Genomic DNA, 243793 nt, shown 5'->3' with positions numbered 1-243793 from the left:
TTGAAGGTAGGGGTGGGAGGGCAAAATCACCCCCTGTTGCGATCCACTGGTCTACGTGAACATAGATGATGTTCATTTGTTTGAAACTTTTAGAGAAATCATAAACAGTTCTATACTGTTTCTTGAAAATAATTGGGATAAAATCGCATCAAAATTGATGCTCTTTATTCTACCATAAAGTTTCAATTTGTATGGTAAATAAGGAAGAAAAGGAAAGTGACTTGGTACAGGGATTTGTACATTTTTGAATTTTATGTTTCATTATTTCAAATTAACTACAAGTGCTATATAATTCTGGGAAAAAATACACCAAAATACTATTTCAAACTAAGTTTTCTATAAGCCCTATATCACTCTAGGGAAAAAAAAATTACACCAAAAAAAAGTTTGTGCTCAAACCTTCATAGAAAGATATTTCTCCAGTTTTTCTTTTTTTTGCTCTAACATAATCTCCCAGAATGAAGAGAAGTGTTCCTGATTATTTACAGAGCATTTCCTTAAGAGGAAGCAGGCACGCTGCAAATCACTGGTACAGAGAGTAACTTAGAACTTTGGCTGATGATTGTTCTGCCCTCTGCTTAAACATAGGGTCGGGATATTTTGGATTCACATGAACAATAATTCATGTTTAAGGCTAATAGAGATTTTACTTAACATTTTATAATTTAGGACCGGCAAAAAACTATGTTGAATGAATTACCATCCACAAATCTCTAAACCTGACTAGCTAACACCACATTGGAAAAAAAAAATCTGGCCCTAAATTCATTTTTTAAAGGGGTTAAACTTGCTTTGAAGTTAAATTCATTTTTTGAAGGGTTTATAACTGGTAAAATGAAATCAGCCTAGGTATTTTGATATCATCAGCCTGATTGAAAGTAGAGCCGTTAGTATTTTTATAGCAGAGGTTTTTCCTTGTCCTTGCCCCCACCTCTACCCACAACTCCACAAGCCCTCCCGTCATCCCAGTCAGTACAACTCATCAGTTATCAGTTTAGCAGCCTGCTTTCAAAAGCTTCATGGCCTTTCCCTTCCATAGATTTGTTCATCTGAATCACCTGTGATTCAGTTGCCACATCATTATTGGCCAATAACTGGCATTTAGAAAGATTTATTGTTTTCTATTTAAATCATTGCATTCTGAATGTAGAATACAAATATAATCACTGAGAGCCCTCTTTCTTAAACCCTAAGCATTTCAGCACTGTCACACAGTCTAGCTGTCCAGGACCTCTTATATTGTTTCAAACTTTTCTCCCAGGTCCTTTTTGTTTGTTTGGTTTGGATTTTTAAAGGAATGTTTACGTGCAGTCCAGCAGGGGCTTGTAAGAATCTCAACTTATCAACACTGTGGTGCTACCAAACTGGAATTCCCCTTTAGGCATTTTCGGAATTTAAAAACATGGGAGATTTTAATCACTAATTTACACCATTGATCCTTGAAGTTAAACACCAAAACATAATCGAGAGATCATTAGAACATTTGCACTGTGTGATTTGCACGTCAGCCTAGCTAAAACAGGCCACTTTCTGCAAGGGCTGGCCAGCTCTGATGGAATATGCTTGTCATCAACAGACACATGTGCACAATGTGCCTTCCCTCTAACAGATACAATCTGTGTATATATGACTGACTGTAATTCTGCCTAAAACCTGGACCAGTAAGTTCTTCTTTCACAGTGATTTACATTAAGAGAAACCTTTATCCTTGCCATGTCATTTTATACTTTATACACATTGTGTTTAAGAGAAAAAAATAGACATAACTTACTACGGATGGCAAATATTGTTGTCTCCAAATTGAATCCTTGGCTTAGAGGTACATTTGGGAAACTGATTCATATTCAGATGGCTCAACAAAGGAGAGGCAAGCTGCTGCAATACAAAGAAAAGGAGACCTGTCTTCTGGTCTTACAGAAACGTGTGTGTGTGTGTGCGTGTAGTTGTGATTTAGCCCTTCCAATCCTGTTTTCTCGTCTTTGAATAGTATCATAATCTGTAAACTCTAAGATGTCATTACAAAAGAAAGAAAAAACGATAGCCAATTAAATTATGACAATGCTTTTTCATTTACATTTATTTATTGCATATGGAAAGCTTACTGAAAGAATTAGACAGAATTTTCTTTGTGCTAACCTACATTCCTTACTCTTGTACATAGAAAAAGGAAATAGAAGCAAGATAACTAGTTAAGTAACTTCTAAGATTTCTTTGGAGTTCTGCCTTTCAAATTCACTTTAAAAATCAGGTTCACAAATGCCTTTGGATGCTGATGAGCATTTTGAAAAAGACTGCTTCACTATTATCTTAGTATTTTTTCCCAAACTACTGACACCCATTCAAATCTTTTAATGCTGGCACTTTCTTCATCTTACCAAGGTTTTTAGACAATAACCACACCTCAAGTGGTCCCCAAATGACAAGGATTGTAGTTTTCTAGTCCTGCCACCAGATAAAACTAACAGTCTGTGCACACACAGTTGAATGGCAGCTATGTTGTGATTGCTGTCTGTCCAATAAAGATTGCAAGACACTTCCTGATTTCAAAGATGCTAAAATGTGAAATAAAAGTGTTTCTTAGAATCAAAATTATTGATCGAAAAAATGGGTTGTTTTGAGTTTTTTTAAAATAACTTGGTAAATTTTAAATGTCTGGCTATGTAATACTTAACTGTTTAGATATTCCTGTGTTTTCTCGGATAATAAGAGAAGTGATCATGAAGACAAATATTGTGCCTGCTATGCTTTGGAAGAAACATGTCAGATGTAGTCTCAGGCAGTTCCTTAAGGGGTGCTATTTTTATTGGCGTCAAAACGGTCACCTTGGTCCAAAACACCTCATCTCCTTGCAAAAGTTACTGAAATTCCATTGTATTTAATTATTTTTTTTTTAGGCAAGATGCACATAAAAAACAAACTAGAAACAGGAGCGTGTTAATATATTATGAGTCAATAACACCATGGGTCAAGGTTGTTGATTAGGATAATTATGGAATTGGCAGCCTGGTTAGGGGGAAACTAATCTATGTGCATGCAATAAGAAAAGAACGGATGCAAAGCAATATACATGCACACAGTGACAGAGTGTGGCAGAAATTAAGTATATAAATGCTATACATCCTACCTGGATCATAACCTATCTACCCCAACACATGACCACCTTAACTGATCTTAAAGGTATTGAGATGGACAACTGATTCCATATTTAACAATTCATGTCCTCAGGCTATTTCTTTCTTTGTGTTTTGTGTGTGTTCTTTAAAATTATGAGGCTGTTGTAGCAGTGTGGCTAAAGAATAGGCTGCTTTCTGAGTGTGACTTTTTGGAAATTGTCTGTTTTCTCTAGGCCTCACCTTCCCTATCCATAGTGGAGATGCTAACTCTTCCTGTTGGAATCCCAGAACATGCCTTTCGCTGTCTTTTACGAGCTTCCCTTGCAGTTGCCAAATGTGCACTGCAATTTCTGGCATCACATCTCGACATCACAACATCCAGTGCAAGAAGGATGTTTCTTCCTTCTAACTTGAAGAGAGAGGAAACATTTCCCAGACGTCTCAAAACTTTTTGCCAAAACTGATTCATGTGTCCTTTCTTAATCAGTCACCAGCAAACGCGGTGGGTCTCCTGGGATCCCTTCCTAATCAGGATTCACTCCTGAGCCAGCTGTAAGGGCGGATACTCAGAACAAGGCAGGAAGGAATACTGTCAGCAAAGAAGCAGGTGGGGCCTGTAAATAACACCAGTTCTGCTATTCTATCTCATTGGAGCATAAGAATATCAATGATTTAACTCCTGTGAAGCATTTCGTAATAATAATGATAATGGCAAACTCCCATGACCTTGCTGTGTGCAGGGCACTGGCCTATGCACATACAGTTTCACATATACAGCAATCCTTGCAAAAGCTCCAGAGGTGTGTTATCCCTGTCATCATTATCTTTGCTTTACAGATATGGAAACCGGGCACAGAGAGGTAAAGGGATTTGCCCAAGTTTTCACAGCTTGTAAACGGCAGAGCTGGGATTAGAATCCCACAGCCTGGCCCTGGAGCTCATGCACTTAACCATTTTCCCAGCATACAGTAGGTGCTCAGCCACTGCTAGCTGTTACTATCATCTCTGCTAGCCTGCATTACATTTTTTGCAATTCCATTCTTTTTGTCCTGCCCTCAGAAGAGATGGAATACACACTGGCGTTTTAAAACATTTAATAGAAGTGTTTTTCAAACTGTCTGCCATAATCTATTAGTGGGTCATGAAATCTAGTTAGTGAAAATTTAAAATATCAAAATGCATCCCATATAATCAGCTTTGTCTTTGAAATTCCTGTTACAGTTAAAGGTGTATATTTGTATATGTGTTCTAGGTTGCTATACAAATGAATCTCTTATTCGAGGGAATAGCCGCAAAAATTGAATCTGCTATAAAATCGTGCCTGTCAAGGTGTGAAGCAGCAGTGGCAGGGAGTCAGCTGGGAGCTTATTAGCAATGCAAATCTCAGGCTCCACCCTAGGCCTGCTGAATTCGAATCTGCTTTTTGACAAGATTCGTTTAGTACAGTGGAGATGGCGAAGCACTGCTTCAGCACTGGTGCTTCTCTTCCATAATCAAATATGGCCCATACATTGTACTGAGTAAAAGAAGAAAACATAATTTGAAAATGATGCATAAATGAGCTGGTTCTCAGTCACCTTTAAGATACTTCTCTAAAGCATAAATCAGAAGGCATAGCTCATTGACTTTTTCCTTTTTCTTTTTGGTTTGAATAGTGACTTCTTTTTTTTTTTTCTCCCCTGATAAGTTGATTATTTCATGTGCACACATTCCTAAAATATTTTTAAAGTTTTGAAAATCTGGCAACACAAGGCCAGTACTTCTGCAGAACACATGCCAGCTGAAGTTGAGTAGTTTCTGGGCACTTTGGATGGAAAGCTAATTCTCAGTCCTCCACACTCCCGACAAACACAATTCACCTGTAAAGAGTACCTGCCGAGTCACTGGGGACATCTGAGTTTGTGACCTCTGGGCTACTGTTAACTCAGCTTTAATTTTTTCCTCATAGATTGTAATCTGAAGTCATAAGATCCTTGTTGACTTCCCAATCAAAATGAATTTTTTTTAAAAAAATTAGACTTCTGACCCCTGCATTAGGAGAAGTTTAACTAAAGGATATTATTATTTCAACTAGAACAAACATATGTCACTCCAGGCCTCCTGCTACTTGGAATTGGCTTCCACAGTTTTTACACTGCTGACTCCACTTCTCCTAAGAAGGTGGGGCCCAGGCCTTTTGCAACAGAGTAATCATCATTGCTCAACTCTTAATGGAGTAAGTGCACTTCCTTGCATTACCTCTTTGAACGTTCGTCTATTGTTCCACTTGTTCTATCTATATGCGACTTCACTTTGTTGATTTGAGAGGGCAAATTAATGCAATTTCAATGTAATGTACTCAAGTATTTCAGGCTATGGGATGAATTAACACCCAGCAGAGCAAAGTAATGGGAAGGTATGATGAAATGTTCTTTTAAAGCACTTGGGGTTTGAATGAATGGGGTCAAGACACTAAGAGTGAGAGGGCCTGAATTTTCTCCTGTGAAAAAATAGTTTCCTGATTGTGATGGGGTTAGCTTTCCCTTCGTGTTCCTGGCTGCAAGTAATTAAAGACCAGATGCAAACTGGTTTAGTCAATAAAGGAAATTCACTAGTTTGTAGAGCTGAGAAGTACAATAAGAAGTCAGGCTTCAGGCACGGGTAGATTAAGGCTCCAGTTGTACTTCTCTTTTGTGTCTCAGCTTTACCCTTATCTCTGTGTCTGCTTAATTTTTAGCTTGGCATTCATCACAGTTAACAAACAGCTGCAGTAGTGCTACATACAACAACTTGCAGAAGAAGAGAGAATATTTGTCCCAACAACTCTGGTGAGAAAAAAGAAGTTTCCCAGAAACCCTCACAAAATTCTTCTTATAGCCTTTGGCCAGTAATGAGTCATTTGCCCATGCTTGAATGGCTCACTATGGCCAAAGTAACACAGATAAGTTAACAAGGACTCACTCTCAATTAGAGCATCTGTACCCCAGCTAAAAATTGTTGGATGCGGAGAAATATTACCATGAAGAGGGAGTTGAAAGCTGGAGAGCAACCCTTTCTCTACAAGTTTTACAGCTAGGAAGAACTTTCATTAATTTATATTATGATTCCGTTGCTCCTTCACATAGACAAAAAAAGAACTTGGTATGGTAATTCTTTTTCCCTTTTCCTCACAAGAGTGAAAACTTAGAAATAAGAGATGGGAAATAGTATTGGTAATACCAACTTCTCTCAATGTCCAAATGCTACTCATTTTCCAATTTTTGTTGAACATCTGTCCTGTCCTGCAGTCTTGGAACAGGTACTGCTGTAGATAGGGTAGAGTGAAATAGAAAAAAAGTAACAGATTTACTCCCTGCCTCAGGAGCTTATGGTCTTATTGGAAAGGCAAGATCCACAGACCATAAATTAGCACAAGCACTCTAAGTGAAGGTGGAATAAATGCTGAGGGAACTTGGAACAGGCAAGGATCAGTGAGGGATGGGGCTTAAAGTTTCAAAAAAACTTCAACAACAGAGAAGTTGAGACTCTAGCTGGGATTTTGGAGTGGTTGGAAGGGAGAAAGAAGGGTGTGAAGAGATGAAATCCTAGACCAGGAGGATAGCAAAGGGGATGGAGAGAAAGTGTCAGGTAGCATGGAAGACTTACAGAGAAGACCGAGAGGGCTTCCTAACCGATTGCCCTGGAGAGGACTTCATTTGAGGCAGAGTGAGTGGGTAGGAGAATGGTTCCTTTAAGGGAGAGTGGAAATTCCAGGAGGAAGGAAATTGAAGGGGTGTGGTTAGGTATTTGAGGATGAAGAGTTTATCTTAGAAATATTTGTTTTGAGAGACTGGAAAATTTTCTAAGTAAAACATTTGTAATGTAGGTGAGAATAATGGCAGAGAGATAAGAAAAAGTAGGACTGGAGATAGATTTTTTTTTCTTTATTAGAGAAGTTGTGGGTTTACAGAAGAATCATGCATAAAATACAGGATTCCCATCTACCATCCTATTATTACTAACACCTTACGTTGGTGTGAAACATTTTTTGCAGTTGATGAAAGTACATTTTTATAGTTGTACTATCAACTATAGTCCATGGTTTAACTTAGGGTTCAGTATTTGTGTAGTATAGTTCCATGGATTTTTTTTGAATTTTTTTTGTTACCATATGTATAATCTAACATTTCCCTTTTTGTCATCTTCAGATATATATTTCAATGGTGTTAATTATCATCAGAATGCTGTGTTACCATCAGCACCATCCATTACCAAAATATTTTGGTCATTCCAAATAGGACCCCTGTATATTTTTGAATTTTTATCACGGTGCTGATGATTCAAGTTATGGGAATGAATGATCCATTTGAGAAAATATGTAGAGAGATGTATGGGGAGAAAAGAGCAAAATAGCTGTTGCTATCACCCTGAAGCATGCAGCAGTGGCAAGTGGCATAATGGCATAAGAAAGACCATTGAAACTTTAATGATTCATTTCTGATTTTCTTGGGGTATATCCAATATTTATCAACATGTGAAATGAAAGTGTATTGGTTGACATTATTACTGGATGAATGAAACTCAGAAGTCTAAAATTCCAAACGCCTAGGGTGTGCATCATGGATGTTTTGAAGTCAAGAGCTTTCATACTTCCATTTAGTTGAGTGTATCTAGCATTATTTATTATTTATTTATTACCTATTACTCATACACCATAGCAATGTGTAGCTGACATGCTTTCCCCATCACATGAAGGGTTTAATTAGTTCCACTTTCAGAGGTCATCTGCCGACTGGTCCAGGTAAAATCACTTGGGCATTCGCAGTCCTCATAAATCCTGGAGAGGACGGCTGTGACCTAGTTTTCCCCTCGGAGTCAGGTACTCTCTCCCTAGTCTACCTCTCCCGTTGGCAGTCACGCTGTCACTGACCTTTCTTCTTGAACCAGCAGCTGTTGCTGACAATTGGGCCCTTAAGGATCTCTGTGAAGATGATGTGTAGTGTTCTGCCTTGAATTTTCCTATTCCCATTTGTAGCTCAAAGCTGCTCACATAGCACCCGAGATGTTAGATTGTTCAATCTCCTCTCATTTTAGATAGCCAAGCTCTTCTCTCAGACTAGCTGTGTTTACCATTCTAGTTCCATTCTTGTTCCTGTGGGATCCTGATAGAGATGAGGAAATTGTACATTAACTGGAGGCTTCCTGAAGACAAGGCCTTGGTTCAGAAAAGGAGCTAATGATGATAGTATATGTACCGTTATAGTAAAAGTCAAGTGCTTCAAAATCAGATAATCCTGGTGTGAATCATGAGTCTATAATTTGAAAGATGTGTGATTTGAGACAGTTGCTTAAACTTTCCTGAACATGGTTTCCCCAACTAAAAAAATAGATATAATAAGACCTATCTTTGAAAGTTAGTGTAAGGATTAATAAGAAAATGTACACAAAGAGACCTAGCACAGTACCCGGCACATTGTAGGAATTGATAGAATGGTATTTATATGACAAGCCAAAGAAAAATATATGAGTGCCATTTCTCCACTTCCCAAATCCCTTTGCATGGCTTTTGGGGGGAGATTAAGGGAGACAGGCACACAATCGTTTTCCTAATCCAGGGATATGTTCCAGTTTCTGGCTGGTCAGAGCTTTTGGAATTCTGTGATGTGATTTTGTAAGCTAGTGCTTCAGCAGACGAAGAACAGTACTTCAGAGAACTAAATGGGTTAATAGATTTTTCCTTAAATTGAAGCAATTTTCTTCTCCTTTATTGAATCAAGAAAGCTAACTGTCAAAGAGGCATAGAATGGTGTAGATATTAACCTAAGGTAGCAAAACTCTATTATGTTTTATTCCAACAGAGTGGAGTCAAGGGTATAGCGGGAGGACCTCTCACTGTTTAATAAGGGGAATTGGTAGCAGAGACTTTGTGTTACCATGTTTTCTCAAGGCTTTTCTAACTTCTACCTCAGTAGCATTGTCCCAAGTGCAGAAAATCCGGGCTCAGTTTTTCCTCTTGAAAGAATCTGTTGTTAACACTAAATGAAGACTGTCACTGAAGCAAAGGATGTTAAGGTGAACAGAGAATGAACCAAGCTCTCTTTGAAGGAACATTTCCATTTGCCTTATTGTTTTCCTCCCTGTTCTCTTCTTTCCATTTATATAAACCAGAGCCACCAGTATCTTTACCATAAATAATCAGTCAGGTGATTGCTTCTGAGTATTAGCCAACTCTTCCTCAGAAGTTTTAGTCTCTAATGATTCTTATTCTAACTAAGACTCAAATGATTTTTTTTTTTTAGAAATCATACCATTCTACATATGCAATTAGTAATTCTTAACATCATCACATAGATGCATTATCATCGTTTCTTAGTACATTTGCATCGGTTTAGAAGAACTAGCAATACAACCGAAAAAGATATAGAATGTTAATATAGAGAAAAAAAATAAAAGTAATAATAGTAAGAACAAAACAAAACAAAACAAAAACCTATAGCTTGGATGCAGCTTCATTCAGTGTTTTAACATGATTACTTTACAATTAGGTATTATTGTGCTGTCCATTTTTGAGTTTTTGTATCTAGTCCTATTGCACAGTCTGTATCCCATCAGCTCCAATTACCCATTATCTTACCCTGTTTCTAACTCCTGCTGAACTCTGTTACCAATGACATATTCCAAGTTTATTCTCGAGTGTCGATTCACATCATTGGGACCATACAGTATTTGTCTTTTAGTTTTTGGGTAAACTCACTCAGCATAATGTTCTCTAGGTCCATCCATGTTATTACATGCTTCATAAGTTTATCCTGCCTTAAAGCTGCATAATATTCCATCGTATGTATATACCACAGTTTGTTTAGCCACTCGTCTGTTGATGGACATTTTGGCTGTTTCCATCTCTTTGCAATTGTAAATAACGCTGCTATAAACATTGGTGTGCAAATGTCCGTTTGAGTTTTTGTCCTTAATTCCTTTGAGTAGATTCCTAGCAATGGTATTGCTGGGTCGTATGGCAATTCTATATTCAGCTTTTTGAGGAACCGCCAAACTGCCTTCCACAGTGGTTGCACCATTTGACATTCCCACCAACAGTGGATAAGTGTGCCTCTTTCACCGCATCCTCTCCAGCACTTGTCATTTTCTGTTTTGTTGATAATGGCCATTCTGGTGGGTGTGAGATGATATCTCATTGTGGTTTTGATTTGCATCAAATGATTTTTCTATCAATTAGTTTCCTGTTATAAGTATTTGAGAACAAAATGTACTGCTTATTTATTAGTCATGCCATGAAAATTTTATATCTTAGCATTAAGATCATATATTAATAGAACTTAAGGCTAGATAAAAAATACATGTCTAAAATTAGGAAGATCTAGTTATCTTAGGTTGAGTAACAGAATTGTACCTAATTAACCAAACGAATTTCAAATTACATAGTTTGATTATATGACATTCTTAAAGAAAAAGGAATTCTTCACTTGAATTTCATTCCTGTTGAATTAGAGGTAGACTGGACTAAAAGAAACTTCAGAAGTCATGGAAAACTTTCATTTTTATTATTGAAGAATGAGGAAACTGAAATCCAGCAATTTACTGATGTGTGCATTGTGAATGGCTGGCTAGAGAAAGACCTAGATCTAGGAATCCTGATTCTTGATTTGGGGTGCTTTCCAAAACACCATAGTTATTGGATGACATTGTGACCGGCTGTAAAAGAGCCTGGGGAGCTTCTACTGTTTTGAAATAAGCCAGTGGCCTACACCACACTACAAGCTATTTCTTAGAATGAAATTATATCGCGTTTGTTTTAAGTTTAAGTATTGGTTAGAATATAGGGAAATGATGTTATAATACAAAACCTTGAGGCTGCGAGCTTGATCACAAGGTTGAAGTATTTTCACCGAATTGTATCAAGCACTCTAATTAGAAAGGTATTGCCACAAGAGCCAGAAAAAGACCTTTGTTTTACAGGTGAAGAAATAGGAAATGGAGCCTCAGAGAACTTAAATGACAGCATCATATTTATTCAGCTACTTATTGTTAGAGTGAGGACCACAACTCAGATTTCTTGATTCCCAGTTGAGTACTATCCTACTACACTGCTTGCAACAGGGAAATGAAAAGGGAGTTTCCTTTGATCTTTGTTGACTTTACAATTTAGGACTGAATCTACCTAGAAATTGAGAAATAATTAACGGAATTTACTCTAGATAAATAGCTTTTATTTATGGGTGTTACATTGCTATGCTTTCTTTTTTTTGGTAAAAGGATGAGATGCAATGAGGGAATTCGTTGGTTTTTTCCCTGATCTGTCTGCTCAAGGCACTAAAGCTCCACTACTTTCTTATCACAGCATGTACGCCTGTGACTGTTTGCTCACAAAGATTCATAGAGTGGGCTCTCCAAATGGTAGGAAAGGTGGCTGACTAGAGAAAGACCTAAATCTAGGAATCCTGATTCTTGATTTGGGGTACTTTCCAAAACACCATAGTTATTGGATGACATTGTGACCGGCTGTAAAAGAGCCTGGGGAGCTTCTTCTGCTTTGAAATAAGCCAGTGGCCTACACCACACTACAAGACAAGAAACGGCTCTTCCCCTGCTCTTGTTAATAGGCATTAATATACTGGAGAAGAAAACATGTGTGATTTTGTTGTTGTAGGCTTGGGATATACTTTTATATACAATGCCATTGTATTGTTTGTTTTCATGATGCATGTGTTGTATCTTAGTTTTTTGTTATTATCCTATTCTAAACATCTTGAGTACTACTCCTTGGGCATCAAACCTGTCAAGATGACTAGATTATAAAAGTGTGTTGAATAGAAGGTGGAAAAACTGATTTCTTCTAAACAAAACAAAACAAATAAACCAGAAACTGGCTGCTTATTCCGACAATTTGCATTTCATGCTATTACTTCAGCCCTTAATTCAGTTGACAAAAAATGACTTAAGTACAAATTCCTATATTCAAGTGAGAGTTCAAAGGTTTTCTTTTTAGCCAAAAACCCCACCATGTAAAGTAATTACAGCATAATACTTTGATTCACATTAGTTGTATCATCACAGATTGTTCTGTGAGTTGGCAAAATGAAAATGATCTTAAAAGGTTAAAAATTAGGGCAGTATATTTGAATCTTTCACATGCTTCTGTTTATTGGTGAGACTGTTTGTGGAACTAATAAACAAACCTCCAAATTATAAAAAGGATGTTCTAACTCACTCTTTTTATTAATGTTCCCAGACACTCATTATTTCCAGAGGTAATAATCATACCTTCTAATCTTGATCTAATCTAAAAGTAACAAAAATTCCATTTCCAGTTAGAATTAGTTATGCTGTAGCAGAAGTTTTTAATATGTCTTATAAGCATTTTTCTTGAATCATGTTAGCTTGTATATTATTAACATATAAATGCTAAAACTATTCTAAAGCAAGTTGATTGATTTTTTGCTCTATATAATACCTTGACTTTTTTTGCTTGTTAGTATTGTGAAATTAGCTTGAAAATATAATTTCTTCTTATATGTTTAACTTTGTACGATGGAACAAAGACAGAGATGCTGATTCCATTCCTGGTTGGGTATGTACTTTTTGGTTTTTTAAACTACTATGGGTTGTCTTGGATTTGAAGTAATCCTTCCATATTTCTTGTTTATCACATCTCTTAGTTAGTTTCCTAAATTTTTTTCCTTAACAGTATCACAGGCTACATTCTTCAAAAGTCAAAAAAATTTTCTCATGTCGATAAAAATCTGATGAATTAAAAAAGAAACTGTCTCCCTTCTATATTGATTTTTTTAATCAAGAAAAGACAAAATAATTAGTCATTGTCATAGAAATTTTGAGAAATGAGATTGTGCTGTAGAAATTGTGAAGGTATAATTGTCCACTTTCTCAGTAGTTATATGTTTTATTTAAAAATATCAAGCCATAAATATATTTTGGGATTAAAAATGGCATTATTAATTTCACTTATTAAATGTCCCAAATCCTCAGCTGAGTTAGTTACAGTTTGGAATTATAAAAAGTAAAGTTGCCTATTCAGTGTTTTCATCTGTTTTTCCCATGGTGCACTGAAGAGCTTCTCAAACTTTAATGCATATGCAAATCACCTGGGATCATGTAGCAGGCAGATTCTGGGTTAATATTATGGGATAGATCCTGATATTTGCCTTTCTAATGAGTTCCCAGGTAATGCCCTTGCTGCTGATTTGGACATTTCTAATAGCAAAATGCAGTGACCTTTCTCTCGTTTCTCTCTCTATTGGGAAACACATTCCATGTGGTATGAAAGATGTCCCAGATATTGACGAATCAGAATCTCTCCTGCAAAATGATTTGGGGAATCCAGACAATATTTCTTCTGTGAACTATAAAAGCTGGAATTACATTTTGGCCTACCTAACAGGAAAGAATAAGGCTGATATGGAAGAGAGTGAGGCCAATATGAAACAGGGTTAAGGGAACAGATGAGAGACAAAAGCGTGTCCCCAAGGCATTACTTGGATTCCTGGATCCAGATGTGCTTAAACCATAGCTCATCCCTGGAATTATTCAGTAATTCATTTTTTTTTTTTTTAACTTAAGCTAGATGGACTTTTTCCCTCTTACAGTGTAAAGTCATGATAAATACATCAAGCACCGCAATTCAGTAAATTATAATTTATTGACATAGCTAAATTGATGGAAAAGCAGAACAAGGCAACTTGCTGTAGCCTTTATGTAGAGATGTGTACTGGACTCAAGGTCAAAAATTATATTAATGCAAACTTAGAAGTGGAGAATTTACAATTATAATTTCTTTACATAAAAGTTGCATTATAACCACACCTTCAGTGGAGAAAATGACTTTGAATAGCTAGATGTTTCTCCGCTTCATAGATGAGGAAACCAAAACTCATGCAACTTGTTCTAGACTACATTTAAAGTTGCAGAACCCAAAACCTAGATATCTCTGTAATCTCTTCTAGTCCTTTAATTCCATTTCCTCTACAATGACTTTTATTCCTTACTGTATTACGACAGTGTACCTTATTTGCATTAACATAGTGTACCTCAGTAAAATTAGGTGATTAAAAATGTGTACAAAATATATTTGCTTAAATGTCTCTTTGTAACATATTTTTAAAATATGTGCACAATTATTTGGGGAGAAGTTTGAGAAATTATACTTCTCATGCATGAATGTATTAAGTACTGAAAGAAGATAAATTGATTCTAATATTGCTTCTAACTTTACCAATCATAAAATTTAGAGAATTCCCACCACTATTTTTAAAAATTACAAAAATTCTTTTAAGCCTTCAGTAATTTTCTTTAGCAGAGATCGAGAACCAATTCTTATTCAGGACTGGCCTAAAATAGTTTAATTGTAGTGTTAATGTTTGCCAGTATGGTGATCTACACGATCAAGATTCCAATAAACCTCCAAACAATTTTACAAAAAAGAAAAAAGAAAACACTTTATTTTCCACAAGGAAGAGCAATAGGAAAAATTAAATCATTTCCCACATATTGTTTTCTTAAAACAGAGCCTACAAGGACATATTCAGCACCAAATAAAAGAGGAAAAAAAATTACAAACAGCCATAGAATATAATCTATAAAGCAAACATTTAATATTGCACTTTGTTTCGCTAACATTTTGGATTTTACTTTTCCTAATTGAAGAATCAGGAATCTATCTTGAATACTGGAATACAACTGTGAACCTCACATCTTATGTCAGGAATTGACCAATATTTACGAAAGAGTAAAGTAAAGTAATGCCTCTAAATAAGAGAGTAAAGAAATACTTTAATGGGGAGAATAAAACTTTATTTGATAAAGTTTGATAAATTTAAGATTTTATCCCATTTTGTGACCCAGAGCCAATTATCAGAATATTGGTCATTCTTGCTTCATGAGTTACTTATAAGAGTATATGGTAATAAGTATTCCAATGCTATGCATATCAACAATTGTTCCCTAGTCAGTTAAACATAAGAGAGAAAAGGGATTTTCTGACAATCCCCCCTCCCCCAACAAAAATAAAACCACCAAATGCCCTTTATGCCAAATATTCCATTAGCTTCTTTTGAGGGGGACATTCACAAAATGATTTAACAATAATAAAAAAATATTTCACCCCCACTTCCTTATTATCGAGTATTAGTTTGCTTATGCTTGAGCCCAAACCCTTTAACTGAATCACTTAAAACGCGATTCATTTTTACATGGGCTCTCTTCACCCTGTTAGCATTTTTCAAACATGAATTGTCTTCCATGTTTTCTTAAAGGCCACTTATGGAAAAGCCTATATGTTTTGTATGAAGCTTTAAGACAGTATTTACCAGGTCAAGCACCAAGCCAGAGTTACTGATTACTTTTAGCCACTTTATTAACTGGGGTTAAATGGCATGATCGATGTAATACCCATTTTACATTTTACACGTATGCTGCAACATCAGAGATGCTGATTTTTATTAAAAACATCAGAGCAGAATTCCTTCTAAGATGAAAAAATCTGTACACATGGTACCTTGGAAAATTAGTTTTAAATGTCATTATGAATGCTGGTATATCTGTTTATGAGTCAACTATAAGTTATTCTTAATATAAACTATAATTTACTGATGTGCTTACTCTTCCTATTTTCTATATATACCCAAAGTGAGTGGCTTCTTATGTTTAGTAAAATGTCCTTTAAGTAATGGGAAAAAATATCTGCATTAAAAAAAAAACACAAAAAATATAAAAATTATCGTCCCAGCAAACATTCTAGTAGCTGTAATCTCAAAGTTATACATTTATAGAATAAATTTGGGTTTTCATGCTCTTTCAGACTTGAGAGCAAATGTATAAACTGGGCTCTCCAACTATAAACTTAACATATTTCTGCTCATTAAAATACTTTCCACAGCAAAAATGATTTCCAACATATGTGTTTTGGAGGTAATTAAGTAACTCTGTATAAAAATAAATGCACTTTCCCCTCCTTCCCCCAGTGACTGGAAAATTTCCATACTTAAAATAATAAAAATGACAGTAATTTTTAAGCGCAACAGCCTTAACTCCTTATTGGTGCCTGCCATACTGCCTTTCTTTCACTCCAATCTTAGTTCTGCTAGTTTCTTCTTATGTGTACAATGATAAAAAGGGAATGTGGGTGCGTTATCACTTTTGTGTATGTCCCTTTTCCAAATTTCCCTCTCCAAAAAGCCAACCAACCAACCTAACAAAAAATAACTCAACAGTGCAACAAAACACAAATAGCATTCCAACAGTTTGGCAAGTGATGCGTTCACCTGAGATTAAGTGATTTTAGGCAGTCAGTAACAAAATGCTGCTTTGCTGTAATAGTAGAAAGGCAACAAATTCTTAAAAGAAACCAAGAAAGTATAAAATCTTGACAGAGTCTCTCTTATTAGCTTCCTCCTCTTATCTTTTTTTCCCACAAAACTGTTGCATTATCTACTACAGTAGGCTGCAAAACATACAGCAAGAAGGATTGGCTTGAAGGCATTTGATGTTTGTAAATAAATCCACAATAGGATCCAAGCTGAAGAGGTGATACATGGTCAGCCTAGTAGGACAATTCTGAGCATGTGCATACGCAGGTAAAGTCCAGGCTACATTAAATTAAAAAAAAAAAAAAGTCAGTGCGTTTTTTCATGTTAAAGTTTTTTCAAAGCTTTCTTTTGTTTCTTGTTGTGCTGACACAAACAAGTTTTAAAAGAGTATCAAGAGTCTGGCATAAATGAAAAAAAAAAGCTGTAGTGACATCAAACTGCACAATGTAAGCATTGAGCATGTGCAAATTTTCAAATCAAAAGAAGGAAATCATCCCTCTTTTTTACAACGTGGTGTCTTGACACGTATGACCATAGGCTAAGAAGACTGCTCTTAGTATGTGCCAGTTTTAAAGGAGAAAAGCTTAGATCTTCAAGCATGTTGGAGCAGTCCCAGAATGTTGCTATAGGCTTCTAAAGCATGATCACTGGTTGTTTCATGTATTCGCCATTTTTCTGGACAAAACAATTCCACTTCCTCTGAAAACGTGTCTCCAAGATACCTCCTCTGTCCGCAGCCAGGAAGAGATACAGTTCAGAACTCACGACAACTTGATTTAACCAAGAGTTCTTTCAACGAGAGGGGCAGGATGGTCTGTCTTCTGCTGACTGATCAGGATTTGGGTCAACCTACAGAGAAAAGGGAAAAAAAAATTTTTAATTATCTGATAAGGTTAAGTAAGAATGCAGCAAATGACCATGATTTTGAGTACTTGAAACACGTAATCAGAAAAAGCACAAAAAGCTTGGTAGCAAATTATACCAATTGTTTCCTTTTCATATCTGGCATTAAGTGCCTGATATTCAATTAGTAGATTAACAATAAGATTTATAAAGATATGTCTGAATAGTCTTCTACTGCACAAAGTTATAGTATTAAAGTTTGATCAGAGAGTGGAGATTTTTTCTAAGTACTTAAGACTCAAATACACAATGGAGAACATCTTCACAGCAATGCTCTCCCCTTTTGTAGAGTATCCCTTTCATCCCTGTACAACTTTTCTCTTCTTTAGGCTTTGGGAAGAAAGAAGTTGTATAGAGAGTGGCCTTAGTGTTTATGTGACGTAATAACTCATGGAGTAAAATCCCCTGCCTAAGAATACTGTATACCTCAGGAATCAGCAATGCTGACCTCAAAACACTCAGCATATTTCCCACCTTCATCTCTGGAGTGACTATGATATGCACATGCACTCATGAAAGAGAATGGGCAGACAGGCAAATTGTTGGGTTTAACACATTTTTTTAATTGAAGGATCTTTTGGATCTACCCACATTTAAATGTGGGACATACCAAAGTCCTTCAGAAGCTTTAGGTAAAATAAAATTTTGAAGAAAAACAGCTAGAAAACCTTTCTTTTTATTCTTAGTGATTTTTAAAGAGAAAAGCATGAACATTTTCAAAATGGTTTAAATATAATCTAGAATTCCCCTCCCACCTTATGTGGCTCCATGGTAATAAACTGTATCATAACTGAGCCTATTTTAGGGTGTTGAAAGTTTTAATCCTCTTAATTATCTTTAGTTTATTTTAATAGAAAAAGGTGGAATTTTCATGAGGATTTGAAAATGAATATTTAGATTGCTATTGTTTTAAAACACCCTTTGGATAACCAGGAGCCTCAAAGCAACATTTAACCAGTAAGAAAGAAATTTCAGAACAAAAATGTTGCAATAAAATCTTTAACAGGTGACAGAATATTTTTTAGCATGTAATGGAAAATTTATAAATTGGAGTAATTGGGCTAGGAAAATGTCTAATCAAGAATTTCAAAGAGTAGATTCTGAATATTCCAGAATCAGTGAATTAAGTGGATCACGTATTAATCACATCCAAAGGAAAATTGACTCTTCAGGCATGGTGTTTGCAATTACAGAAAAATAACACCATGAAAATAATCTTCTTTATGTCTAATTAGGGAACAGTGTTTCATTCTAGAATAATTATCTCAACCGTAGTAACCAAAAGAAAAAGCAGACCAGTGATTTACAGAATTAGTTTGGTATCAAGGCCATCCAAAGCCCCCCAGAACATATACTAAACTTAAATATACTATGGGCTTCAGTCTTTCTGAAATTTTTGCTGGGGTCCCTCTTTACCTCACTTCCCCCAACCCTCCAATTTTATACATGCTATTCCTGCCTGGACTACCCCACCCTTTGAGGACTACTCATTCTTCAAGATTCAGCTTTACAAGTCACCTCTCACAGAGAAGCCCCTCCTAATTCTGAAGGTGCAGGAAACTACTCTTCAAATGAAGTATGTAGCTATGACATTGTTAGATGATAATCTGCTTCTCAATTTGTTTTAATCACTAGAATATGAGCTTCTCCTAAGCAAGGGCCACATTTTATTTACATTAGTACTTAGTTGCCATAATATGAAATGAAAGAAAATATTATAACAGTGTGGGAAAATCTTTAAAGATGCTATTGCAAATGTGTTTTTTTATCCTATGACTTAAAACATGCAAGAATTAAACAGAAAAGGGTCTATGAATAAGATAAATTGAGTGTTTACAAAATGTCACTTGCTTCTTTCTATTGATATTTTGATTTCTCTTGATGAAGATGTATTATTGCTTCAAAAACTGTAAATAATTCACTGAGGGTTAGATTATCCTTGTTTCCCAATAACATCAGAGACCATACAGAACAGACCTACTTCTGTGTCAAACCTAGAAAAAACTGACAACCCTAATCTTTTTTAAAGTTATTTTTATTTGTTGTAAATTACTTGTTCTTCTATTATTATCATGATACTTAAGACCCTAAGTATATTTTTCTACAAAGCTATTTCCCAAGCAAACCACCCCATTTCTTACTTGAGAGCTTGGTACTTACCTCTGAGTATAGAGGTGGAGGCAAAAATCGAAACTCCTGGATATATGCAAATAGTGGTCCTTGAAGTGCTCGCTCAAAATCATCACAAGCACTCACTGGTGCGAGATTGTTCCGCCTCTGTTCCTCTGTTACCACTTCTGCATAGCTGGGTGGTGCTGAAGGAAAAAGATACACGCAATTCGAACACCATGTTCTTATGCATGTCAAAATACACAGAATAATAGGTATTAAAAAAGGAATGTCAAGATAAAATAACAAATATTTGGTGATCAAAATTAGGGAGACATATATTTTTATATTTAACATTAGGGGCACATTTACGTTTATATGGGGGTCACAAAATATCAGAAGCATAATCATATTCTTCATTAGAATTATAAAGAATTGAGCTTAGATATGAATATTACCTTCAGGTCTTTCTGGGAGGGATAAACCAAGCCAGTTCATATTCATGCTACACTGACTGCTTACACTTGAGGTTCTGCTACCAAATGGATGTAGAGGAATGGTACCAATGACAAGTGGTAAATTAAGAAATAAATCCATAGCTCCAGGAATATCCACATATACCTAAAAAGTGAAAGGACATGATAAGTTTAGAATGCCAAGTACTATTTCCTTTAAAACTAATAATACAATGTGAATGTTATCTGAGCCCATCATGTACTTCATTTTTCACTTACGTACAGATGAAGTACAAGTAAAGCGTTTCCGTTATGTAACATACTATACATATAAGGTAAACTAGTAAGCATAATCCAAACCATATAGAAATTTATATTTATACATACATATTTTGTGTATCTCTAATTAGGGAATACAAAAATCACATGCTGGATTTAAAAGAAAATGATATCTTCATAACTTTAAGACTTAAAAAAATCCCTTAAATCTATACATACCATTAGTGAATACTCCACGCGGATTATACTACAGTCAAGGATAGAGGGAGAAACTGGTGGGATTTTCAGCAACTTGCCATTCCAGGTCTCTGTCTTTCCAGATGATAAAGACTCTCCACGCAAGTTAGCCACAAGCTGTTTTACTTCCTTCATTTTCCCTTTGGCATAGAAGGCCTGTGTTTGGTAAATGGCTGCCTTTGGCACCACCATTCGGGAAGAGCAGTTCTCAATCTCAGCAAATATCTGAATTGATTCACCTAAAAAGGGAAAAAATATCTACTGTTAAAAAAAAAAACACAACTGTAAATACTTAAGCTAAAGTTAGAAAGGTCAGCAGATTATACGGATGAAAAGCTGTCCTAAAGCAGGAGGAAACTAGAGCTATAAAAATGAACTATTCATTTACAGCAGCTATTTGAATAAAGAGACTTTATATATTCTAATTTATGAAAGGAAACCGGATAAACACAATTTACATTATTTTACCAATGAATACTGTATTATTTTCATTTGGTAGCAATATTATAAATGTATACACAAAAGGTATATGAAAAAAGATTGTTTTTTATGGGGACCTACTTCATACTTACCGGGGGTATAGCCCTTCCTTTCAATTTTGGCACTTAAGGATATTGGGCCTGAGGTACAGAACCAGCAACAGAGAGTCTTTTCTTTCGTGCCTGCTTGGGGTGACTGCAAAAAAATAAATTTAGAGAAAAAGATCAATGTACGAACTGAAACAAAACCAGAATATTTTAAAACATAATCCTAAATTCTTGGAGAATTTAAAATTAAAACAGCATTGTTATTTCTTCCCCTGTAACTAAATATACTTTCTTTATTAACCAAATGCTTCTGAATTTAAACCATTACTTGTGTTTTTATATAAAAATTATCATTTAATTATGGAAAAAAGCAACATGGCTTACCACCATATCCTACAAACATGGTTTTAGCCCATGGTATCTATATATACAGCAATTAAAGAACAGCACAAACAAACAAACAAAAAAACCCCTTTCCACATTTCATTTAAACTGCCTTTAAAAAGGCAGTGTAGAAAGCAACATGGCTAGAATCGCAAATGTTAACCATCTTTCTTTGAGAATGTAAAAATCAATATGCAAAAAAGGAAAACTACTTATCCTTAAATAAAATTAATTCTTACTTGCTTTAAAGACGTTATTTGTTTAAACCAAATAAAGTTTTTAAAAATTAAATCAAATTTAAATTTCATGAAAAAATGCAAACATTTTTTTTAAAAAGGAATTAAGTTTTTTTCAGGAAAAAATCTTCCCATCATTTGATAACTATCCCTATATTGGAATAATTCAATGCAGTACAGTATTTAAATTTGATATTTTCAAGTTAAGTGATAATGTCTGACAATAAATTATACTACCGTTCCTCTTTCATTAAAATTAACCAGGGAACAGATCTATTTTTTTGTTATTGCTATTATCTTCTGAATAAGAGGCATTTCATAAAAGCTCATTTAAACTTATGACAACATCAGAAAATATGAGCATATTCTTCATTAAAATGCACACTTGACTGCACTTTCCAAAAATTAATATTGGTGGAATTTAAAAATAAAACTTGTATTTTAAAATTATAAAGACTTGCATACTATTAAATGATTTTTCTTTAATTTTTATATGCCAAAAAGAATGAAGAACTCAGTGAATTCTTACCAGTAATGAAGGAGTGTTGATATCTATATGCTCAAAGACTGTAAATTCCTTCTTTAATTTTACTGGTAGAAGCCAAGGCCTGTGCAATTCGGCTTTCACCCAATAACGCACACTGCCGTGTCGGCCTTCAAATGAGGTAGCAAGTGGTCTGTGTAGAATATAAAGGTCAATGTGTTACTTTTATACCTCTTTTTAATAATTAAACAAAAGGTCAGCGTAGAAGTGTCAATATGTTGTACTGTTTATGTACTGGGGTATCAAACATATAGTTTTTTAAATTTCCAAAGGGATAAGTCATTGGGGGGACTTGTTTCCAAATAACAATACAAAATTAATTATAGAAATTTTGCTTAAAAAAGCCAGAAGAATACAATCCCTTTAAACTAAGAAGAGGCTACCTTCAATGCTAGTGGTAAAATTATGAAAGTTTAGAAAGGAACAATCTTAAAAAGGCTAAGAATTAATTTAAAAATACAGTTAGCAATGGCTCAATTATTTCTAATGAAAAATTCTTGACACTGGTTAAAATTTCAGATTAAATTCCCTAAAGTGTTCCACTTTTTATTAGCTAAGAATTATTATATCTTTTAATAGCAACTAATTAAGGTCTAGAAAGGGCCTAGAATAGTCGTTATAGTTTCAAAAATTTCATGTTTCATAACTCTGCAACTCTTAAAAATTGCCTTTACATTTCCCAGTTTACTCATGTTCTAATAATTATTTTTTGCTATATTTTCTTACTATACTCTTAAAGAAAAAGAACCACTTCTACCAATGTTCATCAAAAGAATCAGAACTCTTTTAAACTTTCCCAGATTTATTACTTGTGGAGGATCCTGTTTTAGTGGATTTATTGTCCTTTCCATAATTTGATTAGAAGAATTCCCTGTATTCAGTTATTTACAAGAGAGTGCTAGTTTAAAATTGTATGAGAGATATTATAGTGGGTCTTTTACAAATAATTTTTGCATTGTAGACTTCCAAATTAACTTGTATAGCAGAGACATAAAATGTAGTACTTTTAAACCTTGAGTTTTATGCTAGATTTCCAGAGTTTATTTTAAACAAGTTTAGTTTACAGATACTTTTTCCTTTTAAGTTAAATTACCTCTATCTAACATTAGCCTTATTCTAACCACAGACTTAAAGTGCGCATTATATCCAAAGAGGTTCAAGTAATAGGGTAAATATAATATTCTGAAAAATACCATTTATGAACTCTATGCACACATAACAAATAAAATACTAGAATTAATAAAACAAATATAGAATGATGCCTATTTGGCACTTGATAAACTCTTACATAATCTAAGTTTATCCTCCAGAACAATCAGTACAAGTGCTACTTTTCAGGCTTTTAGTATCTGTTAAAAGGCATCATTAGACAAAGTTTGCACAATCTCTCCCATCAATCTGTTGTTGTATTAAGAATGTGCCATTTTCCTTTTTCCTATCATACTAAATTTTGGTCTTATATCTCTTTTTTTGGGGGGGGGGGTACATAGTTGGAGAACTGCACCTAGGTATCTTGCATGGAAGGTGAGCATTCTACCACTGAACCACCTGTGCACTTATTTGGTCTTCTATCTTGGTACCTCTAATGGGTGTGTCTCTTTTTAGGTCTAGTTCATAATATCTCTAGTGTAATCTTCCCAGTAGTTCTTTACACAGAAGCTACTGAATTTGTATCAGAAGAATATCACCTCTAAATTTGTAGAAACGGAATGAGAATTTTTCTGCTAATGCTAACTGATAATAAACTAAATATTTATGAAGTGCTGACTACTTGACCAGCACACTCCGATTCACTTGTTACATTAATACTATCCATGCTTTAAAAACTACCTAATCTTGGGGCAGAGTATTAAGAACTGAGCTTTACTTTCTGTAATTTTGCCACACTAGACAAAAAAATAGCCTCTTACGTTTAATATATTGTTTTCCTCTAGCAAGTTCCAGCTAGGAAAAGGGTTTTTTTCTTTACTAAAAAATACTTAAATTTAGAATATTTAATTTTAAAAGAGTGCTTTTGACCACGGGTATTTATGAAACAGCCTATTACTCATAATACTTACGTCTGTGGAAGCTCGAAGCTGAATGCATATTCATGCCTTCCTGAATGAATAGTGTTGAAACCTTCTTCAGAATTATCATCATCTAAAAGAAACAGAAAAAAAAAAGCAAAAAACTTGTTATTAATCCGTGACACATTCCTCCCGGTAGCTTAACTTTAAACATGTTCAATAATGATTAAGGCCACAAGGTTTGTAGATCTCGATTTTAATCCCATCTATATTACTTTGGGGAAGACAAAAATTAGAAATCCAGTGGCCTCATCTGTAAAATGGGATAATTACTACTTACACCCCATAGATATATATTTTTTTAATGTAAAATGACCCGAACTGTAAAGTATCTGAGTCTAATATTCGTAAAAGTTTCAGGGTCTCAAATCATATCAAGATAATCTAATTTTTGTCTTCAACTGTTTTTCATATTAAGGCTATAAGGCACATAACTAAAACAGCTCAGGTAAATACTTAAAAATACATGGGGGTGGAAGGGTGGAAGAAGGGAGGGAGATGCAGTGACACCAAAGATGTGACTAAAACATACATGTTACAATTCTAACACCATTAGAAAACTTTCTGTCAAATAGACATGGAAATTAAAAAAAAGAGAGAGAGAAGGAATATGATTTTAATGTTTCATAGCTAAAAATAAAAATTCCCTATCGAACTTAAAATGATGACAACACTCAGTTTTCCCCTATTTCCTATAGCAAGAGCCAAAATTTGCATATATACAAAATATACCTTACTAATTATAAACGATAGGATTCAAAGGGTGTTTGCTTCTGGGAAGCATCGTCCCACACCCGTGAAAATCAAGTCTAATAAATAAGGCTGTGCCAATCGCTAGGAAAAAGAGAGAATCTTTACTCTAACACCAATTTCTTTTGGTCAAATGTACTATTTTTTAAGTAGCACGAAAAGATATCTTAAACGTGGAAGGGGGTTCGAGATCTTAAAAAATGTTTCTTTCAGCGTTCTGTGCTAGAAAATGTAATCGTATAAATGTCTCATTTAGGTTTAGAAACCTCTATCATTAGCCACAAGAGCCTGGTACTATCATTTACCTTTTCCTCACCTAAGTATTGAATATACATAAAAACATGCTTCCCTCACAGCAAACGATAAAGGAAAAAAAAACACCTACAAGTCGGCACTTTTATTTAAGAAAAAAAAAAACATGATGATTCGCTTATATCTAAGTACTATTTTCCCAGTCCCTGTGAAATCTGAAAGGATTTCAGCCCCGAAAACTGGCTGGTGAGTTGTGGACCATTTAAACGATCTCCCCTCGAAGCCGCCCAAAGTTTGCCTTCCTCTCCCTTTCTTCCCTTCTCGCTCCCTTTTTGTGCCAGCTCAGCAGTCTCATTGAGGCGAGCGGCGGCGGCGGCGGCGGCACCGTGGTAAACAAGTGCCGGGCTGTCAATCAAGAACTAGACCCGAGCAGGAGAGGACCGGCCTAAACCGGCGCGAGCAGATCCCAGCCGGCCCGCCTGCGCGCCGCCGCCGTCCGCGCGCCGCGCTATACATACGGCATACGTTGCGCGGCGCTCGCGCCCGCGCAGCCTACCCTGCTAGATGAGGGGGCGGGGCGAGGGCGCCGCAGCGCTTCCGCTTTACACGCCCCAGCCGGCGACCGGTTCGATCTGGCTCGGGCCACCCTGACACCTTTACAGTCAGCGGCGGGGGAAACTGGGGCGGGAGCACCGGGAAACAATAGGGAAGGGGCAGTGGGGGTGGGCAGGGAATATTCTTGCCGAAACCTTCACCCAGATTTCGATATCAGAATCACTTTTACTTCTACTGGCCAGTCTTGGTTATCGCTCTCAGGTCAAATCAAGGTACCCGGTCTGGTGACTGGCTGAGCAAAACACCTTCTACCCAGCAAGCAGGGCCCTGCTAGTCTCCCGCAAGTTTCCCTACGAATAGGATTTTCAGCTAAAGTTGTGTCCAGAGCCATCAGGGACCTGTAAGGCCAACACAACCTCCTTTCGGTGAAGCCTGAATTCATTTTTTTTCTGTGGACACAAGTAGGGCGGGGTGAGGGGCGACAGAAAGAGACGTGACATGGGCCGCGGGCGTCTCCAGAAGCCCCGGGAGGGGCGCAAATAAGGGCGGAGGCGACCGCAGTAGAGGCACCTTTACCGGCGCACGCCGGTTCCAAGCCTCGCCCCTGCCGGCACTAACCTTCTCTCCCCATCCGCCCGCGCCCAATCCAATCAGCGCCTGGCATCGCCTTAGCAACAGGCTAACAAACCCGGCTCCGCCTATCGCGGGCCGCCCGAGGCGGGGCTTTAGCTACCAGGCTAGTTTGAGAGGTCCCAGTTTTAAGTCATTGAAACTATTCCAGCATAAGAGCTCGTCCATGCTTTGCACGGGTTTGGGGTCTCGAGGGTCGCGGGGTAAATAGTCTTTTTACCATAAAATTTTGGAGCAAGTAATGAAATTGTATTTGTCCCCACAGCTCATATTTGCTCCTTTTCCTCCACCATAAGTCCCAACTCCTTAAAGGAAAACCTTTGTTTCTTCTCATCCATTTTTAAAAAAGGCTGCAATCTCCAGAAAGGTTCACTCATACTTACACAAACTCATGTGTCTGCTTTTCAACAAATGCCAGGACTGTCATTAGGCATTTGCATATTGTACTAGTGTTAATGCAAAAATAAAAAAAAAAAAGAGAAATTGTTTCAAGATACAAATTACCTATGTATAGTTATGAAAAACCCTATTAAAGAATTGATTGCATCTTAATATTCTCAAAAATAGTGCATTCATTCTGCAACTCAAATCATCTTTACACTCGCCTTAGGTCAATTAGCAGTTTCCCCAGGGATGCATATAAAAAAAGAATTAAAATATGCCTCTATTCTTTCTGAAAAATCGTCAGTATTTGAACTAAATACTGCATTAAAAAAGAGAAGCACAAAAATTACATAACCAGTTTTAACATTATTTCTTCTTGGGCTAGGAATTAAGTCATCGCCACCACCTGACGCGTGTAACCAATCTGCTGAGAGCAGAACAAGCGCCCCTCCTCACCACCCCCCAGAACTGGTCCGAAACAGGATTGAACCGCTTCTAACAAAGGGTGGAAACTTAGAAAAACAAGCTTAGAGTCTCCTATATTTCCACAATGTAACCATTTAAACAATAGATTGGCGATCTCGGGACCCCTTCTCCCTTTGGTAACCCTTTAGCTGTCTTTTCTAACCAAAAATCAAATCCAGTGTGCCGAATACTTTTCAATTCCATTTGACTGGCACTGGTTTCATTGAATGCACGTTCCAAAGTTAGACATGATGTTCAGAAAAGAAAATTACTGGCCCTAAATGGCTTCTAAAACTGACTTGAATTGTACCATAATGTTAAATACTGACCTTTAAAATAAAAAATGCTTGATGTAATTTTCTAAAGGAATTGCAAAGAATAGGGGAAAACACGTGGGGTGTTGATACCATATGTCAAATAGCCACGAGAAACCCTTTACCAAATAACAATGATCACTCCTTTCAGGTCTTTGGCGTGTCATATTAAAAATGAAATACACCTATTTACCCACTTAATAATGTTATTCCATTTCTCCACAGAAACTCAGTTTTTAGAGGTCAGGCTGCAAAGTAAAAGGAAAAAATCTAATACTGGAAAGCAGCTTTTAGCAATTCATTTGAAAACATATTAGTAAAATTACTGGATTAGATTTAAGGAAAAATCATAAGTAAGGTGCAAATGGATTGCAAGTACGTATGGCACAGACCGAGCCTGATACTAGGGGTAGTTGAATAAGTGCAGTTTGCAGTCACTTTGCAGATGCTTGCATGCATTACGGCTTAAAACACTATGTCAAGGAGAATCCAAATCTTCCAACTTTGCTAACCTTTATCAAACTGCTCTATGTTAGGAATAAATTACATTAATACAGAAAAATCGTAAAAAATACTTTGCCATTGAAAACGGAGTTGATGACTTTCAAATTACACAAAAACTTACCTCTTTCGTGCCCAATTAAGATGTCTTTATGGTTGAAATATTCTACTTCTTCAGTGTAATTCTGTGTGTAGGCAGTATTGGAGCCGGCGTTTCTAGATTCAGTCCAGCGTACTTTCGCATGCCCTCTTGCATGAATTTTAAGAGATTTTACTCTGATTTCTCCTGTAACTTCTAAATTCACCCTTCCTGAGACTGTATCCCCACTAGAATACACAGGGACATTACTGTCATTAAGACAGTCAAAGCTTATTGTCAAACTCTTAACCTTTCCCAGCACCATGTTTATAACAAAATCTACAAAAATATAATGTAAGACAAAAAAAAAAGTCAAGATCGCATATAAAATGAGATCTTTACTTAACACTGATCAATGTCTTTGCCGTGCAAAAGCTTGCAGGCAGGATCAGCGATTCTTTACAAATAGTTCATTGAGATTTCTTAAAAAGTCAGGGCAGCAGAGAGGCTGGTCCTCCGCGCTCCTGCTCTTCTCAGTGGTCTCTGTACAAAGACGGGCGGCTGGCGGCTGCCAGCTCACTTTAAGAGCAGCTTTGTGAAAAACAACCCCAGTGCGCACGCGCACGCCGCGGCTGCTGTCCGCCCTCCCTGCGCGCCCCCTCCCGGGCCCTGCTCGCTCCCTGGCTCGCTCGCTCGCGGGTACAGTAGGTGTAGCGCCGGGGAAAGGAGACGCTGGGTCCGCCGGCGCGCTCAACCTGACTTCTCTTCATTGTGGGCTCCTATTGGTAGGCAGGCTACCGTAAACCCTCGACGTCCCGTCTGGAGCCCCTTACCAAGCACACTCTAATAGAAAGATAATGGTAGAGTGGGCGCTAGGGGCCGAGGGCTGGGTGGGGAGCTGTTAGCAAAGCCAAGTAAGGATAAACTGCCGAGTGAGGGACCGGCCCGAGGCGTGCGTTACCGGCGCTGCAGGGCTTTGCCCACGGCCTGGGTGGGAGGAGGAAAAAGTGATGTGTGAAGGGAGATGGGGGAAGGGGAGAAACCGGTTGGGCAAGCGGCTGATTGCCGAGCATAATCTAACGAATTTCAAAAGAAAACGTAATAAAAACCAGACAAGAAATATTGTTCATAGACAAGAACATTCTTGGTTTATTGTTTATATCAGTACTTTGTAGGCAGGACGAAATGAACTCAGTCGAAGCCAAAGGGATCCTAAAAGCGAATACTATAAGGAGCAAGAAGAAAATCAAGTAGAATTTAATCAGTGTACTTGCTTTCTTCTCCATCTCGTCCTTAGCTAGCAACGAAAACCAACCAAGTTGTCTCCATGATGACACTAGGAGAAAAAGGCTTGACCACTTCCTCGAAGGAAGAAAAAGTCCTTTTTAAAGACACCACCTACGGCCAGATTTGCAGAAGATGACATGATTGCTGATCCTGTGTCCAGAAGAGTAAGAATAGAATTTGGCCTTAAAAAGTAACACCTTATAAAAGGCAGCATGGCATGGTAGTGTAGCTGACATATTGTTTAGAACAGGGTCGGAAAAAATCTTTGTTAGAAATTGGTGTAGCACACAAGATGGCTTTAAAAAAAGCATGGCCTGATATTTTAAATGGGGCTTAATACTGTAAAGCTTTAATTTTGATTTTCGGCTGACAGTCTTGGACTGTTCAACACAGTAATTCTCATAATACATTTTAAAGAGAAATGCATTGCTTCCTTTTTATTGTGAATATTTGTTAAGAAAAAATAGCAACATTGATAATAGCACACTGGGGTTCTAAGCATAACAACGGTAAACTCATCTAGCAGTATTAGCAGTAAACAGAATTGCATATAAAAGAGAAATATAGAAAGAAAAAATATGAATCTGGAACTATATATATATATTTGGCCAAATATACTTCAGAAGATTTTTGGCTGTTCACTTGTAAATATTTTAGATTCTTTTGTGCGCTGTATTTGTATAAGTTGAGCCTATGAGTCACAATAAACTAAACTCATCGATCTTGTTTTGCTTTTTCTGAAGAAACTAAATTTTATTTAGTTGGATTTTAGCTGTTCAATATCTTGGACTCAACAGTGTTGTAGAGTCCAAACATGCCAACTATCTGGACAGTTAATGGGCAAGCCATTTATCTCTGACAAAGAGTTTAGATCGTTATGTTTTAAAGTATGGATTTGTGTATTTATTTGTGTAGGGGGAAAATAGTATTTTTTTTCTCCTTCTTGGCTGACACCTGGTGGAAATTCAAGTTGGTAAAGTTTTTGAGACCTCTACAAGCTGTAACAGACACTACTTGTTGTTTTTCGCCACCTAGTGGTAACTTGATTGAATTTGCTAAAATGTCAGTTTTTAAGCATTTAAATGACATTGAACAAGGAATGGATTTAAAAGTGCTCTACACAATAAGCCCTTCATTTCTAAAATTATGTTTTAAATTATTAAGGGATAGTGAACAATGACTGAATTCTTCAGTGTTTTTAGTAAAATGTCTCCATTAGAGTATAGCATATGTCTAAAGAAATGGGCATTAGCTTGTTAAATAACCTAGACTTGCAGTTAATCAAAAGGAACCCTCAGAATTTTACCTGTCATTTGGAAAATTATTTTAACACATTAAATTATTATAATTCACTACTATCACTGTATTTTACAGTATTCCTTCTGTTTAAAGCCTTGTGGATATTATATATCATTATCTTTATTATTATTTTGCTTTTTTCTTTATTTTCTTTTTACCGTGTCTTTCTAAACCCTTTAGTAAGTGAAAAGTTACCAAGAAAGAAATTTTTATCCCTTATCATTTGTCTTTGGCTCCCATTCACTAACCCTAGTTATCATTTTCCTTCGCTTTAAAATCGGTCACGTGACTTACCTTAAGTACCTAAACTTGAGTTTACTTGCTTCATTCTGCTTTCCTCCTCCTATTTTTTAAAACCATGAAAAGACCAGAAAATTCGACTGCTTTTACGAAACAAAAAACTCTGACACCTCTAAATCCCTTATCTTTTCATCTCTAAAAAGCAAAGAAACTTGGGCCAAAGTTTGAGTGCTTTTTCTTGTGATTCTGACATTCATAACCTCCCCTTTTCAGGACTCCCTGTCTAACTACTCTTTAGGCAGCTTGAAATGCTGTCCTGTAGCCATTATCTTGGTCTTCTCAGCGTGTTTCATGGGGCCCTTATTGTTTTTTTTTTTACATTAAATTTAAGCAATTCATCTAACCACCAAGACTCTTTCCTACTGCAACCAGCCTACGTCTCATATGTCATCTCCTCCTACTCATCCTCTAACTCTCTATACTCCTGTCAAGTACATCTTCTGTCCCCTTTGTTAGCATGTCCCGCTGTTGCCAATGTGCAGTTACATGCTGCTTTCTGTGCCCAGAACAACATCCCACTACTATGTTATCTCCTTTCCTTCTAATCCCTCCAATAGATTCAGTTGGCACAACTGAATAAAGTTTTAACTAGACAGAATAACTAAGCCCTCCCTTTTATAGCTTCTTCAGACCTTAATTGGGAATCTTTTAGCATGGTATTTGTTTTTTGGATTTTGAATTAAATGGCTATTCCACCTTAGTGTATAAAAGTTTGAACTCAACCTCAGAAACTCCATTAAAAACTGATGAATATAATCACTCTTAAGATATATAATATTGAAGAGATATGTCAAAATAGCTGCAAAGTTTGGAGTTTTCACGTAAAATTATATTAAATGCACTTTAGAAAGCAAGCCATCTCAATTGAAAGTTTTGTATAAGAGCCCCTTTTGTGTATAACTGTAAGAAAAACCATACCAATAGTCAGAATTTGTTTCTTAAAGAAAAATATGAAATCCATACTTAATCTTTATTTTGACCGGCACCTGACAGACTTGAGTGTTGTAGAATTAAGAGAGTTTTTTTAAGTCTTAATTCTGTATTTCACAACTTTTAAACTCTTTAACATCTTCAAAATTCAAAAAACTTGACTTTTGTGTGGATAGTGGAGGGAAGATTTGCTGTATTACTAGCAAAATGAATAAGATTTTTTTTATATTTAATAGTTTTTTTGTGATTTTAATCAAGTTCTTCATACTTAAAGGGCATGTAAATGTGTCATATACTTTGTGATAAAATTCAGTACCAAGTTTGGTTTCTGTTCTCTCATTAAGACGTAGTGTGATACGTGTCATGTGAGTGCCTTTGAATCTTTTATTTTTATTTCTTGATTTAAGAAAAATCACCCATGATTATTTCCATCTAGATGTACAACTAAGAAAGAAGAATATTGCCAGTTAAGCTATGCCAGTGCTTTGCTATCACATAGAATTTTTTTTGTTAGCCTCTTTGTCATTGAGTGGTTTGTGTAGCTGTATTGTCTTAACTGTGGTATTGTCTCCAGAATTTTGTCCTAGGCTGCTTTCACCCTGTCTTCAGATTTTGATGTAGTTGTACTCTTAATTTGCCATGAAGTATCAACTGAAGATTTTAGACAACAACTAGGAATTCATATTAAATGGGATTAAACACAGCACATGCAGTGACAATAATGCACAAAACTCAAACGAAAAGACAAAATCATGGACATTAAATATGACCAAGTTGATGGTACTTACAACTATGTTGTGACTGCCTCCTTGCTGGCAGCTGTAATGTGCTATGGATTATAAAATGCATTATGATTTAATAGATGTTTAAATGAAAAAATTGTGTGCTTTTGAATCTATGAAAAAAATTATGCACGTACACACATACTTCATTATGTATTTAACAAGATTCATAATGGCTGCATAGTATTCCATGTGGAATGACCATAATTTATTTATTTATTTTATTTTTTGCACGGGCAGGTACCAGGAACCATAATTTATTTAACTACTTACTCGAGTAGGACTATCTGATTGCTAGTTTAATATGTATTTCAATCCCAGTTATACCCGGCCCTTTCTGAACTAGGTCAAATGTGCACATTTTAAATAAAAAAGAAAAGCAATGACACTACAGTGAAAAGATTGGAGGTATTTGCTGAGAAAATAATTGTACTGGAAGCATTTAATGCCTCCTTTTTCTCTTGTTCCTCAGTCTTTCTCTCTTCTGTCACTGATAGAGACATTTTGGAGAATGAGTTACATAAGCAATTTGAGATATTTACTAAAAAGCATAGTAACGCAGTAATCAATGGTATTTTTTCCCTTTTCATACTTCAAAATTTATCCTACTTTATTTAAGGGCTGAAAGAATATAATAAAATAGCTGAGAATGTAAGAATTCTCATATTTTGAGAATATTTGTATTCTGATTTTGTGCTCAGAGACCAAAAATATTATGATAACCCTCAGTAGATTTATTAAAAAAGAGAATGTATTCTGTTTCTATTACTATATTTAATGAGGATTCTCCACTTATGGGCAGGATATGACCATACCTGCTCTATACAGAAGCTTGGAGTTTCTTACCATGGTAATATTGGTAGACATAGAGAAAGAAATGAATGGAAATTAGAAGACAATATTGATTCTACTAAGTATTTTAAAAACTGAGTTAGATCTCGGAGGATTAGTGATTTTTGAAAACTATTTCAGTACTCAACTAAGTGATAAGTTCTGGATTATACAAGGACAGAATTAATTTTACTCTTTGGGAGAGATGGTGGACTTAGTATTTTACTATCTCTAGTATTTTATTGGTAGTACTTAAATATTTATACACAAAAGCCCTATCTTGAATCAGCTCAGCTCTCATGTTACCAGCTTTTCTATTGTTGGGGAATTTTACTGGCTACCACATTGAATAAGTAGCAAAATTGAGAATTGTATTTTCCAAAGCTTGGGTGTTTTTGATAACAGATTTGATTTATTGACTCTAAGGGATAGTCGCTTAAGTGAATTTATAACACTATTGCATATTAAGTTAGGTGAGTTAGGAAAGTTTATTCGTCTGGTGGTTTCTGGCCTACAGGAAGGATCAGAAATGATAAATCACTTTTTTCAACTATTTTATGACTTTTGAGTGGGCATGGCTTTATGTAATGAGGATACAAAATTTCATATTATAATAAATAATATGTTCTTGATAGATATTTATTGATTTTTAATGGCAGAGTATAATAGAAAGGAAACAGTTCTCAGTTTTTCACATCAAATTATATTTGACTAACTGAATATTCATTTTTGAGATCTTACATGGGGAATGTTGCCATTCAGTCACCAATATTTTCTCTGTCAATGAAGGAGATTATCATAAATGATTTTAAAAAAATGAAAACTAATTATTCCTGGCCTTTTCAATACTGTTTAATGGAAGCATCTTTTAAGGGTCTGCCACCTAAGGTTAGCTTTATTTAGTTTTACTTACTGTTATTCTTTATGTTATCATAAACTTCTCTCTCATCTTCAACTCAGCTCTCATGTTTTTATCTTTCTTATTGTTGGAAAATATCAATTCTACCACATTTATGAAGTAGTTATGGGGTGCATTAGTGGTTCAGTGGTAGAATGCTCGCCTTCCATGCAGGAGATCCAGGCTTGATTCCCGGACCACAAAAAAAAAAAAAAAAAAAAAAAGAACAGAAAAAGAAGTAGCTATGGTAAAGGAAGTGTTTATCAGGGAAGAGCTGTTAGGAGGAGAGGCAATTTAAGTTTAAAAGTTTGATAAACCCATTGTCTCCAGAATTCTTCCTATTCCAAATAACTTTTTTTTTTTTACGTATCTGTAGTATCACTTTATTTTTTTGTTTTTCACTGTTTTAATAGTATCATATGACATATATACAAAGCAAAGAAAGAAGAAAAGCAATAATTTTCAAAGCACGCTTCAACAAGTAGTTACCGGACAGATCCCAGAATTTTTCATGAGCTACCGTACTATCTCAGATTTTTCCTTCTAGCTGCTCCAGACATTGGAGGCTAAAAGGAATATACATATTTTTAATTGTCACTTTTTTTGTGAAAAATAACATATATACAAAAAAAAGCAATAAATTTCAAAGCACAGTGCAACAATTAATTGTAGAACAGATTTCAGAGTTTGATATGGGTTACAGTTCCACAATTTTAGGTTTTTACTTCTACCTGCTCTAAGATACTAGAGACTAAAAGAAATATCAATATAATGATTCAGCAATCATATTAGTTTGTTAAACCCTACCTTCTCTGTATAACTTCACCATCACCTTTGATCTTTCTCCCACTCTTTAGCGGTATCTGGGCTATGGCCATTCTAACTTTTCATGTTGAAAGGGGCTGTCAATAATATGGGGTTGAGATGGAACTAGCTGATCTTTTGGAGAGGCTGGCACCTCCAGGTTTTAAGACTTTTCTGGCCGAGGGACCCATCTGGAGGATGTAGGTTTCCGGAAAGTTAGCCTAGTACATGGAACTTTTGTAGAATCCTATATATTCAAATGGATGTATGGTATGTGATTTATCAATAATTCAAATAACCTTTTGTTTCAAGGTCAGCAAACAGGTTATTTAGGTGATAGCTAAACCTTAAAATAGCACATTTAATTTGTGACATAGTAAAGTCACATATGGATAATCAGTAATAAGTTTATATTTATTGTTTTTATAATATAATCTCTTTTTAGTTCATATATAAACTGCATAAATAAAAAATTTCAGTGGGAACATGAGGCAGGTTGAATTTTCTGCTGAAAATTAGCATAGCCAGTTTCTATACATGTGAACTTCAAATCATTTCTCTGAAAAGTATTTGATAGAAAAGAATTTAAAGTTTTATTATTTTGGACTTTAAACATATATAGTGAGCTTTATGGCATGGTGGTTTACATGCTGTTGTAAAAGTGACCATAGCAAATTATCCAAGGACATATCTACGAGCAACAGAGTTCAATCATGAATAATTTGCAAATGAAAATAATATATTCTGTCATGGTCTTTTGAATGTGGTAGCAATGCTTTGGTAAAGCCCAAATAATTTTGTCACATCTGGGTTAAAAATAGGGAACACTTTACTTATACAGTGGACCTGTTAAATAGGGAGACATCTTTTAATTTTAATTTTAATTTATTATTATTATTCTTCTTTGCTATTATTTGGGTCTGTTTTGGGTGAAACTTGGTAGACACCCTCAGAATGTGTAAGAAGAAATGTGAGCTGAGCCCCACATTTGGATCTTTCTGCAAATGAACAAGGAGGAAAGAGAGAAGAACCTCGAGAAAGAGTCGCTTGATAGGTAAGTGTCCAGTGTGCAGGGGAAAGACTGATTGTAAAATGGAGATATGATCCTTAAAAAGGTAATGTAGAGAAAACCTAAAAACCATACTTTTATTCTCTTTCCAATGCTAGCCTTTCTCACCTTCACAAGCCCCAATGATTTTGTCTTTTAGTCACGTTTTCTGTCTATGCAGTGATTCCTTATCTGTTTTAATTTTAAATCTTTTTAAACATGACAACATACAAAAATGAACATTCATATCATATGATCATTCTATTCTTGGTATATAATCAGTAACTCATAATATTGTCACATAGTTGTATATTCATCACCATGATCATTTCTTAGAACATTTGCATCAATTCAGAAAAAGAAATACAAAGAAAAATGAAAAAAAAACTCATATATACCATACTCTTATCCCTCCTCATTGATTGCTAATATTTCCACTACCCAATATATTTTAGCCTTTGTTTCCCCTATTTTTTTTCTATACCCCTTATCACTCCCTTTCATTGATCACTAGCATGTCTATCTACTGAATTTATTTTTACATTTGTTCCCCCTATTATTTATATATTTTTAATCCCTATGTTTTACTCATCTGTCCATACCATAAATAAAAGGAGCATCAGACACAAGGTTTTCACAATCACATAGTCATATTTGTGCAGTGATTCTTAATTTTATTTTATAAATGTTTTATTCTCATATCTTTACTTTCACATAACTAAGGTTATTAAAAGTTTTCTATTCACTCTGTGAAATGAAATGTGGGCCATTAGCTAGGAGATGGGGGCCAAAAATGGTCAAGTAGAACCACATAAAAATCACCAAAACATTAGTTAGAAGGACCCATCAGGGGAGTAATACACGATTGGAGGGGAAAATATCTGTTCCCTGGTGGATGTGGGGACAGAGAAGGATAAACAAAAAGTCATAGTAGATAGATAGTCTAGAAATGCTTTCAGGTAGCCAGGCTTATGTTCAAAGAGTAGACGTGGAGCAGGCATGTCTTGTAATGACAAGAAGTCACAGACTTTTCAGGGCCTCTGTGAGCTTGCTTAACTGATAACAGAAGCTAGGAGAGAAGGAAGGAGTCGGGTATGAGTGATAAGAGATGGGATGAAACAGGGTTTTTTTTTCTTCCCCTTTATAGATGTATAGGATGTGGATACATTTTGCAAGAGCAAAACTCAGCAGGTTGTGTGCTGGGTGGTGTGTGTGTGTGCGTGTATATGTGAGAGAGAGAGGGACAGAGAGATCATTATCATCATAGCAACTTCAGTACTAGCATACTAGCATATTTAATGGCAAGCACTGTGCTTTTTGCTCATTCATCTTATTTGATATGTATAGCCCTGTGAGGTAAGTACTATTATCATATCAATTTAATAGATAAAGAAACGGAAGCTTAGGAAGATAAGTAGCTTTCCCAAACTCACACAGCTAGTAAACGCTTGTACTAGGATTTGAACCTGTACTCTTAATCACAGCTATATTACTTACAAGCATAGTAGGCTTATTTATCAATGACGTATTACTTCCTTCAAGTAGCTGCCTATAACCATTCTTTCTCTGCCCTCAGTTTCTTTTCTGTGTTCACAGTACCACTCACAAACTCTGTTCTTTGCCGTTTTTAATATACCTTGTACACTTATTATCTCATCCATATTACTCCAAGTCTCTCAAGGGCACTCACACTGTCTTATCTAGTGCTCAGGTGTTAAATATTTTTATATCTTTAGCACTTGGTATAGTGCCTGGCATGTAATACACACTCAATAAATGTTTATTGGTATGTGACAGAATGATAATGATGCATTATCTTTAAGCAATGTTCTGTTGTAAGATTGTAGAATCTAATGGGCAGTTTTTCCCATTAACCACATGAAACCACATGAGTCTGCTGAATTAAAACAAAGATTTAAGTTCAACCCATTATTTCTGTAAATGTATGCTGATTGCCACAAGGTCATCATCATGATGTATTGTCCAATTCTAGTTAAAGTAAATAATGATTACTGGCCTTTGTTAAAGTAAAGCTTTATGCTATGAAGTAATAATTACTTTGAAAATATAAATATTCCCTTACAGCATGTTTTATTTTTATTTTTGCTTATTTAAAGATAATGAAGGAGTCTTTCAGCCTGCTTTTAACTGAGCCTCAGGAAAAATGCAATTGTGCCCCAAAGCAGAGAACAAAATACCTGACTGCAAGAGTCTGAGGAAGGTAAATGAAATGCAACATTGTTTTTGCATACTTTTAATACAGTTTGTAATAGCTGGTATTTAATAAAATAGTTTAAACAGACTTGTAAGTAGGTAATAAAAAAAGTTTGTTTTGAGGATCTTGATTGTATAATATTGTATTTACTGTATATATTGAGATTGTGTAGAGATAATGCCCTTTTAGACATTAAAATTGCTAAAGACATTTCCAAATGCAGACAGTTCTTCATTTATAGGTTCAGCAGATTCAGTGATAAGATATGAGAAGCGCTGGTCACTAAATATATATATTTTATATTTATATATGCAAAATTAATAAATGAATACATATTGTGCTGATTTGAATCTTTTAAGTACCCCAGAAAGCCGCGTTTTAATCCTGATCCAATTTTGTGAGGGCAACAGTTTCTTTTAATACTGATTCAATATTGTAGAGTAGAAACTTTTGATTAGATTATCTCCATGAAGATGTGGCGCCCCCGATTGTGCGTATGACCTTTTGATAAGAGGAAGATGTAACTCCATCCATTCAGGGTGGGGTTTGATTAGTTTAATGGAGTTCTTTAAAAGAGGAAACATTTTGAAGAAACCTCAGATGCAGACATAGACACAAATGAAGAGCCATTGGAGACGTTTGGAGATCAAGACAGAAATCGCCCAGGTGCTAAGCAGGGATTCACAGAAATAGCCAGAACCAGAAGAGAAGAAATCTGGGAGATGCTAAGCTAAGAGATGAAATGCAGAGTTTTGTCCCAGAGCAGTTAAGTGAAGGCCCGCAGATCCTTAGAGAGAAAACCATTGGCATCAGAAGCTGGAAGCAACGGAACCAGGAACAAGGACCAGCAGACGCCAACCACGTGCCTTCCTGGATCACCCTTTCTTGAGCCAAGGTATCTATCTCTGTATCCTTTGTTTGGACATTTTCTCAGCACTAGAACTGTAAACTTGTAACTTATTAAATTCCCTTTTTAAAAGCCGTTCCGTTTCTGGTATATTGCATTGCAGCAGCTTAGCAAATTAATACATATTTAAGCATATTTTTATTATTATTTTTTTGACTAAGTGGAATATAATTCAGTATTTGCCATGAAGGAACAAATTCTTAGGGACTTAGTGAATGAAAGTGAGATGTAACATTCTGGATAGTTGTAAGATATAAGAAAGTATGACAGTAGTCAGTGCTGTGGATTACATTGGTTTATTTAAATTTAACTCCTGAAAGGATTAGTTTTCCTTTAGTAATTAAAAGAAAATCTCTAGGGGTTTATTTGGTGTATTATCTCATATCCTTTACAAACTAAGAAAATCTTTGATAAAGTCATACTATTAACAAAGGTAAAACATGATAGCTGAACTTAGAGAAAGAGCATGTTTCACTGAGTAGAACTGTGCAATCATATAATTCTAAATTTTCCCTTCTGGGAGTATGAATTTTAGGCTTAAAATTTAGAAAAGAAAGAGCATAAGTTAAGAGAGCTATAAAGTACCTGTATATTTTTCTTTAGAATATTGAGATTGAAAAGAATTTTAAATGTATTATGCATAATGTTCAGTCAGTTAATGTAAGACCACATTAATTACTTGAATTATTATTCCTTCATATAATAGGCTTTTTTTCAAAAACAATTTACAGTTAGTAATAAAAATCTGTTTAAATGGTAGAGGACATTGTTTTCCACAAATTCATGCATTTGGTCCTCATTGTTTTGCAATATGTTTAAAAGTGTATTTTTCTTATAAATATACCATATTGGCTATGATAGTATATGTGTACAATTTGCTGTAGGAACTAATATGTGTTTACACTCTAAGAAAGAGAGGAAAAAATGTTCCATGCCTGTCCAGTACTAATAGTTTCTAGTATTATCTCATTGCAGAAGATAACTCTCTGTTAGAAACTATGTGTTCTCTTTAAAAAATGAAATAAAACTAAAAAGGATTATATTGTGGAGAGTTGTTATATTTGTGTTAAGAAGAAACAAACTTTTAATTCTAGTTGCTTGGTAAATAGGGTATGTAAGACAAAATAAAAATATTAGGTGTAAAATAAGAAAGACAATTTTAGAGAGCTCTAGAGGAGAAAAATATATTTGACCATTAATAGAACTCGTTAAAATAGATATAATGATGGAGATAGTGAGGTAAGCTCTTATCCTTTTTATATCATTTGATCCTCATAATAATTACTGTTATTTATCGGTATTTTACAGATGAGGAAATTGGAGTTTAGAGGGGGTCAAGTAATTTGATAAAGTTCTCATCATAAATAGCAGAGTTGCCCTTCAGAATTTACAGTGTAAAGGAGGATAAAAAAACTTTGTTATAATTGAGATGTGTATGCAATAGATATATATTAACAACAGTACTAGTAGGATATTAGGGAATGTACTGGTTTAAATCTGTTACCTACCCCAGAAAAGCCTATGTTCTTTTAATCCAATCTTGAAGGGGGAGTAGACCATTGTTGGGTGGGACCTTTGTTTAAGTTGTTTCGGTGGAGATGTGACCCTACCCATTCAAGGCATGAGGGTCTTAATCCACTTGCTGGAGTCCTTTAAGAGTCAAGAGAGTTTAGAGAAGCTAAGAAAGAAAATGCCTTGGGGAGAAACAGGAAGGATCCACAGGATCTGAGAGAGCCTTTTTGAAACCAGAGGCTGGGAGAAGAACAAGTAGAGTTCACCACGTGGGAATGTGACAGAGGAACCCCAGATGCCAGCTGCCTTTCCTCTGAGTCTCTTCCCCTTGAAGCCTTAGTTTGATGTTTTCATATCCTTAGAACTGTAGATTTGTAACCTAATAAATCCCTTTTGTAGAAGTCAGTTCATTTCTGGTATGTTGCATTCCAGCAGCTTTAGCAAACTGAAACAGGGAGCATCTTGCAAGGGCCATAAATACTGATCCAGTACTCAGGCAGAGGCTTCCCAGAAGAGTTGAGCTGAGCAAGAGAGGCAAAAGGACAGGGAAGTGTTGAGTAATGACTCTAGAGAAGTAATCAGGGGCCAGAATATGCAGAACCTTAGAGACAGTGAGACTATATAATTAATTGTCCAAGTTAGGACGCTTTTGAGAGTGAAAAGGAAGTTTTTAATAATTATATTGGTACCACATGTATTACAAAGACAGTTCTGGATAAACCAGGAAGTTGGACAATATTAAAGAATTTGAACTGTTTTCCAGATGTATCAAACATTGCTGAAGCATTTTAAATTAAGGGAATTAACTAACATGTTCACATTTGTGTTTTTTTTTTTTTTTTACTTGGGAATCACTTTACATATTTTTTTTTCATTTTTAAAAAATTTATTTATTAATTAAAAAATAAACAAAATAAAACAACATACATAATCAGTAATTCACAATATCATCACTTAGTTGCATATTCATCATTTCTTAGAACATTTGCATTAATTCAGAAAAAGAAATAAAATGAACACAGGAAAGAAAAAAAAAAAGGATTATACCTACCCTACCCCTTACCCCTTGCTTTCATTGATCACTAGCATTTAAACTAAATTTATTTTAGCATTTGTTCCTCCTATTATTTATTTTTATTCCATATGTTCTACTCCTTTGTTGACAAAGTAGATAAAAGGAACATCAGACACAAGGTTTTCACAACCACACAGTCACATTGTGACAGCTGTATCATTATTCAATCATCCTCAAGAAACATGGCTACTGAAACACAGCTCTATATTTTCAGGCAGTTCCCTCCAGCCTCTCCATTACATCTTGAATAACAAGATGCTATCTACTTGATGCATAAGAATAACCTCCAGGATAACCTCTCCACTCTGTTTGGAATCTCTCAGCCATTGACACTTTGTCTCATTTCCCTCTTCCCCCTTTTGGTCGAGAAGGTTTTCTCAATCCCTTGATGCTAAGTCTCAGTTCATTCTAGGGTTTTTCTCAATCCCTTGATGCAGAGTCTCCATTCATTCCAAGATCTCTGTCCCACGTTGCCAGGAAGGTCCACACCCCTGGGAGTCATGTCCCACGTAGAGAGGGTTAGGGTGGTGAGACTGCTTGTTGTGTTGGCTGGAGAGAGGGGCCACATCTGAGCAACAAAAGAGGCTCTCTTGGGGGTGACTCTTAGGCCTAAATTTTAAGTAGACTTGACCTATCCTTTTTGGGGTTAAGTTTCATATGAACAAACCCCAAGACTGGGGGCTCTGCCTATAGCTTTGGTTGTCCACACTGCTTGTGAGAATGTCAAGAATTCAACTTGGGGAAGTTGAATTTCTCCCCTTTCTCACCATTCCCCGAAGGGGGCTTTGCAGATACTTTTCCACTCACTGATCGAATCACTCTGGGATTTATTGGGGCATCACTCTGGACAAACCAGCAAAATCTCATGTCCTACCTGAGATCCCAAGTACATATGGCATTCAATCAAACTATCTACCACATTTGTGTTTTAGAATAACTAATTTGTGTGGAAATAGGTTGAGGGAGGCATGGAGACCATTTTAGGAGACTTGTAATTGAGAACAGTGATGAGGCGGCCAGAATAATGTGGAAACATAGAAGCTAAAGAGAAATCAATTAGTTTGAAAGATATTTAGGATGTAGAATCACTAGAAATTCATAAATAATTGTATGTGGGGACAGAATGAGGTATATCAGTTGAATATGTGTTGTAGCAGGATGAGGGAGAAGCAAGGATGACAATGGATTTCTGGCACAGGAAATTTGAAGAGTGGGATCATTCACTAAGATGAGGAGCATGGGGAAGGAGTAAGGATGATGATGAATCTATTTTAAATTTAATCATTAAATTTTTTTTATGTTTTAGATTTTGAAACAACCAAATGTTTGTAGGAAATTATGAAATATGGCAGAGTAGGAAGCTCCAGGAATCAGTCTCTCTGTCAGAACAACTATTAAATAGTCAGGAACTGTCTGAATAAACTATTTTGAAACTCCAGTGTCCAGTAGAACACTGTGTAGCATCCAGGGAAGATTGAGAGGAAGAGGCTGGTAAATTTATGGTAAATACTAGTAAATTGCATTCTCAGGGTGGTTACTGCCCTCCAGCCCCCATCCACACAGCAAGTACTGGTGGGGTCTGGCCCCTCATCTAACTTGGTTGTACCAGAAAAAGGCATAATAATCCACTTCCCCAAGATCCTTTGCTGATCAAAGCTTTTGATTAGCTACTTTGGATGGCTGGGGGCTCAGCTCAGAATAGCTGTTGTCCCAGTCCATGCTGGAAAAAGGCATTGGTGAAGACTTAAAGACAATAGGGTTTCAAAGTGCTACAGAGGATAGCTGAAGGGCTGCATTGGCTGGGCAGAGGTCAAGTCAACAAAGCATAGCTTTGGGGAGATGTAGAAGAAGCTCCTGGCACCCTTCCTAGTCAACTCCGCCCCCCCGCCCACCAACCCAACCCTTTCCCAGAGCGGTTTGGAGCCAGTGGGCATTCTCTTTGTGGGTCTCTGGCTTTGTTCTGGCTGGGAAAGGTTGACTTGGGAAAATCCTTTCCAGGCATGCCTGCCTCTCAGAATTTGTACTCTATGCAAAAGCAGCTTGAGACAATGAAAAGCAGTATAAGAAACACTCCAGACGGACAGCCTTAAATAGCGGCTTACCTGATTCAAGTGTGCAGTGAAAGATCTGGGAGAGGGAGAAGATCTGATTCCTGGGACATTCAAACTCATGTAAACAGAGGAACTCCTAAGGCCACCAGCAAACATAATCCAAGGACAAGATACAGTCTCAGAAAAGACAGGGAGAACACTGCACTTTGCATTTGCCTTGTGCTAACTGTCCTGGAAGGCAAGATAAACTATGATGGAGAGTACCACAAAAGCCATACAAAGCCAATTTTGAAGGCAATGAAAGGTGTTTTCTGCTTGGGCTTGCTTGTGTTTTGTTAGTTCTGACAGTCAAGAAAATCTCTGTCATAGCACCAGTTGGTTACAAAATCAAGAAACGGACATCTCAGGAAATAAATTCCAGATTTAACATTTAAAAATATTGAAATGTACAGTGTGCAACAAAAGATGACAAGATAATCAAAGAGATAAGAAATCATGGCCCATCCAAAAGAAGCGGATAAAAATACAGAAAGCATCAACAAAGTAGACAAGGCTTTAGACATACAGAACAAAGACTCTTTATAATTGATCTTCAATGTGCTCAAAAAGATGAAATGAAATATAAAGGAGAGGACTAAAAGATATCAGGAAACAATGAATGAACAATATGAAAACCTCAATAAAGTGATAGAAATTTTAAAAAGGAACCAAATAGAACTAATGGAATTGAAGACCACATTAACTAAAATGAAAAAAAATCCCAGGAGGGTTTCAGCAACTCATTGGAGCTGGCAGAAGGAAGAATTTAAGAACTCTAAGACAAGACAATTGAAATGAGTCAGGCTGAGGAGCAGAATGTAAAAAAAAAAAAAGAATTGCAAAAAATGAAAATAGCCTAGGAGACCTCTGGAACACAATCAAGTGTACCATTACATGCATATTCAGAGTCCCAGAAGGGGAAACAAGAAAGTGCAAAAGGAATATTCAAATAAATAATGACAGAAAACTTCCCAAACTTGGCAAAAGATGTGAATATGCACACCGAAGAAATCCAGAAAATACCAAACAGGATAAACTTGAAGAAAAATACACCCTATCACATACTGATTCAAATATCAAAGGCAAATGACAAGGAGAGAGCTCTGAATGATACGAGAGAAAAGCAACATGTTATGTACAAGGAAATCTCAATAAAATTAAGCACTGATTTCTCATCAGAAACCACAGATGCAAGAAGGCAGTTGGCTGAAGTACTCACAGTGCTTAAAGAAGACAACTGCCAAGCAAGAATTTTATACCCTTGAGACTTTGTTTCAAAAATGAGGGTGACTTCAGGTATTTATGTGACAACTAAGACTCAGAGTTAGAGCACTGAAGCTATGCAACCCAGCATTACCCCATACAGGAATTGTTTAAAAAGTTTGACTAGAGAGATGTGAATGAAGCTGATCTGGATAGGACTAAAGTAAATCAGAATACTGGGTAAAGGATGATATGACCCATATTTTCAAACTTCAACTTCTGTGAGATCAAAGGGAGAGAAGTTTCTTTGGTGCAAAATTTATATTTTTGGTAACATACTATCTAATTTAACTTGTATGTTCAGTTTTCTTGAACACCATAATTACATGGAATCTTGAATAGGGAGTAAGATTTTGTTGGTTTGTCCAGGTCAGTATGATGCCCCAATATATCTCAGAGTAATTTAGGCAGAGAGCTAAAAAAATGTGGATTGGGGAGAAAGAAAGAAAGTAGGCATTAAAAGAAAAATTGAGGGACAATACTTATAAGACATACAAAGGCTAAATAGCAAACTGGCAGAAGAAAGTTCTTCATTATTGATGTAATGGATTAACCTGTAAATGGATTAAACTCTCCTTTCAAAAGGCAGAGATTTTCAGAATGAATGAAAAAGCATAGCCTAACTATATACTGTTTTCAAAAGACGTACCTTAAATTCAAAGACATGAGTAGGTTGAAAGTGAAAGGATAGAAAAAATATACTATGCAAATAGTAAACAAAAGAGAACTGGGCAGCCATACAAATATCAGATGAAATAAACTTTAAATAAAAAACTGTTATGAGGGACAGGAGTGGTCATTATATGATAAAGGGGTCAATTCAACAAGAAGAGGTAGCTAATATAAATATATATGCACCTAACAGCAGGCCCCCAAAATATATGAAGCAAATACTGACAGATTTAAAGGGAGAAAGAGATGGTTCTACATTAATAGTAGACTTTAATACACCAGTTTCAGTAATGAATAGATCATCTAGATGGAAAATCAGTAATAAAATAAAAGACTAGATCTAATAGAAGACGAAACCAGCTAGACTTTTCAGACATATATAGAACATTTCACCCAACAACAACAGGATATACATTCTTCCCAAGTGCACATAGATCATTCTCTAGGATACACCGTATCTTAGGTCACAAACTAAGTCTCAGTAAATCAAAAAAAATATTAAAATCATACAATGTACCTTCTCCAATCACAATATAATGAAGCTGCAAATCAATAGCAGAGGGAGAAATGGAAAACTCACAAATATGTGGAAATTAAACATCATATTCTTAAACAACCAATGAGTTAAAGAGGAAATCACAAGGAAATTAGGAATTATCTTGATGAAAATGAAAATGAAAATGTAACAAAACTAATGAGATGCAGTTAAGACAGTTTCTGGGAGGGAAAGTTATAGCTCTAAATGCTTTCATTGAAAAAGAAGAAAAATGTCAAATTTGAGACATACCTCAAAACTGGATGAACTAGAAAAAGAAGAGCAAACTAAACCCAGATACAGGAAAAGGATGGAAATAGCAAAGATTAGAGTGGAGATAAATGACATACAGAGTAAAAAACAATAGAGTCAACAAATCAAAAGTTGGTTCTTTAAAAAAAGTCAGTAAAAAGACAACTTTTTAGTTAGACTGATGAAGAAGAAAGAGAGAGACCACAAATAACTACAGTTAGAAAGGTGAAAAGGAGCATAAACATTGAAATAAAAAGGGCTATAACAGGATACTGTGAACAACTGTATGCAGGCAAATTAGATAGCCCAGATGATGTGGACAACTTCCTAGAAACATACAAATTTCCTGTAGTAACACAAGAAGAAATAGATCTCAGCAAACCAATTACTAGTAAAGAGATTGACCCAATCATCAAAAACCTTCCAATAAGTTGTGAAGCATGCAACTATGTGTATGCACCTTAAGGACTATATATTGAATGAAATGTCAGGAACAAAAAGACAAATATTATCATGCCTCAATCCATATGGGCTAACTATAATATAAAAACTCGGTGAAATGAAGTTGAGAACATGTTATCAGGTTAAGGCCCATTGTAAAGGATCCTAGATTGTAAGCTCTTAGAGCAGTCACACATATTCAGAAGTTGTAACTATTATTTCTAAATTCTGAGATATTGAACTGTTTATTTATAATGTGGCTGTTCCCAGAAACTTTGGATACTTATGTGACACCTGAGACTCAGAGTTAGAGCTCTGAAGCTATGAAAGTCATCAGTACCCCATATAGGAACTGTTTATAAAGTTGAAAAAGTGATCAGACTTCAAGTAGAAATATGATTGAAGCTGATCTAGTTAGGACTAAGGTTTATCAGAATACAGAGTAAAGGAAGATATTATCCATATTTTAAGACTTCAACTATTGTTTGAGACCAAAAGGAAAAATGTTTATTTAGCACAAAATTTATATTTTGCGTAGTGTATTTCCTAATTTAACTTGTGTGGTAAATTCAGTTGAACACCATAAGTACATGGTATTGGTTTGTCCAGGTCAGTGTGATGGCCTTGATATATCCCAGAGTAATTTGGACAGTGAATAAGGAAGTATTTGCAAAGTCTCTTTGGGGAACTGGGGAGAAAGAAGAAATATTAAACTTCCCCATTTGGAGAATTTCTGATATTCTTGCAAGCAGTGGGGACAACCAAATCAATAGGCTGAGCCCTTGATCTTGGAGTTCGCCCCTATGGAACATATTCCTGCAAAGAATAGTCTAAGCCTACTTAAAATTAGGCCTAGGAGTCACCCTCAGAGAACCTCTTTTGTTGCTCAGATGTGGCCTATCGCTTTAAGCCAACTTGGCAGATGAACTCACTGCCCTCCCCCTATAGGGGACATGACTCCCAGGGGTGTAAATCTCCCTGGCAATATGGGACCTGACTCTTGGGAATGAGCTGGGACTTGGCATCAAGGAATTGAGAAAACCTTTCTGACCAAAAGAGGGGGAGCAATGAGACAAAATAAAGTCTCAGTGGCTGAGAGATTTCAAAGAGTTGAGAGATTATCCTGGAGGTTATTCTTATGTGTTATATAGATATCCCTTTTTAATTTATGGTGTATTGGAGTGGTTAGAGGGAAGTAGAATAGTGTTCCAGTAGCCTTGATTCTTAAAGACAACTGTATAGATATATAACTTTTACAATGCGACTGTGTGATTGTGAAAACCATGTGTCTGATGCTTCTTTTATCTAGGGTATGGACAGATGATTTTAAAAATAAATATGGATGAAAAGTAAATAACAGCAAGACAAAAGGGTTAAATAAATTGGGTAGATGGAAATACTAGTGGTCAATGAGAGGGAGGGGTAAGGGGTATGGGATATATGAGTTTTTTCTTTTTGTTTCTTTATCTGGAGTAATGCAAATGTTCTAAAAAATGATCATGGTGATGAATACACCACTATGTGATGTTACTATGAGCCATTGATTGTACACCAATCAATGGAATGTTTGTGTGTAAAGATTTGTCGATAGAAACATTTAAAAAAACAAACAAAAAATAAGCTTCCAACAAAGAAAAGCCCAGGACCAGAAGACTTCACAGGGAAATTTCACTAAGCATTCCAAGAAGGACTGACACCAATCTGGCTCAACATCACCCTCAAAGCAAAGCCAGATGAAGATACCATAAGAAAATACAATTATGGACTGATATCTTTTATGAATATAGATGAAAAAATCCATAACAAAATACTAGTAAACTGTATCTAATAGCACATTAAAAGAATTATGCATCATGATCAACTGGGATTTATCTGAGGTATGCAAGGGTTTTTCAACATAAGAAAGTAAATTAATAGAATATACCACATTAACGATTAAGGGGAAAAAACACATGATCATCTCAATTGATGCAGAAAAGGCATTTGGCTAAATCCAGCACCCCTTCTTGATAAAAACACTTAAAAACTAGGAAAGGTAGGAAACTTCCTCAATATGATAAAGGGTATATCTGAAAAACTCACAACTAACATCATACTTGATGGTGAAAGATTGAAAAATTTCCCCCTAAGATCAGAATCAAGAAAAGAATGCCCACTGCCACCACTGTTATTCAACATTGTACTGGAAGTTCTAGCCAAAGTAATTAGGCAAGAGAAAGAAATGAAAGGCATTTAAGTAAGAGAGGAAGAAGAAAAACCTTCCCTCTTTGTAGAGACATTATCCTTTTGTGCTGATTTGAACCTGTGGTGTACCCCAGAAAAGCCATGACTTTTAATCCTCATTCAATATTGCTGGGTGGGAGGTTTTTAATGATCCATAGAGAATGTGACCCACCCAACTGTGGGTGGTAACTTTTGATTAGATGGCTTCCACTAAGATGTGTCTTCACCCATTCAAGGTGGGATTGCTTACTGGAACCCTTTAAGAAGGAACCATTTTTGAAAAAGCTTTAGAACCACAAGAGCCCATGCATCCAGAGACTTTTGGTGATGAGAAAGGAAAACACCCCCAGGGGGGCTTTATGAACAAGAAGCCTGGAAGGTGAGCAAGCACATGTTGGCATGTTCGCCACATGCCTTTCCAGTTGAGATAGAAACCCTGAATGTCATCGGCCTTCTTGAACCAAGGTATCTTTCCTTGGATGCCTTGGATTGGACATTTCTATAGCCTTGCTTTAATTTGGACATTTTCGCAGCATTAGAACTGTAAACTTGCAACTTAATAAATTCCCCCCTTTAAAAGCCATTCTGTTTCTGGTATATTGTATTTCGGCAGCTTGCAAACTAGAACACTTATGTACAGAAAATCCTGAAATATCCTCCAGAAAGCTCCTAGAGCTCATAAATGAATTCAGCAAAGTGGCAGCGTACAAGATTAACATCCAAACATCAGTAATGTTTCTATATGTTATTAATGAACAATCAGAAGAAGAAATCAAGGAAGAAGCTCCATTTGTAATAAGCAACTAAAAGATAGTTATAAATATCCTCAAGGATGGAAAGAACTTGTACACAGAAAACTACAAAACACTGCTAAAAGAAATCAACAAATACATAAAAAAGTGGAAATGTTCATGTATTGGATGTCAGTTCTACCCAAAGTGATTTATAGATTCAACACAATCCCGGTTAAAATTCCAGTAACCTTCTTTGCAGAAATTGAAAAGCCAGTCATGAAATTTACGTGGAAGGGTAAAGTTCCCCAAATAGCCAAAGCCATTTTGAAAAAGAATGGTGTTAGAGGACTCACACTTTCTAGTCTTAGAACTTGTTACAAATTCACAGTAGTCAAAACAGCATGGTACTGGCACAAGGCTGTTTTAGTTTGTAAAACCTGCCGGAATTCAATATACCAGAAACGGAATGGCTTTTAAAAAGGGGGAATTTATTAATTTGCAAGTTTACAGTTCTAAAGCTGTGAAAATGTCCAAATTGAGGTGTCAGAGAAAGATAATTTAACTCCGAAGAAAGGGCTGATGAAGTTTGGGCTTTCACTGTTAGCTGGGAGGGCACATGGTAATGTATTCTAGCTTTCTGTCCTTATTTCATAAGGTTTCCCCAGGGGCATTTTCCTTCGGTATCTCCAAAAGTCTCTGGCTGTGAGGGGTCTATAGGCTCTTACTGCTCTGTAGGCTCCAGTAAGCATCCCCACCTTGATTGGGTGGAGATACATCTCCATGGAAACCATCTTATCAAAAGTTACCACCCACAATTGGCTCCGGTGTTTGGAGAGGTCTTGGGTGGGTCACATCTCCATGGAAACAATAAAAAGATCCCACCCAGCAATTTTGAATGAGGATTAAAGAAACAACTGCCCCCACAAGATTGGATAAGGATTAAAACATGGCTTTTCTGGGATACATAATAGCTTCAAACTGGCACAACAGCAAACATATAAACCAATGGAATCAGACTGAGAGCTCAGAAATCAACTCTTACTTTCTGACCAACTGATTTTTTTTGTTTAGTTTTTTTGTTTTTTAGGTTTTCCTCTATATGCTACACCAAATAATTTAACATGAAAGTATAAAACGTCCTCTTTTTGTTACATCTACTGTGAGAATAAAGACTATTTTCATCAGCCAGACTGTTGACATTCCAGGAAATGGAAGGAACACACAGTTATTGTGAAGGGCCCCAGAGGAACCCTGTGGGGAGGCTTCAACCATATCAGTCTCCTTAGAAAAAGGAGAGGCTTAGGGTTGACAAACTGTGGGGTCATGGTAAGGAACTGGCCATAGATCACACTATCTGTAGTTAGGTACAGAACGTGGTCAGGGCAGTTACTCTGGACTTCCATTACAGGATGAGTTCTGCGTAGGCTTACTTCCCCATCAGTGTCGATATTCAGAAGAGTGGGTGTCTTTTTTGAAATCCAAAATGTCTTGGGTGAAAAAGAAATCTGCAGGGTCAGATGAGGCCAGGTGTTGCTTTTTCAGTATCTCAAGCTCAGAAAGATGAGTTAATTTTTTAAGGAAATGAGATTGAACTTGTAGCAAATTCAGCTACTTTGATTCAGCAAACAACAACGGTTAAAAACAATATTAAAAAAAAATCAGAAAAATTTTGGATGATACCTGTGTCTCTGAAAAAGGAACAGTTTGGCAGGCTGATGAATAAGATCTAAGAGTTGTCTAGTATGGAAACACGATGCCAGACCTGCTAGTGATATTTTAGAGATACAATAAAATTTTTCTGTTGGGAAAAAAAAACACATAAAATGTGATCACTTTATATACAGAGAGACTGTTTTTGTTTACCATACCCATAAGTAAACCCAGGCTATAATTACCTAGTATATAGTCTGCATATTTTTATTCATGTGCATGAATGTATGGGTTTGTTTTACAAAAATGAGATCATATTAAATATATATTTTACATGTCCCCCTTCTTATTCGATAGTAACTTAGACCAGAAATTCTCAAAGTGCGGTCCCTGAACCACTAGTATCAGCATCACCTGGGAATTTGTTAGAAACAGAAATTCTTAGACCCTACTCATATATATTAAATTTAGAACTCTGGGGATCCCAGCAATCTGGGTTTTAAAAGTCCTGTAGGTGGTTCTCCAGGTGGAAAACCTCTGCTCTGATTATTTCCTTTTCGGTAGTTGCCTTGTATTTCATGCTACAGAAATACCTGAATTCTTCATCGATAATCCAGTGAAGGGTACTCACTTGGTTTTCAGTTTTTTGCTGCTACAGATAGTGCTCCAGTAAACATCCTCGTACTGTATCTCTGCATTTGAGCTTTTATTTTGAGGGGCTTGTAGTCCCAGAGGTGGGATTGCTAGGTTGAAAAGTATATGAATTTTCAGTTTTATAGATGTTTCCAGACTGCTTTCCGCAAAGGTTGTGTCGATTCACGTTTCTACCAGCAGTGTATGAGAATACCTATTTCCCTTCAGCTGGATATGTCATTACTCTTTTAAAATATTTCCCAGCTTGATGAATATAAAGTGCATTGTTAGTTTAATTTCCATTTCCCTGATTGCAGGTGAAATTAGCATTGTTTTATATTGTCATATTTTGATTCTTCTCTGATTGCTTCTTCATATGCTTTGCTCCTTTTTCTATTAGATTATTTGTTCCTTTTCTGTCAACTTACAAGAATTCTTTGTATAAGTATTAATCCTCTGACTGTTGCATTTGTTACAAATAGTTTTTCCCAAATTTATTTTTTGTCTGTTGACTTTGTGTTCCTTGGACTTTGGGTGTGCATTAGAAATCACTTGGAGGATTTGTTAAGGCCTAGACTGCTCAACCACACCCAGGATTTCTGATTTAATAAGTCTAGGATGTGAAGCAAGAAGGTATATTTCTAACAAGTTTCCAGAGGATGCTGCTGCTGCTTGACCGACTGATTTTTGACAAGGGGCAAAGACCACTCAATTGGGAAAGAATAGTTTCTTCAACAAATGGTGCTCGGCAAACTGGATCTCCATTTGCGAGAAAATGAAGGGGCATCTCTACCTCGCATCATACACAAAAATCATCTCAAAATGGATCAAGGACCTAAATATAAGAGCCAGATTATAGAACACCTAGAAAAAAAAGCAAGGAAGCATCTTCTGAACCTCGTGTTAGGCTAAGCAACAACAACAAAAAATAGATAAATGGGACCTCATCAAAATTAGAACTTGTACTTCAAAGGACTTTATTGTGAAAGAAAAATGGAAACCTACATAAAGAGAAAAGATATTTGAAAACCACATATCCAACAAGGTTTAATATCAAAATATATGAAGAAAGCCTTCAACTCAAAAACAAAAGGACAAACAACCCAATTAAAAAAGGGGCAAAAACGTGAATGGATCTCCAAAGAAGGGACATAAATGGCTAAAAAGCACATGAAAAGATACTAAACATCATTAGCCTTTAGAGAAAAGCAAATCAAAACCACAATGAGATACCGTTCACGATGCTCTAGAATGGTACCCATTAAAAAGAAATGAAGATTGCAAGTGTTAGAAATGATCTGGAGAAAGGGGGACAATCATTCATTGCTGGTGGGTAAGTTGTAAAGTGCTGCAGCCTCTGTGGAAGACAGTTTGGCAATTCCTCAGAAAGTTAAGTATAAAATTACCATGTGACCCATAATCCCACTTCTAGGTAAATTAACCCAAAAAATGAAAGCAGGAATTTGAACAGATATTTGCACACCTATATTGGTAGCAGTATTTATAATAGTCAAAAAAAAAAAAAGCAACACAAGTGTGTAATTAATAACCCTTCCATCTCTCATATTTTCCTCCCTGACTAGGGAGTGAGATGCTGGTTCAGGAAGAATGGTGATTGTATTTAATCAGATGTGAGATTGGAGTCTTACACTGGAGTGAAATTAGTTTGTTTTTGCTTTTTTTTTTTTTTTTTAATAACTGAAAGTGATGAGGAAGTTATGAAATGTGCCCAAGAAATTGTCTTGGGAAATACAGCAAAGCACTATTAGAAATTATGATTGGAGAAAAATATAACACCGTTGTGTTAATATTCATCAAGTAGAGTCTATTCTATAAAAGTGGTAACACTAAAATTTTAACTTTCTAAAACAGGCTAACAGGGATGATTTTTGGAAAGGGATTACATATCTTCTCAAAAATAAACAGTACATGATGAAAAGGACAATAAAACAAAGTTAGTTCTTAATGTAGAGATTGTGGAAGGAGATTAAAAGGTAATTTACAAGTTGAAGACACACACACACACACACACACACACACACACGTCTTTTCAAAAGGAAACTTTCTTAGTGAAATCAACCTCGTATTTTTATAAGACCTTAAAGTTTTCAAAGCATTTTTTTTTGTTCTTTGATTTCTGAATAAGAGAACAAACTCACATTGTTCTCTTTAATATTTATAGGGCACAAGACAGAATCTGGACCATAAGAAATATTCAAACAACCATTATCAAATCAGTCTATCACCTTCTACCCATTTCTCCCCTTTGCTGTCGGTTATAATAACATTTTGGTCATTACTCAACATTCATTGAAGAGCTGGGGAAGGGAGATAGTTTTAACTTTTATTTTTGTAATTAAAAAAAATATGTTCAAAAAACAACATCAACAAGAGTTAGGATTTTATTCACTATCTTCATCTCCATATCACAACAGGCTTTATCCTGTATAACTTCAGTACCCATGCATACTACCCAGCAATGCTGAACATGTTTTGTTCCATAGCCCTTCTTCTGTTCACAGCATCTCTGTTTTGTTCTGGGGAACTACCCCTCCCCCACTTCACACAGTCTTGGTAGAACTGTTGTTCTGCTGGTCGAGGGAGTAGCACAACACCCAAGTAAGGTCTTTTAAACTTCCTTTTCTGGTATTTAAATCCTTACGTGACACAAGAATGGTGGAGCAGTTTTTCCCCAACAGTAGTAATCTGAAGAGGCTGCCCATTACTTCCTAATACCTAAGACACTGAAGCTGCTTGGTTCCTATACTTCTGAGACATGATTGTTCAGCCTGTCTTTTAATTTTGTGAGCTACCCGGTATACTTAGGATAAATCCTCCCCTGCCCCTTACCCCCTGTATACACATATACACTTAAGTTGGAATTGGTTTTGCTTGTTTGGAACAAACTACACAAGGACCCTGAGAGAAGCTTCTGATCCATCTACTGTCCCTCTTCTACACCCTTTCTCTCTTCCTTTACTTTCTTGATAGTTTAAGGTTCCATTACCTTTCATTTCATCCCCTCTCTACCCAATATCTTCAATTCACTTGTCCCATGTCTTCCTGCATGGTAGCTCTGCGTGCTGAGCTACTGTGGCCCCCTATTTAATTGTTTGCCTGATAAAATCTATTTTCTCCACATCTAGGTCTGGGGACTATTGGAGAAAACACTAACAACCATTCGGATTGCTTTCATGACACATTTTCAGTTTCTTTTTTTTTTTATGCCTTCTATACCACTCAGAAATATTTGTTTTTTTGTTTTGTTTTGTTTTGTTTTTTTTTGCTCATTTCACTTTTTAATTCTCTATGTAATTTCAGAACTCTCTCCACTCTTCTCAAATCTCCTAGTATATCATTCCTTCTCAGCAGTATTGCACAGAGAAAATAAAAGCAGAGGATGGAAAGTCATTCATTTCTGGCAGGAAACTCTCAAATCAACCTGTATTGAACTCACTCTTCTCTCTGACTCTTTAAGTGAAAAACTGGTCTTTACTTCTACTTAGACTAATCCTCAGGACAGAGGTCTAGATCCTGTCCCCTCCTGCTCTCTGAGACAACTGACTTCATCACTTGCTTCTGCCTCTTCCGTATCCTTATTTTCACCTTCCAGATCTGCAATCCTTTTTCATTAAAAACAATTCTTTTCTGAATGAGTCTCCCTTTAGCTCCTGCCCTTTCTCTTCTCCTTCATCACTAAATTGAAAAGTTGCTTCCCTGATATGTGAAGAGGGAGGAGGGCAGGGGACAGCAATACAGCAAAGAAGCACCATGTACATCAGGATCTGCGTCAGTGGGAAGAGGGCGTCACTCAAAAGCAGCCCAGTGTGCAGAGGCAGAGCCTGCGGAGGGTAAGGAGGGCATGTGTGCAGAGGGGAGCCTGGTGTGGGGCGTCAGAGCCCTAGCATGGAGGAAAGCATGAATAGAGGGAGGAGGGGATGGCAGTGGAAAAGGGAGGTTAATTATTTACACCTATCGAGAGGGTAACCTGTGTCTCCCTCTAGTCTTTCCTTTCATCCACATCTCAACTCCCTTAAGAAGGAGCTATTAGGTAATCGGAGGGCTTCAGCTTTCTCCTTTCTTTGCATTCCTTCACACTGGGTCAAATATGAAAGCCTTCCTCTACATCCTTTGATAAACGAGGAAAACTGGAATGGGTTAGAGGTTGGCCCTCCCTTCTTTTCAGTCTCCTAATTACATGGCCTCTTTTTTCTTGCTTTCCTGGGCTCTGCCAGCAAGTGTTCTTCCTTTAAAATCGACTGGAAAGAAGCTGGTACTCTTCTTGGCATTCAGGTATGCTTACTCCCAATATCTAAAGGACACAAATCAGGTTCCCCCACAGATTCCTCACTCCACTTTGAAGGCAGGTAGTGAGCCTTCTAATTTACCTAACAGCTAGGTAGTGAGCTGCCAATCTCTCTTCTTTGCAAGCACCCGAGTTCCGTATTCCCTTAGGACTCCCATCACTTGGTTTCTTGTGGGTTGAAGGGAGGCATCCCAGTGTCCACTCAGGGTTGAGATGTTGGTTGAGAGTAGTAGAAGTAGTTCCCCCACTTTTGTATAAGCCCTTAGGGAGGCTTTTGGCCCCTGTGTTTGGAGAGGTCTTTATATGTAATCCTTATGCCTTTTTTGTTGTCATTTTTAGATCATAATAACCAATTCCAAGACAACAGGAAAAAATCCTGTTCAACTTCTATTATTATAGCAAAAAATTAAAATAAATAGTATCTTTCATTCTTAATTTGATACTTCAATCTACAATGAAAAGAAAAAAAAAAAAGCTACAACCACAGGATATGGCAAAATCTTTCCAGTGCTCAAGATTTTAAGTTGGAGATCCTTAAAACAGCATTAATTTTTCCAAGATTATTAGAGGTACTATTAATGGAAAAATACTGTAGTTGTTTTGTCTGTCTTCCTGTTGTGACATGGCAGGAATAAGATGGTGTCAGAGTGAGGAAAGAAGTTTGGCCTATCATTTATCAGGAATATAGTTCAGTTTATGGTAAACTGTTTTTTACTGGAAGGGCTTTGAATATAAGCAGATTTGGTATAGAATTTAAAAAATGAGCAAATTTCTCTTAAAGAAATTTGAAAGCCATTTTTGATCTCAATAGATGTTAAAAAGTATTTGTTAATCTAAAGCCTCATAGTCCCCTTAACGGAGATTTGAATAAAAAACAGTATTTTAATTCTGGCTTAAATGCAAAGATAATTTTAAGTGTTCCCAATGGCTAACAAATATAACGATGATGATTCCCAGAGTGATACTCTCTTCAAACTTCCTCAGCTGAATTTTTTCTGAGTGACATTTTTGCTATCCATATCCTTCCGTTAAGAACTTGATAATGGACTAGGTTAATTAGAGGTAGGTAATCTTACCTTGTGTTAATCATCCTTCTGTCAGAATAAATTAACCTTTTAGCTCCTATTTTCTGGAACTCCCAGCCTCAGCAGACACTGTTCTCAAGGCATTAGAGAACCTTGTAAAATTTTAAACTCATTTGGATTTGGAAATTCCCATTACTAATAGAGTTATTAAACTTAATAATCATAGCAATTTACTCTGAGATCATTGAGGATAAGACTAATTCAGTCACCTCACAGGCTTACCCATTCTTCGCTGTGTGATCTGGAGAAATTCAGTTATCAACTCTGGGTCTTCATTTCTTGATTTATACAATGGAAATAATTATATCTGCCTCAAATTGTGGAAATCAGGCCATGACCTACAGTGGATTCTGAAATGCACTGTCTGAAATATTTGATATTATTAGTATTATTTTGAAATATGATTAAGTCAAAAGACTTCTTGACAGTTCTTGTCAAGTTCTTCATGACAGTTGGTATTAAATGGTTCCAAATATCCCGGAACCCCCTTCCCCGGCTTCCCTGTGTGCTTAGAGAGAAAAAATTGTGTGAGTTGGTGTCCAGACCATCTGTGGCTCCTGTGATCCTCTGTTGTGCAGTGGCCCAGGAGTAGATGAATCAGTCCTTCCATTAATGACCAGACTTCACTGGGCCAGCCCAACATGAAGATTCATGACATGCCATGGAAAACAAACTGAAATACTAGCATACCTTGAAATAAATTCATTAAAAATGTAAATATAAGGTCACTTTCTTTTATTAGGCAAAATAATAGTGAATTTCATCAGAGGTAATGTGGGAACTATTCAAACATTTGGCTTTAATTAGAAAGGCAGGAAAATATATTAGAACTAGAGTACATTTGGGCAGGGTTTGTTTTTCCTTCACATATATGCATTAGAGCCCCAAATTCTCAGTTTGAACTAGTTCTTCTGTATTTCTCCCTGGCCTATTTAGAGATAGATGCATGTTACTTCAGCATTAGATAAGATGAACGATGGTACATGCACATCAGGACCCCAAAATAAGGCTCCAGGAGAGGGTCGTAGGATGGATAATGCAATGTGCAGTGTGTGTGTGTGCATGTGCGCATGTAGAAAGAGGGTCACCACCAGTGACTAAATGGATATCTCATTAGGTGGAGGGAATCCCTTTCCTTTGAGTTATTCTTGGGCATGAATATATGTACTTCGAAGAAATATTTTGATAAATTGCTAAGTGACAGTGTCAGACCTCCTGTCCCAATAAGGTCACTTTGCTTTCCAAATAGGGTCCTTTGGTTTTTCACTCCCCTAAAGAGTTGGGTGGTGGGTTTGGAGAAAGAATATCTGGAGAGGGCTGAATTGCTGGGTATGTATGAAGAAGATTCTGGAGGAAATCTGGGAAGATGAGAGAGGACCTAGTTTGCTGGACTTTTTATGAGGGAGGGAAGGGAAATAGGACTTGGTTAAGAAAAGACGTTAAACAAAAATGTCTAATGAGGATTTTTTTCATTAATTTTCTGAATAGTTGATGGAGACACGTTTCAAGAGAAGTAAAAACATGGACTGTAAAGTCTCCATAATAACTTGGTCCCCCAGCCTTCGATCCTTTCTCCACCAGTTAACCATTGTCATTGTTTTCTTATGCACTCTACCAGAGTTTCTTTATGCAAGTTCAAAGTAAATATGAATATAGACTCTTAATTTCCTCCTCTGTTTTTTTTAAACCAAATTTTGCACATTATATACAGTACTCTGTACCTTAAATTTTTTCACTTAAGTATATACTTTGGAGATATTCCCTATCAATACACAGAGCTTTCTAATTCTTTTTTATTGTCATGCTGTATTCCATTTTGTAGTTACACCTTTTATTTAACAGGTATTCTATTTATGAATATTGGATTGTTTCAGATCTTTTGAATTTACAACAATGTTGCAGTGAATAAAAATTGAATGAATAATAGATACCTTGTTTTGGGTTAGTGCATGAATATCTATAGGATAAATTCCCAGTAGAAGTTTTGTTGGTAAAGGATATATATACATTTGTAATGTTGAAAGATCTTGAACACTTCCCTTCTGATTAGTTGTATCAATTTATACTTCCAGTAAATGAAAGTACCTACTTTCCCATCTTGCCAACACAGTGTATTGTCAAACTTTTACATCTCCACAAATAGGTAACAAACAGTAAGTTGGTTCTTTTTATTCTTAAGTGCAATTTAAAAATTGTTTGAAACAATCTCAAACTTATGGAAAAGTTGCTAGTACAAAGAATTTTTTTTCTCCTGACCATTTGAGAGTAATTTTCCAACATGATGTCCCTTTTCTCCTGAATACTTTAAGATGTTTTTTTCTATGGCCAAGGAAATTCTACATAATCAAAATAAAGCCATCAAAATCAAGACATAGCTTTGATGTATTACTACTATCGAATCCTCTGGCTCCATTCAAGTTTCACTGATTGTCACTCTGTCCTCCAAACAGGGATACAGTCCAGATCGTGTATTGTGTTTAACTAAGGTGCCTCTTTAGACCCTTCAAATCTGAAACAGCTGCCTGGCTTTCCTTGACTTTTATGATCTTGATACTTATGAAAATTATAGGCCAATCATTTTGTAAAATATCCCTCAATTTGGGTTTGCCTGACATTTCCTTGTAATTTATTCAGATTATGAATCTTTGGTAGGAATATAACAGAAGTGATGTTGTGTTCTTCTCATTGCATCCTAGCAGGCAGCACACAATTTTGTTTTGCCCCATTTTGTCACTTTAATCATTTGATTAACATGGTGACTGCTAGGGTTCTCCACTGTCAAGTTAGTCTGTTTTCCTTTGTAATTAATAACTGTTTTGTGGTAAGGTACTTTGAAATAATGTAAATGTCTCTTTCTTTGTTAAATTGTTAATTTATCAATTTCTTTCTTTTATTTATATCACTATGGATTCATGGTTTTCTGTTTTATTCAATGGGTCATAATGTTACTATTTCTTTCAGTGGTCAAATTGTCCCAGATTTGCCCATGGGAGTTCCTTCAAGCTGACTTTGAATCCTTTTCACATATCTCTATCATTCTGTGAGCACCTCCTTGCTTTCTGAACCAAAGAGATGTTCCAGGCCCGTTTGTTGTGTTCCTTGCCCTAGACCTGGAATTAGCCATTTCTGTAATGGAAAAGCAGATATCTGGGTGACAGGTGTGCTATTGTAGTGTCAGTGTTTGGAGGTGCTCTCAGTGAACAGTCCTCTATTTACATCTACATTCATTATTTATTTCTGTTTATTAAAAGCTATGCGTTAACACCTATACCTCCAATTCCCATCCAGTACCACAAGATGTATTATATATATTTTTCCATTTCCATATTTGTAACTCTCATCTCTGACAGTGAGAAATCTGGCTTACATTAGCCTTAACATATTCACTTAAGTGATCAGTCCCCCTTTAAGTTACAAATATTACGTAGCTGCCTCCTTCCATATAAATACCTTCCTCACCTGACTCGGGCTTCTATACCTGTTGCCACCCAGCACCCCATGTCCCACCTAAGTCCTCTTCATTCTTCATAGGTCCCAATACCTCATGCCTCTTGGTATGGTTTTTCCCTTTTTTTTTTTGGCATGGGCAGGTTCTGGGAATCGAACCTGGGTCTCTGGCATGATAGGTGGGAATTCTGCCACTGAGCCACTGTTCACTGTCCCTCTTGGGCAGTTTTAAGTTGTATTCTTTTTGTTGTGACTAAGTTTGGTCAATTTTTGATGAAGAATGCCAATATAAACCCTTTCTCTGTTTCTCATTCAGAATCTTTAGGAAAATCAACATTTCCCAGTGGTATTTTTGTTTGAGAGAATTATTTAATGGTTATTGAATCAGAGTTGAATTTAATGTTCAGCTGCACAAAGTGAGTTCAATTATTTAAGTCATTCATTTATTTCACAAATATTTATTGAATTTACTATATGTTTTAGTGACTGATGAATGTACTGAGGAAACAGTGGTAAAAGAGAAAAAATTGCCTTCTCTCATGGAGCTTATATTTTTAATGTTGGAGTCAAATAATGACTAAACCCATAAATTTAGAATATAATTTCAAGAGGTGGAAAGGCTACAAAGAAAATACACAGAGATAGTGTATGTAGATGTAGCTGCTGCAGTGGCAGGGAAGCCTCAGTGGATACCTGGGTTACAGAATGGAAAGAAATATTCGGTGCATAAATCCCAAGGGTGAGCATTTGGGGAGCCAGCTGTATTTGGAAAGAACAGGCTAGTTTCAGGGACTAAGAGATGAGCCTGGGCCAGAGATCCAAACTAGATAGAAGGACAACCACTCAATGTAGCCTTGAGGATCTCTTGCTAATTAACCCCTGGAGTCTCTTAGTCCCAGGGCTGGGCAGAACTGCTTCTCTGTTTTCTCTAGTCTTAGCTTCAATTCTAACAAAAACAGCAAAAGCAACAACTTCAAAAGTACCCAATAAAGCCTTGTGGTTTTTAAAAATTTACTTATTTCTAATCTTTTTGACAACCTTGCAAGTTAGGGGACATTGGTTCCAGTTTACAAATGAAGAAACTGAAGTTAACTGGCTCAGCATCATAAAGATAGTAAGAGATGAGCAGGGACTGACTCCAAAGCCAAGATCTTTCTACCATTGCTCACAGTTAGACTCCAGCCTTTGAAAGCTGTTGTTTTGGAGAAAAAAGCCTTTCAAAGGCACTAGATCCTCATATGTGCCAGGGTTCCCTCGATTCTGAGCCTCTTACTAAAATTTAATATATGTCTATCATGTAGACCTGTACCCATTTCCATAATAATAAAATATAAACTATTTTTTTTATTCAGGTTTTAAGATTGAGACATTATCTTCTAGTGTGCAGAATCCAGGAAACATTAGATGAGTCGTTATATACTTGGAATAAACAAAAACTATTGCATCCTTGTAATGTCTAAAAATGCAAAATATTATTTCACAGCCATTGCAGCTACCAGCTGACACTCTGGTCAGTGTGCATCCCGGAACTGCAATTCACCAATCAGATCACAGGTAACTTCACCATACCAACTCAGCAAAGTTTTGACCACAGACCAGCCACTGAAATAGATTTATTTAGATTGGGTATGAGAACTCACTGACCAAACAGAAATGGTGGTAATAGTACACTTTTAAAGCATCATATAATTGAAAAGACAAATTGTCACGAGTGGTGATTAAATTAAGTAATAATATTATGCACAGCAGAAATAGAGTAAAAAAATAACACAGGAGAGGTTAAAAAGGGCAAAAATATTTGGATCACTTTATATAGAATGAAAAAGAAATGTCACTTTGAAGGATGCAGTTTGCCTCATCCGTGATTTGACCTAAAGCTGGTATAGCATAATCTTACGAGAGTCCCTCGGGCCCTGTGACTTCATCAGGTCTCAGCAGCATCGAGTGCAATCATATGCTTAAGAAGAGCGGCGGCTTCTCTCTTTTCTTCCCCCCACAGACAAATCTTTTTCTTTGTGTTTTGTACCAAAAAGGGAGCGAGAGGCAGCAGCCAAGGGGCTAACAAGTGGGCAGTGCTGCGGCCTGTCTCTAAGAGGTCTTCCAGGATGGCGTTGGGCTTGGTGCACTCTTTTCGCCAGCTCACCGCGCTCCCAGGTGCAGTTGAGCAGCCCCGGGTCCACGAATTGCACCAGATGCTCTGCAGGAGGCGCCGGTCCTCGGGCCGCATCCGGAAGGAGCGGGGGTTGAGGCCGGCGTGGTCGGGTGGTGTGGTGGTCAGCGCGTTCTGCACCAGCAGCCGCCGCTCTCCTGCAAGAGCAGCGGGAGTCCGATGCTGCCGTGCAGGCCGGCGACCCTAGGTATACACATCATGCTAAAAGGGGGGAAAAAAGGAAGCAGAGGAGTCTGGGGGACTGGGGAAAAAGGAATAAAGGCTTTGTGTGAGGGGATGCCCTGGGAAATAGAAGTGTTCCTAAAGCGTTCAATAGCTGGGTTCCCTGAAGAGCAGTGCAAATGCAATTGACCCTCATAAACCGGGTAAGAGAGGATATGTGGAAGGGGAAGGGAATTCTGACTGGGAAACTATAAATCATCCCAGAAACAGCAGCATTTGGTGAAATAAAAAAGCTTGGAGTTAGAATCATTTAGGGGTATCTTCTGTGACACAGGAGCATAATAACGATTAAATTAAATACATCTCTGAAGTTTGAACTTAGGAAAATTAGGGTAGAATGTTGCCATATACCAAATCTTTTCCAAATCCTGACTCTCTCATCTTTGAAACCTTGGGCCTCATTCCTTATCAATGAAATGATAATCCCTATCTCACGGAAATTGTCTGGTACATAATAACTGCATTTTATCAGTAAGGAAACTGGTGCAGAGAGTAATATGCTCAAGGTCCAGCAGTTAGAAAGCGAGAGACCTCGGATTCAAACAAAAGTGGTCTGGCTTCCAGCATGCCACACTTGACCATCACAGCAGGTGGCCCCTTGGATGTGGTATCACATTTGAGGATGATACAGGAAAAAAACTCAAATCCAACAGATGATACAGAAGGAGGTGAACAGTGCGCCCTGGGGGATGGTGGGTGGTGGCGGGACTATAACTCCCTCTTTTTCTCAACAGTCCACCATCAAGGGCAGTTGTTCCTCTCAGTGACTGACACCTCAAAGGGAAGAGGTAAAGGGAAAATCTCGGGTTGACTGTTTTAACCTGAACTGACCTTAAGAATGTGAAATGATTATTTCTTAGGGAATCACTCAGAATCCTGTACTGACTTTGTGCTGCTTAATTGGTAAAGATAAAGATTAGACCTATTTTATTGAGTTCATGTTTTTGAAGATGTTGTTGTAAACTTCTTACAATTTATAGTTCACCTATAGAAAAGTTAAGATAATAACTTCAAGAGTTAAAGTAAAACTTTCCTCTTTGAAAGTTTCCTATTGTTCCAAGAAACAGATCCTTACATTTATGAAAACTTGATATATGATAGGGCTGTTATAAAAAATCAAGGAAAAAGATGAACTATTCATTACATGGTGCCGGGGCAATTCTTAATCCATATGGGGAAAAATATAATTAGATTATTAAAAGTGAAAAAAAAACTTTAAAATTTCTACAAGAAGACAGGAAAATATTCTTATTTCTTCTGAATAGCATTTTTTTTTAAAAACAGGACACAAAATATAAATAGCACAGACCACAGTGCCAAAGACTTAAAGCTGCCAGGTGGGTATGTGGATATTCCTAATATTACTAAATAAAAAAGCATGTAAAAGTGGAAATGTTAGCCACAGATTGAGAGAGGGTATTTGCAGTGCTTGTTGTTAACTTTCAAAGGAAGTATATATTCCAAATATACAGAGACTCCTGCAAAATCAGTAACAAAGAGATCAGCAGTGCGGATACGGTTGTGTGAGGGGTTTTTTGTCACTCACCCTACTTTGGAGTAGAGCTTGTTCCTCTCACGCTCAGCTGCCCTGTGCACTTTGCAGTCTAGGACAGCTTTGCCTCCAGAGCACTGACCACCACATGCAGCATCAGCCTCGAAAGGCCAGCTGCTCAGAGGACTGCGGCTGCGTGCGTACTTTGACCACTTACAGACTTTCAGGAAGACAGGATACTACATGACATTTAGTCCTCTTGTCTACATAGTTTCTTTTCATCTGTGACAGTTTCTTAGTCTTTCATGACCTTGACACTTTTGAAGAGGACTGACCAGGTGCCCCAGTCTTAGCTTGCATTTTTTGCCTGCCGTAGCTCCAGAATCAACCATTTCTCCAAAGAGTCATCAAGAAGAATTTTGAATGGGAGGTGACAGGTGGTAAATATGAAGAATTGGGAAAATAAATTGAACAGTTGATCTGCTAAGATTCAGTGAAGATGATATAGCTCCTGCTCAGATCACAAAGGTTGGCTTCTGTACTACTCTTACAGGTTACTCAAGCCATCAAATAAATTTCTTTGGTTCTTGGAAAATGCTTTTGTTTCTCCAGTAATTTCAAGGGCCAAATTTCATAAAACATTTAGTTTATTGAGAATGCTAGAAAAAAGTGTTTAAATTAATAGAAGAACAAAATTGTTTGAATATATGGTATAATCTTGAAACCAAATTTAAGACAATTAAATGTCTACTTTCGGGACCTCATGCTGGTACATACAAACCCTTGCTTTTTATTTTTTCTTAGTGTCTTTGATAAAATTTTAATTTGATAAATTGGTAATTTATAAGTGAGCAAAAAGACCAAAAATAATAACATACTCAGAATTGACAGCTAACATTTTATACCACTTTTTAATGTTTGACTTTTTTTTTCTTACATGTGTTTCAAATCCTGTCTCTTCCCTGGACAACTTTATCCCAACAACTGTATGTCTTTCCAAGCTATTTTACTGGTGGGTTTAAAAATATTTTTAAGCAGATTTATTGAGGTATAATTGATATGCAATGAAATGTCCATGTTCCAAGTGTAAAATCTGATGATTTTTGACATATGTACATACCCACAAAACCAGCATCACAATCAATATAATGAACTTATCAAAAGTTTTTTTAATGCCCCTTTGTATTCCTTCTTTCCTACCTTTTCTTCCCTACCCTTCCATCCCACCTTCTGCCCTCATGAAATCCTCGATTTACCTTTTATTACTATAAATTATTTGCATTTTCTATAATTCATGTGTAGTGAAATACAGTATATGTTCTTTTTTTCTGACTTCTATCACTAAGCATAACAGTTTGGGGATTCACCCATGTCATTATGAGAGTCACTATTCAGTTTTATTTCTGTGTATTGACATTTTATAGCTATATTTCAGTTTGTCCATTCATCTATTTTTTTTTTGATGTAATGGAGGGCTTTACTTGAGAGGTTGTTAAAACTCAACAAATCATTTAGTTAAACTGTTACTTTTTTTGGAAACAGACAACAGACAGTACCACCAAGTATAAAAAAATGGAAAAAAAACAGTCCATATGAATTTTTTTACCTTTGACAATGTTCAAGAATATAGCTAAATACTTTTGAGGTAATTTATAATCATGGGTTTAGCATTTAACAAAAGTTTTTTTTAAAAGTGCTACATAAACATACAAGTTCAGTAATGACTCAATCTCCTCTATCCATATTCTGATGAATTAATTGGCACCTAAAATAGCTACATTGTAGCATAAAATATCCAAAGTAAAGATGATACTTAAAATAGTATTTAAGTTCTAAAATAATTGTTTTAATAGCAACATGCTTACAATGGCTTACAATACTGCATATGATGAAGGTATTTCAGGAAAATGTACTTACATTGGACCTAGCTATATTATAATTAGAAACTTTCTTACATATGAAAAATAACCAGTCTACTCTTAAGGTTTCACTGATTCCACTAATTCAATTTTAAGGATACTAACAGAATTTTATAACACATTCAATATGTGATAATTTACATAAATAAATATTTTTTAAAAGTTCTAATAATTCAAACCAAAACCTGCTATAAGCTAAAAAACAACCTCCCACTTAAAAACTATTTTTAAAAAATACACAACACTAGAGTACCATTCTAAAGAAAAAACTTTTTATGATTTTTTGATGACATGTTATTTTTAAGCAGCAGAAATCTCAAACACCTTTATATGCTCCAAAATACTATTGACAATCATTTTTTTAATACTGCATTAGATGCTATTAAAGAGGACCTTGTTCTTTGAATCAGCTTCCTTGTTATTGTGGGAAATACTATAAGGCATGAGCATGAGAATCATGTAGGCAGGTTACTAAAATGCTGTAACAATGAAATACTGTTGGCTTCTGGAAGAATAGTCTGACATTTGGAATTACAGTCATACTTCTGAAGAGTCACTCCAATCAGTCAGTTACTAGGCTGCTTTTTAATGTGCTTGATTCATTTTCTTGAAGTCCTTCTCCCTTGGGCCCTCTAGATGCACCCCAGGCAGTTGGAACATAAATAGGATTTGACTCATTCTTTACCAGTGGAGGTTCCTTTTGTTCTTTCCCAGTTTTTTCCCCCAAAGATTTTTCTTCCTCTAAGGATGATATGTCCCAATCATCCTCATCCACATCTGCACGCTTTAGTCCTTCTGGTATTTCTTCTTTTTTGATGAATGCCTCAGCAACATTAATACCATCAACTGGTTTATTAACATTTCTGTGATTTGAAACTGTTTTTTCAACTTTTTCAGTTAGTGTTTTAATGGAGTTTCCTGCAGGCTTGGGAGAAACATCAGAGTCCTCAATTTCACTTTCCGCGGTCCAGTCAGTGTCACTTTTGGCAGTATTCTTTCCAAAGCTAGCTGTGTTGTTTTAGATGATTGCACAGGAAGTAAATCTGGGGTGCATATGCCTGTAGGAAGTCGTCATCATCCATTTCCTCCTCTGAACGGGGAGGGGTCGTAACAGTGGAAGGCTTTCTGGGAACATGATCTTCTAGGATATTTTTCCTAATTTCTGGAACAAACGTTCTATCAGTAAAAGCAGGTTGCTGTCTAATCAAATGTCTGCTTTTGGAAGAATGTTGTATTGCTTTGGGTATTTCTCCAGTTGAAAGGATATCCATTTGAGAAACACTGTACTTATCTGAAGACAGTAATGTTCTTTCCTCAATTTTACAGCTGACCTGATGTTCAAGGAATTCCCTAATTTGCTGAATGTTAGGTATTAGTCTTTCTCTCTCATGTCTTGCTGATTCCACATTTCTTAGCACTTTATTGAAGTGATCACTTGGGATACCCCGTATATCTGCATTAATCCCCAAGGTTTCCAGTTTCTCTACCAAATTCTGCTCCAAGACAGTTCTTATTTCCTTAGTGAGGGAGGGATTATTCTTCAAAGCTTTCCTTAAATGTATCTTGTTGTTGGTTAATTTCTGCTCATTTTCTCTTCCATGTGATATTGTTAGACTTGATTTAGCATCCAAAGTCTGTGGTGTGGCAGCATTCATAGGTATGGCTGGGGCAGCTGGCTTAGGTTCACAACTTTGTCAAGTTAAAGGATTCCCTTTGGGATCACCAACACTGTTAAATGGCTTACTGGTAAACTCTTTAATCTGCTGTCTCTGAGTAATAATCAGCTCATTCTGTTCCTGAAGTCTCTGCCCTAGCCCTTCTATTCGTTTTTTGTAGAAAACATTATTTGCATTTAGATCATCTATCACTGAAGTTCAGAGTTTCTCTCTATATGTGAAAGGAGCCGACTCTTTTCTTTCTTGTGCTCTTAATGAAGGACTTGAACTTGAGCTGTCCACTTGCTTTCTGGACTATCGAGAAGTTGCATCACATTTTGGAAATCCTGGGGATACTGAGGACGGTCTTCTTTAAACTCAGGTGCATCTTTAACGTGCCTGTGTCCGACTCGGTCTGCATCTTGGACTTCTGTATTTCTGACAATTGATATTGGAATGCTGAATTCTTGGAAGTTAATTCTTTAAACTTCTTCATAAACATCTCCTTGACTTTTTCCATCTCATCAGCTCGTTTCTCCTTTTCTTCTTCTTTCCATCTATCAAATAACTTCAGAAATTCTTCCTCTTTTGTTTTTTGCATTTCATACTCCTTAGAGAATCTGACTGCACATGGGCACGGTTCCGCCTCTAACTGAGACTTGGTGAGCTGCAGCTGTTCCTTCAACTGTTGATCTCATCCTGGAGCTTACCAGTCTGCACCTTTTTCTTATACTCAAGGTGAGAATCTTCAGGATGGCGATTGAATATGACTTTGTAGGAAAGCTTGGTTCATAAAAGCCTTGTCACAAAAACGACACTGGTAATAGCTGGCCTTGGCCTCGATCAGCAGCAGCTGGGTGGAGGTCATTTTTTTCCAGCGTTTACACTCATTCTTGAGTAACTTGAGCTCCCCTGTCTGTTTGGTGACCAGCTTCTTGCTCTGCTCGCAGTCGGCCAGGGTCAGGCGCAGTCGCTCCTCCGAGGTGTGCAGCTGCGAGGGGAGGAACTGCGAGCGCGGCAGGTATACAATGGTGAGCTGCGCCAGGCGGCTGAGTTCCAGCATCCCCGACTGGCAATGAGGACACCTCTCGTCCTCCAGTTTGCAGAAGGTGATGTTCATGATGTTCTCCTGCAGTGTGAGCACGTCCACGGCCCCCGCCCCTTGTCCACTTAGGTGGCGCTTAGCCGCCCCCAGTCCGCGCTCTCCAGCCGCGCTCGGAACTGGAAGATGGGCGGGGCCCCTAAGCCGCCGCGGGGGGGTGCACAGGCCAGGCCCGGCGCCGCGGAGGCGGCAGTGGCCGCGGGGACCTCGGGGCCACTGGCGAGCGGGCAGTAGATGTCCATTCATCTTTTGATGGACATTTGGCTTGTTTCCAATTTTTGGCTATTACAAATAAAGCTGCTGTGAACTTTGTAATAATAATAAAAGATCAAGCAATACAGTAGAGAAATAAGCAAAAGATTAAAGAGGCATTTCACACAGAAGTACATTGAATATCTATTAACCCAAGAAAAGATGCTTGGAATCAGGAAAAAGAGAATCTCAACGAGATGCAATTCTCACCAATCGGACTGGCATAAAATTAGAAAATTTCCTAAAAGAAGTTTTGGCCAGGAGGCGAGGCAGGGAACTCATTGCTGGTGAGAGGCTGTGCCACTGCGATGAGCCACGTCAAGGCCTGTAATTTAGAGGAAGTCTTGCACATGTGTACAAATAGATTGGGAGAAGAAGGTTGATAACAGCATTGTTTATAATACAAATATGGAATTTTATGTCATTGTCCAATAATAGGATAATTGGTAAATAAATATCATGTGGTAGGAAAATATGAACAAACTGGAATTATTTGTACTGACCCGAGTCTGAAACATCATGCTGAGTGAAAAGAACAAAACAAAGAAGGATATATATAATACTGTACCATGTTTCTAAAATTTTAAAATGTGCTAAACACATTGTTGTATATTGGTTATGGATGCTTACATATATGGTAATGTATAGGAACATACAAAATAATAACGATAAACATCAAATTTAGATAGTGACTGTTTCAGTTTGCTAAAGTTGCTGAGATGCAATATATCAGTAATGGGGGGGTTTCAAGTAGGGTTTTATTAACTTATAATTTACAGTCCTTAGGCCATGACAATGTCCAAATTAAGGCATCGATAGGATGATACCTGGACTCTGAAGACAGGCTGCTGGCATCCAGCACACCTCTCTCACATGGGAAGGCACATGGCTGGCACGCGCAGATCCTTCACTCCCTGGGTTCACTGCTTTCAGCTTTGGCTGCAGTGGCTTCCTCTGCAGATCTTCTCCTAGCTTCTCCGCCTCTCACCCTTAGCCCTCTCCAAACTTCTCTGGGTGTTTGTCTCTGAGCTCTCTGGGCTTCTTTTTGTCTTTTAGCCTCATAAAGGACTCCAGTAAAGGATTAAGACCCAACTTGAATTGGGTGTGTCACATCTCAAAGGAAACAAACTAATAAAAAAAGTCCCACTCACAACAGGTCTGTACCCACAGGAATGGATTAAAAGAACATGGGCTTTCTGGGGTGCATGACAGCTTCAGATCAGCACAGTGACTTTCTTGGAGGTGGGCAAAAGTGGATGGGATCAGTGAGTATGTAGAGATTCACAAGGAACTTTCATTTTCTGTTTTACGTTAGAAGCTGAGGCTGTGTGCTTGGATATTTTTCCTATCATTCTCTGTATTTTTGTTAGGCTTGAAATATTTTACATTTAAAAACATAGGGGAAAATGTTCACTCTTGTTATTACTTTCAAACATGTGGCAATAGGCATTTTCCAAAATGATATATAATATTTTATTGAATTTGATTGGACGTTGGATTCTGATTTATCTGAGGAAATTAAACCATATGTTAATTTATTAGCAGTGGAAAAGATATATACTTTTAAAAGTTAGTTGATGCAACGAGGCTTTGTTTTTCCTCAGAAAAATAGAGAAAGTATTATTTTACTTCAAAGGAAAACACTGTGACTTGGAGTAGAGATAAAACTATTAACGATAAAATGTGCTCTTAGTTTCAGCAACTCTTGATAAATACTTGCAGTCTAATCTAAGTAATGTTTTCTTTCTCTAGTGTTGCACAAATATAAATAACTAATCACTTAATGCTTAGGTGGTATATTTTCATATGACTGTGTAGTTGAATGGGTCACAATAAAAGTAAAAACACAAGTGAGATTAGAATAATGTAAACAAGATCAGTTTGCTGCATTACCCAGAGGCCAAGCCCTGGTAGATTAAGGTTTAAATGATAGCTCCCAACCAGTAGAAGATGTCGAAATACTCTTCTTTCTCATTGCTGAGTTATAACTGGCTTTGGTTATGTAGCATTTTTTTTCAAGATCTATGGAGCATTTTGATGTATTAGATATTTAAGAATCTGTTGTACAAATTATTAACAAAAAACAGACCTTCCTCTGGGGGAAAGATGAGGCTTATTTTTTGTGTGTCTCTTTTTGGTTTTCTCCCTAAAATGCCTCTCCCTTTTCCCTATTTGCATCCTAATCTGGATCTGCATTTCTTCCTGGGCTACTGCAGTGGTCATTTTGGAAGTTCACCTTTCCAGGCTCCTTGCTCCATCCCTCCCTCCCTCCCCCACCTCACCCCTAACCACCCTCCCCACCCCACCCCTCTGTTCTTGTCAGCCTTCTCTTTAGAGATATACAGTAGTCAGTGATTGCCAACTGATGGAATTATACAGCTTCATTTTGAAGACTTTCTGGCTTGCTTACTCACATCAGTCTGGATCCTCCATTTTTAGGTCATTTGTCCTCCAAAACTGGCTTGTGATAAAAAATTTTCACTCGCCCACAGTAAAATGATAAAAATATGGCTAATGTAGTTACTGTTTTGTAAAATTAGAGTAACTCTATTCAAGTTTAAAGTTTTAAGATTGTCTTTCCTACTTTTTTTGGTGATAAAATGTTCTTTCTTCATAAAGTGATGGTTATTTTTGATGGCAGAATTTTAAAATGGGTCTTTCGAGGTTAAAGAATAAGTTGGCAACTTTGATTATTGTCTTCTCCCTACCACCCACCTCTTACTCCTTTCTACCCCATACGCATGCACGCGCGTGCACACACACACACACACACACACACACACACACTTTCTCTTTTAAAAATGTTGCTGGTCAGGGGTACTTAATTAGCTCAATCCTTTTACATAATTCATACTAAACAATTTATTTATTCACCTCCATGTCCCTGTCTTTTCTCATAGACATTCCTGTTGTTTGGAATGTCCACCTGCTGCTTCTTCAATATACAACCTGTATTTCCTGTAACACTCAGATGAAATCTCTTCTCTTTTACTTGGTCTTATTTAACGTCTTGCCCTCCTTTGCCCATCCTCCTTAGCAGTTTTGAGGATATTTATCTAAACTCTCTGGCATTGGTTGCCATAAGACTCTTATTTTTCCAGATGTACGTCTTTTCTATCCAACCAGTTTTAATTCCTCCAGAAGAAGGAACCTTTTACGTTTCCTTTAAATTTTTTTTTTGTAGAGAATGAAAATACAAATATTTTGTAGGGACGTTAAATGTCAAATAAAATTGTTGTATATTATAGCAGCCCCAAATCTGTGTTGTAGTGGGATAAAAACTTCATATTTATGAGTTATAGTGAGTGTTTACCAGGTGTTTCCAACTCTCTGCTTGCCATGCCTCTGGGGTTAGGTGTGCTTTTGTGACTGCTGTGGCCTATGAGACGTGAATGTAAGTGATGTGCCGCTCTCGGGTGGAAGCTTTTTGAGCAAGTGTAGATTCACTACCTCTTCTACCCTGTGAATATGCCTGTTGCTGAGTGCTCCCTTAGCTTGGGTGAGCTTGAGTGAGCATGTTTGGAGGAGAGCCCCAACCTGCCTGTAATGGGATTTTAGCATGAGCGAGAAATAAACCTTTATTTCTTAATCCACGGAGATTTGGGTGATTGCAGTTTAACTGTGATGGATTAAATTATGTACCCCAGTTTAGACACATCCTTGGTCTTCATCTGTATTTCTGTGGGTGGGAACCCATAGCAAACAGGATTTCTTGAAGATGTTATTTTAAATCAGGGTGTTGCCCAACTGAATGAGGCTGGGTGTTCATCTGGATTACGGGAGGCTTTCTAAAGACAGAGAAATTGAAAGCCCGAGTCAGAGGAAACCAGGGAGGACCAGAACCCAGAAGTCAGCAGGGGATCAGAAGAGGAAAGACAAGTACATCGACATGTGGAGAGAAAGCCAAGGAACCTAATGATTGTGGGGAGCCAGCACCAGAACCCTGCTGACACGAGAGGAAGCAAGCCTGCCGGCCTCTGAAAGTGTGAGCCAATAAATTCCCATTGGTTAAGCCAACCCCTTGTGTGGTATTTGTCATAGCAGCCTGGCAAACTGAGTCAATAACCTAATCTATTAAAACCAAGAAGAACATTAAAAAAAAATTGTTTTGACCCTTTCAAAAGTGATATATATTAGCCTGTATATAAACTTCAATGATGAAAATGATCAAATTTCTAACTTTCTTTATTGATTGTTTCTAGTTTTTTTTGAAAAAATTCAAATATCCATAATTTCAGTAAACTCTGTTTCTAAATTCAGTAAACTCTATAAAGCAAAGAATAGAATGTTAAAACCTGAATCATTTCAATGAGATCAAGAATGGAGGCTCAGTCTGACAGTGTCATCCAGAAACATCTAGAATAGATTTTAAAATATAATGGAATACTGAAATTGGCAAGCTGGGAAGAAAATATATGGAGACGAAACTCATTTGAAAAGAAGTAGCTACGTTCTTCAAGAACAGAATTCCCGTGGCTTATAACTTCTGAAATATTTCTATTTCCTACTCAGAATTTTAAAGATCCTGAGAAAGCTGGTTTGAAACAGTTTCTAAGATATCTAAAATTTCAGAGCTGGAGGTAATTTTATCTAACACTTTTTCTTCATTCATTTTCTAACATTTAAAGAGTAAATTCTTCACTGAGTTTAAGGGATAAGGATATGGCAGTGGAAAAATTAATCTCTTCAACTGGCTAGATTAAAATATGAAAAGCAAAGCAAGACTCTGATATGGCCATTTAAAGAAGTCTTGACTTCCAACAAGTAATTGTCCATGATTTTTCAAAATGTTTAAGCAATCCACTAATCTTTTATCCCTACTTCTAAATTAACTTTTGAACACAGGTTCTTGCACCTCACACAAAGATTTTTGGGAACTTGGCGCCATCTGCTGACCAAATACTAACTTTTCAGATTCCTTTTAAGACTTTTTCAAGTTTGTGCATTAATTACTTAAAATATTACATTCAAGAACCTCGAACACATAAAGGCATATTTCTGTACACTATAAGGTGCCTATAGTTATATGGCAGAGTTTCAATCTGGAATGAGTTGTTTTACATTTGTACTTGAATTATTTTTGAGAGTGTTGCACTAGTAACTTTGCTGCTTTTTCTTAAAATAAAAGAAAGTTATTTTCCAAAAGCAAGTTAGACTTGTCTATGTTCAGTGATGTTTAAGTTTATTTTTCCACATTCCTGTATAAAAGCTTGAGCTAGGTTTCTTTATAAATATCAGAAATTATTTTAAAAATGCAAGAAGGACAAGGGAAAGGGAGATGGAAATAGCATTATTAATTGTCTACTTTGCACTCAACCCTGTGCTAGATGCTTTTAGTAGATAGTTTCACTCCTCTCTCCAGCCACCCTTCAAGTCGGGCAGTGTAGTCCCCGTTTTACTGCTGAGAACATGACGTCTGAGAGGTTTAAGACAGAAATGCTGATGTTTCATGGAAAGCCTAGTTTATTTTTATAGAATAATTGCTGTTGCTTATTTATTAAACTATGCACATGTAACTGAATTAACAGATTTAGATTTTTCATTTATTTATTTTTCTTTTGTAGTGACTGGTTTAATTATTGTGGAAGAGTTTAGATGGATCTTTGAAAGCCTCAGGGTTAAGGGTTTTGTGTTCTTTCCTTCTGTACTTTTGTCTGTTGCTGTATCCTTAGAAACTAAGAGAAGCATTAAGCATGTGGCAGGCACTCAGTGCATTTTGAAAGAGCGAGAGAGAGACAGACAGACAGGTGGGGAGGGAAGGGAGGGAGCAAGGCAGGAAGGTAGAGGAGGATGTACTAATCCAGTACTTGTTACAAAATGGCTTTGGTAAAGATACAGTAAAAAATTTCACTGCCAGTGGATGGCACTGGAGTGTTGTGGAAGTGGGGTGGGGCAAATTGACTACTGGGGTTTGCTATATGCCATGCGATGTTAGGTACATTATACCTGTAATTTCATTAATCCTAAAATCAATCATATGATCTTGGTATTATAGTCTCCCTTTTCACAAATGAACAGATTGGGTTCAGTGTGGTTAAGTAACTCACCTAAAGTCCCACTGCTGACATATGGCACCGTTAGGATTTAAATATAGACCTGTCCAACTTATAAGACATATTTAAAATGCATTGTTCATTCATTCAGCAAACATTTATTGAATGGTATAGCAGGGCTCTAGGATAATCTTGCTTCTTTTCTGTGCTTACAATACCAGCAGGGTCTATCACCAGCATTTATAGGCTAAATACTCCCCTAAAATATGTTTTCACTCAAAATCCCAACTCTGATGCGGGTAGGGTGGGTAAGGTTGGGGAAAATGGAAAGTTAATGCTTAATGCATAGAGAATTTCTGTTTGGGGTGATTAGGAAAAATTTCAAAAATAGATAGTGGTGATGATTGTACAATATTGTGAATGTAATTAATGCTGCAGAATTGTATGCTTAAAAATGGTTAAAATGGGAAATTTTGTTATATATATATTTTACCACAACAAAAAGAAAATGAGAGAAATGTAATCATACATTGTTTTGCATGGTTATTTCTTTTGTGATTGTTTTCCCTGGTAGACTGCAAACTCTTTAAGGATAGAACCCCTGTCTATTTTGTTTAGTGTTGTAGCTGTGGCCCTTCACATTGTTTCTGACACACAGGAGACACTTAATAAATACTCCAAAAATGAAGGAATAAAGGATCGACCAGCTTCTGAAAAAAGCAAAAAAAGAAAAATCTTTCCTTTGAGTTCTGCACACATATAGACAAATATGCCTGTCTGACATTTCCACTTGGGGGTCTTGTGTACACTTCAGCTTGACAAGTACAAATCAAATGCTAGATTTTAGCTCCAAACTTTTTTTCTTGGTCTCTATTTTCACTATAAATGATATATCCTCCATCCAGTTAATAAAATCAGAAAAGTGGGAGTCACTCTCAACTCACTCTGTTTCTTTACTCTAAACCTATCCTCATATTTTCTAAGGCTTTACATGATCTGTCGCCTGCCTTCAGCTCCTCCATTTCAGCCCTTTTCATTTTCACCTGTCATGTAGGCCTCTATTCAGTTTTGAGACCAGCCCAAGCTCTTCCCTACAAAAGTTCTGGCACTTGTTTTTTTTTGCATTTCTGAAATGTTCCCTTTTATCTTTTCTTTTAGGTCTCAGCTTGCATGAAACTTATTCAGAGGAATTTGTTCTTGGCCAACTATAATTTTAAAAAAAATCAAAATTTTCTAAGTAGGGTTCTTATTTTCTTTATTATAGCGCTGTACTGACATTCTCCCTAGTACTTAAAAAAGTCTGTAATCATTCAAATCATTTGTTTACTTGTCCAATGTCTTTCTCTTCTACTGACTGTAAGTCCCATAAGTCCATCAAATTTGTCTGTTTTTTTATTGCAAATCTATGACCTAACACTGGGCTTGAAGCATATAAGGCATTTGACAAATAGCATATAAGGCATTTGATAAGTATTTGTTGAGTCAGCAAATAAATTTCAGTGTGGCCCCTTGAAATCTATATATGTATTCAGAACATTTGCTCTAAAGTGCATAATAATATCCATCTTATAATTAGAAATATTTTTATATCATCTGGGATTTTGTTTTCAACCTCTTCTCTTTTCTCTCACACCTCTTCCTGGATTAAAAATTCCTAAACGTAACCCTTTAGCCTGTGGTTAAAAAATTTTAGGCTGCCATTTCTATGGTCATTCTGGATACAATGCAGATAAATTAAGCACACATTTTTTCCAAGCCAAACTGTTTTTCTCCCAAGACTGCTTTTCTACCTTTACAATACATCTCGATCAATGTCAACATGTTTCACCCAGTCCACCAAGGCAATAATTTGAGTCTTTATTGTTTACCCCCCAATGCATCCCCCATTCATTCAGTACAGTCCTGCCACCTTTAGCCCAGATATGTCTATCAGTCTGATTCCTCTATCTCAGAGAACTTTCATCTCGTCTGCAGCATAAATAGTAATCTCCTTCCCATGGCATGCAGAGACCTGCATTTATCTGCTCATCCTTAAGGAACTAGCTTTAATATTATCCGTGTGAAGGTCTCCCTTTCCTATTAAGCTTGTTAGTCCCTCTCTCCACTGTGAGCCCACACCACGTTGTTCACAATTTAATTGGACACTTCTCATGTTGAACTGTTGTGATTTGTCTCCACTAAAATTTGGACTTTTTAAGAACAGGGTCTATCACCAGCATTTAGCAAGTTCCTGTTGCATAGTTGGTGCTTGTGCTGGTTTGAATCTGTGGTGGTCCCCAGAAAAGCCATGTCCTTTAATCCTCATTCAATATTGCTGGCTGGGAGCATTTTGATTGTTCCCCTGGAGCTGTGACCCACCCAATTGTGGGTGATAACTTTTGATCAGATAGCTTCCATGGAGTCGTGACTCCACCTGTTAATCCTTTAAAAGAGGAAGCATTTTGGAGAGAATCCTTTTTAGGGCCATGAGAAAGCCACGGTAGAACACTGCAGAACCATGGAGCAGAGAGTCCACCAGCCAGCAACCTTTGGAGATGAAGAGGGAAAACGCCCCCCTGGGGAAGCTCCATGAAGCAAGAAGCCTGGAGAGAAAGCTGAGAGACTTTGCCACATGCCTTTCCAGCTGAGAGAGAAACCGTGAACTTCATCAGCCTTTCTTGAGTGAAGGTAACCTCTTGTTGGTGCCTTAATTTGGACATTTTTAGAGACTTGCTTTAATTGGGGCATTTTCTCGGCCTTAGAACTATAAAGTAGCAACTTATTAAAGTTCCCTTTTTAAAAGTCATTCCATTTCTGGTACATTGCATTCCGACAGCTAGCAAACGAAAGCAGTGCTCAGTAACTGTTTTAATAATAAATCATGGCCAGAGAGGTCAGATGGGTCCTCCAAGTTACTGTGCCTCGGTGTGGAATATTTGAGCTTAGGTTCTTTGACTCTTTGTCTGCTGTAATGTTGGCATAAAGAGGTTCTCTGAAGGAGGATGCATCATGCTCTTTATAATCTACAACACATTTTCTCTTCATCTCATAAACCAATCCCGAACACATTTATAATCTAAAGAAAAGTGATGCACTAGTTATGCAAACATAGCCCAAGTCTAGCCCCATCTTCCAACCAATTCACCTAAGTTCCTTCTATCTAATGACCTTCTGTAGTGGCTTATTTAGATAGCATTGCTTAGATCTTCACTGTATATTTAAATATGCAGATTAGCACGATGCACTTACAAGCAATGAAAACCTTCCTGTGATAGAATTCATGTAGTTTTTAAAGCAGTTGTCAGATATAAGATGAATCTGATTTAAAAGAACACATTAGTGAGGTGAACTCTTATCAGCTTTTAAGTAGTCTGAGATAATTCACATCACTTGAATTTTCATATAAATGTTAATTTCATTTAATCACTCATTACTAACTCGAGCTTACAGCACTAAATTGAAATGTAAATCAGTTGTTTTTTCAAAGCATTTTTGTGTTCCCTTTGTTATCAAGTATCAAGTGATATTTTTGCAAATTGAATGTTTAAGTGTTTGGCAAATATCTTTATAGTAAAAAGTAAGGGTTGGCAACAAGGGTTGGCCACCAAGGGCCTGTGGGCCAAATGTAACACACAATATAATATTGTACGGCCTGCAATGGTTGATAAAAAAACAAAAAGAAGAATAATATCATGTAACACACGAAATTCATATGAACTTCAAATTTCAGTGTCCATAAATAAAGCCTTATTGGAGTACAGCCATGCCCATTTGTTTAGGTATTGTCTACGACTGCTTTTGTGCTCCAGCAGCACAGTTGAGAAGTTGTGATGGAGATCCTATGGCCTGCAGAACCGATTTATATTTATTGTCTGGTCCTTTACAGAAAAAAAGTTGCCTAACCCTGGTCTAAAATATTGTGTAAAGAGTTCACATATCCTTTCTGGTCCAACCTCGGTAGTGCAAAGTCATTCTCATTGCCTGAGGTCTTTCTCTGGATCTGAGCACCCCTGCCTGTACCCATAGCAGATGAGAAGGGCACAGGACTCAACGCTTTTGGAGAGCAGCTCTCAACCATTGTCAGTTGGAGAGTTAGTGGATAAATACCCCAGCTCCCTCTCTGCTAGGTGGGCATGTTCTGCAGAGGATTTCCCTTTGGAATGAACTCTGGTTGCCGTAGTGATAACTGCTCTAAGAATTCACTCTTCACTGGCTTGCTTCCTTACTTCCCATGCCACTACAGGGCTTCCTGGAATCTTCCCCAGATCAACTACTTGCACTTGAATCCTTGACTCAGTGTGTGCTTCTGGGGGAAATCCAAACCAAGACAAATGTGAATTATTCACATATTCACCAATGATTTATGGTGTCACTTTGATGTATAAGCTCCCCATACGTGATGAAACAATTTATAATCAAACATTTGGGCCATTTTTTTCTTACCACTTGTGGTAGTTAGAGTCAGTTGTCAACTTGGCCAGGTGAAGGCACCTAGTTCTGTTGCTGCGGACATGAGCCAATGGTATGTGAACCTCATCTGTTGCTCATTACGGTTGATCTGCAGTTGGCTAGGAGATGTGCCTGCTGCAATGAATGACGTCTGACTTAATTGGCTGGTGCTTAAATGAGAGAGCTCAATGTAGCAGAGCCCAAGCAGTTCAGCATACCTCATCTCAGCACTCACAGTTCAGCCCAGCCCAGCCCAGCCCGGGCCTTTGGAGGTACAGAAAGGAATCACCCCGGGGAAAGTTGTTGGAACCCAGAGGCCTGGAGAGAAGGCCAGCGGAGATCGCCCTGTGCCTTCCCACGTAAGAAGGAACCTCAGATGAAAGTTAGCCGCCTTTCCTCTGAAGAACTAACAAAATAAATCCCCTTTTATTAAAAGCCAATCCATCTTTGGTGTGTTGCATTCCGGCAGCTAGCAAATTAGAAGGAAAGGCAGGTTTTACTGATTGAATAGTTTTATTTTGTTGGACCTTTATCTGCCTACATTTATCTTGAAAGATGCAGTTTGGTCCTTTCCCCCTATTTCTGAATGTAAGTACCCTCTTCCAAGGGAGTGTTTCTTAAAGTATTAAATAAACCTTTCTTATTGCAAAATCTTCCTTTCCTCTTTTGTAAAATTTGTATTTTCTTGTTTCAACTTAACCAAACTTTACTCCTACTCTTTAGAAAACTTCTGCTCAAATTTTCTTTTGGCTCAATAATAGAGAAAATTACACCCAGTACAGGAAATAACCAAGATAACTTTTTTCCATATGTTAATTTTCTATAGGTTCAGAATGTTTGTAATGAATGATTTCATAAATTTGTGGAAAATGTTCTTTTATTTATACCCTTCATATTTTTTCCTCTAGTGGTTAGTTTAAATGAGATAGTGTCAGACTCAACATTGTCATTTACCCTTTGTTTAAGATTCTATAGCTGTATACACCATCAATAAAATGTTAATTTTACTGTTTAAGTTACATCACATGACTTTTTTATATAATTAATGAACATAATGCTTGATGTCCCTTAACTGTAAGGAAAAATAGAGCAGATATTTAAGAGATTTGAAAAAATCCCTGAGGAATAAAAGATTTGATTTTTTCCCCACATTAACGATTTCTAACATTCAGGACACCATGTTTTCTGGTTCAAACAACTAGAGTGCCTCAAGCCACTTTTAGATTTCCAAGTTTTTACCTCACTTTTATGCATGGGAATGCAGTATATTATTTAAGAATTTTGAAAGCATATGGTTATATGATGGTTTGGAGCTTATACCCCAGGAAAACATGTTCTTAAAATCAATCTATTCCTGTGGGTGTAAACTCTTGTAAATAGGACCTTTGGTGAGGTCACTCCAGTTAAGGTGTGGCCCAACTCAGCTGGAGTGGGTTTTAATATTATAACTGAAAGCCTTGTAGGGAAGAGCACAGAAAGAGGCTGCTTGAGGGAGCAGCCGGAAGTTGGAAGCCAGTGGAACTGAAGCCAGAAGAGGCCAGCATGTGACAGAAAAGCCAAGGACCAAGGATTGCCAGCAGGCAACTCCAGAATGCCACAGTCTTCTGGAAGGAAGCATCACCTTGATGACACCTTGATTTTGCACTTAACTTAGCTTCAAAACCTTGAAGCTAAAGGTGAGCCTTTAAATTCCCGTCGTTTAAGCCAATTCAATGCATGGAATTTGCTTTAGCAACAAGGAAACGAAATCAGGTTTATGAAATTAAGTGCCTGTGTTTAGAATACTATCATTTGTGCAAAAACGAGACACACATATGTTTGTATATGCATAAAGTATATTTAAAATGGTACACAAGTGCTCTTTATGAGGAAAGGAACTGGGAGACAAGGATCAGAGGTGGGAGGGAGATGTATTCTTCACTGTACATTCTTTATAGAGTTTGCATTTTTGGGGACCAATTATTTGAATAACTTAAAAGAACATTATAAAGAAATGAAAGAAAGAAGAAAGAAAGCAAGGAGACTGCTTAGAAGGACCAGGCTTGAATACTCTAGCTGCTACTGTATAATTATGCTTTTACTGTGTAATCTCTCTGTTCTCATCTATAAAGTGAAGATACTAGTATTTATTTTATATTATTGTTATAAAATGGAATAATAGATATATAAAAGCATTTAGGAGACTGCCTGGAGTACAAGAAGCCTCCAATTAACAGTTCTGTGACAATATAAAATTATTAATATTTGTGATATTAATATATGGCAGTGAAGTAATTCTCTGCTATAACTTCTATAAAAAGTAGATTCTTTTTTTTATCTATCCATTCAGCAAATGCTATCTGAGTATTTTATTATTGACAGGCACAGTACTAGGCATTGGATATTCAGGGGGAAATAAAGGCGATATAATTCCTGTCCTCCTAGAGTTGGGAACCAATAATTAGAAGGTAAATAAATGATGACAAATGGTGATATGTCATGAAGGCCATGAGCAGAAGGAAATGATGGAAGATAGTGGGGATTGGGGCAAGGAGGGGTGACTAGGTGGCTCATTGAAGCCTTCTTGAGGAAATATTTTAAAGGAGACCTCAAGTTATAAAAATGAACCAAAGAAGAAAATTAAAAAGAAAGAAAAAACAAAAGACAATAAAAAAAAGAAAAAACAAAGAGAGGGTTAGTGAGAGAGTATTCTGACAGAAAGAAACACTGCTCCAAGCTTCTGAAGATTGTGAATTTAAGGAAATCAAAAGAGGCCAGTGTGATTCCTGTCTGGTGTGTGCCTCCTAAAGTGCCTGTTGCTTTGGTTAGGAATTTGTATTACAAATTCCATTCCATTCCATTCCATTCCAGGAGTGCAATGTAAACCACTGAAGAGTATGAGGCAGAAGAGTGGGTTGGTCAGATAAGAGTTTAAAATAGTAAGTCTGGCTGCCTTTGGAGATCTTTTTCTCTTGCTGAATGGTGGTAGATGGGGACACAAATGACAGAGCAGGGTTACATGCTTTTTTTTTTAATAACTTTTTTTCTTTAATAGAAAAGCTGTGGGTTTACAAATCATGCACCAACACTTTGCATTTGTTTGGAATATTTGCTGCAATTGACAAAAGCACATCTATATAATAGTACTATTAACCATAGTTCATGGTTTAACTTAGAGTTCACTTTTGTTGGTGTAATTCCATGGATTAAAAAAGATTTATTCTGTTCATATTAATTTAACGTTTCCCTTTTAGTCATATTCGGATATGTATTTCAGTGCTGTTAATTGTGTTCACAATCTTGTGCTACCATCACAAGCATCCATTATCAAACAGTTCCAGTGTTTCCAATAGGAACCCTGTCCATTTTAAGCTTTAACTTCCCATTCCCTGTCCCGACACCATCTCCTGGTAACCTATATTCTAGATTCTGACTCAAATTGTTTCAAATCAGTGAGTTCATACAATATTTATGCTTTTGTGTCTGGATTATTTCACTTAACATGATGACTTCCAGGTTCATGCATGTTGCTGCATGCATCAGAACTTCATTCCTTGCTAGGACTGAATAAGATCCTATTGTGTGCATATACCATTTATTGTTTATCCATGCATTGATTGATAGGCACTTGGGTTGTTTCCATCTTTCAGCAATTGTATATAATACTACTTTGTGAACATCAGTGTGCAAATATCTACTCAGAATCCCTGCTTTCAATTCTCTGGGGTCTATACCAAGGGTGGGGTTGTTGGGTCAAATGGAACCACCAAACTGTTTTCCACAGCCTCTACACCATTTTACATTGCCATCAGCAATGAATGAGTGTTTTATTTTTCCACATCCTTTTCAACACTGGTTATTTTCTTTTGTCTTTTTTAGTAGCGACCATCCTAATGGGGTATGCAATGGTATCTCATTGTGGTTTTGAGTTGCATGTCCTTAATGGCCGATGATGTTGAGAATCTTTTCATGTGCTTTCCGGCCACTTATATATCTGCCATTTGTATGTCTGTTAAAGTCTTTTACCCATTTGTAAACTGGGTTGCTTGTCTTTTTGTTGTTAGGTGGAAGGATTTCTTTATATATTCTGGATATTAAACCTTCATCAGCTATGTGGTTTCCAAATATTTTCTACCATTGTGTAGGTTGTTTTACTTTAATGATAAAGTCCTATGAGGAACAAAAGTTTTTAATTTTGATGAGGTTCCATTTACCTATTTTTTTCTTTTGTTTGCTTATGTTTTGGGTATAAAGTCTAAGAAACCATTACCTAATACTCGGCCTGAAGATGCTTCCCTACATTTTCTTCTTGGACTCTGATAGTTCTAGCTCTTCAGGTGTTTGAAGCATTTTGAGTTGATTTTTTATATGGTATGAAGTAGGGGTCCTCTTCCTTTTTTTTTTTTTTTTTTTTGCAAATGGAGATCAAGTTTTCTCAGTACCATTTGTGGAAGAGACTATTCTTTCCCAATTGAGTGGTCTTTGCCACCTTGTCAAAAGTCAGTTGGTCATAAATCAAGTTGATATCTGAGTTCTCAAATTGTCTTCCATTGGCCTGTATATATATGTCCTTGTGCCAGTAAATTCCTGTTTTGATAACTGTTGCTTTGTAATAAGCTTAAAGATAGTGAAAGGTGAGTCCTCCAATTTCATTTTCCTTTTTGAAGATGACTTTAGCTATTCTGGCCTTCTTACCCTTCCATATAAATTTGAAGATCGGTTTTTCCATTTCTGCAAAGGTTATTAGAATTTTTATTGGGAGTGCATTGAATTTATAAATTGCTTTGGATAGTGTTGCTATCTTAACAGTATTTAATTTCCAATCCATGAACATGGAAAGTCTCTCTGTGTTTCATTACTTAGGTCACCTTTAATTTCTTTTAGCAATATTTTGTAGTTTTCTGTGTACAAGTCCTTCACATCCTTGGATAGTTTTATTCCTAAATATTTGATTCTTTTAGCTGCTATTGTAAATGGATTTTTTTTCTTGATTTCTTCTTCACATTGTTCATTAATAGTGTATAGATATACTACTGATTTTTGGGCATTGATCTTGTAACCAATCATTTTGCTGAATTTATTTACTAGCTTTAGTAGCTTCATTGTGGATATTTCAGGATTTTCTGTTTATAGCTTAATGTCATCTGCAAATAGGGAAAGTTTTAGTTCTTCTTTCCAGTTTGGACACCTTGTATTTCTTTCCCTTGCCTAATTACTCTAGGGCAAGGGCTTAGAGTATGATGTTGAATAGCAATGATGAGAGTGGGCATCCTGCTCTTGTTCCTGATCTCAGAAGGAAAGCTCTCAGTCTTTCACCATTAAGTAGGATGCTAGCTGTGGACTCTTCATATTTTTCCTTTATCTTGTTGATTAAATTTCCTTCTATTCCTAGTTTTCTAAGTATTTTTATCAGGAAGAGGTGCTGGATTTTGTCAGATGCCTTTTCTGCATCCATTGCGATGATAGAGTATTCTTCCCCCTTTGTTCTATAAAGTTGGGGCATTACATTAATTGATTTTCTTATGGTGACATGCCCTTGCATACCTTGGATAAATAGATCATGGTGTACAATTCTTTAATGCACAGTATGCTGCTATTTAGTTGTGGATTTCTGTATCTATATTCATAAGGGTTATAGGTCTGTACTTTTCTTTGCTTGTGGTATCTTTACCTGGCTTTAGTATGAGGGTGATGATGCTCTCATAGAATGAATTAGGGAGTATTTTCTCCTCTTCATTTTTTGGGAAGAGTTCAAATAGGATTTGTGGTAATTATTCTTGGAATGTTTAGTAAAATTTAACTATAAAGCCATCTGATCTTGAGCGGTTGTTTGTTGGGAGGTTTTTGATTACTGATTCAATCTCTGTAATAGTAATTGGGTTTTTTTGAGATTTTCTATTTTTTCTTGAGTAAATGTAGGTAGTTAGCATGTTTCTAAAAATTTGTTCATTTCATCTAAGTTTTCTAATTTATTGGCTGACAGTTGTTTATAGTATCCACTTATATTCTTTTTTATTTCAGCAAGGTTGCTCATAAAGTCCCCCTTTTCAATTCTGATTTTATTGTCTCCTTTCTCTTTTTCTCTTTGTCAGTCTTGTTATAAGTTGTCAGTTTTATTGATCTTTTCAAAGAACCAACTTTTGTTTTTGTTGATTGTCTCTATTTTTTTTTTCCAATTTCATTTATCCTACCTCTAATCTTTGTCATTTCCTTCTTTCTGTTCACTTTGGGTTTAGTTTTCTCTTCTTTATCTAGTTCTTCTGGTTTTGAAAGCAAGTCTCTGATCTGAAGTATTTCTTCTTCCTTAGTGTAAGCATTTAGAGGTATAAATTTCCTTCTCAACACTGCCTCCTCTGCATCCCATAAGTTTTGGTATGTTATATTTTAATTTTCACTCATGTTAATATATTTCCTAATTTTTCTTGTGATTTCCTGTTTAACTCTTTGGTTGTTTAAAAGTAGGTTGTTTAATTTATACATATCTTGGAATTTTCCATTTCTCCCTCTGGTATGATTTCCAGCTTCATTCTCTTGTAGTCAGAGAATATACATTATATGATTTCAATATTTTTGAATTTATTGAGACTTCTTTGTTTAAGCCAACCCATTGGCAGGTATTTGATTTAGCAGCCAAGAAGCTAAAACAAATATAGATGCAAAACGTCTAAAAAAAAAAAAATAGTATGCCAATTCCAATAGCCTATTAAAAGGATGATATACCATGACCAAGTGGAATTTATTGTGACCCATATGTAATCTATCCTGGAAAATGATCCTGTGCACTCAAAAAGTATACATGTTCTGTTTTTGCTGGTTGCAATGTTCTATATATGTCTATTAGGTCTAGTTGGTTTGGCATATCATTCAAGTCCTGTATTTCCTTACTTATCTTTTGACTAGATGCTCTATCCATTATTGAGAATGGTATATTAAAAATCTCCTACAATTTATGTAGAACTGTCAGTTTTCCCCTTTAAATCTGTTAGTATTTGTTACATGTATTTTGGGGCTCTCCTGTTAGGTACATATATATATATATTTATAATTGTTACATTTACCTTTTAAATTTTCTTCTTTATCAGTATATAATACTCATCGTTGTCCCTTGTAAATGTTTTTTTACTTAGAGTCTTGGTAATCCAATATTTGTGTAGCTCTCTTTTGGTTACTACTTGCATGGTGTATTCTTTCCCATCCAAATATTTTTTTGTACTTGTTACCACTCATATCTTTGAACATTGTATGTCCCCAAACACAGATTTATCAATATAGTTCTTTATAAGCAGTCTGAAAGTCAGATGGGACCCAGAATTAAAAGGACCCCAAGAAGCTTGGAAAGGCCACCAGGTGCATTGCCATGTGACAGAAAAGCCAAGGGCTAAGGATCTCTAGCAGCCAGCTCCAGAATGGCCAGTCTTCTGGGAGAAAGCATTGCCTTTCTGATGCCTTGATTTTGGACTTCCCCTAGTCAATAAATGAGCCAATAAATCTTCATTGTTTAAGCCAACCCATTGTGAGGTATTTGATTTAGCAGCCAAGAAGCTAAAACAAATATAGATGCAAAATTCCTAAAAAAACAAACAAACAAACAAAAAACACCAAGTCCAACAGCCCATTAAAAGGATCATATACCATGACCGAGTGGAATTTATTCCAGGAATGCAAAGGTGATTCAACATAAGAAAATCGATTAATATAATAATTACATTATAAGAATGAAGGAAAAAACCCCACACGATCCTCTAAGTTGACACAGAAAATGCATTTGACAAAATCCAGTACCACTTCTTGATAAAAACACACAGAACATTAAAAATAGAAGGAAACTTCCCGAACATGATAAAGGGCATGTATGAAAAATCCACAGCGACCATCATACACAAAAGTGAAGAAGGAAAGATTAGGAACAAGACAAGGATACCCACTATTGCCACTATTATTCAACATTGCCCTGGAAGTTAGAGCTAGAACAATTAGGCAAGAAAAAGAAATACAAAGCATCCAAATTGGAAAGGAAGAAGTAAAACTTTCCCTTTTTGCAGATGACATGATCCTATATCTGGGAAATCCTGAAGAATCCACAGCAAAGCTATGAGAGATAATAAGCGAATTCAGCAGAGTAGCAGGGTGCAAGATCAACACTCAAAAATCAGTAGTGCTTCTCTACTCTAATAATGAACAATCTGAAGACAAAAATCAGGAGATATTCCATTTTCAATACCAAAAGAATCAAGTAGCTAGGAGTAAATCTAACCAATGATGCATAGGACTTTTTTTTACAGAAAACTACAAAACATTGCTAAAAGAAATTAAAGTAAAGCCTGAATAAATGGAGAGATATTCCATGTTCATGGACTTGGAAAACGAAATATTGTGATGAGGTTAATACTATCCAAAGTGATTTACAGATTCAATACAAACCTAACATTCCAGCAGCCTTCTTCACAGAAATGGAAGAGTTAGTCATCCAATTTAGGTGGAAGGGTAAGGGGCCTCTGAATAGCAAAAAACATCTTGAAAAAGACAAATGAAGTTGGAGGACTCACACTTCCGATTTTAAAACCTATTAGAAAGCTATTTTATGTGATAAACATGAAATATTATCATTAAATTCTCATTTAATACTCTGAACTAGGTCTGGCTTTTTGTTCAAAGCCAAATCTTAGAGAAGTTCTGAAGGTGCCCTGGCATTGTCTTATTGTGACTGGAAGTGAAAAACAATTGCGGGGGAGGGTTCATTTTCTCACTCGCCCCACCTGTACATCCTTATCTTGGAGCCCGCTCTGAGGCACTGTTTCTGGTCTCTAGGTCTGGCCTATTTAGCAAGCTCTATTCCAGTAGCTGAATCAGACCATTCCCTGTTTCTGAATGACTCCCTTCCCCAGCTTTGGTACTTTATACAGCTTGTCCTCTTAATTAAACCATAGCATATTAAAGTGCTTTTTAAAAATGTATTATTGTTTGCCCTTGCCTGCCAGCTGATTATGATCTCACTCTAAAGCAATGGTTCTCAACTTGACAACCCATTGGGATATCTTCAAGCCTTTAAAAATACTGTTGCCTTGATCCTATACTCAGAGATTCTCATTAATTTGTCTGGGGTGTGGACTGGACCCTAGTATTTTTAAAAAGTCCCCAGGTAATTCTAATATGCAGCTGATATTGGCACAATTGCCTTTAATAACATTTGACTATTTTTTGTAATCAGAACACATTAAAAAAAATGTTTTGTTTGAACCAAACGTTTGTTTTTCCTTTAAGAATTTACTAAAGGACAAAATGGGTAATATAGAAGTATTTTTAGGTCTCCGTACTTTAGTGAAGTTAAATTTGGAATAAAAAAATCTTTAGAGTTTTTAATTTTATAAAATTATTGTGACACAAATCAGAAACTCCATAGCCTTCCTAAGAATGGTATGAATGGATGCTTTCAATTAGTTCTATGGAAATATTGCTTTTATTTTGTAGTTTTAAAATCTAGTTTCTAAATTAGGCATTTTGGGAAATATTAATTCCTTAGTAAATTAATTGTGTAGTTTATGGCAGAACAAAACATTTTATAAGAATAGAAAGAAATAACACGAATGGCAAGACTTCCTACTACCCCTGCAAAGTCATGCATCCCTTGTTGCCTACATTGCTATGTGTAGCTTTAAATGTAGGATATTCTAGTTCATTACATGCTCTCTTTCTGAGCATTGTTTTTTAAAACTGATTTTGATTTGCATTAGAAGGAATGCTTTTCTTGTTCAGCAGCTGGGCATGGATTTAATTATTAAAAATAAATATGATCTAATGTTTCATTGAATTTTCTGAATAACAGGATAATTTGGTCAGCTCTGCTAGCTAAAAAGGCTTGGAAGAAAGCCAGATCACAAGAAACAATTGCTCTGGTGAGGAGGAAATTATTGGCAAATTCATGTGATTTACCCCACTTCACATCCATTTTAAAATGGATGTAGATTTGCCAAATTCTCAGACTAGTTCTCCATGCTGTGACTTGATTAGAGAAAAATATTATGAAAAGAAAATGACTCTGATGTAAATTCTACATTTAACATGTATTTCAAAACCAAAGCTCTTCTCCCGTGTAGGACTCACCAGGCAACCTGACTTAGAAGTGCAGGGTCTAGAGAACATCCCATGATGTGAAGGTGTCTTTGGCACTCTAAGGATGCAAAAAGTATGGTCATGGAAGAGAAGCAGGTTTGAAATGTATAGAATCAGCAACTAAGGCTTAGATGAAAGAAACTTGTTGGAGGTTTTCTCAAATTTGAAAACAATACTAAAATAACTAGGTATTGTGAAATTAAAAGAAACTTTTGGGATCTATCAGTAATTAAAAAAGAGAGAGAGTCGACAAACCTTGCTAGAGGAAAGATTGAATTACTTTTCTATCCTGTCTGTAGAAAATCTGACCAATTTTTTTTTTTTCTGTTTATGACACTTTATTGGTGCTGGACCAAATTGTTTTTTATTTCAAGAGATGATCTAGGAGTATACAGATGAAAAAATGTAGAAAAAATGTGTTAGAAAGGTATTCCAGGCAGTTAAGTCATAAGAATTAACTTATTTTTACATATGGTATTTGTTAGATTTAAAAATTAGTAATTTGATTACTTTCCTTATTGCAAATAAGTATTCACTTTTGTGCCCCAATTTTTTTTTTATTATTTGTAATTTTGTGACCACACAAAATGGATCTGTCTCTGCCGTCCTCATTGAAGGAATTCACCTTACTGTATAAATTTCCTTATCTCTGTCCAAATCATAACTTACTTCTTTATATTAACTTATTCCTTCATTCCTGCCTTTAAATCTGTGATTCCCCTGATGATCTGATCACATCCAAACTGAATATCTAGGTCTATGGTACTCACTGCCTGGTTTTTCATTCCTTAGCACACCTCCTACCCTAGCATAATGTGTGTGCTAACTTCCCACAGCAGCTGTGCTTCAACAGAGGTAATTCGTAAAGACGACGCCTTAGCCTTCTCTTCTGGCTATTAGTGATGGGGCTATTGAGGCAAGGCTGTTACACAAAGGGAAATCAGCACTAGGGGACTTCTAACACCTCATATATTGTATCCTTTTTCTCTTCCTGTGTTTGCCTATTTGGGAGCTAATTTGTTGAGCTGGGATTACTTGATTCATGAAATTGAAAAAGAAACATTCAGAAACTGAGAGGGAGGGGAAGGGAAGGGAAAGAGGAAGGGGAAGAGAAGAAGAGCGAGAGAAGAGGCAGGAAGAAAGAAAAGAGAAGAAATTTGGATTTGTAGAGGTGGTGGATTGAATCGTGTACCCCAGTTTGGACATGTTCTGATTCTTGGTCCGCATGCTGGTGTGGTGTAAATAAGATGTAAACAAGATCTCTTCAAGACGTTCCTTCGGTTAAGGTTCCTTCGGTTAAGCCCCAAATCAGGTTGGGGCTTAATCCCAATTACTAGCGTCCCTTATAAACAGACTGAGAGTCGGACAGGAAGAAGCCAAGAGGAGCCACCAGATGTGGGAAGTCCAGGGCACCTGGGAGAGAAAGGAGACACACCTGTGTGCACTGCCATGGGACGCTGGAAAGGCTGAGGACCAGGGACAGGCAGCCACCAGCCTCTGAAAGCCACAGTCTTCTGGGAGAGAGCATTGCTTTACCGATGCCTTGACTTTGGGCTTCTGTCTTCCAAACTGTGAGCTAGTAAATTCCTGTTTTTTAAGCCAACTCATGGTACGATATTTGTTTAGCTGGGGGACAAGTCTTTTCAATCACCTTTCTTTAATGGATGATTTAAAATTATTCTTTTACCGAGTTGTGACGTTAAGTCACAACGGTAGTGAGGTAGATTCTCTTGTTAGAACTGTCACGTTGGTGTGTGATCAGGAAGGTAAAAATTTCATTGGATACAGACTTGTAGCTGGGTGACATAAGGATTAGCTCTGTGCTGGTAATGGGGACACGTTAGGCATAGGACATGAAAATAAGGCTTCTCTGCTGATTCCCATTAGTTAACCTACCTCAGGAGTTGATTTACTTCACTGGAGTGTAAAAGGTCATTGCTAATACTTATTATTTAACGTAGCAAGCTGGCAGTGTGAATGATGCAGTTTCATCAATGAACCAATTAATTTAATCATTAACCCAATCAATTTCCTCAGTAACCCAATACGGCTTCTGAAAAGTCTTGTATTGATTCTTTGATGGGTAAAGAAAAGCAGAAATGACATGTAAAATTCTCCCAGGTGTTAGAAAAAAGTTAGTGAAATCTCATTTCTAAGATTGAAGGAGGACGGATAAGTAAGTGAAAGCTGTATTGATGTCTTAAAATTTAGACAGAAAAAGGTTAAGTTTGAGATTTAATTGTATTCTCTGGCTCTAGGCAATTTTAAAATTGTGAATGGTAGGGGTTGAGGGACTATATTTTTTGTAAAGGTGATGTCCCACAAAGTGTAAGTGATATAAATAATATAAGTAGAATAAGTAATTTCCACTGTGAAAAATTACTGTTTTGGCAAACAGAAAAAACTTCTCTACATATTTCTTATGCAGGGATGCTAAGAAATACTACTATTAAAGATAATTTAAAATTATTCTTTTACTGAGTTATGATGTTAAGTCACACTGGTGGTGAGGTAGATTCTCTCAGTAGAACTATTACACTGGTGTGTGATCAGGAGGGCAAAGGTTTCATTGCAAAACCCTTGCACTCAATTGCTCTCCACTCCATAGTTGCCTGCCACCTTGCACTGCAAGTACAAACTCCAACGTGGTTATTGAGCAAATTCTACACTTCTGCAATTCAAATTTTCCATGTACTGTTCTGTTTTTTCTCACTCTTAATTTTCTTAGGAAACTGTTTGGTGTGTTGCAAAAATCTGTTTACATGTTAGCATCTGTTCTTTGACCTTTACTATCTGTGAAATGGCGTTTTGTCACCTTCTGACATTGGATAGGTGTGATGGAGAATTTTATTTTGCAAGATATTTTCAATCTTTTTTTTCATAAGAAGCCTTAGAATATGAAATTGACTCATTGTGTAAGAGCCTATCATGCGGGAGGGGCTAAGCTGTGCAAAATATGGATACCACTGTGGAGGTTTTGGTTGCAAAGAATGAAGACTGACTCTAGTTAGGCCATGAGAGAGAATGAATGGGAAGTATACTATACTGGCAAAGAAATCAAAGAAAGAGCTAAAATGTCAAGACTTCAGGAAGAACAGGAGTCAGGGTGATTCCAGGTAACTGTATGGTGAAAACTCAAGGAAAGACTTCTCAGGGTACTGTCTTTGAAATGCCTCAGCTCCAAATTCCTTTTATCCTTGTGTGACTCTACTCAGGTTTCAGACCCTAAGAGAGAGAGGCTGATTGCAAGCTTGGGCCAGGAGCCAGCAGTAGGCCAATTGCAGTGGAAAGGAGTAGTGTCATAACCTTGACCATGTACTCATCTTTTGATTGGCAGTACCATAAGGACTCAACAGAATAGGAACCCATAGAAAAAGTAGGCTGTGGTTCCTAGAAGAAGGTGAAAGGGGTGTAGGGCAAACAAATGTAGCAGATATCCATTATATTATGGGTCTATTAGAGCACATTACCAGGATTTAAGCAAACCTCTGAAGAATCAGGCTGTAGAGTAAGATTATTTAATCCATTCTGCTTTTTACCTTGGGTCATTCCTTATTCTGTTTCTAGAACCAATCTGTGCATGTAGGGATATAAGGCCTTTGCTGTTTAGCAGGGGTGTTTTCATTTAACCCAGTAGCATGGAACCAGATGTAGTGCACGTTGGTGGAAAGAGGCAGCAAACACATTGAAGGATTTAAGCATTTTTGACATTACGAAAGTTTTCTGGAATTCCTGTCCAGGCCACTCTGAGAGATTGTGTGTGTAGTTATGTGCATAAATGCTTGTTGACCTTATAGAATAGAGTCTTACAGCATGGGCTTTGATGTCAGCTGGGGCAATTAAAATTCTAACTGTGCCACTTAGTCAAAGTGTGACCTTGAGCAATTACCCAGATAATGCAGGGCTTGTAGATTGCATCAAGCAAGGCTTGTCTTTCTCTGGCTCTAGAACACTTGGGAGTCTTTATTCCCTCACACATAGCAAGAAAATAGGAGAGGACAAAATGCGTAGTCCTTGGCTTTGTTTTCTCTTAGGCCAAAAGTCATGATGGCAAGATAATGGGCTCTGGCATTGCTGGCATAGAAGTTGCCTGGAATGTGTACTTGTCTTGCATGACTTTCCCCAAAGGATTTCTAGGACCATACTGGGGATCCACATTATGTGCACTGGAGCATTAAGAAGTTGGTCTGCTCATTGTTGAGTCTGTAGGTCGGAAGCTGTTGCAGAATTTCTCCAAATTTCATATCAGTAAGCTGCTATTGTGCGTATCTTACATCTGGTGCTCTCGAGTGATTGGTAGGCATTTCAGTAAACACAGCAATGTTAGCAATAGACACAGTCTTTTCTCTGTGCATGCTTCTGAGAACTAAAATGAACCATGGCAATCTTAGATTACAGAGTACAGCATCATTTTTAAAAATAAGGCCACCAAACACAAAAAGAAAGGTTTAACTTTCCAGGGTTGCAAAAATAGTGAAGGAAAGAGTTACGACTAACTCTTACCTTTTCTAATTTCTAGCCTACTTGAAGAGTATTTTGACACAAATATTTCTAAAATAGATTGACAAAAATCCATGTTTAAATGACTTAAGTTGTCAGCACCAGCCAGTATATTGCTAGTGCAATGAAAGTAGATCTAGGTATCCAGAAAGCACAAAACTGAAAATTTCCTAGATACTTTAAGTGCATAGTAAAGTAATTTAAAAAGCAGCAACAGAGGGCTTATGATAAATGTTAAACATTTTTTTCATAATTTTACATGTGACTAATCTTTTGTAATAGACAAATGTATGGGTATGAGTTTAGTGTTTTGTGAGGAAAACTTTCATAAATCCATGAACTCAGGAGTACTATAAGGCATTCAGATAATAAGTTAGTATTCCCAAGTACATTAATTAATACTTTTGACTTCCCTGACCAGTTACAGGTCCTTGGAGACATATACCCCAATTTCAAATCCAATTAAAATGATATCTATTACGAAATTAACCCATGCACAGTCAAGCCTTGATATAAAATGACATAGTCTCTAGACACCAATTAATTAATCAAACATGCAAAAATATGTCAGGAAAATTATTAATCCACCGATTCTGATGTTCTACTCAAAGGTGTTCAGGTTCCTTGTGTAGGTATCATATACTAAATCAGTTCTTCCTTTCATTTAAAAGATGACGCTGAACATATTTTGCCGTGTGCTTGTTTTAGATGCAATGGAAAAATGGTCTTTCAAAGCATATGGTGATATAATTAGGTGTTTCTGAATGCATCAAGGTTGGAAAGAGAAATGCATGAACTAAATTGAAACAACATTCTGTTGCTCTTGTTTCCTGATGTCAGTAGCTTTCCTCAGTTGTCATTTTTTTTTAAATAAAGAGAACTCTTACTTGAGAATGAGAAATGTCTCTGTCATGTTCTACCATACCTATGGCAGATAGGCTCCTGATAGTTTTTCTGCCCCTCTCATTGTGTAAACCTATATGACTTGTGTTCCCAGCCTCTCATACTGAGGGATTTTGGAATCACTCCAGAATTGTTGACATTTGTATAATGTTCTGTAGTCAGGGAGTCTGTTTTAATCAATGGCTTAGCCACTTCCCTTCATGCCTCCCCGTGGGATTTTCCTCTAACGGTGACAGGCCTTGAGTTTCTTTCCTTTCAATAAAAGGATTTGCTTTAAAATATTTCTTCTTGTTTGATGTACTCAATTTCTAATTTTAGGAGTATAGAAAAAGTTTGGAAACTGATTCTTTATGATATAAATGAAAGAACTAGTGTTTCTCCAATACATTAGAATGTGTAAACCTTTACCAATATATTAAGGATAGTAGGGTTTGTCACATTTTAAACAAGTTCATAAGTATACTTAAATAATAACCCTTCATTTTAGGGCACTGGTGCCATATCTGCCATTGACAACTAATGTCTGGATTTCTTTATTTTAATTTTTTATGTAAATTTCCTGACTGGAATGAATAATATGCGTTTATCTTAGGCATATGTTGTTTTCAGCCAAATTCATTGCTAACTGATATAGTAAATTTCACTAATTTTAAGTCCTATTTTCAGATAAGTGGTATTCTTGGTTTTGGTTAACAAGGTAAACTGTCAGCAAACATACGTGGATTGCACATAATATCCATAAAAGAGTAATGCTGTTGAGAGTGATGACTCATGATCATTCTATGGATTATTTGCCCTGTTTCTTTTCTGACATTTTCTGTCACTGAATATTGAAAAATATGAATATTTTCTTTAGCTTTCCCAGCGGTTACTTTCTAATCAACTTGTTTTGTTTTCACTTTTTTACCAGGGGAACACTCCCTCCTGAGGTGAAATGTTGTAATGTGCCAACTCCTATTCCCTAATGCATGCTTTGCAAACTTTAGCATGCATCTGAGCTACCTGGAGACTTGTTAAAATACAGATTGCTGGGCCTCATCCCCAGAGTTGTTGATTCAGCAAGTCAGGGATGGTGCCTGAGAATTTACATTTCTAATAAGTTCCCAGGCGATGCTGCTGCTGCTGCTGGCCTGGCAGCCCCATTTTGAGAACCATGATGGAACTCTGAGTTCCTGCATAATGGACCACAGTTAGTCATCTCTGTGTTCCAAGGAAGGCAGTGGGAACGTTCTACTACTTATTGAGCTAGGCCCTGGCCAGCTCCCAGTCTCCCCAGCTCTCCTTTCTTCTTTTGCTACTGGCTTTAACCATTTAGCTTACTTTTCTCTTTCAGTAACTTCCACCACAAAATGTTATTTAGGGGTCCTCTTTTTCTCTTTACTTGGTTGTTAAAAAGAATAATTCCCCTTTCCCTTACTGTGCCCAAAGGCAAGCATCTAGGTTCTTTTCTTTTCTTTTTATGGGTTTTCAACTAATCACAGTGGAAGAAAGAATAACAAGCTCAAAGGTACTTAAGAAAATTCCAAAGTTTGTAATTTTTCCCAGCAGTGATCTCTGGTCTACAGTTCCCAATTCCCTTTGAAATGGTAGCTAGAAGCCTCAGTGGAGTTTTCCGTTGGCTTTTGTTTCCAAGGACGAAACTCAGAAAGGTGAAAATTCCCTCTGACCTAGGCATGTGGCCGCTATACCGCATAAGACCTAATCGAGTTAAAACAGTAGTAGCTCCTTGGTTCAGGTGGATAATATATATGCTTTTGAGGACGTTTAGGTCTCTGTTTCACTCCCAAATAATCATCTGCTTGGTATTTTCTCTCTGGAAGGTAATAAGGCATTTTGTTCTTTGAAATGGTATAATAGGTAGTAAGTATGACTTTAGAGCCAGGCAGATTCAAATTGAATCCTAATTTTGCTTCTTATTAGTTGTGAGACCTCGTTACTTGCGTCAAGTAAACAGAGTGGGCCTCAGTTTCCTCACGTATAGAGCGGTAATAAAATAATACCTATTGTTCCAGTTTGCTAGCTGCCGGAATGCAACACACCAGAGATGGATTGGCTTTTAATGAAAGGGGATTTATTTTGTTAGTTCTTCAGAGGAAAGGCAGCTAACTTTCCACTGAGGCTCTTTCTTACGTGGGAAGGCACAGGATGGTCTCTGCTGGCCTTCCCTCCAGGCCCCTGGGTTCCAACAACTTTCCCCGGGGTGACTTCTTTCTGCATCTCCAAAGGCCTGGGCTGAGCTGTGAGTGCTGAGATGAGGAATGCCGAGCTGCTTAGCTGTGCTACGTTGTGCTCTCTCATTTAAGCACCAGCCAATTAAGTCAAATGTCACTCATTGCAGCAGACACACCTCCTAGCCGACTGCAGATGTAATCAGCAACAGATGAGGTTCATGTACCATTGGCTCATGTCCACAGCAACAGAACTAGGTGCCTTCACCTGGCCAAGTTGACAACTGAATCTAACTACCACACTCATATAGTTATTTACATGAGACAACAGTAAGGCACTTAATGTTTCCAGAGCCTTAGAGAGAGAGAGTTTTCAATGTTGGCAGCTATTAGTAGCAGTATTAATAATATTTTAAAATAAAATTACTAAGTGTCTGAAATGTTAGGCATACTAAATGATTCTAGTTATTTTTTTCTTCTAACTGGACACATGGTAAAATTACAGAATCCCAGATTTTCGCAGACCTTCGAGGAACTGTTTCTAAATCATTACTCCAGCAATTAGTTATTGAGTATCTACTGTGAATCAGCCACTCTATTGTCTCTAATTTACAGTCGTTGCCACATCATTATTGATCCTCTTAATAAATACCTATTGTGACAGAGTGCTTACTACTTTAGACATTGCCCTATTCTATTTTCAGATCACTTTAATAATTATAAATTTCTTCCATAACGTAATAAAATCTGCATCTTTATTAACTTTCACCTATTGAGTCTTTTTATATTAGTCTATATAAAAATAAAAAACATTTCAAAGCTCACATTGTCAGTATGTGGCAGGTATTATATGGTAAATTCCTCTAGGAACTTCGAAATAAAATTTATCCTCTGAGAATTAAAATTTAAGAATAAAACCATAGAGACTATTGCAGCTATGTACATAATCACCTTAAGAACTTAAATGTTTGGAGCCTGGAAGACTAATGTTATCTAAGGGGTTGCAAACTCAGATATTACTGTGGATTAGACAGTTAAAAACAAAGAAACAAATAAGCAAAATATAGTTAAAATTTATGAAAGGGGTAAATTTTCTTTTTTTTAGCACCATCAATCAGGGTTATTATTTTGCTGAGTGTTGGGTCCAAGTCAAACCGCTAACAAAATATTCTCTTTTCAGGTAAACTAGGTGATATTGTCTATGGAAGAAAATTAACATTTTTGTTGGAGGTGGCATGTTAGCCCTTAGATAACTAAAGAGGAAATGTATTTGCAGTTATTGTTGATAGGAAGATTGATTTGCCATCTTTGCACCTACTCCCTTCCTTGTGTTCTTAGAATCAAAATCCCTCCTCTCCTTTCTGGGGAGGTGTGCTGGTTTGAATCTATTATGCACCCCAGAAAAGCCACACTTTAATCCTGATCCTATCTTGTGGGGGCAGCCTTTTCTTTTAATCCTGATTCAATATTGTAGGGTAGAATCTTTTGATCAGATATCTCCATTGAGATGTGGCATGCTTGATTGTGAGTGTGACCTTTTGACTAGATGGAGATGTAACTTCACCCATTCCAGGTGAGTCTTATTTAATTTACTGGCGTCATTTAAAAGAGGAAACATTTTGGAGAGAGTGCAGAGCAGAGCTGACAGGCAGAGCCGAGGTAGATGCATGGCAAACAGTTGCTTCAGAGCTAACGGAGATACAGATGTTTGGAGATGCATGGAGCCCAGCAGACATCACCATGTACCTACCCATGAGATGTTAAGTAATCCAGAACCTGGAGAGAGCCAACGGAAGCCAAAACATGAAAGCCAGCCCCAGAGAAGCAAAGGGAGGAACACCTACAGGAACAGAGGCTGATAGCAATGGAGACCAGGAGCAAGGGATCTGCAGATGCTAGCAACGAGCCTTCCCAGATCACCCTTCCTTGAGCCGAGGAATATTTCTCTGGATGCCTTAGTTAGGACATATTTATGGCCTTGGAACTGTGTCATGGTCAGGTTCATGTGTCACCTTGGCCAGGTGGTGGTGCCCAGTTGTCTGGTTGGGCAAGCTCTGGCCTGTGTGTTGCTATGAGGACATTTCATGGACTTAAATCATGATCCTGCATCCACAGCTGATTGCATTTGTAATCAGTTAAGGGGAATGAACACTGCAATGAGTGATGCTTAATCTACTCACTGGAAGGCTTTTAAGGACAATTCAGAAAGAAGAGAGTCACTCTTCCTGCGTCAGCCAGTGAGCCTCTCCTGTGGAATTCGACTCTTCCATTCCCATGGCTGTCCAGCCAGCCTCCCCTGAGAGTTTGTTGAGGACCTTCATTGAAGTTGCCAGCTTGTGGCCTTCCCTACAGACCTTGGACCCTTATGTTCCCATGGTTTCCCAGCCAGCCTGTCCTGAGAGTTTGTAAAGGAACTTTATCAGAGTTGTGAGCTTGCAGCTTGCCCTACAGACCTTGACTCTACGTTCCCAGGGTTATGTGAGGCACTTTTATACATTTTATATGTATCAATATCTCCTGCTGATTCTGTTTCTCTAGAGAACCTTAGCTAATACAAACTGTGAACTTGCAATTGAACAAATCTCATTTATAAAAGCTGATCAATTTATGGTATATTGCATTCCAGCAGCTTACCAAACTAATATAGGAGGACATGAGCCAGAGCAGAGAAAATGAGCATTAAAATCACACTGAGACTTGAGGCATCAAGGTTAGCAAGGCACAAGATAGAATAATGGGATGGGACTCAACTCATTTGGGGAAAGGTGAACACTCTTCATGGAGGGACTGAAGTAAAGAGGTGTCCTAAAGATGGGCAGAGGGTAGGTAGATGCTGAGAAAGTATTATGGTGATGGAGAGTTAGGAAGCAAGATAATGTCCAAATGAGATGCCTTCCAAAAATATACTTCCTCACCTTCTCTCTCTTTATGGCACGAGTTAACTCATTAGTTAGAAAGGATGTGACTGTTAGTAAATTTTGGATGCATGACTGACCTGTCAAAGAAGTGCTGAAACCGTCAAACCACTTTCAGAGTTCGTATGGCTTTAGTCTGGGTGAGACAAGCATGGAACAATTAAGAAGGGAACTAAGTCCTTAATCTACAGACAATGAACTGTAGTGCAGTGCAGACAAGAAATTCCGGGTCTAGACAGTCAGGCTGATTCTCTAACTTCTCTCTATAGGATAGTGACCAACTCATCCTCCTATCCACAGTTAAGGGAAGGGAAAAAGTAGCTCTGGCTGCTACTACTCCATACAGAGTTTTATTTGACTTTCTGTATTAATCTGAAAACTGCTGGAGTGCAACAGCTTTTATAAAGGGAATTTAATAAGTAATACGTTTACAGTTCTAAACCTATAAAAATGTCCTAAACTAAGACATCTAGGGAAAGATACTTAATTCACAGAAGGCCAATGGTTCTGGAATAGCTATGACAGTTGGGAAGTCATGTGGCTGGCATCTGCTGCTCCCTTGCTCCTGGGCTCTATCGCTTTCAGCCTCTGTCTTCTGCGGGTTCCTCACTTTGCTTCTTCCACCACTGGCTTTCCTCTCTTGGCTTCCCTTGGCTGTCTCCAGGATCTGGCTTACTTAACATCTCGTGGCAACATCTGCTGGGCTCCAAACATCCATGTCTCTGTTCTCCAGGTGTTGGCATCTGTGTTAGCTCTGAGGCTTCTGTTGTTTCTGACTCTCCAAAAATATCTCCTCTTTTAAAAGATTCCAGTAAACTAATCAAGACCCACCTGGAATGGATAAAGTCACATCTCCATGTAATCAAAAGGTCACATCCACATTTAGTGGGTCATATCTTTGTGGAGATAATCCACTCAAAAGTTTCTAAAATACATTATTGGACCAGGATTAAAAGAAACAGCTCCCCCCACAAGATTGGGTCAGGATTAAAGCATGGGTTTTCTGGGGTACGTGATATTTTCAAATTGGCACACTTAGTATGAAAGATATCTGTTCCTCAAGACACGGACTTCCATCTGGTTAGATAAATGTCATAATAAACATACAAATAGATAAAAGTACAATAATAAATACACAAATATATGAAATACATATGAGTGAGGATGTTGTTGCCTCTATGTGGTTCCTTTGTACACTGTACAATTTGTATAACTCTCCACAATGGCTTTATCTGACAAAAGTGGGATTGCAAGAATATTCAGAAAAGAATGTGTCAATCAGAAGAGAGTCACTGGGGAGAGCATAAACAATGCTTATCCAGTCCTGTTCTGGGAAGAGTTGGACTTGTCACCCTAATGTGTAATGGTCACACCATTGCTAATTTACTCTGGTTCTGGTTAGCAGCTGCATGATACCATAACTCCTTTAAATTGGTTGCAGCCTCAACTTGCTAATTATGATTTGACCTCCATGAGTTGAGCTGGCCAGGCAGGCTTTGAATGGCCAGTTGCTGTGACTGGTCTCTTTCATTTAATTGCCTTAAGCTTGCCTCATGGTGCCAAGGTGGTGGCTGCTTAGTTATTGAAGGAGGAACCACCCTTTGCCTTCTGTCATACCAAATCTCTGAGACTATGATGCTGAGGGACAGATGTTGGTAAATTTAGGAAGGTAATCATCACCACTCCTTGCTGCCCCTGGGGTGGTGGTCATTTGGCCTTCTGCAGGAGATGCATCTTTTGACATTGGTGCATCTTCAATAATTGGAGGTAAAAATTGGAGGTGAAAAATTGGAGGTAAAAAGAGGAAAGGTGATTTTTGGGGGTAACTTGGTCATGATTCTATCCTCAGAAACCATACAGAACCTGAGGAGTTTATCTTCCACTGAATAACTATTTAATTCAGCATGCCTAGTAGAAATATAATGTGAGATACATAAATAATTTTAACTTTTCTAGTAGCCACTTTGAAAGAAGTAAAAAGAAACAGAAGAATTTAATTATAGTATAATTTCTTTAACCTAATATTACCAGAATATTTTCATTTTAAGATGTAACTGACACAAAATTATACGATTTTTACATTCTTTTTTTAACTAAGTCTTTGAAGCTGGTGTGTATTTTATACATACAGCACATCTCAAATTAGAACAGTCATGTTTTAAGTGCTCAATAGCCAATATGTGACTAGTGGCTGCTGTATTGGATGGCACAGATTTAAATACTTGGAATCGAACATCACAATTTCCCACCAACTCCTTTCAGTATTCACACCCTTGCATTATATGTTTTCTTTTCTGCAAGTAAAACAATCCACATTTCCTCAGGTACTCCTCTTATGAAATTGCAGTGTAACTTGCAAGTCAGGCAGTCACAGTCCAGTTCTAGCACTGCCCCTTACTGCAACATAACCCTGGGAGGTCATTTAATCTCATTTGGCTTCATTTTACTAAGGTGTAACGAGCACAATCCTTCCCCTCCCTCAGGGTTGATGTAATTCTTTGAGATTATACATGGAAAGCACAATGTCTGACACATATAAGCATTAAGAATTGGTTATTATTATCAATATTACCATTTTATATATTTGTGAACTCCATCATTAGTCATTTTACTTAGATTTGATTAAGTCCCTCCTCAAGTAAGACACTAATAATTGATCATGGTATTGAAGGTGAGATTGGACCAGGTAAGAAAGGTTGACTGAGATTATTATTGAGTTGAGTGAATTGTTATTTCATTCCTTCTGTATAGCAGCCTACAATATACAAAATTAATGTGGCTGAAAGATACAAACTTAATTTAGCAGTTTTCCACATTTCTGATTAATGTTTAGTTTTCAGTCCATTTAGAAAATAGTGGTGAAGGTTGTAGCAGAGGAAAAGTGAATATGTGACTTTAATTCTGTTTACATCTTGAGCCCAAATTGGCAAAATCCTTGCATAATCAAAGGACTGCATGAGGCATCTGACCTTATGGTTTAGAGGAAAGGCAGGCCAGGAAATGAGGAGGGGACTGGATTGCAAAAATAAAATGGAGATGGGATCATAACTAAAGCAATCTTTGCTTCCTCCCAGGCCAGATATTCACTTTTCCCTTACCAGGAGAACAAGTACAGAATCTATTTGACTCTGAAAAGCACACTGTGCACAGAAGGAATGGCTTGGGGTATTTAAATTCTTGTCCTCTCCACAGCCTGCATATACAGGTTAAAAACTGAGGTGACGATCAAGAAGGAAACCAACTCTTTCGTCCAACGAATATGGAATCAGAAATATTAATACAACGTAGAATCACATCATAATTAAACTGCAATTTCCCAATTCATATTTATCTATAGGAAAACAATACTTTCCTTTAAACTCTAGTCAAGAGAAAAATGTGTCTTTTCCCCATATCCTTCCTACTGATAGATTTCTGGGTCTCTAAGGGACATAGGACCTTATAGGTACCCACAGAGTTTGATATTTGACTCAATATATTTAATTTTTAAAATTGACCTATAAGCTCAAATAAGTTGACCATAAATGTTTCCTTAGAGAAGCAATGCTTTAGTTTCCTAGGCTACTCAAGCAAATATGGTGAAATGGTTCTGCTTAAACAATGGGAATTTACTATCCTATGGTTTGAGGCTGGGAAAATGTCCAAATCAAGTTATTGTCAAGGCAATGCTTTCTCCCCAAAGTCCAATGTCTCTTTTTTTAAAAAGACTTTTTTTTTATTGTATAATATGAAATATACAGAAAGCAAAGAAAGAAAAAAGCAATAGTTTTCAAAGCACTCTTCAAGTAGTTATAGGACAGATCCCAGAGTTTGCCATGGGTTACCATACCATCGTCTCAGATTTGTCTTTGTAGCTACTCCAGAATGTAGGATGTTAGAAGGAATAAATATATTTTTTTGCTCATCACAATTGACTCTTTTTTGGTCTTTTTTAATGAAAAATAATATATATACAAAAAAGTAATAAATTTCAAAGCACAGCACAACAATTAGTTGGGGAACAGATTTCAGAGGTTGATATGGGTTATAATTCAACACTTCTAGGTTTTTACTTCTAGCTGCTCTAAGATACCAGAGACTAAAAGAAATAACAGTTTAATGATTCAACAATCATATTCATTTTTTAAGACCTACCTTCTCTGTATAACTCCACCATCACCTTTGATCTTTCTATTCCACTCTTTAGGGGTATTTGGGCTGTGGCCATTCTAACTTTTCCATGTTGGAAGGGCTGTCAATAATATGGGGTAGGGAGATGGAACTGGCTGATATTCTGGGAAGGTTGGGATCTCTAGGTTTCAGGACTTATCTGGCCTAGAGACCCATCCTGAGGTTATATGTTTCTGGAAAGTTACCCTAGTGCATGGAACATTTATAAAATCTTTTATATTGTCCTAGGTGTTCTTTAGGATTGGCTGGAATGGTTTTGCTTGGGGTTTGGCAAGTTATGATAGGTAGCAATGTCTAACTGAAGCTAGCATAAGGGTGACCTCCAGAGTAACCTCTAGACTCTGTTTGAACTCTCCCAGCCACTGAAGTATTAGTTACACTTCTTTTCCCCCTTTTGGTCAGGATGGAATTGTTGATCCCATAGTGCCAGGGTCAGTCTCATCCCTGGGAGTCGTCTCCCACACCGCCAGGGAGATTTCCCCCCTGGATATCATGTCCCAAGTAGGGGGGAGGGCAATGATTTCACTTGCAGTGCTGGGCTTAGAGAGAGTGAGGCCACATCTAAGCAACCAAAGAGTTCCTCCAGAAGTGATTCTTTGGCATACCATACCTATAGGTAGGCATACCTACCTATAGGTAGGCTAAGCTTCTCTGCTACTTACCTAAGCTTCACAAGAGTAAGCCTCAAGATCAAGGGTTTGGCCTGTTGATTTGGGTGCCCCTAATGTTTGACACAGGATCAGGGGATTCCCTGATGGTAAAGTTTAGTAGTTCCATGTTTCTTCTCCCATCCCTTAAGGGACTTTGCCAATACTTTTTGATTATCTGCTTAATATATTCTAGGATGTATCCAGGCATTTAAATTAAACTATTCAGGATTAAAGGCCCTCATTCTGGGCTCCCTGTGTTTCAGTTGTTCAAATGAGCTATGCAGACAGGTTGAGTTAGATTATGTACTATAGAAAATTTAGGTTCTAGAAAAAATAAACCTTTTCTCCTTTGGTCTCAAAGAGTAGGTATGGTTCTAAAATATAGATACTGTCTTCCTTACCCCTATGTTCTGAATTACTTTAATCTTGACTTGATCAGCTTCGTTCTTATCTCTACCAGGTCTTCTCAAAATCCAGAAATAATAATTACCACTCCAGACTAAATGTGTCTGCTATAAGAGCTTCCAAGCTAGGCTCCTGTTTTCTTATAAGCATTTTCTAAAGGAAGCCATACAATAATTGTTCTTTCATTTCTGACTTATTTTGTCTCACCAAATGTCCCCCAGGTTCATTCACATCCTTGCATGCCTCACGACTTCATTCCTTTTTGTAGCAGCACAATATTTGATCATATGTATTCATCATTATTTGCAAATCTACTTCTCAGTCAGTGCATCCTTCAGCCACCTGGATACATTAGTCATCATGTGTAATGCCCAAAGTCCACAATCCATCAACTTTCTCAATTTTAGATAATTTCATTGTTCCCAAGAGAAAGATAACCAATAAACAAACCCTCACCAAATAGGAAATCTAAACCTCCCCTCAACTCTTATCCCTCCCCCTATTATTTATCTCTGCTGTTGCTGTGTTACTGCTGATGTTTTCCTGTTAAACATAGCCCATAGCATGCAATAGCAGTTTTCCCCCATACCCTGGGTTTAAACACTCTTTGTACATGAATCATACCTTTGAGGTAGTTCTTCCAAGAACTAATTTATTTTTCTAGTGTTAATCATTGGGACACATAGGTCTATATAACCCCATTCAATCTTGTTCACCTTCAATATGGTAATATTACTTATAGACCTACTAGAGAATTGCCTTCACTTCTCTCTATTTCCTTACATTTGAGTTCAATCTCATTAGGTAACCGTTCACCACCTCTAGCTTCTGTGTGTCTCTGTCCCCTATATTCTGTATTATAAGCCCCTGATTTTACCTTTTCTATGATCATAAAAGTGGAATCATACAGTGTCTATCCTTTTGTGTCTGGCTTATTTCACTCAGCATTACGTCCTCGGCTCATCCATCTTGCCATATGCTTCAGGACATCATTTCGTCTTACTGCTGAATAATATTCCATTATGTGTATTTACCACATTTGTTAATACACTCCTCTGTTGACGGGTATTTGGTTTGTTTCCATCGTTTGATGATTGTGAATAATGCTGCTATGATTATCAGTGTGCAAATGTCTGTTTGTGTCACTGCTTTCAGCTATTCTGGGTATATACCAAATAGTGCTATTTCCGGGTTATAGGGCAACTCGATATTTAGTTTCCCAAAGAACCACCAAATTGTCTTCATAGCAGCTGTACCATTATACTTTTCCACCAGCAGTCATAAGTGTCCCAATTTCTCCACACCCTCTCCAACATTTATAGCCTTCTGTTTGTTTAATAACAGCCATTCTTATAGGTGTGAAGTGATATCTCATTGTAGTCTTGATCGGTACTTCCCTTAAACCTAATGAAAATGAACATCTCTTCATGTGTTTTTGAGCCATCTGTATTTGCTCTTCATCTTTATTGAAAAGATTATTTTGTCCTAGTTCAGTGGATTTGGGGGCCTTATCAAAAATCAGTTGACCATAGATTTGGTGGTCTATTTCTGAACTCTCAATTCGATTCCATTGGTCAATACTTCTATCTATGTGCCAGCACCATGCTGTTTTGACCACTGTTGCTTTATAATAGGTTTTAAAGTCAGGGAGTGTTAATCCTCCCACTTCATTCTTCTTTTTTTAGGATGCTTTTAGCTATTCAGGATCTCTTTCCCTTCCAGATGAATTTGGTAACTAGCTTTTCCAAGTCTTCAAAGTAGATTGTTGGAATTTTGATTGGTACTGCATTGAATCTGTAGATCAATTTGAGTAGAACTGACCTCTTAACTTTATTTAACCTTCCTATCCATGAGCAGGGAATGTCTTTCTACCTATTTAGATCTTTGATTTCTTTTAGCAATGTTATGTAGTTTTCTGTGTACAAGTCCTTTACATCCCTAGTTAAGTTCATTCCTAAGTACTTAATTCTTTCAGTTGCTATTTTAAATGGATTTTTTCCCTTAATTGCCTCCTCATGTCACTGTTTGTGTATAGAAACGTTACTTATTTTTGCACATAAATTTTATATCCTGCCACCTTGCTGAATTTGTTTATTAGCTCTAGTAACTTTGCTCTAGATTTCTCAGGATTTTACAAGTGTAGTATCATGTCGTCTGCAAATAATGAAAGTTTTACTTTTTTCTTTCCAATATGGACACCTTTTATTTCATTGTCCTGCTTGATTGCTCTGGCTAGAACTTCTAGCACAATATTGAATAATACTGGTGAGAGTGGGCATCCTTGTTTGCTTCCTGATCTCAGGGGGAAAGCTTTCAGTCTCTCTCCTTTGAATACAATGCTGACTATTGTTTTTTCATATATGGCCTTTATCATACTGAGGAAGTTACCTTTGATTCCTTTCTTTTGAAGTTTTTATCAGAAAAGATGTTTAATTTTGTTGAGTGCTCTTTCAGCATCAATTGAGATGATCATGTGATTTTTCCTTTTTGATTTGTTAATGTGCTGAATTACATTAATTGATAATCTTGTTTTACATCCTTACATTCCTGGTATAAACTCCACTTGGTCGTGATGTATAATTCTTTTAATTTGTTTTTGGATTTGATCTGATAAGGTGTAAATAACCTTGTCAAAAATATTGCAAATGTATTAATAGAGCAAACTGATAAGGTCAATGAAATTTTAACCCAACAATGCATTAGAAGCTGCTGTCTTATGGCTAAGAGAAAAGCAACAAGCTTTAGCTCCTCGTCTGTCTCTTCAATGTGATGTTAACTATACATCTATTTGTGTTACTGGTCTCCCTTGGAACAGTTCTTCATATTCTTGGGAGTCTATGAGACTGCTTATATAAAAGGCTTTCAGGGGAAACTTGACCCAAAATGTACAGTCTTTAGGAACTTCTCTAAGACAACAACTCCATGATATACCTCTGAGTTTGCACAGTGATTATTTGCAAGCTATTTCTGAGGGAATCTCTCAACTTAGCCCCGATCATTGGTTTCCCTCCTTAAATTTATGAGCCTGGTCCAATACCTTTGAAATCATTTGCATTTGTCTATTGATCATGTTCATTCTGTTCAAGTTGTTTAGAAATAACCATGCCTCTTCTCATCTAGTACGTTCCATGATGTATTTAATGATGACCCCCCCAAAAAAGGGGGAAATAATGCAGAGCACCTGGCAGCTAAGATCCTATAAAAATGATGGAAAGCTTTACAACAAGGCTGAAAACAGCCTGGCCTTGTGGGATTCCGCCAGCTAGACGTCCTGTTTTTCCCTCTCCCAATATGTTTTCCTCCCTTACAAAGCGTTCCTTATGGATGTTTTTTGATAAACAACTTTGGGTAAAAACATCTCCTGTCCAATCTAAACCACATGCGTATGTACTTCTTTGGTATGTATGACTTCAACCTTGTTTTGAAAACAATAACTACAGCAAAGTATATAATCAACTAAGCAGCATCAATAAACAGCTCTTTGCCTCTCAAGAAGCTCACTTCTTTCTTTTCATGTGGCTCCCCTGGAACTCTCTGCAGGACAGAGTGTTTGGAGGTAATAGTATTTTGTTGAGAATTTTTGCATCTCTGTTCATTAGGGAGATTGGTCTATAGTTTTCCTTTCTTATAGCATATTTACCTGGTTTTGGCATTAAAATGATATTAGCCTCATGAAATGAGTTAGGTGGTGTTCCTTTTCCCTCAAATTTTTGGAAAAGTTTGAGCAGGATTGATGTCAGTTCTTTTTGGAATGTTTGATAAAATTCCCCAGTGAAGCCATCTGGGCCTGGGTTTTTCTTTGTAGGAAGATTTTTTGATGATTGATTGAATCTCTACTTGTGATTGGTTTATTGAGATCTTTTGTTTCTTCCTTAGTCACTGGAGCTTGTTTTTGTGTTTCCAGGAATTTGTCCATTTTATCTAAGTTGTCTACTTTGTTGGCCTATAGTTGTTCATTGTAATGTCTTATAATTTCTTTTATTTACTCAGGGTCTGTGGTAATGCATACCTTCTCATTTCTGATTTTGTTTATTTGCATCCTTTCTCTCTTCTTTGTCTTTCTTGCTAGTGGCCCATCAATTTTATTGATTTTTCTCAAAGAACCAGCTTTTGGTTTTATTGATTTTTTCTGTTGTTCTTTTGTTCTCCCATTCATTTAACTCTGCTTCAATCTTTGCTGTTTCTCTTCTATTTGCTTTGGGGTTAGTTTGCTGTTCTTTCTCAAGTTCTTCCAGGTGAGCAGTTAAGTTCTCTATTTTTGCTCTTTCTTATTTTTTTTTAATATAGGCATTTAGGGCAATAAATTTTCCTCTCAGCACAGCCTTTGTCTCATCCCATAAGTTCTGATATATTGTATTCTCATTTTCATTCATCTGCAGATAGCTACTGATTTCTTTAGCAATTTCTTCTTTGACCTACCGGTTGTTAGAGCGTGTTATTTGATCTCTATATATTCATGAGCATTCTCATTCTTTGGTGGTTATTGACACCCAGCTTTATTTCATTGTGATCAGAGAAAGTGCTTTGAATAATTTCAGTGTTTTTAAATTTATAAAGACGTGTTTTGTGACCCCAGCATATGATCTATCCTGGAGAATGTTCCATGAGCTTTAGAGAAGAATGTATATCCTGGTGTTTTGGAGTGTAATGACCTATATATGTCTGTTAGGTCTAATTCATTTATCAAGTTGTTTAACTTCTCTATTTCCTTGTTGATCTTCTGTCTGGATGTTCTACCTATAGAGAAGTATGGTGTACTGAAGTCTTCTATTCTTATTGTTGAAACATCTATTGCTTCCTTCAGTTTTGCCAATGTCTGTCTCTTGTACTTTGGAGCTTCTTGATTGGAAGCATAAACATTTATGATTATTATTTCTTCTGGTGAATTGTCCCTTTAATTAATATATGGTGTCCTTTGTCTCTCTTGATGTCTTTACATTTAAAGTCTATTTTGCCCAATGTTTGTATAGTTACTCCTGCTTTCTTTTGGCTACAACTTGTTTGGAGCATCTTTTTCCATCCTTTCATTTTCAATCTATTTGTATCCTTGTATCTAAGATGAGTGAGTCTCTTGTAAGCAGCATATAGCTGGATTATATTCCTTAATCCATTCTGCATTTTTAATTGGTAAGCTTAGTCAATTAACATTCAAAGTTATTATTTAAAAGGCATTTCTTGAATCCACCATCTTATCTTTTAGATTTTATTTGTCAGAAATAAATATTCTTTTCCCTTTTTCTCTTTCTATTCTCTAAGTTACCCTTACTGGTACTCTTCAGTTCTGTGTCCTGCTCCAGACCTTCCTCTCCTGTCTTTTCATTTTTTTTTCCCAACTGGCAGAACTCCCATTAATATTTATTGTAGGGCTGGTTTCTTTTGACAAATTCTTTCAGGATTTGTTTGTCTGTGAAAGTTTGAATCTCTCCCTCAGTTTTGAAGGACAATTTGACTGGGTAAAGAATTCTTGGCTGGAAGGCTTTCTCTTTCAAAATCTTAAATATATCATACCACTGCCTTCTTGTCTCCATGGTGCCAATTGAGCAGTCTGAAGTCAGTCTTATGTGTTTTCCCTTGTATGTAGTAGATTGTTTTTCTGTTGCTGCTTTCAGGATTTTCTGCTTCTCTTCAACATTTGACAGACTGATTAGTATGTGGCTTGGGGAAGGCCTTTTTGGATTTATTCTATTTGAAGTTCAATGAGCTTCTTTCTTTGACTTGTATATTTATGTCCTTTATAAGGGTTGGGAAGTTTTCCCCCATTATATCCTCAACTAATCTTCCTAGCCCTTTACTTTTCTCTCTTCCTTCTAGGACATCAATGATTCTTATATTTGTGTGCTTTGTTAGGTTCATCATTTCCCTGAGATCCAACTCAAATTTTTACATCTTTTTTTTGCCATTTGCTGTTTTGAATGTTCGAAATCAGTTGTCCTGTTCTCTAGTTAGCTTTTCTTTCTTCCATCTCTTCAAATCTGCTGTTGGTGTCTCTAGTATGTTTTTTATTTGGTCTGCAGCATCTTTAAGCCTGTGATATCTCTATTTATTTTTTAAAATTCCTCTTTATGCTCTTCTAGTGTCTTCTTGATCTCCTTTATGTCATTGGCAATCCCATTTATTTTATTTAGTAGAGTTATATGAACATCTTTAATTAGTTGTTCCGAAGTCGTTTCTCCTCTGGTGTTTTAATTTGGTTTTTAGCCTGGGCTGTATCTGTCTGCATCGTGATATGCTTAGTGATCTTCTGTTGCTTTTGTGGCATGTAAATATCTTGATTGGTTTACTTTGGAAGTTGATTTCCTTCAGTAGTCTAAAGCCTTGTATTTGCAGGATGGATGTGGAGCAGAATGCAGGCATGAGGCGGGGCACAACAGTGTGGTCATGCATTGCGGTGCAGTATAGGCACTAGTTGGGGATGCTACACTGGTACCTGTGAGATTGAGTGCCCAGCAGCGGGGGGCTCAGCAGCGGTGGGAGGATGTGGCTGTGCAGGTGCAAGGGTCTGGGGGAGAGGGCCCTGGTGTGCGCTGGTCTAGGGTGTGGGACACTCTGGAGGGGCAGGGCAAGATTGTGCTTGGCAGGGGAGGGGGGTTGGGCTGTGGGATGTGGGGCAGGTATGTCATGAGGGGTTGGCTGGGTGGGGGTGCTTAGAGCATGGGGAGTGGGGGGCGGGTGATGGGGTTCAGGTGCGTGGGGTGTGGGGTGGGCCACGGGGCTGTGCTGGTGGAAGCACTCTCAAGGAATGCAACTTGGCTTACTTCCTAGTCTTGTCTCCCTGTCCATGCCCTCCTGCAGGCTACCAGCTTCTGCATTAGGCTGTTTGCACCAGCCAGATGGTCTCCAGTTCTCTGCTTCCCAGTTCCTCAGCTTTTGCAACCAGGGTCACCCTATGTGGTGCAGAAGACTCTCCCAGGTCACTTACACCCTGGAATTGCCATCTAAGTCACCCTCCCATCCCTTCTCTACCTGTTCCTTAGAGCAGGGTTGAACTCAATCCATCCTATTCCGCCATCTTCTTGGAACTCCAGAGCCTCTTTTTAAACACTGACTTTACTTATATCTATCAGCAGCAGTTTAAATTAAGCTAATTTTAATTTTAAAATCCTTTGCCATTCTAGAGAGGTTGGCAATAAGATACAATTTTATTTTCAAGCCTGGCAAGTCTTGACTTCTTTATATTTAACAGCTCATTCCTTAGCTTATTTCTTTCCTTTACATTTTATCATAAGAAGTGAGAAGAAGCCAGGTGGCAATTTCAAGTATTTTTGTGTAAGAATCTCCTTAGCTAGATCATCGAGTTCATTCGGCACATTTACTATTTTCCACATTATCACAGGTGTAAGTGTTGCCAAACTTTATGCCTCTGCATAACAAGTGCACTCCTTCCTCTTGCTTCCAATGACATTTTCCTTTACTTTGCCTGAGTTTTCGTAGACGGTCTTTTTAAGGCCCTTTAGGCTTCTGCTAATGCTTTTCTGGAGGCTTTTGGATTTGACTAAAAATTTCCTCAATATCCTCCCACTTTCTTCTTGCCACCTGGCCCCAAGACAATGCTCTCTCACCTATGGCAGCATCCTACTTTTAGATTCCAGAATCTTTCTTAATTATTAATGCTGGGAAACAAATCACTTCAAAACATAATGGCTTAAAACAACAATGATTTCTCTATTATCTCTTATGGTTCAAGGGACTCCTGGGTTCAGCTGGGCAGTTTTCACTTGAGATCAGTCTTGTGCAGTGGTCAGAGGGTGTCTGTGACTGGAACCTTAGTTAGGGCTATTTGCTGAAATCCCTGCTCATTGTCTCTTCATATTGTTTTTCTGCTTGCTCATTGCACAATGGCTGGATTCCAAGAGTGAGCATCTCAGTGGTTCCAGGGGGATGCTCTCTCACCTTTTAAAAGTAAGTCTTTGAGGCCACATGATGCCATTGTTTATATAGTCACCCCAACCAGCTTCAAGAAAAGAAAACATAGACCCCATCTCTTGATGGAAGAAGTGTAAAGTCCACACTTTCACACTTTTCATGGCGATGTGGGTAAATACAATATGACACAACAGCTGTAACAAAATAGCTTAAAATTTAAATCCTATATAGAAGTCTTCACTGATTAACAAAATAACTTATTGGAAACATATTGTGTAAATTATAGAACTGATGGAATGGCAAGAAAATCAGCCTCAGAAAATGTACGTGAACCAACAGAAGGACCAGACCTGAACTTGGCCACTGGAAGAACTTAGAGTGTCCTGCCAAGACTGCTGCAGAACTCTGATTTCACCACAACCACTCTTATCCCTGACATGTCTACTTCTAGACCCTATGCATCTCTATTGGCAACAATGGAAAAATACCCTTCAACTCTCCCAACTTCTTTGCATCACAAAGTTCTGGGTGGAGGTGCCCAGCTTCCCTGAATGAGGGAGTACAGGAACCAAGATTCTCACAATGGTGGATTTCCCCAAAAAGGAAGACTTTAAAGGCTAACAAACAAATGAAATGTGCCCACTGCAATACCATACAGATATTTTGGAAAACATCACTAAAATCAAGTGCTTGTTATGATAACTTTTATCATTCAAAGCTTTAAACTTTGAATAAATTTAGAATTCTTCTGAACAGGTTCTATAGAGATGCAAAAAGAGGAGAGGTTATTGAAGAGGAATGATTATTGAACATCTGGATAGTTAAATGCTTTGAGACTTGTGACAGTGTTGCCAGAATCAGCTTCCTAGGTTCTTGGCCTGCTGCAAGAAAGAATTCAAGGACACAGCACAGAAAGTAAGCAGGCATAAAATTTTGAGTATGCATGTGTTTTAGTTTGTAAAAGCTGCTGAAATGCAATATACCAGAAACAGAATGGCTTTTAGAAAGGAAATTATTAATTTGCAAATTTACAGTTCTAAGGCTGTGAAAATGTCCAAATTGAGGCATCCAGAGCAATAAAACTTAACTCCAAAGAAAGGGCTGCTGAAGGTCTGGGCTTCTCTCTCAGCTGGGAGGGCACATGGCAACATCTGCTAGCTTTCTCTCCTCATTTCATAAGGTTTCCTCCCAGGGGCATTTTCCTTCTGCATCTCCAAAGGTCTCTGGCTATGTGGGCTCTTCTGAAGCTTCTTCCAAAATGGTTCCCTCTTAAAGGGCTCCAATAAGCAAACCCACTTTGAATGGATAGATACACACTTCCATGGAAGCCATCTAATCAAACGTTACCAGCCACAACTGGATGGGTCACATCTCCATGGAAACAATCCAAAAGATCAAAAAGATCCCACTGAACAATATTGAATGAGGGTGTGGCTTTTCTGGGGATACATAATAGCTTCAAACCCGCACAGCTTGTGAGAAGACATGCAAGCACTCTTGCACGACAAGCAGAGTGAGAGACAAGAGACCCTGATACTGTGGGACAATCTGCTTTTATAGATTTTTGATACTTTAGAAATTTTCATTAACTATTTTACTACCCTCCCCTTTCTCCTTCTTGGTGGATGCTTGATGGTAAATGACTCACTTAGGTGGGATCTGTTGGCTCCACCCTTCTCTGTAGATGACTCACTCAGGTGGGAGTCATTTGGCCAGGTGGTGTTTATTGCTATTCTTCTCAAATACGTCTTTCTCCTTGAGGCATGACTGCTTTTTGGAGTTTGCCCTTGGCTTAGACAGCCACTGTTCTACGCCAACAGAATTGGGAATATAATTTCTTCTACTCAGTTGCCAGACTCTTTCAGAAAACCTATTCATTTTAGTGACTTAATGGGTAATAAAATAATTAATCTATGGCCTTTTCCTTAGAACGCTGCTCTTGAAATGACCAAACATGTCATCGTCTTGAAATTCAAGAGAATGAGACTAAGTACTGTATGCTTAACAAATTTTCAAGTCCTTTCCCTTATAAATTGTTCATATATATTAATTTTTATAATAGCTTAAATATAAGAAAATGGTGCTTTATTTCAAAATTCCCCCTTTATCAATCTCTTTGGTTATGAATATATAGTTGCTGCCAAATTTTCAAAAATACGGAAGTATAGAAATGAAAAACTAATGCTCTGGCTCCCTGTTTCTCTACTCCCCAAATCTAAACACATAGCAATTTATTGTTATATTCTTTCTGAAATGTTATAATGATTCTTTTGGGGAGGGGAGAGTGAAATAAATTCACGCTAAAAACATTCTGATGCTGTCAAAGGCAAAATTGACATTCAAAAACATGGACCATGGACAAGTAATATATCTGGAAGCGGTTACACTGGTATCAGGGTCACGTAAGATGGAATCCTCTATCAAATAAGGGATGTGAATTGTTAGAAAATCACTAAGACTGGCGAATAGAAGTACTGAATAGCTTAATACCTTAAAAAATATCTGGGCCTCCTTACCTCCATAGTAACAAGTGGGTTACTAAGTTGGCAAGTCTTCTCCAAAAACATTCTCCAAACCGTCTTACTCAGAGGAGACTCTGGAAGACACTGTGTAAAACAGAGCTGAGAAAAACAGATTTCCTGACTCTGCTGCCACAGAAATCAGAAATGTCCATGGAATTAGCATGTTTTTTCCTTCCTTTTGCCATTGTACCCAGCAAGGCGTGGAGCAGGTGCTGTCACGTTGTCTTTCTCAATACAACCGAGAGGCTTCACAACTGTCTTGTTTTCTTCCATGATTTTATGTCATGAATGTTGGGAGTGATTGTCTTTATCATTTATGCTAAAAGCTTCAGGACTGTGAGGTATTATATCTTGGACCTGAAGAGAAGATTGATCATCAGCCACTTAATTGAAATCAAAGCTGGAGGCAGAAGCTGATTGAGATTCTCAGTTATTTCCTATGGGGAAATGCTTATCGTGGCCTGTGGGACAGTTTCATTAGAATAGACAGGAGAAATGTAGGAAATTCATATATATTGGAAGAAGCCTATGTGTATGCATGCGTGTTTATGTGTGTTGTGTTATAGGTAGCAAAGGATTGCGCTCTAGTGGACATTCTTTGCTTCATTGGCCTTGTATCCACTTCTCCATCTGCTCCAATTATGTGCCTTTAAAAGGGAGACTACCAGTCATAGTTTGGCAGCTATAGGATTGACTGTATAGTAAACTATAGGCTTGACCATAATTGATTAGGTTAGTCCAAGGGTGGGACTATATTTTAAGGAATGTCTTTGAGAATCTTTACCCAGGATATTCAAAGTGGAATTAAGAGAAGTATAGTCCTTTTTTGAAACTTAAGGTGAAAGTTTGCAAGAGACCATCTTTCCAACCACTTAGAAGAATCTAAAAAGAGTAAATGAAGTCAATAGGAGGAGAGAGGCAATGATAAGCCAAAGAGGGATGATCTTGGTGACATTTGTATTTCTGATACCAGGTGACTCCAAGGCCCAGCTACCTTCCTGCTCTTTTCATAATTTATTTTGTGAGCTATCCAATAGACTTTTCTCAGGTGCCTAAGGTATTTTGAGTCAGAGTACTTTACAAGTGAAAGAGTTCTGGCTAAAATGTGGAAGGTGATAAAAAACCCAATAGAAGGTGATGATGTTGGACTGAGTGGAGTATGGAAGAAGAGAAAGATCTGAAATATGGAGCTAGTGGGATAATGAGCCTATGCTTGGGAGGAGTGTGTGTGGTATTGGTGATACATTGTGATATCCTATATTTACACTTTGGTTTTGCTATTCCTTTGATAATAATCGCCACCCTGTGTCCCCCACTGTTAAAATCTACTCATCCTTAAAAACTCAGCTCAAATGCCAATACTCCATAATGCCCTTCTGGGTTTGCCAATTAGAAATGAGAAATCTTTGTATGATTCATATTGTATGTAAAATTCATATATTTTTTTCTCTTATGATACTTATCACTCAACTAATTATAAGTTCCTTAAGACCAAGGCCTTGGTTTAGTTTTCTTTGTATTTCTAGAGTATCTCAAAGCAGCAGATGCTCAGAAATATTTGTCGAATGGATAAGTTGGTGTATTAGTTAGGGTTCTCTAGAGAAACAGAATCAACAGGGAACACTTGCAAATATAAAATTTATGAAAGTGTCTCACGTGACCATAGGACCGCAGAGTCCAAAATCCACAGGGCAGGCTGTGAAGCCGATGACTCCAATGGATGGCCTGGATGAACTCCACAGGAGAGGCTCACCAGCCAAAGCAGGAATGGAACCTGTCACCTCTGAGTCCTCCTTAAAAGGCTTCCCATGATTGGATTTAGCATCACTAATTGCAGAAGACACTCCCCTTTGGCTGATTACAAATGGAATCAGCTGTGGATGTAGCTGACGTGATCATGACCTAATCCTATGAAATGTCCTCATTGCAACAGACAGGCCAGCGCTTGCCCAATCAGATGAACAGGTACCACAACTTGGCCAAGTTGACACCTGTCCCTAACCATGACAGTCCACCCCTTGTCAACTTGGCACCTATAGACCATACTTAATTTCCAAATGAAAAAAAATAAGCACACATTTTCTTTTCTTTTACCTGACAATACTCAACTGTCCTGCATATAACTGGAAACACATTAAATCTCTCCAGAATAGGGTGCAAATCCTTGGGCAACATTCATTCTTAAACTTGATATCTTACAACTTAAATAGTATAACACAAACAAAACAGCATTACAGTCCTCATTTCTGTAACTGATCACGTCGTCGAAGTTCATATTTATCACTACCTTCTTCCACTACCCATTCCATGTTCCCTTTCCCCTCAGCAAGCACTTCAGCTGGCCGTGGTTCTTTGCCTGGTGGGGTGACCCAAACCTTCATTCCTGAAGTCTCAGAGCCATTAGTGATCCTGCCTGGATTGTGTTGATGCAGTTTTCCATTGATTTTAATCACAGGGCATGGTAGTACTAATAGACGCCCCAGGGGATCTCCTATATTCCAAGAAAACTCTTCTTTACCTCCATTATGTAGTTGCAGTCCTACTTCCTTCTGATAGTCAGGGTCAATTACCCCAGACAATAATGTAATCCCCTTCTTGGTGTGTTGATCCAGAGGCATAAGTAGCCCAAAGTGGCCAGGTGGCAATCTTAACTTCCAGTTTAGTGGTATCACTGTTGTTTCTCCTGGAGAAAGCACACCCCATTTTGGAACTAAAACCTATAGACCAGCAGAACTCAGGGTAGCAGGGACAGGAAGCAAAAATTTTCCTAGTGGATCACTAGGAGTAATAGTGAGTGGCACCACACCCATTTCCACCCCTTGGTTCCTGGACCCATGGATCCTGGCTATGGGAGAAACAGCACCATACAGCGGACGCTGATTCAGAGCATACACAGCTTCCTGGAGAACATTACCCCAGCCTTTCAAGTTTTTGCCACCTAGTTGGCACCGTAATTGAGTTTTCAAAAGGCCATTCCACCGTTCTATCAATCCAGCTGCTTCTGGATGATGGGGAACATGGTAAGACCAGAGAATTCCATGAGCATGTGCCCATTCCCGCACTTCATTTGCTGTGAAGTGTGTTCCTTGATCCGAAGCAATGCTGTGTGGAATACCATGACGATGGATAAGGCATTCTGTAAGCCCACGGATAGTAGTTTTGGCAGAAGCATTGCGTGCAGGGAAAGCAAACCCATATCCAGAGTATGTGTCTATTCCAGTTAGAACAAATCGCTGCCCCTTCCATGAAGGGAGTGGTCCAATGTAATCAACCTGCCACCATGTAGCTGGCTGGTCACCTCGGGGAATGGTGCCATATCGGGGGCTGAGTGTGGGTCTCTGCTGCTGGCAGATTGGGCACTCAGCAGTGGCTCTAGCCAGGTCAGCCTTGGTGAGTGGAAGTCCATGTTGCTGAGCCCATGTATAACCTCCATCCCTACCACCATGACCATTTTGTTCATGAGCCCATTGGGCAATAACAGGAGTTGCTGGGGAAAGAGGCTGACTGGTATCCATAGAACGGGTCATCTTATCCACTTGATTATTAAAATCTTCCTCTGCTGAAGTCACCCTCTGGTGTGCATTCACATGGGACACAAATATCTTCATGTTTTTAGCCCACTCAGAAAGGTCTATCCACATACTTCTTCCCCAGACCTCTTTGTCATCAATTTTCCAATTATGGTCTTTCCAAGTCCCTGACCATCCAGCCAAACCATTAGCAACAGCCCATGAGTCAGTATACAAACGCACCTCTGGCCAGTTTTCCTTCCAAGCAAAATGAACAACCAGGTGCACTGCTCGGAGTTCTGCCCACTGGGAGGATTTCCCCTCACCACTGTCCTTCAAGGACACCCCAGAAAGGGGTTGTAATGCTGCAGCTGTCCACTTTCGGGTGGTACCTGCATATCGTGCTGAACCATCTGTAAACCAGGCCCGAGTTTTCTCTTCCTCAGTCAATTCACTGTAAGGAACTCCCCAAGAGGCCATAGCTCTGGTCTGGGAAAGAGAAGGTAATGTGGCAGCAGGAGTGGAAACCATGGGCATTTGTGCCACTTCTTCATGTAACTTACTTGTGCCTTCAGGACCTGCTCTGGCTCTATCTCGTATATACCATTTCCACTTTACAATAGAGTGCTGCTGTGCACGCCCAACTTTATGGCTTGGTGGGTCAGACAACACCCAACTCATGATAGGCAACTCAGGTCTCATGGTAACTTGGTGGCCCATGGTTAAGCGTTCAGTCTCTACTAAGGCCCAGTAGCAGGCCAAAAGCTGTTTCTCAAAAAGAGAGTAGTTATCTGCAGCAGATAGTAAGGCTTTGCTCCAAAATCCTAAGGGTCTGCATTGTGATTCTCCTATAGGGGCCTGCCAAAGGCTCCAGACAGCATCTCTATTTGCCACTGACACTTCCAGCACCATTGGATCTACTGGATCATATGGCCCAAGTGGCAGAGCAGCTTGCACAGCAGCCTGGACCTGTCGCAGAGCCTCCTCTTGTTCAGGTCCCCACTCAAAATTAGTAGCTTTTCTGGTCACTCGATAAATGGGCCGGAGTAGCACACCCAAATGAGGGATATGTTGTCACCAAAATCCAAAAAGACCAACTAGGCGTTGTGCCTCTTTTTTGGTTGTGGGAGGGGCCAGATGCAGCAATTTATCCTTCACCTTAGAAGGGATATCTCGACATGCCCCACACCACTGGACACCTAGAAATTTTACTGAGGTGGAAGGCCCCTGTATTTTTATTGGATTTATCTCCCATCCTCTGACACGCAAATGCCTTACCAGTAAATCTAGAGTAGTTGCTACTTCTTGCTCACTAGGTCCAATCAACATGATATCATCAATATAATGGACCAGTGTGATGTCTTGTGGGAGGGAGAATCGATCAAGTTCTCTGCGAACAAGATTATGACATAGGGCTGGAGAGTTGATATACCCCTTAGGTAGGACAGTGAAAGTATATTGCTGACCTTGCCAGCTGAAAGCAAACTGTTTCTGGTGGTCCTTACTAATAGCTATTGAGAAAAAAGCATTTGCCAGATCAATAGCTGCATACCGGGTACCAGGGGATGTACTGATTTGCTCAAGTGATGATACTACATCTGGAACAGCAGCTGCAATTGGAGTTACCACCTGGTTGAGTTTACGATAATCCACTGTCATTCTCCAAGACCCATCTGTTTTCTGCACAGGCCAAATAGGAGAGTTGAACAGGGATGTGGTGGGAATCACCACCCCTGCATCTTTCAAGTCCTTAAGAGTGGCAGTAATCTCTGCAATCCCTCCAGGAATACGGTATTGCTTTTGATTTACTATTTTGCTTGGTAGGGGCAGTTCTAGTGGCTTCCACTTGGCCTTTCCCACCATAATAGCCCTCACTGCATGAGTTAGAGAACCAACGTGGGGATTCTGCCAGTTGCCCAGTATGTCTATGCCAATTATACATTCTGGAACTGGGGAAATAACTACAGGATGGGTCCGGGGGCCCACTGGACCCACTGTGAGACGGACCTGAGCTAAAACTCCATTGATCACCTGGCCTCCATAAGGCCCCACTCTGACTGGTGGTCCAGAGCGACGTTTTGGGTCCCCTGGAATTAATGTCACTTCTGAACCAGTGTCTAATAATCCCCGAAATATCTGATCATTTCCTTTTCCCCAATGCACAGTTACCCTGGTAAAAGGCCGTCGGTCCCCTTGGGGAAGACTTAGAGGAAGGTTAACAGTATAAATTTGTGGCAGTGTAACAGGTTTCTCCCCCATAGGGACCTGGCCTCCCCTTCATTCAAGGGGCTCAGGGTCTGTAAACTGTTTCAAGTCTGGAAATTGATTAAGGGGCCGTGACTCTGTGTTTTTGTAATTCAGGTTAGACTTCTGTTCCCTTGACCTAGAACTCTTTTGTTTATACAGCTCCAACAAGAATTTAGTAGACTGCCCTTCTATTGTATTTCTAGGCACCCCATGATTTACTAGCCAATGCCACAAATCTCTGCGTGTCATATAATTTTGATGCCTCCTTTGAGTTTGTTGTCTATTATAATAGCCGCGTCTACCCTGTCTTTGGTGATTAAGTGCTGCCACCTGGCTTCTGCCAACTCGGGATCCTGTCATCCCCATTGTGTTTAAGGATTCCAGCTCAGTGACAGCAGTTCCTACAGTAATATCTGACCTACAGAGAAGTGCAACCACAGAGCTCTTGAGGGATGATGGTGCTAGTCTCACAAACTTATTTCTCACTGTTCTGGTAAAAGGTGCATCCTCTGGACATTCCTGGGGTGTAAGAGCAGGCTTTGCATGATAAATCCACTCTAACATCCCAATCTCTCTAAGTCTCTGGATCCCCTTATCTACATTATACCAGGGCAGTCTGACATTTCAACCTCAGGTAATGTTGGCCACCTTTTGATCCATGTTTCAACCAACCACCCAAACAAGCTGTTAACACCTTTTCTAACTGCTCTAGCTATAACATTGAATGCAGAATCTCTGCTTAGTGGGCCCATATCAATAAATTCAGCCTGATCCAGCCTTATATTCCTCCCACCATTATCCCACACTCTTAAAATCCATTGCCACACATATTCCCCTGATGTCTGTCTATATAAATTGGAAAATTCACACAGTTCTTTTGGAGTATAATGTACCTCCTCATGTGTGATACTTTGTACCTCACCTTTAGGGGCCTGTTGGGACTTTAGTCTAGTTATAGGTCTAGAAGAAATGAGGGGTGGTGGGGGTGGGTCATGAAAAGAATTAGAAATATCTTCCAAGCCATTTTCTTCAGGGCTTTCATTTGCAGTTTCATCTGGTGAAACAGAATTAATAACTCTAGGGCTAATCCCTTCAGGAGGAGGTTGGGTGGCCAATTCCTCAAGGCAGGCTGGAGGTGGGGCGGCTATATGTCCTCAGGGCAGACTATTACAGAGTTATCTAAAGAAGGCTCAGCATGGTCTAGGGTTTCAACCTCACCCCCAACATCATTATCAATCCATATGTCACCATCCCATTGTTCAGGGTCCCACTCCTTTCCAATCAATGCCCTCACTTTAACGGCAGACACCATGCAAAACTGAGATTTCAGTTTACGTTGTAAAGTTGCTACTCTAACAATAAGATTCTGGGTCTGATTTTCAGAGATCTCAAGTCTACGGCTACAGGAAATAAAATTTTCCTTCAGGATACTCATAGAAACCTCTACATCTTTCAGACGGCACTTAAGCTTCTTGTTTGAAGCCTTAAGCCCATCCCTTTCACCCTTTAATGTAGACAGTGTATCTAACAACAACCAACCAACATCTCTATAACTCTTATTTCTACAAAACTCTGTAAAGGTGTCAAAAACATTATCCCCCAGAGTCTGGCTTCGTACAAGTAAAGCATTAGGAGAATCGAATGATGATATTTTGACTATCTCCTTTGCCAACTCAGTCCATGGATTGGGAGTGTCATTCTGATTATGGGAATCAGAGTCCTTAGTGTCTCTGAGCCCAGTCAGAGTAGAAAACCATTCATAAAAACCCATTTTTAAGATTCTGTTCCTTAAGAACCACTCCTGGTACCAAGATGTATTAGTTAGGGTTCTCTAGAGAACAGAATCAACAGGGAACACTTGCAAATATAAAATTTATGAAAGTGTCTCACGTGACCGTAGGAACGCAGAGTCCAAAATCCACAGGGCAGGCTGCGAAGCCGATGACTCCAATGGATGGCCTGGATGAACTCCACAGGAGAGGCTCACCAGCCAAAGCAGGAATGGAACCTGTCTCCTCTGAGTCCTCCTTAAAAGGCTTCCCATGATTGGATTTAGCATCACTAATTGCAGAAGACACTCCCCTTTGGCTGATTACAAATGGAATCAGCTGTGGATGTAGCTGATGTGATCATGACCTAATCCTATGAAATGTCCTCATTGCAACAGACAGGCCAGCGCTTGCCCAATCAGATGAACAGGTACCACAACTTGGCCAAGTTGACACCTGTCCCTAACCATGACAGTTGGCTACTTAAAGATTCTATAATAGCTTAATGATAAGTTCTGCATGAATATTTCCTTCTCTTCATTTGACATGTCATTAATAAAAAGCTTTCAGAAGATCAGACACATGATGAAGCTTTTATTTCTTTATTTACAAAATACTTGAGTTTGAGATTAATCATTGATTTTGTCTCAGAATATTGAATAAGATGCGGTGGCAAGGTCTCTCTAAATAATTACGTTCCTGATCTAAAACTTTAAACCATGACTTACATTGATATTAATTTTCATTATAGAGTAAGTGTTTCAAATGGATTAGAAATGACTATTGCCATATTGTCAGATATTTTTTTTCTTTGGCTAAATGCAGGCTTTATAATTTTTAGTTTGATTCAATTATTATGGTTGGAGATCTCTAGTTGCACTTTTTTTTTTACTGCTATTTTAATGTTCAACCTAGACAGAAGAGTGAACATATGAAAAATCAGATTTTAATCAAATTAATGTGTATGTACAATGGAAGATTATACATTTGAAAATAAAGATCATTTAAGAGTGTGGTAGCTAGCCTTCAAGATGGCCCTCATTGCTCTTAACTTCAAATAGTCAAGCCCTTGTCTGGTTTTCCCCCACATTGTATCAGGATTGGTCCATCTGGGCAATAAGATGTAGAGGAAGTTATGATGTGTGACTTCCAAGGCTAGAGCATAAAAAACATTGACTCTTTGCCTTGCTTTCTTAGATCTGTTACTCTGCAGAAGTGCAGCTGCTATACCATGAGGACATTCAAGGAGCCTTCTAGAGAGTTCCACTAAAAAAAGGACTAAGACTTTATGCCAAAAACAGCCAGCCACAACCTGCCAACCATGCAAATGAGCCATCTTGGAGGTGGGCCCTCCAGCACAATCAAGTCCTAAGATGACCACAGCCTTGGCCTCTAATCTGTCACCTTATGAGAGACCCTGAACCATAACTGACCAGCCAAGCCAGTCCTGATTTCCAGATGCACAGAAACCATGAGATAATAAATTACTATGGCTGTTTTAAGCCACTAAATTTTGAGGTAATTTGTTATACAGCAATAGACAACTAATACAAAGAAGTATTTCCTAAACTTATAATATTCAACTATAAGGTAAATAATTGTGATGAGACTGAAGACACTGGAAAAAATTTAATCAGCTAACCATAAAGCTCACAGTACAGATATTTTTTCAGTAACTAGTATAGTTGTCAAGAACTAAGTAGAAAATGTGTTGGACATAGATTTGGCAAGGAAATTGTTGTTTTTTACTGTATGATGACTTGAAGATGGGTACCATACTGTACATATGTTCAACTGTGACAGCTAAACTTATTTCTCCATTAGAGACTTGCAACAGGTTCCACCAATATACATTAAGCATATAGCTCTAGTGACAAATAAACATATGTCCATTTATAGATAAATACATTTCAGAAGAAAATATCTTATTATTTTTTTTGAAAGTCCAGCATGACAGCAAATGATGCCTGGGTTTTGTAACGTTGCTGGATGCCTCTCCATATGGGGCGCTGAGCCTACACACATGCGGTAATGCATGCAGCAGCACATATTTGCTAATGAAGCAAGGTAAAGAAATAGAAAAGCTTTTCAGTCCCTCAACATGCAGCTGGTGTGTGATGCCAGATGCAAAATCATTGATGTTCTTGCCAAGTTCTCAGGATCATGTCACGATTTATTTAAACTCAGACAATCAAGAGTAGGTTGATCTTTTTTTGAACAGTCAAATTCAAGGAGACTGATTAGTATGTGATGAGGAATATATCTTAAAAACATATTGGCTGTGTATTAAATATGAGATTATTATTTACGTTTCACTCTTTCTTTGTAGGTTATTGTGGTTTTCCTCCATAGAAAGAGTTAATGACTCTACTTTTGAATCCCTCAACTCCTGCAGAATTACTTTATAATGAGGCACATAAATTCACTAGAGCTGTAATTGAAAAAATCGATGTTATTTTGAAACAAATGTTACAGATGCCTATCCAAAATGGATAGCGAATGGCATGTCTTCTTTTAATAGTCCCAAGCATTTCCTTTGATACTTTGTAATTTATGATATTAAAATTGATTAAAGAGACTGAGCTTTAAAGTTTCTTCTGGGGGTGAGGTGGGGGTGGGGTGGGGACTCATTGTCACCATCTGCAGTACCAGAACATGAAGCATTGCAAGGGTTAGAGATGCTTTTTTCTACTAAGAGGTTCCTTTTATCTGGCAATAGCAAGTACAGAGAGCATTCTGCGTTACTTGCCACCATCAGGGACAGTAAGACCTAGAACTATTGGGAAAGGAAACTAACTTTTATAGAGTCTCAGCAGGTGCCAGGCATACTGGCATTGTATTCACTTCTCAAAACAATCCCATGCTTAGCAGCACAAGTTCCTCTTCCTCTCACCATAGACCTGCAGTGGGAAGACATTTTAAATCAGGCAATGGTTCTCATGACCCCAGGAGCCCTTTGCCTCTCCAGGAAAATCACCCAGAAAAGATAAAGTTTCTTTTAGTATATTTTTATGTTTATTTAACCTAATAGCAACTCAATAAATATTTTGGTGCCTCCTCGAAACAAGATATCATATTAGACAGTCTAAAGGATATAACTTAGATGGTTTAAAGGATGAAGGATATGAAAATCCTACTCTAAGGAGCTAAGAAAGACACATTATCTTTCAAGTGTGGACTGGAATTCTCCAAAAAAGGGCCTTTATTCCTGTAGTAAGCTCATTCATTCAACCAGTGCACAGAGAAAACTGTCTATGTGCTAGGCATTCTGCCAGGTGCTGAGTATGAGGAGTGTAGTCACAGCCCTCTCAGAGCTACATTCAAACTAACTAGAAGTGTGGCCCTCATGGGCTCCTCCCCAGCTTGTGGTCCTGAAACATAGGCAGAAATAGTAGGGATAGCCTTGTATTGAATGTTTATACATACAAAGCATTTTAACAATCTTATTAAATCCTTACAACCACCTTAAAAGGTAGGTGTGCTTATCATCTCCATTTGTATGTGAGGAATCTTTGGCACACAGATTAAATAAGGTCTACTATCACACAGTGTTAGTCTGGGGGTTCAAACTCAGGTCTCCTGATTTCAGAAGCCACGTGCTTAACTCTACCCCATATTGCCTCTGTGGTGTTGCTGTGTGAGTGCAGACATTGGACTTTCATGGAGTTCCTGGAGCTCAACAGGGCCAAGGTAGAGATATGTCACAGGGTAAGCACAGTCTGGAAGTTTCCAGACATACTCTCTGGCTCTCAGGGTTTTGACTTTGACTAAAATGAAGCGCTGTTGCTCTCCCACTTCTTCATCAGTTTGCCCTTGCCATAGTATCAGTTCTAGCATGTTCTTATATACAGCATGAGAAGCTGATGTTTTAAAGCTAAAGAGTTTGTCAAAATTACTTATCTGGTTATTTAACTTAAAAAAAGTAAGACACAAACCTCTTACAAGAAAGCCTTTCGAAGGAATCTGTTGTAGCTATGGTCAGTAGTCTAATATGGCGCTGACAACTGGACGTAGTTCTGTCTCCATTTTTTAGCATTGCCTGTTCTTGCCATTTTTGTGCTATGATAAGAAGAAGAGACTGAAAAAATGGAGAGAAAATAGAATTAGAAGGAGATTTTACTAAACCATTGCAATTTGAATAGTGTCTATTCACAGGTCTTAATTTTACATAATTATCAGTTCCTCAGCTCTATAAAATGATCCCTCATTGATGGTTAGGACAGTCCTTGTCATGAATATAATTTAATGGATTTGATAGGTGGGATGAAATACAACAGGAATCACTTCATTCATTCATTCATTCATTCATTAGTATATGCTTTCTAAGTGCCAGATGCTGGAGAGATAGCAGGGAACCAAGGAGTTAGGAAAAATATCCCTGACCTCATAGAACTTACAAATGAAGAGACAAATAATAAACAAAATACAGAAATAAGAAATATAGTTTGTTAGACAGTGATAAGTGCTATCACTTAGAAGTGATAAGATAAGAGAAATATAAATCAGGGAAGCATCCACGGATTTCCGGCTAGTAGCCGGGGTTGCAGTTTTAAACAGGACCATTGAGGACAGCCTCACCGGGAAGGTGATAGCAGGTAGAATGTGAGAAATGAGCCAAGTCCATAACTTGGGGAAGAGCATCAATACAAAGGGAACAAACACTCCAAGGTCCCGAGGTGGAAACCTGGGTGGCACGTCCTAGGAACGGCCAGTGTGTGACTGGAGCAGAGTGAAGTGGTGTGTTTGGGGAGAGGAGTAAGAGTTGCTGTCAGAGGGGAAATGGCAAAATGTCAATCAATGGCCCTGAACTCCTGCACATTTTTTTCTGCCTGTTTTTCCTCATAATTTATGCATCTAGATTATTGGTCTTCAAGGGACAATGGAAAGAGGAAGGATTACAAGAGGTCTCTTTTGGCTACACAGTACTTGGACCTTAGAACTTTTAGGCAGACCAAACCAGCTGAATTGGAAGCATATGGTAGAAATGGCTTCTTCTCATCAGTTACTAGAGGGTTGAACTAGTAGAATTATTCCTCCATTCCCTAGCAAGCAGGAAGGAGCAGTAATATTTACAACTGGCTGGCATTCTGGTGGTCAAAACAATCTGCAATTGGATATTAATTACTTTGGTCATGGCCATATTTGGATAAGAAACCAAAAGCATAGAAGAGTTGGGCTTGATAAGAAATGGAAGTTGCTTGTTGACTAGCTCTATCACAACAGGCATGAGAAATGTTCGAGGAAAGATATTGCTTAATGGCCCCTTGTTTTTATCCTGGACAACTAAATTCCTTCATGGTTTTAGAACTGGAAACTGAAATTGCATTTCTTATCTTGAGGTTTGAGGGGCCCTTCCTGACTCAGAACCATTTGAAAACTAAGACAGAATAGTAAAGCGTATAGGAAGTGGACTATTACTTTAATTTCTGGTAATGTTGATATTGGAGAATATGGTTTGTATCTGTGAGTCAGTGTGATTTCTGATACTGAAGCTCAGAATTAGGCAGATGCTTTCCAGGCAGTTCCCTGTAAGGCATTTTATGATAGGCCTACAATATGAAATACAAGTTCTCTCTGCAGAGGCTGGCTCTCAGAAGAAGGGAAGGGAAGGGGAGCAGACCTTGCTATGCAAGGTCAATTTTTCTTTCAATGTGATAAAATTGTGTAGAGAAAGCTCTGGTCCCCCTCAGTGAAATAAAAAACAAAAACCAACTAAAACCCTGCCCTTTGGAGTTTCTACTTCTGAAATTTGAAATCCCCACCAAGTCAGCTCGCCTAGAGGGCCAATCAAGCTCCTAGTTCATTACCTCTGACCTACTACAAAATAAAGCCCACCTGCCCAAAACCTGCCCCTGGAAGATCAGTAAATCCTGATCCAATCAATAGCAGTCAAACTGATTTCCTTTCTGTGTATATAAAACTCCTTTCTCATCCCTAGAACCCTGAAGCTACTTCCCTTTTGGCTTCCTTTGCTGCAGCAAAACTTGGGTGTCCTAAATGAAATGCTATAGTCATCAAACTTGACTCGATTTGTCTTTCACACAAAGTATTAATTAAAAAGAAATCACTCTTCTGATAGAATGCTTGCTTGCCTTCCACGCAGGAGTCCTGGGTTTGATTCCTAGACCATGCATTCCCCCCTGCCCCGCCACAAAAAGAAATCACTCTTCAAGGGAGGAGTGAGTCCAAGAGAGGCCATGGGTGTTACTACAGGGGATTGCCTCCATATGGAAGGGAACATCAGATTAGGGGAAAGTGTGTCCTACATAAAGCAACACTGCTAATCCTTTGTGAACAGCAGAAAAAGGTAAATTTTCCTTTGGATACTCTCTGCAGGAAAACTGCTGGGGGTATTAAAAGAAATAGAGCAAAATAGATTTCTATGGCTAAGAGATTTCAAATGCAGTTGGAAAGTCATTCTGGAGGTGAATCTTATGTAGATCTCAGCCAGATATCACAAACTGTGACAGTATGCAAAGCTTCAAGCAACTATGTTCCTGAAACCCTAAGGATATCCAGACATTGTAAATAAATCACAAGATGAAGAACCAGTTAACTCTCTAATCTGAAAGGCCAATTGGAGTACCCCAAATATCCACCAACTACAAACAACTCGTATAATCTTCTTTTCCTTTATAAGCCCTTGCCTGGAAATGCCAAGGTAGGGTGTGATTTGGGCTGCTACCTCAATCTGACACACCTTAGAATTGTAGAATCCATAACTGGCACAACAATTTGTGGCTAATCTGTCCCTCCAAATCCTCCGAACATTCTCAATTCACTGGGTTAAAATATGGATGCAGATATACCATGATTGGTGTTCACAAGGGAAAAAAGAGAGAAACTTTACTCAGCACATTAAAAGGTTGATGCTTTTAATTCCATATCCTCTCTTTTCACCTAGTACTGTACTGCCTCGTCTTTGAAGCATTAATTACATTAAGTTTATGTGTATTTATATATAATTATTTAATTACTTTTTGTACTGCTGTATGCTCCAGGGGAGTAGATCTTCCTCATATTCTCAGTACCTACATAAAGAATGACACACGCTAAGTGATCAATAAATAGTTGTTGGGTGAATGAATGAAGGAACGAATGAGTGAATCTCTGAATTTGTGGATGTCTTCAATCAGATTATTGCCTGATTACATGGACATATATATCCAAGAAAAATGAAAGTATCATATTCATACAGATTAACAATTTATTTTTCCAGTTTAAATGACTGAAATATACCCAGAAGTAAAACATTTCTTCATCAGAGTACTTTGCTTAAAGGGCTTATTTTTATTTGATGACATACAAACCTGGGGTCTGAACCATTTTCTATCATTAAAAGTCCCATGACTTTTCTTAATGTACCAGGTTCAATATGCCAGCCAAATTCTAGTAATTATGTGTTTCCTTCTTAGAATTCCCAAAGAGCGTGGATTAGGAAGATAATTCTTTTCTTTCCCCTGTTGGCCATTATGGCCATTTATTGAAACCATCAATGTGTAATACAGCTGGTAGAAAATATCAACTTGGCCCTCAGCCATACTTATATTCTTTGATGCAACCAACTCCCACAAGTTAGGGGAACACTTATTTGATTCAGTAGAGTTTGCACTCTAGGGCAGATTAACTAAATTTTTGATGGTTAAAATGATTAGAATAAAAGGAGAGGAGAAAATTTGGAATTCCTGTACAGGATCCTTCAGCTGGTCTTTTCAAGCCCCCATTTATTCACATTCCAATACTAAGAATTTTACATGAATTATATTATTTATTTTCATTATTACCCAATCCCATGAGGTTGGTACAGTTATTGCCCCAGTTTTTTAGGTAAGTAACTTACTGAGTTAGCTTAAGCAACTTGCTCAAAGTAAGCCAGATGTGCTGGTTTGAAGCTACATAAGTACCCCAGAAAAGCCATGTCCTTTAATCCTCATTCGATATTAGCTGGGTGGGATCTTTTTTATTGTTTCCATGGAGATGTGACCCACCCAGATGTGGGTGGTATCTTTTGATTAGATGGTTTCCTTGGAGATGTGTCTCCACCCATTTAAAGTGGGGTTGCTTACTGGAACCCTTTAAGAGGGAACAATTTTGGAAAAAGCTCAGAACCTACAGAGTCCACACAGCCAGAGATCTTTGGAGATCCAGAAAGAAAATCCCCCTGGGAAAGCCTTATGAAATGAGGAGGCAAAGCTAGCAGATGTTGCCATGTGCACTCCCAGCTGAGAGAGAAACCCACAACTTCATTGACCCTTTCTTTGGAGTTAAGGTATCTTTCTTGGGATGCCTTAATTTGGGCCTTTTCATGGCCTTAGCACTGTAAACTTGCAACTTAATACATAGAATAATAAAATGTTTGCATTCTAGTAGCTTTTACAAACTAAAACACCAGACATAACTAAAATCCAAGAATTTTCTCATTTTTGTACGGGTTACTAGAATATTGCCTGCTTATTATAGAAAATAGATAAAATAGGTAAGTACTAAGGATAAGAAAGAAATCAACAATACTCCACAAGTCAGAAACTGCCATTATTAACATTTTGGTTATCTTCTTAGTGTTTATTTTTTTCAATTATATGTGTCATAGAAAATGTTACCATACTCTGTATGTAGTATTTCATAATCTGCTTTAAAAATTATTTTATTCAATAGCTTTATATAGCATCACTTTATTTTTTAAAATTTTTATTGAAATATCTTCATGCACCACAAGTCCAACCAAAATATACAATCAATGGCTTATAGTATTGTCATATAGTTATGTGTTCATTAACATAATCATTTTTAGAACATTTACATCACTCCAGAAAAAGAAAAAAGAAAACACCTATACATCCCATGCCTCTTTCCCCTCCCTCTTATTGACCACTAGTATTGCAATCTACCCAATTTTGTTTTTACGCTTATCCCCCACATTATTTATTTCTTTTCTGTCCTTATTTTTTTACTCACCTGTCCATACCCAGGATAAAGGGAACATTGAACACAAGGTTTTCACAATCACATGGTCACATTGTAAAAATTATATGGTTATACAGTCATCTTCAAGAATCAAGGCTACTGGAATCCAGTTCAGCAGTTTCAGGTACTTCCCTCTAGTCACTCCAATACACCATAAACTAAAAAGGGATATTTATATAATGCATATGAATAACCTCCAGGATAACCTCTTGACTCTAAAATCTCCCAGCCACTGAAACTTTATTTTGTTTCATTTTTCTCTTCCTTCCTTTTGGTCAAGAAGGCTTTCTCAATCCCATGAATATAGCATTCCTTTTATGATTATATACAATTCTGGTTTATTAATAAATTATAAGATATTTAACCAATGTTTTATTTTTAGACATTTATCTTATAGTTACTTTGGTATTTAAAATAATGTGACTAAATTTTTATATATAAATTGTATATCCATGGTTATTTATTTTGGTTATATTTCTAGAACTAGAGTTTATGGGATAAAGGAATGAAATTTCTTTTCAGATTAATTAATTGTAATAAAATTTTGTAATAAAATAAAAAATGCTCAAAATGATAATTTAATATTCACATTGTTCATTTATAAATCCCTGGAGAAAAAGTTTTCTCTGTAGTCATGGATTTCTTGCTTCTGTACCTCTTAGAATATTGGTTTGAATGCCATTTGGGAATGCAGGGGAGTTTTGTTTAGGTACTGTTTGGTATAGAAAAGTGTCAGGAGAGGAAATGAGGTTGTGGGATGGCAAAATTAAGAGGGTAAATATCGCAGCTCAATTCTCTTTGTCCTTCCATCCTTCCTTCCTCTTTCTTTCTTTCACCACCCCAACCCCTTTTCTTGTTTTTGTGGATTACAGTGTAGCAACAAATCTTCATAGGCTTTCTCAGTAGAATTGGGGTCATGTAGATGACCTTCAGAAAAGGACTTCTGTGTACAGAAGATGGGCCACTGTTTAGAATATACCATAACTCAGTTATTAAAACTTTGGACTTACATGTGTCAATTGGAACATGGAAATAACCTTGTAAACCAGAATCACTTCACTATTATGCTATTAATTGCAAAAGATCTTACTTCCCTTGTTCAATTCAAAGAGCATGTAAATTAGCAGAAGGAGCTATAAGAAATCCTAGGTAAACACCAAAGTTGACTTTATAAGAAATCATCAAAGGCCTCACTAGCTATATCTGAGAATCAGTTGTTTAGGAGGTGGCTCAAGATAAGAAGAAAGCTAAAGTGATTTTGTATTGAAATCCCCCTTGACTATTCCACCCACCCTGATCTTTCTGAATTCCTCCAGTGCTCATAGCCTGTACTATTACATTCAGCACTTTATGGTGCCTTTGAGACTTAGGTAAGTGAGATATGTAAGCAATATTCCATGATAAAGTACAAAATATGCAATGAGTGCACCATGAGAGATGGAAATTTTTCCTTCTTTTCTTTTTTTAGGCAGAGAGATGTGATTGCAAAGCTTCATTTAACCACTGCCAACATTTGTGGGTTTTTTTGGGGGGGGGGAAGGGAGGTGCTGTTATATGACTTCCTCAGTCTATAGTGAATATCTTCACTCTGTTTTGAAGACATTCTTCGGCAAATAACCTTGCTTTCCCCCTTACTGTCCTTGTACAAGGTCCTTCCTTGACTCTCCATTACATCCCTCTTAGCTGAAGGAGGTAGGAATGTCCTTTTTGACTTTTTACCCCCAACTACCTTTTGTTACTGACCCTCTTTGGGCCAGACCCTCCAAACCGGTCTCTTGTCCAGTGTTGTTCACACCAATAGAATGAAACCAGAATTGGTTAATAATAATTGGTTAATAAAGCAGAACTTTATTCTTTGGGCTAAATAATGGAGAAGGGTGGGCTTGTGTCCTAAAGGTTCCTACTCCCCAAAGGGAGGTAAACGTGGTTCTTTTATAGGAGGTCAGGGGATGCACTCGCAGGTGGCTGATGCAAGCAGGGAGAGGGGTTTCATCACTGGTTCTGATCACGCACAGTCCCTGGTCGTGTTAGAACACACTTTTACATATATCCAGTGTTCAGAAAATGGTGCCTAAATCCTGCTCAGAGGCAGGGAATTTACTACTTTAATGAGCAAAGGTAAGGTAAGGTCAGGGTTGGGTGCTTAGTATGCACGCTCTGGGAAGGGGACATCCCTGACTATGGCAAGGCAGGAACTGGTGGCCAGTGTCAAGAAGGGTTTTGCTATTATGTTGGCTGGTGACTCTGTGATTCCCCTTGGAGAGATGGGGCAATGGCTGCGGAGCTGCTGTTCTCACTGGTTCCTGCAGTATTTGCTTGCTTCATTTTTCTGAAAATAAGCACAACTTATGCAGAGACAGCAGTTAGATGGAGTAACTTTTTGGGTCAGACTTTATTCTGAGGATGCTTTCACAATATCTTGTAGCTAGTAGGTCAGGCTTGGATTTGAGGTCAGGGTGAGAAAAAATCCCATTTTTATTTATTTATTTTTATTTTATTTTATACATGGAAAGTGTCTTCCATAAGAACTAGTATGAGGCCTATTTGGGCCCAGACCAAGCTTCTGCAAAGCATGGGAGAGGGCAGCCACTAGACTGAAAGACACACCAGGCATAGCAGTGGACATGGGTTTTTTGATACTTATGTTTGGGAGAAGTTTTTCTGGTGATGGCCAGCTGGACAATTTGTGCACTGCAGGGTAACAGAAATGCGTGAGGCAATATATGATTTCAGAACAAAAGCAGTCCATATAGTATGAGGACATCAGATCTCTGATGTAATCAAAGAGGCCCAAGACTTGATGTTTACTAAGGTTAGTGGTTAAGACTAAGATGCACTCGTTATTTTACACCAAGATGTTTACTTTCTTGACCTTTGTCCTTAGCTAAAGCAGGTCTGATATGGCCTTTTAGGAAGGGGCCCGGGCATCGGGCTGCCAGAAGGCCAAAGAAGACTGACTCCGTGGCAGGGCTTCCAAAACACAGGAGAACTTTACACAGATAATAAATGGTTGGAAAAAAAGTAAAATAGGGCCAGACTGCAAATAGACAAAGTCAGGCTATATTCTAACAGAAGTTAGGGAAGAATCATTGTTTCTCTAATTTCTACTATTTCCTATTGTACAATCTTGGATTACAAGTTATTTGGACTTTAGGAAAATAACAATATATGTTGTTTCTGTAGCAAATAAAAACCCTTCCTGTAATTAGATTAGTTGCTATTTTTTTAATAGTGTACATAGTACATATTTGAGAACAGTCTTTTCCTTGGAATACAAATGATTTTCATTAGCCTCTGAAAAATTATCCTGCTTGATTTATTTCACCTAAATGAGCATTAAAATATAAAATTTAACTCCAAATATCTGTGTTTACTTTTATTGAACATCAGTTTATGATTTTTATTATAATTGAATATCAATTGCTTTACTACGTGAGGTATGAAGTGTTTTACAGTTGTTTTTTAAGGGAAGATTGCTTAGTGAAGGCTCTATCTCAACATCTCAGATCATGAATTGCATTGGCAACACTTTTTTCCATGGTACCTAATGGAGTTTCTGTTTAAAATACATATTCTTGGGTCTTGGACCAGACTTTTTGAATCACAATAGCTAAACAAGCATCACAGGTGATTCTGTGTTGCCAAAGCACTGTTTTAGAAGCAGCGTATCTGGGTGGTGCATGGGTGGTTCCGTGGTAGAGTGCTCACCTTCCTTGCGGGAGACTGGGGTTTGATTCCCGGACCATGCAACACTCAACAACAACAACACTCAACAAAAAACAATATATCTGGAAGAGTCATTTTGCTTTTGCATTTATTCACTTAAAATAATTCCCAAGCTCAGTTTGTAAGGGACACTGAGGAGCGTATGAATAACATGAAGGAGAAAATAGGCAGTCCCTCATTTCCAAGGGCATAAAGTCTAGTAGAGAAAGTAAGATCCTTGAATGCAAAACTGTATGTTTGGCTACAAAAAGAAGTCAATTGAAGGCTTTCTGAAAGTAGGGGACCTTTCTGAAGAGGGATCTGATGGAACAGTGAAGTGAGACTAAAAATGTAGAGGGCAGCTCATAACATTAATGGGTAAGACTCTGCTGGGGGGTGGTGGGGGTGTGTGTGGGCTGCTGTTGGGGATTCTAATCCAGGAAAAGGAAATGGCAGAAGCTGAAGTGGTAAAGGGTAGTGGGAAGTAGTACAGCCAGTTTAGTTGATGACCAGGAATTGTATACAAGGAGAGGAAAAGGCGGGGCAGGAAGGCAGTTTGGGGGACATTTGGAAGTAACTTAGAATACCATTGCTGGCATATGAAAATAACTCCCAAATTAATTAATCCCTCTCTCTCTCCATTTAGTCTCACTTCACTGAATACCAGAATGTTTTTGATTTGAAGAATGACCCAGTCAAAGCAAGGCTTTAGGAAACTCATAGAGGGAGCTGCTGGATGGATTGATTGGAAGAGTCATAGGGCTATAGTCAGGGAGCCAAGTGTGAGGTCAAGAGCAAGTTAGAGTTGAAGCAAAAGAAAGCAGCAGAAACTTGCAAAAAAAAGTGCTGAAGTTTAAACAGATCCAACCTAATTTTTAATTAGAAGTTGGGACACGGGAGGATAATGAATAAGGCAAGGTGACTCATGTTTGGAGCTTGAGAGAACAAGCGTACTCTTAACAAACAAAGGAATCAGCAGAAACTGGTTCTTGGGGAAGTTTAATTTTAGAAATTTTAAATTTGTGATGCTACCAGAGTATCCAAATTTAGCCCCCTTTATTATCATCTGGGATGGCAGGCATGCCCATTCCATTACCAGAAAGAGTCCTGCTGTGATCCAATCTCCTGTATTCGTTTTCTCGGTATGTCACCTACCCTCTCCTCCCGAGTTCTCTAACTCCTTCATGGACTGGCAGAATTAGGTTTTTTCTATCTATTGTTGGAGCCAAGACACTGTGGAATCTGCAAGCCAAGCCAGCAGTCGTTCTTTTTAATTTTGATGACTTCTCACACAGTGTGTCATTGGTTCATGCTTCTGTCCACTGCATCTTACCAAAGATGCCTTCTGTACTAGCAGGGAAGGTATGGAGGAAGCAGTCCATGTTGAGGGCAAAGAACATCCCATCTTACCATCTAAAAAAGTTATACAGCTACATAAGTGGAACTGGAATTGTGGAAAGAAGTCAGGGTTAGATGGAGAGAGAGAGGGATTAATTAATTTGGGAGTTATTTTCATGAAAGTGAGTGAGAAAGTAATCAAGCAATAGATAATTCTGAGGTTATGCTTTAGTAAGTTCTATGTTACAATTCATGTTTTGTTAGTGTCTGCCTTTGTCTTCTGAAATAGGTCAGACTGTACTAGGACATAGTGAGGTGTTCTATTTTGTTTTCTTCCTCAGTTCTACTCTACATTTGTCCCTAATCACCTTCCTCTTATTGCTAACCATTTTCAATGTTTCTCTCTGTGTATTTTTCCTGTTTCCATTGGAAACAGACTGAAGTCACCAATCCATCAACAGAGGTTTGTGTAGTACCTCATATGTACTTAGCATGATTCTAGGGGTTTTGATCATATCATATGAGCAGCTGAAGTTAGATAAAAAAAAAGGTTTACTTTTTTATGACCATTGCCAAAAGCTGGAATGAGTTATTGAGGGAAGCCATAGATTCTACATATGGAAGAAATGGTTAGGTTGGGTGCTACCTGGTAATTGAATAAAGGAACATAAGATCTGATATGCTCTTGGGATTCTGTGACTATATTTTCAATTATATTTCTTGCAAACATTATCAGTCAAGTGTTGTTTTCTACTTCTTTCCACACCTGTGTAGCAGAACTATCATCATGAGCTTGTGGCCCTTTCCACGTATGGTCACTTTATAATACCACATCCCCCATGTTGGCTTGTGTGTTGGCCAATGAAAGAGAAAACTCTATTCCTTCACTTAATTCTTCTTTACGGTCATTGTGAAAATAAAGTATATATCATAATCAGTTCTGAATCATAATTGTTTAAGTGAAAATGATAAATAATTGTCTTTAGATATACACCAGTATAAATAGAGGGAAGAGGAAATAATGACCTAATTCTGCAAGAAGCATTTCTGTTTTGCATAACTAAGACATTTCCAGTTGAGGTAATGATGATAGGGCAAGGGTCAGGGAGAAGTTCAGCAAAAGGCTAATCTAATGTATTTGCTCTTTTTCTGCAGACTTCTATCAATAGACAAGAAGCCGACTTCTACCGGATATTTGGGTGCAGGTGAGGCTGATTGGGAGCAAATCTGCTTTACTGTAACAGAGTCTCTTCCCTCCCTCTGGCTGGAGCCTCTAATAAACACTGACACTGTCCAGCTCCCAAACTCCTATCTTGGCCTTGAGCCTGACCATTTCCATGGTGGTTCTGATGGTGAAAGTAGCAGATGCATCTGGTATTTACTGGGCATAGGATATATAGTTTGGGGCAGTATTTTTCCTCTTTATTATTTCTGTTCTAACTACTCTCTCAGGGTGCAGCTTTGCTCTAATTATATGCAAAGGCTGAACAAGGTGAATCCCAGTTTAGAAACCTTTCAGTTCCATAATTTTATGGGTGTTAGAGAAGAGTTTTTCAAATAGTTTCCTCATTTATTTGTTAATTTTCATTCTGCTTTGTGGGGACCATCTAATGAATTGATTACTTATCAAATTACTACTGGCGTGATCATGGACAAGTTACTTAAAAATTCCAAGCTTATTTTTGTATCCCATCTTATAGAGCCATTGTTGAGATTAAATGAGTTAATTCATGTTTACTCTTTAAGACAGTGAGGTCCACTTGCTAAACACCACTAGATATAGTTAGTATTTCTATGTACTTCATTTTATATATTTCTTCTGGCTGTTAACATGTGTGCAAATGTGTATCCTTTTTAAAAAATGCATATATTTATTTAAAGCTGTTTTGGTACCTGTCCCCAGGACTATAATCTGTTTTTAAAGTTTTGAAATACAATAAAGGTAAAACTTGATTATTATTTTCAAATTTCCCCCATTTTTAGAAACAATTATTGCTTAAGACTTAATGGGGTGAATATCTTTTAAATACTGACTTTATATGAATGAAATTTAAACCTGTAGAAAATAATAAAGCAAAAAATTGAATGCTCAGTTGACTTTATCCTTAGCCTTGATTTCAGATCAGCAGTAAAAGTGAATTTAAAATATGTGGTTGTACAGAATATTGTTTTCCATCCTTTTTTTAATGCATACATTGTGAGGTTTATGGGTAGATATCCTAGACTTTTTGCTCAGCTAGAGGAAAAGTTAATAAAGTAATGTTACGTAAAGTACATTAAACTCCTCAGGAGAGAAGTCTTATATTAATACCTGTGTCCCAGTGATGTTCTCAGGCTTAATGATAGTAAGTTTGTAAATTGCTTTGGTGTGCTCCCACTAACATCCTGATGAAGCATCATTTTGTTTTATTACAAGGAGCTCTAAGTTACACTGAATTCAAGTTAGGGGGGAAATAATACCCCAGTCTTTATTTTATAATCAGAAGTACACAAAACAATGAGAACACATTATGCTCCAGTTGTAAATGGTAGAATTGATCATTTTTGTATTTTCTTTTTCTGTTACTTTTGGAAGAGGGAAGAATTTATAATACAGAATTTAATTACGTGCCCATCATTTAAGCATAAAACGACAGAAATAGCTATTACATTATAAAGGAATCTTCAAGGACATAGGTATTAAAAATATTAAAAAATAAAATTCTTGTTTTAAGAGAGCCAAACTCTTATATGATTGCTATTAAGTTTGGCATTTTTGAGACATATCTTAAATCAATACCTGTAATACTTACAAAAACATCAGTAGGGAGAAAAGTATTGTTAACACATATTCTTGCTGTAGGGTACATTTTAAATGTCTAAACACTAATCAATATAGAGAAATTAAGTATTGACTAAAATAGCTTCATAATAAGTAATTATTGGTTTGCTCTTTTAGAAATTAGACATTTTCACTTTGGGAATAAAGAGTAAATTTACTGTCATGAAATTAAAGTGTTTTTGACCTTTTTGTACAACTTTTCTCTCTCTATGAAATGATTAGGTTTAAATATGATTGCACAGCTGTATTATGTTGCAAGCATCAATTTTTAATTACTATAAGGTCAACGTTAGAACAAATGTGATTAGTACAATACCTCAGTGCACTTATTTACTTTCCACTCAAAAAACACCCTGTGTTTACCAAAACCAACCTGAACCTCTCTCTGCTGAGATGGCTAATTAGATTTACACCAAATCCTTTACTTTTTCTCAGTTTCCACCCAATGTATGTTGTTTTTTTGATTCCTTTATTAAAAAAATGAATTGTTTGATTTATCTCTTCACTTCTTAGAGGAGTGTCTCTGTATACAACTTCACAATGTTTCTCCCTTTGTGTGGCATGAATATTTCTGTCCATCTAAAGAGAAGGGGAGTTTCTTTTGTATGTATAGATTTACAGGATTCTATGTTTCTAGAGGTTTGCCACTGGTGCTTATTTTTTCCTTCCTCTAAAGGACTTTTAATCTAGTTCTTAAGTTAAAAGATACTTACTACATATTAAACTGGAGAAAAATTCATGATTTGCATGTTACTCATTAATATTCCCAAGATTTTTCAGCATTCACAGTAATTCAGGTTTTAATATCAAAGTAGTTTATTATCATTTAACTACTTCAGATTTCATTTTCTGTTGATTTATTACATTTCTTAAACCAGTAACACTAAGCCAAAAAAATGTTGTATTTATTTACTAAATGAAGCAGCATAAAATTTCTTATAAATTAGAGAATGCCAGGTATTCCATCTTCATGGCTCGGAGAATGAATGGTCAGATGCAAGCCTGGGGTCCACTGAGCTCCTAAGATGCAATAGCAAAGAACAGACCGTCGTGTGGGCTGTCATGTGGGTAGGGGCTGGTGCGGAAATGCCTCATTATTACTAGTCAACTGGGTGGACTATGGAGAAGGTCAGTCTTGGCTTTGGTTCATTCATGCTTCTTCAATCAATCAAGTAGTGGTGCAATGAACACTTATAAGAACTTACTACTGTGTTAGGTGGTGCAGATTCCCTTCTTATTATCTATATATGACATTTTGAAGAGTCATGTTGTCTGAGGATAGTTGCTTTTGAAAAATATGTAGCTTGCTGTTGTTAAAAATTTGAAGTCCTAAAAGTTTGGATCTAGGATGGGCAACCGTGGCTCAGTGGCAGAGTTCTTGCCTGCCATGCCAGAGACCCGGGTTCGATTCCCAGTGCCTGTCCATGCAGACAAAAGAAAAAGAAAGAAATTAGGGTCTAATGATGGAATTCAAGGCACTGCAAGAAGGATTGGAAAATATTTTGGGGTTGGATGGCTCTTCCCTGAACCTCTTAAAGTATGACTCACAGGGGTAATTATATTACCCCTAAAGGGCTTTAAAGTTATTGTAGTGTTCCATTTTTTTTTTTTAACATGGGGAGGCACCGGGAATCAAACCTTGGTCCTCTGGCGTGGTAGGCGAGCATTCTTGCCTGCTGAGCCACCATGGCCCGCCCGTGTTCCATTTTCTTAAAGCTAAGTAGTGATATGTTGTTGTTCTTTTTATTCATTTTCCCTAACATTTTTTATAAACTTTAATTATTATGAACTTTAATATTTAATTAAAATTAATTTTAACCCCCCCAATAGTTAGAAAAGATGAACTTCCTTGGCTCTAGCAATTATATTTGCATCCTTCATGCCTTTGGTAAGTTAAATTCTGTACCCCAATTTATACCTGTTCTTAATCTTATCCACCTTCATATAGGTGTGAACCTACTATAAATAGGATCTCTTGAAGAAATTATTTTTAGTTAAGGTGTGGCCAACTGAGTGAGGTTGGGTCTTCATCCAGATTACTAAAGGTCTTATAAAGAGAAAGAAACTGGAAGTCAGAGTTCAGAGAAAACCACAATGAGAGGCTGGAAACTAGAATCAAGGAAGCAAGGTTTACAAGCCAGAGAGTCCCAAGGATAGCCAGCAGCCAGTACCAGAATGTTCAGACTTTGGGGAGAATTCATTATCTTGATTATGTCTTGATTTGGGACTTCTCCTAGTCTCAAAACTGTGAGTCATTGCTTAAGCCAACTCATTGTGTGGTACTTTTCATAGCAGCCTGGCAACCTAAAACTGCCCCTCGAGGGGATTTGGAAAACCATCCATTTAACAAATATTTGTTGATTGCCTACTGTGTGATAGTTTTATAGGTTGGAGGACATATCCCTGCTCTAAGGGCATAATTTTAGTGGGATGGAGAATAATTAGCTGCTCGTAAATACATAAGTAGATGTTAACAATACATATGCTGTACAATTTCAAGTTGAGATTAGTATTTGAAAAGAATACAAAACAAGGTAAGGGATGGAGGTAGATTTAATTTTAGATGGGGCAGTCAAGCAAGGCCTCTGGGAGCTAGTGACACATGCATAGAGACCTAGATGAAGTGGGAAACTCTGTTAATATTACAGGAAAGAGCCCTCTACCTCTCGTAAACCCCAAATAACTTCCATTTTTCCAGTTTCAGAGAAATTCTCTTTCTCTCAGATATATTCACTTCCCATTTATTAATCATAAGACCCCTCCCAAGATTCTGTGCCCTCTGTCAGCCTAGGCTTTTCCAAATAAAACCCTGTTAACTTTCCGGTTCGGAAAGAGAGTGCTCAGCCCTCCAGGATTCCAAGGTGAATTTGCTCTTTTGTAGGAGGAAGGGGACAATATCTCTCATTTGTTTGGAACTATAAATAAGTGAGGAAAGGAAAAAACCCACAAGTTATTATTGCAATGGATTATTTTGCCACATTATGTGTGATAACATGTTTTGAAGTCTGGTTGCCTATAGAGTCACAGGGCCGGTCTTCAAGAAGGCTTTGGGTAGAAAGTTTTCTATAGTTGATGTACACAATTATCTTTAGGTTAGAAGATTTTCTTTCCACGGTTAGTTTATGTGGTCATCTTTGGCTTTGGCTGGTAGGAGTCCCGGCAAGGTGACAAGACATATAGTTATGTCAAGCCACTCAGCCTGTAAGCCTTATTCACTCATCCACTCCTACCTAAAATGTTTATTGTGAAGAGTGAATGTATTGGTGAGTGTGAATTTGCTTTGTATATAAGGTTATTATTATATAAGATCATATTATAGGGAAGAATAACCAAGTGGATTTAGAAACAAATTTAATTTTGAATACTGGTTCTGCTACTTATTAGTTGTGATTAAGTTTCTTTTCTGAATCTTGACTACCTCAACCATATGTTAAAAATTCATTCAACAAATATTTTTATAGTTTACATAACTTGACACTGTGTTAGGTATTAGAAAATTATACTAATGATAATAATACTCCTAATAAACTAAAAAAATTGTCATGAGGAATAAATGAATTGCCAAAATCATCCAGTACATTGTTTGGTGCATAGTGAGTAGAAGTTTCTATTATTTACGTATTATATGAGTAATGTCTATATTTTTAGTTCAGATCTTTCCCCTGAACTCTAGGCTTTTATATCCAACTGTGTGCCTGTTATCTTTGCTTGAAAATATTGTAAATATCTTGAATTTAACATGTCCCAAGCAAAGTTTCAAATTTCTCCCTAAATATTTTCTTGATGTCTTCCTTATGTCAGTAAATAGTACTCTCACCCTTCAGTTTGCTTAGGCTCCCAATTTAGTCATCTTCAATTTCTTGTTTTCTCTTGCATCCTGTGGCCAAAGCAGCTAAAATTCCTGTTGGCTCCAGAATCTGACCACTTCTTACTCATTCCACTGCTATACCCAGGTGCAAGTTCACACACCTTTCTTGGCTGAATTACTGGATTAATCTTTGAATGCATCTTCATATAGAATGCTGTCCTGTCTGGATATGGTCCAGTGCTTCTCATTGGCCTGTGGATCCCTGGTGTGCTGATGACTCAGGAAAGCCACAAAGTCAAAACCAATTTCTTAATTACATGAAGAAATATTGGCATCTGCCACTGTTACTGTTTGCATTGTTGGTGCACAAAGCAATGGCAGGCAACTTACTGATACCTAAGCATGAATCAAACTCTACTAGTATTTAATGTGTTTTTCACTGCTAATGTCCCAATTGAGAAACAAATACATATATACACAAAAAAAGTTAGTCTCACTTAAGAATAGTCTTGAAAAACCATTGTTAGAAATTTCAACTCTTGAGAATGTAAGTTTTTAATATTCTGTGTGATGAAATGGGAAGTATGTATAAAGCACTTCTGTACTCTGTTTAATGGCAGCTGGAAGAAGAGCACTTGTGAGATTATTTTCATTGAGGACTGAACTATCTGCTTTCTAATGAAACAACTTACTTGAAAGAGCAACTGATAGATAAACTGTAGCTGCTCAGAGTTGAGTGTGTTGAAAACAACATTTTCTTGAAAGTAAATGAAATGAGCCTGTCTTTCCATGTTGCTGATGATGAAATCTAAACTTGTATGTAAAAATTTGAATTTTGGAAAGCTTGTATGGATTATTGTGAGCTTGACAGTTTTCCTGTAGTTGAAGTCCTTTTTTTTTAACATCAGAAGTGATATCAATAAATGTAATTTTTTTTGACACCATATAATAAAATGTGTCAACATTTGGAAGATCTGCATAGCCCAGTGAACCAAGAGTTTTCCAAATGACCAATGTACAATATTAGAAAATCATGTATGGCTAAATATCCATTCAAAGTATAGAATAAACCAGTGGATTTTATTGTTAACAGGGTAGGCAAAGTTCATTAATATGCAACTTTAAGCAACAACTACTTGTTGAGTTTTATGTAATATCAAAGAAGAATATCCAAATATTCATTATCTGAAAAAGTAACTAAAAACTCCAACCTTTTCCAATAACATTCTCCTGTAAGGCTGGATTTTCTTAACATCATTGTGATGCTGTTGGTAGATTGAATGTACCTCAACAAACACCTGTTCTTTTTTTTAAATGTATTTTTATTGACAAATTTTCACACACATCCAGTTCATACATGGTGTACAATCAGTGGCTCACGATATGATCACATAGTTGTGTATTCATCACCATGATCATTTTTAGAACATTTGCATGACTCCAGAAAAAGAAATAAAAAAACAAAAAAAAACAACTCGTACATCTCATACCCCTTATACCTCCTCATTAATCACTAGTATTTCAGTATACTCAATTAATTTTATCCCTTATCCCCCCTATTATTTATTTTTTTATCCATAGTTTTTTTTACTCATCAGTCCATACCCTAGCTAAAAGGATCATCAGACATAAAGTTTTCACACTCACACAGTCACATGTAAAAATTATATGCTTATACAATTGTCTTCAAGAATTAAGGCTACTGGAACACAGCTCAACAGTTTCAGGTACTTCCCTCCAGCCACTCCAGTACACCATAAACTAAAGAGAGATATCTATATAATGCATAAGAATATTGTCCAGAATAATCTCTTGATTCTGTTTGAAATCTCTCAGCCACTGAAACTTTCTTTTGTCTCATTTCTCTTTTTCCTCTTTTGGTCAAGAAGGCTTTCTCACTGCCATGATGCTGGGCCCTGGCAAATCCCAGGAGTTCTGTCCCACGTTGCCAGAGAGAATTACACCCCTGGGAGAAGCACATGTTCTTAATTTTAATCCGTGCCCTTATGGGTGTGAACCCATTGTAAATAAGACATTTTGAAGATGTTACTTTTTGGTTAAGGTGTGGCATATGAACAAAGGTGGGCCTTTGTCCAGATCACTGAAGGTTGTGTAAATAGAAAGCCATAGGAGGAACCAAAAGCTGAAAGTCACAGCAGCCTGCAGAGCAGTGAGAAAGGGGGACGTCACCATGCAACAGGAGGCAGAAATACAACCAAGGAACCACGAGGATGGCTGGCAGCCAGTCTTCTGGGAGAGAGCACGGCCTTGCTGACAACTTGATTTTGGAGTTCTTCTAGTTTCAAAGCCATCAGCTAATAAAGTCCTGTTGTTTTAACCAACCTAATGTATGGTATTTCATAACAGCATGGCAAACTAAGGCAATGCTTTAACCAAAACATCATATAGCAACAGATTGAATGCAAAGGAGGTATGAGAATATGGCAGTTTTCTGTGAAGCCAGACATAAATGAAATTTTCAAAAGTATAATACAATACTATTCTTCCAACCAATTTTTTTTGAAAATATACTTATTTTTCATAAAATGTGTAATTTATATTAACTTATAATAGACTCTTATTGTTGTCTAAAAATAAATTAATAGGTATCAATTAGTCATACTTTCTTTTATACTATTTTGAGGGATCAGGGCATGTGTAAGGATTCTTCTTTATCTTCTGATTAATTAAATGCACTAGTGCATGTTAATTTAATACTCAGGTAATAATTGCCACTTCTAGCAAATACCAGAGAATATAAATGCAGCCAGAAAATTATGGAGTACCATTCAAGAAAATAACTATTTGTTTCTGAAAATCCAAAATCAATAACAGGAAAAAAATCTATATTATCAAACAAGTAGAGGACTGTTGGAAAGCAGATTTTGTATGAACTTACACTATGAAATAGAATCATATAAAAGTTATGTCTTTTTTTTCAGAATCTGTTAAAAGCCACAATATAAACAATAAAGGGAACTGGAAGAATCTTCAAACATCTACTCTGTCTAGCCATGAGGAAATCTCTTGGACTGTAAAAATGGAAATTATTTTATCCAAGCAAAATAAATACTTTTCTCTGATGCCAAACCTTGGTAAGAAACAAAGCAGGCAAAGAGTGAGATGAAGAGAAAAAAGCAAGAGAAATGTCTATATGCTGGTTTAAAAGAATGCTGAGCATGATAGTTAATAATTGTTGCAAAAAGGCACTAATTGTATGTGAATTTGATGTTGAAAGCATGAACTTTCTCCGTGATTTCTCAAATTCATTTTTAAATTAAAATATAGGAACACAAGAAAATGATTTGATTAAACATCTTTACTTTCAGCATCAGTAATTACCACAATAATTTTTTATTATAGCCTTGGAATGTTATTTATCTATTTAATTCTGTAATGCCTGTCACTGATATACCTAGCTGCAAGAAGATAATATGATAATACATTTATCATTAGTGTTTACTGATGTGTGAATTAAACATTGGTATAAAAGATGCTTCTCAAAGTCATGTGAATGTTAATTAAATTGTGAAGTATGAAAACACTTCTTTTGAGCACCTTTTAATTTGAGCAGTTAAAATAAATATGTTACACATCAGGATATTCTGTCTCATGTATTTTGGGATAGAGGAAAATTTACTCTGGCAGGTTCTCTTCTAGAGTCATCACATAGGCATCTATTTTTCTAATTAAGTATTTTGACACAAACTGTGAATGTAATAAGATAATATTAAAAGATTATTTACAGAAAGATTACTTGTCATAAGTCAACAGGGTGACAAGGCTGCAAATAAAAAGGCTGGTGCAATTTTCAACTATTTTAAATTTATGGGATAAAGAGAGAGAGAGGTGAAAGTAGTGCTGTACTTGATGTTAGTAGAAGCATATATGGGATACTGTCTTCATCATATGAGGGATGTGGCTTTGTGGAGGGCTGGGAGGAGAATAACCAGCACGGGGAGAAGATTTAAAACTATGATAATGAGACCAGTTTTGAAAGTCATAGGGATGTTTCATCCAGGGAGAAAAAGACATGTGTAGATTTTGTATTATATTTTTTTGTTTTTGGTGAGAAAGAGGATTGGTTAGCTGGCAATGTCCTTGCTGTACTGAGTAAATATTTTGAATTTCACCACTATTACTCTTTACCATTTAATTGTATCCTTACATGTGTTAAAGGCCACTATAATGAGTGAATTTTTTTATAACAGAGCTACTAAAAGACTATCCTCTTAAAAGGATCCATTCTCCATCAAAAGCAGTGAGAATTGTGAATAATGATATATGGCATACATTTTGGACATATTCATAATCAAAGCCAGGAACTGAGTGGAGCAGTAAGGAGTAATATGTTAAAATCTAAACTGACTAGCTGCATATTTTAAATTTATTACGTTTTTTGCTTTGTGTGTATGTGTACATGTGTGTCCTTATGGCTTGGAGACCAGGGCACCTGCCTTTTGTAATTCAGCTCTGGTTTGTTGGCCTGTTAATTAGAAATAAAACAGTAAAATCAAGTGGAGTTCAATGTTTGGGATAGAGGACTCTTTAAGTTCATCCCAACCATAAATACTATACTATACTATAATAGGATAATTTGGTATTCAGGGACATGTAAAAAAATCTTGATTGACACTGTTCAGTTAACCAATTGATCTGTCTTTATATGTGGCTTGAAATCAGGAACAATGGATGTTGCCGTAGACCAATTATCAGAAAGACAGGCAGAAAAATTCATATGCTGCTCTTCTTCCTATTTATACTGTTTCTCAAGAGATTAGTATTAGCTGTTAATCATAGAATATTCAATATGAAAATAATTGCTTTTTCTTTTTTTTTTCAAGTGGATTATCCTCGAATTAAATCCAGGTCTCCCATGTAAGACAAGCATTCTACCACTGAACCACCCGTGCACCTAATAATTGCATTTTTGACATTTCAGAATCAAATTTTAAACATTATGAAGTTGACTATCCAGGGTGGAGAACCAACTGTTTCTCTTACTTGTGGTTAGGAAGGATTCTAACTGAAGGAGAGGCAGTTCGCTGAAGAAACTTTGTGTGACTGTAAACAGAGGTTGGTTTGTGGATTTGCAGCTTGGGTTTTCCTGCCTTGCCTCTATTCAGATTCTGGTTTTAACCATTTAACCATGAAAGCAACACTTTTAAGTTACTCGTTATAAAATATTCTAACTAAATTCATGAAAAAAAAATAGTAGGTTTAATTATTATTTTTATTACTTTTTGTCTATTAGTGACTATGGATTTGCTGCGGTTCACTCCTATTTTTGTAGTAACTACAATTGACATTGTCCTATATCTTCACTTCATCAATGCAGGGAACTGACTGGTTCAGGTCCTCAGTATAATTTTGATTGAGCATTTGCTCATGGCCCACACCACATATCCAGGAGCTAAAAGGATTTAAGTTTGTGACTTAGTTAGGCTTGTTTATTCTTTATTATCACATTAAAAGTGAGTTTGAAAGCTATAAAATATTAGGCAAAATTTTATGAAGAAGGAAACTTCACCTGTATGAAGAATACTATGAGATCTATCTAAGATCATTGATTAATTTGAAAGTCATGACATACTTTTGAATGGGAAGAATTAGTAACATAAAATGTCAATTATACCAAATAAATATATACATTTAACACAATTCCAACTAGAATTTCCATGGGATTTTATATATATTTTTTAATAAATTGGATAAAATGATCTTAATGAAATGACTTCAATATAAAAGAATGAACCACAAACACTAGCTGTTCTAGTTTGCTAAGGTGCTTACACAAATATCATGAAACGGGTTGGCTTAAACAGTAGGAATTTATTAGCTATCGATTTTGAGGCTAAAAGAAAGTCCAAATCAAGGCAGCACTAAGGCGATGCTTTGTTCCAGAAGATTGTGACTTTCTGGGACTGGCTGTGACAATCCTTGACTCTTAGTTTTTCACATGGCAGGGCACGTGGCAGCATCTCCTCTTCTCTCCCCTCTTCCAGGTTCTGATGATTTCATTTTTTGGCTACTCCCTCTGTGGTTTCGTCTCTCTGTCTGAGTTTCATGATAGGCTTAACAAGGACCCCAGGAACAGAATCAAGACTCATCCTGATTATGGAGGTCCACACCTTCTTAACTGAAGTAACCTCATCAAAAAACCTTACTCATGATGGGTTCACATCTGCAGTAATAGATTAAATTTAAGAACCTGTTTTTCTGGCTTCAAACCATCAAACCATCACAGTAGCCAGAAGAGTTAGGGAAAAAATGGACAGTGGGAATAAATTTGTCTTAATAGTTACTAAAATATATTATGAATCCATTACTAACAAGAAACATGATATTGGTATAGTACCAGAAAAAAAGTCTAATTTGATAAATAATGTTAGCACTACCTGTTCAGTTAATATTTCTAACACTAGCTGCCTTGGTAGGGAAGTAATGATTTGTAGGGAGAGGAGAAGGGTAAAGAGGAGATAAGAAAAATTAACTCACAAGCAAACAAACTCATAAAAGAAGTTCACAGTAAAAAAATACCCTGCATGATATAAAAGTGTGTGTATGTGTGTGTGTGTGTGTATGTGTATGCATAAAGACAAGCATAAGGGAATGGTCACTGAGATGTTAATGGTGGTTGTTGCAGCCTGCTTTTCTATATTGACTACATTTTTCTTTAACAAAACGCATTTATAATGACATAACCAAAATAACAACTAATACAGTTTTTTCTAACTGGAGAGCAAGCTGATCCGAAATACAGGAAGAGGAAAGGAGAAGGCTTTTACATATGTACAAGGAGATACTAAGTTACCATGTACCATCAGGGACTGTTAATAGTTTCATATTCTTGAAAATTATTGAAAGATTAATAAAAATCACAGTTTGGCATAGAATAGAACCAGCTTTTACTTGTTTTCTTTTACTTTTTACGATGTCTGTTGAAAAAGAGGAATAAGCATCTGACTAAGTGAGGAACATAATTTTTGCTGTCTCTATAAGCATGGTTGTTTTGTACTGTGTCAACTTAGCTAAGCTTGGTTTATGGTTCCCTTCTTTGTATGCTTTTTGTTTTTGTTTTTGCATGGGCAGGCATCGGGAATCTGAACCCAGGTCTCTGGCATGGCAGGCGAGAACTCTGCCTCTTGAGCCATCGTGGCCCACCCTGTACGCTTCTTGACCAGCGTAGCTACAAGAGAAATATGAATGGAATTTGGGGAGCAAAAGCGAAGCAGCCGACCTTAGACTCTGAAGGTTGTCTTTGGTTAGTGGCAGAGAGGAACAGATGCGGAAGTGTCAGTGTGTTTCACTGTGGGGTTGCTTTTCCCCATCCATTTCAGCTCTTCTTGCCGAACAGCAGCAGCTTCAGACCTGCTATCAAATGCTTCACTGGGAACTTCCCAAACCAGTAGCCATGGAGAACAAACAAATGTCCATAGACTTCTACTTCATCGCCCTTTGTGGGATGTGCCTGGAAACTCTGATTTGTTTATCCTCACCAGAGCTGGCTAATGACTTCTCTCTGATCTTTTTGGACCTGCAATTCATGGCTTTCCCCATGATTGGGTAAAGTTCAATTTACTATAATAAATTCTTTATATCATATTTTTCATACAAACTTTCCATCCTGAAGTTTAACTGATGCAGGATTTGGAGTCTGCAAATGGGATACCGCCATAATAAAAACCTAAATCAGAAGAAATTGGCTTTGAGACTGGATGGCAGGAAGACATTGGAAGGGCCTTAAAGAGATTGTTAATATAAGCCCCAAGAGCCTTGAGTAGATTATTATTAAGAACCTGAAGAACAGTGAGGAAAGTATTTCTGAAGGCATGAAATAAAGAGGATATTTGTTACGTAGTAGTGGAAAGTTTGGCCACACCATCACCTGCCTTAATGTGGAAAATAGGAAGTCTAATGAATTTATAAAATTGGATGGAGAGATTTATAGGCAAACTACACATATTGCCAAATAGTTTCTTTTAGTGCCTGTGATTAAAAAATGAGACGAGAGGGTTGAACCAAAAAAAGGAACAGTTTTCATCAGAATTTAGAGAAAATATAGAAGAGGCAGGCCTTTCTATGTTCAAAATAAAACTGTTTCTGATCTTCAGACTCTCTCAGCAAAAGATTCTCAAATTCAGCAATACAATAAATTCAGGGCAAAGATCACATCCAGGGTGGTATCAAAAAACATGAGCTTTGGACAAAGATAACAAGAGTGTGACTATAAGACCCTGGCTGTGACTGAGATTTAAGGGTTAGTTAATAGAGCATCTAAGAACTTTAAGGCAGACCCCTTGTACTAGGAGAAAGAGCCTCTAGGAATCTTAAGAGTGGGACTCTTAGGTCCTTTCAATTGGACAAAAAGTTTTCTAGGTATCTTAAGGTCATGGACATTGATGTTCAAGGCAAGTATTTTAGAAAGAAATTGGGATATGGCTTTTGTTGAATGGAGCAGTCAAATGACACAGAGGAAGGCCACAGAGTTTTAAAAGGAATTATATAGGCCTGGGCTGCAAGAGGTATGGTGTTTTTTGAAACTCCAACATGGAGGGGGCAAGCTGAAAACATGATGTAGTTACAAATATAGATATTTTCATGGAGAAAGAAGGATGATTCAGAGGGCAGAACCGACATCCTAGAGGGAGCAGCTAAGAGCTCCAGAGGACCATTCCTGAATCAGGACTATGCCATAATCAAGGAACTTGCACCATAATCCCAAATGGATTTCAGAACTTCTGTGGACCTGCATGTGCCTCCCACTTTGTAAATTTGTAAAAGAAAGTATCTATTTCTATGTTTTATGCCTGTCTCAACATTGTGTGGGGTGTGTCTAATGCAGATCACTTGTCTTTTTTGGTGAACAAAAATCTTTGGTGAAAAAAAAATCTATGAAATCTTCAGATTCGTAGGAGTCACACTTGAGGGCATGAACCAGAGGTACCACATCACATTTGCACCTGGACTGGATTTAAATGACAAGTCTGAGCCTGACGCCATAGTGGGATGAGAATATTGGAAGTCTTGAGGGACAGTGAGTGGGAGGAGAATGGATTTTTGGTGGCCAAAAGGCAGACTGTGATAGATTTTCCTTCCTTTTGAATCTGGGCTGACCTTAGAGATGTGCTTGACCAATAAAATGGGTGAAAGTGCTGTTATGAGACTTCTGAGGCTAGGTGATAAGAAACTTTACAGCTTCTGTAAAGCATTTTCTCTTGCAAACTAGCTGCTGTTGTGAGAAGCAAGAGACACATGGAGAGATCATTGGAAGGCATTCCAGTTGAGGGCTCTAAGGCCAACAGTCAGTGTCAGCTGCCATTTCGGATGGACAGCCTGGTAGAGCCTCAGCCATTGCATGAGAGACCCCAAGCAAAATCCACCCAGCAGGACCTAGTCAAGAAAAACAACCATGACAGACTGTACCGTTTTTTTAAGTCATCACATTTTGAGATGGTTTAAGTAGCAATAGATAATTGAGACAATAATAATTTTTCACACTTTGCACACTCCCTTCCCTCTACCTGTAATACCTTGCTTTTCACATTTTTAGTATCTTACAAGCTAATCTTTCCTCTAGGGTTTCCTGGAAAACTCCAAATAAATTAAGTCTCTCTTTTCTTGAGTAATCTCACTTGCTTCTGAATTTCTCCTCTGCATGTGAGATATAATTTGTCTCATGTTAATGTGTACTTAATTACATTTTATTTTCCATAAGCCTTGATTCATTCTCAAGTGGAGTATCCTCTGTTATTTTCACTCAGTTGAAAATTTCTCAAGATAGACTCAGTCTTCTCTAAATTCTCACAGACACAGCCCCAAGCTTACATTGATTACTCAATATATATATTTTACATTTTAAAATTTATTATTATTATTTTTTTATTAGAGAAATTGTGGATTTCCAGAACAATCATGCACACAGAATTCTCACCCACCTCCCCATCACCAACACACTGCATTGGTGTGAATCATTTGTTACAATTGATGATAGCACATTTTCACAATTTTAAGTCCATGGTTTAACTCAGGGATCATTGTGTACTGTAGTTCCATGGATTTTATTTATTTATGTAAAACACCTTTTAATTGTTAAATATAACATATATACAAAGAACAGAATGAAAAAGCAATGATTTTCGAGGTACACTTCAACAAGTAGATACAGAACAGATTTCAGAGTTTATTATGGGTTAGATATTTTCTTCTAGCTGCTCCAAAACACTGGAGGCTGGAAGGAATGATTACTCAATAATTTTAGCTACCTTAAAATCTCTTCTAAGAGCCTATTTAGAATGGAATGACGGGTTTTTACACTTTCTGTTATCCTAGCATCTTACTAGGACTGAGATTGTTTAGTATCAACTATTAATCACCACGTGAAACTTTCTGTTCTATGCCAGATTAATGATTTGGAAATCTGGAGACTGTTGACTTATGAGTTGCAGTTAGCCTGTTTTCCTGGTTCTCCCTTCACTTGGCCTATTAACCTGTTTCCCTCATTCCCCAGTCCTGTGGCCCTGGTAGTTTTATTTGACATGCCAAGCTTTCTCTTGCTTTAAGATTATTCCCTCTGGGACTCTCTCAGCCTGAATGTCTCTACCCTCGCTCCTTCATAGCCTCCTGGTCTTGGTTCAAATGTCAGATTCTCAGAGAACTTCCCTGGATATCCAAGGTAGCTTCAAATTCTACCAATGTCACTATGCCACTAGTTGACTTAATTTTCTTCATAGCTTTATCATCACCTGGAATTATCATACTCATTTATTTTGTTAGTTTTTTTTTTTAATAGCTCCACTTAATCTTTTCTGTACTCTTTTGTTACTAGTATGTGAGCTTTGAGAAAGAAGTAATGTTTTCTTATTGTTTGTTTTGGTTATTTGCATATCTCTGGAGCATAACAGAGCATTGGACACGTAGTAGGCACTCCATAAATTAATAATTGAACCTTACCTTCCTTTCCACTCATAAGAAAGACCTTGGAGAAACATCCCAACCCAGGAACTCTCGATTTTGCTGCACTGCACATTCAGACCTAAGTGGCACAGCTCCTGGACAAGTCTGGCCATGGACAGCAGTAACATCATAGAAGGAACCTAAATAAAAAGTTTGAAAGAGATTATGACTCATTCTGCCAAAGTCAAATTAAAAATACTGGACTATTAAATTTGTTATTAATATTTTGTGCTTAAAATCAGTATTTATGTTTCAACAAGCCAGAATTGGCATGACTGTCAAAAATGAAAAATTTTACTTTAAATTCTTTATATTGCTTTGCCAGCTGGAATAAGTTATTACAATTTTAAAGACCAGTGCTTTCATTAGCTTGAACTATAAGCAGGGTATGATATTTGCTTTCCTCTCACTAAAATACAAATAGCAGTTTAAATAATGTAATCAGTTGTTAATCTTAAGTTATCTGGTGTCAGATAGGGGAATTTCTCTTAGTGTGTATGAGGTTTCTCATTCCAGAACAAGCCCATGGGTTTTAAAAACTCTATAAGGAGTGTTGGGTATAATAAATTCATACGATTTTCATTCTTGAAAAGCACATATGAGGTTGAGACTTTTAGAACTCACCCATATCCTGTTTTCTCCTTCCAGCACATGGAGGATTATGTTTTCTCCCCCAGTTTACAGTCAGGAGGAGTCATGTAGCTAATTCTGGCTAATGGGCTGTGAGCCAAGCGACATGTAATTTAGTCATTTAATCATTGGTGTGGGACCCTGGCACTCTCTCTTCCCCTTTACGGTGGCTCAGGAGGTTGCAGGTTTCCAGATGGTGCAGCTACAAGATGGTGGGGCTCCATCATCTGGGGCCCCTGAGTAACTCTCTGATGGCCCATGTGGAATGTCAGCCTGGGTCCCCGAGTCACTGGGCTCCTAAATTACTGTCTGCAGACCTGTGCGGGCTACGTAGCATGAGCAACAAATTTCCGTGTTTGGACATGGAGATTTTGTGGTCGGTTGTTGCTGTATTTTTGTCAAATCTAAATGAGTAATATAGTTGAGAAATGGGAACTGAGGTTTATTTTTGATAGCTTATCTTTGTCACCAATAGAAGAGATTTAAACAGTTTTAAGGAATCACTTTAAACTGGCCAGCAAATTATTTTTTTAAGAATAAGGAAATCTGTTCTACATGTATCTGAATTTGATGAAGGGGAATACGTGGTGTGTTTCTGGTTTTCTTGATAGTATTAAGGAAAGATGCTGTACTGAGGTACTCTGCCTATAGTGTTACATGTACCTTAGTCACATGTGGACACAGAGGCATACTTCTAGGGGTCCTATGATTTAATTCACAAAACATGTTTCTGTTTCCCCTTAAAAGCAGCTTAAACTACTACCACTTAAATAATATAACAAGATTTTTTTTTCACTTTTCATTTTGTCATAGATGTTAGCACTTTCATTACCACAAATTACTCTTGTTTGCTAACTCCAAAGATGTCCAAAAGGAAGAACAGCCTTCTGAGCTGTTAGACGTTGGAAGAGAACAGTAAATCAATGGGTAGATGAGACTATATATCACATTAAACACAGGGAATTCACCACAAAATCATTACACTAAAAAGTGACAATTTTGATGGATTAAAATGGTATAGGCTGGATAGTGTTAAATCACGGTGACTGATATGACATTATAATTTTACATATCATATTTCTGCCAAGACAATGAAGGTAAAAGGCACTGTCATCAGATGATAACAGACAATAAGAAGAATCCTGATGTTGGATTTATTGCCTGGTTTAGATTTAGAAAGAAGTAATTCTTGCCCTGTTCCACTTCTCAAATGACTGTAAATTCAGTGATGATGTAAAATCCTAAGGCAGAGCCACTTATAGGTTTGACAAAGTGCCAGCTATAAAGTATTTATTGTTCTCCCTGGTTCTGCCTTACACACTTAAATATTTATCAGAGACATAAGCCCCTTTGATAAATGTTTTTGATCTTTGCGAGATTTTTTTTACATTTAGATTTTTCATCAGAAACCACTTATGTATTTTTATTATGTTAATAACTCTGAATGCGCAACTTGAAAAGGCAATATGTAGGATAGTTTTTTGAAATTTTATTCCTTTTAACATAGTGTGGAATTTTTGAGGTAGTAAATTTAGTATAGAAATGAAATTCTTATTTTACTATTTCTCTAGAAGAGGCCCAGCCAAATTTTCTGAACTTGATCCTTATTTTTATACCAGATGAGATTAAGTTGGTGGTGGTCTAGCACTCTCTGAGATAATTCATGGTGTCCCTCAGGATGTTAGGTGATTGTTTTAATGCCACCCTTCTCCCTACCTATTTCTGAAGAACAGACGCAGTTCCTTGCCCATGGGGACAGGAGAGCCTATGCTTTGTACCACAGCAGATTGGACCAGGCATTAGCACCTGCATCAAAGGAAGTCCACTCTCAGCCTGGGAGATGGTTTATGCAGAAGAGAGGAGAACGGACCTGTTCTACTTATGAAGGCATTCAAATATGAGACACACAGATGGTAAAGCAACTTGGAAGGAGAGAGAATTACAGAAAGAAGACAATCAGTAGGTTTCATAAATTTGCCAAAGCTATTGCATGCAAAAACCAAAGGTTGAAGGAAGAAGGACAGTTATCATGTGGTGGTAAGAGAAAAAGTTCTAGAAAATGAAGTAGAAGGTAGTGGAGTCATTGGGGTATTAAAACCTGCCACTGAGGAAGACAGAAAGTGAATTAGGATTTTTGTATACAGGATTAAGTCATTTGCAAATAGGGAAAATTTACTTCTCTCCAAATTTGGATGCTTTTTATTTCTTTTTTCTCGGCTAGTTTCTCTGGCAAGAACTTCCAGTAAAATGTTGAAGGACAGTGGTGACAGTAGGCATTCTTGTCTTGTTTCTGAACTCAGAGGGAATGCTTTCGGGCTTTCACCATTGAGTGTGATGTTAGCTGTGGGATTTTCATATATGTTCTTTCCCATGTCGAGAAAGTTTCCTTCTATTCCTAGTGTTCTAAGTGTTTTTATCAGTAAACGGTGCTGGATTTTGTCATACGTTTTCTGCATCAGTTGAGATGATCATGTGGATTTTTTCTGTCAAGTGTGGTACACTGCATTAGTTGATTTTCTTATGTTGAACGAACCCTGCATAACAGGGATAAATCTCACTTGATTATGGTATGATTCTTTTAATGTGCTGTGGATTTGTTTTGGTAGTGTTTTGTTGAGGATTTTTGCACCTATATTCATAAGAGATATTGGTGTGGAGTTTTCTTGTGGTATCTTTATCTGGCCTTGGTATGAGGGTAATGTTGGCCTTGTAGAATGAATTAGGAGGGAATGTTTCATCATGTTCAATTTTTTAGAAGCGTTTGAGCAGACTTGGTGTTAAGTCTTCTTGGAATGTTTGTTAGAATTACCTTGTGAAGTCATCTGGTCCTGGGATTTTTTCGGTTGGGAGGTTTTGATTACTAATTCAATCTTTTTGCTAGTAATTAGTTTGTTGAGATCTATTTCTTCTTGAGTTAATGTAGGTTGTGTGTTTCTAATAATTTGTCCATTTCATCTAGGTTATCTAATTTATTGATTGACAATTGTTCATGGCATCTTCTTACAGTCCTTTTTATTTCAGCAGGGTAAGTAGTAATTTCCCCCTTTTCATTTCTGAATTTTGTTATTTGTATCTACTCTCTTTTTTTAAGCAATCCAAGTGTACATCAATCAATGAATGGATAAATAAAATGTGGCATATACGTGCCATGGAATATTATTCAGCCATAGAAAGAATGAAGTCTGGATACATGGGACAGCGTGGATGCACCCTGGAGGCATCGTGTTTAATGAAATAAGCCAGACACGAAAAGATAAATTTTTTATGATCTCACGAATTTGAAATAATTGGAATCAGCAAACTCAGAGTCATATGTAGAATATAGGTTACTAGGAGATGGGATGGGGAGAGGGAGGGACATTAAGGCTCAAAGTGCACAGAGCTTCTATTTGGAATGATGGAAATGCTTCAGTAACGGATGGCAATGGTGGCTGGACATTGATAGTAGAACATAATTAGCAGAACTGAAATTATATCTGAATGTGATTACAAGGGGGAAGTATTAGATTGTATATATGATAACAGACTAAAAATTTTAAAATTCCATAGAACTACACTACATAAACAGTGAACCATAAGTAAACCATAGACTCTAGTTAATAATATAATTACAAAAATATGCTATCATTAATTTTAACAAATGTTCAATACCAATGGAAGTATTAATAATAGGATGGTATATGGGAATCCTGCATTTTATGCAGATTGTTTTGTAAACTCACAACTTCTCTAATAAAGAAAAAGAAAAAAAAGAATGAGGTTGCTAGAGTAAAACTGTTGATATTATTCCTTGTTATTCCTCAATTCCCTAGGCATGGTTATAGGAAATTAACTTAATGTTAAAATGGGCTTCTCACTCTGCCTTCCAACTTGAAAAAGTCTAACACAAAAAAAGCAAATTAATTATTTCAAAAGATCAGAGAATTTCAGATTTCCTAATCATTCTGCTTATTTTTATTGAGGAATTTCAGTGCCAGAGAGGCTAAGCAACAAAATCCCTGATTTTGCTCTACAAGCAAAACAGACTGTGAGCTGATGGCCACAAACATGTCTTAAGTATCTGTCTCCTCTGCTTCTGGCCCTGGTACAAAGTAGGAGCTCAATAAATGCTTTCTCAAAAGGGGAATAGTTGCAAAATCTTATGGCATTTGATAGTTCACATTTGCTTGCAGAGATGGTTAATTCTAAATAATTAAAAGAGGGAATATGGTAAAAAAGTGAAATGATCTTTTCATCATTTTAACTTTCCTGCACACCACACATACACACAAAAACAGTCATTTGCACACTCAAACATAGGAGTTATTAACTTCATTTTGCTAGGAATGTAAGCTGATTAAAGAGGCTTTTTTAAAATCCATCAAAATTGTTCCTGGAAAATTTATTACACAAGGCTGGTATTTGTGGTTCACAAATCGCATGGACAATGGGGAAATGACAGCATCCAATTAATTTACAGTTAGGTCACCACACTTGCTTAGATTCATGGGCTAAAAATGAAAAAGGTTTTGTACTCTGGAATATTTTCTAATTCAAGGATAAGGAAGGTTAGTATGGAGCTGAATCTTATAACCTGCTAATAATTTATATGGAGCTCTTAGAATCAGTCTCATTTTTCTGAATATCAAAGTCTAAAGGTTATTTTGAATAAACTAAAACTTAAAGAAAGTCTCTGGGAAATATTAGAGGTCTGTTGCACAGACTGTTTCATTGAAGAACAGGTAGGTGATTTCAGGAATCCTTCTTCATTTTTAGACATCTCTGCGAAAGAATAAGGGTAAGAGCTATCAAAGTCATATCTGCCACTGAATTTTAACTTTCAGTTTAATTTTTTCCTTCGAAGCCAGAATAAATATTTATCTAAAATAGCATACAGCAGGAGAGTGTACTAGTTCTGATATTCAACTGAGTTTTATCCTGGGGACTAAGAAAATCTGTATTGGAGGGCTGGGTTCCTTTTGCTAAGAAAGTCAGTTTCTTGGTTTAAATTTCCTATAAAAGAACTTCTGAGAATTGTGATGATTCATGAGAAATTATTAGGGTATGGTACTTGGGAAAGAGAGAAAGTCTTCTTTCTTATAAACCAGCAACATCCTGCTGCTTTTTGTCTGAGGACTGGAAGAAGTGCTTCAGGCCAGGGGCATATGCAACGGAAATTTTGACCGTTAATGAAATTACTTTACCCGTTGTGCCAGATGGAGTGGTGGGCATTTTGTAAGATGCAGCTGTTTTTCTCTAAATTCTGACCAAAGTAAATCCTAAAGAAAAAATCAAGAAAAGTTTGGAGTCTATATTTGGGTGAAATGAAAGAAAAAATAATAAAGATTTGAAGAAGATCTTGTCAACAGGCGAGCATATTATATGCTGAATATAATAAGATAGCATTTCACATGTGGGGAGGTGTCTGCTGAATAGGAACTTACCGTTGTCCTCCCAGCGACTGAGTGTTGCTGGCATTTGAAAGGAAGTCATATGCGCTCCCAAGGAGAGAAATAAAAAATAAGATCATCTTAATATCCTCATAATGCTTTATGAACCAGACCTTTGGCTTAAAATTAATTCTGAAGGATTCAGGAGACATTGGGTACCCTAACTTCATAGAAATCCAAAGTTAAAAAAATTTTTTTCTGATCTGTTAAATTTTGGTTCTGTATTAGCTAAGATAGTTTTCACTCTCTGCTTGACTGAGAGTTATTCTTGAGCCCTGGAAGACTCACTTATAAGGTCATATTTAGGGCAAATGAAATGCCATAAAGCTCCTTGAATGGGTGGCGGTACCCACAGGGGATGCTGGACTACTGTCACCCACATCAGAGGCTGGACCCATAAGACAAACTAGGGGCCCATCAAGCGACACCAAAGGGACAAATAGGATTGGAAAATATCAAAGTCTTCCTCAAAATTTGGTCCTTTTATCTCATGAGTACTTAATCATGGGTGCTTGATATCCATTAATTGTTGCTTTTTAAAATTGATTTTGTGGCAAACCTTCATTAGTGCTATATTTGCTTTGTCACATGTCTATTCTATCCCTCTATCTATCCATCAGTCCATCCTGTATTTTTCCATGAATTTCAAAGTTACTTGCAGATACCAATTAGTACACTTCACCCCTAAGCACTCAACATAGTGAACACTAGGACCCAGTATTTGTTTATTTTTTTCTTTGAGGTAAAATTTATATACACTGAAATTCTCAATTCTCAAGTGTACTGTTTGATGAGCCTGCCCAATGCATACGCTGGCATAACTCAAACCTTCTCTACGTCACCCAGAAATCTCTTGTGCCAGTCCTTGCTCCCACCCCACTGTTCAGAGTTTTTGTATTGCAGATTAACTTTGCTGTTCTAGAACTTCATATAAGTGGAATCATGCATATGTACACTTTTTGTAGGTTTTTCACTAGTACAGAGCTTTCGAGAATAATCAATTGTTCATTCCTTTTTTTGGGGGGGGTTTGCTTATTAATAATTACATGCAATAACTAAAATTTGTTTATCCATTCACTGTTGATGGCCATCTAGGCTGTTTCCAGTTTTTGGCTATTATGATAAAGTCACTTCAAGCCTGTGTGGGCGTAGGTTTCATTTCTCTTGGGTGTAGACTTTAGAGTGGATCTGATGGCTATACGTTAGGGGTCCGTTTAGTTTTATAAACTTTTTCCCAAGTTGTATCATTTTATACTCCTGCCCTTTCGTGATTTTAATCCTTTCATTCTCCTAGACCACACTGCAGTTCTCTGGAGGAAGGGCGCGATGTAAGTATAGGAATGCTGGGTTTTTTTTGTTTTGTTTTTGCATGGCCAGGCACAGGGAACTGAACCCAGGTGTCCAGCCACAGCAGGCAAGAACTCTGCCCCTGAGCCACCGTGGCCCGCCCAGGAACGCTGTTTTTATCATAAGCATAACAAACCTGGACTGGAATAGAGGGAGGAGGAAGCAACTGTTTCAAATTAGTTAATTCAGAACCCACAGAGAATTATTGCATTTATTTCAAGATAGCTAGAGAATATGGCTAAATCACACTGTGACACAGTTGATAGAATAAAATCTACCCTACACAAAATGTGTTACAATAGGCTAAATAAAACGTGGCATAATGACGTCTGTGTTTGCACTAAATCTATAAGCTCATTGAAGGCATTAGTGGCTGCAAGTGTAGAAAAATACGTATAATTTAATTTTTGTAGGTTGTTAAAAGTTCTATGCCTTAGTTTTCTACCACATAGGTTCAGTATATATTTTCATTCTTAATTGAAGACATGCTTTTCCTCCATTATAAAACATAACAAAAAAATCCTGATGCATGCATTTGTCAATTTTCCCTAACTACCGAAATTCATTCATATATTGCAAGGATTTAGCCATGGCATAATCTAACATCCTCCTTTTTTTTTTTTTTCCACAAAGGAATAAAACCTGTCTAAAAAGTCATGGCACATCCATGAAGTTTTTACAAATGAGAAAATACATATGCTTTTCCCAATTTCTTCCTTTAAAGAAATATTATCATAATGATAGTTGGGATTTTTAAGAGGTATGGTTTTAATGACCTTACTATGCTTCATTAAGTTATCCCTTGCCCCCTTTTTGCCCTTGATTTTTTATTACAGGATTCTTTTGTCGCCAGGGCTGTTCTAAGGGAGCTCAAATTATTTACTTTGAGAGTCATCTCAGGTGGGTACTGGATTTGGATTATTGGCTCTGAAAGCCAGGGCGCCCCTGGAGTTCCCTCACGGCCCCTCGGGGGGGCTGCGAGGCAGGAGGCAGCACAGGAAGTCCAGGTCTCAGCACTGCTCAGGCAACTGCAGCTCGTTTTAACCTGCTTTATTTGTTTAATCTTCTGAAGAATAATTCATTTGAGTAAAGGGCTTCACAGTTAAAAGTTTGAGCTTCACTGGTCTTGAGTATTATAATTTCATTTCCAGAAAGAAAAGCTCCCTTCCAGAGATTTCGGTCATTCCTGATATTATGGAATTAGGCAGTATTAAAGATTCGTGCAACTGCTTTGTGCTTGTGGATTGTTTCACAGGGAGCGTGTCTTGTGTTGGTCGGTAGACAACACAACCTCTCTTCATGGAGAGTTTTCAAGGGTCCCCTATCCATGGCTCTCCCATAATTTCATGTCGGAAATTATTATTCCTGATGTCATTTCCTAAGATGGGAAGTAAAACATTTGCAATTTTAACTGTATTTAAGAACTGTGTTATAATAGTGACACAGACTTGTTAACGATAATATATTAGTTTCATTGCTGTTGTCATGGAATACTCAAAATCAGTGGCTCGGTGCAGAAAATTATTTTATACCTCTGCAGTTCAGAAATTTGACATGACTGCCACTGGGTTAAAATCAAGGTATTGGCTGGGCTGCATTCCCTTTAGGAGGCTCTAGGGGAGAACCGTTATCTTTCCTTTCCTTGCTTCTTGATGATGCTGATGCTGGCTCATGGCCCCTCTCCTCCATCTTCAAAACCAGCAGCAGTGAGCTGAGTCCTTCTCCCATTGCATCACTCCAACCCCTTCTTCTGCCTTCTTCTTCCACTTTGAAGGACACTTATGTCTGCATTTGTCCCACCTGCATGAACTGGAAATTAGGGATAATCACCCTATTTGGCTAATCACTCATTAGCAAACCAAATCCCACCTGCAAATGTAATTCCTCTTTGCCATTTACATAGCATATTCGTAGGTTCTGGGGATGAGGATGTGGAAGGCCATTATTCTGTCTATAAAATTGATTTATTTACCAGTTTCATTGGATTATCAGACATCAATTCATTTTTTTCCCACCAAAGTTATTTGCTGCTTTTTGCTATACTCATTCAAAATGGGTATCCTTTTGAATAGCTCTCACTTGGACATAAATCTCCATGGTTCTACCCCCAGGGCCTAGTTTAGTGCTGAGCAGCTCTCACCACCCTGCTTGCTGGCACTGGGACAGGCTACACAAAACCACTCCCTCTCTTTAACAAAAGTTAGCATTTTTCAATAAAGGTTTACAAGGATTTCTAGCTAATTAGGATGAGTTATTTAGATTTGAAACATGGCAATGTTAATTTATAGTAAGCAAAAAAAGTCAGATTCAGCTCCTAAATATTCCTCCTCACAGGGCAAATCAAGAGTGAATGCTCTATAGTGTGGGCAGCCCAAGGAACCAGCTACCAGAGAACCCTGACTGACCTGACTAGGCAGCCTTAGGGGAATAGTTCCTCAGTGACCCCGCTAGCTCTGAGCCTCAGTTCCCCTGGAGAAAGTAGGGTGAGGTGTCTGACATTTTAGTAAGATGCATTTTCTTAAAAAAAAAAAGACACACACACACAAAACCAATATGGAGGGAGTATGAGACGTTTGGGTGTTCTTTTTTTACTTTTTATTTTTATTGTTTTTGAAGTAATGAAATTGTTCAAAAATCAATTATAATGACGAATGCACAATTTTATGATGATACTGTGAACCACTAATTGCACACTTGCACTTTGTATGATTATATTTCAGTAAAGATATCATTGAAGAAAAAATGCATTTCCTAGAATAGGGTTTACTCAGAGTGGGATTCCCTCCTATTAGCTTTACAAATCTTCCTGGCCTTTTGTGGGGGATATTTCTAGACATCTTATAGTAATTTTCTTATTTCACAGACTCTATTATAATTAAAAATATTAAGAAACAGTTGGAGACACAAAATGTCTAAGAGGGACTTTTGAAAGTACTTAGAGGAATTTGGAAAGAAGTTTCAGGACACTAATTGCAAACCTCGTCTGGTTTGTAACTTTTCTTAGGGCTGTTTCTAAGAAGAAAAGTTGTGATGGATTTATAGCACTTCTTCAGGTGTCTTGGACCAGATAAAATCTGTCATGTTATTAAGCATTCTTTCATTTGTCATGGGAAAACTTTTTACTCTCATGTTATTAATCATTCTTTCATTTGTCATGGCAAAATGTTTTACTTTCTATGTAGGAGGATTTGCTATGTTGGCATTAAAGGTCTTAATGGTTAGGCTTGTCAAAATAATTGAGGAAAAAAATTATTTTTTGTGCAATAATGACAGACATCCAAGAACCTTTTATGATGAGATCCTGAAGAATTGCTCAGGATTCTTTTGGTTCTATGGGACGGGAACCAACTCAAATTACCTTGAGCGGAAAGGAAATGTGATGGCTCTTACAGCTGGAACAACTCACATGCCTGAAGGAATTGCTGATGGAACCAAAACCTCAGACACTAGGAGTTGTCTCAGGACCTGTGCACTCTCTATCTAGCCTTTCTCTCTGCTTGTCTCTGATTAGCTTTGTACTGCACACAGTCTCTTTCCAAATGATGAAGAAGGTAAGCCCAGAGTCCTATCTTCTAGATTTAGCAATCCCAGACAGAGAGAGTTCCTTTCTACCAGTGTAGTTCCAGGGAGGGACCCTGGTATATCTGAAGACCTGAGTCCAAATGCTTGGAGGGAAACCAAACATCTCTTGTCAGGGAATTGAGATTCTATGATTTGACAGGCCTGGTTCACATTTGCATGAATCTATCACTGACCTGTTGATAAGGGGTTTCCGTTTGCTAATGCTGTCAGAATACAATATACCAGAAATGGACTGACTTTTACAAAGGGGATTTATTAGAACTTAGAACCTCACAGTTCTAAGGCCATGAAAATGTCCAAATTAAGGCATCAATATGAGGATACCTTCACTCGAGAAAGATTGATCACATCTGGGGTTTCTTTGTCACATGGAAAAGCACATGGCAATGCCTTCTCTTCCAGCTTCTGGTTTCAAAAGGCTCTTTCAGCTTCTGGCATTCCAAATGTTTGTGTCTCTTGATTTCATCTCTCTTTCCTCTGTTTTGGCTCTGAATTTTTGCTCATAAAGGGCTCCAGGAAAGGATTAAGACCCACCTTGAATGGGTGGAGTCACAGCCCCTGGAAACAACCTAATCAAGAGTTCCCACATTATGTCTGCCCCCACAAGACTGGGTTACAAGAACATGGCTTTTTTGGGGTACATAACAGCTTCAAACCAGCATGTTCTACCCTCTGGACTTCAAAAAGACATGTTCTTTCCAAATGCAAAATACATCCATTCCATCACAATGTCACAAAAGCCTTAAACCATTTCAGTAACAATGTAGATATAATACCAAGTCAAAAACAGTACAAGATCTCATCAAAATCAGGTACAGGCATGGTTTGTCCTAAGGCAAAATTGTCTGTCTGTAGACCTGTGAAACTTAGAACAAGTTATCTGCTTCCAATATGCAAAGGAGGAATAATCATAAGATAAACACTCCCATTGCCATAGCAGGAAATTAGAAGGAAAATAGAGGTCACCGGACTCAAACCATTTCAAAAACCAGGAGAGCAAACTCCATTAGATTTTAAGGTTTGAGGATCATTTATGCTGGGGCCTTGAGAGAACAGCAGTCCCACCCTTTCCAAGGACGTTAGCAGCAGCCCTGCTGTCTGCAAACACTGTGGTGAGGATGGCACCATTGGGGAGCACTGGGGAGACCACCTTTTTCTTGCCCCCACCCTCCTCAGCATTTGGGTGGCACCCAGATTCTCTGCTATCTCTGGGGTACATGCTCAATTCCTTCAGAACAGTGGGGTGGCAGCCCGGCTCTCCCCAAATTCCAGGAATCTGCTCCACCCTCTTTGAGGCCTGTGGTAGTGAAATTCTTGCTGAACATCAAGGAGGAATGCCTGCCCTCAGCTTCTGGGGCAAACTCACCCTCTCCACATGCATAGGTGGATCCATGCTCCAGCCCAGAGAGTACCTTCTCCAGACCTTGGCTTTCATGGTTCTGGCTCTTTCCTTCAATTTGTCCCTTTGATGTTCCTTTTAGTCCAGACAAGCAGTGGTTCTGTTTATACAGATACCACAACACTCTTGTCAGTTTTCTATGCACTATACAGGGATCACGACTATCAAATAATGGGACTTTCCACAAATCCTTTCTGGATAACTCCATCTCAAGCCCTGGCTTGTACTGAAATGGCTGACTGGTACTATGTTTGGTTAAATCCTCACATTGGGCACTCTAATGTGGTTTAGTACCCAGAATTTTCCAGACCATCAATTTCTGGTTTCTTTGTACCCATGAGTTCAGTTTTCAGCGTATCCCTTTTCTGCTGCATTTTTGTATGAGCTGCAAGGAGAAACTAGGCTGCATTTTCCACATTTAGTATGGAAATTTCCTCAGCTAGATATCCAAACTTATTGCCTTCAAATTCTACCTTCCATCCATCACCAGGACTCAATTTCCCCAAATTCTCTGCCACTTTAAAATAAGGATTACAAAAACATATTCTTCATTTCTGTCTAAGGTCTTCTTGGAAGGACGTTTAGCATCCATATTTCTACCAACAGTCTTTTCAAAGCATTTCAGGCCTTTCCTTTTATACTCCTCACAGTTCTTCCAGAATCTTCTCCTTATCCATTTAAAAAGTCATTCCAACATGTTTGGTATTTGCGAACTCAGCAGCACCCCACTATTCTGGTATCAAAATCTGTTTCAGTTTGCTTATGCTGCCAGAATGCAATATACCAGAAATGGATTGGCTTTTACAAAGGGGATGTATTAGGTTACTAATTTACAGTTATAAGGCCATGAAAATGATGCCCAACTTAAGGTATCAACAAGAGGATGCCTTCACTCAAGAAAGGCCAATCGTGTCCAGGATTTCTCTGTCACATGGGAAGTTACATGGCAGCATCTACTCTCCTCTCCTGATTTATGGTTTTAAATGGCGCTCTCAGCTTCTGGAATCTTCTTGGGCATTTCCTTCTGCATCTCCAAACATCTGTGTCTCTTGATTTCATCTCTCTGCCCATTGTGTCAGCTTTGAGTTCTCTCTCATAAAGGGCTCCAGGAAGAGATTAATACTCACCTTAAATGGCAGGGTCATATCTCCATGGAAACAACCTATTCAAGAGGTCCCACCCAAAATTATGTCTGCCCTCCACAAGATTGGATTAAGAGAACATAGCTTTTCTAGCAGTATATAGCATCTTCAAACTAGCACATAGGGAGAGTCCTGAGGGGAGGTTTAATCTAGTAGGGCTGGGACTAGGATGGAGGCAAGGAAAGCAGGACTGTACAAGTGTTGGGCCATAGTCTATCTTTATTTAAAAATTTGGCATTTTGTTGAAAAGCCTCTAGGGTGGAGAGAAGGCAAGCAGGAAATAAAAATGACATGCTGGGGCTTAAGGGACTGATTTGACACTCTCCCCTTGCTAGAGTTCAGTTAAGAGATAGACTCAGGAGTGAAGCAGGTAAATAAGTTTAAAATATTTTTTCCCCCAATAAAGCTTGCAAAGAAAGTGGTTAAGCACTGGTCTCCTGGTGCTTTTCATTAATACCTGCCTCCTTGCCCCAGCCATTGGAACATAATGCTTGAAATAGCGCACCTGAAGAGAAGTTCAGGTGTTTGGAGGACGCACTTGCCCAGGATTGCTGGTTTGCATTGGTTCGGGACAGAGAGGAAAGAAAAATTCCCAATCTCCAAACCGTATAGATTTTAATAAGTGGACAACACCCACCAACCAAGTCATTCACTCCTTATTCATGAGGAAAAAGGGGCAAGAGGAGGACAGGTGTTACCCGAGGGGGAGGTCCCTTAACATGGAAGAGGGAGTCAGGGAGATGAGCGTCCCCTAACAACGACTTGAAAGCACATAAATCTCATTTACTTTCAAACATGTTAAAACCATATTTAAAAAATATTTTTATTGTCTAACCTTAAGAAACAGACATACAAACCTTGACATACAAACATTCTCTACATGGTGTACAATCAATGGCTCACAATATCATCACATAGCTGTGTATTCACCACCATGATCATTTTTTTGAGCATTTGCATCACTCCAGCAAAAGAAATAAAAGGAAAAAAGGAAAACGTCATACAAACCATACCCTTTACCCCTCCCTCCCATTGACCACCAGCATTTCGATCTACCCAATTCATTTCATCCTTTGTTCCCCCTATTATTTGTTTATTTTTTATCCATGTTTTTCACTCATCTGTCCATACCCCAGACAAAAGGAACATCAGACTACAAGGCTCTCACAATCACACAGTCACACTGTAAAAGTTATATGATTATACAAGAAACCCATATTTTTAATAAAATAAATCAGGTCTGTCCATTCAGTTTGGACTGCAGGCTGCTGTTTACTTACACCTCTGTTGAAGGAAAAGCCATCCAAGCGAACTTCCCAGCTTCCCAGCCACTGTCAAGGTCATGAACAGCTGGTGTTCACTGAGGACCTGGGATAGGAAATTGTTCAGTACTGGACTCTGGTCATTTACTACAATGTATGGCCTGTTCTTGTTCTAAAGTAGCTTCAAGTCTACTGGGGGCAGGGAGGGAAACAAGGACTACATGACTGCTATAGGAAAGTGAGAAAGGAGAAATGGGGGAGAAGCTTTATTATTAAGAAAGTCTTTGTGGAAGAAGGTGAACTTGGGTCAGATGTTGAAGAGAGGGTATTCTAGGCACAGGGAGCAGCATAAGCAAAGTTAGGGAGCTGGGGGTGCATGGAACATTTGCGAAAAGTTAGAATATTTGGCTCATTGTGACTAGTGGAAATAAGTTACCAAAACCAATCAGCAAACATTAAACACCTCATATGGACCAAAATATATGGTGCTCTTCAAGTAGCATCTATACTCGTCCCCTCAAAATCCAGAGAAGTGGGGACTACTCCATTTCGCCAATGAAGAAGATGAAACTTATGGAGGTTAAATGTTATTTACTGTTAAAAGATGGAAATAAAAATCCAGGTCTTTTTGACTTCACAGCCCATGATCTTGACAGCTGTAATATGTCAAAATCAAGGTTAGTGAGGCTGGGGAGGGACAGGCGAAGGAATCTGTTCCCAGGTGTGCTCAGGAGGGAAAAGGCTAAATGAGATTACTGTTAGGCAGGTTTTGTGCATCTGTGTGTTTTTTAAAATTTCGTCCACGTGTTGAATACTTGTTTTGAATCATCTTTGTTGTACATTCATTAATAACGCAAAGTTTGGGTAAAAAACCTGAACAGAAAGACTACAAACCTTGATCTTATAGATTTTATCATTTTTGCAGGCAAGAGAGACAAGCCTGTAACTGGACTGCTAACCAGTTAAAAATTAAGTATCCTAAAGAATATACAGCGTGGTAGAAACAGAGTTAGGAAAGGTCTTTGTGTGCTTTGCACAGATGAAAATGCTCATTTTCAATTTGCAGCAAATTCTATTTTTATACTTAACGGGAATAGATTAGTTGATGTTACCATTTATAACCACTAGATGGCACTACAAGACTAAAGTTAAGTTACAGTTTTCCTTCCTACCACCACAGTCCATCCCCACCCCCACCCCCACCCCACTAACTAGAAAATTTCTATTTCCATTGAAAAAGTGGATTAAGAAGTAATTTGAAGGGAAACATTTTAAGGTGAGGCGGTGGATGTTTTGAAAAAAAATGGGTGCTTTTATCCTAAATATACCTTTCACTTTGTTAATTTTATCTTCGAAAGACTATATCAGCAGAGAAATAAAGTCCTAATAAATATATAGAGTTAATGTTTTAAATAATTTTGGTTTGAAAATGTATACATTTCCTCAACAGGAGGCACAGCTTTACACCTAAATTTGAGATGTCCATTTGTGATAGTATTTTTAAATTGTGGTTTTAATAAAAAGAAAGTAGACATAAAGCAATATCTTGTAACTGCTGTTATCTATATTCATGAAAACAGTATGTCATCATAGTTAAATGGTGTGGGCGAGATAGTCTTTTGATTCTATGGTCTCAATAAGTTTAATTTCTGGACTAGCTTGGTGAGTGCCACTTTACTCAAAGATATCTTGTTTTATTAAATTTCATAGATTTTCATTGCCTAAATTATGTAGTAAAGTTTTTTCAAAAAGAAAAAAATTCATTTTTTCCCTCTTTGTTGTTTGCAGCCTTTGCATTATTATGCAGATTTTGTTTATGAAAAAGAGTTAGGATTTGGGGTTTCTGATTTCACGTTTTAATAATTCAGAGTGCTAGTATTGTTTTGAGATGTCTGATTCATTTTCATGGTCTTTTTCCCTGCTTTGATACATGAATCCACCTCTACTTCCATCCTTTGCCTCTGATTCTTTCTCTTCTCTTCCCAGACTCTGGTTTCCTGACGGTGCAATTCCATCGCAGCGTGCTTTCCTACTGCACTGGCTTGCGGTGCCCCTTAAGATGAGCTCTGGATTTTTGATAGCTTTTTTCCTACTTTTCTAAATTTAGTTTATGTGAATCTTATCCTTTTTTGTTTTACAAGTTTTATTTTATAGCATCCCTTATTATCTCTTTATCTTTGAGAACAATAAAGAAGCTGAAATTGCCAGTAGTTTATTTCCCACAATTTACCCTTCTTACATTTCTTGTGATTACATGACACCAGAATAATTGGTTGAAAAAAACGGATTTAGGGGACTAGTGGCTAGTCTTTACTCCTTCATATCAAACACTTACTGAGATTGATGTTTATTCCCAGTGAAAAGACTGGATATTTGGATTCACTTGGACATAACCTTTGCCTTATTTCCCACATTCCTTCAATCTCTCTATTTTTCACTATTACTACCCAATTTTATCCAATTATTTCCTACTGCCTTTGGGAGGTTTCTTCCTTACAGGTCTGATCTTTAGTTTACATAGGGCATGAGAACAGGGTTTTGTATCAAGGATTGTTTTTCAATATTTTGTTTGTTTCTCTCGTACGAACAAATAGAGGGAGAACCTGGGATATCTGAGACCTCGCCATAAATACCCACCTACCCCCATTTTTCTTTCTTTTTTTTTAAAGCCTTCACTTTGGGCAGGAAGGTAACATTAAATACCTTTCCTCCATTTACTCGCTATTGAAATGCTCCACAGAGCTGGGGCCTGTGATTGAATTATGCAACTTGACCGTTTTTAAGGATTCTATGGAATGCACTTAAGAAACATTGAGGAAATATGACCCACTGTATATAAAATGCAAATAATTGAGAAGTTACACAGTTAAGCCAAGTACTCCGTCTACTTTCAATGCCTAAAAGCAAAAACAGCCCAACTACAGTTTCTGTTTGAACAAATCCATCTAGTAGGCGCTTCAGTCAATGCACAGTGAAGTAGAGGCCACCAGCCCTCAACGACATCCCATCACACAGGAGCTCGTTAGAAATGCAGAGTCTCAGGTCCTCCCCTGAGCAACGGAATAAGAATTTGCATTTTAAGAGAATGCCAAGCGATTTTGTGTACCTTATAGTTTGAGAAACACTGGTTGTTTGTTATCAGGGTAGAAATACAACTTCTTTATCCACCTGCTTAAGGTTTTGAATGCACTGGTCTGTTACTACTATTAGTATTATTTTCATGAAACACTTGGAAAGCATTGAAATTAGGAGTGTTAAATCATTATCCTGTTCCCCTTCTTCCCTCCCTTAGAAAGAAGTCTCAAATTCTTTTTGAGGCAACAGAAAAACCGAGTTACAACACTGCATTATCTTTTTCCAACTTCAAATTGAGATACAATGAAAGGGAAATATACGATAACGCCACTGATTTGAGTAGACTATATCAATTGACCTTTATTCTATATTAGACTCCGTCCCCAAATGAAACAATTAAAAAAAGGGAGAAAAACATCACTAAATCTTTGCTAGTGCATTTTCTAGTGTCTCCTCCAGCTGTGAAACAACTTCTTTCTTTTCGTCAGTCTTTCTCTCATGCCTCACCTCCCCCTGCTCCCTGTTGCAGCTGGTAACAGTTTATGACGCTTGCTGCAGTGTTAATACCTAGTTAAGGCTGTTTCAGCTGTTGGTTCTTAGCGAGGTCAATGTCAGAACTGTTTTACTATGAATGCTTGATGGGCCGGGTAAAGCTGGGGACAGGCTGAACTTCCACCTTCTCACACTGCAGGAAGCCTTACAACTTTGGGCACCTCTTTCCATGTGGAGCATTGCGGGCTGCGTAAGCAATTAGAAACGTTCTGCTTCGAGTCAAGTAATTAGAGAAATTTTTAAGACATTTAAAATTAGTAATGAACCAGGCATGGCATCTTTGAGATCCATGGATACTTCATATTCAGCGCAGTCATTTATAGGTGGCAGGGACCATAATTATTATCATCCTTTTTTCCTAACATGTGACGCATGACATTTTAGAATTTGTAACAAAGAAAAAGTAAGAACCTTAGGGTAAACTATGGACTTTAGTTATTAATAATGTCCCAGTGTTGGTTTATCAGGTGTAACAAATATCCCACAATAATGCATGATGTCAACAATAGGGGAAAGCGTATTCAGGAGAGGGGGAGCATGGGGACATCTCTGTCCTTTCTGTGCAGTTTTTCTGTAAATCTAAAACTGCTCTAAAAGTAAAGTTTCTTTTAAAGAATGATAGGATGCTTAGTTTGTGCAATATACTGTGTAAATGTAGTAGCAAGTGAAAAACTTTGTTGAGGGGTGGAAAACTCAAAAAAGAAATTTAAGAAGTTTTGCTCAGTTATGACTGCTGTCAGACAATTTGTAGACACCAATAAAAAATTTAGATTTTTAAAAATAGTATTTATGACAAAGACATTTTTTTTCTTCCAATTTTATCATACCAGGATATCATTTAGATTTGTCTGGTGTTTTTAGTGTGGTAGTTGATGTTTTGTTTTGATTTTTATCTTCAGTAGAACATAATTTATTGAAAGCAACATTTTGTCTTTTTTTGTTCAAAAGGTATATATACATTGTCCAGATACCCATCTGGGAGGAGAAGGAAAAAAAAAGTGGGTGGTTTAAATCTAATGTAATCCAGTTTCATTCCAATTACACCATAGCTAGTCTTTTTTTTTTTTACTCTACAAAGAGATTGTAGTGTATAACATCTTTTCACACTCTTCTCTGGTTAATTTAAACATATAATTTGCGTGGCCAGTTTTTAATCTTGCTTCAAGGTTAACTATAGGCCAGCACTGTTTGTTTCTTTAATATTGACTTAACTTTGACTGCTGTTGACATTTTTTAAGGTCTATTTCTTTTAATACTACATAATTTAAGGGGAAAATCAAGACTAATTAGTTGTTAATGAGAGACGCATATAATGAGAAACAAATGTAACATTACTGTCATGTACGATGTATGTCTGTGTGGCTTAAAAGGTAGGAACACAACCATAATTCAAAATTAGAGAATAAAATAATCGTAATAATTACTAGCAGATGTGCCATAACTCGTAAGTCAAAACTTCTCTCCGAGCATTCTGTTGCAATGTTTGGTCATAGGAATTTGGTATTTTTGAAAGGTAGGTAATTTTTTCTTCAATTCTTTTTTTAAACTTGGAAGCCTGGTGTTTCTTTGATCCTTAGGAGACTGGAAAAGTGCTAGGTGAGTATTTTTCTCTCCTTCACAATTGATGACATCTTCGCCAGCACAGAGACACCGATTGGCATACTCTGCTGCCAGGTTTAGCTGTGGCGTCCAGCACTGCCAGGCTGCTGTATGCTCCTGGTCTAAGGAGCATCGTGTGTTCCCAAGCTCTGAGTTTACCCATTATGCATTGACCACGGGTGACCGTTAGATTCCTTTCTGTGGTTGGAACACAATGATCAGATGACTTCCTGGCTTCTGGGCAGAGTGGCAGGCAGCTGAAGCGAGCCGACTCAGTCTGCCTGGCGTGGGCCCACCGGTGCAGCTGAGCAGGGTCTCAGGTTCAGGCACTAAAGATTGTCCCCTTGAGGGTCTCTAGAGGGAGACGACTCTGAAACATTGTCCTTTTAGGATTGCGTGGACTAGCAGGACTAAATGTCTGGGCTGGGGGTGGTGGGGAAGTGACAAGTAATTAAAAAAAAATCACTAGGCATGTGGTTTTAACCCTTGAGCTGTCAAATGGTCTAAACCTAAGAAGGTGATAGCTATAACACCTATTTTCCTAATGCAGTTCATTCGTTCCTATTCATTCAACAAACATTTATGAAGTGCCAAGTACTGTTGTGGGGGCAGGAGGTAAAAACAGAGGGACTCCCTGTTCTCCAGAATTTATGCTCTCATGGATAATAATCACTAACCTTTGTTGATGCTTTTTATGTCCCAGGAACTCTTCTGAGTCCTTTCCATGCAATATTTCACTTAATCTTTGTAATAATCTTATTAAACCTAATTAAAAAGGTAATAAGAAGCCTGTATTTAAAATATCATGTCAGTACTTCTAATAATGCAAATAAAACATCCTTATAGAAATACATACTTGTAAAAAAATATAGTTCTGATTTGTTCAAACTGAGTAAATATTCAAGCTACTGGAGAAATTATGTAGATATTGGTATGAGGGTAAGAAAACACTTAAAATATACACATATACATTTCACGTAAGAGGGAGAATAGTCTCCCATGTAATTCTGAAATTAACTCTGATCAAATAAATTTGTAGGGAAAGGCAAACTTTGGAGTGTTTGTAGAGAGGGTATTTTACATTTATGTCAGATCCAGCTACCAACAAGCCCATAATAAAGGACAGTTTTTTCTAAAAATATGGTACGTGGACCACACACATCAGATCACCTGGATGCTTGCTAAAATTGCCAGTTTGGGGCCATTTTTCTAGACACAGTGTATCAGAATATCTTGGGACAGTGTCCAGGAATCTGCCTTTTCCTCCAGACTCTAGGAGATTGTTATTCACACTACACTTTGAGAACCCAGGATGTACAGTATCATTTTCACATGATACTAATGTCTCACATAGTCTCTCTCAGTCTGAAATTCTCAAAGTTACGTTGCAGCTGGTGAACATCTGTCTAGAATTCTAATACAAGCAATAATAGCACGTAATAACATACATAATCCATTAATGTTGAACGAGGTTGTCTGTTCTCTGGCATTATGAAACCTAGAATATTGCTTTTTTCTTTGTGTGTGTTGTAAAGCAGTAGAATAAATCTTAATTTTTGTCTGACTTTATATCTGATGGCTCTTATTTCATTTCTCACATCCCATCCTTTAATTTCTGTGTTTACGGTATTTGTGATGTCCCTGCTATTCTTTCCAGACCAATTTTAAAAATGATTTTGAAAAAAAAATGATTTTAGAAGGTAAGGAAAACTAAATTACTAATCAGGCTTATGAGCAAGGTCATTAGAATGATTAATAGGTAGTTTTTCTTTTTACTGGCCAGGGTAAGAGGGGTGAAGCTACACTGACAAACAATTTTAAAACTTCAGACATTTAACATAGACAAAACATTTCTTTCCAGCTTATGCTTCTGATGTAACATGAATGGGTGGAGCTTTGCTTCCAGTCTGGAAGGAGGCTGGGCTGAAGGAAGGGAAGTCTTACCGCGCTGGGCTGTATGGTCAGGTAGGCTTACCTCATAACTGGAGAGCAGGGGAATATGGGGCAGCCCATGTGCATGCGTGGATAGCAATTCTCTTGCCATGCAAATATGTTTAAGATGCAGAAGGAGAAAAATCATGAAATGAAAGAGAAACAGAATATTTGACAAAATGAGGCCCAGCTGATAATGCTCTGATCCAACAAAAAAATTTTAACATATGATGAGGCTAACAAAGATGGCATTTTGGATCGGCACTAATAAATAAAAAAAAACTTCACAGAAATTTCTTAACATTAAATTCTCTTATAAGCGATTTATTTGAAGATGGGCCAGGCTCTGTGTGGGAGCAGAAGTCACAGCAATGAATGGAACAGCAGCTGCCCCTGCTTTCATGGAACTCACATTCTAGATCATAATAGCTAAAATGTATTTGGGCCGTCATGCTCCAGGCATTTGTGTTACAACTTTACATGTATTATCTCATTTAATCCTTATGACAATCTCACAAGGTTGTTCTAATTGAATTGGGAATACTAAGATGAAGTCAGAGGAGAGAGCCATTCTCGTTTTCTACTTCTTTGAACCAGTAGTCAGGATAGAAGTATTAAGTTGAACCTTAAGAAATTATTATTTTTAAAGGTCAAAAAGGATTTAATATTGACGTTTTCATATAGTTCAGCCTTCTAGTCAACTCTTCTGGAAATTATTATCGGAACAAAAATATGCGTCATCATCATCATCATCCATCTTTATTTTCTTAACACTGAACTTTCATTGAATGCTTCAATTTGTTGGACATTGTTGTAAGTGTCTTGCATGTATTGTTTCACTTAATTCTGTATGTCTCCTGTGGTCATCTTAACATATTACCATGAACTTAGTGGCTTAAAAATCTCAAATTGATTATTTTACAGGTCAGAAGTTCTGAATGGTTTCGCTGGGCTAAAATCAGGGTGTTGGCAGGATTGTGTTCCTTCTAGAAGCTCTAGAGGATAATTCATTCCCTTGCCTTTTCCAGCTTCTATGGCCACCTGCATCCCTTGGCCCATTCTCTCTATCATCAAAGCCAGCAGTTACATCACTCTGGCCTCTACTTCTATTGTCACATCTCCTTTCCCACTCTTTTGGGGATACTTGTGATTGCATTGGACCCACCTGGACAATAAGAGAGTGGCCCTAACTCAAGTTCCTTAACTTAACCACATCTGCAAAGTTCCTTTGCCATATAAGGTAACCTATTTCGCAGGTTCCATGGATTAGGGTGTAGACATTTTTTTAGGGGGGGTTATTATTCTGCCAACTATGTGTTCTAAAACAATTCTGTGCAGTGGGCACCATCATATCCTCATTGTACAGATGAGAGAGCCAAGCTTAGTGAGATCTTCCCAGGCCTTACTGCTGGCCAGTGCTGGGGTCAGCACGTGGTCATACACACTGAGCAGAGCCTTCCAGTCTTTCATTTCATGATGTAAAAAAAAGTGCAGCTTTAGTCCTGAAAATAGCCAATATGTATCTTGTTATTCACGCTCTTGCATAATGCCTGCCATGTAGTAAAAGCTTAATAAATATTTATCAATTACTGGGAAAAATTTTTAAATAGTGCCCTCCTTTGGAAATACTTGTATTGCATTACTCAGAGTCTGGTTGTTTGTGGAACTGGGGATGTAATGATGCCTTGGGACATTTATTTGGAGACTTAATGTAGGTTTTTTTTTTTGGAGTTGGAACTGGGGATTGAAGGAGGGCAAAGAACTAGTATTGCTCATGGGCTGTTAGTGGGAAAGTTCAAGGTGCTGAGGGCAATCGACGTGATGGGGTGATGCCTTCCACTGTGACAGGTCTGTGGGTCTGGTTTTGAGTCCCAAGGTGAGGGCTGCAAGGTGGAGACATGTTATGAAGACTTGGTGATGCTTTGGGCACAAGAGAGGCTGATTTGGAGCCCAGGAGACAAAGTATTGCACCCTTTTGTGGAGGGAGGCATTTCCTCCTCAATTGGGCTGCAGATCCCATCAGCCTTGAGGCACCCAGAGGTTCTGGGCTGCCGGGGGTGAGCAGCCTGCTTCTCAGAACGGCATCCTTGTGGAGGGCATGGCTGGCACAGATGGCGCAGAAACAAATTGACTTGTTCCCGAGCACCTGTGCAATAGCTTTGGGGATCCCCAGGCATTATTGGGTAATGGTCTATGTCATCCTACTTTATCTGTTAGAGGAATTAAAAAAATATATATATAACAACAAACAGACACAAACATTCTTAACATGTGATCATTCCATTCTGCATATATATAAAATCAGTAATTCACAATATCATCACATAGTTGCATGTTCATCATCATGATCATTTCTTAGAACATTTTCATCAATTCAGAAAAAGAAATAAAAAACAACAGAAAAAAATTCATACTACCATACTCCTTACCCCTCCCTTTCATTGATCACTAGCATTTCAATCTACTAAATTTATTTTAACATTTGTTCCCCCTATTATTTATTTTTATGCCATATGTTTTACTCATCTGTTGATAGGGTAAATAAAAGGAGCATCAGACACAAGGTTTTCACAATCACACAGTCACATTGTGAAAGCTATATCATTGTACAACCATCTTCAAGAAACATGGCTACTGGAACAGAGCTCTACATTTTCAGGCAGTTCCCTCCAGCCTCTCCATTACATCTTAACTAACAAGGTGGTATCTATTTAATGCTTAAGAATATCCTCTAGGATAACCTCTCAACTCTGGAATCTCTCAGCCATTGACACTTCATTTTGTCTCATTTCACTGTTCCCCCTTTTGGTCGAGAAGGTTTTCTCAATCCCTTGATGCTGAGTCCCAGCTCATTCTAGGATCTCTGTCCCACGTTGCTAGGAAGGTCCACACCCCTGGGAGTCATGTCCCACATAGAAAGGGGAAGGGCAGTGAGTTTGCTTGTCGTGTTGGCTGAGAGAGGCCACATCTGAGCAAAACAAGAGGTTCTCTTGGGGGGTGACTCCTAGGCCTAATTTTAAGTAGGCCTGACCTATCCTTTGTGGGATTAAGTTTGTTAGGGGAATTTTGAAGGAGAAACTGGTTATACATGCCCAGAATCCCTTTTCTCTTTGGAAGGAGTCTGGCTGCAAGCAGCATAAATCCTGCTCTGCTCTCTGCCAGGTAATAGAAGAAGCTTTTCCATTTTCTTCTGCTACCTGTGATCATGCGAGTGTTTGCCTAATTATGGGATTTAATGTTAGAAAGACCCGACAGATACATGCCATATTATCCAATAGCAATATATTATTAGTAGAGGTGATACTTTGGTATGACTTTTTAAAACTCTTTATTTCACAAGTGTTTCAGAACTCAGGCAGAGAATGAAATAATTCAGCAAGGTTGTAAGATGCATAATTAACATGCAAAATAACCAGTCTTTATATATACCAATGGTTTTGAACTGGAGGCAATTATTCACCCCAGGAAAATCTGGAAGCATTTTTGGTCTGGAAGGATCTGCTGGATAGCCTACAATTCACAGGACATTCCCATAACCCAAAATGCCAATAGTGCAGTGCCAAGGCTGAGCAAGCCTTCTCTATAAACTGTTAGAAGATGTATGGGAAAATTCCATTTAAAATAACAATAAGAAAGAGTACAATACTTAGGAATAAACCTAATAAGAAATGTGGCAAACCCATACGAAGAAAACAATACAACACCCCTGACTTAAACAAATGGAAAGATCCTTCCCGCTTGGTAGAACATCTCAACCTTATCAAGATGTCAGTTCTCCCTAAGTTTTATAGATTTAATATGATCCAAATAAATATACCAATGAACTTTATTTTGTGGAACCAGATAAGTTGACAGCAGAGTTCACATGGAAAAAAAATAACACGCAAGAATAGCTAGCTAGGACAACACTGAAAAGAAACAACTATGAGGCACGTGAGCTCTCCCATGCATGGGAAGGGAAGGCTTAAAATGGACACGGTTCCTATTTGGAATGATGGAAATGTTGTCGTAATGGTTGGTGAAGATGGTAGCACCACACTGTGAATGCAATTAACAGCCTGAAATACATACCTAAATGTGGTTAAAAGGGGAAATGTTAGATTGTATATACAGTAACAATACAAATTCAAGGAAAAAATTCATCAAACTACAAGTTTAGACCATAGACTATAAGAATGTGTTGTTATTACTTTTTTGTGTTTGTGTGCCATTACTTTTAACAAATGTTCCACAGCAATGCAAAGTGTTAATAACAGGTTGCTGTATGAGAATCCTTTATTTCATGCATGATTGTTCTGTAAACCTGCTTCTCTAATAAAGAGAACAAATACATTCTACATGGACTTTATAGTAAAAACAGGGTAGTCCTGGTGTATAAATAGGTGAGCAAACCAGCAGAATAGGTTAAAAAGCCCAGAAAGTATATCAAGTATATGTGATATATGATAAAAGTGTTAATTCAGATTACTAGGAAAGGATGGACAGTTTAATAAACGGTGTTGAGATAACTGGACAGTCTTTTGGAAAAAGACAAAATAGCCTTTTCTTATACCAGTAAACACTAGTAAACTTAACATGGACTGGAAATTTGAAGGTAAAAAATGAATCCCTATAAGAACCAGAAGAAAACACGAGTGACTCCCTCTAAAACTTGGGCTTAGAAAAGATTTTCTAAGTATGATTCTGAATCCAGATGAATAAAGATAAAGATTAGTAAATTTGACTATAAAATAAAAAAAAGCTGAATCAACAGACTAGCATCTCTAAAATATAAGGAACTTTTAAAATTGAGATGAAAAAAGATTTAAAATGCTATAGAAAATTGGGAAAAATACATGAACAATTGATAAAAATTGTGTAAGAGACCCTTAAATATATGAACAATATTCAGCTTTCTTCATACCAAGAGTAAATAAAATTAAAACTACACGGAAATACCATTTTCGTCACACATTACGATTGACAAAAATTCAAAAGCCTGACAGTGTCACTCTTTTGACAAGGTTGTGGAAGGGAAAAGAGATTTTCATACATTGCTAGAAGGAATGCAAAACTGTAAGACCCATACAGAAGAGAATTTATCACCGTGTAACAAGACTAGCTGTGCACTGACCAGTTGACTCAATGAACAATTTTTCTATCTGCTTCCTTTGGACATGTCTTTACATTTAACAATCTTGGTCATTGCCTCAAGTTTTTATTTAAATTTTTATTCTGTGCTCTGATGGCTTTCAAACTTCATTGTCTCCTAGATCTCTATATTTTTTGACAGGTTTTTCCTCATTTCAGTAGTCTTCACTTCTTAGGAAACACTGATTCTGATGTCTTATGGAATATTCTTTCATTATTTTACACTAATATTTGATGAGCTCAGTGGTTAGATTTTAGTCTTTATTTTCTTCATTATTTTTCTGCTCTTTCTGGCTGCTCCTACTTACTTTACTACATCAACCATTACTTATAAGCTTAAGGTGTCAAAGTTTATTTCACCGCACCTCAATTAATTCAACTTAAATTTCTCATTCTCTTCTCATCTATACTTGCTTCAAAACTTGGTCCCTATTCCGTGTTCCCTATTTTATTTAATAGAATCTTTATATACTCTATGAACTAGAAATCTTGGGATCATTATTGTCTTTTCTTTCATCTCATCACCCACATTAAGGGACTACAATGTTCCAGATATACTTTAAATTAGTTCCTTTTACCTTTCACCTGAGTTAGTGATCACTTCACTATACTATTTCAATTTCTCTTCATTAGAGTTTAACATTGTTAACCAAATTATCTCTAAAACACAAATCTGATTTTATCTGCATGCTATTTAAAAATCTTTAACAGTTCTATGTCCATACATATATATGTACATGTATATATATATATGTATGTATATTCATTCATTTGTTAGTTCATTCATCAATATATTTAGGCATCAGCTATGTGCCAGAGACTGTTCTATGCCCAGGAATTTAAAGATTAGAAACTCTTTCCTAATTGGCATGGTTCTCTCAACTTCCTTCATTAGCATCTCAGAAATACAAGGCAGTAACATCTTTCTCTCCCAAGACTGCAATTTAGAAACACTAAAGTTAGTTAACTACTTTTCTTTTATACCAAATTTTACTGTGCTCTTTCCTGCCCCTGCATCCCTTATTCCCTGGCATAGAATTTTTCTCTTTATCTTTCTCCATCATTCTATCACTGCTTTATACAACAGGGTACCCTAAAGACAGGAATAATGAAGTAGTAGTAGTAATAATAATAAAAAAAACAGGTAAATATTATTGAATAAATAATGCATGTATAATAATAGAATGAAAAGTTCTCAGTTCATGGGAAAGATTTTATGAAAATTTTCTTCTGTATCCCCTAAAGCAGATATTTGAACTTATAGCTTAGTTGATTGCAGAGAAAAGGCCATAGTTAACAGCTTATCTATAGCAATGATGTTGCATTTCAATTGTCTGCTGTTGTCTAAATTTCTTTTTAAAAGAATCTCATTCATCACTAGAAACTTTTCAATGTTACTATTGGGTAGTTGAACTATTTTTATTGCCTAAATCTGCTATTTACTATAAGACTTTCTTAGGATAAGGAGTGTTAGATATTCTTGCATCATTCAGTTTTAATGAAGCAAAAGGATAGAAATAGTAGCATTTGTAGTATAGTGCTAGTGCTTTTACTCTTAAAAATGAAGTGTAATATATATGTATATATACATATCCTTATACGTATATATACATATCCTTTAATAGGTATATGTTGATTTTTAGAATTACACTATAAATACTTTTTCTAAGAACTTATAATCTAAAGGAAACAATATTTACATGGCCATGGAGCATTGCACCAATGGACCATTTACGAATAAGAAAATATTACAGAGGAATATGCATATTGTAACAAAGAAGCTAGAATAACATGATAATGACAGCATATCGACGTATTTTAAGATATGGTATGTTCGAAATTTGCAAATCATGCATATTTCACGTTTCGTCATATCGAATATCTGGATTGACCTCTGAACTTGAGAAGCAAAGGTCCTTAGAGTGTGTGGGTTACCATAGTTCAGTTTAGAATGCTGCCTCTGAATCAGAATGGTAGAGTAAGTCAAAATAGGTGTTTGAAACAGTAGTTTACGGGAAAAAATAAAAAATGTCCACAATCAGATGTTCACTTAATATGCGATGACAAACAAAAAGGAGTAGAAAACTGAAAAAGTTTTTAATCTGTTCAGTAAAGAATTTTACAGATTATTTTTGGAGCCTAATTTGGAAAAATTTCTTGGGAGTGAGAGAGATACGTTTCAGAGAGGTAGGTGTTAGGGTAAATTGAAGAAGCTGGAAGAGAGTAACGAATGAAGAGTGAGGTATATTGAATGTTTTTCTTTTTATTTTGTTACCTAGACTTACTTGGGATGCTTGGATATGCTCCCTTTACACATTTGCACCTATTTCAAGTTCCCTTAATCCAAGAAACCCATCCACTTCAACGCACAGAGAAAGTACTGCCTCAAGGGTTTATTGTTCCTCTTTCTAACCGCCATATCCAAACTGGTGTCTGGCCCCAAACTCCGGGACTGTAATCCTATTTCAGCTTTCTTAAGAGAACAGAAAGTAATATTAACTCCAAAAGCCTAACACTGATCCAAACAATTCTTTCCAACAATTGCATCTATACTTTTTCTTAGGGACAGTGTGCAGGCACACATTAAAAAACCTTTGGGGATGAAAGGGGTCATTGCAGTGATACTTTATTTTAATGTTCATTACAATTTCACCTAAAGGTACTAAAAAATGAAGTTACAATAACAGGTTTTAGAGAATACAATAACAACTTCTAGATTTGTAATTGGTTTATTTTGCTGCCATTTAACCATTTAACATTTTAAAAAAGGAGATGATTAAAAATGACCATGAAAGAATATGTGTAGATATAAGTACCTTTCAGTTTTCCAATGAAATATAGTGGCTATGCATTTAATAGTTCTTAATCCAGTCATTCTTGACATTTATGATTATAAATGAAATATTATTGAAATTCACAGAAGATCAGGTCTTTGCTACCGTATTGAAAGTGATTTCATTCAATGCTTTTTTCCTTTTAAATTTCCAAAATCAAATCCCTTAGCACAAATACAAAAATTGAAAAGTACATGATTTCTTCATATTTGTCTATTTACACTTCCCTGAAATCAATCACATTAATAGCACATGTGTGACAAGTCATTCTGTATTTTTCTTCATGTCCATACTGATCAAACATGTATATATATATATGCAGGTTTTTAATAAGAAAATATTGGTTTTCATTTTTTCCTACACTTTGCTTTTTAAGATAGATCTCCAGATTAATAGAGATATTAAGATTGATCTCTAGATTAATAGAAGTAAATCATTCTTTTTACTGGCTGGTTTATATTGTATATAATGGATACTATAATATCCATTATATGTTAACCATAGTATAATATGTTTAATCACCTTCCATAGATAATATTCAAATATGATTTCTGTTTTAACACAAAAAATATCCTTGTAGATATATCCGTATATTCTTACATTTTATTACAATTTGTTATATTCTGTAAAAGGAGATTAATGCTTTTAAAAATATTTGAAGTTTCAATATTAATAGAGACTGCCAGATTGCTTTCTAAGAAATTTTAAGACTTCGTATGCCCTCCAATGCACATAAATATCACTGTCTCTACAATCTTGGCACTACTTAATATTTTTAATTTTGCCATTTTGATAGGTATAATAACAGCATCTCTCTTTTAATTTCATTAGATCATACACCATTTCACTTGTTTGTTAACATTTTGGATATCAGCTTCCTAAGCTTTTCCATGGTTCTCTTGACTTTTTGTCTTTTATCAGTTTTCAGAAGCACTTTCCACTCCCCAGAACTAATAAGGATTGACTTGGCAAGCTCTTACTCCTCTCCAATTCAGTGGGAAGCAGATTTTCGGGCTCTCGGATTTTAAGGATACAAGGACTGTCGTTGCAGCACAGAGATTGGAACAATTTAGTTTTCTGATGTGGCTAGCTGTCTTCTGGGACAATCAGGTCTAATGGGTTTGTGCTGCTGGCCCAACAATTACACGTGACAACTGTTCTTTTCTTTAGGCTTTTGTCGCTCTCTAGGGGAATGCAACCCTGGTGATGCTCTCCTTGCAGATCCAGGTAGAACTGGGGGCCTCAGAAAGTACCTCTAGTCTTTTCCTGCACGCTTGCAGTGGTTGTTGAGTTACTCCAGGGACACCATGCCAGAGATATTTGCTGAGTCTGCTCAGATTCTCTGTGTTCAGATTTTAAATGATAGATTTGCTTGATTTATAGGCTAAAGTTTTTGACCTTGTTTTTCTGATGAAATGTTTGAGGTGGTCTAATCTGTTGGATTGCATACCCAACGCAGCATGGTAATTAAGAGTCAGAAATTTGGGAAAGAGATAAATTTAAAATCCTAAGTTGTTTTGCTTGTACCATGGGCCTCCATTTCTCTACCTCTACAATAAGCCCAATTATTCTTATTTATGGTCATTTGAGAAAAATAAGATTTAAATGAAAATAAAGTTACCTAAAGCACTTAGGGTATCTCGCACATTCTAAAGATCTAATCAGTAAAGCTGTATAAGAATATTTGAGATTAAGCCAGTAAGTGAACATTCATATCCTTAAACTAATTTTCTGTTTCTGGCCAGTCTGACTATTGCGAATCCCGTTTACTGAGCATTTTCTATTACTGCTGTTATAATAAACATCCCTCCAGGTCATTCCTTTGCATGTCTCACTTTCCCATCTTAAGTCCTTTTGCAACTGTGTATTTATGGTCAGGTTTCTGTCACTGTTTCAGTTTGCACTTAAAAATGCACTGAAAATGAAATGCACACTCCTATGGGCTGTGTGAAAGTCGGTATTTTTCTTGATTACTTTTTTTTTGTAGAGAATTCCGATTATAGTTTTTAATACAATTTATTTTAAATAGATTAAAATTGGTTAAATATAAATAAGATAGTGGCAGACAGCTCATGGATGGAATGATCATAAATGTTTTTCGCTTTCTTTAGTAAAGGTCTCTGGTTAACCTTGAGTTTCAAGTAAAGTCTTAAGCAGCCTTAGGCTCTGCAAATAGCAGCTCCAGCAACAAATCAAAGAGTGATGTTTATGTTCTTCTATAGAAAGATCGTTACCAATTGATCTTTTCGGCAAAACCAACACACATGAATAGCTGTAGAATAATTGCAGTTGAATCAGTATATTTTTTGAGAGTGACCAACAATGTTATATGGTGCAATAAACCACTTGAAGGCATCTATCTGGAACACATGGAAATGCTGCAATTTATTTAGATTCTGTACTGGTAAAACTTCACGCTAGATTTTTGTTTGCCTTGGAAGGTTTGTATTTCTTAGCTGTATATTCCTGGCGAAATGTGTCTGTGATGGCCAGCCATCATTCAGGCCAAAGACGGTTGATCGAAGAGACTTTAAAAAAGACATGGACATTCATTTATTCAGTGAGCACCTTTCCGGCATTTACTGTGCAATAATACCTGTGCTAAGTTTGGGATTGCAATGCTGGAGGGCAGAACTCGCCACGATCCTGCTGGAGCCACAGTCTAACAGAGGAGCAGACATTAGACAAATAGCTACAAAAATAATTATGTAATTGCAGTTGTGACAAATGCCATGAAAGAAAATTATAGTTAGAAGGATTGCCAACGTGACCAGGGCATGATTGCTTTAATATTTAGATATTACTCAATAGAGTTCATAACAATTCTTTGCAAGAGATGATATCTGGGAGCTTTAGACGTGATATTTGTAGCTAGACAAGGGGAAGGAAGAGGGTGTGAAGGAAATCAGTGTTTCTTGAGCCTATCCTGTGTGTCATGTACTTTATTAATTTTTACAACCCTAAGAGAGAACAATTATTATTTCTATTTTACACACTAAGAAGCTGAGATAAGAGACATAAGTTTACTTCTCCATGTTCTCCTTGTAGCCACATAGGGCTGAGCTCAGACCCATGTGACTCTGCCATATGCTTCCAGCATCTTTAGCCTTTCTAGAAAATTCTTCACATTAACTAATAGCCTACTAGTTCAAAAAAAGTTCATTTTTTTTTTTACAAAGCTATAGAGAGTACCATCATATAAGAAGAGTTTTCACCCTTTCAATTGAGGAGCTCAAGGCAATTTGGGTGTCCTAAGTGACTGGAAAAAATGTTAACACTCTCAGGATTGCTTGAAATAGTTTAACTTGAAAAAAGTCCATAGATAATCAGGAAAATTAACCTTCTAGAAACAGAGGTAATGCAGGAAGTACAGTTTCTTTGATATTCATCAAGGAAAATGATTAATTCTAAGAATAGTTTTTTTAGTTATATGCTTTTATGCAATGCAGGACGTTTAAGTTAGAATTTGCAAAGTCTACCTTTAAAACAGTATTAAGTTAAAAAGAAAAAAAAATCAAAGTCATGCAGGCATATGAGACTGAACTATAAGGTGGGTGATATATATACAGTATCAAGCTCATGACTCATGTAATATCCTCTATGAAGTTGAGATGATTCACAGAGTAGAAATGACTGACAGAAGTACAGGAAAGGAGCAGAAAACTGCTTTCAGGTGTAGAGTATTGAATGCATAATTCAACAGCTATAAAGAATAAATTTATGGCTAGCTGATCAGTTAACATTATTTGTGATTTCCTGTGGTTACATGATATAGCTAATTCCTTTCTCCCTTCATGAGCCACAAACAATATTCATTTGCCAATATGAGAATTAAGCTGTTACTGTCAGTAAATGGGACTAAAACCCAACTAATAAAAAGTGGAAGTTTGTGACTATTAGCCTATCAGTATCAATTTCAGGCTTCACACAAAACACAAAGCCTGCTTCCCAGAAATCTCTATTCCATTGGTATTCATTTCGTATTGAACATTAGTTATTTACTTATAAAATATGTGCTCATTACAAAGGTCTGTGAGTGCAATTGCATTAATTATTCATCCTAAGATTCTGAAACACGTTGGAGGTTCCGAAAGGTAATTTCTAGCTTCTGATGGGAAATGTTCCACATGAGAGCCCATCAGCAAAGTTTCAGGAAATAGGTCATGGATTTGGAAAGTAGGAACAAATCAGGCACTTTTATCATTTCCCTTAAAGTTGTCCACCATTTAGAAGATAAGATGAGATAATTAGGAAGTTTGATATTTTCTCCCCTGAAATGTCAATACCAATGTGTTATTAGTGTGTCCAAATACGTCCAATATGTATAAAATTATATCTTGTTTACTACTCGCTGCCAACCAACATTCACATTGCCTTGAGTGGGCTTAGATTGGAGTGTTCCAATATCATAAGAGTTTAGAAATTAGATTTGTTTTATTATTTTTATTGTGATAATGAAAAAGAGGAACCCCACATTTCAGATGGCAAATGAATTCTATATGAATGTAGAAATTTAGGCATAAAAAGAGAAAAATTAAAAGATTTTAAATTAATTTCTAAAAATGCTTAAAATGATCTTCCATAACATATCTTTAAATATTAAGCTCTCAATGCCACACATGTTTTCCTTTCTGTAATTGTTTTTTTTTGAAACTCTAGTTTTCTTACTCTAAAATCTATATTAGTAATTGATTTTAATCTATATCTGTATCTGTTACACAATGCATAAGTCTCTTGTTATTGTTAAAAATTCAAACCATACAAAACTTTCATAGCAAAATATGCAAGTCCCTCTGTATTATTGTCCTTTCACCTACACTCCTCTCCTAAGAGGTAAAACTGCAACAGTTTTATGAGTTTCTTTCCTATCCCCTTTCTATTCATTTGCATTCTTAAAAGTTTTTGTAGGTATTTTCTATTTTTTATAAAAATGGGGTGAATGTTTTTTAAGAATTACATTTAATAGAAATGTTATGCTATATAATCTCTGCTGTGGCAAATGACCATTACAATTAGTACCTCATTCTCTTTTCTTTGGGGTTCAATTATCTAGTGTAAATTTGTAGAGGTCCTTCATTAATAGTAAATATTGTAGTCTTTTGTTCCATGATATTAAATGCAAACTGCTTAGAATATATTGCTGGCTTAATTTTTTCTATCTAATTAACATTGAAGATGTATTTGCATTTTCCGATTAGGTAATGTGTGAAGACAGTCTGAAAGTAGAGGCAATTAAGTAAATATATAGTATTTGATTCTGCAGTGAGAAGGGAGAGGAATATATAATAAAAAGTCTGTAACTTTCTCGGGAGTCTGATGCACTAAGAATGAATCCTGGAATTTCAGAAGAGTTAGAGTTCTTTTATTAAAGATACAAAGATTAGACCTAACATGTAAGTGTGAAGAGAGGGAAAAGCAGTAGGTTTTCTGCACAAAAACAGTGTATCTGGAGTAGAGGGAAAAATTGTAGGAATTCAAGTAAGAGAAGAGTAACATGGACAATAAACACACCAAGTGGCCTTTACAGACCGTGGAGAGGACTTTTAATTTATTGTATGTGATGGGAAGCCGTCAGAGGGTTTTGAGCAGGAGATTGGCATCATCTAGTTTACATTTAAAAAGGATTGGCCTGGCTGCTGGGCTTCTTTTTATGCATTGTGGTTGGGAATCTTGGTATATGAAAAAACTGCAGAGGGAGACTACAGATTTCAGAAATGTAGACAAGTTTCAGATTCATGTTGGGGCTATGATTTGTGAAACTTTCTTCCGCACACTTCTTCAGGCACAGGCTGCTTCTTTCGGCTATTAAAGCTGGATCATGAGAGGGAGGAGGGAAGCTAAGGCAGTCTGGGAGAAACAAAAGTGCATCCTAAAAGGCAGACCCACTACTGACACCTGCAAGGCTTTGAAGCAAGTGCACAAATGGAGGGCCATATAAAATATTTCTAAATATTAAGAAATTATTTCTCAAGCTAAAAAATGTTCTATGTGCATAGTTTGATGATTATACCTTCATAATTACCTGGAAGATAAAGTTTAAATTTTGGATTTCTTTTTCTGTGCCCAAACATAGCAGTGTAGGTGGCGCTAGCCCTGTTCTATCACCGGCCTATGGCCTTGTGTTCTTTCTTTTACCCTCCATGGCACAAATGTGCACATGTAGACACTACAGCTCTTCCATCCAAGTGCCATCCAGATCCTCTATAGAGACCAAATCCTTGGCAAACACTAAGACCCAGGTATGCCCTTGAGGGCATGGCTTGATGGTCATGTCAAAACTCCACTCAGGAATCCCTTCAAGGAAGGACTGTGGTTTCCTGTTGTTGGTAGACAGCCTTCAGTTGTCATCCCCTTTGGTCTTTGCAACCATTCCAGACAACGTGCATGCAATGACCGATGGAGGCAGGTGTATCAAAGACCGGACATTTAGGCCCAACATGGAATGACTGTCATCAACCATTTTAGCCCCAAGCAAGACTCTAATTCCAGTCAAGGGAAGTGTGGAAAAAGACATATTGAGCTAATCCTGAAATAATGTTGGTAATAAAGATTAAAAGCAGAGGGATCCTACTCACATGAAGTAACCCCCACCTCCAAAAGCCTCAAAACTTGACTGAGGAGCAGGGTAAGCTGGAACTCATAAATATGGCGCACCGAGTGCCAATGAAATCAGTTGACAGATGAAATGGTATTTCTCCATGAGTACCACAAGGACCCTTGGTCTGGGAAATGCTGTGTGATGACTAGGGAGGGACAGTGTTTTAGAACAACTCTGAAGTATATTGTGTTGTTTTGCCTCACAAATACTGAAAGTTATTTAAGCTTCTTTCAACCAGCTAATGACCGCTTATCTGGATACTGTTCAAACCAGCAAGTCCTTTTCTATTGTGATTTCTTGGAACCAGAGAGCTAGAACCTTGAAAATACACCTGCACACAAATTTACCAAAAGGGATTGTTCCTTTCATATCCAGGGGAGATAATTTTCAGTGTTTGGTGTTTAGGGGATTAACTTGTCCTCCACTATATAACTTACATCTTTTTTAACTTCTTGAAAAATAGGGTAGTGTTACCACATGCAAAATTGACTTGACATTATATAACTGAATTAACATAAGTCCAATTTTGACAGATTAAAGTACAAAAAACAAATGATTATCTCAATAATATAAAAAAAGTATTTAATATAATATAATTTCTATTTATGATAAAAACTCAACAGTTTGGAATAGAAGGAAACTGATTAAGAATATTTACAAAAATTTACAGTAAATGTAATAAGGTTTTAAAGCTGAAAGTATTCCCTCTAAAACAGGCACACATAAATAGAAATGGTGTCATTGTTTCAGCTTGGCCCAGTGCTGAAGGCCCAGTTCATGGCAATTAGACAAGGAACAGAAGGAAAACCGCTAATTTATAGGGGAGGGAAGTAAAAAAAAGTCATTTTCGTACATGACATAATTAGCTATAGGGAGCTCTAAATTATTTAAATAAGTAATTTTATTGATACATTGATTTTGTACAATAATCATTTAGAAAATAATTTTTTAAAAGGCCGTTTACAAGAGTGAAAATATAAAATATCCAGAAAATATTATTATAAATGTACAAAATCACTTTGGGAAAAGTTGTACACTTTAATGACAGATATGAGAACACCTGAGTAAATACAGAGATGGCTCATGACTATTCATAGAAAACAATTGTAAAGATACCAATTCTCCTTAAAATAATTTTTAGATTCAATCAGTTGCCACCAACTTCCCAACTTATGTTTCTTTTTGGAAATTGTCAAACTCATTACAATGTTTCTGTGAAAGAGCAGGAGGCTAAGAATAGCCAAAAAACATAAGAAGAACAGGGGTGAGGTAAGGAAACAGGGATTTTCTCTACTAGATCCCCAAACTTATTATAAGTCCATAGTAATTAAAATGTTGCAAAAGCACAATGATAGCCATTAAGTCAACAGAACAGAATTGCAATGATGTGATGACAGAAAGACATGCATAAATGAAAATTTGATTAATAACAGAACAAGCATTGCCTATTAGTGTGAAAAAGCTTGGCTGTTTAATAAATGGTGCTCCAACAATTTGTTGTGCATACAGAAAAAAATAAAAGAACTTTTATTTCTACATCACCCTAGACTAAAACCAATTCCTAGCTAGATAGGAACAAAAATAAAAATTTTAAAACAAACTCCATATAAGAAATAAATAAACTTAAAACAACACATAAAAGTAACATACCAAATTTAAATGATTGCAGTATTCAGCTGTATTAAATTAAGAATTGTGGTAGACTGAATCATGTCTCTCACAAAGATACATTCAAGCCCTAACCCAAGGTCCTGTGGGTGTGAACTCATTTGTAGATGAGATCTTCTAAGTCCTGTTAAGTTGAGGCCAAACTGAAGGAGGATGGGCCTTAGTCCTAAATGCCTGGAGTCTTATAAGCAAAGGAAAGTTGGGCCTTATAAGCTAGAGAGACCTATGACTCTGTGACAGAAGCAGTACTGATTGCCAGCAAGCCACCATGAGAATGCTACTGACTTTGGAGAAGGCATGGCCTACTGATATTTTGAATTTGGATTTTCAGTCTCCAAACTGCATGCCAATGAATTCCTATGGTTTAAGCAGACCAGTCTGTGTCATTTGTCATAGCAGCCCTTGCAAACTAAGATGAGAATATTTGCTCATCAAAAGACATTATAAAAAGTCAAATGCTAAAACTACAAATTGCGAGATGTTTGAAACATATATAATTGACACAATTAGTTTCCAGAATATACAAGCATCAAAAAGTAAAAAGATAGCCTCATTTAAAAAAATCAATAAAACACCAGAGTAAACATTTCATAGGAGCAAAAAGAGAACTGAAGCATGGAAATAGAAATTTATTAAAATCAAAGAGACATAAAATATGATCAGAATGAGATATCACTTTATAACGCCTAGGTAAGCAAAAATTAAAATTGGAAAATATCAAGTTTTGAGGAAAATGTGGAGCACTAAGAACTTTCGTATACCGCTGAAGAGAGTATAAATTGGTTCAATCACTTTGGAAAAGGGCATTGCTAGTAAAATTGAGTCTGCAAATACCCTATGACTCAGCAGTTCCAACTCCAGAGATAAACCAGTAAGGACCTCTTCCACGTGGCACTCGGAAGCACATACAAGAATATTCAGAGAACTATCATTTGTAATAACAGAACAACAAGTGATGATGGCAAAACAACTGGTTACAACCCAGTCTCTGTCAATAGTAGAATGGATACATAAATTGGGGTGCATTCATACAGTGGGTTACCATAAAGCAGTGAAAAATAAATGAACTTTAGCCTGCATGTGTCAATATGAATGAATCTTAAGAGTATAATGTTGGTAAAGAAAGCAAGTAATAAAAGGATACATACTATACAATGTGGAAGAATAGGCAAAAGTAAAGTGTATAAAAATATACACGTATGTCAAAACTAAAAAATATATTATAAGAATATATACATACATCCTTGTAAGGATAAAGCTTTAGAGCAAAGCAATGAAATTATTAGCATAAATTCGGTATTTCTGGAAAGGAGGAAGAATGTTTTGATCACGGGAATGCTACATGGGGGCTTCTTCATAAGGATAATTTAATTCTTAAATAGGTTCATGGGTTTTGATATCATCATTATTCATTACTTTGTACATATACGATACATGTGATCTTTTTTAGCTATTTATTTCACAAAAAGTATTGGATGTAGGCAATTCAGTGCTGGCATGGTAGCTCTAGCATAATCAAGAACACAAAAAATTTATGTCTTTATTCTCGGCCATCCTTAATTCATGCCTTTTGTAGTAAGGGTCTCCTTCTATCCAAGATGTCTTCTGAAGTCTCAAACTCTATCCATGCTCTAGTCAGGGAAAGAAGAGGAGAGAAGGGCAAAAAGTCTCCTTACAGCTTAGCCAGACTCCTTTAAGGAACTTTCTTATAAGTCTTTTGACTTAAGTTCTGTTTATATGTTATTGATTCGCTAGCAATACATAATGTGGAAAATTTTAGCTAGAACATTGACACAGAATAAAATATCATCTTGTTTAATAAAGAGGAGGAGAGAATGGATAGTGGATTAGCATCTCTGTGTTTGCCACAGTCTTTTTTTGTTTTTCTTTTCCATTTATTTCAACTTTTATTTGTATTAATTCCTTCTTCCTGCTTTATTAGACTTTGTTTTGTAATTCTTTTTTCTGGCTTCTTGAGTTTAATGCTTCATTTGTTTATTTTCAATCTTCCTTGCCTCTTGATATTCACATACCATGATCATCCAAAGTGTACAATCAGTAGTTTACAGTATAATCATATTGTTGTGCATTCATCACTTCAATTTTTGAGCATTTTTATTATTGCAAAAAAAAATAAAAAATAAAAGTATAAAAGAATACCCAAAACATCCCATACCCCTTACCCCCCACTATTATCTGTTTGTTTTTTGTTCTTTTTTTTTTTTTTTTTAAATCATCTGTTCAAATTCGGGATAAAGGAAGTGTCAGCCACAAGATTTTTACAATTATATGGTTATACCGTAAAAGTTATAGTTTCTACAAGTTATACAATTGTCTTCAAGAATCAAGGTTACTGGATTACAGTTAAACTGTTTCAGGTATTTCCTTCTAGTGATTCTAATACACTAACAGTTGAAAAAGAATATCTGTGTACTGTATAAGAATAACCTCCAGAAAGACCTCTTGGCTCTATTTGAAATAGTGAAATCACTATTTGAAACTCTATTTTGTTTCAATTTCCCTTACCCCTTTTGGTCAAGAAGGCTTTCTCAGTCTCATCATGCTGGATTCACGCTCATCCTGGGAGTCATGTCCCACATTGCCAGGGAGATTTACACCCCTTGGAGTCATGTCCCAATAAGGGGTGAGGGGTGGGGTGGAGGGCAGTGAGCTTACCTGTGGAGTTGGCTTAGAGAGAGAGGCCACATCTGAGCAACAAAAGAGGTTCTCTGGGGGTGACTCTTAGGTGTAATTATGAGTAGGTTTAGGTTCTCCCTTGCAGGAATAAGTTTCATAAGTTGCCACAGTCTTTTAGTTGTTTCATCAAAATGTTTTCAAGTATAGTTAATTTTTTGACTCTTTGCATTTTGAAGATATCTTCATTTCACTTTCATAATTGCTTGATTAATTATTTAAAGGATTTTAGGTTCACAACATGATTTTTCTCAAAATCATAAAGCATTTTAAAATTTATTCTAGTGTTGAGAACCCAAAATTAATTCATTGCAACTCCAATCTGGGTTTCACTTTAGGTAACCTTTTCTTTCTTTCTGAAATATTAAACGCTTTTGTGGTTTTTCCATTAGAGTTCTGGTATTTTCCTGTATGTGCCTGGATAGGGTTCTTATGTTTTATTTATTTATTTTAAATTCAATCTCGGGCTCTATCAACCTAGAAACTTATTTCTTTATTTAATACACATTTATTTTCTTAAGTATATCTTATGTTTTTTTAGATTTCTCTTTTTTTGTGTTCATGTATGCTTGATATTAGAGCTTATGCTTTTATGCTTCGTATCTTTCGACTTTTCTTTCATCTTTTCTGAGTTTGGTATTTTTACTTTTAAGTTTTATATTTAAGAGCTTTCCTTGACTTTTTTTTTTCAGGTTATTAATTTTGTTTTCGGTATTGTCCATAATGTAAACCTTTTATTTAATTTCTATTTCATCAGTTGTATTTTTCAGTCAATAGTGTTTTTTAATTTACAAGAATTCTTGTTTTGTGATTGCTCCTTTTCCCTGTAGTACTTATTCTTGCTTATGGGTACAATAACCACCCCAAGCCCTTTTGATAAAAGCAGTTACAATTTTCATTATATAGTCTCTCACATAAAGTTACCTCTGTTCTCCCTCGGGTCATTTTTTCTGTTTGTTTAACTTGATCTTTCTTTTTTTTTTGCTATTGATTTTCCTGACATTGCCTGATATGAGGTTATCCACTTATTAAGGTATGAAGGATTAGGTAAACTAATGTATGTGGCTGAATTTGAAGGGTTTTTTTATGCAGACAATTAGTTCTAGGTACACTTTCCTCTCATCGTTCTGCAAGGGTTACCTGGGATTTGTAAGAGGATGAGTGTGTTTATCGGTAGGTATCACTTTAGCATAGAGGTCAGTGTAGTAGACTAGGAATTCAATGAAAATAATTTATAAGAAATTTAGACTATAACAGAATCACATTAAATTTTATGTGAACTTTTTCAATGTAATTGATTGTCAAGAACTGTGAAAAGTATGGAATTTTACTGTGGCTTCAAGCTGACATGTTTGCTTGCCAATGGTTCATGGATATATTAGAAGACATTGGATTTCTGGATAAGAGATGAAGGATAGTTCATCATACACAGCAGTAGCAATAGCCAGAGTATCAGCATTTTATTGTGCTGGTTCCCTAAGCCCCATTTTCATAGGATAGAAGAGGGTCTGATAACAGCTGCACACATTGGCTGCATAGCAGGAGAGGAACCATGAGCTTAGGAAATATGATTTTTTAAATAATGGGCATGGTAAGTGTTCTAGTTTGCTAGCTGCCGGAATGCAACACACCAGAGACGGATTGGCTTTTAATAAAAGGGGATTTATTTTCTTGGTTCTTCAGAGGAAAGGCAGCTAACTTTCCACTGAGGTTTTTTCTTACGTGGAAGGCACAAGATGGTCTCTGCTGGTCTTCTCTCCAGGCCCCTGGGTTCCAACAACTTTCCCCTGGGTGACTTCTTTCTGCATCTCCAAAGGCCTGGGCTGAGCTGCGAGTGCTGAGATGAGGAATGCTGAGCTGCTTAGGCTGTGCTACATTGCGTTCTCCCATTTAAGCACAAGCCAATTAAGTCAAACGTCACTCATTGCAGTAGACACGCCTCCTAGCCGACTGCAGATGTATTTAGCAACAGATGAGATTCACCTACCATTGGCTCATGTCCACAGCAACAGAACTAGGTGCCTTCACCTGGCCAAGTTGACAACTGAATCTAACTACCACACTCATATAGTTATTTACATGAGACAACAGTAAGGCACTTAATGTTTCCTAATCTAACTACCACAGTAAGCGTACCTACCCTTTGCTTTTCGCTCTACAAACATTCTTGAGACTATACTTGAAAATAAATGGCATTCATCATCTTTAGCAAAATATGCAGAAACATAACAGATCCGTTTAGAATTGTTTCTAAGCACTGATTCTTTCTATCTGTGTATAAAAAAATGGTTATTGGTGGCAAACATGGTTTTTGATCTTGACAGCAGGTGTCAATGGCAAGTTTTCAGTTAATAATAAAAATCTCATATTTCTTCCAAAGTATCCTGAAATAGTTTGCTGTCTGAAATGTCCAGGGCTTGCAGTTGTCCAGTCATGACACAAGGGTTAATAATCAAGTAAGTGCATGAGTAAGCAAAATAAATATTATGTCACTTGTGCTTCTGCCTGAACAAGACTGCATGGTGCCATTGTTTGATAAGATGCACGTGGATTTCAAACACTTTGCCTACCATCAGCTCTCATGAGAATCAGGAATTTGCTCTCTGATTGGAGAATAACTTTATTCTCAAATAAAAGGAAACTTCTTCTCAAAAGGAAGCTGATTATGTCTTTGGGAGGAAATTAATTAGTATGATTCTGGAATATTCTTTTATGTGTAAAGAACAGGCTGCTTTCAGCAATACCAGGACAGTACTAAAAGAAAATAGGAACCAACATAATAGGGTTCTATGAAGTTGAGTTTGTAAATGCCTTGAGATAAAATGATGCTCAAAAGAGAAACATTAATAGGAGGTGTACATAAAATCAGGTATAATATAAAATAAATGTGAAGGGAATACATTATACTTAATTATTATTGGTTTTGACAAATAAGAAATTATGGATGTTTGGTTTCTTCTGTTATGCATACGTCTGTTTATAAAATATCATATGTACTTGTTGCTAAGTGTGTGATCAGGAAAGAAGGACTCAAAAGTTCTGAGTGACTTCCATGGATTTTTAGTATTCCATGGAAAATAGATGATCTTCTTAGAGTTTTTCCAGTTCTAAGATTTTTTTTTTCTTTTTTTTTGGGTGCACGGTCTGGGAATCAGAACCTGGGTCCCCCACAGGGAAGGCGGGCATTCTAACCACTGAATTGCCTGTGCACCCCAGTTCTAAGATTTTGAATTGTCCTTTTACACTGGACTAGCTGAGTTTAATTCATATTGCCACATTTAAAATGTTTCTGAAAATAAACATGTTGCTTTACAGATTTCTGGTTTTTTCCAGGTATAGCCAATAATTCTGTTCCTTAGAATCCTTTACGTTTCAAGGAATTATTTCACAATGAGCCCAGTGACTTGACATTGCCCAAACCTTTTTATTTTACAATATGAGTTCCAAGACTCTGACTGATCTACTGTGAAGTATAAAATTTAGCCTTATCAATTAAACACACAATTCTTGGTTCACTCCATTATACTGAGAAATAATTCTTTAAATATGAGTATTAGGCAGATTCTCCTGTATTAACTAATGCAAAGTTGTAAGTTTGTTTAAAGGATGAAATGGATATTTTTTGTATTCTGTGCAGTTTTGTCTTTTATAAAATATGAAGTAGTTAAATGCACTTTTGATGACAGGAAATGCAATTTGTGCCTTTTAGGATTTGTGAAATGGTCTCATGAACTCTAAGGAATTTGTTTTATAAGTTATAAAGTTTTCTTTATCCTAACTCAATAACAAAGGATTTATTCATATAATAATGGTATTGAACTTTAGTTTGAGAAAAATGAATTTGACTTGTACTGAATTTAGAGGTTGAGTTAATAGCGGCTGTTTTATTCTCAGGACAAACTGATAAAATTGTGCAATAAATAATCTGTAACGAGAACGTTTTAGCTCATTGAAGAGTTTTTTTTCTTACTGTGTAATTTCATATTTTTGCATACTAAATGTTTATATTTCTTTGAGGGCTATTTTATATTATGCTCTGGGGATTTGTGATGTTTGTGTTCTATGTTTTAAAATGCACATAAAATTAGACTCAATTTCCTTAAGTCTAGTCCATATCTAGACAATAAGGCTGCCTGAGAATACATTTTTGTTCAGTGATTTTTAACATTGAGAAGTTAGGTCCATTAGAAGGTAGTCTGGTGGAAAAGCAAACAAACAAACAAGCAAACAAACAAACAAACAAACTTGTGAGTGAGCCAAACAATCCTGAGGGAAATATGGAACTCTAGCAGTAATATACTGAAGATTTCAGGAGAGATTAGAATAACCATGTGGACAAGAAGCCCAATTTATTAGCTATAGATGTCATATGCACATCAACCAAGTAGAAAGAGACTCCGACATTGTGTTCCTGAAATGAAAAATCAGCTAAATATTCTTGAAAGGATAATGACTATATCTCATCAAATTTAGATGCCTTTGAGTATATGTCATTTTATATATAACTAAGAGAAAAAAACACTGCTACTTATACTCTAGCATAGATCTTTCCTATTACTTACAGTATTTAGATTTAGTTAGATATCCAATTTTCATCCTTGTGCATATGTGAAAAGGAAAATGTAAGCAAAATAAGTTAATTGAGATATCCTAAAACTTCTTCACTTTCTGAATCTGAGACTCCTGAAACGAAAACACTTTTTGACTCAAAATTATCAGTGGGTTTTTTTCTACATAATTTTGTTCCATTTACAATCAAGAGCATTGGTGATGCAGCTTTTTCTAGAAATTTGCTTCACTAATTACCTCTGGAACTTTCTTCCAAGCCACATCCACCCCTTCTTGCAAGTTTTGATGCTGACACTTTCTTGATCTCAACAGCAGGTATCAATGGCAAGTTTTCAGCCACCAATAGAGTCTCATATTTGTTCCAAAGTATCCTTAAGTATTTTGCTGTCTGAAGTGTCCAGGGCTTGCAGCTGTCTGGTTATGACACCAGGGTTAACAACCAAGGAAGGATATGAGTCAGCAGAAGAAAAGTTATGTCGCTTGTGCTCCTGGCTGATCGAGACTGCATGATGCCGTTTTTTTTGGTCAGATGCACTTGAATTTCAAAGGTGTTAAAATGTGAAAAAAAAAAGAGAGTCTCAGAAATAATGATTTATCCTTCATTTCTGGTAGACAAAACTTCCACTGATTTTTAGACATCCTTCTAATTATAATAGAATGTCAATAAGTAATACAGGATGTTGAGCAAAGGTTCCCTATGGGGATATGCCAGCTGCCAAGAATAGGAATCCACACCCTTCTGCCTGCTCCATGGTACTGTGGTACAGCAGTTGCCAAGGAACACACCACACATAGCACTGGTTAAAGCAAGGCTTTTACTCAGAGAAGAGTGTCAGCTTCAGGAGTGGGTGTCAGTCCCCACTGCCAGCCAGTCCCTCTGGGCAGCTGCTGCAGGGTGATAGACTACACACACCCCTCTTGGGCTGCAGGTGGGAGATGCCATTCCCCTCCCTACTAGGGTGTTGCCACATAATGCACATGCTTAAGCCAGACAAAGAAGTGCACTTTGTCACTGGAACAGGGAGAATCATCCTTCAGGGAGAATCCTGCTTCAGGGAGGATTAGCTCTTGTGGAAGAAGAATCTGAGCTGAGCATGGGCTCACTGTCCAGACTCCAAACAACGGAGTGTTCCAGTCCATGGCTCTGACTGGACAAGCTCAGATTGTGCCATCGCTGCTTCCCCAACACAGATATTTGTAATAATTCCAGTAGACTAAGTCCATAGATCTTAATTATAGGAAAATTGGTCAAATACAGTTGACTAGTTGACTCTTAACATCTTATTACTGAGAAAGGCAAAATGTCTTGAAAATGAAATTTAATATAAAAAACAGAGTTACAAAGATTTTTAAATGGAACACATACAACCTTGTAGGGAAAGGGAATTCAATGGAATGATCGATGACTTAGATATGACATCTTTCACTATGTAATCAGGCACTATGCCTCACCACAGTGTCACTGTTTACAATCCAGAACCTACGACTTTGGCTTCTATAAGGTAGTATTATTATACGTTTTAGTGTAATAATTACTAAAACCCTAGAAATGAAAAAAATAGTATCTTATAGAATTACTGAAATCTAAGGAGTATAAGGATAGAAATAGAAAAAGAATTGCATCCAATGACATTAGTGTTTTATAATTGTTTTTGTTAAAAAGAAGTGCATTTGGTCATTATTGCATTTATGCAAGTTTGCCTTTTGTTTAAGGGATTTGAAGTGTTTAAAGACTCAGCCATACTCAGTTTGCAAATTACAGTTTTAAATTTTTAGGTTTTAGGTTATATTCTCACATAATAAAGATGCTGTTGGTGCCTGCATCAATTTTACCAGTAGGTTCAGATTTATTAAGTAATCCAAATTTAATTTGAGATATCCTGGTTGTATAACTCAAATTTAGAAAAAAGTTAGAGTTCCTCAGGAAAAGTTCATGTTTGAATTACTGCATTTCAGAGTCACAAAATACTCAGTCATTTTTACCACTAGAATAAGTTCCACAAGGATATAAAATCTAAAACTGAGGTACCATTCGTTCTGTTGGTAAGAGAGAAATGTTCTTAAAAGCCTTATCTAATAGAGTTGGATTTACAGACTACTTTCCAAGCAGCTCACCTCACAGCCATCATTGACTCCATAACTTAATATCAAGAAAATCAGTTTCTTCGTAGATTATGGTTGTAAGATTTATTAGCGACTGAAGCATGTAGTCCCCATAAATAAACCAGTTCTGGGTTAGATTTTCCAAGGCCAAAGGGCTCATGTGACATTTTTCATTTGGGTATAGAATGGCCATTTGGGCTTATAGGATCATTGAGCCTAGATTTCTAGTACTTGACACTGATCTATTCAAAGTCTATAAAATATAGAAGATGCCTCAGATGCCTTTAAAATTTTAAAATAAATAATTCAGACACCCTATAATTTTTGCCTGCAGGCTCTCTGAAGCTAAGTGAAGGCAAACTTGGTAAGTACGTAAATGGGAGTCAAGTGCAGTGTGAAACTGAGGATGGCTAAAGTACCAGTGATTTTTTTCTTATAATTTTTGTAGAATAATTTCTGGTATAGTATTAATCTTGTTCTATTGTGAAGATTTTTAGGTGATTTTTTTAGTTCTTAGATCAATATAATAATGTAAAATAAAGCTTGGACACAAGCTATTTAATCTTTAAAGTTTAATTGAAGTAGCCTACTAGGAATTAATGGAAACATTTTCAAATGTGAGCAGAATGGGATTTTTTTTTCAGAAATTGCATTTCAGTATATTTTCCTTTTTTTTTCTCTTATTCTGTTCTCAGATGAATAAGGGGATAGATTCATACATATTGTAAACATTTTAAATACAAAATTATGATTAATTCAGCATTATTTTGTGTATATTTATGTGTAGTTGCACATCTAATTCTTCAAGCATTCTGGTAAATACTTTTATATATTATGTATGTCATTATTTTGGATGCCTCAAATTCTTTTTTACCAAATGATAGGATATAAAGATATAAACATAATAGTGATTTTCATAGTGGAGAAAATCAGTTGTACATATGTGATAAATGCTTGGAGGGTATAATGAAACAACATTAGCTATTTCCCATCCTTCTGTTTTCATTATTGGTATCTGAACACAGTTGATAGAGAAAAAATGGTTGATTTCCATTGCTATGGTTTTTCAGTATCATGTATCTAGTCATATTTTCAATGTTTCTAAATACTATGGATATGTTTTATAGAAATAATATAGTCAAATAATTATTTGATGCTTTGCAATGGATTGGGTTTTTTCTGAAGGAAGATCCGCACTCATTCTCATGGCTTGAGTTGTGTACTGATGGTCTCCAGTTACATCTCCAAACATGACATTTTTCCTGAGCTTCAAATTCCTAAGTCCAATTGCTTATTCAACTGCCTTAATAACTGAGAGGTCTTAAAGCAATCTGCTTGGTTCAGGGCACAGCTAACTGCATGGGAATTGGGGAGATGTAGTCCACAGGTGGGCTCAGGAAGAAGGGGGCATGGATTTGGGGAGGCAAGTAGCAGTTTCCAGCCACAATGTTCTACCCTTTATAACCTTAAGTTTGGCTAATGGTTTCAATTTTTCACTAATTTCCAAAGTTGGGTTTCTTGGATTTATTATCAAGTCTTTTTACTCTTCTCACTATTATTCTCAGTTGGTTACCAAATCCCACCAATTCTATCTCTTTGATCCAGTTTCTCTCTATTACACTGCTATTTTATTATTTCTTGTGTGACCAGTTGCCTCCTACCTACCGCCCATCCACCATGATTCTTGTTTCACACTATTCAAATAGTTACATCACTGAAAAACTAAATATTATCATCTCACTTCACTTCTCTTGAGAACAGACCTCATGCGTTACTAAATGCAGAATTCATACTTAGTTTAGAATACATTGCTCTTGCAACATGGCTTGACTTTTATTAGCATATCAAAACCTATCACCTAACACTTGTGCTTAAGGAACACTGAATTTTGTGTATTTACCAGGTATTATGCTCTTCATGCCTTCTGGTCTTTATAAATGCTGTTTCTTCTGCCAGTAATACCTTTCTCTCTCCATGTTGACAAATGCCAACTCATCCTTATACCTAACACAAGCCTTGGCAAAGATTTGCCTATGTTCCCTTGTCATCACTATCACATTGGTGATATGTGCCTGAAGCACATTCTTTATACTTTTATGAGTAACACTGACAACCTTATTTTGCAATGCATTTGTGTGAATGTATATTATAGTAACACAATATCTGGAATATTATCAGTACTCAGTAAATGTTTACGAAATGAATAAGTGACCTTAGATGGGTATCATCATTAACTCCTCATTAATAGTTATTGCGTAATTACCCCAAGGCTTTATTTAAAAAGACAGGCAGCGCTTTAATTAGAATTCTCAGTTTTCAGTACTATTGTTTTACTCACCTCCTCTATTCAAGCTCTGATATGGGTGTTATGCAATATTTGAGGTTAAAGAATTGAACTGTGACTCACCCTCAGATCACATAATCTCCTGGAGAGAGTGATTACTGAGAAGAGACCCACAGTTGAGCCAGTTGTGGTCTTCCAGTAATCCTAGCCATGCTGCATACCTGTGATTGACTATTTAGAATAGTATCAATCAATATGGCCTCCAACTGTGTCTTTCCATGTGCTGGAAAATAGGAATGTGTTAAAGGGAGAGGAATTTAAAAATTTGAGACAATATCCCACAATTGCTCAAGATTCGGAGTGACCTGTTTAGGCCACCTTGCTTCATCTCTTTAAAGTTGGAAAGCCCTGGACCAAGTCTTCTTCTTCATATAAGATTGAAAAAGCACATGGGGAACACTGTTCATCTGCCTGACTGGAAACACATCTCCAGTTGGTGAGATTTTGTCTTTCAATGTTCAGCACCCAGCAACAATTTTAAAAGATCATGAAGAACATTCTCTTTCTTATAGTCACAATTAGTCTTCTAATTGAGTCTCTTTCTTATAGTCACAATTCATATTTCCTGCTTCCTACAGTGGTCCTTGTTAAACTTCTGAATTTCCAGATTCTGGACCCAGTCTTTCTAGTCCTACTTTCCTGATTTGTTTGACTTCCTGGGACTAATAGGTTTGTGTTATCTACCTGGTTCATCTTGTTGGACTTTATTCCTGGCCCCTCCTGACTTTCCCTGCTGTTAATCACATTTTCAGGATACTTGTTGTCACCTGCATGTTGTTGCCTTTATGCAACTACTCACTTCACCCCTGGCAACAGATTGTCATGAAATTAATTTTAACTTAATTGCCCCCCCCAAGAAAGAAAGAAAGAAAGCACATGAAATAGGCATAGGGACAAAAAAACATGCTTTATGGATTTTTTTTCCAGCAATGTATGAGTTGCCACATTTCCTTTTAACATAGGGCATTGGCCAGAATATAAACAGGGCATAATACCTGTCTCTACAGAGCTTGCAGTTCGTTTGAACTACGCCGTGTTTTTTTTTTTTTTTAATTAAAAGTGAATATACAAAATACGCTTAGAAATCTATTATTATATGTTATATGGGTAGTGAAAAGATATATATTTCTCTTTGGGGACCTATGATTCATTCTTGATCCATGTAATTCATAAGCACTGAACTCATCCTGACTATAGGGATAGGTAAGTCTTGCCAATCAGCATCACATACCCTTGGACAGAACAAATGATTCAAGGAAGGTCATACCCTCAGGCTTACTCAATTGGAATCAGTTATGAGACTTTTGCAGAAACCACAGGGAAAGAGACACTCCTCTTCATTTGGGTTATTGAACTGGTAGAAAGTCCTTTGGGAGCTATCAGTGGCCATTCCTGCCTACTGAATGCAGAAGGCACATTTGACAACAAAACCAACACCCAGGAAAATAGATTTAAGATATGGAAAGACAGAGATAGTGCTCTGATAACGTTTTTTGGAGCACCTGGATTCATCCCATGGTTAGTCATGTGAGGAAATAGATCCTCTTTTTGTTTTAAACTGGCTTGAGTTGTGTCTCTGTTTTCTGTAACTGAAAGAAGCTTGGCTAACTCAGTCAGTAATTTGAATATAGTTTTTAGGCTAGAAGTTAAATGGTTTTGCATTGCTCTGCTTATTTTTCTTGTTGGAAATAGTGTAAGGCTTAACACCATTTTTTCATTTTTCCTTACAATGTGAAGTTCTTCTGACAAAGACACTATATTTAATACCAAGATGGTGTTACATCTTGTTGGTTTAGACATGGTAGACCCCAGATAAGTTTGAAAATAAAGAATAACCTTGTTATTTTTCACTCAGGGTCTGTGGATCTTAAGCACTTATTTCCTAAACATTATGGAGAAAAACTGTTTTTCTCCTGATTACCCCTCTGCTCTCTTGCTGTATTGTACATAAGGCGGTTAATGATCTATTCAGAATATTCCCACAGGGAGCTTGCCTATGTACATTTAAAGTTTTCATTGGGCTTGGGAAAGCCTAAGTCCTATGTCAGTTAAAGAAATGGTTAGCTGAAGGATTTTCTACTTTCAATGTCTTAGAAATTTTCATTTATACTCTTTGACCCATCACCATGCTTGAGATGGTACAATGGCCACGTGTTAGGCCAACTTTTCTCTTTTCAGATTTGTAAGGCTACCTTTTGAATTTCTCTACTGTCTTATGAAAATATAGACTTGTCTTTGATTGCTTTAGTTTCCTAGGCTGCTTAAAATAAATACCATGAAATGGAATTGGATTAGACCCTGGGAATTTATTTGCTTACAGTTTTAAGGTTGAGAAAATGTCTAAATCAAGGCATCAGCAAGGTGATGTTTTCTTCCAGAAGACCAGCTGCTGGTGATCCTTGGCTCCTCTGCCACATGGCAGGGCACATGGTGGCATCTGCTGGTCTCTCCCTTCTCTTTCAGGTTTCAGTGAGTGCAGCTTCTTGTTAAGGTGGCTCTCTCTCTCTCTCTATTCATCCCATGGATAAAGCACTCGAGTAAGAGGATTGAGAACCACCCTGGACCAGATCTTCACTGAAGTAAACTCATCAAAAGGTCCTATTTACAACAGGTTTGCACCCACAGGAATGGATTAGTTTCATGAACGTGATTTTCTAGGGTACATATAGTTCCAAATCACCACCACTTACTAAATTTCCAGAAAGGAGGAGAGTTTGGAAAACATCCTCATTATCACAAAAACATGGTTTCTTATAGACTCTATTCCATATGTAAATGCCCACTCATTTGAGTTTCTCTTCAATGTTTAGCATTTCAGTTTGTATACATCTACATATTTGTATATAAATTATTCCATGCAATTGCACACTTTAGAAGAAACTATTATGGGGGTGGGAAACATTATGTTAAATAATTATCTTGTTTGCAATTTGAAAGATTTTTGTTTTCTTTTTCTGCTTTTAAAAGACTATTTTTGGGCAGGCCACGGTGGCTCAGCAGGCAGAGTTCTCACCTACCATGTGGGGAGACCCGGATTCAATTCCCGGTGCCTGCCCATGCAAAAAACAAAACAAAACAAAACGACTATTCTTTACAGCTCTTGTAGCAGTGATATTGAAGCTCACCAGTTCACAACCCTGGGATTCAAATAACATATTCTATTCTTGATAATTAAAGTTCATTGTAATTACAGATTTCTATACAAGCTATTCAGCACATTTGCATAGTCTCTCTACCTTGTCTTTTCAACTGGTGATTTACTATTTCCAAACTTCCCTGAGAGAAATGTACCTAACAGCTTGTGATGCAAATTAAGCACATACAGGATTGTATATTTATACACATAGAGCAGTATTTGTGGTGGTAATTGTGTATGAAAATGGAGCATCTCAATTCTGTTTTCCATCTGACTATGTTATACCTGCATTATTCAGGGTCCCCAAGAGAAATAGAACCAACAGGATATCTGTAAATATTAAGAGTTTTATTATAGGAATTGGCTCATGTTACTGTGGAGACTGGCAAGTCCATATTCCTTAGGACAGGCCCCAAAGTTGGAAGTTTTAATGAAGGCTTTGATGTATTCTCCAGGACAAGCTGCCTGGCTGAAGTAGAGATTGAAATTATTCTTTCTGACTGCTAAAATCATCAATTCTCCCTTTAGGCCTTCAGCTAATTGGATGAGACTTCTCACATTGCTGAAGGGTAACCTCCTATCATCGACTGTAGATGTAATCAGCCATAAAGGCAATCAATTTACTTATGATTTAAATCCACTAAATATCTTCACAATAGCGATCATGCCAGTGATTCACCAAACAACTGGATACCATAACCAGGCCAAGTTGGCACCCATACATATCTTCTTACAACATACTTAATCTTAAATAAAGAGAATAACATAGTCATACTTTCACCTAACATAATTCAACTGTTCTGAGTAGAGCCAGTATTGTATTTAACCTTTCCCCAGAAGAGGATGCAAGTCCTTAAGTAATGTTCACTCTTAAATGTCCTATCTTGTAACTTAAATAGTGCGATACAAGGTTTATACAATTTAGATGATAAGATAAGGGGTTAAAATAGGGACAAAAACAAAGATATTTGCTATATATATATATGCAAATTTATTCATAACAAAACAAGGAAGAAATACTCATAATCATTTCAGTCCTTGTTTCTGCAACTGGTTACATAGTAGTAGCTCATATTTATAACTACCTTCTACTACCCATTCCTTATTCTCTTTACCTTCAAGATGTACCTCAGCTGGTTGTGAACCTTGCCTGGTGGGTGACCCAAACATTCATTCCTAAAGGGTCTGGGCCATTAGTAAACCTTCATGAGTTAGACTGTTGCTTTTTTCCATTGATTTTAATCCCAGGGCATGGAAGTATTAAGAGATGCCCTAGGGGATCTCCTGTTTTCCAGGAAAACTCAGAGGCATGAGGAGCCTAACATGGCAGGGTAGCATTCATAACTTCCAGTCCAGTGAATTCATTGTTGTAGCTGCTAGTGGAAGGACCCCTTCTTTTGGAACTGAGACTGTTAAAACCAGCAGAGCATAAGGTTCCAGGGACAGGAAGCAAACATTTTTCTACGAGATCAGTAGGTGTAATAGTGGTGTTACTTCCAATTCCACCCCTAGATTCCTGGACCCATGAATCTTGGCTATGGGAGAAGAAATTCCTACCAGAGAACACTGCCCCCGCCCTGCAAAGTATTACCAACCAATTGGCACCATAATTGAGTTTTCAGAAAGCCATTGCACTGTCCTGTAAATTCAGAAGCTTCAGGCTGATGGGGTACATGGTAAAAGCAGTGAATTCCATGAGCATGTGTCCAACCCATTCTTCTTTTGCTGTGAAATTGGTTCCTTGATCAGGAAAAATCCTGTGTGGAATTCCACGATGGTGGTTAAACATCCTCTAACTCCACAAGTGGTAGTTTTGGCAGAGGCATTGTGTGCAGGGAAGGCAATGTGTATCCAGAGTGCATGTCTCTTCCAGTAAGAGCAAATGCCAGAGTAGTGGCCCAACATAATCAACTGGTTATCATGTAGCTGGCTGATCACCTCAGGGACACTGGGTCTGATTTCCAGAAATTTCAACTCTACTGCTACAGGAAATAAAGGTTTTTCTCAGGGCACACAAAGACATTTTCATGTCCTTTATATGGTACATGAGCTATGAATTTGAGTCCCTGAGCTTATTGTTTTTTTTTTTTTAAACAGCTGTGTCCAACATATTTAGGAACAGCCAGCCAATATCATTCTACTTTTAACTTTACAAAACTCTGTTAAGGTATCAAATATACTGTCACCCAGAGTCTTACTTCTATAAGCATTTGAGGAACAGTATCCAATGATGATATTTTGCATATCTCTATTGCCAGTTCACACTATGAACTACCAGCACCCTCTTTGTCATTGGAAATAGAGTCACTAGTACTCTTTAATCTAATCTGATTAAAGAACCAATTCCAACCCCCCCAAATCAACTCAAAATCTTACTTTAAGACCCTGTTCCTTGAGATCCACGTGGTACCAAAATCTGTATTAGAGTTCTCCAGGGAAACAGAGCTGACAGGATATAATGTAAATATTATGAAGTTTATTATAGGAATTGGCTCATGTTATTTTGGGGATGGGTGAGTCTAAATTCCATAGGGCAGGCTGCAGGAAGCTTGGAACTTGGATGGAGATTTGATGAATTCTCCAGGAGAAGCTAGCTGGCTGATGTAGAGATGGAAATTCTTCCTTTTGACTGTTGAGATCATCAGTTCTCCCTTTAAGGCCTTCAGCTGGTTGGATGAGACTTCTCTTATTGTTGAAGGCAATCTCCTTAGTCAATTGAAGTTATAATCAGCCATAGATGCGATCAATTTACTTAGGATTTAAGGCCACTAAATATCCTCACAGTAACATTCAAGCTAATGTTTGCTTGACCAAACAAATGGACACCATAACCTAGCCAAGTTGACACATGAAACTAACCATCACAACACCACTGATGAAAACCATGAAATGACACTCATTGTCTTAAAGATTAAGTTCAAACTGCTGTGCATGTGAGATACACCTTACCTCATATATTCCCTGACCCAAACCTCACTGACGTGTTTCAGAAGCGCAAATGGTTTCATGCTTCTGTGTGTTTTCTTTTCTTTTTTCTTTTTAATGCTGTATGTGGGGGTCACATTTCATTCTTTTTCCATATGAGTATCCTCTTATTGCAGGACCATTTGATGAATTTTTATTTGGTTAATTTTTTTCATTTGTTTGTTTGCTTGTTTGTTTGGGAAGTGCATGGGCCAAGAATCAAACCCAGTCTCCCACATGGCAGGTGAGAATTCTACCACTGAACTACCCTCACACCCACAACTGCTGTGTTTTTGAACAGTTGTTGGTTCAGTCTGCTGTGCTCTCTCTACCTGCTTTTCCCTGGGAAACTCAAGTCTCAGTTTACATGTAGCATCTTAGGTGAAGCCTTCATTGACTACTTCAAGAAGACTTAGTTGCCCCTTTCCTCCTTGTTTCTGGTGTACCTTTTACGTACTATTATTATGGAAATTATGGTATTCATATTTGTTGAGATGTAATATTAATATGGTGGCCTAACTATTGAAGCAATTTTTTTCCCAATTCTTACTTCGCTGAATGTTAAGGCAAGGAAGGGCTGATTCAGGAGCTATTGTTTTTCTCATCACAACTTATGGAATTAGAATATCTTTGCAATAAACATACTTCCAAATCTCAAACTCTTTTGGAGAACTCACTTTAAATGGCAGAGCTTTACAGCTTTGATTTGGAGCCATTGATCCCTTCATGACCCATTCACTTGCACTCCCAGGATTTTCCACCAAACAATGTTTTACTTTGTCCAGTGATATGAAATCACAGGAAAAATAAATTAAGTTCTTTGTAGTTAAGTTCAAAGATTTGGTCTAAGTATAAAACAGAACAATTTTGGGGGAGGTGAGTAGAAGCAGGTTCTAGAACTGGGCTTTCTGGCTCTGCTCCTAAATCTGTGCCAAAGCTAACACCTGAATCAGTGCAGGGTCAATGCTCAGGCAAACCCATCCTCTGCTTGAATTACTACCACATAAAACCTGTGCCAAGGAATTATGACAGTGCCCTTCTCTGTGATGTAGGTGTTGACAGACCAAGGGAAGCAGCCACCACATTATGCATTGATATCTTCTGTGTTCCAAGCAACCCTGTCTAACTCAATCCATGAGGACAAATGACCTCTCTTTAATTCTTCAGGGCACAAGAAATCCTCAAAAATGGGGACTGGGGCTGGGACACAGGGACCATAGCCCATAGAATATTTAGCAAAGATGGGAGAACCGCCAGATTTTACCCTCATTGTTTCTGGAAGGATGAAAATGATCACAGTATGTCAAATAACTGAAAGTGACAAGACAGGATCAGAGGCCTCAAAGGATAAAGAACAAAGTTTGATTACATTTTCTCTCACCCTCTTGGTTTTGCATGAGCTATGAGTTGAGTGGGTGATGAAATAGGTGAGAGGAGTCTGAAGAAGTCATAACAATTAGGAAATTGATCTGAAACATGGACGGACTCCCAGATATGGATGGTAATAAAATGTCCTAAAGATCATGCAGGCTAAATGTCTCTACCTTCCATATCTTTATTTTTATTATTCTGATAGAAATGGCCTGAATACAGGGGATAATTAGTCTTCATTAGCTGTAAAACATTGTTTGTCTGTTACATGTCTTTTAAATGTCTTTTCCCCCTTTCCATATGAACATCTTGAGACACATACTATGTTTTTTCATTTCAGTAACCTCAGCATCTAGCATTATTAGGCTTGGACCTGCATTACATAAATGAATGTTGAATGAATGAAGAATGACACATGCTTCCCTTTGACAAAGCACATGCATTTAATGGGACCACTGATCTGCCTACTTGCATAAAGGATATGACCCCCATGAGCATGACGCTCTATAAATGTTCTTATATGAATATGTCCACCACTGGCATTTGCTTTAAAGCCCTTTTGAAGTTGTAACCTGACAAGATCAATGCAGGATTCTATGAATGCCATTACTTTCAGCATTCACTCATTTTAGAAGAAAAGGAAACTTCCTTTCCTCACCTCCCACAGACTGAAGAAAGTTTCCTTTTTGAGAACCAAATTACCATTTGTTTCAAGCTTTTTCTTCAATTATAGCAATTTCCACATGTTTTTAAACTATTCTCAGCAAAAGGAAAATCAACATTATGCATACATGGATGCATAGCCTAATCTGGTAGACACAAGTTTAGAGGAATCGTGGTTGAGGAGACAAGCGAGTTGGAGTGCTTTTCTTTATTTGTTCTTTCCTATTGCCCATGATGTCCATGAACTAAGAAGCAGGAAACACTGAATGGTTTTCTGAATGTTGTCATCTTACCGCGTGAAGTCTACCTTCCAATGCACTATCAATTAGCTCAACAACTTAAAGATAACACAGCAGGCCTGTTTAGCTGGTGTTTCCCCCGTATAATTTTAATGTTTTATAGTCTGTGGTTGCAGGGACAGTCGGGGCATGCATTGCGTTCACCCAGCTGTGGCCTGCCAATTCTAGTTCCTGGCAGGTAGCAAGCTGGGTTCTTGGCTGCAAAAAATCTCAGCTTCAATATACTCTAGGGAGGGCAACTGTTTAGCCTCAGCAATTCAAAGAAGCATAATTGTGCTTCACAGTACACAGAAAGTCGCCACATCTGTTTCATATTTTTGGCTTTTAGAACTGAACTAGAACAGAGAAATAAACATACAGCTTTGAATATAGAGTGAAAACAAGTTCATGGTGCACAGATGAGCATATTGTATGTAACTCAGTCAAAATTTTCTTAATGAGGGTTTCTTTTGGTAAAATGAGAAATATTTCTGGTCTTAATCAAGGTTCTTAAAAAAAGATTTACTAGAAAATATTATCTATTTAAATGTCAAGGCAGTCTATCATTCCCCCTTAAATCTATTATAGTCAATTGTTGAGATGCTGCTGCGGCATTCACAGGACCTATTGCAAATATTTGGGAAGTCATCTGCACGACATTAGCCTTTCTAGTGGTGGTTATTTTAAAAAAATAATTTGGATGTAGTAGGCTAAAAACATTCAAGGCAATGAATTAGAACTTCATTAACCACTTTCATCTTTTATTTTGGTTCAAATGTAAATGCAGTCATTTGATATCTAAGTGTATATAATATGTGATGACTGTCTTTTAAAAAATGTAATCTAGCAGAAAATACGTCTTAATTTGAAAGTAGCACTGTTTTAAATATAATTTTAATATTCTTCAGCATCTGGCGTCTCAAGAAATGGGGTCATTTGAGGTTAAGAAACTTTTCCCTGTAATAATAATAATTTATAAATAATAATCCTCAATCAAACAGTGAAAAGGGCAAGTAGTTCCCTACAGTGATACCATGGAGAAAGGGAAGAAGGAAACTACTTGCTTTGTGCCTTTATTTTGACTAGGGCTCACATCATGAAACTTATATATATAGCCTACAATAACTCTATCATATGGAGTAACATTTTTGAGATGTTGTATATGAAGAATCTGAAATGACATAATTAGTTCAAATACCACAAAGCCTGCCTTGGTTTTACTCAGATTCCTTTCCTCTTCGTTTTCTTTCAATTTTCAATTATGTGCGTTTATTTTTTGATGTCAGCCTCTCCAGCAGCCCATAAGTTCCATGAGATCAAGTACCATACCTGTCTCCCAATGTGTACCCAGGAACAACTCCTGTATGAATAGCAGCTAATTGATATTTATTGGCCAGCTATAGCTGCTTAGCCCTGTTCTAAACTACCTAGATATATTGACTCATTTAATCCTCACAGCATCCCTTTGGGTTGATTACTATTATCCCACTTTATAGATGAGTAAACAGGGGCACAGATAATTTAATTAAGTAACTTGGTCAAGTTACAAAGAGAATGGGTGGCAGAGGCAACATGTGAGCTGTTAGTCTGACTCTATTTAGGTCCATGCTTTTGGTTACTGAATGAACTCTTGGCAAAGTAAGAAATACTCTGAAGTTAATCAAGATCGAAAGAGATTTAATAGAAACAATTACTCACTTAGTAGTTAAGGCAGTCTAATGTTACTCCTTGTCACAGTATTCGCTAATTTAACAAAAATCCAGAGTGCTTATTATGTGCAGGTGCTAACACCTAACTCTTTGAGTACTTCATTCAAACTTCAAAGGAACCCAATGTGTGTATATGTGTGTGTGTGTGTGTCTGTGTCTACTCTTACCTCCTTTTTACAGGTGAAACTCAAACTGAGACTCAAAAGTTTAAATAATTTGGCCTCAGTAATATGGTCTATAGCTAGCAGTCAGGGTTGGAAGCAGGGCTTGTCCAGTGTCAAACCCAATACTATTTGTCATCATGCAACACTTCAAATTTCCTTCCATTTTCCGGTTGTTAATATATAGTCGAGGTAGATCTGATTAGCCAAAATGTTGTGACACCTAGAAAGATATCAATCTCCTTGAGTTTTAGCTTCCTTTTTTTCATTTAATGATTTGGGTTTTCTGAGCTTATTTTTTTCTTCCTTTGAAGGGAAAGCAAGGCAGGGAAAATGCTCACTTTTGTAACTGATTTGGGCTGACAGAAGTTTAGTGTAGCCCTGAAGTAACCCTTATGGATCAAGGCCTCCATGATTCCATGCTGCAAGCCAGAAAGAATAAATTATTCTATTCCCTTCTTCTGTCATTTTAAATCTGTAAAGAACTGTGTGCTATAAAAACTCAAAGCCTGCTCCTCTATTGTTAACATCTTATTTTATATGTAGACTGTCAAAAATTAGAAAAAAGGGCTGCCTAGTTCAAGTGTTATTTTCAGTCAGGTACCATAATGCATTTTACATCAGATATCTAATGAATATTTGTTAATTTCAGCGATCATATAATCTTTCATATGCAAATGATCTGACTCAGATTTCAGTTTGTTTGGTACCAACTTATGATTAAAGAATGGTATAGCTTTATAGTTGTTTTACTGCCATCTGTGTGCGCCAGGCAATCACTACTTACAGATGGTTATGATTCAGAGACAGGTTGCCACATGCAAAAAAAAGTATGTTTCAGTTATTTTAATAAGATTTATTGCAGTAGTCACAGTTAAATGTTTTAAACCTTAATGATAATTGTTGCTAATCTTTCAAGAAAATGATTAGAGCTTAATAAGCTTCAAGAAGGATATTTTTCTGTAAACTTCAGGTACATTATGAAGGTAAATTTTACATTTGTTTCTTAGTCTAATAAATTAGAACACTGTGTACACCTTTTTCATTTTCTGAAATTTGGTCATATATATATATATTTAAGTATTTGGAATTAATTAAGATCCCAGTTGCTATGAAAAAATAATGGTCAAGTGGAAATGAATAACTAGAAATTAAAATACTAAAATAATTCCTATTAGTCTGGAGTTTTTGTAAGTTAAATTAGATACTTTGAGTAACCATATGAAAATTTTAAGTTACTAATTTTATGCAAATTGTCACAAAGTTGGTACTTTAGAATAATCTTAATTTGGTTTGTTCCATTATTTTTATTTTTTGGCTAATCTCCTTGACCTAAATAGAAAAGTTCCTTTACTTAAAGGGATACCAGAGGCACATGGAAATGATGTTTAAGCATTTGTGAAAGCCTAAATATAAAATCATTTTGCCTTAGTTAACGCAATAAGGGCAGCAATAAAAATTTGTAACTACATAAAAAGAGATGAAGTAATATAGCTTTATAATTCAAGAATTTCTGTTTTGTTCTTGGTAGGATGTTGTATGTTCGTTATGTAGGCTGAAATAAGATATACAGATATACACACACACATTTCTACATGTATACATACACACGATACGTATGAAACACACATGGTAGATGCACATCCACGCTAATCTCTTTAATTAGGTGGCTATTGCTGAGGCAACATGGGAAATTGAAATGGAGTTCTGAGTATTTATAAGCTGTTATCAAAACCTGGGATGCCCTGCTGATTCTGGATTTTGTGATTTCTCTTTACTGAGGGTGCTTTGCTCTGGGATTCTGGGGCCAGGCTAACATGCAGGAGTTCATATATTAGGCATATTCTCATTGTGACTATTTCCTTATAAACCAGGAACTATATCTGCTTCTTGATTTGAATGGGGCTTGTCCTCTCTTTTAGATTATACTGTATTAAGCACATACTTCTGGTTGGGAGAAATGTGGAAACTGTGTTGGGGGAAAAGTTTCACATTTGAGAGGCCATTCAGAGGGGAACTGGGCCTTCTGTTTTGGGAAGAAAATCAATGGGTATTGAATTTTGATTGAAGATGGCTACAAACCATTCTTTAGACACATTTTAAGGTTTAGTGTTTCATTTCTTGTACTAAGCACCAAAATTTTATTACTATATAATTCTAGGTTTATATGGCTTTAGAACTTCAACTTTGGGTTCATGTCTGAAATAAAAGTCTTTAAATTATTTTTGCTTTTAAGATGAAAAAACTTACTTGTATTTGGTTTTTTAGAATCAAGTTCAGCATGCTTTACAGAACTATAAGCAGGAAAACTCACTCAGGAAGTTAGATACAAAAGCAATAATTCTTCCTTAAGGTCTACAATGTTGATAGCATTTTCACCAATATCATATAATATTATTACGTTTCTGAAATTAAGGAAATTTATTAAGGAATATACAGTATTAATTTTTAAGTAAATTAGTCTATTATAATACTTTAAAAAGATTTTAATGCTAAAAAAATGGTCTGCAGCTTTGATTGGGATACTATAAAATATAAATCAAGTAGATTATGCCCTTTTTCTTAGTCAACTTCCATTCCAAACTACATGGACGTGCACTGCCAGTTGGGGATATGATCTACACATTTAAAATACAACCAAACATGAGAGGCCACATTGTCAGGAATAGCCAATGTGCTCATTTACTGGGAAATGTACGTTAGCCTGAGTAGTTGTGGAACTGAATGAATCATTTCCTCTCTTACAGTGAATGAGTCATGACTGGCTGAGTGGAGGTGGGAGTATCAAGAGCTCTTTCTGTGAGCGATGGAAAGAATTTTTCATCATTTTATATATTATTCAATATCTCTGTCACAATTGCTATTGATAAATGATGTGAAAATGATCATTTATCATTTAAAATCAATTGAGATATTTACAACTAATACTTTCCTTGCATAGATTCAAAAGTGCTTTCCAAAAATCAATTAATTTGCACAATATGCTACTCTAAGGTCAGTCTCTTTATCACTATTTTATGGACAAATTCAAAGCAAGAGAGGTTAATTAACCCATCACAGAGTCCAGAGGGCTGGAATGGCAAGGCAAAATGGACTGAACTCCAACTTGAAGGCCAGGAACTCTGCTTTTAGCATGGATTTTAATTGATTTAGATCAGTTTCTGTAGCCTAAAAAGCACATGCAATAATTCTGAATTATAATGCAGAGATATCGTGTAGATTAAATAATTAATATTCTGAAGCCCTTTATAAATGTGAGTTATTATTAGTCACTCCAGCCTTAGACCATTAAGTGGCCAAGTTACCTTCTAGCATTGGTGACTAAAGTGTAAATTAATTGGCTAAGTGAGAAATTCATCTCACACATTTCCTGCTGAGAGATCAGAGACTTCTCTGTTCTGACTGGAAATCTATATACACAGTGGTGCATCTCATTCTGCATCCCTTAATGTATGCTTTTGCATCCAATTCTGTAATAAACTGGGAATTCATCTTACACAGATAGATGATATGCTCAAAGCACCACTTTAAAAAGCTCATGTTTCTGTTAGAAAAGCATAGCTTTCCTTTTCTAGGCATGTTCTTTTAGGATAATGTCATGTGGCTACTTTTTTATGCCATGTTGATAAGTATTTTGGTTGTTTCCACATTTTGGCTATTAAGATAATGTTGCTATGAACATATGCATTCAAGTTTTTGGGTGGATGTATGTTTTCAGATTTCTTGTGTATAGCCCTAGGAGTGAAATTGCTGAGTCATATGGAATTTCATGTCTAACTTTTTGAGGAACTGTCACACTTTTCCTAAAGTGGTTGCATCATTTATATTCCTTCCAAAAGTGAATGAGGGTTTCAAGTTCTTTACATCCTTTATTGTCTTTTTCAATATAGCCTTCTTGGTGGGTATGTAGTTACAGCTCATTGTGATTTTAATTTGCATTTCCCTAACCACTAATAATGTTGAGCATCTTTTCTTGGGCTTATTGGCTATGTATATATCTTTTCAGAAACATTTTCAGTCAAATCCTTTGCTCATTTAAAAAATTAGGTTATGTGTCATTTTGCTGTTGAATTGTAAGTGTTCTTTGCGAATTCTAGATACTAGACCTTATAAAGATATATGGCTCACAAATATTTTCTCCTATCCTGTGTGTTGTCTTGATAGTATGCTTTGAAGTGCAAGGTTTTCAGTTTTGATGAAGTCCAACTTATCTTTTTTTGCATATGTGGTTCCCTTGCATTTCCATGTAAGTTTTGGGATCAACTCATCAATCTCTGCCAAAACGTCGGCTGGGATAGGGGTTGCATTGAATTTATGAATTAATTTGGGGGATGTTGCCATTTTAACAATCTACGAACATGAGATATATTTCCATTTTCTTTCAACAGTGATTTGTAATTATCAGTGCAGTCTTGCACTTCTTTTGTTTATTAAGTATTTTATTATTTTGGATGCTTTTGTAAATTGATTTTTTTCTTAATTTTATTGCCAGTGTACATAAATACAATTGAATTATATGGATCTTGAATCCTGCAAATTTGCTGAATTTCATTGTTACCTCTAATAGACTTTATGAGGGTTCCTTGAGAATTTTCAGATGCAGGTCAAGTCATCTGCAAATAGATACAGTTTAACTTCTTCCGTTCTAATCTGGATGCCTTCTAAACTGAATTGCCCTGGCTATACCCTATAGAACAAATTTGAATAGAAGTGCCACAAGTTTTTATTGACTGCTTTTTTTGGTTCCCTTTGTATGTGCCATCCTCTCATTTCTTGGCATATCTATAATTTTTGTTGAAAACTGGACATTAATATAAAGTGTCTATTATGAAAACCATATTCTCCATAGGGCTTGTTGCTGTTTGTTTAGTGATTTTCCTTAGCTAATTCTGTAAAGTCCGTATTCTTTATCATATAGAGACCTGAAGTCCCTGTTCAGTTAAGTTAGTGGTTAGCTAATGATTCGATAAAGATTTCATTGGATTCCTGGAAATGTTGAGTATTGAAGTTGTTTCCAAGGGGCTCTCTGTGCATCTGGGAGCATACTTTCAGCACTCAATGGAGCAATTAACAACTTTGCCTCACCCTTCCTGTTGGAGTAGAACTTCGAAGTCAGAGATGAAAGCTTATGGTCTTCTCTGGCCTTTATTGAGCATGAACATATTCCTGGTCCTGTGCACAATCCAGGATATATATACTGTATCCTGCCACAAACAAAGGAATTCCAAGGATTGCCAGTAAATTAGCAGATGCTAGAAGAAGCATGGAACTGATTTTTCCCTCTGGTCTTTGAAGGAAACTTGTCCTTGTCAACATCCTGATTTCACACTTCTAGAACCCACAGCTGTGATACAATTAATTTGTGTTGCTTCCCAGTATGGAATTTGTTAAGGCAGCCTTAGGAAACTATGACATCAATGTATACACAGTCTTCTAGGAATCTAGACATATGTTAGGGCTTTTCAAAGCTTCCTAAATACATCTCATTCCCCAGAGTTTCAATTTAAGATTTGGGGGTAACCTATTGCTTGTCTCGACTGTTATCCACAGCCTCAGGCAGCTGAGATGTTAAAAAATAATTTTCAATTGTTTACATCAAACACCCTGGGGACACAGTGTATTTGCATCGGGCAAGCTTTAAGTCAGGTTACATAAAGCCAGCCTTACAGGTGGAATCTTCCAGGGAATCACGACACAGATCAAATCATGAAATTTCTCTGGAAATGAGATGTGGTAGTTTAAAGATGTAAGTATCCCCAGAAAAACATGTTCTTAAATTGAATCCATTCTTGTGGATGTGAGCTCATTGTATGTAGGATCTTTTGATGAGGCTACTTCAGTTAAGATGTGACTCACTTCATTCAGGATATTTCATAGTCCTATTACTGGAGTCCTTTATAAATGGAATGAATACACACACACACACAGAAAAAGAGAGAGAGAAAGGGGAGGGGGAGAGAGGGAGAGGGAGGGAGGGAGGGAGGGAGAGAGAGAAAAGCTGTAATTTCAATGTAACACACAAGAGAAGGGAGGGACCAGCAAATGCTGCCTTGTGTCTTGCCATATGGCAGGAGAACCAAGGATCACCAGCAGCCAGTCTTTGGGAAGAAAGCATCACCTTGATGATGCCTTGATTTGGACATTTTCACAGCCTCAAACTGTATACTTCCCATTTCATGATATCTGCTTTTAGCAGCCTAGGAAACAAACAGATTTTGGTACCAGGAGAGTGAGGTGCTGCTATTTCAAATACCAAAATGTGAAACAGCTTTGTAACTGGCTAATGGATAAAGGCTGGAAGATTTATGAGGTGCTTGACAGAAAAGGCCTAGATTGCTTTGAAGAGATTATGTGTAGAAATACGGATGCTAAAGCTACTTCTGTTGAGGTCTTAGAAGAAAAATGATGAATGTATTGGAAACTGGAAGAAAGATGGTCCTTGTTGTAAAGAGGCAGAGAACTTGGTGAAATTGAGTTCTAATGTTGGATGGAAGGCAGAATTTGAAAGTGATGGCCTAGGATATTTAGCTTGGGTTTCCATGAAAACAAAACTGTGGAAAGGGTTTTTGTGTAGGTTGTTTAGTTGAGAGGGGATTCTAGGGAGTAGGAGTGAGGGAGCAGAGCGAGTGAGAGAGGGAAGGCTGACAAGTCAATGTAAGGATGTTTGTATGCTATAAGCAGTGTAGCTTGGATACACTAAGACCTCCATGGAAGAATGCAGAAAGCTTCCCAGACATTTACCCATTAGCTTCTGTCTCCCATTATGGGAATTACTCACAAAGGTCTTAACATCCCCCTCCCCAATGCTTCCAAGTCCTAGGTGCCTATGGGAAAGCTCCAGTTGCATCCTGACATTGGTAGAAAGGGGATGGTATTTGCAGAAGACATTGTCAGTGCCAAATGTATCACAGCCTATACTGGTATGGTCCTCCCTAGCTGGACTGCAGTCAGAGGTAAGGCCAAAAGGATGTGAGCTGGGATTCCTGTGACATTTAATATGCTAGTCTTTTAGTCAGGGCATTAATAACTATTTGACACAAATTAGTTAATGATTGCTTTACATGGCAATGTAGTACGGGGCTAAGAAATTGTAAGCCCTCAGCTAATCAACTTCTACAGATAATAATAGAACTAAAGTACTTTGCTAGAGTTGAATGACACAAAGTAACAGAATGCATTGGGGGGAAATAAGCATTAAAATATTCTGTGTACGTTAAGGCAGCATATTTGTAGTTATTAAGTTTCTTTAAAAAAGAAGTACATTCTAAGAAAAGCAATATAAAAACTTCATAACTAAGCATAACATATATACCATAATTAATGCCTCCATCTCAAGTGTATGTATCAATTATTATTAAAGTATACTTTATAAGGAATTTATATAGTATATCAATGTTTATTAATTTATGATCTAAGGTGCCCCAAACAGGGCTGTAAGTTATTTTCCATTTCATTCAATATCATAATTTTAGCTGTTATATAAAATAATATTGTAAGTCATTAACTTTGTCTTTAATGATGTGTCTCATATTTTAGTGCTATGTGAAAGGATTAGATTTGTGATCCCAAGGTATTGAAAAGGGATCCTAAGTTTCTGTTGTATTTTTTGCAATATATTAGATGTTTTTTGGAAGGAAGATACCAGATAAATTAATTAGGAAGAGTTGGGTTTATCCTTTATATCCTGAAGAAAAGTAAATCTATGTATTCATACAGAAGGTTCAACTTTTTAAGTATTTATGTAATTTTTCTTTTTTTGAGTAGCAAAATACTTATGGAGATATGTTACATCAATCTAGATTCTGAGAGTTAGATCAGCCATTGAAGTTCATGCGAATGAAGATCTTGATTCAGATTATTAAATTACCATATAAATATTTGGTAAATTGGAGACCAAAAAGATAATTTCCAAATTAATGCCTATTCAACTCAACAAGTATTTTTGGGGGGTTATGAGTTGAATCGTGTCACCCAAAGCACAATTTCACATTATGCCACTAAATAATACGCTCCAGTCTTAAGCCTTCCTTCTCTGAATGTGACCTTATTTGGAAACAATATCTTTGAAAATAGGATTAGTTTAAATTGAGGCCAAATTGGATTAGGATGGGTCTTAATCCAGTATGACTTGTGTCCTCATAAACAGGAGAAATTTGGACACAGACAAGGAATGCCAAGCATTACTGGCAAACACCAGAAGCAAGAAGAGGCAGGGAGGGGCTTACTTCTACAGGTTTCACAGGGAGTACAGCCCTACTAACACCTTGATTTCATACTTCTATTCTCCAGAACTGTAAGAGTCTGGATTTCTATTGTTATGAGTTACCTAATTTGAGGTAATTTATTTTGGCAGTTGTAGAAAACTAGGACAGTTTTTAGTACTGTAACAAACACCTAAAAATGTGGAAGTGGCTTTAGAATTGGGTAATGTAGAGAGGCTGGAAGAGTTTTGAGGCACTTGATAGTAAATGTGTGAATTGCTTTGAAGATGTTGTGGGATAAATATGGACATTGAGGGCTATTCTGGTGAGGGCTAAGGAAGAAGTGAGGAGAGGTAGCCTTGCAATAAATAGCAGAGGGTGCATGGGTGGTTCAGTGGTAGAATGCTCGCCTTCCATGCAGGAGACCCGAGTTTGATTCCTGGACCATACACCACCCCCACTCCCTGCAAAACAAAACAAAACAAAACAAAACAAAATCTAATAAATAGCAGAGAACTTGGCTGAATTATATATTTAATGCTGGGTGAGAGGTATAACTTGAAAATGATGAACTTGGATATTTAGTTGAGATTTCCAATTGTGTGAAAGGTGCAGCTTGATTTCTTCTTGTTGCTTGTAGAAAAATGTGAGAAGAAAGAGGCAAATTGAGGAAGGAACTGCTAAGCAAAAAAGGAACTAGCACTCCATGTGAAAATTCTCATCCTAACCAGGTAGCATGCTCTGGAGATAGAACTAAGGGTGTGGCTGGAAACCCTTTGCAAAAGAGATTAGGTATGTGATTTATGGATCCAATCAATCATTAGCAGAAGTCAGGAATAGAGATGTAGTTAGTTATCCAAGAAAGACCTTCTTGTTTGATGGCTTGGATCTCCATAATTGAACAAGAAAATAGCAAAGCTTTTGAGAATTTTCTGCTAACCTAAGCACAGCCGGCCTGGACTGAAAGGGATAGAGATGGCACAAAATGAATGAGGAATGACTCTGAGGGCAGAGCTAAGAATGCAAAGGCTTGGGCTGATGGGGTCTTGTCGGGCTGGCAGGGCCAGGTGCCTAATCCCCTCAGGGATTTCCCCGCAGGGCTGGGAAAATAAACAAAAATCCACGGAGGATTATTTTCAGTCTTTGACATTTAATGAAATTTGCCCTTCTGGGTTTCAGATTTACTTGTGAACCATGACTCCTGTTTTCTGTCTAATTTCTCCCTTTTGGTATTAGAACGTCTAACCTATGCCTGCCACACAATTGTACTTTGGAGCAGATAACTCATTTTCTAGGTTTCACAGATCCATAGTTTTGAAAGAAATTTTGCCCCAAGGTGGACCACACTCAGAGTATTGCCCATACCTGATTTAGAAGATGAGATTTTGGACCTTAAGATGATGCTGGATTAAGATTTCTGAGGATGTTGGGATGGTTTGAATGTATTTTGCACAATGAAAAGGATTTTTGAAGGATCATTATGGGTTGAGTTGTGTCTCCCAAAAAGATACGTTCAAGTCCTAAACCCTGCTTCTATTAATGTGACCTTATTTGAAATAGGGTCTTTGGAGATATATTAGTTAAAATGAGGCCACAATGGATTAGAATGGGCCCTAATCAAATATGATTGTGTCCTTATAAGAAAAGGAAATTTGGACACAGAGACAGAGAGCAATGAGAGAGTCCGTGTGGAGATGTTGGCAGAGATTGGAGCCTTGCCCCTATGAGCCAAGAACATACATGACCAGCTAACACCAAAAGCTAGAAGAGGCAAACAAGGATTCTCTCCTACAGATTTCAGAGGGAGAATGGCCCTGCTGACACCTTGACCTTGAACTCCTGTGCTCCAGAACTGTGAGACAACACATTTCTGTTATGAGCAACTTAATTTGAATTAATTTGTTAGGCAGTCCTAGAAAGCTGAGACATGGTGTGCCAATACAATGCTAATTTCTGGCTTTATATGTCCTCAATTTCCACATTTGGGTTGCATCTGGTGACTTATACTGGTGATCAAAGGATAGAAAATATCTGTGGTATTTTGTGAAATGCTTTGGACTTTGTGAGAAAACCCTCATGGGGAACACCTTACAGAGAAGTGTCTGTGAGGATTTTCTGTAGCAAAATAAATGTAAAGATTGAAACCATAAAACTTTTTTGAAATCTCTCACCATGGGTTGTGATTTAGAACCAAAGAATGTCCTTAACTAGACAATGCACACTTAGCTCAGTCTTGCAAGGGGAAAAAAACCCTTCATAGCAGAGAAGCTTACTCTTTTTTGACTATTCTGTCTACCTTTCCTCTCCTGGGTTTGGATGAAATACTATAACTAAGTACTGCCACAGCAATTTATACTATCCCCTCCTTTCATCCACCATTTGCTTACCAAGTATATTAATTGTCTGTTTAATCCTCTTTCTTCCCCACCAGATTGCTAGACGGGGCATTTTTAAAGGTTAGTGACTGTTCCTTATTTATCTTTGTATTTGAACCCTCTCACTAAATCTCTGGCTCATTATAGGTGCTCTACATTTTTGTGTCCTAATGAATAAATAAATGGATGAATTCTATTTGCTTATTTTCTCCACTATACTTAAAAATCTCACTTTCAATGGTATATTTGTCTAATTAAGAATTTAACTTTCTAGTTCTGAAAGTAGAGCCAAAAATAGGTCCTTATTTCTTTATATGAGTGGTCATTTACAAAGAGATTCAGACTTTCAGAGTATGACAAAAAAACCAATATAATCAGAGTCATTTTTATATTTCTCTCAATCGCAATTGGAAGGAAAAGGGAGATGTTTAAGTCAAAGGAGAGAGCTGAAAGTTGTGATTTTTGCCTCTCTCCTGTAAGGGAATTGGCTCCTGCTGAAGCCGAGAAATGTGGGGAGAAGCACTCACTGCAGTCAGGGTTCCTCAGAAAGCTGGATTCTTTCTTGGTAGAACAGTGCAGGACAGAACTTCTGTTAGAGTGTCTCAGGTTAGTACACGGCAGAAGCAATCTTTGTCTATTGCCTGTGACTCTCGTGTAGACCTTTCCCTTCCTTTTGGGGCAGTTGGTTGTGTTCTGAATCTTTCTGAAAGAAGCCTGGATAACAGGTGCTGGGCAACCGATTTATTTCGGTGATGATCCTGTATTTAGTATCTATATTCCGGATTGTTAGAATGACCAAGTAAACAGAGTTTGAAGCTGACCTGTCCTTTTAAAAACACATAGCTTCATTCCTTAACATATCACTTATTCATTTACATATCAAGCATAACGTTGGTGCCTAAATCTATACTGCAGTATAGCTAGCAATTTGCTAAGTTTATGTGAGAGCTTTTATATACAAAGACTACATGCTTCTATAATTAAAGGGATAGTGTTATTATAACATGGTATGTTTTTAAGGACCCGGGACCCAATTAAAAATAATTTTCCCAGGAACTCTACCAAATATAGAATTATCAGGCAACATCTAAATATAACATCATGTATTGCCTTGAAGTATGCCCAAATGCCAAATGCACCTTCCTGTGTTGTGAATGCTAAGGACACTAGTTTTTTCTTTTCTTTTCTTTTTTTTTTTACGTGGGTAAGCACCAGAAAATGAACTTGGGTTTCTCATGAGGCAGGTGAGAACTCTACGCACTGAGCTACTATCACAGCACCCTACAATAGCTTTTAATATTCCTCTTTTGTATCTTCATTTAGCCTTTGCATAGTTAATCATCATGTACACTTTTTCCATAAAGTCAGAGACACTGAAAAATAAACTTAAGGAAAGGGGATAAATATATATATATATATATATGCAAAGGACTTGTGTCATTGAATATCACATAGCAGAAATTATAATGAAGCAAATGTGACTAAAAAATTCTTTTTTTACTATGACGCTAACCAGTAGCAGCTAATACTTAGAGGGTTCATCCATCTTACTTTCTGCTTGGTGATTTACCTCAATTGTCATCTCACTTCAACATACATTGGAGACATCATTTCTTCAGAATGCCTTCTCTGAACTCAAAATCTAGATAATCACTCCACAGATAGTGGCTGGTTCCCCAAAGTTATTTCAAATCACTAGTTGCCATACAATTATTTGTATATGCGATTGTCTTCTCACTTGACTCTCAGCCTCTAAAAAAGTTTACTAGATTAGATTGGAGATTTTATTTTTCCCAGGCCTAAAGATTATTTGATTTTTAAAAAATAGCTTTAACAGTATAATTGACATTTGTTGGGGATTGAATCGTGTCTCCCACAAAAGACACATTTGAGTCCAAACCCCCAGTACTGTGGGTCTGAACCATTGGTAAACACTCCCTTTGAAGATGTTATTATTAGTTAAGATGTGTACTGATTTGTGAGTAGGATCTTAAAAGATGCTAATTAGATGAATCCAAATTGAATCAAGGTGAGCCTTAACCTATTGACTGTAGCCCTTGCAAGCAAAGGAAGTTGGACATAGCAGTAGAGATCAGAAGTAAGTAGGAGCCAGATGTGAAAAGAAGCCAGAGCATGAGGCAGGTCTCCATGTGACAGAGTCAGGGATGTGAGCCAAAGAACTCCAAGGATCACTTCACGTCAGAACCAGAATGCTACAAACTCTGGGAGAAATCATGTCTCATGGATAGTTTGATTTGGGACTTCTAGCTTCCCAAACTATGAGACAATAAATTCTTATTGTTTAAGCTTGCCCAATCTGTGGTATTTGTCGTAGTAGCCCTGGCCAACTAAGACAACATTCAGTAAACTGCACATCTTTAAAGTGTACAATTTTATGAATTTTGTCATATGTTTATATAAAACTTATGAAATCATCACCATAATCAGAAGAGTGAATGCAGCCATCAGCTCAAGATATTTCCTCACATAAGTGAGCTGATTTGAGTGAAGTTTTAGCTGAGAGGTTGACTCTAGATGACTTAAGAATATTGGCTAATGATATTAGTTGATGGGTAGAAATTAGTGTAATTTGTAGATGCTAGATCAGAGGCCCAAAGAGAAATGTTGAACTAGGTTCTAAGACTCATTCTGGCCTGGAGAAATCCTCTTCCTTCCATTTGAGAAGTTGTGCCTTGGGTTGGCATCAGCTTAGTGTGTAATAGCGAATCTTCAGATCAACCGTGTCTTATATTCTATGAAATCTTCTTCTATAGGGTGAAGAGATAAGAGTCAGAGTGCCTACTATACTTTCTGGAAATTTATGGGTTCCTTTTCAGACATGCCTGGTTCAGTATTCTTGGTCAGTTTCCTGAAGTTTATGGTGCGGTGACAGTCAATTGGAAAGATCCAAGAAAATAATAGAATCACTTGATGCTGAAATTACCTGAAATGTTGCTCTCTCCAGAAAGAAGTTAAAGCCGCTATTGACATTCTTCCAAGTTAACATATATTCAAAAAGGACACATTTCAGGGTCCCCAAGAATAAGCAAAGTAAATGAGACTAGGGTCAGGAACTAATTTAAAGGGGCAAGGAGAATACAGAATAAATCTCGTTATAAATTTAACCTGGAGCCACTCTGTCAAAATGCAGGGATGGCTCAGTAGTTTCGTATTATTATTAATGTTGAGTGTGTGTGTTTGGGAAATGCTGGTTATTTGAAGGTACTTGTTTGGTGCCTGGAAAGTGCCACAAACTGCTGTAATTTGACAGAAAGACCAGGAAGAAAAAAAGTGATATTTACTGTGTGGTTAGAAGGCTGCCTAGATGATTGCAAGGCGGTGTTTGCTGTCTTGTATTAATCACAGTCCAGGGTCTTTAGGTTGTTCCTTTAGGACCAGAATCCTGCTTTTCTTGGACGCTGACAGTAGATCCATTTTCTAGGAGCAGAGTTATGTTAATTAAGTACATAGGCCTGAACTGTCCAGAGAACAATGAGAAATATGACTGTCTAATGGACTGATATATTCATTGTAGCATGACTAGCTTACTTTCTCATTTTAGGCAAAATTATATGGGAAACCAAATTATAATCAGAAAATCAGTGCATGAAGGCAGACTCATTACAAGTAGCATTAACTGTAGGATAAGACATCAGAAACAGAGAGCATAAGTCATCGGTTCAGGAACCCACTCTCCAGACCATGCCTGCTCAAAAACCAACCTCTGTTATTTGTATTTAAATTAATTTTTTAATTAGGGAAGTTATGGGTTTACAAAGAAATCATGCATAAAATACTGAACTCCCATATACCATTCTATTATTTATACCTTGCATTCTTGTCAGTCTCTGTGATTTAAGTTTCCTATATCTGTGCTCCAAAGCTGACCATATATGTACATTCTATTTTCACAGACTTGTTTAGGATACTGGATAATTGATTATGTTTCACAGTGACTCAGTTGCCTCTGTATGGTGGTTTCTTTTTTTTAAACTTTTTTTATTGTATAGTGTAACATATATACAAAGCAAAGAAATAAAAAAGCAATAGTTTTCAAAGCACTCTTCAAGAAATGGTTACAGGATAGATCCCAGAGTTTGTCATGGGCTACCATACGATCCTCTCAGATTTTTCCTTCTAGCTGCTCCAGAATATAGGAGGCTAGCAGGCTTAAATACTTTTTTATCATCACAATCAACTTTTTTTTTCCTTCATTTTTTGTGAACTATAGCATATATACAAAAAAGCTATAAATTTCCAAGCACTATGTGGTAGGTTTTTTGTACCTAAACTTTAAGTCATATATCGCAGACAATATCTTGATTCACTTTTGTGGGTAACCATTTCTACTCTGAGTGTGTGTGTGTTTGTGACTGTGTCTGCTTATAGGTCTGTATGTGTTTAAATATTTAATATTGTTATTGTTTATCTTTTAGATCATAACCTAATTTGGAGGGAGGGAGACAGTTTAATGTTGCTCTCTCTAATGTACCATCATAAGGCATCACATACCATAGTAGCTTCAAATATTTCAGGTCTTTGGAAATTTCCTTGGATTGGGATGTGTAGTGGCATGAAGTAAATTATATTTGGTACGTCATCATCCTGAAGTGGCTTAATCATAAGTTTCCCTTTGGAGTGACCACCCCAGTTAGTCCTGCCCTGGACATAACTGCGATTAGCAGGAGTATTAGGTTGTTAAGCTACCGGAATGCAATATACTGGAAATGGAGCAGCTTTTAAAAAGGGAATTTAATAAGTTACAGGTTTACAGTTCTAAGGCCATAAATATGTCCTAACTAAGGCATCCAGGGAAAGATACCTTGACTCGAGGAAGGGTGATCTGGGAAGGCACATGGCTGGCATCTGCTGGTCCTCGTTCCTGGTTCTGTTGCTTCCAGCCTCTGTTGTCAGTGGTTTCCTCCCTAAGCATCTGTGGACCTTCACTTAGCTGCCTCAGGACAAAACTCTGGGTTTCATCTCTTAGTTTAGCATCTGCTGGGGCTGGAGATTTCTTCTGTTCAGATTCTGGCTATTTCTGTGAGTCCTTGCTTAGAACCTTGATTATTTGTGCCTTAATCTCCAAACATCTACATCAGCTCTGCCTGTCAGTTCGGAGATTTCCCCAAAATGTTTCCTCTTTTAAAGGATTCTGGTAAATTAATCAAGAACCACCTAGAAAGGGTAGAGTCACATCTCCATCTAATCAAGAGATCACGCTCACAAATGGGCGTGCCACATCTCTGTGGAGATAATCTAATAAAATGTTTCTGCCCTACAATATTGAATCAAGATTAAAAGAAATTACTGACCTTACAAGAAAAGATTGGGATTAAATCATGGCTTTTCTGGGGTACATAATAGCTTCAAACTAGCGCAGCAGGGCATGCACCGCCTTAGCTTCTCCAAATGGGCCCTGCTGCTTTTTCTCCCAGTGGTTCGGTCTTTGCTGAATTGTCTCCAAATGGCCTCTTGCCTGGTTTGTGTTGTATAATTTACTAGCAAGTCCTGCATATCTTTATGGCTTAAATGATAAGAAACTGCACTCAGTTTCTTCAAAGGGCCCTGTCTCTTCTTGTTTTTGTGCCATATAATTTGAAACTTCCAATCCCCAGTGTTCATTGAAAAGCCCTAGCCCACCCCTCCAGTCACAATAAAGGCAAGAGCCTGGGACACACACGTGCTCCTTTCCCCCTTCTCCACTGACCTTCTCAGGACCTTAGGTTAAGTAAATCCAGAGGCCCCACCACCAGTCTCATTCTCCCTTTCCCCACTTCAGGACCTTTGATCTAACAAAGCTGTCCTTTCATGTATTCTGGAGACTATCCGTGTTTGTGCCTCATCATCCAATGAATGGGTAACAGCCAAAACAGGATGACCATAAGAAAAGCTCCAGAAGATGGAAGACAATTAAGGACATTTATATAACAGTTTCCTTAAATCATGTTTCAGTGCTGTGGGTTAAGAGTGCGGTGAATATGCCAAAGCCTTTCTTGAATATCCATGTTTCCTATATTCTAGTCATCCTGACAGACTTATTAATCTCTTTATCTTCCTTTTCTTTTCGCTTTTTTTCTTCTATCAATAATGGAGTATGTCTCAATTCATGCAAATGAATATTACTATACAGATAAGTGAGTTGATATTCACTGAATGCTAATTTTATTCAGATTTAGCATGTGCATAAATTAAGTTGTGTTGTTCAAGTTTCTTTATACAATTGTTATGAAATGAATAGTTCCTAAGGTAAAGTCATCCTTTAACTAACATTGTTTTTACATTTCTTTATAAATATACCTATGAAGATTATTTCCTTTTGCTATTTTTCAGAAAGGAAGAATTATAAGTAGAAACATTAACAATGAGAAGAATTTGAGTTGATTTACATGAAATTATTGTTAAGAAGAAAATTACTATACAAGTATTATAATGTTGAGATTGTACTCAATACATAATTATATTATTGTACTTTAAATATTCTCATATTGGTCAGAATTGTCAACATTTTAGAGTAAACTTTGAGGAAAAGTAAGTTAAGGGAAATGGGTAGATAGTAGGTTGATGAGAAATCTTACCTGGAGACATGGTGACATGGTAGAGAATGGTTAATTGTTCTTCAAACCATTTTTCTTTTCTTGGCCACACAGCAAAATCACATTTCCCAGATGCCCTTGCTCTCAGGTGTAGTCATTTGTTGATCTACCCATTGCAACATGAGCAGAAGTGATAAGCTTCATGCCCATGTCTGGCTTATAGAACTCCAACAGACAATCTTCCACTGAACACAGTGGCCTTGGAAGCGACATGTAGGAGATGGAGAAATCACATGAGGAATAGATCCTGACTCTTGAATTGCTACTTACAGGAGAGTCCCTGATTGAACAGGGCAAACAAAACAAAACACTGTGGGAGTTTACATAAGTAGGAAAGAGACATCTATTGCATTTGAGCCCTCCTATGTTTTGTCTTTTGTTACTATAGCTAGTAATACCTTAATGTAGGAGAAAAAAAATTTCTACATTACCCTTTCTTAATTTTTATTATGCTATCTTTAATCCTTCAAAACTGTACATAGCCTTAAAAAGGCATTATTATACGTATTTATTTTTGAAAAAGTTTATTACAATGACATAGTTGAATTAAGAAGCATCTATAAGCTTATGAAATTGACTTACACTCCATGTGACTATGGTGTCATATAGAGGTCTTTGTCAAAATCTTGCTGAGACAGCCTTTATTGGAGGCCACTAGAGACTCCTCCAACCTGATTATATGTGTTAAATCTAATTATGATTTAATACTTCTGAAGTTACACAAGTGAGTGACCAAGGCATATCAGCAAGTTCTCTTATCTTTTGAAACATCAAGGAACATTTGAAATACAAATTCTTTTGCTGCTCCTTTTCTTTTCAAAAGGAAGAAAATACATACTCTACAGATAAGCCCAAATAAGATTTCCTGTTTTCTTCACTGTTTGGCTCAGTGCACATTTCCCCGCTTTAAAAAAAAAAAACTCTTTATTTTGAAATTATTTTGAATTTATAGGATAGTTGCAATAATAATGCAAACCACATAAACTCCATACAGAGAAATCCAACATATTCCCACCCCCCACTTCCAGAGACCCAGATCCACCAATTTTAACATTTTGTCACCTTTGCTCTATCTGTCTATCCTTCTTTCTGTCTGTCTGTCTATCTATAAACCCACTGAAAATCTGAGAGCAGGTTGTACAAATCAATCCTTGAACACATAATACTCCCCTGTACTTTTCCTATGAATAAAGATATTCACTTATGCTGGTACCTTAAGTGCAGTTATCAAATTCAAGAAATTGAACATTGGTATATAGACTGTAAACTTTATATCAACTTTTTCTTATGCCCCAACAATAGTCTTTGGAGCCTCTTTAGAACCTCTTTTTCTCTATTCTTACATCCCACCAGTATCTTGTATTGCACTTAATTGTCATTATCCCCTTAGTTTCTTTTTTATTTTAATTTTGGAAACATATGTACAACATAATTCTTCCCACCCAATCTTTCCCAAGCACACCATTCGGTGGGATTAATCACATTCAGAACGTCGCATGCCCTCACCAACATCCATGGCAATAATTTCCCCTTTACCCTAAATAGGAAACTTATAGTTATGTTGCATTAACTTTCCATAGTCCCTGCTCCCCACCCCTGGTAACCTGTACTCTACTTTCTTTCTCCATGAGTTTGCATATTCTATGATATTTTCTTCGTGGTTACCCTGGGGCTTAAATTTAACATCCTAAATCTATAATAATCTTGTTTACTCTGACACCAATTTAACTTCAATAACATATATGAACTATGTTCCTATACCCTTCTCTACGCCACCTTTATGGAGCTCTTATCACAAATTGCATATTTATGCATTATAAATAAAAAGCAATTGATTAATCATTGCATTTTATGACTTTTGCATCCTATAGGAGGTTAAAAGTAGGGTTACAAACCAAAAATACAATAGTACTGGTATTTATATTTACCCATGTCATTATCTTTACTGAAGATTTCTGTTTCTTCATGTAACTTCAGTCAATTGTGCAGTGCCCTTTCCTTTCAACTGGCAGAACCCTGTTTAGCATTTTTTGTAGGGCTGGTGTAGTGGTGATAAAGTCCCTCAGCTTTTGTTTATCTGGGAATGTCTTAATCCTCTCTCATTTTTGAAGGACAGTACTGCAAATATAGAATTCTTGATAGGCAAATTTTTGTTTTCACTACTTTATACATGTCTTTCCAATGCCTTCATGATTCCCAATGAGATATTGGTAATTAAACTTATTGATGGTATCTTGAATTTGACACATTGCTTCTCTCTTGTTGCTTTCACAAATTTCTCATTATCTTTTGCATTTGGCAGTTTTGATTATGATGTGGCATAGTATGGGTCTCTTTGGGTTTGTCTTGTTTGGAATTCAATGAACACTTAAATATATGTTTATAGACACAATTTGGGAAATTTCAGCTGTTATTTCTTTGAATATTCTCTCTACACTTTTTCTCTCTCTTCTCCTAGCAGTCACATAATATGTACAGGCATATCTTGGAGGTATTGCAGGTTTGATTTCAGACCACCACAGTAAAAGCAAACATCGCGATAAAGCGCATCACATGAATTTGTTGAATTCCCAATACATATAAAAGCTATGTTTATACTATACTGTAATCTATTTTATATGTGCAATAGCATTATGTCTGTAAAACAACATTAATCTCATTATATATCTCCATCAGAACTCTTGGGTGACAAGGTGCGTTGTCAATGAGCAGCAATATTTTGAAAGGAATCTTTTTCTCTGAGCAGTAGGTCTCAAGAGTGGGCTTCAAATATTCAAGAAACCATCTTGTAAACATATGTGCTATCATCCAGGCTTTGTTGTTCCATTTCTCGAGTACAGGAAGAGTACATTTAGTATAATTCTTAAGTGTCCTGGGATTTTTGGAATTATAAAGAAGCACTGACTTCAACTTAAAGTCACCAGAGGCATTACCCCCTAATGAGAGAGTCAGCCTGTCCTTTGAAACTTTGAAGCCAGGCATTGACTTCTCTCTAGCTATGAAAGTCCTATATGGCATCATATTCCAAGAAAAGGCTGTTTTGTCTACATTGAAAATAGGTTTAGTGTAGCCACCTTCATCAATTCTCTTAGCCAGATCTGGATAACTTTCTGTAGTTTCTGCATCTGCACTTGCTGTCTCACCTTGCATTTTTATGTTATGGAGGTGGTTTCTTTCCTTAAACCTCTGCTAACTTCAACATTTCTTATGTAGCTAGGTCCGCTCTATCAGCCTTCATTAAATTGAAGAGAGTTGTAATCTAGAGCTGTCTCTAGATTAGGCTTTGTCTTAAGGGAATGTTGTATCTGTTTTTTCTTCTACCCAGACCACTAAAACTTTCTCCATATCAGCAATAAGGCTGTTTTGCTTTCTGATCCTTCTTGTGTTCACTAGAATAGCACTTTTAATTTCTTTCAATAACTTTTCCTTTGTTTTTCCAACTTGACTGGTACAAAAAGCCTAACTTTCAGCCTATCTCAGTTTACAGCATACCTTCCTCACTAATCTTAATAATTTCTAGGTTTTGTTTTAAAGTGAGAAATGTATGACTCTTCCTTTCACTTGAACACTTAGAAGCCATTACAGGGTTATTCATTGGTCAAATTTCAATATTGTTGTGTTTTAGGGAATAGGGAAGCCTGAGGAGAGGGATAGGGAGAAGTGGGAGGACAGTTGGTTGGTACGGCAGTCAGAACACACACATTCATTTATTATGTTGTCAATCTCTTATAGGCAGAGTTTATGGTGCCCCAAGTAATTACAATAGTAACATCTGAGATCACTGATCACAGATCACCATAATAATAATATTGAAAAAGTTTGAAATATTGTGAGAATTACCAAAATGTGACACAGAGACACAAAGTAAGCCCATGCTGTTGTAAAAATGGCACAAATGGACTTGTTCAATGCAGGGTTGCTGCAAACCTTCAATTTGTAAAACATGCCATATTGGTAAAGTGCAGTAAAGTGAAGTGCAGTAGAATGAAGTACACTGTACACTTGATGGTATCTGTTTAGTTTCCTGGGCTGCTCAAGCAAATCCATGAAATTGGTCAGGTTAAACAATGGTTAATCAATGGGAATTTATTCACTCATGATTTGAAGCTGAGAAAAAGTCCAAATCAATGCATTATGAAGGCATCGTCAGTGCCATACTTTCTTCCCAAAGACTGTGGCATTCTGGGGATGGCTGCCAGTGATTCTTGGTCCTTAGCTTGGCAGATGGCAAAGCACACGGCAGCATCTCCTGATCTGTCCCTTCTCTTCTAGGTTCCATTAATGTTCAGCTTCTTACTTCCATGGCATTCTTTCTCTGTCTGAATTTCATTCTGTTTATAAAGAACTCCAGTAACAGGATTAAGACTCGTCCTGATTGGCCTGGGCCACACTTACCTGAACTAACCTATCAAAAGTTCTTACTTTTTCATACCACAGGAATGGATTAGATTTAAGAACGTATTTTGTTCTGGGGTACATATAGCCTAAACCGTGTTCAGTATCCTATGGGTTCCTTTCAGACTATGTTCACTTTTCTTCCTTTTTATTTCTTTCTGTTTCTCAGACTGGATGATTTCAATTGTTTTACCTACAAGTTCACTGATTTTTTATTCTATCTATTTCAATCAGATGTTGAACCCCACCAGGCAATTTTTAATTTTTGTTACTGTGGCCTGCAACTGTTTCTTTGATTTCTTTTCATAATTTCCTTCTTTAAATTTATATTCTCTTTGTCTTCATCTATTGTTTTCCTGATTTCTTCTAGTTCTTTGTCTGTATTTTACTTTAGCACTTGAGCATATTTAGGGTCTTTTTTTTTTTTTTAAGTCTTCGGTATGTCTGAGTTCTGATCCTTCTCCTTAATAGATTCTTACGCTTTAATTTTCTCTTTTGTGTATGCCATCACTTCCATTTCTTTGTACGCTTTGTGGTCTTTTGTTGAAACCTGGACATTTTGATATCTTCAGGTATTATTGCTGAAATATGGGCTCTGAGGCATGTGTCCCTTAGGCTTGTATCCAGCTGGTATTATGAAAGAGCTTTCTTTGAATGCCAGGAGTTAAAAAAATAAATAAAAGAAGAAAAAAACAAAACATTTTTCTCAGTCTTTACTGGCTAACCTATTTGAGTGCTTTCCTTCAGAGTTTATCCATCCATACAATGAGTTTAGAGAATAGCTTCAGGTCAAAGTACAGAGATTCCTTGGTCCTTTCTGCTCCTCTGTCTTGTCTTGGGCTTGAGCAATTGGCCTAGGAATTCCCCCATTTACATAGAACCAAATGTCCCCTCCTCCTTGAGAAACAGTTTTCTCATGCTCCGGGCATTGCCTGGTATGACTTGCAGCCAGCAATCTTTTGCCCTGAGCATCCGTTTGACTGTTCTCCCACAGCATTCTATAGGAGAGCTCTGTGAGCTGCCCAATAAATGCAGGGCAAGTTCTGGGACAATGAGTCTCTCAGGCTAACAGTGAATTGATTGAGCCAGACATACATGCTCCCAGTATTTGCACAAGGGTACTGTGTTCTCTTTGGTACTGGGCTCAGGGATCTAAACTGGGAGCATGGACTGGTGCCACACCAGTGAAGGGTCAGGGAGGGGCTGGCCAGGATGCCATGCTAAAACCCAGGACTTGCCTCTTTAAAAATGAAGTGCTCCCATGAATCATCATGTAGGTGTCGTGGGACTGCTTTAGTGCTTATTAAAAGTTAATCTCCCTGCAATTTGGATGAATCTCAGAATTATAATATTGATCAAAAGAAGCCAGGCAAAAAAATATATAATTTTTTTACATGGTGTTCCTTAAACAAGCAGGAATTATCTATATGCTCTTAGAAGTCAGAATAGTGAATATCTTTGGTGGCAGGCATTATAGAATGTGAGAGGAGCCTCTGGGGTACTGGCAATATTTTATTTCTTGATCTAGGTGTATGGCTGTTTTCATTTGTGAAAATTCATTGAACTGTACACTGAAGATTGGAGTACTTTATATATATATATATTACACTTCAATTAAAAAAGCTAATTGCCTGAATGCATGCAGGCTTACAAGTATCTCAGAATATAAAGTTTGTTTTGAGAGACATGTTAATATTCCAAAATAGCAGGACCATCAACCATTATCTAGGATAAATCAAGTTTAATAATGATGTAAACAATAAATTCAAAACTTAAGTGGCTGACTATAAAACTAAACTTCACTTAAAGTAATCCAGTGCTACAAGCAACTGATTTATAGCCCGAACATGATTTTATGTAAAGTTGAATATATTTTAATCAATGATTTAAAGATTCCACATGTGTTGAAAGTGATGTCCTCATTAATGTGTCATTATTTTATTGTTTTTCTATATATTTTTCTTTGTAGCATTGTAATGTAGCATTGCTTGGCATGCTGTTATGAATTTCTTTGAATTATTTGTTAATGGTTTGTTTGTTATAAAAGAAAAGAGAAATTATGAAATGTGTATATGGTCAAATAGATCACTCTTTCTAATCCTTTACTTTTTTCCCCCAATTTTCCTCTGGATCTTTAAATGTGAATGATCTTTCTTATCAAAAATTTGCTGGCGATTCTCTTCTCTCTGTTCTCCTTTCTGTTTGGTTCCTTTAAACATCAAGCTCAGCTTTATTCTTCCATGTTTTCAATGGGACGTCCTGAGCCCCACTGCAGCATCTTCCATTAAACTTTTCCTACATCACTTGTTTCCTTTTAGAAGCATGTAAGTAAGGATTGTGGAGATGCAGCATGGATCCTTAGCTTTGTGGCCTGGAAGAGGAGATATCCAGAGATGCATAACTGAGGAGTGAAATGAAGCAGCTCTGATTGTAAACACATTTAGTCTACTAGGAAGAAAGTGGAAAGGGCATGATTGCGCTTATTACAAGGAAGTTGAGGCCAGAGAAGATTGATTAGGATGGATAGCGTCTCGTAAATGGGAAACTTGTAGAAAAAGAAAGTATTTGCCATATAGGAAAGCAATTTAATGGGTAGACAATAGCTACCTTTAAGTATTTTAAGAATTTTATGTAGATGTATTAGTTTTTTCTTTTGTTAAGAGAAAATAATTAGAAACATTGGGTGAAAGGATAATTTTGCTTCATTATGAGAAAAGGTTTTCCAGAAATTAGAAGCATCTAACAGTATGAAAGATAATCTCAATGTGGTGGTAATTGTCTCACTGCTGGGTATATTAAGGCATTATTTAGGTTAAGAGCAGTAAGGAATATTGTGGAGGGAATTATTATATTCATTAGAGGCTGGACTATATGGCGTATGAGATTCCTTCCTAATCTTAGAGCTTGTGATTCTACAAGGAAGAGTAGAGGTGTAGCATGGCCTAATAAAAAATCACAATCATCTGCCCAACCCCCCAGTCCACTGCACCTCCCCCCAAAAAACCCACAAAAAACAAAAACTGACTAAACTACTTCAACAGGTTTCAGGTTAATTTCTTTAACTTAATGTGATGCGAATGATACTTTTCCATAAAGTAAATTAAGTAAAGATTGTAAAACAAAGATTAAGGGAGAAACTGACAATCTTTAAAAATTGAAATGTCATAAATTGGGGACAGTTTACTCAATTGAAGCTGAACATGAATGATTTCTAAACATTTAATTATTTTAAAAATTGATCTTCCCCCAAACACACCATGCACTCATGATGAACTTGAATAAGTCTTTCTATTATTTTAATTTACCAAAATTATTAGCACAAATGACAGTGTTATTAAAAGAGATATTTTATTTCCCATTTTCTATGTTATACCTCCTCCTTCTCCTTTAAGCCTTTCCCTAATCTATAGGGATCCATTCTGACTTTTCCATGTTGAGAATGGGTGTCCACACTAATGGATAGGGGATGAAATTAATTGATAATTTTGGAGAGACTGGTCCCTGTGAGTTCCAGGATTTAGCTGGCCTAGGAACCCTCCAGGAATTGTATGTTCCAGGAAGACAAACCTAGTGTATGAAACCTTTATAAAGTCTCAGTTCAAGCCCTGACCTCTTCTTAAGAGTCAACAAGAGTGATGTTGGTTGGGGTTTAGCAAACCATGGCAATCAACACTAACAAAAACTTGCATTAAGAGAGCTTCCAGATAGCCTCTTGACACTGTTTGATCTCTTTTAGTCACTGATGTCTTATTTTATAAACATCTCTTCCCCATTTTTGGTCCAGAAGGCAATGTGGAGCCCACGTTGCCAGGGCCAGACTCTTCCTGGGGAGTTACGCCCTTTATTATCAGGGAGACTTTCACCCCTGGATGTCTTGTGCTACGTAGGAGGGAGTGTGGCTACGGAATCACTATATTAATATTCCTTTTAGCTTCCAGTGTTTTGGAGCCGCTAGAAAGAAAAATCTGAGGTGATGGAATAGTAGCCCATAACAAACTCTGAGATCTGTTATGTAACTACTTGTTGAAGTATGCCTTGACAATTACTGCCTTTTCTTTCTTTGTTGTGTATATGTGTTACATTTTACAATTAAAATTTTTTTAAAAAGTTATTTTAAAGGAGCTTTATAAGGAATATTTAAGATTCAGATATGTCAGCATGAAATTTATTTCTATATTATTTTGATTACAAAACATGCATTCATTTTCCATATGTGCAAGGTGTTTCATTTGATATTTGTAAACAAAGCTTAGAGAAATCAGTTAGTCTATGACTAAGATTATTTTGCCTCTATATTTTTTTTCCCATGTGGTAGTACTTGCATCCCTAGAATAAATATTAGAGACCAGAATTAATCTTAGAAATATTTAGACACAGGATACACTGATTCAACTTATTTCCCATTTCCCTGGGTTTTAGCGATCAAAATCCTAATTACCTAATGTATCTCTAAGGCAGAGCTGTATCACATGTTTTGGACTCATTCTCCCAATCGAAGTTTATCAATGGTCTTACTTCCTCAGAAATTACTTCTCTCTGAAATTAACTGTGTTGATAAATTTGTTCACAGTAAGATACTAGAGGCTCCCAAGTAACACTTCTGATCCTTTGTGAAATTCTAAAATAGACCTTGAATTCACAGATTCATATATTTTTAGATTAGTGTAGCTCATCTAATTAAATATACTAATTTCATAGATAAGGAAGTTTGGTACCACAGGATTGAAGTAACTTGTCTATAGTTATAAGTGACAGAGACTGAGAATAGAAACCTGTCCTTCTCACAGAAGCTTAAGCAGTACATATTTGCTGAAAGTCTTTGGGTTGGATTTAGACCTCAGCTAAGCTCAGGATTTAGCTTTTCTCCTTTTTATGTATAGTGCTTTTCCAAAATTAATTCCAACCAGGTGCTGAGAATACAAACGGGAAAAATTTAAAGGGTGTGACTCATAATTAGGCATTTATAGAAGGTATTTATTTTCCCTTTTATTTATTTATTTTATGATTAAAAGATGATGAATCAAACTCTTTTTTTTTTCTTACTGCTCCCTCTACTGACTGTTCTTCTTCTATGTTAAGAGTATCTGGAAGAGAGGGCAGGGAAGGGAACAGAATGATGCAAGGCTTAAGTGCCAGGGACAATTCCCAACTTTGTTTTTTTTCTCTTCTCCTGAGTTTGTTCCTTTATATTGAAATAAACATGAGTCCCCAAATAAGAAAATTAATTGAAATATTTGTATTAATGATGTTACTAATGAGTATTGTTTACATAAGAAATCCAGGCTTCAGTAAACATGGCATTCAGTTCAACTCCACCTTTCTCATTAGAGTTGTGGGAACTTCTTATGATTTTTTGAATTCCCTGAAAGATCATGGAACTATAAATTAATAATATAAACCAAATAAATTTTTGATAAAATTCTTGCATACATTTCACACAGATTGATAAAGATACTGTCATGGTCAGGTTCATGTGTCAACTTAGCCAGGGTGGTGCCCGTTTGTCTGGTTGGGCAAGTACTGGTCTGTCTGTTGCTGTGAAGACATTTCATAGAATTAAATCATGATCACGTTGGCTGCATCCACAGCCGATTCCATTTGTAATCAGCCAAGGGAAGTGTCTTCTGCAATGAGTGACATCTAATTTAATCAATGAAAGGCTTTTAAGGAGAATTCAGAACAGGCAGTCTCTCTTTTTGCTTCAGCTAGCGAACCTCTCCTGTGGAGTTCATCCAGACCCTCCACTGGAGTCGTCAGCTTCATAGCCTGCCCTATGGATTTTGGACTATGTTTCCATGGTTATGTGAGACACTTTTATAAATTTTATATTTATGGATATTTCCTGTTGAATCTGTTTCTCTAGAGAACCCTAACTAATACAGGTACGTTAGTAACTTATTTTGAAAACCATGAAGGAAATCTTGGGAAATTCCTTCGTACACAACTTATTGCAGATGATTTTTAAAATTCAGAAATATAAAGTTAACAATGTAACTGTGGTTGTTATTTCTTAAACTGAAACTTAAATAATTCACTTCTCTATGGTAGGGATTTTAGGAGATATTTTTCAGGGTTATCGCCAATTACTTCAGCTGAAAGTCAAAATAATCATCTTCTTCTTGAGGAAAATTGAATTATCCACAGACAAGTTAGTATAATTAGAAGATCCAAGAATTTTAGGAAATAATATTATAGACTTCTCTGACTAACCATCCCTTAAGAT

General features: G+C 37.0%; 1 protein-coding gene, 2 long non-coding RNA genes and 1 pseudogene across 8 annotated transcripts; 2 read left to right on the top strand and 2 right to left on the bottom strand.

The window, feature by feature from the left end:
- Window positions 1-14512: 14512 nt before the first annotated feature.
- ARRDC3 (arrestin domain containing 3) lies at window positions 14513-28652 on the bottom strand. Of its 3 annotated transcripts, XM_077139158.1 has the most exons (8): window positions 28127-28651; window positions 24143-24224; window positions 22068-22215; window positions 20964-21066; window positions 20374-20630; window positions 19879-20041; window positions 19472-19626; window positions 14513-17257 (listed from the first exon to the last, which is right to left on the bottom strand). In XM_077139158.1, exons 1-8 carry the CDS (start codon window positions 28404-28406, stop codon window positions 17201-17203), a joined length of 1245 nt encoding a protein of 414 aa, XP_076995273.1. In that variant the 5' UTR covers window positions 28407-28651; the 3' UTR covers window positions 14513-17200. The 3 variants fall into 3 exon arrangements, with proteins under 3 accessions (XP_076995273.1, XP_076995275.1, XP_076995274.1); XM_077139160.1 differs by lacking the exon at window positions 22068-22215 and having other exon boundaries at window positions 28127-28141; XM_077139159.1 differs by lacking the exon at window positions 14513-17257 and having other exon boundaries at window positions 19493-19664; window positions 28127-28652.
- A 96-nt stretch (window positions 28653-28748) lies between these two features.
- Window positions 28749-148188, top strand: LOC143665584 (uncharacterized). 2 transcript variants are annotated; one of them, XR_013167100.1, is made up of 4 exons: window positions 28749-28866; window positions 29379-29532; window positions 139406-139455; window positions 147822-148188. It is a non-coding gene; the product is annotated as an uncharacterized LOC143665584 (long non-coding RNA). The 2 variants fall into 2 exon arrangements; XR_013167099.1 differs by lacking the exons at window positions 139406-139455; window positions 147822-148188 and adding an exon at window positions 36156-36197.
- Window positions 36201-65800, top strand: LOC143665583 (uncharacterized). Of its 3 annotated transcripts, XR_013167097.1 has the most exons (6): window positions 36201-36266; window positions 38378-38481; window positions 61617-61716; window positions 62784-62854; window positions 64977-65029; window positions 65561-65800. It is a non-coding gene; the product is annotated as an uncharacterized LOC143665583 (long non-coding RNA). The 3 variants fall into 3 exon arrangements; XR_013167095.1 differs by lacking the exon at window positions 61617-61716; XR_013167098.1 differs by lacking the exons at window positions 64977-65029; window positions 65561-65800 and adding an exon at window positions 64427-64608.
- LOC143665773 (cilium assembly protein DZIP1 pseudogene) lies at window positions 67641-70102 on the bottom strand (annotated as a pseudogene).
- Window positions 148189-243793: the final 95605 nt, after the last annotated feature.

The sequence above is a fragment of the Tamandua tetradactyla genome, chromosome 21, assembly GCF_023851605.1.
Source record: "Tamandua tetradactyla isolate mTamTet1 chromosome 21, mTamTet1.pri, whole genome shotgun sequence".
Taxonomy (NCBI): domain Eukaryota; kingdom Metazoa; phylum Chordata; class Mammalia; order Pilosa; family Myrmecophagidae; genus Tamandua; species Tamandua tetradactyla.
The sequence above is the reverse complement of the archived record's forward strand: the minus strand, read 5'-3'. Positions and strand labels throughout refer to the sequence as shown.

Excerpts from the sequence above, each read along its gene's own strand:
- ARRDC3 (XM_077139158.1), bottom strand. The coding sequence starts at position 28,406 with ATGGTGCTGGGAAAGGTTAAGAGTTTGACAATAAGCTTTGACTGTCTT. Across the intron at positions 24,225-28,126 it reads CTTAATTGGGCACGAAAGAG|ATGATGATAATTCTGAAGAA; the intron begins GTAAGTTTTTGT and ends TGTTTCTTTTAG. Across the intron at positions 20,631-20,963 it reads AAGGAAGGGCTATACCCCCG|GTGAATCAATTCAGATATTT; the intron begins GTAAGTATGAAG and ends TTCCCTTTTTAG.